At 30.9% G+C, this 252,253-nt stretch overlaps 1 protein-coding gene and 1 pseudogene across 3 annotated transcripts; both read right to left on the reverse strand.

Annotated features, from left to right (window-relative positions):
* Positions 1–44,614: 44,614 nt before the first annotated feature.
* On the reverse strand, positions 44,615–243,582 carry LOC145297488 (ral GTPase-activating protein subunit beta-like). 3 transcript variants are annotated; one of them, XM_080143371.1, is made up of 32 exons: positions 243,495–243,582; positions 239,483–239,693; positions 234,357–234,555; positions 224,891–225,055; positions 200,502–200,522; positions 189,247–189,480; positions 187,479–187,739; positions 186,430–186,561; positions 185,817–186,029; positions 178,160–178,395; positions 175,027–175,163; positions 172,327–172,430; positions 166,761–166,889; positions 164,989–165,099; positions 159,046–159,138; positions 153,528–153,620; positions 141,332–141,557; positions 132,195–132,336; positions 128,742–128,813; positions 98,987–99,097; positions 82,578–82,755; positions 73,823–73,914; positions 72,852–72,970; positions 70,288–70,467; positions 66,174–66,246; positions 61,375–61,548; positions 54,597–54,735; positions 53,939–54,097; positions 52,090–52,341; positions 49,765–49,921; positions 49,112–49,228; positions 44,615–45,008 (listed from the first exon to the last, which is right to left on the reverse strand). In XM_080143371.1, exons 2-32 carry the CDS (start codon positions 239,669–239,671, stop codon positions 44,891–44,893), a joined length of 4,626 nt encoding a protein of 1,541 aa, XP_079999497.1. In that variant the 5' UTR covers positions 239,672–239,693; positions 243,495–243,582; the 3' UTR covers positions 44,615–44,890. The 3 variants fall into 3 exon arrangements, with proteins under 3 accessions (XP_079999497.1, XP_079999498.1, XP_079999499.1); XM_080143372.1 differs by lacking the exon at positions 128,742–128,813; XM_080143373.1 differs by lacking the exons at positions 128,742–128,813; positions 153,528–153,620; positions 200,502–200,522.
* Positions 97,454–97,661, reverse strand: LOC145298075 (U2 spliceosomal RNA; annotated as a pseudogene).
* Positions 243,583–252,253: the final 8,671 nt, after the last annotated feature.

The following is a 252,253-nucleotide window of genomic DNA, read 5'->3' on the forward strand; positions in this document are numbered from 1 at the left end:
AAATCGCAAAAACTTGTCAACCTAATAGGATTGTTTGTAAGGACAAGTGCTGCAATGGATAAAAGTGCTGAGTGACATCAGTTTCAAGTGATACTCTTTTAGAGGTTGAAGGGCCAGTCCTCAGTATGGATGAGATTGCAAATACAATTAAAATGACTTAAGCCTTCTATCCGGTCATGAATGAGAACAAGCTATTCCTGTGGATAAAATAAAAGGTTCCGTTTGAAATCCATTAGAGATTCCTAAATTCAATAAGACGCACCTGAAGATGGTTGAATATCACACAAGTTGAGAACAGTAATCAGAAAAATCCAAATAATAGAAAATTATGTTCATCTAAAAGAAATTGTGAAACATCACCTAATCCGGATTTTAGAAACGTGTCTAGCAACACACAATATCATTCAAAGTCAACAGGGTTTCTCTTTTTTTTTTTACTAGGAAGGTGTTGGTGGTGGTGGGGAGTCACCGTTTATCAAGACGCAATATATATATATATATATATATATATAAATTTAAAGTTGGTAATATATATCTAATATATATTGTAATAGATTGTGTGCACATATATATATATATATATATATATATATATATATATATATATATATATATATATATATATATATATATATATATATACACAGGCGGCAAAAAAAAGTCCGCACTTGTAATTTTTTTTCAAAACTGCAAATTTAAACTAAATTTAATGTAATACAGACAATTACTATTTAATGTAACTTTTTTAAACAAACTACACCTCACTTGTTTGGTCTTTTATTCTTCTATAATTTTACCTGTTCATATTTGACTTTTAATTGAAATATTCTAGTGTTCACGTCAATTTTCAAAAATAACTTCAAATTGAGGAGGCAAAAAGAAAGTCCGCACAATCGAAAATTGTTATTTAAATGTAACTTTAGGACATTAATGCAACACAAATACAACAGCAACACAATGAACTAGTTAATATTTAGTAGCATAACCTTTCTGCAATTTGACAGCCTGCAATCTTTTGTGAATTCCTTGAATTAGACTGCAGCAATATTCCGGGGAAAGGTCATGCCACTTTTCTTTAATTTTTTTCCAAAGTTCTTCCAAATTTGAAATGTTATCATTGTGTAGCTGTTGCTTGATGTAATGCCATACGTTTTCGATAGGATTGAGATCTGAAGATTATGTTGGCCAATCCAAACATGGAATATCATGCTCTTCCAGGAACCTTTTGACATTGCTAGGCTGCGGATCTTGATAGCATTGTCTTCCTTGTTAGAAGTAACTCTAGTATGACCAGATTTAGGGGCATCACAAACACTGCCGGTTTTTGGTGCCTTTTCACAGTCTTTCATATTATTTCCTCATCACATTTCAATTTGCGGCTGATTTCTTGATTGGATAAACAAGAAAGGTGGAGATAAATGAGCTCCTGACGATCACTAAGAGAAAGTCGTGGCATATGAACTAAATGTTACGTTGTATAACCTGGAACATCAGTAATTACGATTAGAGATGCTTTGTTGCCTGTTGGCGGATATTTTAAACTAATTTAGGGGCGATGATTTAAGCTGGTTTTAAGCAAATTTGTTGCTGCAGACTTTCTTTTTGCCTCTTCAATTTGAAGTTATTTTTTTAAATTGACGTGAACGCTAGAATATTTCAATTAAAAGCCAAATATGAACAGAAGAATAAAAGGCGAATCAAATGAGGTGTAGTTTGTTTAAACAGTTACATTTAACTTTGCTTAAATTTGCAGTTTTTGAAAAAATTATAAGTGCGGACTTTCTTTTTGTCGGCACTGCATATATATATATATATATATATATATATATATAGTAATTTATAAAATATATATGGCGATTAAGCTACACTGAATATTCTGATGAAACAGAAGTGACAGAATGAATGTTGTCAACAAAGGAGTCATTCGTATGTGCAGCTTACCCACCCAAAGTTATCAACATCAAGACAATTATGGAACTGCGATGACATCTGTTCTGCAAGCATAGGGCAGAAAGTGACAGGCTTCCTCTAACACCTGGAACTCTGAAGCAGCACGTTTTGAGAGTCCATGTCCATGCAAGGGCATGGGCACAGATTCCACAGCTGGATCCCCTGAAAACTTCCAGCAGTTGGAAAGCATGCTGAAACCAACAACCACAGAGGTCCTCCCAACCTTTAAGGCATCCTTGAGATAGTCCAATGGCAGATGTTCCTGCAGGGCTAAGAAATTAGCCTGTACTGACATATGTGCCAGAATGATGAAGATTCCCAAACTGTGATGCACGAAAGTGATGTTGTTGATGCTGATGATTATGCATAGACTATGATGAAACATCCCAAGATGCTGGAAAGCCTTCTGTGTTAATAATTTCTTTCTTCAGACTGTTAGACTTTGGAATTTACTTCTTATCTCCTGCTTTCCTGACTGTACTATGCAGAAATTTAAATGTAATGTGAATAAACATTTAGCTCATCTTCTTACATAGTGTCCCCTGTAGACATGGTCGGAAATAGTATCCCTTTACATTCAAATGACGATGTGCCTTGTTTTAGGTGAACATATTAATCACTAACTGTATACGAATACCATAATACCCAGTTTGCTGCACTGTATCATAACAAAGGGTCATGCAAAATTTCAGCCAGATCGGTCCAATACTTTCTGAGAAAAAGTGGAACGGACAAGTAGACAGACAGACAGACAGACAGACTAAGAGAACTATAATATTGATTTATAAATACTCGTGTTGAGACGATTAATCGGAATTGGAATCAGGAATCGGAAAATCGGAACTTTTTGGGGTATCAGAATCAGAAAAAAATTGTGTCAATTTTCCGATGCCAAAAACGATTCTTTTAATTGTCTTTTATTATTTAATTTTGTTTAAAGCAAAATCTTCCACTGTTTGTAGTAATGATAAAAGAATAAATATTTATTGATTTTAAACTACCAGTAAAACTAAAATCGATAGACGAACCTTTACAAGTGTATTTTTACATTTGGTAAAATATCTGCACATGAAACCTGTGTTTTTACGGTAAGCGGGGGGGGGGAATAACAACTCCATAGTTAAATATTTAGAGATTTATAAAGAATTGGAATCTGAATCTGTTGTTGTCTCAGAATCGAGAAAAATATTGGAATCGTCCCATCACTAATAAATATTAAAAATATAATTAAAATTTGGTAATTCTAAGATTTTTAGTGATAAAAATGGTAATCCTTTGGTTTGTTTACGAAAAAATATACAAGGGTTGGGGATTGGATTTCCAAGAAGTGCAGTTCTCCCCAGCCAGTAACGCTCATCTAGTTACCAGAATCTGATTAGTCAAAGAGATCATTTTTATCAAATTTGTCAGCATTTTGGATTAGGAGTTAAATTTAGAATAGACGTTGATAATGTCTTATATCATTTTACTTCAATATTTGTTCAATATTGTTGTATGAAATTTGTCAGTTTCTGAATTTAGAATCACCTGCATCACGATGATGCATTCTTGCACCCGAGCTATTCAGGATTTGGGGGAGGTGACACTTAACATAATATGGCGTTATTATGGTATCTATTGATTCCCCCCCTCCACCCACCCCCCTCTAACAGCAGGAAATTTGTCAACCTTTTCGATTAACGTTTATTTTTAACTTCAATGAAAACTGATCCATGGAAGTAGAATTCTAAAAATAATGGCGTCTGAAGATTCAGCAAGGAAAAGGTAATCACAGATATCATGGATGAAATAGTGTTTCTTTTAAATTACTCACAAAAAATAAATAAATAAATAATGCTGATGCATTACAGAAAATCTTATATTCCTTCAACTAAGAATTAGTGGTAACTAAAAATAATGTCTCCCTTTTTAGGGAGGCATCATTGCATGTCATTTGATAGCCAATCAATGAACGCTATTTCCTGTCAACATTTGAGAAATGAACACGTGTTTGCATGTTCAAAATATGATTGACTTGTTTGATTTATTTTGCTTGTGGATATTCAAAAGTAACTATTTTTAATGAAATTTTTCCAAATGCTGTATTTATATTTATGACATCATTATTTACTCACTAGGAGTAGTCATACAGGCCTTGTGGTGTTCTCTAAAGTCTCTTCAGATTTTCAGTACTCTCCACCTCTTCCGATAAACTTTGCAGATGAAATTGTATTATCGCACCCACCGCTTACCGTTGATTTCTCATTTCACTGGAATTTGGGCGCCAATAAGCCTCACAAGATCCCAAGATCCCAGTCATCTTTGCACACATTCAACGGAGGTCTGGCTAGTGCTTTTTCTCCTCAGTCTTTCCATCCTCCTTGATCCTCCTCGCTTATTTGATGCTTCTTTGTGTTTTACATCTGTATATCTATCTGTATATCTATTGGAATTAGTTTTATCATAGTGTGTTATGATTTTATTTATCTTTATGACATTATGTTATTATTTTATTTATTTATATAATATTTTTATTATTTTAATTATTTTAATGACATTATATTATTATTTTAATTAGTTTTATGATTGTTTTGTTATTTTTTATTTTTATTTTTTTTGCATGGGGGTCACCACTTATCAAGGCTCGAAGGCCACTCAGGGATAAGGGTAATTGCGTGTACAGTAATCAATGAGATAGTATTGTAGTAATCATTAGTATTGGGGGTTTTGATAGAGTGTCTTACTTAAGGGGGCGGTTTGTCAGGAGTTTGTTTATGTTGGACTTGAAGACGTCCAAGTTGTAGTCAGGTAGGAAACAGGCAAGCGGCAGAGAGTTCCACTGGCGTGCAGTTCTAAGAAAGAAGCTTTGCTCATGAAATCTACGTTTGGATTTAGGTACAGATAAAGAGTGGGGAAAATTATTGACAGTGGTTTCAGCCAGATGGGTGTTTCTCGTGAAAGATTTACTTGTAAGATAACATTGTTATTATGCGAATGATTTTATAACATTTTTATTTTAATTATTTTCATGGCGTTATTATGGTATCTTTAAATGTTTTATGTCATTATTATTATTATTATTATTATTATTATTATTATTAGTCTATGCTATATTAATTACAAATTAGTTTTATCTTATTGTTTTCTTGAATTATAAGACAAAATGTCTTTTTTAATCAATTTAATAATGTTATTACTTTATATATTTTATGACATTGTTATTAGTTTTATTATTTCTTATATTTTTATGACATTAGTTTTATGACCTGTGCCTAAATCAAAACGCGGATTCCATGAACAAAGCTTCTTTCTTAGAACTGCACGCCTGTGAAACTCTGTTCCGTCTGCCTGCTTCCCACCGGACTACAACTTGGATGTCTTCAAGTCCAACGTTAACAAATTCCTAATGAACTGCCCCCTTAAGTAAACACTTCATCAAATCTCCACACTAACGTAATGTACTTGCAATAACCCTTATCCCTGAGTGGCTTCCGGGCCTTGATAAGTGGTGATCACTGTGTAAAAAAAAAAAAAAAAAAGAAATATATATCTAGAGCTACCGCTCTACCCTCCCCCGCTTTGTTCAGTGAATGGTATATACCTTCAGAGATTACAGTAAGGATGTCTGCTGTGGAACAGGCTTGTCTAAATCCATATTGTTGGTCAGTCAGAAGTTTAGCATCTGTAAGGTGATGAACTAGAGCATGGTTAATTAAGGTCTCAAATATTTTGGCAAAAAGTGGGAGGAGGCTAATAGGGCGATAATTTAATGGGTCAGTTCTTTCGCCAGAATTCTTGAATACTGGTGCAACAGAAGCAGTTTTCCAACAGCCCGGAAAGCAAGCTTCATTAAGGCATTTTTTGTAGAGTTTGGAGAGAACTGGAGCTACTTCGGCTGAGCACTTTTTAAATAGCATAGTTGGGATGAGATCGGGTCCATATGCTTTTGAAGTGTCAAGGTTTTTTATAGTAGCATGTACCTGAGCAGGGGTGATTTTCAGATCGTCTAATGTGGCGTCTGCATAGAAAATTCAAGTAGGGGGTGGTTGGAAGGGTTCAGTGTGGAGTCTGAGGCAAACCGACTGGCAAGCATGTTAGCCTTTTCGGTTGCTGAGCAAACAACCTCGTGATTGTTGGTTAGTGGAGGAATTGTTGACTGCCCATTATTTACTACACTGTTGTAGATTTTCCAGAAGTCTCGAGTTCCTAGTTTTTGTGCTTCGATGCGTTTTTTAGTGGTTTACGTAAATTCTCTCTTAGCTGTCGCTATTTCTTTCTTAACGTTACTTCTAGCTTCTACGTACTTCTATCTGTTTGAACTGGACTTATGTCGGTTAAATCTGCGGTATGCATGCTGCCTTTGAGCAATGGCAGTTGCGCAAGTCGAAGTAAACCATTGGGGAGAGTGGGGCTTGCTCTAAAATTTCTGCATGGGAACATGCGCTTCAATTGCAGTTTTGAACCATTCAGTGGTCTCGTTTGCGCACTGTTCCGCAGGAAGAGAAAAAATATTTCCCCATGGGGAATCTCTGATAAGATCTCTGATGGCTTCCCAGTCAGCCTTTTTATAATATCTCGTTGTTTTGAGCACTGGCTCTTCAGTTTTGGCTCTAGAGTTTAGGGCAATTTCAACCATTATCACTGCATGATCAGCGTTCTCAAGTGGGCTGTCGGCATTTGTTATACAATCATCAGGAACTGTGGTCAAAAACAGATCTAAAAGTGATGCATGTTGTTCTTCCTGGTCAGGGAAACGGGTTGGAAATGTAACAATTTGTGATAGGGAGTGAGATATAGAGAAGCTATGAATTGTGCTGCCTGTTGCATCTGTGTAAGTAGAGAATCCAAGCTAGTTTTTGTGGTGGACATTAAAGTCACCAAATACATGTACTTGTGCGCTAGTGTCGAGGGAGAGTGTTGTGTCTATGCTGTCAGAGACTTTGTTTATTATGGTGCAGTCCTGGGTCGAGGGAGAGCGGTAGAGAAAGTAAAAGTAGCTAATGTTGTGTTGCATGATTAGTCTAAAGCACATAAAGGCTTGATCATCCGATTCTAGGTTTGTTTCTCTTGTCAAGGGAAGGGTATTACGAATGTAAACTCCAAGTTCGTGCATGTGTCTTTCAGAGTCCTTACGGCAGAGTGGGAGATATCCAGGTATGTTAAAGTAGTTAGAAGGGATGGAGGGGTGTAGGTTAGTCTCACTTAGTGCTAAGATATCCGGGGTATTTATTAGGAGAAATGCTTCAACATCAGCTAAATTAGTTCTAAGCCCACGGATATTTGTGAATGCAAACCTCAAGGGAGGAGGCAAGTTGGATTTGTTTGACCCTAAGCCTGGTTTAAGCTTATTTTTAGATTGTATTGTCGTCATATTTTTTTTAAAAAGAGTTTCAGTAAGGGGGAGCTGAACAAGAGGTTATGCAGAGCATCAGACATGCATCACAAGTAGACCATCAGCTGACCTTTCTTCAACTAGGACTGTGGCCTCAGGAAAGCCCACTGGGGTGAGTGCAGGGTCCCTTTCCATGCGCGACATGGCACTACAAACATCCCAATATTATACAACTGTTGATGGAGCAGCCGCTCTAAGCGCTACCAAAGAGTTAGGGCTCCTGTACTACCATAGTAGTAATAATCAAGACAAATGATTAACAAAAGTATGCGTCCGAGCCTGTGGCCATAACTGTCATAACACTTAATCACAATTGTATTTATCGTGTGTGGAAAAGTCCATTTATTTTTTAAATAGGTAGATCAATTTACACAATAACAGAAATTCATAAAGAAATTAAATGTTAGATCCAGGTCTGTCACACTTCCGCCTAAAATAGCCCTTTTTCTTTGGCCTATCACGCTCATGTTTGAAAAAAATATTTTTTGTCTGTCACACTTCCGTTTAAAGTAGATTTCCTTTTTTGATCTGTCACACTTCTATAAGTCTATCACACATCTTAAGAATTGTTTTCTTATTCATCATCGCAAATACTCAGGTTTGCCTAATATTTATTTAGAAATATATTTCCAATATTTTATTTAGAAATATATTTCAAATACTTTATTTAAAAATATATTTCCAATACTTTATTCAAAAATATATTTTCAATATTTATTTAGAAGTATATTTCCAATACTTTATTTAGAAATATATTTCCAGTACTTTATTTAAAAATATATTTCTAATACTTTATTTAAAAATATATTTCCAATACTTTATTTAAAAATATATTTCCAATACTTTATTTAGAAATATATTTCCAATACTTTATTTAAAAATATATTTCCAATACTTTATTTAAAAATATATTTCCAATACTTTATTTAGAAATATATTTCCAATACTTTATTTAGAAATATATTTCCAATACTTTATTTAAAAATATATTTCCAATACTTTATTTAAAAATATATTTCCAATACTTTATTTAGAAATATATTTCCAGTACTTTATTTAGAAATATATTTCCAATACTTTATTTAAAAATATATTTCCAATACTGTATTCAAAAATATATTTCCAATACTTTATTCAAAAATATATTTTCAATATTTATTTAGAAATATATTTCCAATACTTTATTTAAAAATATATTTCCAATACTTTATTCAAACATATAATTCCAATACTTTATTTAAAAATATATTTCCAATATTTATTCAGAAATATATTTTCAATACTTTATTTAGAAATATATTTCCAATACTTTATTTAAAAACATATTTCCAATATTTTTTTTTGAAATATATTTCCAATATTTATTTAGAAATATATTTCCAATACTAGCTGTACCCTGCCACGCGTTGCAGTGGCTCAATTTGGTGTAATGGAAAAATTTAATAAAAAGAGAAAATGCATGTTTCTTATATTAGTACAGTAATCCACTGCAAAATGTGAAAAAGAAGGCGAAAATGAAAAAAAATTGTACTCTTGCAGAATTTGATCTGGATCCTCGGGAGTTTCTGTCAATCATTCATGGTTTGGACTTGACTAACAATCAGTGGATGAAGCCAACGTAGCAAAAATGTTGAAACGCTAAATGTTTTTTTTTTGTTGTTGTTTTACAAAAATGTGAGTTAGTAATTAATATTTGGTTGATGGTGGGAGGAGGGGGGGTTACTATACACAGATTCGAAAAAGTTGTCCAAAAACAAATAAATGAAAGCAAAGGTAAGTTACGTTTCTACCTAATTGGATAATTGCTTAGTGTTTTTATGTAATGTAAAATGTTTAATCGGCTCAAAAAACAGAAATGGTCGCGGACTCTGTTGAATATGTTAAGTTTGGGAAAGTAAGTTGAAAACTAAAAACTATACAAAACAGTGTCTGAAACTCACCGAATATATGTTACCATGACATAGGCTGGCATAATCGGTGGGTTTCTGACAGTATTTTGTATAGTTTTTTTTAGTTTTAACTCACTTTCTCTAACTTAAAGTAATCAACAGTGTCCACCACCATTTGTAGCTTTCAAATACCCCGATAAACACTGATTTTCCAGCCGACTAAACGTTACATTAAATGAAAAGGGTTTATATTACTAAACACAGATACAAAGAAGTTGTCAAAAAATAAATATATAACAAATAAATGTTATCAAAGGCAAGAAAAGTAAATGTTCTACCTAACTGGATAAGATTTTAGAGTTTTTATGTAATGTACAATCGGTTCAAAAACATTCAATGTTTATCGGTATATCTGAAAAATACAAATGGCGGCAGACTGTATCGAACACATTAAGTTTGGGGAAATTTTAGGAAAATGAGTTTAAACTAAAAAACTATACAAAGTACTGTTAGGAACTCACTCAATATATGTTACCATGACGTAGGCTGGCATATAATCGGTGGTTTTAAACTTTTGCTCGATACAGGTGACGACTTTTAAAAGTCCCTTTTAGTGATTACCTGGTTTGAGGATATTTGTACAACTAAACGGCAAATATGCTCCAAAAAATCCGGTATTATTTTACTTTAAGGCCCGTTTCACGTTCATATATAACGAAATATTTTATTGTAGATTTCGGTGTGCTAAGAACGAATCTGCAAACCGTTTCCGTAGCAAAAAGAAAGTTTTCATGATATTCATGAAATTACTTTTTCGAAAAGTGGGTGATCACTTTTCAATGTAAATTTAACTTAGAATGAGCACCCACTTTCTGGCCACCTGAGAGAGGGGCATTTTTCTGTGTTTCTTGTCTAAAAATTTTTGTTTGATTTCTTTTGCATGGTAATAACCCCTGAACTCTGGGACTATTTTCCATTTCACAGCCGTAGCCTTCGTTTATGCTATGCGTGAGCATAAACGAAAGCTGTTTAGTCAATAAACATGGGAAAAAATCCCCCCTCTCTCAGGTGGCTAGAAAGTGGGTGCTCATTTTAAGTTAAATTTACATGGAAAAGTGATCGCCACTTTTTCGAAAAAGTAATTTCTTCATATCATAAAAACTATTTTTTGCGACGGAAACGGTTTGCAGATTCGTTTTTAGCACACCAAAATCTATAAAAAAATGTTGTTATTTACGAACGTGAGACGCACGGCCCTTAATGGAAAATTATATAAAAAATCCGGGGGAAAATAGTTTTCAATAAAAACAGCAAATGAATTCGCTAGAAAAAAATGGATGCTATTTTTTTTTCTTTTTTTCTGTGTGTTTCTTGGCTAAAAAGTTTTTTGTTTGATTTCTTTTGCATGGTATTAACCCCTGAACTCTGGGACTATTTTCCATTTCACAGATGTAGCCTTTGTTTATGCTATGCGTGAGCATAAACGAAAACTGTTAAATATGCATTCGCGTACCAAACTGCCTTGTCAAAAAACCTTTAAGCCAATAAACACGAAAATAAATGTCCCTTCCTCAGGTGTCCAGAAAGTGGGTGCTCATTTTAAGTTAAATTTACATGGAAAAGTGATCACCCACTTTTCGAAAAAAAAATTTCTTCAGATCATGAAAACTATTTTGGTACTCCTTGGGCGTTGATTTCCATGGCGACCCACAGAATTATTTAATGGTCGTTCCCTTAGTACCCACCCTAGTCAAGGCTAATGCATGAGCACGCAACATTTTTTATTTATTTAATTACGTGGTGGAGTTTCTATACTGATAGGTTTTTTGAAATTTTTTCACTGGATTATTATTGATTGAACACTAACCAGATTATGAAAAAAAATTGAAAAAAAAAAAATCATTTCAACATTTTAAAGGGGTACTCACTTTTTAGTTACCACGTTCTGGTAAATCAGTCACTCATTTATTTATTTTTTTTTTTTTCTAAATACGGAAGTGTCTTCAGGAGATATAAAATGGTCGCATGTTGACAAAGCAATGCATCGGGAGGCGTACGGGATGAAAAATTATTGGTAAATTTTTAGATTAGGTCCACCTCCTCAATTTTCTTTTAAATGACAACTTGAAATTGTTTTCGACTATGCTGAATACGAAAATCGTATTGAAATTTTGCAGAAATAAGTAGTTATCAAGATATAAAAAGTTGTATTATGCATTGTAATCTTTGGCGGCCATCTTTTTTACGTGCATGTATTTGTTTATGGCGCGTGTGCATGTAAAAAGATGGCCGCTGAAGAATACAATACATAATACAACTATTTATTTCCGCAAAATTTCAATGCGATTTGCGTGTTCAGCATAATCGGAAACCTATAAATGTCGTCATTGAAAGGAAAATTGTGGAGGTGGACCTAATCTAAAAAAATACCAAATTATTAAACATTTCTCCAGCATGTTAGTGAAATTTATAATACTTTTAAAAAATTTTTAAAAAAAACAAAAGTTTTGAAAAAAACAAAAAAACTCACCTTTCATAAAAACAATTTAAAAAAAAAAACACCCACAAACTGACTTTTAACTAAATAAGTTAAAAAAAAAAAAATTTTTTAACTCGAAACTTTATTTTCATATAAACAATAAAAAAAAGTCATGTTCAATCTATTTTTTTTTCTTTGAGAAACAAATATATTTCTGACTTACAAATGCGGTAGAGGCACATATTATTTTTACTTTCTATGGTTTTGATATATACTGCGTTCTTATTGCTTACAAAATGGGTGACTGATTTATCAGAACTTTGTAACTAAAAAGTAAGCACCACTTTCAAATGTCGAAATAATGATTATAGAAATTAAGCATGGGAGTGATGGTTGTACAACGTCGCCTTTCGCACTTTTACAAACATTATTTACGTTAACTCTTTTCATAAATAATTTTTTTAAAAAAGTAACTAAACCGTTTATTGATAATTTGTCACGTGTACAAACATTTATTTATTTACGTAGGCTTAACTCTTTTCATGAATAAGAAAAGCTTTACTCTTTAAGAATAATAAAAGTAAAAAGTTACTGAACATTTATAAAAGGACTTACTTCTTTTCAGGAAGGCCAGAGGTATAGTTGGCCGAAAAGTCGTGAAACAATTAATAAAGGTGAGAATAATAGTCCGCAATAAATAAAAATGGCGCTAATGCAGAGAGCGATCCGCGCTATTTTTTAAATCATATTTCCACGTTTAATTAACGTTTTACGATATGTTTTTTTTATTCAATTGTAAGGTTAAAGTACAGAATAGGTACAAAACATCCTCCCCTCCCCATGTTAAGAATGACTTTTTAAATAATAATATTATTTCAGCACGGATCACTCTCTGCATGAGTATCATAAAAATTAATACAAATAATACTTATCTAAATAAGTGAAAGGCTAATTTCTACTGGAAATAAAATGGCGATAATCTCGCAGTTACAAAAAATGGTTTTTATTTAATTTAATATTTTTATGATTCGCAATGTTAAATTATTTTAAAAACATGCAAACATTCCTTGACTTTAAAAATAGAATTTCTGAAAATTTCAATTAAATTGGTAACGTAGAATATGGTTTTATTCGCTTTTAACGAACCAAAATTACATTTTTATAGATTTATTTAGAAATATATTTCCAATATTTTATTATTCTTCTAATATCGTTTTCCCAATCATAATAACTATTTCTGTTAAAGTCTGACGAAGATACTGGAGCGTTAATACGATTCGGTAATTGATGTCTGCTGTGTCTATTACTCAGCCAATTTTGGGCCTAAACATTTTAAATTTTACATAAAGTGTATTCAGACATAGGACAAGCTTTTAAATCTGTTTTTGGCTGGAATTTTGGCTGCTAAGGGGTCAAAGTTTAAAAGATTTGACCTTTGCAGTCTCTAACAAACTATTCAGCCATTTTTTGGTTTAAACATTTAAAATTTTACACAACGAGTATTCAGACATGCAGCAAGCTTTTTAATCAGTTTTGGGCGAAAATGTGGTTGCCAAGACTTGCCAAGTTTAAAGACTTGTCCCTTTGTAGATTATACCAAACTCCTCTGCCAATTTTGGGTCTAAACACTTGAAATTTTAGATGTAGATTACCTGGACATAAGTCAAACTTTTAAATATATATATATATATATATATATATATATATATATATATGCACATAAAATTATGAACAGTATATAGAGCCCGAGCAAAGCTGGAGTGAACTGCTAGTATATATATATATATATATATATATATATATATATATATATATATATATATATATATATCGCTCGCTTTTTACATTTTTTTAGCCCAAGAAGAAAAAAAACATTTCACGGCAAATAATATCTACGCAAGTTTTTATTTCCTCTTTCTCTCTCTCTCTTTCTCTCTCTCTCTCTCTCTCTCTCTCTCTCTTTGTATATTTTCTTCTCAACTCTCTCTCTTTCTTCCTCTCGCTCACTCTCTCTCTCTCTCTCATAGTCGAAAACCTAGGTTGACAAGATAAGTAACATGAAGCAAATCGTAGAAAAATATGTAAGTAATTTAAATCACATTAAAAGTAAAAATAATAATAAAAAAGATTTAGAAAACGCTGTTTCATAAAATAAAGTATTCAAAACACTAAACAAAAATGCCTGGTTATAAAACGAAGTAAAAGAAAACAAAAAATAGCATCGTGTAAGGTTTGCTGAGCCGCTCCTAAATCGAAAAATAAACAATAGTACCTGTACATATATTTTTTTCAAAGTTTTTTTTCCTGGGGGGGGGGGGCGAGATAGTGGCGTGTTGTTAATGTATGTATAGGTAAGTGTAAGGTTATCAGTATTTAATTTTCTGTTTATGAGCAGTTATTATGTTTGTATTTGGTTTAGTTTTTTAAACGATTGCCTCTCGTAAAGAGTTCCGCCATATTTGAAAAGTTCTCGAGCGTTCATTTATGTATTAAGATGTAGATTCTGGAATACTCAAATTGTCATCTCTCAGCCAATGGGAATGGATGGAATTTGAGAAGGGAGAATTTAGTATTTTTGAATCGGGAAATGCAAAGATTTTAATATTGAAAAATAAGAACTACTTCCTCTAAAGATGCTGTGATTGTGATGATGTTGCTCCTAGGATGAAATCTAGGATTTCATTATAACGACTAAATGTGTCTAAAATGGCGTTCTAAAGTTACATATGATAGTGGCTAATAGTCTAGACGTAATAAATTTGTATGCGGCATTTGTTGTTGCAAACCTACGGTACTTTGGTCCAGAGGGGAATTTCTGCAATCAAAAAATTACATATGGAGAGTTATTTCAAATATTTCATTTAGAAATATATTTCCAATACTTTCTTTAGAAGTATATTTCTAATACTTTATTTAAAAATACATTTCCAATGCTTTATCCCTATCCCTATATATAATATAATATTTTTTCTCTCTGCACCAAAATGCTGTAAGTTTGCAACAACAGATGCCACATACAAATCTATTATGTCGAGATTATTAGTCACTATATTCTGTAACTTTATAATTTCCTTACAGACATGTTTAGGCTTCATAATAAAATTGTACATTACATCCGAGGAGGACATCATCACTATCGACAATACCTTTAAAGGAAGTAGTAACTATTTTTTTCCTATTCCAATAAGTTCTCTTACGACCCCATTATTCACCGTGTGAATTTATACTTTTTCCTACTTTCTTATGTCTATGCCACCATTAACTGGCTACTGAATTCGTATACATCACATGTACACAAATAATGAGGTATCCCTTTCCGTATTCCCTGCATTTTGATTGGCATTCCTACATTCGAAATTAATAATATCAGCCTCAAAACCATATTTAAATATGGCCTCTTCAGATCACCTACATACGAAAGAGAAACCTTCTGGCTTATTACTTATAACATTAAACACACCGACAATGCATTACACATGTACTTACACATTAAAACAAAATGCAGCAATGATGTGTGTGTGTGTGTGCGCCATTAAACTAATAGGCCGCATAAACTTTTGCACACGTGCGTTAGTGCTTATACGCATACATGTACATGTGTTTGTACATGTGTGTGTACAATTAAACTAACAGGTCACAGAAACTTACGCATGTGTGTTTGTGCTTATATGTATACATATGGACATGTACATACATACATGTGTGTGTGTGTTTGTTTTTGTTTGATTGGGTACAGCTTTTTGTACGTGTGTGTATGTGTGTACCATAAAACTAATGTAAACTTGGGCACGTGTGTGGTTGGTCTATTACACATACATGTGGGTGTGCTTGTGAGTTTGCTTTTTTGTTTGCTTGCGTGAATGTGTGTTTGCCTTGAGTCGGTATGTGTGCATACGTGTGTGTGCATGTTTTCTGTATACATATGTATTCGTTATGTTAACATGAAGGCGCCGCATAACAACAGACTACAACTTGGATGTGTTCAAGTCCAACGTTAAGAAATTCCTAATGAACCGCCCCCTTAAGTAAACACTTCATCAAATCTCCACACTAACGTAATGTACTTGCAATAACCCTTATCCCTGAGTGGCTTACGGGCCTTGATAAGTGGTGACCACTGTGTAAAAAAAAAAGGATTAAAATTTTAGCAGACTAAAAATTGGGAGACACAAGGTTTTTTTTTATAAGAAGGATAACGAAATATTCGTTTTTTTCTGGAAAATACGTGCCTAAAAAAGAAAAGTGCAGCAACCACCACCACCACCACCACCACCAACAACAACAACAATAATAAATAATAAGAAGAAGAATGTAGTGAAGTAGAAAAAAAAGAAATTAAAAAAAAATATATAAGACAAAGCTGTTCCTTCCAAAAGGTCGAGCTCTTCAACGTCCAATTATATTTTTAAATAAAGTATTAGAAATATATTTTTAAATAAAGTATTAGAAATATATTTTTAAATAAAGTATTAGAAATATATTTTTAAATAAAGTATTAGAAATATATTTTTAAATAAAGTATGAGAAATAAAAACATAATTTACACAAAATCCCGAGGATCCGGATTAGAAAATTATGCTAAATTGCCAAAATGTTCTTATAACTCATATGAAGAAACTAAAAATTGCATCGTAACATATTTTGTTGCACTTTTATTGCTCAGTCACTTATGTCAGCATGATTACGGCTGCTACACTTTCGGAAAGGGGGGTATGTGAGAAAATAAAACTCTATAACAATCGAGACAAAATTTCACTTACCTATGTTCAGGCTTTGTGCTATATGAATAGTGATCACCTTTAATACACAGATAACAATTCCAAATGATTATTTAGCATTTTCTACTATTAACATTCTTTCACGACTTCTCGGGAAATGCTGAGAACCAGGTCCTGCTAGTTTAAAATATATTTAAAATACTTTATTCAGTAATATATTTCCAATACTTTATTTAGAAATATATTTTAATAACTTATTTAGAAATATATTTTTAATACTTTACTTAAAAATATATTTCTAATACTTTATTTAAAAATATAATTCCAATACTTTATTCAGAAATATATTTCTAATACTGATTGTTTTTAACCTGCAGAGGTAATGGATGAAGAATACCTTTTATTTTTTTAAATTTTAGCAAATTTTTTATAAAATTTATTAAACTTGAGTTCAGTCAGTGTAGGTCATAAATTCTTTCTCTATCAACTGAAGCCCCAATATAGTCCTGAGGATTCTTAATTGTGAGAGATTGGAATTCATTTATCATAATAACAGAAAATTGAATGTAATTATGTTGAAAGACGGAAGGTGAAGAAAAGAACGTATGCAAATTCTTGCAACGTTTTTGTATAAAAGTTTCAAAAATTCTATGTTTTGCCTTTCGGATGCAATGAATACTGACAACGAAAGAATGTTTTCCTGCTGGGCTTCATCTCAGACAAGTGGATTTATTTTGGAATGACTGACAAGAATTCAATAATTATTTTGTCCGCAAGCGTTGTTTTTATTTTAATGAAAAGAAAATGTAAAAATCTCACTTTTCTCCATTATTCAGCAACAGCTGTCGGTATAAACGAGCTAGTATTTAATGGCTTCCTTAAAATTCATAAAATATTTTAGTATTTCCTCTTTTTTTTCTGTTTCTTCATCACCACCACCACCACCAATAGCACCATCATCATTCGTTTAACGTCCGATTTACATACTAGCATGCATTGGACAGCTTAAAAATTTGACTTTCAAAGTAACCTATCTCTGGCCAGGTCTTAATTTATTCATTTTTCCCATTTATATCACACCCTCTTATGTTTTCCTTTGTCTTCTCCGATGAACTGAACCTGCTATTTCAACTGTTCTACATTTTCTAGCCAAAGAACTTGCATTCATTCTTTCAACATGGCCGCAATATCAAACTCTACTCTTCTGCACACTATATATCACTATATTCTTCAGATTTAATCTTCCTCTGAGGTCATCAGATCTAATCCTGTCTTTAACACTCACATTACACATCCATCGTATCATTCTCATATCATTTCACTCCATGCAATGCATGTCCTCAACTCAACCCTTGCTGACCAGGTGAGGATTCTTTGTGTCATTCTTGTCACCATGTTGTCAACTCCATTGCTTATAAACAAATAATACATGTTTTGTAAATGTGTGAGTTGTTAACAATTTGAATAAAGAAATATTCAGGACATGAACAGGAGAATAAAGAAAATGTTTTACTGGAATTTGTTTGTATTTCTTTTGAATTTAGGCCAACGTTCATCCGTGTAGTTCAAAACAAAATTTCTCTTCTTATGTTTTGTTTATCAAAATGACTCTCAGCCAGTGTTATGCATACTACGAGCCCGTAGCTCCAGGCATTCAAATTGAGAGGGTAACAATCCAATCATATTCAAACTATCTCCCTTTTTATAATTATGTCTCAGTACCAGGACTTCTACTAGAGTTTTGAGAGCATACAGTCACAGAGATTGGCGTTAGCATAATGAGAACACCACCAGACTTATTTTCATGAGAGGTGCTCGTCGGAACTCCAATCTATGCCCCACCCCCGTCATGCTAAACTTTCACAAAAAGCTACAACCACTATCAATAATTTCCCCCACTATCTGTGCCTAAATCTAAATGCAAGTTCCAGGAACAAAGCTTCTTTCCTAGGACTGCCCGGCTGTGAACGCTGTTCCCCTAGCCTGACTTTCAACTTACAACATGGTTGTCTTCAAGTCCAATGTAAACAAATTCTTGTTGAGCTGTACCCTTAAATAGTTTATTTCTATCCAATTTATATCACCACACATGCATTAAGCCTTATCCTCGAGTGGCCTTCAGGCCTTGATAAGTGGTGACCCCCCCCCATAAATAAAAAAAGAAACTTGAAACTTTGAAGTACTCACCATATCAAGTCAGACTAAAGAATATAGCTACAAAACTATGAATGATTACATTTGCTCCCAACTTATGGTTTCAGCACTTGTACTAAAAGTAATGCTTTTTCACTTAGCGTAATTTGAATAGATTTCTTTCGGTAATTGGTAATGTAAACAAATACTAAAACACTACAAATTGTTTCGCTTTCATTGTAAGTATGATGGCGTATGGAAAAATATTCTTGACTACTGCACAAGCAATCAGATTTCAAATCTCAATCTTAAACATCATTTCTAACCACAATGATGAAGCATTATACAGTGAAACAGTTATCTGGTTATTTTCATGACAGAGTACTCGACTGAACTCCAATCTATGGTTCTTCCCTTGCCAAACTTTCACAAAAAACACTCGACTAGCTACAACCACTATAAACGATTTCCCCCACTCTTCATCTGTGCCTAAATCTAAACGCAGATTCCATGATCAAAGCTTCTTTTCCAGAACTGCTCGCCTTTGGAACACTGTTCCGTTGGCATGCTTCCCAGTCGAATATAACATAGCAGCCTTAAAATCTCATGTAAACAAGTTTCTGTTAAGTAGTCCTCATAAATAATCAAATTCTATCCAATTTCCACCATTAACCACCACCTTACATTTTATCCTCAAGTGGCCCTTGAGCCTTGCTAAGTGGTGACTCCCTAGTAAAAAAAAAATATTAACAGCATGACCCGATGTTGCCCAGGATTGGATAATGATCAACGTATATTTCACACTCCCATTTTTTTATTGTCATCAAAGTTGGTGAAATCGTCCATTTTTCAATCAAATCGCTTTCTCTAGATGGGGACACATCACAGTGCACTGGGAGGAAGCTTCGCATGCTTCCCCCCATAGTGACAGTACAGTAAACAACCTACTGTTGATTTTATATGCCTAGTCTTACAGCTTGTGCGGTGATAATGGATTGAATTTAGGTTAAAATTAAAAAGTCAATTATCATGGTGCAATTGTGCTTTAAACAGAAACATTCATTACAAACATGTCCTTGTCATATCAAAGAACCTAGTTGATTTTATATGTTCGGCCTTTTGGCTTGTGGACTAATAAAACTTCTCAAATGCACTTGGCTGTGTAAGGTGTTAACTTTGGTTAAAATCGCCTGTGCCTTCTTTAATTGGATTATTTTGATTATTGATTATCGATACTTATCGAAGATATTCCGATACAAAACCTATCTATGAACACAGTCAGGCACATAAAGGACCTTTGTGTGAAATTTCATAAAAATCGGCCCAGCCGTTTTCGAGTCCATAGAGAACGAACTCACACATACACAGGAAAAGTTCCTTTTATATATATATATATATATATATATATATATATATATATATATCCGATATATTTCCAATATATATATATATATATATATATATATATATATATATATAGTGCAAAATTTTGTTGAAAATTCACAGACTCACGCTTTCTTTTTTATAACCTTCGTTTATTTCCTGGATTTTTTCCATTACAGCTGTTTCATTAATGAGTGGCAATTTTACGATTTATGTTTCCATAAAAATATCCTGTCCCCACCAACTTCTTCAGATGTTTATCCATTAGATTTTTGCAACAAAACGTATATTTTTAACATGCTGGACATCGTATTCGGGTAAAAGGATTTCCAAAGCCATACTTCCTCACTTCCTCCATCTTTTGGTGTTATGTAAAGATAGTTTTCCGTTTTAACCCATACTTTCATATTTATATTTTTAATTTATTAATTATTTATTTTTGTTTTCATTTTCCCTTTTTTTCCTATTTGTTTTTCCAATTATCATATGATTTTATATAATTTTATTCCTATATTTATGCGTGTTTATTTTAATATTGTTTTTTTTACTTGGTGTTTGAATTCGTATTATATTACCCGATGTAGGGGAGTTCACTCTCGTGGTATCATTTTTATATCTAGGATTACCTCCCTTGTATTTTTTTTCCTAATCTGCTCTAGTGCGTGAAATTAAATATCTGTTTCTGTGCAAACACCCGTGGATTACATCTTATCGTTTGTTTAATAATTTTTCTTTTGATATTAGTATATGGTAAGATTCTAATATACATATGGCAAGATTCTAATAAACACATTGAGCTTAACACAAAATTAACAGTGACTGGTTTTAAAATAACAATCTAGACCCGTTAAATGAAAACGGTATACATTGAAAGTAACGACATTGCAAAAACAAACTTTATATAAACCACTAACCTAGTTCTAAAACAGATCCTTTGTTAGATAAAATGCATGCCCATTGGCTGATAGGAGGGGGCGCGGTGGATACTAGAAAGCTGATTGGCTAACTAGAAATCATCAACATATATAAAAACAAGAAGCAACCACAAAATTCACGCATAAGCCTGACGAATCCTACAGTGGATGAAACGCAGAATATTCAGTGTAGCTTAATCGCCATATATATTTTATAAATTACTATATATATATATACGTAAATTAGAAAAGTATTTCATCCAAGGCATGAAAATTGTTAAACAAAATGTTTTTACTATAGGCTTTAAAAATAAAGGTACAAGATTCAATTTGAAATTTATTTATCTTCAAAGTGCACTTTTATAAATTTTACAAAATAAGGTATAAAAATTTAATGTAAATTGAATCAAAAAATTACCTTGGATTTATTTTATGTAATGTACATTCTGTTACACTTTTTAAAAAAAATCATTGAAGATTTTATATCTATATCATTAATTGCTGGATGAAATATAATGTTTTTAAATTGCAACAAAATGTACATTACATAAAATAAATACAAGGTAATTTTTTGATTCAATTTAAATCAAATTTTTATACCTTACTTTGTAAACTTTATAAAAGTGCACTTCGAAGATAAATAGGAGGGGCATGCAATAAGTAATGCCCCTGACCCACTTCCCATAGCGGTAGAGCAACGAAACTTGGCACAATTAGTCTTTCTCTACATAGAAACCACACAGAGTTATGCATTTCTCCCATCGTTTGATGCAGCTCTAGAGACCGTTTTTGTAGAACACCCCGGGTTGGTCCTCCAACATGACGTGACTTCAGAAATCAGGGCTGCATCATCTGGGAAACGATTTCCTTTCAAAAACAACTTCATGGTTGGGAAGAGGTGAAAGTCAGGGGGTGCAAGGTCAGGAAAGTAGGGAGGATGAGGAAGGATTTCATAACCACATGCCCGTGCTTCTGATCTGGCGACATGCGAGTTGTGGACCAGAGCGTTGTCCTGCAGGAGGAGGGTACCTTTGCTGATCTTGCCCCGCCCCTTGATTTTGATAGCTTCCCTTAATTTCCTCAAAAGTGAAGAATAATAGGCTCCTGTAATTGTGGTACCCTTTGCCATGAAATCTGTCATCACTACTCCGTCCTGGTCCGAGAAGATTGTGAGCATGACCTTGCCAGCAGAGGGCTGCACCCTTGCCTTCTTTGGAGGTGGTGAGTCCAAGTACTTCCACTGCATTGACTGGGCTTTGGTCTCTCGATCATAGTGATGGACCCAGGTTTCATCCTGTGCAATTAGTCTTTTGAAAAACTTTGACTCATCGTTTTGGTACATCTTCAAACTCATCCTCGAGTACTCAACGCGTTCTCGTTTCTGGAATGGTGTGAGCAACCTGGGAATCCATCTGGCAGACACCTTATGCATATGCAAATGGTCATGAATGATAGTTTCCACAAACCCTGTACTAATCTTGACATCTCGGGCTATTTGGCGAATAGTAATGCACTGATCTTTCAAAATGGCAGCCTCAACTTGACAGACATATGTCTCATCAATGGCAGAAGAGGGAGGGGGGCGATCAGGTCTGGGAGCTGTTTCCACAGACTTCCGGCCATGTTTGAATTCACGATGCCAGCATTTTAAAAGGTCATATGATGGGGCATTATCACCATAAGTTTCTTTCATTTCATCAAAAGTCTCCTGTGGTGTGCGTCCTTTCAAATACAAAAACCGGATCACTGCTCAACATTCAACAGGCTCCATTTCACATCTGACTCGGTTCAAGCACCTGTAAAACAGAAACCACAATTAGTTCAGAGCTGTAATTTGCCATATAACCCGTAGAGATATAAATCATTGCATATGCCGAATTTCAGCTAGATCAGACAACTGGAAGTGGGTCAGGGGCATTACTTATTGCACGCCCCTCGTAAATTTCAAATTGAATCTTGTACCTTTATTTTTAAAGCCTATAGTAAAAACATTTTGTTTAACAATTTTCATGCCTTGGATGAAATGCTTTTCTAACTTGTATCTTATCTTTTTAAGATTATATTTTAAAAACTCTCCTTTTCTCTATTTCGGTTTGTATTTCTCTTCGCACCACAACTCATTTTTGCAACGCCCTCTTTGTATTATTACAGGTCTGAATATTCTCTCTGTTTCAGTTTGTATTTCTCCTCACACCACAACTCATTTTTTTCAACCCTCTCTTTGTAATACAAATCTGAATAATGAGAAAAACTGAATTTTTTTAACAAAAACTTTAAAATAACTTTTTAGATTAAATTTTTTAAACTTCTTTCGGAATAGAAAATCTTTACCATTTAATAAGGAACATATTTCATATAAGTTTCATTAACAAATATTCAGTACATAACGAGAAAAATAGAGATGAAAATTTCAAAGGGATTGTATAACTGGTTACGGTCAATAGTAGTCCTCGCCAGCGAAAGTCTTTGTTATTGTTATTCTATTATTATTATTTAAAACATTTTGCGTGAGGGCTAATATATATATATATATATATATATATATACTCGTTTTTTTTATATTCAAAAGTAATGGACTAATGAATTCAACGAGGTTGTTAGATAGTGCTCAATAAAAAAGAGCTGATAATACTTGTTTATTGTTATATAAACATGCTCACATCCCGCTGCTACAAATAGCCACTTGTTTCAATCAAACAACAGATATCATCAGGCAGCGACTTGACTATTCAAAAGTTCAATGAATAAACTCATTATTATTATTATTATTCATTGAACTTTTGAATAGTCAAGTCGCTGCCTGATGATATCTGTTGTTTGATTGAAACAAGTGGCTATTTGTAGCAGCGGGATGTGAGCATGTTTATATAACAATAAACAAGTATATATATATATATATATATATATATATATATATATATATATATATATATATATACTATGATATAAAATTCCAGTTGTAGTTTTTTTTATACAAACTGGATAAACGATCCTATGAATCTTACTATGTTTATATAATTACAAGTAGAGTTGAATAATTATTTAGTATGAATATCAAAATTTCATAATGACGATCTGCAACGTCAACCAATATTACAACAAGTTTTGTTAAATTTTATTTCAGCCATGAATTTTCCTTTAAAAAAAACTGGATTTGAAATTAAATCGTATAAAAAGGTTGATATACCTTGAAACAAAACAATTTGATTTTTTTTTAATTCATTTTTTCTCTAGGAGGTGACACAAGGTCAGGTGTGAGTTTGATGAAAGCATTTCTGTGGAATGAACTGGATTCGAACTTGGAACAAGTAGGTTTTCAGTGGCGTTAACCATCTCTGCCATAAAATAAACTTGCCAATATAAAAACAGGGTTTACATCACTTTACTTCTCTTTTTTCCCATAAAATAATTCTCTTCTTGCTCAGCTATCCTATTCTAAAAAAAAATAGCTTATTCGATTGGTCAAGGCGATTCACTTTGATCAATTTGTCAGGCTGAATGCAAAACGTTATTCTTCCTCTTTGTTGAATATGACGCTGCATACTCAACAGTAAGGAAATTTCTCCTCCTTAATTTTGAATGTGACTATTTAACTTTAAATATTCTAAGGACCGTCTATTTTCTTGGACACAAAAGAACTTTTTATTATAGTTGGACTACTAAAGCCGCAAACACAATCAGTTTTGCAAAGACTTCTTTTTTATTGTTTGATGCAATAATTCAATGCATATATTATCCTTCATCTCAGTCGTGTGTCTTCTGTACCTTTTTCAGCATTATCCAACTTTGGCGAGCGAGAATTGAAGCGCTTCCTCAGCAAATCATTTTACCAATGAGTCCATAAATTGGAAAGAATATTCAACCGACAATTATACGAAATTGTGAAGAACGTATGAATTTGCATCGTTCATCGTGTTATTAGAGTGTCCACTTGCATGCAGAGATCGGACACTGACTGCATAAATAATGTTTTTATAGTGCAGTGGATATCACGTGACAATTGATAAATGTCTCTTACCAGCAGCCAGAAATGTAACCTGCAGGCTTAGCAAATCCAACATTGCTTATTTTCAAAACAATGGGGAGGGGGGAGGGGGGTCATTTCATGCAACATTGCATCCATTGATTCTAACATAACTTGTTGCATTCAAATTCTGACTAATGACAATCCCACCATTTTTTTTTTTTTCTATAAATATTCTGTGCATTTTTATTGTAAAAATAAATACAGTATAATCATGTTGACACACCGGTTCCTGTTAGGTCACGAAAGTTAAGCAATGCTGAGCCTGGTCAGTATTTAAATGGGTGATTCCTTTGTGAATTCGTGGTGCTGTATTTGCTCTCTGCTTATCTCTGCATTATCTCCAGTCGCTCTGGACTTCTTGCCACTGGACTCAAGCAGTGTCAATTCAAGAGAAGTGTGGCTGATGATTGCGCAACCCTTGTTTCACAATTATACACGCAATTATACTCTTTCAGGGGATATCCATTTCGAGACTGAACAGGGGTGATGTAGGAAAACATCAATATTTTCAGCAGCTCCTGCATCCTACCTGGTTTTCAGCGGTCTTGACACTGTTCTACTGCTGAATTAGGTTGGTTGGGACGAAAGAGTGAGGAAAAAACTCCCAGCGTATCTCATCCATCATCTTTAGGATGATCAAATGATCTTTGTCATTTCGACAGACAAAACTCGATTGTAAAAATTATTACTAATGTATTTGCATTATTATTAAAAAACGCGTTGTTGCTCTCATCTTATCGAGACATCTAATAATAAGTTTGACATTTCAGTTGTTATCTTTTTTTCTTATTCACATTAAAAGAAATAAAAATTTTATTTTTGGCTTTTAATTCTTTGTAAAACTTTTAAAAAAAATATTTTAAATCTATAGAATTTTAGAATTGGAATCAGCGAAAAAAATGGAATCGTCCCATTACTAATGTATATATATATATATAATAATAATAAAAATCAAGACTATACCCTAATAAACAAAGTCTCAGACAGCATAGATATAGCACTCTCCCTCGATACTAGCGCACAAATACATGTATTTGGTGACTTCAATGTCCACCACAGTAACTGGCTAGGATTCTCTAATCACACAGACGGAGCTGATAGCGCAACACATAGCTTCTCTATATCCCATTCCCTATCTCAGTTGGTTACATTTCCGACACGTTTCCCAGACCAGCAAGATCAACATGCCTCACTTCTAGATCTCTTTCTGACAACGGTTCCCAATGACTGTACAACAAATGCCCACAGCCCACTCGGGAATGCTGATCACGCTGTGATAATGGTAGAAATCAGCCTAAATTCTCGCCCTAAAACTGAAGACCCACTACTCAAAACAACGAGGTATTACGAAAAGGCTGATTGGGAAACCATCAGGGAGCTCATCAGAGATGCCCCATGGCAAAATATCTTTACTCTTCCAGCGGAACAGTGTGCAAATGAGACCACTGAATGGTTCAAAACTGCTATTGAAGCACATGTTCCCGCACGGAAATTCTATAGCAAGCCCCACTCTCCTCAATGGTTTACTTCTGCTTGTGCAGCTGCCATTTGTCAAAGGCAGCATGCGTTCCGCAGATTCAACTGATATAAGTCCAGCTCAAATAAACAGAAGTTTATAGAAGCTAGAAATAATTGTAAGAGAGTGATAGAGACAGCTAAGAGAGATTACTCTGAAACCACCAGAAAACGCATCGAAGCACAGAAATTAGGAACCCGGGATTTTTGGAAAATCTACAACAGCGTAGTAAATAATGGACAGTTAACTATTCCCCACTATCAAACAATCATGAAGTTGCTTGCACGGCAACTGACAAGGCTAATCTGCTTGCCAGTCGGTTTGCCTCAAACTCCACACTGAACTCGGTACACCACTCACTCCTTGATTTTCCTCTGCGGACAGACGCCACACTAGACGATTTGAAAATCACCCCTTCTCAGGTACATGCTATTATAAAAAACCTAGACACCTCAAAAGCATGTGGACCAGATCTCATCCCGGCTGTGCTATTAAAAAAATGCTCTGCCGAGGTTGCTCCAGTTCTGTCCAAACTTTACAATAAATGCCTTAACGAATCTTGTTTTCCCGACTGCTGGAAAACCGCCTCTGTGGTACCAGTCTTCAAGAATTCTGGTGAAAGAACTGACCCACTAAATTATCACCCCATTAGCCTCCTCTCGCTTTTCGCCAAAATATTTGAGTCCTTAGTTAATCAAGCCCTAGTCCAGCACCTAACAGCTGCTAAACTCCTGACTGACAAACAATATGGATTCAGGCAAGCCCGTTCAACAGCAGATATCTTAACTGTAGTTTCTGAACATATATACCGTTCATTGGATAAAACAGGGGAGGGTAGAGCGGTGGCCCTTGATATATCTAAGGCTTTTGACAGGGTATGGCACGATGGTCTTCTAAGGAAAATTAGATCATATGGAATCACTGGAAGAATTCATAATGTAATTAAATCCTTCTTAAGTAATAGAAAAATCAAAGTTGTCCTCGACGGTCGTACATCCAAACAATATGACATAAATGGGGGAGTACCTCAGGGGTCTATCCTTGGACCTCTATTATTCCTGATATTCATAAACGACCTCCCTGATAAAATTGTTTCGGAGATGGGTATATTTGCCGATGACACCACTCTCTATAACAGATATGAGGGGAAAACAAATGAACACATATCCAAGGAAATGGCAGAAACACTACAGGATGACCTCCAATCCGTAGTGGAATGGGGACAAAAATGGTTGGTCACATTCAATGCTGCTAAGACTAAGCTTGTTTCCTTCAATAACTACAAGAAACTTTCTCTACCACCAATAGCAATGGCCAAGAACAAATTACCTGAAAGTACTTCTTTTAAACTCCTCAGCCTAACGTTTACAGGGAATATGAACTGGAATAGATACATTGAGAGCTTTGCCAAGGCTACTGCAAGAAAGGTTGGCTCCCTCTACCGTGCTAGAAAACTACTTACGCCTGACAGTATCCTATACCTCTATAAGGCAACTATTCGCCCATGTATGGAGAACTGTTGTCACATCTGGGCTGGTGCATCTGCTGCTTGTCTCTCGCTCCTGGACAGGGTTCAAAAGAGAGTCGCCAACCTCATAGGTCCTGAACTGTCATCTAAGCTTCAACCTCTGTCCCATCGACGAGATGTTGCATCCCTCTCCCTGTTCTACAAATACTTTAATGGTGAATGCTCTGACGAACTGCAAACACTTGTACCTCCCCGATGTAACTACCCTCGACAAACGTGACAAGCTACTAAGTCTCATCCCTTTACAGTAGAGATCCCTAGGTGCAAGAAAGTCTTTTACTCCAATAGTTTCTTCCCCAGAACTGCGGGTCTTTGGAACTCCCTTCTGGGATTCTGCTTTCCCAACTGCAATGATATGCAGAAGTTCAAGTGTAATGTTAACAAACATCTTTCTACTCATCTCCCTTCATAATGACCCCGCAAATTAAGTCCCTGATAGTAGCCCCCTGCTTCAAAGTGGCACTGTGCCTTGTTTGGGGTAAAAATTGAATTAAAAAAAAAATAAATAAATAAATAATAAAAAATCCTTGATTTGAATAAAGGTTTTTTTAATTTCATTGAATCACTATAATTTTATATATATATTGTTAAGAGAAACATATATACTCCCTACTCTTATATCATAATGGATATATAGATATGAACCAGACAAACCTCCCCTTCCCCCCTTCCAAGTCAAGCAGCAGACCTCCCCTTCCTAAGTTGAACAGCAAACAATCGAACGACACAACCCCTCCCTCCCTCACTGATCAACTATAAGCAGCAGCAGTCAAACACCCACGCAAACATAGGTAACCATGACAACGTGACGTTAAGCGCGGAAAGAAAACGCATGAAAAATTTTTAGTTTCAAGCTGACAACCGTTGTGAAACGACGGCAATATTTTCTGCTCCCCAAAAAGCAGGAATATGCACCTGCGTGAACGACGCATGGTGACCGACAAATGATCAGCTCAACTCAACTTGGCGGACGGCCATGAGACCAAAAAGGGACCTTTACTCCAACATGGAATTACCTTGGTCAACACAATCTAACGAAAGTCATTCTATGCGAGAACCGCATATCGAAGATAATGAAGAAAGAAAAAGAAATGATAAAGAAAAACTAAGGATATTATCACGTCATCGAAATGCGCGCGTCAGGGGAGAAATTCCCACCAAAAAAGCTAAGTATCGTTCAATATCCATTCTCTCATATTTCACCCCCCCCCCTTCAGCCCGCTCAGTGACAGTCGAGTTCTTTCCGTGAAATAATTTCTTTCCTCACCAAGCATAAAGGTGAAAGAATTGGAAAAAGAAAAGAAGAGGGAAAGAGAGAAAGAACATTGTTACCTAACTTTCATTTTGATTGTTCTAATGTTTGTTTCAACTGTGACTTTATGCATTATCAAAAGAAAAGGGAAATCATAACCCCATCCCAACCTGATATTGTCTGCGACCCGACTTTCATTTTGAATATTCTAATATTTTGTTTTTAATTAAAACTGTGTTTTATCAAAAAAAAGAAAAGAAAGAAAAGGAGAAAAAAATAATATATCTCCACCAATGACCCCCCCCCATCCTGATCTGATGTTGTCTGTGACTGGACTCTCATTATGACTGTTTTATTATTTTTATTTCCTTCATTTGTCTTTTTGTTAGAATAATAAATTTATATATTTTAACGTTATTCATTTGGTGTCCGACCTTTTTCATTCCCTGCCATCTTTATTATTAAACGTGAATGTTATCGGGTAATCCATGACAATTCCACTGATTCGAAACTTGGGAAATGCCATGCGGTTGTGATATTATTACGGCCGGCAAAATTCCACACTTTTTCTTACGACGTGTATTTGGGTATAGAATTTCTTGTGAAATTCCTAACCCCTAAGCTAGACCCGGAACACGTCACAATATATATATATATATATATATATATATATATATATATATATATATATATATATACATATCCAGGCTTGAGACATTCAAAAGTAGGAACTAATGAACTCAACAAGGTTGTTAGTGCTTGATAACAAAAGAAAACTATTTTTTTATTTATTACAAGGTAAACAGTTACATTTGGTCGCTACAAACAGCCATCTATTTCAGTCAATGAGACTTCATCAGGCGATCCTGAACCAGCCCTTGGTTTAGGATCGCCTGGTGAAGTTTCATTGACTGAAACAGATGGCTATTTGTAGTGACCAAATGTAACTGTTTACCTTGTATTAAATTAATATATACTAGCGGGACCTGTGAAAATCCCTCAGTGGCATTTTTCATATGTAATATATATTGTTGCTAGGCATTCTGTGGGCGTTACACATCATATTATTCTAGCCCTTTTGTTAAAACTATATCGCACCCCCTTACTAAAATAATGACTTTTATATACTATCTGGGCTGATTATTTCATTACAAACACACCAATCATTTAACTCACATTTCATCATTTTTCATAATTCTTGGATATATTATTAATTTCGACAATCATTTTTCATAATTTTGAACCACATTATCGCCCCCCACTTACTAAAATAGTAACTTTGATATATTGCTTGAGCTGATTATTTCATTACAAACACACCAATCATTTAACTCACATTTCATCATTTTTTCATAATTCTTGGATATGGTACTAATTTCGAAAATAATTTTTCATAATTTAATAATGTTTAAATCATAAAGTGTTTCAGCAGCTTTTCGAAATTAATAGATAAAAACATTAACACGGTTAGGGATTAGGCAACCATTACTTCAACATGAATTTCTGAGAGTAGTATTAGTCTCACCATTCCAGTAACTTTAATCACCCCCCTCCTTAAGAAGAGTTTTTGCAATTACTACCATGAGGACATTTAGGACGAAAATATGAACTCAGGATTACTTGATATATTTACGTGATTTTTGGAATGTTACAAATAAGCCCCTAGCATGCACTGATTCATTTACCTGATTTTGGAATCAGCAGTACATCCATCTGATTTTTGGAATATGAAATCTTATGTCAATGTAGTACATCATAAATATATTATATGCATCTTTTTTAACAGAAGATAATGACATCATCATCGGAAGTAAACACATCAGACTATCATCCCCCCCCCCACTCGAAAAGAAGGAGGAGATTATGTCAGATCTCATTAAACACTCACCAAATCCATTGACTCACATTTAGTATAATCTATATATTAATACGATAGCGTGCGTGTTCTTAAATCTCAACCAACAGATATATACATTATATATATATATATTATATAAAAAAAGAGTAACAAAAAATAAAATGTAACAACAAAAAAAATAAAATGTAACAATAAAAACATATTTTTTTTTGTAAATAGTAAGACAACGAAAAAGACAAATCCGTTGCGAAGATCTCTAGGAAAATAGTTGGATCATTCTACAGCTCCAGTAGATATCTCACTGCGGATGCAATCCTTTACCTGTATAAGAGCCAAAATAGAATACTGTTACCACATCTGGGGAAGAGTATCCTTTCCTTTGACAGGATACAAAATCAACTCTGTTGCCTCTTTTTCATAGAAGAGACATTATGTGTTTCGCTCTGCTCTTTCGTTATTTTCATGACAAGTGCTCGACTGAGTTTCACTCTATGGTTCCTCCCCTGTAAGTCTTTCGCAGCAAACACCCGACGACCTACAACAATTATCAAAAATTTCCATTACTTTCTATCTGTGCCTAAAGCTAAGAACAATTCCATGAACAGAGATTTTATCCTAAAACTGCTTATCTGTGGATGACAATACCACAGAGCTGCTCCCCGGCTGACTATAAGATGACCATTTTCAAGTCCAGTATGAACAGGTTCTTGAAGGGCTGTCCAATAAAATGAATTAACTTATTAAATTTCTATTATAGAACCCAGTAATCTTTATCCTTGAGTGGCCTCCGGGCCTTGATAAGCAGTGATTATATGATTTGAAAAAAAAAAAAAAAAAAAAAACTGAAGTCTTCTTCAATGAGTTATGGATATTATTTTGTTTCTCCATTGTCGAGTTATAATGATGACTGCCGATGATTGCCAATGGTATCAAGTGAAGCCGGTTATTAATGTTTAGATTTTGCGTCGATAGCATGCTGGTGACGTGTGCAAGAGTAGCAGATCTAATATTTCTACATTGGAAAAACAAAACAAAAGAAATGAAGAATTGAAAATAAGAAATCATTTTTGAAACCAAATTTGGTGCAAAAAGATTTTTTTTCACTAAATACAAACAATATAAAACATGTTTCGAATCATTTTCAGAAAACGCAAAAATATTGTGAGAAATTCTCTCGCATTGGTTCTGCCCCTGGCAGAATGAAAGAAAACCAATCAGAAATTACAACAAGCTGATCTTTCAAACTTCAATATAAATTTTATTAAAGTAAAAAGATCCAAATTGTAAAAGATGTGTCATCTTCAGCTATCTGCTGTTATGGACCAGTAACACCCTGAAGAGAAATGCTGGATACAAAACTCTGCTGACAAAGAACGCTGCAACAGGTTGAAGAGTTGAGTGATATCTTCCAAGATGGATATTGTAAGTCTGGTAACTTCAAGAAGTTCACTGTAGATAACTGTCAAAATGGCGGACAAATGACAGGTCAAACTGTAGACCTTTCGTCACTGACAGACATTATATTGTAACGATGAAAGTCAATTGATTCACAGAGCACAACGGCGTGCGATAATATATAAATCGCCCAACGTAAGTGCATTGGTGTGTGCAAATGAAAATAACATTTCTCCTACATTAGGGCTTCAATATGTCTCAAAGAGACAAAGTAATTTAGAGGCTGCAAGCCTCGAGTGAATTTCGAGCGTCCATCTTCAACCCATGTCTGTGTCAAAACTAGCGATCTGAAAAGAAAAAATTTGGTGCCAAGAATACCATCCTCGGCAGTTTTTAATAAAAAGCAATCTGAATGGTTCCAACAAAACCATGGGCGAAGCCTGCTTATTCCTGCAGAATTTCTCACAATATAGTAATAATTTATGTGATATACCAGTTAAGTTATTAGTTGAGTGTTTTCAATAAACTGATGACTTCATATGAACTCCATGCATCACTGCCGATCACTGATTTACAAGACCTAAACTACACTAAACTAATCATATCACAATAACTACACTACATTAAACTAATCATATCACAAAAACTAAAATACACTAAACAAATACTATCACAAAAATTAAACTACACTAAACTAATATCAAAAAACTAAACTATATTAAACTAATCATATCACAAAAACTAAACTACATTAAACTAATACTATCACAAAAACTAAACTAATCATATCACAAAAACTACACTAAACATATCACAAAAACTAAACTACATTAACTAATCATATCACAAGAACTAAACTACACTAAACAAATCATATCACAAAAACTAAACAACACTAAACTAATCATATCACAAAAACTAAACCACACTAATCATATCACAAAAACTAAAGTACACTAAACTAATCACATCACAAAAACTACACTACATTAAACTAATCACATCACAAAAACTACACTACATTAAACTAATCACATCACAAAAACTACACTACATTAAACTAATCACATCACAAAAACTAAACTAAACAAATCATATCACAAAAACTAAACTACACTAATCATATCACAAAAACTACACTACACTAAACAAATACTATCACAAAAACTACACTACACTAAACTAATCATATCACAAAAATTAAACTACACTAAACTAATCATATCACAAAAACTAAACAACACTAAATATCACAAAAACTAAACTACACTAATCATATCACAAGAACTAAACTACACGAAACTAATCATATCACAGAAACTACACTACATTAAACTAATCATATCACAAAAACTACACTACATTAAACTAATCATATCACAAAAACTAAACTACACTAATCATATCACAAAAACTACACTAAACATATCACAAAAACCACAAACTACACTAAACAAATCATATCACAAAAACTAAACTGATCATATCACAAAAACTAAACTAAACTAATATCACAAAAACTAAACTAAAATCACCAAAACTAAACTACATTAAACTAATCATATCACAAAAACTAAACTACACTAAACTAATACTATCACAAAAACTAAACTACACTAAACTAATACTATCACAAAAACTAAACTACACTAAACTAATACTATCACAAAAACTAAACTACACTAAGCTAATCATATCACAAAAACTAAACTACACTAAACTAATCATATCACAAAAGCTAAACAATGCTAAACTAATATCACAAAAACTAAACAATGCTAAACTAATATCACAAAAACTAAACTACACTAATCATATCACAAAAACTAAACATTAAACTAATCATATTACAAAAACTACACTACACTAAACTAATCATATCACAAAAACTAAAATACACTAAACTAATATTACAAAAACTAAACTACATTAAACTAATCATATCACAAAAACTAAACTAAACAAATCACAAAAACTAAACTACATTGAACTAATCATATCACAAAAACTAAAATAAACTAATCATATCACAAAAACTAAACTAAATTAATCATATCACAAAAACTAAAACTAATCATATCACAAAAACTAAACTACATTAAACTAATCATTTCACAAAAACTAAACTACATTAAACTAATCATATCACAAAAACCACAAACTATTTCTCACATCCTATCATATACTAAGTACTTGAGTTTTTAAATTTTTATTTGGTCTCACATTTTTAAACTTAAAATTTTGATGCTTGTGATATTTTAAATCAACGCATTTCAGGTGAAAACATTATGCACTTATGTGTCATGTCGAAATTATAAAAATTCCAAAATTTGATCCAATAGAAGATGTGTTAGATGTATATTTAACAAAAATGTCAGCTACAGTTACGTTTCGACATTTTGTGTTAAAAAATGGTGAATTGAAGCTATTTAGTCAAAATGATCGATTGCAGTTATTTCCTCTGGATTTTTTTAATGGATAATAATCTAATTATAATTAGATTTATTTTAATGGGTAATTATCTAATTATAATTAGATTTATTTTAATGGGTAATTATCTAATTATAATCAGTCACCAAAAACAGTGCAGCATGCCTTCTTCACAAATTTTGCATTGAAGGCACCTACTACAAAACAAATTAGGACTTGGCACTAAAAATTTCAAGAAAAGGGCTGCTTATGCATACCTAAATTGCCAGGACGGCCATCAGCATCAGCAGAGACAGTGGTGCAGGTTTGTGAAGCCTTCCTGCGTAGTCCTCGGAAGAGTGTTAGAGCAAATGTGGAAACCCACATTCCACAAACAACGGGTTTGGGGTGAAGAAAATCCTCATGGCACAGTTGAACACAAGAGAGACTCACCAAAAGTTAATGCGTTTTGTGTAAGATTCAAGAAAAAAGTTTATGGGCCATTTTTCTTCGAAGGAAATGTGAACAGAGATGTTTATCTTCAAAATTGGCTAATTGATCAACTCAGAAAATGAAGATGAAAGTTTCATTTTTCAGCAGGATGGCGCTCTACCTTACTGGAAGCACACTGTACGAGTATACCTCAATGAGGTTCTGCCAGAGAGATGGATCGGTCGAGGTAGTGAAGAAGATGATTTGCTTCTGAAATGACCACCACAATCACCTGACCTTTCTCCATGTGATTTTTTCCTCTGGGGTTATGTGAAAGGACTAGTCTTTGTACCTCCTCTTCCAGCTAACATTGAAGAACTAAGCTTGAATACCGACTTGACGTGCGCAGAGTCACAGGCGGCACTCATATTAAACATTTATGAAAATTTGTCATAGAATCAACAAATATTTGTACTTTTCTTTGTAAATTCAACCACTTTCAACATAAAGTGTATTTAGTTTCATTAAAATCCATCAAATAGTTTTAGAGATATGGGCATTTAGAATGGGGTCAACCATTTTGGAACACCCTGTATATATATGTGTGTGTGTGTGTGTGTGTGTGTGTGTAGTGTATGCATATATATATATATATATATATATATATATATATATATACATACATACACACTAAACACACATGTAAGTGTTGGGATGATTAATCACAATCAGAAAAATCAGAACTTTTTCATGTATTGGAATTGGCAAAATTTGAGCTGAATTTAGATTATTTTTGTTTTTTTAGAACTGAGTTTGCTATTGTTTGTATTAATGATATGTTGAATATTTATTGCTTTTAACAAGTGAAACTAAAATTTATAGATCATAAGAATAACAAACTTAGATTTAAAAAAAAAAATAGGAAAAATGGCACAACTGGATCAATAAATAAAAAATATTGATGAAATTCTCAAATGTTTATCAAAATTTTGGATACAAAACTTGAACGAAAAACATTTAAGTTTCTTAAATTAAAAAGAAAATTATACCTATATTTAGAAGTAGGTGAAGACTCTGCTAAATACCCTCCCCCTCCCAACCCCCCCAAAATTGTGCAGAGTCATTCTTGAAATCTAAAAATGTAGTTTCAAGCAAAAAAGAAAGAAGACTGGCAGCAAAAGATCTAGTTAGAGAAGATTTTCCAGGCAAATGAATTAATCCAGTGACGATCATGAGAAAATGTTTTGAGATGGAAAAATATGCAGAATTTCAACAAGATTCAGTCTTTTTATAAAGCTGTTCTCACAACTAATTGGTTCTTCTCACATATGGTTATAAATAGAATCACCAAAATCTCTCAGTATGCCAAAAATATTGAAACAATTTCATAAGGCAATTTTAGAATTGGAAATTGTATGAGAATTGAGGAACAAAGTAAAATCATCCCATAACTAGTATATATATATATATATATATATATATATATATATATATATATATATATATATCACATAATAATCAATTATAAATAAATAAATAACATAAAAAAAAGCCACAATTAGCAAAAAGAAACAACAAAAACATGACAATTTTTTTTTTAATAAGACAACAACAACAAAATAAAACAAAGCCACATATACCGATGTTTATATACAATTTTATATTACACAAGACTTGCCACTGAGGCTTGAAAATACAATAAATTATATTTGTTTAGCATAATCAAGATTTTAACTTGAATTCCATAAAATCTTGGACGTGAAAGGTCCATTTTATTTTATTGTTTATTGAAAGAGGGAGGTAAAAATCGGATTGTCAAAAAAAAAAAAGAAAGTTTTTTAAAAAAGGGGGGTTGGTGCATAACTTTTTATTTGCATAAATTCAGATGTGACTGGCCAAGAGTTTTTCTTTTGAAGAACCTTTAAACTTTAAATATAATAATTACAATTGCATCCTTTTGAGATTGAAAAAAAAAATCTGGGGTGAATAGGCAAAAAAATCTACCATTTTAAAAATCAAAATTTGACGTGACAACCCCCCCCCCCTTCAAAGCAGGCAGGGGAAATTTAAAAACATTTTTTTAGGAAAAAAAAAAAAACCAAAAAAAAAGGTTCTTGTCCAGAATTTAACCTAATAAAAAAAATCTTTATGATGTAAGTATCCATCATGGAACGAAAATGTCATATTCCAAAAATTACGTAAATTGATCAAGTAGTTTGATTTTTATGAATAACCAAGGATAGTGTGGTTCAATCTACTGAGGGGGACAACTCAATTGAAACAACCGAGATCAAAATCAGTTCTGATTATTAAAATTGCTAAAAATTGTAAAAAAAAAAAAGAAAAAAAAAGAAGACTTTCCATACAAACTTCTTGATTAATTTCTATGACTTTTGGAATATGCTATTTTTGTTCTGTCACAGATACATGTATCATAAAAATTTTCCTGTATTTTATTTTAAGGTCTAGACAACAACAAAAAAATACATTCATGCATCTGATTTTTTTTAGAATTATTTACTAAAAAGAAACTGCGTTTGCATTTTCACAAGAAATTTTAGAAATTGACTTGTTCGCCATGAACATTTGAATTAGCATTTAAAGATGTATCCACGCATCTTTTTGAAAGGATCTGTCTGTCCATCAGTTTTTTTTGTTTTTTGCCATAAGTTTGAAATAGTATTTTCAGATTGAATGATCACATCTTAATAAGATTAAGTTTTAAATTAAATAAAATTAGATAAATATAAATTACATAAATCTATGCACATAGTTTTGAGTATTGTTTAATCCAACGGTTATTCAAAAAGAGTATAAAAAACTTTACTGCTTGAATATTCTTTTAAAATTGTGTTTGATTGGTAATCTAAAATCTATAGATGTTAAGTTTGGGTTTCTTTGCAAGTCAAAAATCGAATTTTGCTTTGGTAGCTCCTTGTGTGAATCCTTCCCAAACGAGTTTATATATATATATATATATATATATATATATATATATATATATATATATATATATAGTACTTAAAAGAATAATATTTTTTGGTATTTAATCAGATTGGCACTTATAATGATAAACAAAAATGAAGAAAAACTTGTACCAACTTGTCATGGAGTGAAGATTGCATATTCCAAAAATCACAAAATTTGATCAAGTATTTTTTAAATTTTTTTTACATAAAACAAATTTGGTATTTTTTACCGATAAATGACAGACGAGGCTATGTTTTACTAGAGAACATAAGGGGAGGTAATCAGTGATTGTTTTGACAGTTTCCATGTGTATCTGGGTTGTCTGCCTTCTTTAGATTCATTGGATGCTTTTTTTTCTCCCTCATGGAAACAGAGTACAATTTCATTTTCTTGAAAAAAAAAAAAAAAAAAAAAATATTTGATTAAATTACGTGATTTTTTTGACATTTATCATCTTAGTTCCATGACTGGTACTTAACATCATACAGGCATTTCTGTATTTTCTTTAATTTTAAATGCTGCCATAAATGCTAATCTGAATAAACATCAATATTTTTAGTATTGCCTATTAAAACCATGCAATTCTATAAATACTATATAAAGCTCTTTCTGAAAAGGCATCAAGCACTGTATGCAGGTACCACTCAAAAGCCTTGAGGTAGCAGAAAAGGACGCTATAGTGATTAACTTTATACATACATTAGCAGGGTGACCCAACGTTGCCCAGGAATGAATCAACAAATAATTAACTCCCATATTTTTATTGCCATCAAAATCAGTGAAAATCGATTATTTTGCAATCAAATCGATTGATTGCCTGTTCTAATTGGGGACACGCCGTGGTGCATCAGGAGGAAACTTCACATACTTCTTTGCAGTAACTTAGTTAACAATACATTGTCGTCTACATTGCACTGTAGAGAACCTACTGTTGATTTTATAAAATTATTTTTATATAATGGTTTGAATTAAAAGTTTAAAATGCAAAAGTCAAGTAGCATACTTCAATTAAGCTTTAAACAGAAACATTTATTTCGAATGTGTTCCTGTGATATCAAAGGACCTGCTGTTTATATTATATGTCCAGCCTTTCAGCTTGTGTGATAGCAAAACTTCTCAGATGCACTGTTAGGCTGTGTAAAGTGTTAACTTTGATTAAAATAGCGTGTTCCTTCTTTCATTGGATTATTCTGATACAAAACCTATCTAAGAACATTACCAGCCACATAATATACCTTCACGTAAAATTTCATAAAAATCTGCCCAGCCGTTTTTAAGTCCATAGGGAACACACCGAGGCACACACACAAAGTTCCTTTTATATAATAGTCGAGATAATTATTTTCCAAATCAAACAACACTGCAGATCACACAAACCATGAAAGCCACAAACTGGAAGTTTTAACGTTAGAATTTTTTTTAAGATGCCTTTAACATTTGCTGAATATTCATTCAATTAATCTTTTGTTTTCCGACATTTCATCAGAAACTTTTTTGTACAGTATATCACTACGACAAATTCGTTCATGTCACATCCACAAGATAAGCAATACTGAGCATGGTCAGTATTTAGATGGGTGACCATTTGAGAATACTAGTACTGTAATCAAACACTGCACTATGATTTATAACTGGGTACGAGTTTAGCTATCATTGTTTAGAGCATCCTCAGTTTTTGTAGGATGTCGATTGTCTGGCATGATTTGGAATTTTTAAACAATTTACACAATCTTCAAGAATACATTTCTTCTTATTTGATTGTGCATTTTTTTAAGCATCAAAATCAAGATGAAACTTAGAGTAAAATGATTTGATTGATTCCCACTGCAACAAGGTGTGGCACAAGGCCAAATGTTAAGGAAAACCAGTTTTCTGGAGGAGCCACTTTGGTCTGGTTGCATATAGAAATAGCCATTAGTTATGTGATGGCGGTATTTTAGATTTATGCTTTTTAAATTTCAAATTAACATAATCCTAATCTAATTAATATTAATTATCTAATTAACATAATCCTAATCTAATTAACATTAATTATCTAATTAACATAATCCTAATCTAATTAACATTAATTATCTAATTAACATAATCCTAATCTAATTAACATTAATTATCTAATTAACATAATCCTAATCTAATTAATATTAATTATCTAATTAACATAGTAACTTCAATAATCCTCAATAACGCTCCCCCCCACTCGCCAAACATTCATGAGAAACACTCGTCTAGCTGAAAACACTATCAATAATTTCCCCCACTCTTTATCCATGCCTAAACCTAAACGTAGATTCCATGAACAAAGCTTCTTTCTTAGAACTGCACACCTGCTTTCCGGCTGACTATAATATGGTCGCCTTCAAGTCCAATGTAAACAAATTCTTGATGAGCCATTCCCCTTACGTAATCCAATTTACCAAATTTACACTACTAATAATTACTACGTCACTGTCCCATTGACTACTGTACACTTATTAACTCTTATCCTCGAGTGGCCTCTGGGCCTTGATAAGGGGTGACTCCTAAGTAAAAAAAAAACTATAGCAAATAAAATTCTATGTAGAATTGTTATTGTTGAGAAAAATATTCTGCATTTTTATAAAAAATATTTTGCTTTTTAAAAATCAAGATTTTTAAATTTTCTCAGAAAACAGTTTGTAAATAAATAACTATTTGAATTGTTTTTTGAATACAAAGAAAAATTTAGTTGTAATTAGTAAGAGAAGATAATCCGTTTAAACTAAATAATTAGTCTGACTGAGTTATCTTCTCTTGAAAGTTAGTCTTTAAAATGAATTATTTTAATTATTTGAACTATTGTTCTCATCTTGGTTGTTTTTCTCACAACGTTTCGCACGATGAAACCTCCGATCGTCTTCGGGTGTATTCACACTTTAAAAAAAAAAAAAAGCCTTGGCGCTATTTGCATTTTGAATTTCTAATGGTTATGTTTCATCATTCACCACCAATAACATCCTGCGTGAATGCACCTGAAGACGGTCGAAGGTTACATTGGTGAAAATGTTGAGAAAAAACATCTAAGAACAATCGAAATAATAAAAAAAATATTTATCAATCCTCATCTCAAAACTATGCAAACATCAAGATGGCTGCTTGCCAGCTTTTATTTGCAAATTAAAAAAATATGAAAATCTTAAAAGGTTTTTTAGGGGTTAAAGTTTGACCGTTTATAATCAGGAATCAGAGTCCAGCATTTAGACGATTGGCTCCACACCACTTTGTAATTTATGAAATTTATTCCTCATGGCAAGAGTATTTTAAACTATAAAAACAGTTGAATTACATCCCTTAAAACAATCTGATATTGCAATTTTTTTTTCGTTTCACAATTTCCTTCACCTTTTTTCTGCATTAACATTTCAATCAGATATAACAAAAACATTTGAGGAAAAGTAAAAAAAAAAAATACCAAACAAGCAAAGATCTCGTTTAGCCATTGAACACCTTAATATCCAATATTCTTGTACAGTTTTGCTGCATGCGAAACCATTCTAATAATACCAAAGCAGCCAAACATCAATGTCCTCCCAGGTCATTTTCACTCGTTACTTTTATCTATTTTTCTCTTTGTTCCTTCTTCTGCTCGTTTTAATATTAAAAAAAGAAAAGATTTTTAATTTAACGCATTTACAGACAACCATCACTCATTTACGTCCATATTTTAGATTCTATGCCCATATCTCATGATTGTCATGATTACTGGTTTATTAATATTAAACTATGCTAGTGTTTCAGGAGAGAGGGAGAAAAAAAAATGAAGGTTATTTGTGCCATTCTCAACTTTAAAAATATGATTTTCATGAATTAAATCTTTGTTATGTCATTGTTTGCTTAAAAATATATAAACAAGCTTGTGCAGATTAGTGATGTTTAAAACCAACGCATTTCAGGTGAAAACATTATCACAAACTTACATGTTATGTTGAAAAAAAAAAATGATCCAGCAGATGTGCTAGATGTATTTTCAATAAAAATTCATGTACAATTAAATTCTGACATTTTGTGTTTAAAAATGGCAGAATTACAATCATTTAATCAAAATGATTGATTTCGGTTACTTCCACCTGAATCTGGAGAACTCTAAAATTAAAACATACAATAATTTTTTAATTTATACTAATTTCAGCATGACATGCAAGTAATAATATGTTCATCTGAAACGCGTTGATTTATAATATCACTAATCTGCAAAGCACCTATGCAGAAAATAGTCAATTTTTACATTTTTATTATGAAATAATTAAAATTATTGCCGTTGGATGATGTTAAATAATATCATTGCATTTGATGAAATGATGAAAAAAATTGTTAGGGTTCAATGATACAAGGGTACAGTCGAAAAAAAAAAAAAAAAAAAAAAAAAAAATACTGCTTTTCTTTGGGTTATTAGCAAAAAAGAAAAAGTAATACTTGACCTAAAACTTTAAAACCAAAAATTAATTTTTATTTGTCAGTTTAAGGGCTTTAAAATCACTTTAAAATTTTGAAGACAAGAATGTAAACAGATTTCAACCATTTTTTTTTTTCAATAAAAGATAAAATGCCTGGTTGTATTTATATATTATTGTGACCATTTAAAATTTTAAAGCAATTTTTTCAAGCCTATAAAATGAGTGACTTTTGACTTTAATAGAAGTTTAAATGAAAATGTCAAGCATCATGATTCATTTGTGCTGGTTAACCAATGGAAAAATTTTTTTTTCCACTCTGCCAATTGTGTGTTGAAAAATTGAATCACAATATAAAGTAGATGATTTGTTAAAAATTTTGTTCTTGTCCAGAATTCCATCTTAAAATAAAAAACGAAAATAAAGAAAAATCTGTAAGATGTATGCACCCATGAGGAAACAAAAATATTCACGTAAATTTTCAAGTAATTTTATTTTTATAAAGAAAATCATTTTTAAATGATTAATGGGAATTCCTAGGACTTACAACATAAATCTTGTTGAGTATACACCTTTGTTTCCTTGGATACTCATAAAATGTGATTTTCTTATTTAAAAATAAAACTACGATCAATTTACATGATTTTTTGGAATATGATATTCTTACTTCATACAGATTTTTCTTTTTGTTTTTTAATATAGGAAGAATTCTGAACAAGAATCAATAATTATAAAATTTTATTGAGAAAAAAAACATTCATTGATTTATATTTCAAATAATCTGTTCTTGATTTAGATTTAATTTGTGAAAAGTTTGCAAAACAAAAAAAATTTAGTGAAAAAAATTTTAAATATAAAGAACAATTAGATTTAATTTCTGAAAAAAATTTGTAAAACAAATTTTAATAAAAAATTTGTAAAAACAAATTTTAATAAAAAATTTGTAAAAACAAATTTTAATGAAAAATTTGTAAAAACTTTAGTGAAAAACTTTGTAAAAGTAGGAAAAAATTAGATTTATATTTTGAAAAGGTTGTAAAAAAATTTTACATTTAATTTGTGAAAAAAATTAGTAAAAAACTTTGTAAAAAAAAAAAAAAAAAAAAAGGAATTAGATTTAATTCATTAAAAAATTTGTAAAAACAAAAAATGTTTGAGTTACTGGGTTCCAATAAAAATATATTTTGGTGCTTTAATGTAACAATAGTGCAATTGACAAAATATAGGTTTTCTGTTTTTCTTTGTTTAATGAGAACAAATAAACCATAACAATTGACTTTTGTCTTAAAATTTTAAAGCAACTTTTGAATAGTATACAGTCATTTTATTTGATATTGATAAATTAAAAAAAAAATGTTTGAAATCCATTTCCATCATGTTTGAAATTTAAAGTGATTTTGAATCCCTTAAACTAGCAAATAGTAATTTGAGACTTGAATTAAAATTTTAAGGCAAAATTTCAAAGGCCATGGTTTTTCTATTTCGCTTTTAAACTAAAAAAATCCTTCTTTTTTAACCTCTGCTGCATTATTGAACCAGATATTTTCAGCATTTGGAGCATATTTAATACACTAAAAAAAATGGGAGAATTAAAATGTGCCTCTTGCAAAGAAATGACTATTTTAGATCTCAGAATTGACTTATGTCCATTCAACCCAATTTTTTTTTTTTTTTTGCACAATTTGTGTTTTGAGTTTGCAGGCAATCACATTCTCATTTTTTCCAATAGTTTCAGTTTCATGTAAAAATACATTGCATTCTCATTTTTTTTTTTTTTTTTTTTTAAATAATTTCGGTTTCATTTAAAAGTACAGCAAAAAACAAAAGTTCCTACATACATACAGATGCATACATCTTAGATATTTTCAAGGGGCTGGGAAGTCTGACATTTCTGGGGTATTGTTATATCACATTTAATATTTATGCCATCTCCAGCATACTAGATTTTTTTAAAGGAAAAGTTTGTTTTAAATTATAGCAAGTATTTGTTTTTTTTTTCTTATTGCAAAATTTTGTCTCCTTTTAAAGCGACAAAAAACATTTTAAAAAATGAAAAAAAGAATTGAGAGGAACAGTGAAAAAGAAAGAGTAAAAGAAAAAGAAAGAAAAAGTAAAAAAGAAAAAAGAGAAAAAATCGAAAAAGAAAAAGTAAAAGAAAAAAGAGAAAAAAAGAAAAAGAAAGAAAACAAAAGTAGAAGAAAAAAACATGGAGATCCTGCTGCTCGTGATCTTATGGACGAGTCAATTACATTTATCATCCTCATTTTGGTACATCCTGAAAGATTGCTGCATAAAATTCCGGGGCTGTCATTTTGCTGCGATATTTATTAACAATGTCTTGTATCTTTAACTTTCGACGCACATGAGGTGGTTGGTACCTGCAGACAATGGATAAAATGTTAAAAATATTAGTAAAAAAATACAAACTTTTGCTTTCCTTTTTTAAAAAATGTCTTCCAAAAACAAAATAATTAAATATTTAATCGATCATTTTGCAAACAAATTTTCCATTTTATTAATTTATTTCACAAGATTCTAAAACCTTTTATTTTCATCTCTACTTCATTCCAATCCATACATGAACATTATTCGTTTATCATTGTAGCTAAAGTACTCAGTGATCCAATTACATTTAGTTTATTAAAATTTTCTTTTTTAAATGGATGAACTTACAAAATCATTATTTATTAAAAAAAATCTAAAAACTTAAATTTTTTTCATGAAAAATGCTATGCAACGTGCTAAAACATTGTCAAAAAAAATTAAATAATTGGACAGTGTAGACATTGCTGTGTTGAGTTTAAACTATTTATTGTTCAAATGTTTCTCCATCATACTACAATCGATTTTGATGATCAATAGAGTATTTTATGAACAATTGCAGATTTTAGTTTTTTAATGAAGTGAAAGAAATTTGTCAAAAGCTAAATGACTGTTACTTAGGCCAGATTTGAAAGTTTGCAAGTCATTGGTTGAACGTTATCTTTACTTGAAAGAACAGTTGTTGTCTCATAAAATTCATAATTTTTTTTTCGTCATCAGATTTTGGTATTTAAGGTGTTGCAATTGTCCATATTCTAACAGCTACAAAAATTGACCAAGTGGTCTTATTTTCAAATAAGATAATCAAATTTTATGAGTAACTAAAGAGCGGCTGTTTTGCCCGTTATTTTGAAAATAATCTAAAACGCACAAAAAACAAAGGGATATAACTCAACAATAATTCAACCTTGCAAGATTTATGTCGTAATGTTTACAAAATCACATTAATTGCTTACAAATGATTTTCATTTATAAAAATCAGATTACTTAATTTACATCATTTTTGAAAATGATATTTTGTTTCGTCATGGGTACAGATATACAGACTTTTATTTATTTTTGTTTTTTTAAATATGAGTGAATTTGGGACAAAAAACAGATTTTTCTCTGACTAAGGAAGGAACGAGACAGATGTGACATAATATAAGTTCTTAAAAAATGTCAATAGTTAGTTTCTTATCTCTACATGAATCCTAGCATAATATGGAACTACAATGATATCTATGTTTAATCATTGGCAAGAACCAACAATTCAGCATAAACATTGGTGCTTATCCAGAATTCCCCTTATATCAAAAAACAAAATAATTTTTCTGGAATACATACTGGTGCTAGAACAAAAACATCATATCCCAAAAATCACATAAATTGATCTAGTAATTTTATTTTTATAAAGGGTTATAGTCAGCTAATGCACTTCTTAACTTTCGGCATGGCTGCTACCGGAAGTGGTGATAAGGCAAATCAGTTCCTTCACTTTAATTGTTCTTCAATATTTCTATTGTGAAGCGATTTATTGAAATAAAATATGAGAAAAGGACATTATTGAAAAATATACAATAAAAACTAACAAAATTATACAGATGAAAATTACACAATTAGTCTTTTTTTGCACTTTTAGAATTTTTATTTTATTTGAAATTTTATGTTTATGGAATTACAAAAACACATTTTCCTTTTTTGTTTTTAAATTTAAAAAACAAGTTTTTTATTTGAATTTATATAATAAATATGTTTATGAAAGTACAAAAAATGAAATTATTGAAATCAAAATTTCAAACATCATAAAAAAGTATCCAATACATAATATTCCTAAAATAGTTTTAAAAATGTTTCTCATGATTCTTTTTTAAAAAAGAAAGATCAAAAAATGTTTTTAATAATTCTTAAAAAAAAAAAAAAAGCAATTAAAATAAGACCCCAAATTTTTTTTCAATAATTAAGTAATAATAATAAAAAAAAAATGACAAAGAGTACATGCACAAGGGAGATACAAGAATGACAGAAACAAGCGAAGAAACCGTTTTGCCTTGTCACCGCTTCTGGTAGCAGCCATGCTGGAAGTATGTTAGCTGACTATAACCTTATAAAAACAATCATTTTAAACAATTTTAAGCAATTACTGGGAAATTGTAGGCATTACAAAACTGGTCTCGTAAGTTTAAATTGAGTTACCTGCTCTTGTTAATTCAAGATGCCAATCTTACTCATAAAATTTGCTTTTCTTAGTAAGATTTATGTTGTAATGCCTAAAATTCCCATTAATCACTTAAAAATTATTTTCTTTATAAAAATAAAATTACTTGACCAATTTACATGGAATATGACATTTCTGTAGATGCATCATACAATATTTTTTTTTATTTAAGATATAAGGTGAATTCTGGACATGAACCTAAGCATTCAGTCAAACTTCCGACAGCAAAGTAAGAAACAGTATGGCCAGCAAATTGAACCAAATATGCTATAAAAGTGGGGAGGAAGGTCCCCAGGGATGCTTTAGGAGTCCCAGACACACTTTTATAAAAGTTCATCAAGAAGATTTCCAAACATAATCAAATGTCGACCTTAAAACTAGAAATCTACAAATTTTGGCTCACTTTTTATTTAATGATAAATTTAGTTTGAGATTTGCTCGCAAATTTCTAAAATGCACAAAATGTTGCCAGACATCATTAAAAAAACAAATTATATAAAAATATCAAAAATAAATTATATATAAATATTAAAAATAATTACATAAAAATAGCAGGAATTATCTCTCTTTGTTAAAATCAGTTAACAAATGAAATTTGATCCTTACAGATTTTACGTAAATTTAGGAACGCTCACATACTGCGATGCATGACGTTGTCAAAGTATACTATGATTTTTGATCCATAGCATCACTTCAGCTTCTTCCTGTTGTGATCAAATCTCTCAATTATCTGCTTTCAGTTCATTTTTTTTAGTTTTCCTTTTTTTCTTACATTGAAATCTTATCTTGTATCTATCCGTCATGGAATGATCAGCTCATATTCCAAAAATCACATAAATAGATCAAGTAATATTATTTTTAACCAAGAAAATAAAATTTTATGAGTAAGCAAAAAAGGACTATTTCGTGTCATCATCTTGAAAAAATAAAGGCAAATAACCCCACAATAATTCAAAATTCAGCCTTGTAATACTAATGATTTCATAGCAACCATTTAAGATTGTTGAAAACTGATTTTCTTTATATAAAATACTTGATCAATTTACATGATTTTTGGAATATGGCTGGTATGTACATCAAAGATATTAAGTTGAACTGTGGACTTGTACCTCTTCTTTTTTCATCAAGGGTCCATTAAAGCAGTTGATTGGCAATTGTCTGTGGCCAACTTTAGGGTATGTCAAATTATTAACAACTAGCATGACCCATGGAAATTCCATGCAATGCGAAATAAATTTAATGAACAAATATGTTTTCATAAAGTTGATGTTTCTAGATAGTATCAAAAAATTACTTTTTGGGACAGAAAAATTATTAACACACAGCAAATATGAGTTCATTAACATTTATATGAAAATACTGTCAATTGCATTTTAAATATAGAAAAAAAAACAAAAAATAAAGAACATTCTGTTAAGAGGTATTGAATTCAATGTATAAATTAAAGATTGTCTCTTACAATGTAATTTTATTATTTGTATTGAACTATGTAACACAATATTACTTTCTGAGTATCTATTACTTCTTATTAACTTCTCATTTTTGAAAAGGTCCCTTTTTCTACATAACGTTTTGATGACCTTTCTCTTCAGTGGAGAACTGCTGCACATCAAAATTTACTATGAATTCATTTCTCACCATTTATACCCATTATAACAATGATTACATATTATAATGATATTAGAAAGCGACACTACATCAAAGGGATTTCACTCCCATATTCTTGTCCAGGGTTGTAAAATCGGCCATTTTTTTAAGCAGTTTGGCATTCAAAAATTTTATTTGGTCTTTTTCAAATCGTAATGTATGGACTAACTAAAGAAGAACTTTTAAAGGTTTTGTGTTTGCAAAGTTCTTGCTGTGATGCATACTTTTTTCTTTTGCGTTTATTATTTTTATTGATTGCTGAAAAAAAAAAAAAAATTGCAAATCATTTGTAGACTTTGCTTATTTTGTACTTACATTTCGCTCTCGAGTCTTTTTCGTCGACAAATATTTATTGCTGTCTGCCGTACAAGCGTTCCCAAAGATCTGCGACTGACTACCATTCCATCTACAAGAGGTATTGCCATGGCAACTCTAAAATGAGAGAGAGAGAGAGAGAGAGAGAGAGAGGATGGATAAATGAAGACATTTATGTCATTAAAAAGTAGTGAATACATAAAGAAAAAGAGAAATAGAAGAGGTAGAGAAAGGAGAGAAAAAGAGAGAGGGGAAACAAATGGTGAGAGGAGAAAGAAGACTGCTGAAAAGAGAAAAGAGTGAAGATTGATGAGAAAGTGAAGGAGAAAATTGGTGGGAGGAGAAGAAAGAGAAGTGTTCACAGAGGGAGGGAGAAGAATGTTGAGAGGGGGAGGGAGAAGAATGGTGGGAGAGATAGAAGAGTGTTGGGAGCGGGGGAGATAGGAGAGTATTGGGAAAAGGAGGGAAAATTGTTGGAGGGGGAGGGAAAGAAGAATGGTTGGAGAGGGAGAGAGATAGAAGAATAATGAGAGGAGAAGAGATAGAATGGTGGGAGGGTGGCCAAAAGATAGTGTGAGAATAAAAATTAATTAAGATGGAATCAGGGGGGGGGGGAGTAGAAGAGGATTTCATTAAAAAAAAAAAAAAAAAACCTTTTAGTTTGTCCTTGCATTCGTACTCTAAACAATCCATTTTGCAGAGCATGAATAAAAATAACAAAAATTTCCTGAGTGCGTGTATTGGTTGAAGAGCTGCCTGTACTACCAGCAGGTTGTTCTAGTCCAGTGTTTGTATAACATAACATATCACCTGGAGAAAAAAAAAAAAAAAAAAAATTGAATCCAATAAGGAAATTAATATCATCATCATCACAATAATCAATAACAAAACTCAACTCCAATGCTTTCTCTTAGCTATCAAAATTCAACTTTCTCAATTCGTTTTAGTTATCGTGCTCATGTGCAAATGAATACCACATATAAAAAATCTACAAGCATTCAAATTTTTCAGTGGAAAAGAAAACAGTCAATTCGTTTTAGTTGTATTTAGCATTACCACATATAAAAATTTTTCATCGAAAAACGAGTGCTCAACATATGAAATGGTCCACATGCTTCACAGCAGATATCTCTTATTCTTTATTCTTACATAAGGTAACATTTAATTCTCATTTATAGTTTAAACTACAGAAGTGTTACATTTTCTAATAAGTGACAATAATTCGTAGTTAAGCAAAAGCAAAGAAAAACATTTTATAACAAAAAAAAATAAAAAAAACAACAATTTTATATATAAAAATAAGTGAATTTCTCTGTGTGAGCAATGTTCTCTATCAAACTGCTCTATCAATTTTTAGTCTACATACTTGAAACTTGATATATAAGAGACTCGGATTTGTGGAAAAACTTTGATTTGGGTTTTAGCCAGTAAAAATAACTAGAACTTGGCAGACATAAGTTGACTAAAAATGCGCCTCTATATAGAAATATACATTTATGTGTTTAAGTGTGTAAATTTTTAAAGTTTTGATATCCATCTGTTTTTATATTGCAGTGGATATTGCTGGAAAGATGTTTTGGTTTCAATTTTAGCTAATGGCACCCAAGTAATTTTTTCTTTTTAACTTTTAAAATCAAAATATATTGGGTACAATATAATAATCAATAAAGAATTGGCTTTATAAAAAAAAAATTCAATCTGCATAAATTAAAATATAATATTTAAGCATATTTTATGACTGAGTAATGTCGGGTATCGTGCTAGTGTTAAATACAAATGTGGTCCTAAAAACCCATTTTTAATTAAAACAAAAAAACAAAAGCACTTTAATTATATCAAATGAATTTCTTGTCGGCTATTGTTAAATAATAAAGGGTACGTTCACTAATAGATATCTAATGACTTGGCAAAACTGACAGACAGGAAATTAGGGTCACAGTGTCAGCATGTGCACACTGATGTCACTTCAACCTGACGTAGTTAGAAGTGGACGTGAGATCAAATAGTGAGAAGAGAGGATGAACGAGAGAAGTAGAGTTTGTTAGGAAATATTGAGCACATAGCATGTGTAAAAAATGAATTGATTATAAATTAAGGGGCTAAGTCTATGTCTGTAACCCAGTTATGTCCCTCCTCCTCTCTGCTGCTAGCAGAAGAGAAGGCAACATCAACAGCTAAATCATTTTTACTCAAAATCAATAATATTCTTTTTTATTTGGTTGTTGTGAAACTTTAATTCCAGGCTGACCCCTATTGAGATGATCGTGGATGAAATGAGTAACACAAGGAACAGTTAACACATTTGTGATTTTTCGATAAAATGCATTTTCTTGAGTGTTGTTTTCACAATGTTTCAGATGATGTAACCTCTGACCTCCTTCTTGTCAAACTCAGTAATGTTTCTCTAACTTTGGAATCTGCATGGAATTTTAAACGGATTCCTGTATTTAATCCATGAGTGATAGCATGCTCTTTTTTTCTTTTTTTTATTTTAATTCAATTTTCATCCCAAACAAGGCACAGTGCCACTTTGAAGTAGGGGGCTACTATTGGGGATATAAGTTGTGGGGGTATTATGAGGGAATCTCTCATTTTGTCAGTCTTGACTGGGTAGAAGTTTTAAATAAATCACAATTGTATTTTGAGTGTCACTCACACTGAGGATTGAACCTTCTATCTCCAGAAGAGTGTAACTTACAACTGAATTTTACCAAGTACTTTATCCATCATGCCATGTTCTTTCCTGAGTTTGACAGGAAGATTCTCAACTTTGACAAGATATACCTGAAGAAGATCATTGACCGAAGCATTGTGCAAATAACACTCAACATGAGAACAGGAGTCTGAAGAATCCAAATAATCTGAATAATCAATCCTCATCTAAATTCAGAAACGTAATTCTATAAATAAAGGACTGCTAAAATGTCAGCGGCACCTCATCGCAACAAGAAAAATAATCCAAAGATACTGAAACTTACTTGAAGGGAAATTGTCTGAATCTTCAAAACTTTCTAACCACACAACGTAGACGCGTGTGTCTGGTCCAATAGCCAGGGACGAGTGTCGGCCATATTTTTTTCCACGTATCACAGGAATTTCAGGAGGAGAACCAGGACTTTCTTTTTCTTTACCATTCTTATCTCCAATTAATCCAAGAGACTTTGGTTTTGTTAAGTTTAGATCAGGTCCAAGAGAAATTCTGTCAGCAATATTAGTTGGATTAGATTTTTCTACAAAAAACAAAAGGATCTTCATAAAAGAAAAAGAGAAAATAAAAAAAAATGAAGAAAACAAAAGCAAATATTCTTAAATCCATTTTGGTTCTTGTCCAAAATTTCCCCATGTTAAAAAACAACAAAAACATAAAAATCTGTATGATATATATACCCATGACGAAACAAAAATATATTAAAAAGAATTATGTAAATTGATCAAGTAGTTTTATTTTTAAATAAGAAAATCAAATTTTACGAATAACAGAAGAGTAGCTGTCTTGTCTGCCATTTTGAAAACAATCTTTAAAAAAAAGAAGAGAGATAACTCAATAATTCAAATTTAAAATGTTGTAATGCCTAAAATTCTCATTAATGACTTAAAAATAACTTTATAAAAATAAAACATGATTAATTTATGTGATTTTTTAATGACATTTTTGTTTTGTCACAGGTATGTACATCATACAGATTTTTTAGTCTTGAGAATTTAGTTTACTATTTTACCCATAGTTGAGAGGGAACAGATAGATTTATATGTTTCTAAATTGTATTACTGAAAATGATGCAGCAGTAGTTCTGCCAAAACTTGAACCGGGAATGCTGAGTTCACATTGAGAAACATCACAACAAAATGTAATAATAGCGGTTCATATAGAAATTTAAAAATTAATTAAAAAAAAAAAAGATCTAATTTTGATGTGTAATAAATTGTAAATTCCCAAACAGATTAGTATCATCACATTAATTCCTAAATCTTTTTCCGATTTGGTTCAACTTCATATTCTTTATGATCCCCCCCCCCCCAAGACCCAAGTATAGCAAGATTAGAAATTATGTAAAATGAAAAAGAAAGCAACGCTTACATCGCTTTTTTTTTTTTGACAGTAAGTCAAGGGGGAATGATATGTGGTGAAAACGAGCAGATGTTCTTTCTCATCTGGGTTTCATCTGTTCAGTTGCGCAGATGATACTCCCTCCTCCTGCAGGGAACAAACAAAGAAGACCGACACTATGATACAATCCTTTACAACAACTTGCTGTATAATAGTAGTTGGAATTATAAAGATGATTTTTTTGCATTTTTTTCTCCTTTTTTCAGTTTTCTTACATACATTTCCTAATTTGCATATGCAGTTTTTTTTTTTTACTGCTGCTGCTGATCTCTTCACATGCTCCTGCTGATATTTCCCAACATGCTCCCACGTGTTCTGTTAGACACCAACATTACCACTACTATCACCACCACCACCAACAATACTACTACTACCACCACATGGTGGTCATTTGTTATGGTCTGAAAATACAGCCACTATACAACACAAAAGAAAAAATATGAAATAAGTAAAATGTCAACCTTACTATTTAACTCATAGCTGGAGAGAGGACGAATGGATTTATACCATTCCTAATGCTGTTCATCTAAGTGATGTAATAACCCCAACAAAACTTAAACACAACATGCCAGTGTCCAAAGTCCATGTTGATAACCAACAGTCATTTTAACGTTAAAAAAAATCCATCAAATAGAATATTTATTGTAAAAACATTAAATGTCAATTCACACGTTTCCATTTTTGTTTGCGATCAAAAAATTAAAATGAGGAAAACTCACCTAAACTCGGATCATTTGGTCCCGTTGAAGATCGATTGTTCAGACAGGAATCGGTTGAAGGAACTACGAAAGCTATCTCTGATGAGACATCAGCCCAGTACAGAACTTGCTGACGACCACCATATATGCTACCTCCAGTGTTTGTTGGAATATCATAATCTGAAATTAGTAAAGAGCAACACAACATTTTCTTCACATTCGTTTATATACGTAATTCTAAATTTCAAAATATATGCAACGCTTTAAATGCAGGTAATATTTCATTAATATTTTTTTTATTCATGTAGACGAAACCAATGACAGATATTGATAACTCGGATCAATTTCAAAATGATGACAGATGGACAGACAATTGAATTGTTATTGGTGAAAACAAATAACAAAAACAAATCAAGTACAGATCACTGTAACTCATTGTTTTGTTTATTAAACCCGTGCGGTAATTTTAGGACTTTTTTTGTTTAGAAACATGGTTAATATATTGTTAAATATAATTTTTTTCCGTTTGTCGAGTGAGAATTTTAAGCAATCCTCTCGCTTTTATCGGATAACACTTATTTTGATGCACATAAAAAAGTTGGATTTTTTTTTGAAAATTAAGCCTAACTTTTTTTTTTATGTCGATGTTCATGTAAAATTGAATAAGATATGTGCTTACCGTGAATATCATCTTCATTGATGACCTTCCAACTTGTTGAGACATGACCAGTCCAGCCCGCGTGTTTACGCACAAACACTGGCCAGCCAAGAGAGCGCAGGAACTCCAAAAACTGAGGTTGAACGTTGGTGTTAGAGAGCTGGAGCGAAAAAAAGAGATTTACAAAAAAAATAAAGAGAGATCATCAAAAAGAAAAAATAGAAATAATCACAAGAGAAAGAAATAGTGAAGTCAATTACTCATAGCATTTCTTTTTAGTTTTATACATAGCTCATTATATAGACTTTGTTTAATTTATAGGGCACATGAGAGTTCTTTCTGATGGAGGATTTATTAGCATGTATATAATAGATGATCAGATCGACATTGGTATCGTTGGTTTCAAATTTTAACAAAAATAACTTATAATAGGTCTTCTTTACTGCATTCTCTTCAGCCTCTCTTTATGTCTATCTTCTCAGAAAATAACAACCAATGTATTGTGTGACTGTTTGTTTTGGTCCTATACTCTATTTTAATTTTCATAATTTTTACTAATATGGGAATACAGATATGAACAGAGGCTGAAGAAGGTCCAGTAATGGAAGTCTATTCTAAGTCCCTTTAAGTTAGGATTTGAGACCGATGATACTGATTTTGTTTGGATCTTCATATATAAATAAATATTATGCTCTTTGCTCTCTCCTACTAATTATATATATATATATATATATATATATATATATAAATCCCCGAAACAGTGTTTCATGGTAAACAACTGATGATCCCTTAAAAAAATAAAAAAATTGGTATTATAGTAAATTCGAGAATGATGTAGTAATTGCAGGTGATTAAATGACTTACTAACTAGATGTTTTTTTTGTTTTTTTTTTAACGAATGATAAAAAGTAAGTTTTTGTATGGTTTCAAATGTTAAAAACTTCAAAGACTATATATATATATATATATATATATATATATATATATATATATAGACAAGCCCGTAGATATTTAGACAAGCCCGTTCCACAGCTGACACCTTCACTGTAATCTCTGAATGTATACACCATTCACTGGACAAAGCGGAGGAGGGCAGAGCGGTAGCTCTAGATATATCTAAGGCTTTTGACAGGGTATGGCACAAGGGTCTCCTCAGGAAAATTAAATCATACGGTATCATTGGTAGAATACTTAACATAATTAAATCCTTCTTAGATAAGAGAAAAATCCAGGTTGTCCTCGACGGTCGTACATCTAAACAGTGTGATGTAAATACGGGAGTGCCTCAGGGGTCTATCCTTGGACCTCTATTGCTCCTTATATTTATTAATGACCTCCCCGACAAAACTACCTCTGAGATGGGTATATATGCTGATGACACTACACTCTATAAGAGGCATGACAGGAAAACAAATGAACACATATCTAAAGAAATGGCAAAATCACTAGAGGATGACCTCCAATCTGTAGTGGAATGGGGACATAAATGGATGGTCACATTCAATGCTGCCAAGACTAAACTGGTTTCCTTCAATAATTACAAGAAACCTTCTCTGCCACCAATAGCAATAGCCAGTGACTCCCTGTCTGCGAGTACATCTTTCAAACTGCTTGGCCTAATGTTCACAGGAAACAGGAGTTGGAACAATTATATTGAAAACATTGCCAGGGCCGCTACGAAAAAGGTAGGCTCTCTCTACCGTGCTAGAAAACTACTGACACCTGAAAGTATCCTGTACCTCTATAAGGCCACCATTCACCCATGTATGGAGTATTGCTGCCACATCTGGGCTGGTGCATCTGCTGCTAGTCTCTTGCTCCTAGACAAGGTTCAAAAGAGAGTCGCCAATCTGATAGGCCCTGAACTGACATCCAAGCTTCAGCCTCTGTCTCATCGACGAAACGTTGCATCCCTCTGCCTGTTCTACAAGTATTTTAATGGTGAATGCTCGGACGAACTGCAGACACTTGTGCCCCCACGATGTAGACACCCTCGACAAACCCGATAGGCAGCTAAATCCCACCCCCACACAGTAGAGATCCCTAGATGTAAAAGATCTTTCTACTCCAGTAGTTTCTTCCCCAGAACTGCTAGACTCTGGAATTCCATTCCAGGTTCCTGCTTCCCTAACTGTACTGACATGCAGAAGTTCAAGTGTAACGTGAACTGACATCTTGCTGCCCAAATCCCAAAATAGTGCCTAGTAGTTGCTGCCCCTGATAGTAGCCCCCTACACCAAAGTGGCAATGTGCCTTGTTTGGGGTGAAAATCTAATAATATATATATATATATATATATATATATATATATATATATATATATATATAAGAGAGAGAGAGAGGTTTTGGCCAACCACATGCTTAAATTATCACATTGTTAATTTGTCTCAATCCAATCGGGGTTTTGGGCCAAGCACGGATTTCTGTATCTGCTCGCTTTGAGATATGTCAGGAAGAAACAAAAAGCTAATACTTTTGTTGGTAAACAACTTTTGATTCCCAACATTTGTTTATTTGTTGGAGTCTCTTAACCCTTCAGATGCCAATAATTCTTCGCTTGTTATACCACTTTTCCCTCTCAAAGCCTTGATTATATAACACATTACTAAAAGAATACCTGCCACTCAATAGATTAATACTATGCTCACATATTCCTTTACGTTTGTTGAACAGTTTTTTTTGATCTCCACATCATGCATCCTGAACAGCCATATTGGATTTCAATTTTTTCTTGGGAATTGATTCTTAGAGAAACAGTACATTGAAAACAATTCAATCATAATTTATTAAATCATGCATCTAATTTCAGAGTTCAATCAATTAGGTTCTCGTAGTCCATTTGTTTTCTCCACTATATAACTTATCTCTGCTGATCATAATGCATACCAATATGAATTAGTATTTGTCCTGTACGTTTTTTTTTGGGGGGGGGGGGAGACTAAATGTACATTTTTTTTTTTTACAAATATTTATTTTCATGCAAAAATGTTTATTTATTTATTTATTTTTTTTTAGGTAATTTAAAGTCATGAAAAGCAAAATATCCAGAGATTTTCAGTAATTTGATGGCAAAGTTAGTTACAGAAATAGCCAAAGTAATTTACAATTTCAAAACTGTGGAGAAATGTAAAAAGGCAGAAGACATTAAGATTTTAAAGGACTTGGTTAAGATTAGGGTTTTTAAAAATCTTTAAAAGTAAATGAAAAAAAGAAAGAAAATGAAAAAAAGAAAGAAAATGAAAAAAAGAAAGAAAATGAAAAAAAGAAAGAAAATGAAAAAAAGAAAGAAAATGAAAAAAAGAAAGAAAATGAAAAAAAAGAAAATAAAAAAAAGAGAAAATGAAAAAAAAAAGAAAATGAAAAAAAGAAAATGAAAAAGAAAATGAAAAAAAGAAAATGAAAAAGAAAATGAAAAAGAAAATGAAAAGAAAATGAAAAAAAAATGAACAAAAGAAAATGAAAAAAAAGAAAATGAAAAGAAAATGAAATGAAAATGAAATGAAAAGAAAATGAAAAAAAAGAAAATAAAAAAAAAGAAAATGAAAAAAAAAGAAAATGAAAAAAAAAGAAAATGAAAAAAAAAGAAAATGAAAAAAAAAGAAAATGAAAAAAAAAGAAAATGAAAAAAAAAAAGAAAATGAAAAAAAAAGAAAATGAAAAAAAAAGAAAATGAAAAAAAAAAAATGAAAAAAAAAAAATGAAAAAAAAAAAATGAAAAAAAAAAAATGAAAAAAAAGAAAATGAAAAAAAAGAAAATGGAAAAAAAGAAAATGGAAAAAACGAAAATGGAAAAAACGAAAATGGAAAAAACGAAAATGGAAAAAACAGAAAATGGAAAAAAAGAAAATGGAAAAAAAGAAAATGGAAAAAACAGAAAATGGAAAAAACAGAAAATGGAAAAAACAGAAAATGGAAAAAACAGAAAATGGAAAAAACAGAAAATGGAAAAAACAGAAAATGGAAAAAACAGAAAATGTGAAAAAATAAAAAATAAAAACAAGTAATGGAAAAAAAGAAAAAGGAAAATGAAAAAAAAATGGAAAAAAAGAAAATGGAAAAAGAAAAATGAAAGAAAAATAAACTGAAAAAAAGAAAACAAAAGAAAATGAAAAGAAAATAACAAAAAAGAGAATGAACAAAAAAGAGAATGAACAAAAAAGAGAATGAACAAAAAAAATGAACAAAAAAAATGAACAAAAAAAAATGAACAAAAAAGAAAATGAACAAAAAAGAAAATGAACAAAAAAGAAAATGAACAAAAAAGAAAATGAACAAAAAAGAAAATGAACAAAAAAGAAAATAAACAAAAAAGAAAATAAACAAAAAAGAAAATAAACAAAAAAGAAAATAAACAAAAAAGAAAATAAACAAAAAAGAAAATAAACAAAAAAGAAAATAAACAAAAAAGAAAATAAACAAAAAAGAAAATGAAAAAAAAATGAAAAAAAATGAATAAAAAAAATGAACAAAAAAAATGAACCAAAAAAAATGAACAAAAAAAATGAACAAAAAAAAAATGAACATAAAAAAATGAACAAAAAAATGAACAAAAAAAATGAACAAATGAAAAAAAATGAACAAAAAAATGAACAAAAAAAATGAACAAAAAAATGAAAATAAAATGAAAAAAATGAAAAAAAATGAACAAAAGAAAATGAACAAAAAAGAAAATGAACAAAAAAGAAAATGAACAAAAAAGAAAATGAACAAGAATATGAAAAAAAAAGAAAATGAAAAACAAATGAAAAAAAAATGAAAAAAATGAAATGAAAAAAATGAAAAAAATGAAATGAAAAAAATGAAAAAAAGAAAATGAAAAAAATGAAAAAAATGAAAGAAAATGAAAAAATGAAAAAAAAACATGAAAAAAAAAAAAAGATAATGAAAAAAAGAAAAAAAAAAGAAAATGTAAAAAAAGAAAATGTAAAAAAAGAAAATGTAAAAAATGAAGAGAAAATTAAGAAAATGAAAAAAAGAAAATGAAAAAAAGAAAATGAAAAAAAGAAAATGTAAAAAAAGAAAATGTAAAAAAAGAAAATGTAAAAAAAAAAAGAAAATGATAAAAAGAAAATGAAAAAAAGAAATGAAAAAAAGAAATGAAAAAAAGAAATGAAAAAAAGAAATGAAAAAAAGAAATGAAAAAAAAATGAAAAAAAGAAAACGAAAAAAATGAAAAAATGAAAAGAAAGAAAATGAAAAAAAGAAAATGAAAAAAAATGAGAAAAAAATGAAAAATGGAAAAAAGAAAATGAAAAAAAGAAAATGAAAAGAAAATGAAAAAAAAGAAAATGAACAAGAAAATGTAAAAAAAGAAAATGTAAAAAAAGAAAAAAGAAAATGAAAAAAAGAAAATGAAAAAAGAAAAAAAAAAAGAAAATGAAAAAAAAGAAAACGAAAAAAATGAAAAAAATGAAAAGAAAGAAAATGAAAAATGGAAAAAAGAAAATGAAAAAAGAAAATGAGAAAATGAAAAATGGAAAAAAGAAAATGAAAAAATGAAAATGAAAAAAAAAATGAAAAAGAAAATGAAAAAGAAAATGAAAAAGAAAATGAAAAAGAAAATGAAAAGAAAGAAAATGAAAAGAAAGAAAATGAACAAAAATGAAAATGAACAAAAATGAAAATGAACAAAAATGAAAATAAAAAAAGAAAATGAAAAAAAGAAAATGAAAAGAAAATGAAAAAAATGAAAAAGAAAATTAAAAGAAAGAAAATGAAAAAAAGAAAATGAAAAAAAAAGAAAATGAAAAAAAAGAAAATGAAAAAAAAGAAAATGAAAAAAAACGAACAGAAAAAGAAAAAACAAACAGAAAAAGAAAAAACAAACAGAAAAATAAAAAAAATTAAAAGAAAAGAAACAAAGAAAAAAGGTAAGCATAAAAGATAAATAAGAAAAAAAAGAAAAGGGTTGCTTTTAAATTGCAAATTGTTTGAACCATTTTGGTCAAAAGTACTGAAATTCACTGAATATCCATTCATTACACACCAACATGAAAAAAATAGATTTACCAACAAGATGTAAACAAAAACTACACTTTGTATTTTCTATTTTTATTAAAAAAAACAAACCAAGCTTTAAAATATTAGTAAAAGATTGTTTTTTTTTAAATATTTTTTTATATACTTCAGTCTTTCAGTATTTGGCCTCCAGTGATCTCATGTGTAAGACATGCAAAAATAAATCAGCACTGCTGAGCCACCTGTATGCCAACAATTGGACATTACAATCTTGTAGGAATAAAGAAGTGGCAATCAACATATCATGTATACAAACTGGTTTAACTAAAAATACTGAGGAGTTGGGCTAGTTTTGGTTGTTTTGTTTTACAGCATATCAACCCTTTTCACATTATTTAATGCCGAATCTGGTAATTTTGGAAAACATTTTATGTTTCAAATTATTTATATCTTCAAATATTTATTTATGGTATTTGGTTTGGTTGTTTTGTTTTACAGCATATCAACCCTTTTGACGTTATTTAATGCCGAATCTGGTAATTTTGGAAAACATTTTATGTTTCAAATTATTTATATCTTCAAATATTTATTTATGCTATTTGGTTTGGTTGTTTTGTTTTATGGCATATCAACCCTTTCATGGTGTTTAATTTGATTGTTTTGTGGAGGAAAATAGCTATTTTTACAGAACATGATTGAGTTTTGCAAAGAGAAAAGAAAAAATAGCATCAGTTTGATTTATTTTACATCAGAAAGCCACTATCTTCAGACAGCCTGATCAGGTAGCACTCCAACATTTTAAGCACACACATGCATAGGTTGTATGAATAGAGGAGCTTACGACATTTCGTAGTATTTCTTCCGGTGATTTCTGTCCTGGTTTCATGTAGAAGACGTGAACCGTATCACTATCCCGACTCGGAATACCATCGAGAGTTTCCAAGTCTGTGAAAAGAGAAGTATTGTTGCTGTCCAATAAAACCAAAGCTGGCGGAAGGCTGCTGTTGCTCGACTCCTAGAAAAAACATTAACACACATTTGGTGAAAAAAAACAAAAAAACAAAAACATTAACACGCATTTGGTGAAAAAAAAAACCCCCAAAAAACAATGAAAATCATTAACACTCATCCTTAGAAGATATTTACAACAAAAACGACTATGATTGCAAAAGACTTTCTTCCTTCTCATGTATGCCACACATCAAACAAAATGTCTCTGAATAGTGTTTTTTTCAAGAGTTTTCCCATTTTTGGAACACATTACCACAAAACTACTTCCCTGCAGACTACAACATCGTACCCTTCAACTCCAATGTCAACAAATACTTGTTATAAACCATTTTTATAATTAAATTTTGTGCTTGTGCAGTATAATGAGACTTTTAAAAACCGCATTTTAAATAAAAAAAAAAACTATTATGTACTAATATGTCATATCAAAAATTTTTAAAATTATGAGAAATGATTAACTAAAACATCTGTCAGAAGTATTTTTTTTACAAAAAAAAAGATATTAGCAGCTCACCATTTTCTATTTTGAAATAGTGATTTACATTTTGTCAAAATCATAGATTGCAGTTACCTCCCCTGGATTTTAAGAAATCGTCAAAATTAACAAATACAATAAAACTATCAATTGATAAATTTTAGTTTTACTTGTAATTATTTTTCTACTTAATCATTTTTTTTTTTTTAATTTTTGCAATTTTTAATAATTTTAACAACACTTTACAAACTGTTTTTGTTTAAACTCCTTTTATACGCGACTAATACCTCAATTTAAAAAAAAAAATTTTTTTATTAGATTTTCACCCCAAACAAGGCACATTGCCACTTTGGTGTAGGGGGCTACTATCAGGGTCAGCAACTACTGGGGTACTATATAGGGATTTGGGCAGCAAGATGTCGATTCACGTTGCACTTGAACTTATGCATGTCAGTACAGTTGGGGAAGCAGGTCCTGGAATGGAATTCCAGAGTCTAGCTGTTCTGGGGAAGAAACTACTGGAGTAGAAAGATCTTTTACATCTAGGGATCTCTACTGTGTGGGGGTGGGATTTAGCTGCCTGTCGGATTTGTCGAGGGTGTCTGCGTCGTGCGGGCACAAGTGTCTGCAGTTCGTCAGAGCATTCACCATTAAAATACTTGTAGAACAAGCAGAGGGATGCAACATTTCTCCGATGGGACAGAGGCTGAAGCTTAGATGCCAGTTCAGGGCCTATGAGATTGGCGACTCTCTTTTTAATCTTGTCTAGGAGCGAGAGACTAGTAGCAGACGCACCAGCCCAAATGTGACAACAATACTCCATACATGGGTGAATGGTGGCCTTATAGAGATACAGGATACTTTCAAGTGTCAGTAGTTTTCTAGCACGGTAGAGAGAGCCTACCTTTTTCGCAGTGGCACTGGCAATGTTTTCAATATAATTGCTCCAGCTCATGTTTCCTGTGAACGTTAGGCCAAGCAGTTTGAAAGATGTACTCGCAGACAGGGAGTCACTGGCCATTGCTATTGGTGGCAGAGAAGGTTTCCTGTAGTTACTGAAGGAAACCAGTTTAGTCTTGGCAGCATTGAATGTGACCATCCATTTATATCCCCATTCCACTACAGATTGGAGGTCATCCTCTAGTGTTTTTGTCAATTCTTTAGATATGTGTTCATTTGTTTTCCTGTCATGCCTGTTATAGAGTGTAGTGTCATCAGCATATATACCCATCTCAGAGGCAGTTTTGTCGGGGAGGTCATTAATAAATATCAGGAACAATAGAGGTCCAAGAATAGACACCTGAGGCACTCCCGCATTTATATCACACTGTTTAGATGTTCGACTGTCAAGGACAACCTGGATTTTTCTCTTATCTAAGAAGGATTTAATTATGCTAAGTATTCTACCAGTGATACTGTATGATTTAATTTTCCTGAGGAGACCCTTGTGCCATACCCTGTCAAAAGCCTTAGATATATCTAGAGCTACCGCTCTGCCCTCCCCCGCTTTGTCCAGTGAATGGTATATACGTTCAGAGATTACAGTGAGGATATCAGCTGTGGAACAGGCTTTTCTAAATCCATATTGTTGGTCAGTCAGAAGTTTAGCATCTGTAAGGTGCCGGACTAGAGCATGGTTAATTATGGTCTCAAATATTTTGGCGAAAAGTGGGAGGAGGCTAATGGGGCGATAATTTGATGGGTCAGTTCTCTCGTCAGAATTCTTGAATATTGGTACCACAGAAGCAGTTTTCCAACAGCCCGGAAAGCATTATTCATTAAGGCATTTGTTGTAGAGTTTGGAGAGAACTAGAGCTACTTTGGCTGAGCACTTTTTTAATAGCATAGTTGGTATGAGATCAGGTCCTTTCATAATTTCATCATTCAGATAAACCTCTACCCATCTTATAAAACAAATTATCAGCAAATTTATATTAGCTTTCATATCTGCCATGGTTATTTATCAAAATTTATCAGCCATGGTTCTCCCCAGAATGTGCTGCTGCCATTGCGCACAGAAATCACTTTTTCCATAGCTATCAACATAATAGATGCACTGAGACTAAAGCTGCTTCCAGGGCCGCCAGCAACTACTGTAAAAGAGTAATAAAAAATGCAAGAGAGCTATATGCTCATTCCGTTAAATCCAGAGTAGCTGAGCAGCAGCTTGGTTCCCACCAGTTTTGGCAAATAGGATCCTGAACAGAAGCGTGCGTTCTATCCCAACCATTATCAATGGACCAGAGGTCATCTCGTCAGCATCCGAAAGGCCAAATTATTTGCCAAGAACTTTGCAGCAAATTCTACCCTATGCGACGAAGGCCATCAACTCCCCGTATTTCCTCCTATAACACACAACACGCTAGTTAACATACAAATATCTGTGTGTGAGGTCGCCAAGCTAATCAAGAACCTTGATTCCAGTAAAGCAACTGGCCCTGACGGTATTCCAATTATAGTGTTAAAAAAGCTACAACCAGAACTTGCCCCCATACTTACCAAACTATTTAAACGTTGCCTTAAGGAGAAGTGCTTTCCAACAACCTGGAAAACCTCATCAATACGCCCTGTATTTAAGAATTCAGGTAGTAAGTCATCTCCCTCTCAGTACAGACCAATAAGTCTCCTGTGTGTTATGACTAAGTTGATGGAATCCATATTAAATAGAGAAGTAGTCAACCACCTCAGCAGAAACAACCTTCTTAGTGACATGCAATATGGTTTTCATTCTGCTAGATCTACAGCAGATGTACTAACAGTTATATCACATAGAATTAGCGAATCTCTCGACAAAGTCTTCATTTCTAGGGCAATTGCTCTTGACATATCAAAGGCCTTCGATAAGGTATGGCATAAAGGCCTACTTCACAAGATTTCCAGCTACGGTATAACTGGAAATGTTTTCTTAATCATTAAATCATTTCTCTCTGATAGGCTCATAAGAGTAGTGGTTGATGGGCAGAAATCAGAAGCCCACAGTACTAATGCTGGAGTTTCAACTCTCTTCTTGATCTATATCAATGATCTCCCAAAACACATACTAAAATCATTCGTTGACATCTATGCTGACGACACCACTATCTATGGCAACACATCAAAGGCCGTAAATGACAAAGTTCTCTCTAATTCTCTCTCCTCAGATCTTGAGCGTGTGGTTCAGTGGGGGAAGAGGTGGCTGGTTACCTTTAATGCATCTAAAACCAAGGTCCTATCATTACATCATAAACGCTCTGATCCTCATCTGGCATCGATTGAAATGAATGGCTCTCGTCTAGGGGAGGCCCCATGTTTTGATAAGCTTCTGGGTTTGACCTTTACTCCTGATCTGAAATGGAACACATACATCAAGTCTGTATCCAAGGTTGCTGGGAAAATGGTGGGATCCTTCTACCGCTCCAGAAGATATGTCACTACTGATGCAATTCTCTATCTATATAAAAGCCAAGTACGTCCAAGGATGGAGTACTGCTGCCACATCTGGGCAGGAGCTGCTAAAAACAGCCTATCCTGCCTAGACAGAGTACAAAATAGACTTTGTGGCTTAGTGAGGGATGTCCTTTTCTCTTCCCTGCAACCTCTCTCCCACAGAAGAGACGTTGCGAGCCTGTCTTTGTTTTATCGTTATTTCCATGGCAAGTGCTCATCTGAGCTCCATTCTCTGGTCCTCCCTCGCCAATCTTTCACAAAAAACACCCGACTAGCTGAAACCACTGTCAATAATTTTCCCTACTCTTTATCCGTGCCTAAATCAAAACGTAGATTCCATGAACAAAGCTTCTTTCTTAGAACTGCACGCCTGTGGAACTATCCCATTGATTACTGTACACACAATAACCCTTATCCCCGAGTGGCTTCTGGGCCTTGATAAGTAGTGACCTCCATGTAAAAAAAAAAAAAAAAAAAAATCAAAACATGAGTTCAATTTCTGGTGAAGAAAACAGCAACACATTGTCTAGGTGAAAACCTAGGTAACCACTGTGAAGTTCAACTCAGAAAAAATCTTTGGATCAAGAATATTGGTTATCGGAAGAGACAATAACTCAACAAAGGACAATAATCATATTCAGTCAAATTAAGGTCTTCCCCATACTTCCTTTCTTCTCTCTTTGACAGACAAAAGATAAAAAGATTTCAAAATAAAAGCTTAAAGTTACCTTTAATGCTTCTAAAGATAAAAATCCATAATGTGATAGAAATAGTCGGGCAGTCTGGAACTCATGACAAAGTCTGAAAAAAAAAATATGAATTGGAATAAAACAAAAATGATGTTGCCAAGAAAAAAAAAAAGAGTGAAAGAAAATGTTACAAAAATGTCTGCTGAAAAATTATGGCATCTTATGGCGAAGCAAAAGAAAATATTTGATTGATTTGTTTGTTTTATGGTGCATCAATCCTTTTTCAGGTTTATTATTGATGAAACAAATATGTAAATGATTGATTGAACACAAGTTGTTATCTGGATCATAAAATAATGGTTTTGGAATGAAAAGTAGTTTCTCGTAAAAACAATAAAATAAATAGAGGGCAATATAAATTAATACACAATCTATTTCACAAGAGAAACAGTCAATACAAAAAGACAAGGGTGAGCTAATAATCAGGAATATGAAGGAATCGGATTTTTTGTAAAAAGATTTTATTTAAACTTTAATACAAAATATAAGATTTGACATTTTTTGGCTAATGTGCATTTGATATTTAAATATGGCAAACTGAACCCATCTCAAAATTATGAAAAAAAAATAATTTGTTCATAATTTTTTGACATAATAATCTTGTAACTTAATTCTTGATCTACAGCAATCAAATTCTTTTTTATTTTTATATCTTTAAAAAAAAAACAATTTTAGCATCATGGATGGCAACAGATGACCATAGTGATGTTCGAAAATTGTTTGTCCTCATTTGCCCAAGGGAGAGAACTCTGTTCAGTTTTCTTTTTTTTCCCTAGTTTTATATTTAAACAACGTACCACCAAAGATGCCTCCGAAAAATCCTCAGAATTAGTTGGAAGGACCGACGCACCAACACCAGCGTCCTGAGTGAGGCTGACATTCCCACCATCACCGCTACTGTTGCTCAACGCCAGCTCAGATGGACTGGTCATGTTGTCCGAATGCCGGATCTCCGCCTCCCAAAACAGATTTTCTACTCTCAGCTTGTTGAGGGAAAGCGTGCCCAGGGTGGCCAAAAGATGAGGTATAAGGACAACATCAAAGCAAATCTAAAGCGGTTTCACATGGACCTTGAGACATGGGAGGACGTGGCTGGGAGCAGGTTGGCATGGAGGAGCGCTGTCCACAAAGGTGCTGCGCTTTATAGTAGTGACCTAAATCAAGCTGCTGAGGATAAACGCAAGCACAGAAAGGACAGATTATTAACCAGACACACCCAACCCCACCCCACCACTACTACCTTTATCTGCCCAAATTGCACAAGACAAATTGGGTCTAGGATTGGGCTCTATGCTCACCTGAGGACCCACAGAAGCCACAACGGAGGACAGTCTTACTCGGACACGAGTGACCGCCGATGATGATGATGATTTAAACAACATTGAGTTTGAGAGGGCAGTAGGGAAATGAGTACCAATTGACTATTTATCTAGCCGTGTTTGAGTCCTGTAGTATCCATAGCACCATTTTACTATGGATGTTGGCAACCTTCACTGGGTCACTCAAGTGAGAAACTGACTTTAAAATAAAAATGTTGAATAAAATTCTAGACGTAGGATAATTATTTATATTCCATACAATGCTCTTAGAATACATTGCTTGTTGAAAACATAACATTTTTAGAATATTAATCTTAAATGGAACACATACATTAAATCCGTTGCCAAGGCCGCTGGAAAAATGGCGGGATCCTTCTATCAATCCAGTAGATATCTCACTGCTAATGCAATTCTCTATCTATATAAAAGCCAGGTACATCCAAGGATGGAGTACTGTTGCCACATGTGGCCAGGAGCTGCTAGAAAGGACTTATCCTGCCTTGATAGAGTTCAAAATAGACTTCATAGCCTTGTAGGGGATGTCCTTTTCTTTTCCCTGTAACCTCTTTCTCATAGAAAAGATGTTGCGATTTTGTCTCTGCTTTATCGTTATTTTCATGGCAAGTGCTCGGCTGAGTTCCAATCTATGGTCCCCCCTTGCCAGACTTTCACAAGAAACACCCGTCTAGCAGAAAACACTATCACTCATTTCCCCCACTCTTTATCTGTGCCTAAACCTAAACGTAGATTCCATGAACAAAGCCTCTTTCTTAGAACTGCACGCCTGTGGAATTATCTTCCATTTTCCTGCTTTCCAGCTGACTACAATATGGTTGTCTTCAAGTCTAACATAAACAAGTTTTTGATGAACCATTCCATATAAGTTAACAAATTTACCGAATCTCCATTACTAACGATTACTATATTGTCCAATTTCTACTGTACACTCTTTAACCTTTATCCTCGAGTGACCTCTTGGCCTTCATAAGCGGTGATGCCTACGTAAAAAAAAAAAAAAAAAAAAATTCAAATCCAAACAGGAAAAAAAAACTGCCAAACCACTCAGTTGTGTGGATCAAAGTTGTTGTTCGACTTTATCAGATCTGCATTAAAGGAATTCTTCTTCCAATCAAAAATTCAGTTTAAAAACAATTAACAAAGATTTATTTTTAATACAACGTTAAAATCTTGTTTTCTTAGGTTGAACAGAACCCTTTATTTAATCCACAGCATGCTCTCATTTTGTCTCATTCATGACTTGGTAGAAGTTTAAGTAATTCCCAATTGCATTTTGAGCGTCATCCACACCGAGGATTAGACCATCAACCTCCAAAAGAGTGTAACTTACAACTGAATTTGGACGTGTATCTTATCCGCTATGCCATGAGTCAGAGTTCGACCAGATATACCTGAAAAAGGTTGGAGGTTACATCAACTGAAATGTTGAGTGAATAACAATCAAGATGAGAACAGTCTGAATAATTCAAATAGTACAAATTATCAGTCCTTATCTCATAAATAATGAAATAGATACCATCTTGAAAAAGTGCATTTTTCAGGTGGCGGTTGGAGTGGGAGGGGTGGGGGGTGAGTATCTCCCTTCAGTCAAGATAACAAGGAGAAAATAAATAAGAAGAACGGCAATTCTCCGCAGAGATAAAATTTCTTTTGGTCAATTTATAGGAAAATCCTTGCAGATTGAAAATCAAAATATTACCATGTATTTATTTGATAATTAAAGTCTTTTGGAAGAAAGGCAGAATCATGTCTGATTTTCAGTACAAGACAAAGTGTGATGAGCTTTAAAGATTCGATTCATTAGTAGAAAAAAATATTAACCGTTTTATCAACTTTTTATATTTTTTCACACAAACTGTTTTTAGGAAGGTTTTACTTTTACTCGAGTTTATCAAATGATTGTTTCGTATTGTGTTCTTCGTGGAATCTCTCACACATTTTCGTAGAAAATCATTCTTATTTCAAGTACTTAATAAGTTATTCATGGTGTAAACATATAAACACACTATCGGATGTGGTTCCACTTTTGATATGTACGTGCATGTAACATATACATACTTTCCCAGCCTCACATGTGCGTAGTCAGTGGTCAGTCCATGTTATATTTCTGTCGGTTTCACTTTTTCTTGGAAACTATAGGGCCGATCTGGCTGACATTTGGTATGAATGTTTGTTATGATGAGGGCGTGTCAACTCTTGGATACATCTTGAATGGGGTGAGGGATGTGGAGTGGATAGACAGGCTGTTTTGGAGAAAACACTTTCAAAACGAGAGTTCTTACGTGTAGTACAAGCCAGCATGATCTTGATAACACGAAGATTTTTTAATTCTAAGGAAAAGAAAAAGAAAAGAAAAACTATTTTTCTGATGAAGGATTTTAAATCCAAAACCAGGAAAAAAAAAAAAAATTCTTTTTATTTGCATCTGTGTTTTTTTAAAGCAGTTTGTGTGTTTGTTCTGTATTTTTCAATTAACTAGGTATTATGTATTGATTATTATGTATTGATGCACAATTATTTTTCAATTAACTAAGTATTACAGCATTCGTTTGATGCACAATTAGGGATTAATCACCACAATATCACATTCACTCCAAAAGTTTGGTATAAAGCACAAATTCTAGGTTAACGGGCCATAACTTTTGCCCATTTTTAATGAGCTAGAAAAATCTAGTTGGTTTAAACATTTCTCATAAAAACGTCAGCCCTTGAGAGGTTGATTAGATGAAAATCAAGTGTAAGTGGTGTGCACTTACTTGGGTGGTTTACATTCTGTGGCCGCATTTGGATGGACTTGATGCTTTATTTTCTCGCTATACCGTTCGTCAACTTTGTTCTCGAAAGCCACTTGAGTTTCGATCAGGTGCCGCAACACGTCAAGTTCAGCTGCTGTCTTCTCAGTCACAATATAATCCATCGAGGGAATACTCATTTCTCTAAAATTACAGAGATTAAAAAAGGTGAAGAATAATTAAATAAGGTGATATAGTTTGATTGAAGCATTGCGTGTATTATGTAAAGAAACATTAAAAGTCAATCACAATGTAAGAAATGGAAATAAGTTGGTGTGGTGTTGAGTAAAAAATTTTTTTAGGATTTTTTATTTTAAATTTAAGTCCACGAGTTTCGAAACGCCTATAAATTTGATAAAGAGGTTTTACCTTGAAATATATTATAGAACATGGTTACAAACATTAAATCACTGTGTACAAATCGATAAAAATCTGTCGACATACACGTTACTACTGGCATAGCTTGGGTAGGTGTGGAACACATACTTGACAATCATTCTGATAGTGACGATGGTTTTGTTCAGTTATTGTTCAATTCTTGGTAGTTCCCCCTTCCAGGCTTTATCTTCTCTCTAAAAAGTTGAGAAACTGTAATCCTAAAACGTTAACCTCTTTTGTTTCTTTATTTAACTTAACTGAATACAGATATTCATATACATACATGATGATCGCTGTCATATTGAGTTCTCTCCATCTCGTTGTTCATGCCATTTAGATGACTGTAGTCCTGCTGCAGATTTGCACATCTTGAAGCAGATGTGACATACAAATTAAACAATTACCACTAAGTGACTTCCTCTGGAGACTGAAGGGTATTTCTATGAATAATCATATGTCTTCTCAAAACCTACAGTAGACTTGCAAACTTTGTTGTATATCAAACATCGTTTGGTCAGGACTTTTAAGTACAAAGTTGACCTGAACAGGAGTTTTGTGTGATTTAAAATGGTTGACGCAACCAGCATTTGACAAAAGCACTCGTTCACAAGTTTCGCATTTCCAGCTCTGTGTGTCATGGTTAAAACCATCAATTAAATCTTTGTGAAGCTCTCGCTCTGTTGTTGGCCTGCTTTCTTTTCTCTAAAGCATCACAACTTTCACATACAAGATTTCGCCACTTCAGCCTTGGCAGAGTAAGTTCTTCCCACGTGTTGATGTTGATTTTCAGGACTTTCAGACTGTTCTTAGTATAGTACCTGGACCTCTTCCTAGGCTTATGTTGAGGACGCTTGCCATTTTCCAGTTTCCCATATATATATATATATATATATATATATATATATATATATACATACACACATACAAAGTGATCCAAAAGTCATGTGCACATTTCAAGTCCTCACATCTGCTTAACTATGAATGGTAGATGAAAGTGGTGCCATTTAAAAGTTATTGATTTAAAAAAAAATTTTTTTTTCATATCCAGTAATGGCGTTTAATCAACCAGAAAAGGCGTTTTTTTTTTTTTTTTTGTGCTTGAATTTTCAAAACTGGATCATGGACACTTGTTCAACGATCTCCAGATCTCACACTCTGCAATTTTTTTTGTGGAGATTTGTAAAAGGATTGATCTATGTGCCTCCTATTTCAAGAGATGTGGATGAGTTGAAGGTCTAATAACAGAAGCTGTTGCAACCATTGACAACACAATGGTGGGATGCGTTTGGCAAGAATTGGACAATCGGTTTGATGTGTGCCGTGTGACCAATAGTCCTCACATTGAACATCTTTGAACAAAAAACTTGTGATTGCAAGCTTTCTGAATATATCAGAAGCGCTTTTATATCCTTAATAGTTCTTGATATTCAATATAGATATATCTTTAAAATATTTTACAAAACAATTTAAGACCAAGACCTTGTTCAACGTTATATCTATTGTGATAGCAAAAAAAAAAACGTTATTTGTTTATTTTACAAAGACTCGATTGTAAAATGTTTTAGATCTGATCAATCATCATCATTTGAACGCAATCAAGAAGATTAAACTCATACGTCACGCCAGATATCCTGGTTCTTCATGATTACTTTCAGTTCCTGCATCTCAACATCAGCATCTCTTGCAATGACATCGTGGTATGTGAACATTCTACTTCTGGACTGGGTAGTAGGGTTCCACAGGAGTCGGGAAAGGAACAACAATGGTCTGCAAACTGAACATGTTTTGCTTTGACAATAGATGACGTCAATGGAAGTTTGCCATAGATTTGCTGTTTGGTTGGATCAGTTTTCCATTAGAGATTTTCGGCTCTCATGAGATGATGCATGTATGCATCATTCATGCATGTCTCCAACTTTTTGGAAAGTGTTTTTGTTTCGCAACCATAAAGTAGGAGGATTGGCTGTATTATGGATTTAAAAATATTCAATTTGATGCTTTTGCCGAGATGTTACGTTCATATTTTACTCAAATAATCCAAAGTAGACCATCATCGTCGTTCTGATATTGAAATCTTTGAATGCATCCATATTTAATAGACTGCATGCGAAGAGATGACTGAATATAATAATCGTTATCAAACAACTTACAGCTTTGTAGGGACTATCGTCTCCACGATTTCAGGAAAGTACCGATGTTTAACATTATGTTTAAATCCAATATTTTCCACTGGTTGAGGACGCTGAACTTCAGAAAGATTCGAAGTACCCTGTAAGAAAAAAAAAGAAAAAAAAAACTATCTTTACATTATCTTGACAAAGGGAAACAGCTCTTTTTCATAAAGCAATTTGAAGTAAAAATAAAAAGATGTCTCATTGTATTTAGGCAGTTATCCTATATCTGTGCAGTATTAAATGAAAAAGGAGCCTTTGGGTTGCTATTGACTATGATCGTTTCATTTATAATTTTTGATTTTGTGAAGATCATGAGACAAATCCTGTCTAACTGCTCTATATTTAGTGATGGCCAATGTTTTTTGTTAACAAAATTTTTTTTTTATTATGTTTTTGAATTTTTGAGATAAGAATTGGTTCTCAACATGAAAACAGTAATTCGAAGAATCCAAATAATTTTTTATCTGAAAAAGAGAAAATTAAAAGATTTTCACATTTTAAGGTTTCTTAAGTTTCTTAACAGCTTTGCAAATATAAAATGCTTAGGTGATGGAAATGGAGGATCTAAACATTAGTATTAAGAAATATTATAAAACTTGTAACAGTTTCTATCTGGTCACATGATTAAAACCAACCAATTACATGTGAATATTCACTAGATATAACCTGCGGATTTGATAGCTAAAACCATCAAGACAGGAATGAGTGTGAAATTGTAAACAGTCCGATTGACTCCTAAAGCAAAACCCTAAACATAATTGACCTTAGAATAAAAACCTGTCAGTCATTGCAAAATGCACAACTCAAAAATAGCATATTAGTGCTGTATAATATCTAACAAAGGGAAAGAACTCTTTTCAGCAAACAATTACTTTTAAAGAAAATGAAAATTATTTCAACAAAAAAGCAAGAAAAGGACGAGAAACATGGAATACAATTTAACTTACCTCTTGACTGCGAGGTTGGTGTCGCAGTTGCATGGTCCATGCATGCCGACCAAATGGGCCACGGATAAGAGCAGTAACAGTAGGCAAAGGATCTGATGGAGAAAAAGGATTTTAGTAGCATATTGTGTAGATTTTTTTTGATAGAATTTTGGAATCAGAAGGTATTAACATTGTTTTTATTTATTCTCATCAACGTTCACTTCATATACATTGATAAAAAAAATAGAGAAATAATTGATACAAGACTGAGCACAAAAATGTTTATTTTTTAAATATGGTTATTTAGAACTAAATAACAATTGCAATCTAAATAGAAGAAAAGGACAATCAGATGTCTGTAACAGTGCGACACTTTAAAGTGTGAATCCCTACACCTGTTCTGCAACTACTTTAATGGAATGTGCTGTGATGAACTCCTAGCACTTGTGTCCCTTCGGCGTGCATACTCCCGACTAGGCTGACAAGAATTAAAATCCCACCTCTTGACTGTTAAGGTCCCTAGATGTCAGAAATCTCTCTACTCTAAGAGTTTCTTCTTTCAAACTGCTAGACTTTGGAATTCCCTTTCTCTTTTCCAACTCTACTAACCCAATCACAAGTTTAAATGTAATGTGAACAAGCATCTTGCTTCTCAACTCCCCAGTCCTGCATTAGATACAATCCTAAATAGTAGCCCTTATATCCAAGTGGCAATTTACCTTGTTTGGAGTGAAAAGAATTTTAAAAAAAATCAATTCCAAACAACAAACTACATTCTTTGCCCTACAATATCATCACCTTCATGTCTCATCCATTTCTGCATCATTTCTTGCCTCCAATGCTCCAAAGATTGTTTTCATCATGTTATTCAGCTTTAGAATTATTTAGCTTTAGAATTATTCAGCTTTAGAATCATGTTATTTAGCTTTAGAATCAGAATCATGTTATTCAGCTTTAGAATTATTTATTCAGCTTTAGAATTATTTATTCAGCTTTAGAATTATTTAGCTTTAGAATTATTCAGCTTTAGAATTATTTATTCAGCTTTAGAATTATTTATTCAGCTTTGGAATTATTTATTTAGCTTTAGAATTATTTAGCTTTAGAATTATTTATTCAGCTTTAGAATTATTTATTCAGCTTTGGAATTATTTATTTAGCTTTGGAATTATTTATTTAGCTTTAGAATTATTTATTTAGCTTTAGAATTATTTATTCAGCTTTAGAATTATTTATTCAGCTTTGGAATTATTTATTTAGCTTTGGAATTATTTATTTAGCTTTAGAATTATTTATTTAGCCTTAGAATTATTTATTCAGCTTTAGAATTATTTATTCAGCTTTAGAATTATTTATTCAGCTTTAGAATCATGTTATTCAGCTTTAGAATTATTTATTCAGCTTTAGAATTATTTATTCAGCTTTAGAATTATTTATTCAGCTTTAGAATTATTTATTCAGCTTTAGAATTATTTATTTAGCTTTAGAATTATTCATTTAGCTTTAGAATTATTTATTCAGCTTTAGAATTATTCATTCAGCTTTAGAATTATTTATTCAGCTTTAGAATTATTTATTCAGCTTTAGAATTATTTATTCAGCTTTAGAATTATTTATTCAGCTTTAGAATTATTTATTCAGCTTTAGAATTATTTATTTAGCTTTAGAATTATTTATTCAGCTTTAGAATTATTTATTCAGCTTTAGAATTATTCATTCAGCTTTAGAATCATGTTATTCAGCTTTAGAATCATGTTATTCAGCTTTAAAATTATTTATTCAGCTTTAGAATTATTCATTTAGCTTTAGAATTATTTATTCAGCTTTAGAATTATTTATTTAGCTTTAGAATTATTTATTCAGCTTTAGAATCATGTTATTTAGCTTTAGAATTATTTATTAAGCTTTAGAATCATTTATTCAGCTTTAGAATTATTTATTCAGCTTCAGAATTATTTATTTAGCTTTAGAATTATGTTATTCTGCTTTAGAATTATTTATTCTGCTTTAGAATTATTTATTTAGCTTTAGAATTATTTATTCAGCTTTAGAATTATTTATTCAGCTTTAGAATTATTTATTCAGCTTTAGAATTATTTATTTAGCTTTAGAATTATTTATTTAGCTTTTGAATTATTAATTCAGCTTTAGAATTATTTATTTAGCTTTAGAAATATTTATTCAGCTTTAGAATTATTTATTTAGCTTTTGAATTATTTATTTAGCTTTTGAATTATTTATTTAGCTTTGAATCATGGTTTTCAGCTTTAGAATTATTTATTTAGCTATAGAATTATTTATTAAGCTTTAGAATTATTTATTCAGCTTTAGAATTATTTATTTAGCTTGAGAATTATTTATTCAGCTTTAGAATTATTTATTCAGCTTTAGAATTATTTATTTAGCTTTAGAATCATGTTATTCAGCTTTAGAATTATTTATTTAGCTTTAGAATTATTTATTAAGCTTTAGAATTATTTATTCAGCTTTAGAATTATTTATTTAGCTTTAGAATTATTTATTCAGCTTTAGAATTATTTATTTAGCTTTAGAATTATTTATTTAGCTTTAGAATTATTTATTCAGCTTTAGAATTATTTATTTAGCTTTAGAATTATTTATTTAGCTTTAGAATTATTTATTCAGCTTTAGAATTATTTATTCAGCTTTAGAATTATTTATTCAGCTTTAGAATCATGTTATTTAGCTTTAGAATTATTTATTAAGCTTTAGAATCATTTATTCAGCTTTAGAATTATTTATTCAGCTTCAGAATTATTTATTTAGCTTTAGAATTATGTTATTCTGCTTTAGAATTATTTATTCTGCTTTAGAATTATTTATTTAGCTTTAGAATTATTTATTCAGCTTTAGAATTATTTATTCAGCTTTAGAATTATTTATTCAGCTTTAGAATTATTTATTTAGCTTTAGAATTATTTATTTAGCTTTTGAATTATTAATTCAGCTTTAGAATTATTTATTTAGCTTTAGAAATATTTATTCAGCTTTAGAATTATTTATTTAGCTTTTGAATTATTTATTTAGCTTTTGAATTATTTATTTAGCTTTGAATCATGGTTTTCAGCTTTAGAATTATTTATTTAGCTTTAGAATTATTTATTTAGCTTTAGAATTATTTATTTAGCTTTAGAATCATGTTATTCAGCTTTAGAATTATTTATTTAGCTTTAGAATTATTTATTTAGCTTTAGAATTATTTATTTAGCTTTAGAATCATGTTATTCAGCTTTAGAATTATTTATTTAGCTTTAGAATTATTTATTTAGCTTTAGAATTATTTATTTAGCTTTAGAATTATTTATTTAGCTTTAGAATCATGTTATTCAGCTTTAGAATTATTTATTCAGCTTTAGAATTATTTATTCAGCTTTAGAATTATTTATTTAGCTTTAGAATTATTTATTTAGCTTTAGAATTATTTATTCAGCTTTAGAATTATTCATTTAACTTTTGAATTATTTATTTAGCTTTAGAATTATTTATTCAGCTTTAGAATTATTCATTTAACTTTTGAATTATTTATTTAGCTTTAGAATTATTTATTCAGCTTTAGAATTATTTATTTAGCTTTAGAATTATTTATTTAGCTTTAGAATTATTTATTCAGCTTTAGAATTATTTATTTAGCTTTAGAATCATGTTATTCAGCTTTAGAATTATTTATTTAGCTTTAGAATTATTTATTTAGCTTTAGAATCATGTTATTCAGCTTTAGAATTATTTATTTAGCTTTAGAATTATTTATTTAGCTTTAGAATTATTTATTCAGCTTTAGAATTATTCATTTAACTTTTGAATTATTTATTTAGCTTTAGAATTATTTATTCAGCTTTAGAATTATTTATTTAGCTTTTGAATTATTTATTTAGCTTTAGAATTATTTATTTAGCTATAGAATTATTTATTAAGCTTTAGAATTATTTATTCAGCTTTAGAATTATTTATTCAGCTTTAGAATTATTTATTTGAATTATTTATTTAGCTTTAGAATTATTTATTTAGCTATAGAATTATTTATTAAGCTTTAGAATTATTTATTCAGCTTTAGAATTATTTATTTAGCTTTAGAATTATTTATTCAGCTTTAGAATTATTTATTCAGCTTTAGAATTATTCATTTAGCTTTTGAACTATTTATTTAGCTTTAGAATTATTTATTTAGCTATAGAATTATTTATTAAGCTTTAGAATTATTTATTCAGCTTTAGAATTATTTATTTAGCTTTAGAATTATTTATTCAGCTTTAGAATTATTTATTCAGCTTTAGAATTATTCATTTAGCTTTTGAATTATTTATTTAGCTTTAGAATTATTTATTTAGCTATAGAATTATTTATTAAGCTTTAGAATTATTTATTCAGCTTTAGAATTATTTATTCAGCTTTAGAATTATTTATTCAGCTTTAGAATTATTTATTTAGCTTTAGAATCATGTTATTCAGCTTTAGAATTATTTATTTAGCTTTAGAATTATTTATTTAGCTTTAGAATTATTTATTTAGCTTTAGAATCATGTTATTCAGCTTTAGAATTATTTATTTAGCTTTAGAATTATTTATTTAGCTTTAGAATCATGTTATTCAGCTTTAGAATTATTTATTTAGCTTTAGAATTATTTATTTAGCTTTAGAATTATTTATTTAGCTTTAGAATCATGTTATTCAGCTTTAGAATTATTTATTCAGCTTTAGAATTATTTATTCAGCTTTAGAATTATTTATTTAGCTTTAGAATTATTTATTTAGCTTTAGAATTATTTATTCAGCTTTAGAATTATTCATTTAACTTTTGAATTATTTATTTAGCTTTAGAATTATTTATTCAGCTTTAGAATTATTCATTTAACTTTTGAATTATTTATTTAGCTTTAGAATTATTTATTCAGCTTTAGAATTATTTATTTAGCTTTAGAATTATTTATTTAGCTTTAGAATTATTTATTCAGCTTTAGAATTATTTATTTAACTTTTGAATTATTTATTAAGCTTTAGAATTATTTATTCAGCTTTAGAATTATTTATTTAGCTTTTGAATTATTTATTTAGCTTTGAATCATGGTTTTCAGCTTTAGAATTATTTATTTAGCTATAGAATTATTTATTAAGCTTTAGAATTATTTATTCAGCTTTAGAATTATTTATTTAGCTTGAGAATTATTTATTCAGCTTTAGAATTATTTATTCAGCTTTAGAATTATTTATTTAGCTTTAGAATCATGTTATTCAGCTTTAGAATTATTTATTTAGCTTTAGAATTATTTATTAAGCTTTAGAATTATTTATTCAGCTTTAGAATTATTTATTTAGCTTTAGAATTATTTATTCAGCTTTAGAATTATTTATTTAGCTTTAGAATTATTTATTTAGCTTTAGAATTATTTATTCAGCTTTAGAATTATTTATTTAGCTTTAGAATTATTTATTTAGCTTTAGAATTATTTATTCAGCTTTAGAATTATTTATTCAGCTTTAGAATTATTTATTCAGCTTTAGAATCATGTTATTTAGCTTTAGAATTATTTATTAAGCTTTAGAATCATTTATTCAGCTTTAGAATTATTTATTCAGCTTCAGAATTATTTATTTAGCTTTAGAATTATGTTATTCTGCTTTAGAATTATTTATTCTGCTTTAGAATTATTTATTTAGCTTTAGAATTATTTATTCAGCTTTAGAATTATTTATTCAGCTTTAGAATTATTTATTCAGCTTTAGAATTATTTATTTAGCTTTAGAATTATTTATTTAGCTTTTGAATTATTAATTCAGCTTTAGAATTATTTATTTAGCTTTAGAAATATTTATTCAGCTTTAGAATTATTTATTTAGCTTTTGAATTATTTATTTAGCTTTTGAATTATTTATTTAGCTTTGAATCATGGTTTTCAGCTTTAGAATTATTTATTTAGCTTTAGAATTATTTATTTAGCTTTAGAATTATTTATTTAGCTTTAGAATCATGTTATTCAGCTTTAGAATTATTTATTTAGCTTTAGAATTATTTATTTAGCTTTAGAATTATTTATTTAGCTTTAGAATCATGTTATTCAGCTTTAGAATTATTTATTTAGCTTTAGAATTATTTATTTAGCTTTAGAATTATTTATTTAGCTTTAGAATTATTTATTTAGCTTTAGAATCATGTTATTCAGCTTTAGAATTATTTATTCAGCTTTAGAATTATTTATTCAGCTTTAGAATTATTTATTTAGCTTTAGAATTATTTATTTAGCTTTAGAATTATTTATTCAGCTTTAGAATTATTCATTTAACTTTTGAATTATTTATTTAGCTTTAGAATTATTTATTCAGCTTTAGAATTATTCATTTAACTTTTGAATTATTTATTTAGCTTTAGAATTATTTATTCAGCTTTAGAATTATTTATTTAGCTTTAGAATTATTTATTTAGCTTTAGAATTATTTATTCAGCTTTAGAATTATTTATTTAGCTTTAGAATCATGTTATTCAGCTTTAGAATTATTTATTTAGCTTTAGAATTATTTATTTAGCTTTAGAATCATGTTATTCAGCTTTAGAATTATTTATTTAGCTTTAGAATTATTTATTTAGCTTTAGAATTATTTATTTAGCTTTAGAATTATTTATTTAGCTTTAGAATCATGTTATTCAGCTTTAGAATTATTTATTCAGCTTTAGAATTATTTATTCAGCTTTAGAATTATTTATTTAGCTTTAGAATTATTTATTTAGCTTTAGAATTATTTATTCAGCTTTAGAATTATTCATTTAACTTTTGAATTATTTATTTAGCTTTAGAATTATTTATTCAGCTTTAGAATTATTTATTTAGCTTTTGAATTATTTATTTAGCTTTAGAATTATTTATTTAGCTATAGAATTATTTATTAAGCTTTAGAATTATTTATTCAGCTTTAGAATTATTTATTCAGCTTTAGAATTATTTATTTGAATTATTTATTTAGCTTTAGAATTATTTATTTAGCTATAGAATTATTTATTAAGCTTTAGAATTATTTATTCAGCTTTAGAATTATTTATTTAGCTTTAGAATTATTTATTCAGCTTTAGAATTATTTATTCAGCTTTAGAATTATTCATTTAGCTTTTGAACTATTTATTTAGCTTTAGAATTATTTATTTAGCTATAGAATTATTTATTAAGCTTTAGAATTATTTATTCAGCTTTAGAATTATTTATTTAGCTTTAGAATTATTTATTCAGCTTTAGAATTATTTATTCAGCTTTAGAATTATTCATTTAGCTTTTGAATTATTTATTTAGCTTTAGAATTATTTATTTAGCTATAGAATTATTTATTAAGCTTTAGAATTATTTATTCAGCTTTAGAATTATTTATTTAGCTTTAGAATTATTTATTCAGCTTTAGAATTATTTATTTAGCTTTAGAATCATGTTATTCAGCTTTAGAATTATTTATTTAGCTTTAGAATTATTTATTTAGCTTTAGAATTATTTATTTAGCTTTAGAATCATGTTATTCAGCTTTAGAATTATTTATTTAGCTTTAGAATTATTTATTTAGCTTTAGAATCATGTTATTCAGCTTTAGAATTATTTATTTAGCTTTAGAATTATTTATTTAGCTTTAGAATTATTTATTTAGCTTTAGAATCATGTTATTCAGCTTTAGAATTATTTATTCAGCTTTAGAATTATTTATTCAGCTTTAGAATTATTTATTTAGCTTTAGAATTATTTATTTAGCTTTAGAATTATTTATTCAGCTTTAGAATTATTCATTTAACTTTTGAATTATTTATTTAGCTTTAGAATTATTTATTCAGCTTTAGAATTATTCATTTAACTTTTGAATTATTTATTTAGCTTTAGAATTATTTATTCAGCTTTAGAATTATTTATTTAGCTTTAGAATTATTTATTTAGCTTTAGAATTATTTATTCAGCTTTAGAATTATTTATTTAACTTTTGAATTATTTATTAAGCTTTAGAATTATTTATTCAGCTTTAGAATTATTCATTTAACTTTTGAATTATTTATTTAGCTTTAGAATTATTTATTCAGCTTTAGAATTATTTATTTAGCTTTAGAATTATTTATTCAGCTTTAGAATTATTTATTCAGCTTTAGAATTATTTATTCAGCTTTAGAATTATTTATTCAGCTTTAGAATTATTTATTTAGCTTTAGAATTATTAATTCAGCTTTAGAATTATTTATTCAGCTTTAGAATTATTAATTCAGCTTTAGAATTATTTATTTAGCTTTAGAATTATTTATTCAGCTTTAGAATTATTTATTCAGCTTTTGAATTATTTATTTAGCTTTAGAATTATTTATTCAGCTTTAGAATTATTTATTTAGCCTTAGAATTATTTATTTAGCTTTAGAATTATTTATTCAGCTTTAGAATTATTCATTTAACTTTTGAATTATTTATTTAGCTTTAGAATTATTTATTTAGCTTTAGAATTATTTATTTAGCTTTAGAATCATGTTATTCAGCTTTAGAATTATTCATTTAGCATTAGAATTATTTATTCAGCTTTAGAATTATGTTATTCTGCTTTAGAATTACAATAATATTTTCTTTTAATAACGTTTATCTTTGATAAATATCTGTAGTTTGAGGAAAATAAATACATCACACTGAAGAGAATCAGACGAATAGCAATGATGTTCCAGCACAGCAATCTTCTTCTCAGCCAGGAAATGCTGAATGTGAAGGATTTTGTTATTAGGTGCATTGTCATGGTGAAATAAAGAAAAGAATATTTTACAAACCTTGTATATTTCCCAATGGTTGTTCAAGGAGGCCAAGGATGATGGAATTCTCAAGAACAAAATAACGGAATGGTGTCCCTTGTTCCGGTAGTGATGTTCCCCGGGCATATTTTAAGAGAGCCTGTTCATCAAGCAGAGAGAAGAGAGACTCTGGTCCACAAGGGGGTGGAAAGGCCCCCTAGAAAAGTTTGAAAAATAAAAAATAAAGCATATTTCATAGTTACTCAAATAAAACAATCAATATTGAAAGTTTTCAATAATTTTCAATTATAAAGTATTGAACCAGGATGTTACTGTGATGTTATTTTTGAGGTAAACCTCATCTTCAAAAAGAAAAAAAAATTATATTTTTTAAATATGTCCAATCATTTGGTGTAGATGCCTGGTTCCATTAAGTGGCTGTACATATTATTATTATTGTTGTTATTATTTCTGAAGATAAGGTTTACCTAAAAAATTCAAAGAACATATCACCACAGTACCATCCTGATTAAACACATTATGTTGGTGAATAAATAATTTATAATTTAAAATTATTGAAAACACTTTTTTAATTTCTGAAAAAAAAAAAAAAATATATGTAAATAACTTAGATTTATCAAGGAAAAGTAAGCATTATATTATATATATATATATATATATATATATATATATATATATATATATATGATGCTAACTTTTCCTTGGTAAAACTAAGTTATTTACATGTTTGAAATTGCTGGCTTAATCATTTTCCAGTCATAGCATTTTCTTGCAGTCTACAAGTCTTATTATATGCAAGAAATTATCTGAAGAGTACAACGATCAAAACATTGTGAACATAACAAAGATGAGGATAACAGTTCCACGATATGTAAATAAAAACAACTGTGATAATTTCTATCTCCTAAAAGAAAGATAAGTTCTTGCGCAAGAAAAATAGGAATTGTACTCAAAGTGAAGATTTGGTTTTGTCTTGTTTTGTTTTATGGCTTAGCAACCTTTTTCAGAATATTTAATGCTGAATTCACTAATTTTTGTAAAAGTTTTAAGCTTCAAGTTCTTTGTATCTTCAAATATTTATTCATGGTGTTTGGTTTGGTTGCTTTGTAGACGGAAATTGTTGTTTCTTTGTTTTTGACTTTGCAGAACATGATTGAATTTTGCAAAGAAAAAAATATCAATGTTTGGCATGTTCTAGTGTGATGATAGTAACAAGGTTGGAAAAAGGGTTGATACGCCACAGCAACAAATGTCGAGATTCAGATGGTGGAAAAGGAGGGGAAAGAGAAGGGTAAAAACAGAAAAGGAGGAGAAAGAAAAGACAAGAAAACGGGGAAAAGGTGAAGGTTCAAACTGTTAATTTGCAATATAAAAGTTGCAAAATAAAGGAGATTGATAAGAAATATTCTGGGTTTTTTCAAAGAAAACTTTGAGTTATTTTCTTGGCAATTAACCTAAATGGAATTTGGCAATAAATTAACTTTCCCAAAGATTTGGGACATGAAAATTGGCTTTTGTTGATAACTGAAATAATGGTTCATCGTTCGGACCATGTCAAACCTCCTCAAGCAGGGTGGTTTTGACATCTCAGAAGATTTGGCTATGTGATTTTTGTTATCATAAACAGAATTAAACAGATCCTTGACCAAAGTTTCTTTTCTGAAAATGTATCAAATTGTTAAGAATTGCTTATCAGAAACTGGAACAGCTACACACATCCACTGCGATGATTGCAATTAAAATTATCTGCCAATGGAACTTTGGTAACAAACTAAGCAAATGCATCTGTGATTTCGGGAGCCAGGAGGAATGGTAGGAGGAAAGCCTCTTTTATGGTAATAGAGGGAGATAGAAAATAGATAAAGAAAGAAAGGGCATGTTGTAAATTTGCTGACCATTCCCATGTCAGAAGGGCAAATCCCTGCATATTAGAGAACCAGTAAATATGACAAGAAGTTAGAACAATAATGTATTGTCAAGAATTGTGAGTTAAATTTTATTGGAAGAGAAATGGAGCCATTCACTCAGTGAATTCTCCACATAAATCAGTGCATTGGGAGCTCTATACAGACGGAGATGAAGAGACATCAATATACGCTCCACTGGACTTCATGTCACTGACTTCAAACTTGGGGTTGATGACTAAACATGAAAATCACCCAGATTAACCAAAGGGTGCTGTCCAGACATGAATATTAAGGGCCTAAGCTGAGACTTATGAAGAATCAAAGTGTATAATTTTTTTCCATAAATTATTATGTTATTCAAAAAAGACTATCAAAGTGTTATTCTTTTTTCTTTTGGCTTAAATAATCTTTGCTCTGCAGTCATACAAACTTTAGCAACAAGTACCTGACGATTTGCTCTTCGATTTTGTTTACAGCATTAGGAAAGTGGTAATTCACCTAACAGGATCCTTCAACAACAAGAGCTTTCCCCAGAGTGATCGCCGAGCACAAAGAGACTAAACGAAACCTAGAATGATCGTATTCAATGACATCACTTGCTGAACATTTTAAGAGGAGAAAAGGGGTACATTAGGTCAGGAAGTCAGTATTTTTAGACAGTCTCATCTGATAGTAGCAGGTTAAAGAGAAGAAAGTTAAAACGGAGCAGCAACTTTTGAACAAAAGCAACAATCATGTATAATATATATAATGTAATCATGTATAATATATATAATGCAATCATGTATAATATATATAACACAATCATGTATAATATATATAACACAATCATGTATAATATATATAACACAATCATGTATAATATATATAACACAATCATGTATAATATATATAACACAATCATGTATAATATATATAATGTAATCATGTATAATATATATAATGTAATCATGTATAATATATATAATGTAATCATGTATAATATATGTAATACAATCATGTATAATATATATAATACAATCATGTATAATATATATAATACAATCATGTATAATATATATAATACAATCATGTATAATATATATAATAAAATCATGTATAATATATATAATACAATCATGTATTATATATATAATACAATCATGTATAATATATATAATATAATCATGTATAATATATATAATACAATCATGTATAATATATATAATAAAATCATGTATAATATATATAATAAAATCATGTATAATATATATAATACAATCATGTATAATATATATAATAAAATCATGTATAATATATATAATACAATCATGTATTATATATATAATACAATCATGTATAATATATATAATATAATCATGTATAATATATATAATACAATCATGTATAATATATATAATAAAATCATGTATAATATATATAATAAAATCATGTATAATATATATAATACAATCATGTATAATATATATAATACAATCATGTATAATATATATAATATAATCATGTATAATATATATAATAAAATCATGTATAATATATATAATACAATCATGTATAATATATATAATACAATCATGTATAATATATATAATAAAATCATGTATAATATATATAATACAATCATGTATAATATATATAATACAATCATGTATAATATATATAATATAATCATGTATAATATATATAATAAAATCATGTATAATATATATATAATAAAATCATGTATAATATATATATAATAAAATCATGTATACTATATATAATGTAATCATGTATAATACATATAATACAATCATGTATAATATATATAATGTAATCATGTATAATACAGGGTGTTTCAAAAGTCTTGGGAACATTACAAATGCGTATATATCATGAACTATTCCAGGTAGAAAAATGAAACTGGTGCCATTTTAAAGCTTGCTTAATCAAGTTTTTGGTCATACTAATGATTTTCGTCTTATCTTTCCAGGTGCAGCAATGGCATTCTCTAAACAAGACAAGGCATTTTGCATCCTCCAATTTGCAAAGACTGAATCGTGAACATGTGTTCAGCGTGCATTTCGCAGGAAATTTAAAAAAGAAGCCCCTGAAAGGAAATCCATTGTCATATGGCATGCTAAATTTGTGAAAGATGGGTGTTTGTGCCCAAGTAAGCGAACAGGTCGCCCTTCAACTTCAGAAGATGCAGTTGAGCAAGTTTGGACAGCCTTTCAGCAGAGCCCCCATAAATCAGTGAGAAGAGCCAGCAAGGAACTTCAGCTTGCTCCAGCAACTGTCTGGCGTGTCTTAAGGAAACGACTGCAAATGGTACCTTACAAGCTCAAGTTGGTCCAAAAGTTGAAGGACACTGATAAGCCACTTCGCCGTGACTTTTGCATTGCAATGCAAGAGCAGTTGGAAGATAACGGCTTTGATGACCGGCTTGTTTTTAGCGATAAGGCGACCTTCCATTTGAATGGCAAAGTTAACAAGCATAACACTCGCATATGGGGTACTGAGAATCCTCATGAACTTCTTGAGCACGAGCGAGATTCACCAAAAGTGAACGTGTTTTGTGCAATTTCCAAGAAAGGTGTCTATGAACCGTTCTTCTTTGAAGTGGCAACTATCACTGGTGAATCCTATCTCAACATGCTGGAAGACTGGTTAATGGCTCAGTTGGAAGAAGCAGAATCTGATGACTTCATTTTTCAACAAGATGGTGCACCACCACACTGGAGTCTTATAGTAAAGCAGTTTCTTAACACAAGGCTGCCTGGTAGATGTATTGGGAGATCTGGGCGAGGTGATGATGTTCTCATGCCCTGGCCTCCTAGGTCTCCAGATCTTACCCCGTGTGACTTTTTCCTTTGGGGCTTTGTCAAGCAACAAGTCTATGTGCCGCCCCTTCCAAGAGATATTGACGAACTAAAGGCTCGAGTAACGGCAGTTGTGGGAACCATTGACGTCAAGATGCTAGAACGCGTTTGGCAGGAAATGGACTATCGACTAGATGTCTGCCGTGTGACCAATGTGGCTCATATTGAGCAACTTTGAAGATTCCCCACAAAACTTGAAACTTTAACCTTTCCAACGGTACCTATTTCATTTTTCAACTCCTAATAGTTTTTGAGTTATTAAAAATCGTTATGTTCCCAAGACTTTTGAAACACCCTGTATAACGTTGTACTTTATGTGTGTGTGTGTGTGTGTGTGTGTGTATGTACATGACATATGTATTTATTTTATTAGAATGCACTCATGTATAATATATAATAATGCAATCATGTATAATATATATAATGCAATCATGTATACTATATATAATACAATCATGTATAATATATATAATACAATCATGTATAATATATATAATAAAATCATGTATAATACATATAATGCAATCATGTATAATACATATAATACAATCATGTATAATACATATAATACAATCATGTATAATATATAAAATGTAATCATGTATAATATATATAATGTAATCATGTATAATATATATAATGTAATCATGTATAATATATATATATAATGTAATCATGTATAATATATATATATAATGTAATCATGTATAATATATATAATGCAATCATGTATAATATATATAATGCAATCATGTATAATATATAATAATGCAATCATGTATAATATATATAATGCAATCATGTATAATATATATAATGCAATCATGTATAATATATATAATACAATCATGTATAATATATATAATGTAATCATGTATAATATATATAATACAATCATGTATAATATATATAATACAATCATGTATAATATATATAATGTAATCATGTATAATATATATAATACAATCATGTATAATATATATATTGTAATCATGTATAATATATATAATGCAATCATGTATAATATATATAATACAATCATGTATAATATATATAATACAATCATGTATAATATATATAATACAATCATGTATAATATATATAATGTAATCATGTATAATATATATAATACAATCATGTATAATATATATAATACAATCATGTATAATATATATAATGTAATCATGTATAATATATATAATACAATCATGTATAATATATATAATGTAATCATGTATAATATATATAATGCAATCATGTATAATATATGTAATGCAATAATGTATAATATATATAATGTAATCATGTATAATATATATAATGCAATAATTTATAATATAATGCAATCATGTATAATATATGTAATGTAATCATGTACAATATATATAACACAATCATGTACAATATATATAACACAATCATGTATAATATATATAATACAATCATGTATAATATATATAATGTAATCATGTATAATATATATAATACAATCATGTATAATATATATAACACAATCATGTATAATATATATAATACAATCATGTATAATATATATAATGTAATCATGTATAATATATATAATACAATCATGTATAATATATATAATACAATCATGTATAATATATATAATGTAATCATGTATAATATATATAATACAATCATGTATAATATATATATTGTAATCATGTATAATATATATAATGCAATCATGTATAATATCTGTAATGCAATAATGTATAATATATATAATGTAATCATGTATAATATATATAATGCAATAATTTATAATATAATGCAATCATGTATAATATATGTAATGTAATCATGTACAATATATATAACACAATCATGTACAATATATATAACACAATCATGTACAATATATATAACACAATCATGTACAATATATATAACACAATCATGTATAATATATATAATACAATCATGTATAATATATATAATACAATCATGTATAATATATATAATGTAATCATGTATAATATATATAATACAATCATGTATAATATATATAACACAATCATGTATAATATATATAATACAATCATGTATAATATATATAATGTAATCATGTATAATATATATAATACAATCATGTATAATATATATAATACAATCATGTATAATATATATAATGTAATCATGTATTATATATATAATACAATCATGTATAATATATATATTGTAATCATGTATAATATATATAATGCAATCATGTATAATATATGTAATGCAATAATGTATAATATATATAATGTAATCATGTATAATATATAAAATGTAATCATGTATATTATATATAATGTAATTATGTATAATATATGTAATGCAATAATGTATAATATATATAATACAATCATGTATAATATATATAATACAATCATGTATAATATATATAATGTAATCATGTATAATATATATAATACAATCATGTATAATATATGTAATGCAATAATGTATAATATATATAATGCAATCATGTATAATATATAGAATGTAATTTCGTATAATATATATAATACAATCATGTATAATATATGTAATAAAATCATGTATAATATATGTAATAAAATCATGTATAATATATATAATGCAATCATGTATAATATATATAATGCAATCATGTATACTATATATAATACAATCATGTATAATATATATAATGTAATCATGTATAATATATAATAAAATCATGTATAATACATATAATACAATCATGTATAATATATGTAATGCAATAATGTATAATAAATGTAATGTAATCATGTATAATATATATAATGTAATCATGTATAATATATATAATACAATCATGTATAATATATATAATAAAATCATGTATAATACATATAATGTAATCATGTATAATACATATAATACAATCATGTATAATATATATAATAAAATCATGTATAATATATGTAATGCAATGATGTATAATATATATAATGTAATCATGTATAATATATATAATGCAATCATGTAACATATATATATAATGTAATCATGTATAATATATATAATGTAATCATGTATAATATATATAATACAATCATGTATAATATATATAATACAATCATGTATAATATATATAATACAATCATGTATAATATATATAATGCAATCATGTATAATATATATAATGTAATCATGTATAATATATATAATGCAATCATGTATAATATATATAATACAATCATGTATAATATATATAATACAATCATGTATAATATATATATTAAAATCATGTATAATATATGTAATGCAATAATGTATAATATATATAATGTAATCGTGTATAATATATATAATGTAATCATGTATAATATATATAATACAATCATGTATAATATATGTAATGCAATAATGTATAATATATGTAATATAATCGTGTATAATATATATAATGTAATCATGTATAATATATATAATACAATCATGTATAATATATATAATACAATCATGTATAATATATATAATACAATCATGTATAATATATATAATACAATCATGTATAATATATATAATGTAATCATGTATAATATATATAATGCAATCATGTATAATATATATAATACAATAATGTATAATATATGTAATGCAATAATGTATAAAATATGTAATGCAATAATGTATAATATATATAATGCAATCATGTATAATATATATAATGTAATCATGTATAATATATATAATACAATCATGTATAATATATATAATACAATAATGTATAATATATATAATGCAATCATGTATAATATATATAATGTAATCATGTATAATATATATAATACAATCATGTATAATATATATAATAAAATCATGTATAATATATGTAATGCAATCATGTATAATATATATAATGTAATCATGTATAATATATATAATACAATAATGTTTTATTTATATAATACAATCATGTATAATATATATAATACAATCATGTATAATATATATAATACAATCATGTATAATATATATAATACAATCATGTATAATATATGTAATGCAATCATGTATAATATATATAATAAAATCATGTATAATATATACAATGCAATCATGTATAATATATATAATGCAATCATGTATAATATATATAATGTAATCATGTATAATATATATAATGCAATCATGTATAATATATATAATGTAATCATGTATAATATATATAATGCAATCATGTAACATATATATATAATGTAATCATGTATAATATATATAATGTAATCATGTATAATATATATAATACAATCATGTATAATATATATAATGCAATCATGTATAATATATATAATGTAATCATGTATAATATATATAATGCAATCATGTATATATATATATAATACAATCATGTATAATATATATAATGCCATCATGTATAATATATATAATAAAATCATGTATAATATATGTAATGCAATAATGTATAATATATATAATACAATCATGTATAATATATATAATGCAATCATGTATAATATATATAATGCAATCATGTATAATATATATAATGTAATCATGTATAATATATATAATGTAATCATGTATAATATATGTAATGCAATCATGTATAATATAAAGATTGTAATCGTGTATAATATATATAATGTAATCATGTATAATATATATAATACAATCATGTATAATATATATAATACAATCATGTATAATATATATAATACAATCATGTATAATATATATAATACAATCATGTATAATATATATAATAAAATCATGTATAATATATGTAATGCAATCATGTATAATATATATTATGTAATCATATCATGTATTATATATGTAATGCAATAATGTATAATATATATAATAAAATCATGTATAATATATATAATACAATCATGTATAATATATGTAATGCAATCATGTATAATATATATAATAAAATCATGTATAATAGATATAATACAATCATGTATAATATATATAATACAATCATGTATAATATATATAATACAATCATGTATAATATATGTAATGCAATAATGTATAATATATATAATGCAACCATGTATAATATATATAATGTAATCATGTATAATATATATAATACAATCATGTATAATATATATAATGCAATCATGTATAATATATATAATGCAATCATGTATAATATATGTAATACAATCATGTATAATATATATAATACAATCATGTATAATATATATAATGTAATCATGTATAATATATGTAATGCAATAATGTATAATATATGTAAGTAATCATGTATAATATATATAATGCAATCGTGTATAATACATATAATACAATCATGTATAATACATATAATACAATCAAGTATAATATATATAATACAATCATGTATAATATATGTAATGCAATAATGTATAATATATGTAATGCAATCATGTATAATATATGTAATGTAATCATGTATAATATATATAATGTAATCATGTATAATATATGTAATACAATCATGTATAATATATATAATACAATCATGTATAATATATATAATGTAATCATGTATAATATATGTAATGCAATAATGTATAATATATGTAATGTAATCATGTATAATATATATAATGCAATAATGTATAATATATATAATGCAATAATTTATAATATATATAATGCAATCATGTATAATATGTATAATACATATAATACAATAATGTATAATATATATAATACAATCATGTATAATATATGTAATGCAATCATGTATAATATATGTAATGTAATCATGTATAATATATATAATGCAATAATTTATAATATATATAATGCAATAATGTATAATATATATAATGTAATCATGTATAATATATATAATGCAATAATTTATTATATATATAATGCAATCATGTATAATATATGTAATGTAATCATGTATAATATATGTAATGTAATCATGTACAATATATATAATGTAATAATTTATTATATATATAATGCAATAATGTATAATATATATAATGTAATTATGTATAATATATATAATGCAATAATTTATAATATATATAATGCAATCATGTATAATATATGTAATGTAATCATGTATAATATATATAATGCAATAATTTATAATATATATAATGCAATAATGTATAATATATATAATGTAATCATGTATAATATATATAATGCAATAATTTATAATATATATAATGCAATCATGTATAATATGTATAATACATATAATACAATAATGTATAATATATATAATACAATCATGTATAATATATGTAATGCAATAATGTATAATATATGTAATGCAATCATATATAATATATGTAATGTAATCATGTATAATATATATAATGCAATAATTTATAATATATATAATGCAATAATGTATAATATATATAATGTAATCATGTATAATATATATAATGCAATAATTTATTATATATATAATGCAATCATGTATAATATATGTAATGTAATCATGTATAATATATATAATGCAATAATTTATAATATATATAATGCAATAATGTATAATATATATAATGTAATTATGTATAATATATATAATGCAATAATTTATAATATAATGCAATCATGTATAATATATGTAATGTAATCATGTATAATATATGTAATGTAATCATGTATAATATATATAATGCAATAATTTATTATATATATAATGTAATCATGTATAATATATGTAATGTAATCATGTATAATATATATAATGCAATAATGTATAATATATATAATGTAATCATGTATAATATATATAATGCAATAATTTATAATATATATAATGCAATCATGTATAATATATATAATGTAATCATGTATAATATATGTAATGTAATCATGTATAATATATGTAATGTAATCATGTATAATATATATAATGTAATCATGTATAATATATGTAATGTAATCATGTATAATATATATAATGTAATCATGTATATAAATCAAGCATTTACATCATTCTTTATTACTTTCTTAAATAAAGAATGATGTACAAAATAGAGGATTTGTGAACACGTGCATTTATGGTAGTTCTTACTTATATCTATTTGTATCTTTTTATATTTACCCCACCTCTATTTCTATATATGCATGTGTTTGTTTGTGTAGGTACATGTATATATATATATATGGTTTGATGATAATTAGTTTTCAAAAGGCCAACAATTTAAAGGTAAAAAGGTGTGTGTATATATATATATATATATATATATATATATATATATATTAAAAAGGTATATATATATATATATATATTAAATTGTGATTCAATGAATTTCAAAAAACCCTTATTGAAATGAAGTGGTTGAGTTTCATATCAAAGAATTTTTATTATTCTAAGCAAGACAAAGAATGCTTTAGAAAATTAATCTCCTTAACCTATAGGGTTTCGATGTCTACCATCTCATCAGAGGAGAGAAAAAATTAGCAAATATTTATAAAGGTATGAACCCTATTAACTAAAGTCAGTGAGACATGGAAAGTCAAAGTCAACATAATTAAATTATCTTTAAATTATCAGAAGTCCTGTTGCAAGAGGATTTGCAGAAAAGGATATGAAAATTGTAGATCCAGATTGCTTGGTAAAATCCATGGTAGGCGTTCTTTACAGTAGTTGGGTAATAAGGTCCAGGTTATATATTGGGTAATCCGCATAGCTGTGTAGATGTCCGATTCGGGCAAGTGCTTGTATAAATTTGTTTGTGGGTCGGGTCCAGCGAAAATAATTCAAAGTCTGGTGGAATCCTTATCATTAGAAGTCTATATTATTATTAGTGGTGCGAGATGTTAGTTGTAGGGAGAGTAGGTAGTAGTGAATGGTAAGAAATGGAGTGAAACATGTTCACATATATCCATATATATATACACACACACACACACACAGCAGAATAGATATCTCTTTAAATAAAGTTCAAAGACTCATAAAAAAGTTTGACCGGTGACTTAATTGAGGGTCAGGTTGTGTACTGGTTATAGAGACTGGATCAGGGAAGGAAAGGGAGGAACAAGAAGGAAATAGAGATAAGAATAAAAATAAAATAAAAATAAAAGAATGGGCCAAAGATGCAAATGGAATAATGCGTTTTTTCAAGATTTATCTTAGTTTCCTCTTAAATTCCTTTGTCAGATTAAATCGAATTTGTTCAGTCAACTCAAATTATATATACTATCCATGAGGTGCTATTAGTTTTAATTTTATACGTATTTATAGTTTCCCTTAAAACGGAGGATTGAAATAAATGTTTAGAATATAGTAATGTTTATGAGCGAATTGTGAAACCAATTATTAATGGAACGTATTATCTTTATTTTATAATCCTTACGGTAATAGTTCAATGTTAAATAAACTAAAACAAAATAATAAAGTAGTAATAATACCTTACTGAAAAGTGTTTAAAAATCAGTAATATCTATATCGTTATACTATTTGATAATATTTAACTGGAAAGGCTTTCTACACATGCATTCAAATACACACATAGTCACATATAAACATATGAATATACACGTATACATACATGCACGCATACATACATATATACCCGCAACCATACAGCATATATAATTATACACACTTATACCATATATATATATATACCCTCATATATACAAATGAATTGATTTAGACATAAAGAAAGTTTACCAATAGTTAACACTATTAATTATAATAATAATTAGTGTAGGTAACATAACTACGTTTATCATAAATAATATTTAGCCCCTACACTGCTAATTAACATTAAGGAGATAAGAAGAATGGGATTGTGTAACTATGGTTATAGAATTGAATTACTTTAGTACCAACCGGGATAACGCATCATTGAGTATAAGTTCTATCTTGTTTATATGTTCGGATCTGGAGATTACCTTGCAATGGGGAATTTTTACTCCTTTTCCTGTTGGTAAATAGGAGCGAAATTATAACTTCTTTAATTGGGAAGCTACATGTTTTTGGAAATACTATTCTAACAAGATCTCGGAGTGCAAATTACGTGTAAGAAATTAAAGTGTAGTATGTTAATGTGCTTATAGTGAGACCCTACTTAACGTGTACATCAACAATAAGAGAAAGTTATTACATGGGTTAGAAGATGGGATTAAGAACCTATCTTTAGAAAATGAACATTTTTATGCTAGCAAAGTTTTAGTTTAGATTTTTGTCAAAACTGATGTGTATTTAGTGAGAGTGAGGATTGTAGATAAAAAAATAAACAAAAACAACTGCGCATGTATCAGATTTTAAGGTTGAAAATCCGAATTTTGAATGTGCTTAATTTTTCATCCATTCTGTTTTGAAGTGTGAAATTTGTTGAATATGTTAAAAATAATAATTCTTTCAGATTAGCAAAACAACAAAAAAAAAACATATATATATATATACATATATATATATATATATTCATTATTTTTATGAAAAACACTACTTTTAAATCTTTGAAAAATAAATTTTCTTTTAGTGAGCCCAATATTACTAATATACCATTAAATAGGAAATGCTTTGAAGAATTGATACCAAAAAAGAAAGAATTGATAAATAACTGTGAATTTTGCTAAAAAATATCATTTTTTTCAGCAATTTACCGTTATGTGATATTTCGTCATCTATGATAGACCATAGAAGCAATTGTCATCTCCCCTTTTTCCTGTGACTTGTGCTTGACTTAGTTTAAGGTGTGGGGGACTTTTTTGGACTCCCTCATCCAGAAACACTTAGTCCTGATGGCAAGAAAGGGTCAAGACGACCAAGTGTGATACTAGATGCAGGAATTGTCTCCAACACATATGGTGCCTAGTATTCTCAAAATGGTCACCCATATGGTACTGGCCAGTCTTATCGTTGCTTAATTTTGGGAGTTATGTAGGCAACAAATATGTATCACTTATGAAAAAAGAATTAAATCCTTAGAAAATTAATTCTTCACTTACTTGTCAAAACAAACGTTAAAAATACATGGAAATTTACAGGACTCAATGACTTCATTTATTACTGTAAAAGCTACTGTAGTTTCTTTGAAACGATCATTAAATTTTGGATTTTTTTTTATTTCGCCACACAAAATCTATAGATGGAGATAAAAGATGGAATTATTTGAAATTAACATACTTATGTTATAATATTTTTACATATTCTTATAGTACCTATTTACTATGCCTCCCCACGGGACAGAGTTAGACACCAGGGTCGTTTTTTAACGTGGAGAAAAGGTACAAAAATAAAAATTGTCTCAGTCGTGAAGGACTTCTCCTCCACCGAAAGAGAACAAGAAATGGAAGTGTAGCACCTGAAGAACAGATACTACACTTTGATCTTGGCCAAAAGGCCAAGGAATTCTTATAGTAAATCATCCTAAATCTTATTTAGACTAAAAAAAAAAAAAAGAAGAATTCATTAAAAAAAAATATATAAATGTGTTATCCATCAAAACAAAAATGGCACTCAATGTTTTTTTTTATTTTGAAAATTTATAATTCTATTAAAAATAGAAATTTTTTTATATTATTCTGCTTTTCATGTGATAAAATTCAGGCTTTTATTTTTCTGGAAAAAAAAAAGTTGCTCAAGAATAATGGATTTTAATTTATTTTAATAAAACAACTTGGTTTTACTACCATTTTTTGGCCGTGCCTAATTAAGTGAAAAAGAAATATTATATGTGAGGGAGAAAAGATAAAAACAAAATTGGAATCAAATAGAAACCACATTAAGTTTGAAAAGATTCTCTCTTTGCTTACAAAGAGAAAAGGTAAAAAAAAAACTTAATGTAAATGGTTTCTAGAAGCTTCAGATCATAAGAAGAGTGCGACTCTCTGAGAAAGGAAAATAAATCGATACTAAAATTAGAGGTTGAGGAATGGTTATTTATAAGATGTTAGATGATAGAATACCTGTAGGTACTATTCAGAACATTCAATGGTAAATGTGTATATATACATATATACATACACACACACACATCTCCCGTAATTAATCAAAGTTCCATACCACCAATGGACTTTATGTACTGCAAACTCGCCAGCAACTTAGTTTGCTGACGTTTATATATGTATATAGTGAGTAGAAAATTGATAGATGAATAATTAGACACTTCTCTATTCGAACATACTCGTCTGTTTGTCTTTCCTTTCCTTTGCTGTTCCAGTCTTTCCACATTGCTCTCGACTTTTTAAACTTCCACACAGATTTCTCTTTATTATAGTGTAAAGGATTATATACTTTATGAGGAATACAAGTTTTCATATCAAACATCTTTTGATTTTCAAGAAAGTGGAAGTTTGAGAGAATTATATTTTGAGCCAGATCAACGCAGACGTGCAGCAGTAACACAAAACTGAATGCAAGATATAATTGTTGTGAAACAACCAGATAATCACAACAGCTCACATACACCAAATCAGTCATCAACAAGAAATCCTAGACTTGAATTTTGTCCTCTTTTGGGCTTTTCAGGTGACTCAGATTACAAATCCTGTGTTGGTATGTATTTTTCTGAAGACCACAAAGGAGGGCAAAACCAAAGTCTAGGGTTTTCTTATTCAATTTACATCAATTTTTTTTTTTTTTTTACCATTAAAACCACTCTACATCTTTAATAACAAACTAAGCAATCTTCCAAACACAGATGAAATCATCTGTGGATCGATAAATCAAAAAACTTACAACTTGGTCGATGATACAGGTGAGAACCTCCTCAGCAGCATCTTTGACTCGCATGGAGGCAGGTTTGAGTTGCTTCTCCCCTTTGTATTTCGGGACATCTGTTGCTCGTTGCTGTCAAAAAAGGTAAACACAATTTATTAAAAATCTATAGTATATGTCGGGAATAAAGAGAAAAAAAGATCACCTCCATTTCCAAAGCTAAACAGATCATATATGAAACGCTATATATATATATATATATATATATATATATATATATATACACATATACACCCATTTTTATCTGTTGTAAAATTGAAACTCTAAAAATTGTTTAAATCTTCACAAGAATAAAAATTAAAGTAAAATATAAAAAACACTGAAAAATAAAAAATTTTCTTTAATATATACATAAATATATAGAAAATAGAATAGGGGAAAAAAAAACAGATATACAATTATCATTAAATCATTGAATTAACTAATATTGTGTTTGTAAAGAGCATTGTTTTTGTTAGGTGGTGAACTTTAAATTAAAATAAATCACAAAACAACATTTTATTATACACATATGTTGTTTATTTCAAAGATTAATTTTTGGCATTTATAATTTACATACAATTTCGGGCATATAGTCCTGTGGCAAGCACATATATGGAGTAATCTAGGTCTAATTTTCACAAACTCTATTCATTAAATTATTTCGGCAATAAGGTATTGGATATTGTTTTCAAAGTGGTCTATTATGTCTGGTTAATCAGCGAAAATGATAAAAGAAATAATTTATTTGTATACCCTTATACTGGTATAATGCCTGTCTTTCTCCTCTTCTGATGAGAAGAATTTATTTTGAAATACCATGGTCTAAAGAAGTTCTTTTCCACTGTCTTTTTATTTTCTTCCTACTTGATCTGATGTTTTAATAAAGTTCTATTCCTCCTCTTTTAAAGAAGCTTTGAATAAAAAAATGCAAAAATAAAAATAAAGAATGCAGTTTAAATTCCCGGAAGGAAAAAAAAATATTAACTTTAACCTATCGCAGACTTAGCACCTACATAATGCGACTTCTAAAAAGTTTATAATGACAAAAGAAATTCATTTATATAAAGATGAAAAAAAAAAAAGGCATTAACTAAAATTGTAAATAGAAATAGACTTAGCACTTGCATGAGCTGATTTCGAAAAAGTCCTCAATTTTAAAACACAATTTAACTTCATAAGGTTGAAAAGAGAAAACCTGATCTAAAATTTTGTAAATAGAAAACGGAGATCACCTGCTGCTTAACATGTAACTGTTTCAGAGATTTAAAAACAGTTAAATACATGGCTATATATATATATATATATATATATATATACGAATAGTATAGTTACATTCCAACATCCAAATATTTATTTACATGCAAAACAGCTCCTCCAGCATGTTAAAATTTCAGTCCAGTTTGTGTTTATATAGATCCATTACAGATCTTTTTTATTCTTGCAGTATTTTATTGTCATACATTCTTTTTCTATCTAAGCAAAGTATTTTTCATTTTCCTGAAGAGTATATGCACAAAACAAGATGGTATTGACATAATAATCATTGTTTGTTTCTGCATAACAAAACGGATCTGTAAAAAATGTTCCAAAATTTTAGAATGCTGGAGGAGCAATATTGCATAAAAAATAAATATTTGGATCTTGGAATGTAATTAAACTGTTATTCTTTTATATATGCTCTGTGGTTTTATTTAACGTATATTGAATTTCTAAACAAAAAGGATTGGTATACACAAAGAGTGAAATATAATTTACAAAAACTTATTTTACCAAAACAACATATATATATATATTCGTTGATACTGGAACTAGTGATGTTGTTTACTGTTATTACTGCTAGTTGCGACCATTACTTAACGGTAACATGTTTTATAATAAAGTGTGCATGCCCATAAATTTTAACCAATCGAAGCATAACACACCATAATCTTCAAATTTCTACAAGCTTCTGAGGAAGCTCTGTACAAAAAAAAAAAAAAAAATTGACAGGTTATTTGAATTCTTCAGACTACTATTCCCATTTCCATCTTGAGTGTTATTTGCACAACGTTCATAGTTCAGCTTACCTAACTATTTCATGTATAACAAAAGGAGATGAAAAATGGGTTCATACCATCTCAAGACTATTAGTGGAATTGCAATTACAGCTCTGAGAAAAATTTAACATGGCATACAAAACCCTCAGTGGTGACATCTATGCAACCTCCAATTCCTAACTTCCAACACCTGATATTTAGCATGTGGTTATCCATCCAAGTATTGACCAGACTGAACATTGCTTACCTTTGGTGATGCAACCAATATTAGCAGATCAATGTGGCAACCATATGTGGGCATGTGTGCATACACATAGTAAAACCTTGGTTTATAAATGTCTCTACAAAAATATTGGTTAACAAACAATATTTTAACACAAAAAATATGTATATTCCTACCTAAGATTCCAGTTTTTTATTTTTATTGTTGTACATAAGACATTCGTATTTAGTTATATATATATATATATATATATTTTACATTTTCACCCCAAACAAGGCACATTGCCACTTTGATGTAGGGGGCTACTATCAGGGACATAAGCTACAGGGGTACTATGTGGGGAGTTGGGCAGCAAGCTGTCGGTTCACATTACACTTGAACTTTTGCATATCAGTACAGTTGGGGAAGCAGGAACTCAAAAGGGAATTCCAAATTCCAGCGGCTCTGGGGAAGAAACTACTGGAGTAGAAGGCTCTCTTACATCTAGGGATCTCAACTGTGAAGGGGTGGGATTTTGCTGCTTGTCGGGGGGTATTTACGTCGAGGGGGTACAAGTGCTTGCAGTTCGTCAGAGCATTCACCATTAAAATACTAGTATACAGGGAGAGGGATGCTATATTTCGTCAATGGGACAGAGGCTGAAGCTTAGATGACAGTTCAGGACCTATTAGGTTGGCGACTCTCTTTTGAACCTTGTCTAGGAGTGAGAAACTAGTAGCAGATACACCAGCCAAAATATGACAACAATACTCCATACATGGGTGAATGGTGGCCTTATAGAGGTACAGGATACTTTCGGGCGTTAGTAGCTTTCTAGCACGGTAGAGAGAAACTACCTTTTACGCAGCGGTCCTGACAATGCTCTCAATGTAATTTTTCCAACTCATGTTTCCTGTGAACATTAGGCCGAGAAGGTTAAAAGATGTACTTTCAGATAAAGAGTCTTTGGCCATTGCTATTGGTGGTAGAGAAGGTTTCTTGTAGTTATTGAAGGAAATGAGTTTACTCTTGGAAGCATTGAATGTGACCATCCATTTTTGTCCCCATTCCACTACAGATTGGAGGTCATCCTCTAGTGTTTCTGCCATTTCTCTAGATATGTGTTCATTTGTTTTCCTGTCGTGTCGATTATAGAGCATGGTGTCGTCAGCATACATACACATCTCACAGACAATTTTGTCAGGGAGATCATTTATGAATATTAGGAATAAAAGAGGTCCAAGGATAGACCCCTGAGGCACTCCCGCATTTATATTGTATTGTTTAGATGTACGACCGTCGAGGACAACCTGGATTTTTCTTTTATCTAAGGATTTAATTATGTTAAGTATTCTTCCAGTGATACCGTATGACCTGATTTTCCTGAGGAGACCTTCATACCATACCCTGTCAAAAGCCTTAGATATATCTAAAGCTACCACTCTACCCTCCCCTGCTTTGTCAAGTGAATGGTATATACGCTCAGAGATTATAGTTAGGATGTCTGCCATGGAACGGGCTTGCCTAAATCCATATTGTTATTCGGTCAGAAGTTTAGCATCTGTAAGGTGATGGACTAGAGCTTGGTTAATTATGGACTCAAATATTTTGGCGAAAATTGGGAGGAGGTTAATGGGGCGATAATTTACTGGGTCAGTTCTTTCACCAGAATTCTTGAAAACTGGTAACACAGAGGCAGTCTTCCAGCAGGCAGGAAAGCAAGATTCATTAAGGCATTTGTTGTAGAGTTTGGAGAGAACCGGAGCTACTTCGGCCGAGCACTTTTTTAATAGCACAGCCGGGATGAGATCAGGTCCACATGTGTCAAAGTTTTTTATGATGGCATGCACCTGAGAAGGGGTGATTTCCAAATCGTCTAGTGTGGTGTCTGTCCGCAAAGGAAAGTCAGGGAGAGGGTGGTTAGCAGGGTCCAGTGTGGAGTTGAAGGCAAACCGACTGACAAGCATGTTAGCTTTCTCGGTTGCTGAGCAAACAAATTCATGATTGTTGGATAGTGAGGGAATTGTTGATTGTCCATTATTTACTACACTGTTGTAGATTTTCCGTAAGTCAGGGGTTCCTAATTTCTGTGCTTTGATGCGTCTTTGGGTGGTTTCAGTAAATTCTCTCTTAGCTGTCGCTATTTCTTTCTTACAGTTATTTCTAGCTTCTATATACTTCTGTCTGTTTGAACTGGACTTACGTCGGTTAAATTTGTGGTACACATGCTGCCTTTGTGAAATGGCAGCTGCACAAGTAGAAGTAAACCATTGGGGAAAGTGGGGCTTGCTATAAAACTTCCGCGTGGGAACATGTGCTTCAATTGCTGGTTTGAACCATTCAGTGGTCTCATGTGCGCACTGTTCAGCAGGAAGTGAAAAGATATTTCATTATGGGGCGTCTCTGATGAGATCCCTGATGGCTTCCCAGTCAGCCTTTTTATAATATCTCATTGTTTTGAGTAATGGCTCTTCCGTTTTGGCTCTATAGTTTAGGGCAATTTCAACTATTATCACTACATGATCAGCATTCCCAAGTGGGCTGTGGGCATTCGTAACAGCATTTAGTAATATTTTCTCTCAGCATCATTAGACATAGTGACTTCAACTAGGTTTCTTACTCTCCTCTTCTTGCCTATATCACTCTGTCAGGTTTAACAGTTCTTTATATCTGAAAATTATATATATAAACATTATATGTACGTATGTGTGTCTTGACAAATTATTCATGAGATAAATATCTTGACAATGTTCTGCTTGTTCATTCCTAAGTTAGTCTGTACATTACACTTTGAAAAATGCCAAATTCAATTTTTGAAGGCCAAAACACTTCAAAATAAGGCCAATTTGGTAACCCTGGACAAGAATATGAGAGTGACCTCTTTTTGATGCAGCCTCGTTTTTGAGTATCATTATAATAATATATGATCGTTGTTGTGATGGTGTGAGAAAGGAACTCATAATTTCGATGTGGAGCAGTTTTTCACCAAAGAAAAAGTCAGAAAAATGGTGCGTAAAAAAGGGAACATTCAAAAGAAACAGGGCCAAAAAACATTGTTTGCCAAGAGGTGATGAACTGAAGACATAAATTAAACATTGTCTCTTACAATGGGATTTTTTTTTATTTGTATTGAACTATGTAACACAATATTACTTTCTGAGTACTTATTAGTTTATCTCATTTGGATCAGTTCTATATTTAAAATACAGTTGATACTATTTTTATATAAATGTTCTATATTTAAAATACAATGGACACTATTTTCATAGAAAAATTAATAAACTCATATTTGCTATTGGTGTTTCTGTCCAAAAAACTAATATTTTGCGCTATCCAGAAAAATATCAACTTTTGTAGATTAAATATATTAAAATAAATAAATATCAGATTTTGTAGATTAAATATATTTCTCATTCTGTGGAATTTCCATGGGTCCCGCTAGTATTAAATATTCAGACTATTGTTCTCATTTAGACACAATAATACTCGAGATGAGAATAGTCGTCTGAATAATCCAAATCATCAATCATCATCTCAAAAAATTGGAAACATAAAAAGTAAATATATTTATGTGATACCCCGGTATCACATTTCAAAAAATGATACCTCATAACTACTAGAACTCCATCTTAGTGAACTTACGAATAATAACAAGGATAACTCCACACTCTTCAAAATATCCAAAATTGGAGCCTCGGCATCAGATGTATTGTTATGACATGCCTAAAGATATTTGCAGAGTGTTATCCTTATCCTCATAGTTGTGTTGTTTCACTACGTTTCAACCAACTCATCCTCTAGCCTTCTTCAGGTGATTAACCACGACGGGATAGAAATGCTGAGTCTTAATTGTATCCTCAGTAATTACTGCCTTCCATAGTTGTTGTTTCACCAACTAATCCTCGGGCCGACTTTGGGTAAGATTGAAACCACTATCATTAGACAATGCTAACCTGGAACCATAGAGATTCAACGCCTTTATCCACTGCACCGCAGGCCCCGAAGGATAACAGTCGACAAATGAATAAATATACAAATTACTCATCTCAAAGGATTCCAATAAAAATAATAGTAGATGCTTAAGGATGTTGTAAAAGAATACGTTCATATTGATATATGTTCATATTCACATATGATATGTTGATATTCACATATGATATGTTGATATTCATATATATGATATGTTCATATATATATGATATGTTCATATATATATGATATGTTCATATATATATGATATGTTCATATATATATGATATGTTCATATATATATGATATGCTCATATTCACATATATGATATGTTCATATTCACATATATGATATGTTCATATTCACATATATGATATGTTCATATTCACATATATGATATGTTCATATTCACATATATGATATGTGGTTAAACTTGAAACACTTATGATAAATAAGAAATGGAATTTAATAAATTAAATACCAAATCATTTAATTAGTATTAAGGAGAGAGTTTACTGTCAGCAACCTTGTAAATCTCACTTCCCTTATTATGTCCTTTAGTCCTTACATTCCATGAGCAATATTTCTGACAAGGAGGGAAGAATTGCTGTTTTCTGTATTGGAATCTATGAAATCAACACTTATAGTTTTGGACCTTGAAGAATTTTTAAAAAATAATGTTTAGCTCTTTACATTAAGTGACTGCATGCTTTGTCTGGAGCAATTTCCGTTGAAAAAATTGCATTTAATACTTTTAAGACAATCTTTCGAAAGATGAAGACTAGATTCAAGAAAAAAAAAGCATCAAGCATAAAATTAAATCACAAAAAAAGCTTGATTGATTGCATTAATTATTGTTATTTTTTTTTTATTAAGAAAAAAAAAAAAATTTGGCAATTAATTGATATGAAAAATTAAATTTTAGAAAAGAAAGTGAAATTTCACCAAAAAAAATTCTTATACTTTTTCAAATCAGAAAAAAAATTCAATTAAATAAAAATGGCAAACTTTTGAACTGATTGTTATTAAATATCAATCGAAAAAATCATTACAACAACAAGAATAAACAATGGTAATAATCAAAATGAAATACAAAAATCAATAATACGAGATAATGAAAGAGAATCAAAAGTCAATAAAGCAGATAAAAATGTTCAACCAGTTACATTAAATAATTGGTAAATTAACAATTGAACGTTTATTTATTTTCGATCAAATTCTTAAAAGTTTAGATACAAGGTTTATTCAATGAGTAAGGTGAATTTGTTAAAAAAAAAAAAAAAAAAAAAAACCTAATGCATTTTTTTTTTCAGATTTGTAAAATTTAGATTTTAGTATATAAAAAAAAAATGGTAAAAAATTGCTGGTGACTATGTTTTTTTTAAATTGTTTTCTTTCTTACACTAAAATGGTTTACATTTCAAAAATAAACTTATAACATTCATTTCGTATTAAGCAAAAAATGTTTATACTAGCTGTATGTACACCACATTACCCAGAAATCTTACTTTCATTAATGTCACCAAAAGACGTTGTTTGTTATTTTTATTGAAAGCTCAGTTTAATTATTACAGTATTAAATTATTAATTGATCCAAATTGTTAAAAAATGACTAATTTTTTAAAGCTAATAATATTCTAATATTAAATTATTGAATGCTACTAGCTTCCAAAATATGAAAATTTGCTCATAATTTTTTTTTAAAATCAGAAAAGACCTGCTATTGAACAGTTTAAAGACTTTCAAATTCCTTTCAATTTCGAAGGAACATTCAAGTAATTCATTTTTTTTCAATGAAAGATTAAAATCATTAACTTTTTTTTTTTACAAAGAAACAAAATGAGGATTTGTATTTTTTCTATTTTAATTTTGTAAATAATTTTTTTATATAAAGTCTTTAAAAATGTTTGGTAATTCTGCTTTTGAATTAAATGAAATTTAAAAAAACATTTTAGCTAAGACTTTCTTTAAATTACAATTTTGAAATAAATGAAAACAATCAGTTTGGGATATTGTGAAATGCATGAAAAAAAAATCATTTAATTTAATAAATGTTTGAGTAATTACAATTTTCTGTTGTATTACATTACTGTGTTAGCAATAATGTATTTTTGATTTACCATAAGAGCATACAAAACTTTAATAAATTTTGTGATTGTCTTCCCTTGTTGTGATTGGAACTCTTCAAAAATGAAAACAAAAAATTATCATGAAAACCTAAAATACACAAGTACCTGAAACATTGATTTTGTTTTATTCATTTTCAATTCAATAAATGAATCATAGTAAAGAACGACAAAAAAAGCAAAATATTAAAATATATCAAAACAAAATTTGTAAACATTTGAATAAAAACATTTTTAATTCACCTTATTTATTTATGGTGAAATAAAAGATGAGGTTTACAGCTGAACATAATTCAGCCAACATTTTCAGTTTCATTCAACCAAAAACATTGCAACCGTTGGCATTCCAATTTTAGCAACATAAGCAAATCCAGTCGATCTACAGCAAAACAAAATACTAGTGCAAACCTTGCACGCAGAGGTTAGGTTTGGTTTGTTTTATGGTAATTCAACCTTGTTTTGGGTTATTTATGGCCAAAACACAATTCCTGGCATGCTATTAATTGAACACAAGTTGCTATTTTGCTTATATCTGGGATGGAAATTGTGGGTCCATACCTTTCTCAATGGTAATGATGCATAAATGACCACAATGGATCTGATAGTATTCGACCCTGGTATCAATTAAGTCGATCACACATCCTCCATCATGAGATATAACAGAGTTTGAATGCAAAATGAGATAAATCCAATTTTCTCAAATCAAGAAACAAGAAAATGATGAAACTTTCAAATTTAAAATCCAACTGAAAAAGTTCTAAATGAAATCAAGAAAAAAAATTCTATATGAAATCAAGAAAATTAGGTAGATGTCATGATTTCCCGGTGTAAAAGGGAAGGGGTGGGGCACAAGATATACAAATATTTTTGGTAGTTATTTGTGTATCTCCACTTTTTAATTAATATATAACATTAAAAAGATAAATATTATCAACATTAGGATCAATCGAGATAATAAAAAGCTCAATATACTAGATAGAGCAATTAACAAAACAAGACAAATTGATGATCAAAATAAAAATTGAACAAGTTGCAGTATTTATTAATCCATCAAATATTCAAAATAAAAAATAAAAATAAAAAATAATCCATAATGCACGGATTTTCAAAGATAGGCTCTTTTCATCAGAAGATAAAAATCAGAAAAAGTGTATTACTCGTTAGCATACATTAAAAAAAATATAAATGGGTTAAAGATTATTCTATATTTGGATTTCTTGTTTGAATATTTGATGGATTAATAAATATTGTAATTTATTCATCATTTATTTTTGTCATCAATTTCCTTGTTTATATATGTTGAGAATAAAGAAAATATAAATTATTTATTTAAAAACTATACATTACAGGTTTCAGAATTGTGCCATGGTTTCATTGACATTAGTAGGTTATTAGTGTTTAGAAAAGGCCCTTACAACCCATTCCAAATCATTTTTCAAACTGTTTGACACTAATATACGAGATGCTGATGATTTGAAACACACACATACACTGATGATAAATGATCCATGATTATCGATAAAACAAGGGCTGTTGGATCTTCATGAGAAACTTGAAGGACAAGTAAGGCATAGACTAAAATTTATACTAAATATGGTTGGATTGCAGAAAGGATTGTGAATTTTATTAACAATTACATCTTTTGGTTATCTTGTAATTAAAAAAAAAACTGTCTTTTGGAACGTTTATTTTCTAATGCGGGGTGGATGTGGTGCTAATCTATTTTCTAAATTCAACCATTTTATCTCATTTTGCATTCAAACATGTTGGTATAAAATCAACTGTAAACAAACATGCAACATTTTGCCATGGAATATCAAATGTTGCATTAAAACATATACAAACAAAAACAAACATGATAAGCATTTAAGAATTAGTTTTTTGTTATTTAAAAAAAAAAAAAAAATCCAGGTTTAACAGCAAAATTCAAACCCATGCCCTAAAAAGCAAAAATAAAATCAGTCTTGCTGCCAAGTTTTAATTTGGACAACTTGAAAATTTTGTCTCAATTTTGGAAATCATTTCCATTGATTTTATGTGAACTATTGTAATCACCGTTGATATATTTTTTTCAACCACAGGATGACCTCTGATTATTTAAATATTTTTGTTGAAAAAGTCTTGTTTTAATCATGTGATTTCTAGCTTTTTAATTTGTTCATCTACTAACCATTACATTTGTTTTTTCATAGATTTATACATTTTAAATATAAATCTTTCAATAAATTTTAGTTTTTATTTTAAGATTTAGAAAAGTTCTTATACAGAGATGATCTATTCGAAAAGTATATATAAATGCATAAATAAAAAATAAAATATAGCCCAATTTAGATACTTTTTATTTTAATTTAATAAATTATACTTTACAGATATAAAAGTGGAAAAACAACAACAAAAAAAATCAAATTTATTTTCTAATAAAATTAATATTACATTAACCTTTAAAATTATTTTTTAATGATACATGTTTGCATTTCAACTTCCATTATTAAAAATTAAACACCTGTTAATAAATATGTGCAAGTGATTGGAAAACGTTTTGAAGAAATTTGTTAGAAATATAGAGAAATGTAAAAATTATTACATGTTTAATTATTAGTAATGATAATTATGACATAATTTTCGTCCTTCATGAAAAATATTATTTTCAGACATTATTTTCTATTTAAATTAAACATTATCAAACTATCCTCTTAGAAATTAAAAAAATATTAGATGAACATAAACATTCGTCCTTCATTAAAAATATATTTTCTGACTTTATTTTTGCTAATTAAAATAAACATTATAAAACTATCCTCAAGAAATTTAAAAAAAATATATATGGGGCTATTTTAATAAAACAAATTAAAATTTATTAAAAAAATGCGAACGTTTGAAGGGTTTCTTTTTAGACGATTGCTTTAAACATGTAAAACATTACAATTTTATTGTATAAATTTTATTAACATTTAACAAAATTTACTCATTATACAGAGTAAAGTAAGAGGGAACATTTAAAAACATAAATGAAAAATAAATAGCAATGGTTAGAACAATAGTTCAAATAAAAAAATGCGAATAACTTGTTTAAATTGTTTTTGTTCTTCATCTTTTTTTTTAATGAAGACAAAAAAAAGTTTAAAAAAATAAAAGAAATATTAAAAAAAAATCAAAACACCTGAAGCAAACAGAAATTTGTTAGTTCAATAAAATCTGCCAATGTTATGAAGCATTCTGGGTCTGTTGTTCAAAACACTAACTTCGATCTTGTTTAATTAAAAAAAAAATGTGGAACCTAATTTCTTGTTTAATTAAAAAAAAAATGGGGAACCTAATTTCTTGTTTAATTAAAAAAAAAAAAAAAAAATGGGGAACCTAATTTCTTGTATTTGTTTAATTTGTTTTACAGCATATCAACCCTTTATGGTTTTTATCTGATGCTGAAACATCATTTGTGAACCACTGCATACAATTACTTGAATACAAGTTACTACTTTTATTCATAGATGGAGGGAAATTGTAGATTCATACCTTTCCCCAGTGGTATGAGTGCATAAGTGAACACGATATAGGATTTGAAAACTTAGTAAAGCTTATTACATATTCTGTGTAAGTATCCATTACACCAACTATGCACCCCTATTCAATTTCTGGTATTAAATCAAATACGAATGTTCTCCCAACAAAAAATATTTTTACATCAACATTGCATAATGTTCTTTTTTCTTCCATTTCAAAAAATTATACAGACTGACCTCTTTTCCACCCACCCAGGGAATTGTTAATAAAATTTACTTTCTCCAATCAAACAACGATAAAACAAAGACTGTTGAATATTCATGACTGCAACTTGGTGGTAAAGGAAGAATATATATTTCATTTTATTTGTGCCAAATATAGTTGGATTGCAAAAACGATTGTGTATTAATGATTTTTATGGCATTTTTAAGGATCACCCAATACAATAATATTACAGGTTTAGGAAATGTTATATATGTATGTGTATATATATATATATATATATATATATATATATATATATATATATACACACGTTTTATTTTTTATTACCGTATCTTTCTGTTAAGTTACATTATTGTTTCAGCTACCCGGCCGTCTGTAGCTTCCTCAGACTTTTACGGCTGTAAAAGTCTGAGGAAGCTACAGACGGCCAAAAAAACGGCCGGGTAGCTGAAACAATAATGTAACAACAGAAAGATATGGTAATAAAAAATAAAACGCATATTTGCTCTACAACATTATTGAGCACTTTCTTCAGTTTTTATTAATTACCATTTCTACTATATATATATATATATATAGTGAATGACAAAGACTATATTTCAAAGTTCATGATGTTGACCATCTTTTAATTTATTCCTTTAATTCAGTTGACATTTACAATTCTTGACAGTATCTGTTGTCATTTATTCACTATATTGCTCTGTAATTACATTGAGCTTCTTAAATAAGGATTGGTATATATCATAAGGAAATTAAATATTTCCACAGAAATTATATATATGACAAAAGGTTTATATTCTAAATTTCAAAATGTTGTCCATCTAACCATTTATTTCTTTAAGTATGTTACAATGCTCAATTCTTTACGTCATCTGTTTCGTAGTGCAGAATCATTTATTGATAATTATTGTGTCAATTTTTTAATTTATTCTGCCCTTACTCATCAACTTTAAAAGAAAATAAAGGAGTATGGGTATGATTACAATATCCGAAAAATCGATAGAAAAGTTCTAATTGTGTTTTCTTTTAGTAACATCATCTTTGAATTGCTACTTCTCTATCGATTTTCAGATTTTGTAATCATGCCCATATTTCTTTTTTTTTTTTTAAAAAGTTGATGATTTCCTATTCTTTTGATGAATGAGGGTGGAATAAATTAAAAAATTGACAAAATAATTGTCAATAAATGATTCAGCGCTTCAAAACAGGTGCTGGTAAAAATTGAACATTTTAACATGCTGAAAGAAATAAACAGTAAGATGGACAACATCTTGAAATTTGGAATATAAACTTTTGTCATTTATTTGTATATGCTCTATAGTTACATCGAGCTTCATAAATTAAAGGATTCATATAAATGAAAGGTGAAATATAATTGAATAAGCATATTTTCATTCATATATGTGTGTAAGAGAAAGAAAATTAAAACTGTAAGTTGAACTTTACAATCAAAATTTATTGTTCGACTAAATATTCCGAAAAACAATTTACAAAGTCCTTATTCCACGGAGTTTCAAAGAATGCTATTCTTGTCATTCTTCTCATCAGAGGACATAAAGAAATCATCAAATTATATTTGTAGCAATGCTAGAATTTGCTAGTTATGGCATTAAGTGAAACTGCAATTTATTGTAGTTATAAATTGTCAAGAAAAGTGAAAAAAAAATATATAAAAATATTGTGTATAGTTATTTATCAATTATGTCTTCATCCAAAATTTACACAAGGAATAAAAAAAATTCTTAATCCTTAACCCATGGATTTTCAAAGATAGACCCAGTTTCATTGGATGCTAAAAATGAGTAAATTTAGATTAGAATAAATTTGAAAATATAGTGTTTAAAGATGGTAAATTAAACTTATTTCAATTAAAGTCATGCAATCAATGCTGAGTGTTTCCTTGAAACCCATCCCACTAATTTAACATGATAAAATATACAAAATAAAAATAAGTGCCAAAAAGATAATATAGTATTATGGGCTGGAGGGAGATACTATAAGATTCTCCAATTAATCCAGGCAATGTCCAGTCTTCCCGTTATCAAACCAAATTTTTATTACTTTCTATCTGCTTATTTTAAAAACATCCAACTATGCAGAACCACCATTTTTATAACTGGTTGAACCTAAAAAGCATTCTTTAAGATATAGTGAAATCATTTTTTATTTTCATTTATTGTACATTTTTAAACATATACAAAAAAAGAAATAAAATTTTAGTTGTAAGGAACACAGGTCTTATACAAGTTATTCCTCTTGTTGTTGATCTAAATTCATCCTCATATTTTATATCATCACTGATAATGTCAGGACTGGACTAAGTAACCTTTTAAATAAATTGTAGTGAAATATTTTATATTGCTAATAACATGATATAATAATAACACCTGAAAATTGGCTCATCAGAAGCAAAGTTTGATTTGCCAGCTTAAATGATATTTGGGTCTGACTTTGAAAATCAGATAAGATAACTTTAGATCTTCCTATTTATTTGCCTCCCCACGAGGGTAGAGTTAGACACAAGGTAAGTTTTTAATGTGGGGAAAATCCAGCTCCTACAAAAGGGCACTCTGGATAGGAACAAAAATAAAAATTATCTCAATCATGAAGGATTTCTCCTCTACTGACAGGACAGAAAAAAGTGAAATGTAGCATCAGAACAGATACTATACTGTGATCTTAGTCCAACCAAGACAATTACTAAATCAATGAGAAATCTGAATGTGATTTGGAAACCTTTAAACTGTGAATTTGAAAGTTAATTCTGGGAGAGAATAAAAAAAAGCATAGGTTAACATTGATATGGTTTTGGACCAAGAAGAACAGTATTTCTTGGATGAACACTATTCTAGAAAAGTACTCATTTTTACTTAATAAGAGAGATAGAGTAATTCAAGGATATTTGTTAGCCAAGGGTGGTGAATTCAATTCTTGTGTGAAGTAATCTTAACGACCTTCATAATAGTCATTTAAAAGTTAAAAGTGAATCTTACGAATGTCTTTTCAATCTGTCATGGAGGAATTATTTTTAGATGTGGATACCAAATCATTATAAATAGCTTTGTCTCTCTGCTCTGTTTATCAATGGCCTTTTAACTTGAAAGACAAGTAAACCGGGTAAGTGATGACTTAAATGAACACAAATAATCCAACTTATTGCTTTTTATGAATGAAATTAATTTTATCAACAAAGTTTGATACTATTATCACTAAATACCCGACTGAATTTAATATTTCTATTTATTTTTTAATCAGATTTTTCATTCAACTTTTTTAACTGGATGCATCATTATTATTATTATTATTATAATAATAAAGATTATTTTATTTTTTTCTTTGCTAGGACTTATTTGCTTGAGATGTGTCAAGAATTCATAAAAATATTAAAATCCGGCAATACAAATTTTTAGCAAAAGAGGAAAAAAAGGACGAATAAAAAAGGAATTGCTTAAAAAAAAATTTTTAAGTAAAAAAAAAAAAATTAATAAAAGCAAGATTGAAAAATAGGAAAACATTTAAATTTTATTTTAGTACTTTGTTTTTATGCCATAGCCCCTTTGAATTATTTAAATAAAAAAGTATCCATTGTTAATAAATCATTGTATATAATTATTTGAAAGTTGTGACTTATACCAAACAATATCATCGATAACATACTAAATCGATAGAATCGTAACTTGGCCAATTCCAGTCTACTGTGGTATGCATCACATGATTGAAATTCATATTTTTTTGTTGAGAAGTTTATCCTCAAAAGAACATCTGTAATATACCAGTAATTCTCTGCTGATTAGTAATGACAGAACTTTCTTGAACTAACTCAGACTAGTACGAGCCCCACTCCCATCCCTCATGCTCAAATCGTATCACCAAAGTAATAAAACTTCTGAACAACCCCAATATCCTTGCCATCTAAAATATATTTCCTCCATATTTGAGTTCTCATCCATCTCCATTGTCTTACACATTTTGCAAACTGGTTATCATCTCTCAACCTATCTGTAGTTTGATTGAAATTTTAAAAAATTGTTTTAAATTAATTTGATACTTTAAAAAAGCATACCCATATCAAAAATATGTTAACTATTGGACGAGCTCACACAAAATCATTACTTCCAACAAAAAAAAAAAAAAAAAAAAAAAAGAAACCTTCAGTTTATGTCTGAGATCGACTTATGGTCGAAAAAATGTTTTAATTTTACAACGATTAATAAAAAAAACTTTGCAAGGATGAGATATAGGTAAAATATTTTCGCTTGCTTTCTTTTCCTTATAAGGGAAATAGTTTCCATAACGTTTTATTGTTTAAGTCAATAAGTCTGAAGAAAGGCTGTTCTTGTGAAAATTTGCAAAAGACAATGTTTGAATTTGTCCAAATAGTCTTGAAACAATTGTAACTAACAATGAAATACACTATTTGTTGCTATCAACCTATTCTTTGATGTCTTGGTTTTTGTTAAAATAATATATGAATGCTCAATTATGAAATATGATAATTTTATAGCTTACAGTTTAAGTCATCTCTTTTTGGCTTAAAATTTATTGGTATATGAACGATTACTGAATTTTCAATTATATAAACCCAGTAAAATTCGGAATTATATATATATATATATATATATATATATATATATATATAATGAACAGTTATTACCATTAAAAACCATTTCAGTGATTTAAAAACAAAACAGTATTCTATGAACCAAAATACCGTTTTGTTTTTTAAAATCACTGAAATGGTTTTTTCATGGTAATAACTAACACCACATCATCTCTCTCCCAAAAATAAAAGAACAAAACGTTCCAGATATTGATCTAGTTTTTCTCTAAGAAGCAACCTATTTATAGCTTTAAGCAACTCAATGATTGTCTTATTCATTCTAACAATATACTTCTCTGCGGAATGTCAGTTAAAAAAAGATGTTAGGTGACTATATTTGATTATTTATATAATAAAATTAAGCTGAAAAATAAATTTTCCATCGTAAGGCAAACCTATCTAGATAAAATAGCTGAACCTGGTTAATTAAAAAAAAAAAAAATTATTTCATTTTCTTATAAATTGTTTTATATGTTTTTAGTCTTTGTTTTTTTCTCTCCCTTCTCTCTTTTATCCCCATCATATAATCCAGACTTCCTATAAATTTTTTTTTCAATTCTAATCTCAAAAATGTTTTCGTTTCTAATCGGAATGTTTTTAAAGTCTGTATCGTCTTTTACCTTTAAATTTGTATAAAGCTGGCTTTTCCGCCTCTTCTGCCATGACTTAAGGTTTTTCCTTACTCCTCTTTTGGTAACCGTTATTCACTTGAGAATGTAATAAAGTTCCTACATAACTTTGTTTTATCTTCTCAATTTTATTATATATATATATATATATATATATTTTGAATGAACGGTTGTCAATAGATATTTATAAAGTCAAAAGAAAATGAAATTCTAATTTTGGATTAATAGCTGAATAAAGATAGTGGCGGGCAGATAGCAAAGGTGATACTAATAATAACAGAATTAAAATAGCAGGGTAGACTGCATGGATGAGGAGGCTTGGGTAGAATTGAAAATGAAATAACAGAGAATCGAACCACTATTGTCACATTGAATGTGGGGAAGAGAGAAAACCTTCTCGGGTATTCGAACGACTGAAATACAAGATGCAAAATGAAAATAAAATCAATTTTTATAAAAACAAACAAAAAATTTCAAATAAAAATACAAATTGTGAAAAAGCGAGAAGGAACAAAAGTAGGAAGTGAAATTTGAATGATTTACTGATTTTTTTTGTTTTATAATTTTATAAAAAAACTTGATTTTTTATTTTATAATGATCAAAAAAAAAAAATAATTGCTTTTTTTTATTTTATAATGATAAAAAATAATTGCTTTTTTTGTTTTTATAATGATAAAAAAATAATTGCTTTTTTTTATTTTATAATGATAAAAAAAAATTGAAAAAAAAATGGAATGGAAATTTGACTTGGAGTTGAACATCAATTTAGTGATTTCATTAATAAACAATAACATTTCCGCAATTAAGTATAAAATGGTATTTTAATCCTTACACACACATATATATATATATATATATATATATATATATATATATATATATATATATATATATATATATACACACACATTAAATGGATGCATCTTAGTTTAGAAACTTCCACAGATCAATATAATAAACTTTGACCACCAATAAGTCAATTGACACGTAAAAGCAATTTTGAAAGAACTAAATGCTTGTGACAATCCCAGAATACTCAAAGAACTGTTTTTTTTAAATACTTATTAAGACCAGAAGGCCACTTGAGGATAAAGGTTAATGAATGTAAGGTGGTAGTGTAGTAATCGTTAATGGTGAAAATTGGGTAAAATTTGATTATTTATGTGGGGACGGCTCAACAAGAACTTGATTTGAATGCTACCATGTTGTCTTCAACCGAGAAGAGGCCAGTCGGGTTAGGGTAGTTCTGGAAAAGCTGCAACAACTATCTTTGAAATGCTCATGTGACAATTTGTCAATATTGTATGCGTTTGCTCATTTTATATATTTAATTTCTATTTTTCTGCTGAAACTGTTGAAAAGAAAAACAAAAATCAGCGTTCAATCCGGTTTTCTTAAATTTTTATTAAATGGATGTTGAAATGATTGTACTCGGTATAACCTTTCTTTCTTGAATTTAGCTAAAATGCTATACTAAAACCATATATATATATATATATATATATATATATATATATATATATATATATATGGGGCGTAATGGTTAACACACTCGACCATAATACACACAGTATGAGGTTCGAATCCTAGAAACAGTGAAGCTACACTGACAAGAGGTAGTACCTTGAAACATATGTGTTCGTAGATTACTGTTTATATATATATATATATATATATATACACGGTATTGCAGCAAAATCCGACACTTGACAAAAAGAAAATGAAGTAGGCCATAAAAAAATATCTGACAGCTAGCAACAGTTAGAATTACATACTGCATTATTTTTAAATGTAATCACTGCTAGCAAGGACAACTATTTCAGGTATGGCATGAAATGAATCACACTTTAGCAATCATATCCTTGTTTATAGCAGCAAATGCCTCTACGATGGTAGCCTTCAGAGAGTTAATCGTGCTGTGAGTGTACTTGTTGGGTCTGACCTTGATCACGTCTCCAGAAGAAATAGTCAAGGGGGTTACAGTCGGGTGTGGAGAGCATCTGCAGGTCTGGCAACCAGTGGTAAAGGCAGCAGGCTTGTCTGGGTCATCTTGGCCTTGTGTGTAGGAGTGGAATCCAGCTGGAAGACATACGGGCATTTGACAGCGATCATGTCCATCCAGGATTTCACCACGCTCTTTGGCACTTTCTAGTATTTTCTTTATTTTTTGTTATGTGTCAGAAACATGAATTTTTTAACATTAAACAAAAATAACCTTATAGAAAGCATGAAAGGGTGTAAAATTATGTTATTATAATTTTAATATTTCAAGTAATCCCCTGCTCTTTATTAAAAAAAATACGAAACCCCTATGAAAAATGTGTCCCTTTTGTCTTCACACTTATTTTTCATCTAACCCTAACCCGTCGGTCCACAAGAAATCTCCGCACTAAATGGTGGAGAAAACTATTAGCTTTTTTTTTTTTTAATGTCAACATACGCACGGCCATTATATAACCAAGAACAAATATTTCAACAAAATTATGCATTCACACATTTCCTATTCATACCCATTAGGTCAATCATGCTGCCCAAAATAGAGAAAGGGCACATACCATTCGTAATCGATAACTTAAATGAAATCAATTCAATGCAGTTTGAAATTAGTTTGTGTGAATATCAATTCTGCTATTCAAAATACCAAAGAACGATTTATCTGTTGTGCATTGTGGGCCTTTATTTTTTTATCGGAATATAAAGTCAATGCAGATACAAGAACGCATTTTCTTTTTGTTTTTTTTTGCAACAATTGGAAGCAATTTTATATTTTTGTTTTTGAACTAAAAAAAAAAAAACATGTCCCCTCCCTCATGTTTTGTATTTTGATTAACATTTTTATGTGAAAAGCACAAGATATCTTGATGAAATATGTCAAACCATGGATGAGTAATGTGACATTTTGATGATTGATTCCGACATGTACATGGGTTGTCTTATAGATCCGGTAGCAAATGGTAAAGTTTTTCTTTTCTTTTTTTACTAAAGGGTTACCAGTTATGAAGACCCAAAGGCCACTCAAGGATAAGGTTTAAGGAGTTTATCAAGTGGATGGTGAATGGTAACAATTGCTGGCATTGGTCAAAATTCATTATTTAAAAGGATGCCTCCACAAAAATTTGTTTACATTAGATTTGAGAACGACTATATTGTAGTAGTAGTAGTCCGATATTGTATTCCACAAATGGATAGTTCCAGGAAAGAAACTCTAGTCATGGAAGCTATATTTAGTTTTAGCTACAGTGGTTGTAGTTAAACAAGTTTTTGTTGTGATTTTTACGGAGTGGGGGGGGGTGAATAGATTCTATTGTCAGTTTCTGGTCAGAAATTTTATAATTTAACATAAAAATTTGATTTTCCAGAAATAATTCACATGAGAAGAAAGAAGTTAATTTATTTTCTGCCTGTTTATGGTTTAACTAGTGGGGGAGGGGGTCATATTTATTATTATAGAGCCAATTCTTTATTGAATATTATATTGTACCTAATATATAGTACTGGTTTTTAAAAGGTAAAAAACAAATGATTTGGATGCCATCAGTTAGAATGAAAACATTTAGTACTCCATCCATGTTCCCTACAGTTTTTGAGCTATCGACAGATTAGAATATACCACTTCTAGCTATGAATGAATTTGTTCATGTGCAAGTTGGAATGAACATTTTGCATTTCAACTTGCAGACATATTTTCTGTACGCATTATTCATCCATCCAAACAAAGATTTTACTCATTATAAACCATCCTTGGTGTATGATCACTGTTTCCTGTTAATTTCAGTGTTATGTAACCAGTAGTTTAAGAGTTTATTGGTTAAATATTTTCACTCACATACATATGTCTACTGTTTTATTTATATAGATTATGATTTTTTGTCTGCTAAAATTTTTTGTTATTAAAATTTAAAATTTGTTGAAGACATTTATAATTTATTTTATTTTTACGTTTTTTTACTGAAAATCTTTAACAACAAAACAAAGAAAAGTGATTTTTTTATAAGTAAAAAAAAGTGTGATTGAAGCAAATGTTTCAGATATAAGCAATAATAAGCAGTGATATTGGCGATTGTCAATCATTTTAGATGCAGCACGAAAATTCATTAGTATAAACGCGTAAGGTTTATTGAAAGCCTTCTCAAAAGTTGAATTCATATAATCGATAAAAAAATAAAAAAATCAGATTAAATTAAAATTCAAAATCTTAACGCAAAACAGTTCTTCGAGTTAACTCATTGGTTCCCTAACTTTTGCCCTCATGGTTTTCGTGAGCAGCTATTATTGCATATGAAGAAGAACTTGTTGATTGGTGCGCATTACAACGCTGATGACGACTTCCAAAAATTGACCGTATTGACAATTGCAGACCTTTGTTGTCTTATTTGGTTACCCTGTGCTGCACCTTGTCTAAATCACATAAGATAAACAGGAAAAGATTTGCACACAATTTCATTTAAGTGTAAAAAGAATAGAAAGTAGACCATGGATCTACTTTTGACAGCTTTGTAACGCTTGCTTTCCTTATTTTGTCATTTAGTTCTTGTATTCTATTAGAGATCTTTCAGACAAAGAGGAAAGAACTGCTGCTTTTTAAGTTGGAATCCATCCACCTCACACTTATTGGTTAGTTTTTGACTTTGGAGTATCTAGTATTTAATTTTTTAGCTTCTTACATTAAATGGCTTCATGCCTTGCTTTGAGTGATTTCCATTAAAAAAAAGTTAGATCTTATTACAAATTTTAAATTATAATTTGGTTTTAATTATTGAATATTCTAGCTTTCATGACAAAGGAGGAAGACTTGCTGTTTTCTAGGTCAGAATCTATCCATACAGCAGTGGAGAGTAGAAAGTGGATTGTGGGTTTATTTTTGCTTTCCTTTTTCTAATTTAACCCTCATATTCCATGAGAGATGTTTCTGACAAAAGGGAAAGAATTGCTGTTTTCTGGGAAAACATGTATCAAACACTTACCACTAGTTAGTTTTTCAGGTTGAAATAATATTTTTTACGCCTTGCATCAAGTGGCTTCATGCCTTAAAATTTAGGTTTTGTAAAAATTTTTAAATTAGAATTTAGCTTGAAATTATTGGATATTCTAATTTCATATGTTAGCAACTATGTTTGTGCTATCTCTCTCTTGCATGCAAAATTACATCTATGACTAAAGGCAAATAAGACCCATCAGTTACTAAAATAGGATGTATAACAGCTCAAGATTTAAGTTGCTTGAAGCTCCGTTTGAATCCATCTATTCAACTGTTTTAACAGTGTTGAAGCATTTCAATCGACTGACACAAATGTCGAGGAACTGTGGCAATCCTTCAAAAGCAATGAAGTAACACAGACTCTTGGGAACATCAAAAGATGTGTCAAAGATTGGATATCAGGCTGCACAATCGAGCTTGCAAACCAAACAAAACAAGTTTGACATTCCAGCTCTGATGATTTCTGCCAACTGCATCGCAAAACCGCCTACTCTGCGAGAGCTGGTCACAACATTTACCGGCAGGACATTGCTGAAAACATAGTGCAAACCTCGTTAATACGTGATACCAGAAAACTGTACAGTATTCTTCAATCAATCATGAAACCATTTGATGGCAGCAACAAAGTAATTTTCAATCAACAAGACTATTTATTACAAATCTTGATGAGCGCCTCAAACATTGGAGTGATGACTTCACCTTGCTGCTTAATGATACCAATCTAATGTCTCAGATTCCAACTTTTCCTTCTGCAGTTTATGACTGTTGAAGAGTCAGAAGGGATAAGATCTGACTCCTAGAATGTCAAAATAGCAGACTCAGACTCCTTCTTTCAATGTCTTCCAATATTCAATAATAATTGTAGTTGGATTAAAAAATCCGATTCAAACTTCTAGCATTCTTTCGAGTTTGAATCCAGAGATTTTTTTCCCTGGGCACTAAAATCAACAGAGTTTAGATGATTCTTCTAACAACCTTTTTCCTGTTGATTGTGGTGCGATGCTGGTCCTGTGCAGTTCTAGGAGGTTCATCCTACCAAGCTTTGCCTTCTCTTTGAGAATGGGTTATGTAATAATTTCAAAAGATCCTATTTGTCTATCTAATAGCATGTTCCAACTTGGGACCCAGGAAAATAATTTTTTAAAAATAAATTCGTGTAATTTTTATGAGCTCACGTGTTTCAAGGCAGCAAAAGATATTTATGAAATGGGCACATCATAGCAGAATGCCGCGGTAACTTCTTCCATTATTCCTTGTAAATAAATTCACTTTTACATATTTCGCCTGCGTTTTTCCAATTCTTGCTACCAAACGCAAAATTATAACAGTTTATTGTTAATCATCTGAGGCACCTCTACTGGAAAATGCCAATGAGGCTACCCAAACATATTTTGCAGAGTCAGAGTGCTCCTCGGAAGCGCTGATTATTAAATCCCACTTTCCAACCCCTTTTTTACTGTGGAAAAAAAACCTTTGATTTCCGCAACCCTGACTACAAGTAGATGTTGCTACTGATTCAACTGACTACTTATGTGCTTTTTACAAGTCAAAGAATTGGTCCATCGTATCGTTACATTAAAAATAATGTGGAAACATCAGTTCAGTAAAAATCATGGCAGACAAAGAAAATGTCCTTATCTTTTATATTACTGATGATGTATTTAATATCTTTTATATTACTGATGATGTGTTTTAATAATATACAATATCGTATGTCTTCATTTGAGGCAACAAATCACCCAGGATGGGTTGAGTCCTGGGTGACTCGTCCCGTAGCACACAACACATCACGAATGAACACAGACTATGCATGAAGGTCCGCAATGGCCAATATCGTGATAGGCAGCCAGTCCCAGGACCAGTGACAAACACCATAGATTTGTGGATCGAAGTTAGATTCAATGTTGATTTTAATGGCGTGCAACCACGTCTTCAGCTGGCCTCCCGGGTGTCTTCATCACCCTTGTAGTGGTTCTGGAGGTAATGCTTTGTGAGTTAATTCTTCTGAGTTGGATGCACAGCGTGGTCAAACCAGCAAAGTCTCTTTTTCTTACAAGATCTGAATCGTTTTTAAATTTCTGCTAAGTTTTCTAAAGTTATAAGATTTTTATTCATTATTTGTTTATTAATGTTCAAATATTAGATAAGAAATACCAATAAACTGTTAATATTATAAATAAGGAAGATGATAACTTGTATCACAAAAAATTAATACTTTTTACTCAAAGCTTTTTTATGCATAAAATAAAGTTTAGTTTGAGGTTAGGATTAGTAGTAAGTTGTCTTTCCATCAAACGTGAAATCATCGCTTCATTAGACAACATTCGGCTGCACACAATGGAGAAGGAATGTGTGTATCTTCAATCCGGTGAAATCCAAATATAATCATCACTATATACAACCGACAAACTTCTGTGTTTTTTAAATAGTTATAAAATTATTGTCATCATAACCGTGATTAATAGGGCTAGGACAACAGCATATTCTTTTCATTGTTTTGATTTTCGAGTGTGTATCGTTGATATCTTATATGCTTTTATATAGAGTGATGTCCTTCTCGGTTGATTAACTGTGTCTGTTGGATATTTACTCAAGAGTCAAAAGAATGATAAGAATATTCTCGTCATAGTCCTAATAATTAAATACGAATTGAATCTAATATTGAACAAAAAAATAAATCAAAGACGATTTTATCACATTCAATCACATTTTTTTTCTCTAATTAAAATCTTAATCTAAAACGCCTAGATATTAGATATAAAATACAAAATATCGGTTAATATCATAAGATAAATGATAACTTGTATTAATGTTTATTGTTATCAGAAAATTTAAAATACCTAACAATTTAAACAAACGATTAATATAACATTTTATCTTCTATTTTTACTGTTTATGCATAAACAAAAGTGTGAGGTTTTATTTATTAATACGAAAAAAAAACAAAAAAACTAGTTATAATGATATGAAAACATTTTTTCTGCCTGTAACAATTTGTAACTTCAGCCTATAAACTCTTTGTGGCACACCAGTAATGATTCCACGGCACACTAATGTGACACAATACAGAAGATGGGAACCACTGGTTTAAATGATACCCATATAATGTTGGGTAACTCTACTAGTTTTAAAATAGAGAACAATACTATTTTGTTTTTGATTTTTTGAAAATACAATGAAAATATTTCTGACAAGAAAAATTAAATAAATTTAGTTTTGTTAGTTTCATGAAATACATGCAGCAAGGATAGCGCTAAGAGCCACCATCTTTGTGCCAGACGGACGTAAGTGTGAAACAAAAAATAAAATATGAAATTAATCTTTAAAACAGGATGTCAACATACAAATCGAGTTGAGTTTGGGTGCATGCGCAAAAAAAAAAAAAAAAAAAAAAAAAAATGTAAACAAAAATTGAATCGGCCGTTTCTCTCTTTGATCTGACATTGGAAACACATGTAAGGTTTCACCTTAGCTTGGGTTCAGATCAACAAACAAACTTCAGGTGCAATAAAAAGGTATGGGTTTATTTTTTGTTAATACTGGATAAGAGTGCTTATTTAACCGTGGATCGAGAGGTCGTATTCAACATTAAAAAAAAGATGGATTATTTGGATAATTGTTCTCATCTTAGAAATTCTCACAACATTTCAGTCAACAGATTTCTGATTTGAATATTCATTTTTTTGCAGTCTGTTATCCTCATCTTCATAGTTGTTGTTTTTTGTTTCAACTAACTTATCCTCCGGCCTTCTTCTTCGGAGCTTATGGCGCAGTTGATAGAGGCATTGAGTCTCTATGATTCCAGATGAGCATTGTCTGAAGATAGTGGTTTCAATCCTACCCAAGCAGGCGAGAGGATTAGTTAGCCAAAACGTGGTGAGACGACAACTATGGAAAGCAGTAATTACTGGAGATACAGTTACAAGATTCAGCATTCCTATCCAATTGCAGTTAACTACCCGAAGAAGGCCAGAGGATGAGTTGGTCAAAACGTGATGAAACAACAACAACTATGAAGATGAGGATAACAGTTTGCAAAGGAACGAATACTCAAATTATGAAGCCTCATCTAAAAAAAGAAAATAATAACCTCTGATCTTATTCAGATGTATCTTGTTCAACTTTGCAATTCATACAAAATACAAAATTGTGGAGGATAATCTTTAGACTTTAGTTTTACTAGTATTTTAAAATCAAAAATGTTTATCATCATAACTGTTAGAAGTGGAAGATTTTGTTTTAAACAAAATCAAATAAAAAAGACAAAAGAATCGTTTTTGGAATCTGATTCAAAAGTTCTGATTTTTCTGATTCCCGATTAATCGTCTCAACACTAGTTCCAAGTCTTCTGGAAATTCCTCACTACATTGAATATACCAAGAATAAAATGAAACATAGCAAACCTATGCCTTTTGTTTGAAAAATATTTTAATGGAATGTGTTCTGACAAACTCATTGCACTTGTGCCTCCTCGACATACATATCTCCGACAAACCCGTTTAGCAACAAAATTACACTCCTTCACTGTTGAAGTCACTAAATGCCAGAAAGCTTTCTACTCTAAAAATTTCTTCCCTCAAACAGCTAGATTGTGGAATTCTCTTCCTGCTGCCTGCTTCCCTGACTGGATTGATATGCAAAAGTTTAGATGTAACATAAACTTCTTAGGCATGGTCCCAAATGGCTGACTAAACAAAAACAATCTACTGCCATAGATTAAATAAAAAGTTTGGTTTAAAACTTTTGTAAAGATTCAAGAGTTTGACAATATACAACTTAAGATTGGAAGTTACATCAAGCGAAATGTTATAAGAAAAACATCTGTGAGAAACGTAGTCCAAATAATCCAAACGATCGAAATGACCAATCTATCTAAAAAAAATTCCAACTGATAAGGATATGAGAAGTTTTTTTTATAAATAGAAAAAGATCTTATGACCTCCACATACTAATTTTCCAATTTGCAGCTCTTTTTTCCAAATGAAAACTGATTAAAAATTTTTCCACATGTCTGAATACCCTAAATACCAAATTTCAAGTCTGTAGATAAAATATTTGTTGAGTATATATGATGGACCAACTTTTTATAGGTGCACCACGAATCAACATAGAACTCTTCCCCCCCCCCCCTCTTTTTTTTTTTTTAAACTGCAGAGGTGCTGCACAACACTAGAAACTAACAAGTTACCTCTGAGTTTTTAACTTTGAGCCTTATTAGACTCGGTGACCCATGGGGGTTGCCAAAAACTTTATAATTATTTGAGTTTGACCTCTGATGCTGCCTGGTTCAGATAGGTTTATAAGATTTGCATATTAAAAGGAAAATAAATCTTCTCCTAGGCACTGGCAAATGTCAATCAGAATTTATGAATTACAAATAAATTAATTTTACTTTATATTAAAATTATACTCGATAATTTTTCATAATTTTTGGTGTGCATTAATATTTTTCACCAACAAATATATTCATAATTTTTCTGTTATTTTATTTTGGATTGTCATATATCGCCTGTATTTCTTTTTATATCTATTAATAGAGAAATGTCTTTAATTTCTCTGCCCTATAATATAGGTACATCAACAACAGGTAAATATAAGCAGTAAATGTCCATAAAAACATCAAATCATATGTAACAAAAGTGAAAAAAAAAGTGAATTGTAGAGAAAATAAATTCTGTACAGAACAACTGTCAAAGTTTTTTTTTTAACTCGTGGTCAGCTGCTGGATTACATCCCAAGGAAGTTCAATCGATAGAGTAGCAACGAAGAAATAACCTTTTGCCTGTTAGGCCAAAATGGTTTTTAGTGTCATATAATCAATCTACATAGTCCTGACAAACAGCAAAATCCCACCCCTTCACTGTTATATGCAAGAAAGCTTTCTACTGTAATAATTTCTTCTCAGACTGCTGGACTTTGGAATTCCCTCCCTGTTGTTCGCTTCCCTGACTGTACTAACCTGCTGACTCGACGCCTCTGTTCAGTCTCAAAAGACAAAGGATAGGGCCGTTGACATGTAATTGTGTGGCAAGGGTTGTGCAATCACCAACCACACCTCTCCTGAATCGGCATTGCTTGAGTCCAGTGGCAAGTAGGAGTCCAGGATGACTGGAAACAAAGCCGAGATAAGCGGAGAGCACATACAGCACATGGAAGTCCGAAATGGTCACCCATCTGGTACTGGCCAGGCTCATCGTTGCTTAACTTCAGTGATCTGAGGGGAACCGGTGTGTCAAACGTGATTATGCCATAACCTGCTTTTTAAACATAATGTGAACAGATGTCTTGCTGCTCAACACCCCTGTTAGACATGATCCCAAATAGTAGATCTTTACATTCAAATAGCAACCCCCCCCCAAAAAAAAACAAACAAGCAAAATAAAACAACCTGTGTGTATGCCACCAGGATTTATATATATATATATATATATATATAAAAAATAAATACACTGACTTTCCCATTCATTATATTGTATGTTATGGTTAGGTCACTTCACTGTCTTTGATATTCAATATATACGGTGAAGTCACTCCTGAACATGTGAAGCTCTTTCACCATGTGAGATGAATAAATACCAGTGTCACTGCCTAACTATCATCTTGATAAGTTTTTGAAACTGCCACTTGTTTGATAAGAAATCATTTACTAGCCAAAGACGCAATATAAAAAATATGTGAAAAATTATCTTACAATTAAAAATATCTTATGGAAAAATGAAAATATCAAAAGTCTCATGTCATACGAACATATAGAGTAATTCGAAATGCTGTTTTCAAAACACGAGTAAAAAGCATGACTGTTAATAAGTTGACAAAAAAACACAAAGGACAACTCAGACAGGAAATAATACTGCGTAAATTAAAGATTCAGCTAGTAATAATAATAAATATATTTTTGAATTGACAATAACAGGCCCAGTTAATAAGATTAATAATAGTTAGCTTGGTCATGCAATATATATATAATTATGATATATGTAAAAAAAAAAAAAAAAAAAAATTTGTAAGTGTAATTAGAAAAAAATAAAAATATTCCAAATGGTTGGCATTTGTGTTAGACAATTTGATGCTCTTGCAGAGAGAGTGTGTGTGTATATGTTTCATATTGGAGCAAAACGAAACCGTTCATTAATTATCCCCACCAGAAGTGCAAAGGTGTATGCTGCTGCTGCTGTTGCTGATGATGATGATGATGACAGACATTTGCTAAGCCCAAATCGATAGCTGTACTTGCGGCATAAGTGAAAATAAAGCGATGGTCATTCAATATAAAACAAATCAGACAAAAAGATCTGTCTCTAAATCTATGAATACATGGAGAGAGAGAGAGGGGGAGAAGGGGGAGAAGTAAGAGGGTGCACAGGCATGTAAAAAAAAAAAGAGCTGGAAGAAAAGTTCTGGGCTTGGTAGACTTGAAGAAATGAGGGGTGGGGCGGACAGACAAAAAAAAAACTTGCTCGGGGTACCTTCATTGCTGAAGAAGATTTTGACTCCTTCTCTAGTTTAGTTTTAACAGTCTGGCATTCCCCAACTTTATTCTGAAAATTAATAAGGAAACACAGGAGAAAAAGAAATAGAAAAAAAGATGTTAAATAAAATAAAACAGTGAATAACACAAATCAAGATCCATCAACTGTTTTTTTTTTGGGGGGGGGGGACGTTTTATTATTATATTTCATTTTTATTTTTTTTATTTTTTTAGGAAATGGAATGAGATAACTGTTAGATTCACTAATAGGACGACCATAACAACAACAAAATTTTTAAATAAAGAAACATGTAGGGGAAAAAGAAGGAATAAGAAAAAAAAAGACTAAAAAAAGAAAGGAAAAAAGAAAATAAAAGGTAAAAAGGAAAAAAAGAAAAGGTAAAAAGGAAAAAAAGAAAAGGTAAAAAGGAAAAGGGCTAAATAAAAGCAAAAAGGAAAAGAAAGAAAAAGAGAAGAAAGACGGAAACGAAAAATATGCCAATTTTTATTCTAGCTCAAAATAAAATCTAGTTTTGTTAATTTATTTTATAAAAGAAAATATAAAATATGCAATCATAACAAATGTCTTAAAATAATTCTTCCATTTGAAAGTTTCTAAAATAGAATATATATCTATATATATATATAAAAGTGAACGTGTGTGTGTGTGTCTGTGTACATTTCCCTACGCAATAACTCTGTCAATTTTTAGTCTACAGACTTGAAATTTGATATACCGGGTACTGAGATTTGGGAAAATTGATGTGATCGGTTTTTGGCCAAAAATTTGGCGATTAAGGGGTCAAAGTTCAATGATTTGACCTTTGAGAACTCTACCTCAGACAATTTTGGGTCTACGCACTTGAAATTTTAGATATAGGTTCCTTGGACATGGATCTAACTTAATAACTTGATTTGAGCCCAAAACAATAAATATTAAGGGGTCATAATAGGGATCAAAGTTTTAAAAAATTGACCTCTGCGGTCTCTTCCAAATTACTCAGACAATTTCTGGTCTAAATATTTGAAATTTTACATAAAGGGTATTCAGAGATAGGGCAAGCTTTTTCATCAGTTTGGGTCGAAAATTTTTAGTTACCAATATATAAATGTATTATGTATGTCTGTTTGCATGTCTGCCTTAAACTTTCAATAGAGGCGACGAATTTTACCAAGATCAGTATCGTTTTAAAGTTCGACCTTTCATACGACAAATATCGAAAAATTGGCTAAAAACATTAATATCTTCCCCTTCAACTAGGCACTTTTCTACAGGGAGGGGGTCACTTTTTTCGCCGATATTTTGAAACTTATCCTCTCCTTTAGATTGTCTAGCCCTAATTTTAAAAAATGTTGCTTCCGGTTTGGCGGTGGTCGTAACAGCATAAACGTTAGGTTTTACCCCGTTCTTTTCCTCCTTTGTGGTACGGGTTCGAGCCTGCCTTCCTACTACCACTTTTTTTTTTTTTTTTTGCTTAACATACACATCCAAACACCCAGGCAACGCCGGGCTGAAATGCTAGTAACAAATAAATAACAAAAGTACATATTCCAAATTTCAAGATGTTGACCATCTTACAATTTATTCCTTTAAGTACGTTGACATGCACAATTCCTCGTTAAATTTTAGAAACTTTACTTGAAAATTGAGACATGGCGTAATCAAAAAAAAAATAAAAGGTAATCGCAACTTTTCTCCCAATCTTCGGATTTTGTAAATCATGCCCATATGCATTTTATTTTCTTTTAATGAATTGATAGGTGCTTTTTTTCTTTTGAGGAGTTAAGGGCAGAATAGATTCATTGATTGATATAATAATTATATAAATGATTTTGCACTACAAAACATGTGTTGTCAAGAATTGTGAATGCCAGCGTTCTTAAAAGAATAAATGGTAAGATGGTCAATATTTTTAAATTTGAAATATAGACATTTGTCATTTATTTATTATATGCTCTGTAATTTCATTGAGCTTAATAAATTAAAGGATTGGTATAAATAAAAGGTGAACTATAATTGAAAAAAAACAAAAAAAAAACATTTTCACCTCCTTAAACTATATAAACTAAGGTACATGGATAAGTATATTTTATTCTAATCTAATATTGTGAGGATCTCCATTTATAGGAGACATTCATAAAAGGAAAATTTGATGTTTTACTTTGTTTTATTTATGATGATAAAAAAAGGAAAGAAAGGACAGAAGAAAGGAAAAAGAAAATAAAAGGTAAAAAGGAAAAAATGAAAAAGAAAAAAGAGGAAAAGAAAAGAAAAAGGGAAAAACCAAAGGAAGAAAAAGAAAATCAGAAAAGAATAAAGGAAAAATAGAAACCATTCATAAAAAGAAATTTTGATGTTTTATTTCGTTTTATTTATAATAATAATAATAAAAAAAAAAGGTGTAAAAACAGAAATGTTAATATCAGGGTGAAAACTTAGCACAAGAGTACACCCAGGAGTTGTTATTCATTCTCAGGAAATGCTGGCATGTCTCAACGTACTTGAACATTACTGAATGTAAATGAAAATTATTTCCAAACATGGAACCGTTCCCTAAAATTGAATATCGGAAAATTTAAGGGGGAGAAGATTCCTCATTCAATCCTGTGTAACACCAGGTCTTCCTACTAATACACGATGGAGAACTCTGGTGAAGAAAATAATGGTTTCCACTTAGCATTAAGGCAATACTCTTCCATAAAAAAAGAATTGAGTACTTTCAGTTATCTGGATCGTAAAACTGCATTTAAATATGATGTATATGTGGAAGATTTGCTAGCTCAGTTAGTAGCGCACTGGACTTTAACCACTGAGGTCAGGATTTCAAATCTCAGTGGACTTAGCCACACTGATGAGTTGTAATGATAATGAAACATGTCTAAATAAGTCTATGTGAGGATAGTAAACTGCAAAAGTTTGGGCTAAACCTACATCGGACAATAATTAAAAGTGTTCATTATGAAAATCACAGAGCTGAATAATTAAAATTAAAACTATCCATTGAAAGCCTAACTCTCTTCGGCATTACATTTTTTTAAGTTTCATATACACATCATCTACCAAGCTGTTTCATTGTATCACAACTCATTAGTACAGCTAGACAGGAAAGCACTTTAAGCTGACTTTTTTTTCTATAGATGTTTTTACAGATGATTTCCACAGCATTTATTTTTTTCTCTCCCAATACAAAAAATAAAAATTAAAACCTAATTCATCAGATTTAGAAATTATAATTTTTTCAAATTAAAGACTTAATAACAAAGAACACTTGGACAAATAATAAATTAAAAATACAATAAATTTTTTCTCACATTAACAGAAAATAATCGTGAAATATTTTGAATGAATTAAATAAAAAGATTAAAAAGTTTGATGTTAATTTTAAAAAGAACCGAAAGGTGAAAAATGTTAGTTTTATTGCACAAAACAAAAAATTGAAATCTGATTTACCTGAGATTTTGATCCAGAAATTCCAAGTTCGACAACTTCAAGGACATTGTGTAAACATTCTTTGTCATAAAGAAGATTGCTGTGTTCGACAAGCCAGAGTTTGAGACATTTGAAAGCTGCCACAATCATTGAGTGAAGGTCCCTGCAGAATAAAAAGATAAAAAAGAAATTTTGTATTTGGGAAAGTAGAATGTTATGAGTGTCCCCTCCAAAAAAAAAGAAAATGGAAAGGAAAAGGGAGAAAAAGAAAAAAGGAAAAGGAGAAAAGGGAAAAAGAAAAAAGGAAAAGGGGAAAAAGAAAAAAGGAAAAGGGGAAAAAGAAAAAAGGAAAAGGGGAAAAAGAAAAAAGGAAAAGGGGAAAAAGAAAAAAGGAAAAGAAAAAGGAAAAAGGAAAAAGAAAAAAGGAAAAGGGGAAAAAGAAAAAAGGAAAAGGGGAAAAAGAAAAAAGGAAAAGGGGAAAAGGAAAAGGGGAAAAAGAAAAAAGGAAAAGGGGAAAAAGAAAAAAGGAAAAGGGGAAAAAGAAAAAAGGAAAAGGGGAAAAGAAAAAAGGAAAAGGGGAAAAGAAAAAAGGAAAAGAAAAAAGGAAAAGAAAAAAGGAAAAGAAAAAAGGAAAGAGAAAAAAGGAAAGAGAAAAAAGGAAAGAGAAAAAAGGAAAGAGAAAAAAGGAAAGAGAAAAAAGGAAAGAGAAAAAAGGAAAGAGAAAAAAGGAAAGAGAAAAAAGGAAAGAGAAAAAAGGAAAGAGAAAAAAGGAAAGAGAAAAAAGGAAAGAGAAAAAAGGAAAGAGAAAAAAGGAAAGAGAAAAAAGGAAAGAGAAAAAGGAAAGAGAAAAAAGGAAAGAGAAAAAAGGAAAGAGAAAAAAGGAAAGAGAAAAAGGAAAGAGAAAAAGGAAAGAGAAAAAGGAAAGAGAAAAAGGAAAGAGAAAAAGGGGAAAAAAAAACATTTTTGGACAAGTCTTTATTTATCCTTCTTTCTCTCAAGTTTATTTTTATCACTTCTTCAGGTTTTCCTTGAACTTTCCCTGTAAACTGAACATGCTAGCTCAATTCATCTACATCTACTAACCCATTGTTTCAATGTGACCATACCATAAAAGTCTGCTGTTCAGCAAACATCTCCTGGTACTCTCCAGATTTAATCTTCCTCTGAGGTAATCAGATCTAAGCCATAATTTCTTCCTGTGCAATACATGTCCTAAACTCTCATTGATCAGCTTTCACATCCATACATCATTACACAGAGTACACATGCTTGACTCTTCTTAGCTAATAGCAGTCGTGCTCTGACAAAGGTTCCTTTTACTTAATCCCACCAGTATTAATTAGCCATCTAGATATACTTGTTTGAACGATAGACTAAGGGAACTAACTCTTTTCCTGTAAAAGGCAGAGTTATCTCTCTTAAATTAACTCTGTCATGGGAGTTCTTGCATGTTTATGCGACAACGGCACAAGAGAAATGCAAGAGCACCATTTTTTTTTTTTTTTTTTTTTACTTAATAGTAACCACTTATGAAGGTCAGAAGGCTACTCGAGGATAGGGGTTAATGAATGCAAGGTGGTAGTGAAGTAATCCTAAAGTGGGTGAAATATATTTATGAGGACGACCTAATAGAAACTTGTTAAATTAGATTTAAAGTCTACCATGTTGTATTTAGCCAAGAAGCATGCCAGTAAAACAGTGTTCCGAAGGCGGGCAGTTCTGGGAAAGAAGCTTTTTTCATGGAATCTGCATTTACATCTAGGCACAGATAGAGAGCGCGGAAAATTATATATAGTGATTTTAGCTAGTCGAGTGTTTTTTTGTGAAAGTTTGGCAAGTGGGGACCATAGATTGGAGTTCAGATGAGCACCTACCATGAAAATAGTGATAGAGCAGAGACAGGCTGGTGACATTTCTTCAGTGGGAAAGAGGTTGCAGGGAAGAAGAAATGGCATCATCTACTAGGTTTTGAACTCTTTCAAGGCAGGATAGGCGTGCCGAGCAGCTCCTGCCCAAATGTGGCAACAGTGCTCCATTGTAGGGCACACCTGGCTCTTATACAGATAGAGGATCGCATTGGTAGTGAGATACTTACTGGAGCGAAAGAATGATCCAACCATCTTTCCAGCGATCTTCGCCACAGATTTGATGTACATGTTCCATTTCAGACCAGGAGTGAATGTCAGTCCTAGAAGTTTGTCAAGACACAGAGCTTCCCCAAGACTAGATCTATTCATTTTCATTGGAGCATGGTGGGGATCAGAGCAATTACGACGAAAGGAGAGAAGCTTGGTTTTTGATGCATTAATATTAACCTTTTTCCACCCCTGCAGCACGTTCTCAAGATCAGAAGAGGGAGAATCAAAAAGATCTTTGCCATTGCTGACCTTTGAAGTGTCATAGATTGTCGTGTCGTCTGCATGTCTACAAATGATCTAAGAATGTGATTTGGGAAATTGTTGAAGATCAGGAACAGGGTTGGACCCAGGATATAACCTTGAGGGATACCAGCATTAATACAATGACTTTCTGATTTCTTCCCATCAACAACTACTCTTATAAGCTTATCAGAGAGAAAGGATTCTATAACTGAAAGGACATTCTCAGCTATTCCATAGGTGACGATCTTATGAATTAGACCTTTATGCCACACTCTATCAAAAGCCTTTGCTATGCCAAGAACTATTGCTCTAGAGACAAAGCCTCAGTCAAATGATTCACTAATCCTGTGTGATATTACAGTTAGTACATCAGCTGTAGATCTCTCTCAGAACAGAAACCATACTGCATGTCACTGAGCAGTTGTTTTTGCCAAGGTGGTTGACTACTCTCTTTATCAGATTCCAGCTACTCATGGCACACAGGAGATTGATTGGTCTATATTGAGAAGGAGATGATTGATCACCAGAATTTTTCAATACAGGGTAGACTGATGGAGCTTTCCAAGGTGTTGGGAAGCTCCATCTCTTTAAGACAACATCCAAACAGCTTCGTATGGGATGTTGCAATATTTTGGACTTGTAATGGGGTATGATCCCACACAGTCGGACGATTCTATTTATAAACGATGCTATGAACTGACGAATCGAATTAATTCACGTTCTGCTACCAACCAATCAGAAACCAGAATTGCTTCATAAATATTAAACCTTTTCTGAAGCAATTTCACATGTTTTTTTTTTTCTTCTTCCCGTCTCAACACGATAATATTTTGCTCTGTGGAACTGTCTACTGCAAACCAGTTAACTCTCAAGACTTGTTTAAAACAACGAACCATCGGAAACTGTTCTGTCTACTGCAAACCAGTCACCTCTCAAGACTTGTTTAAAACAACGAACCATCTGAAACTTTTATGAAACTAAACATGGCTTACACTTCTAGATGGGAGCTAGTTCTGGTTGAAGTTTTTTTTTTATGACTTGAATGCCGTTGCTTCATTAGAATCAAGGGTTTTGATAAGTTTGCAACATCACGTACAGAAATTTGTATGTCGCTTAGTGTTTTCAGGAGGGAATACGGGAAGGGGGAGGGTAGGCGACCCTGATCGCAAAGGGTAGAATTTGCTGCAAAGTATTTGACAAAGAGTTTGGCTTTCTCAGATACTGATGAGATTACCTACGATCCATTGATAATGCTTGGGATAGACGACACGCTTCTGTTCAGGACCCTGTTTGTTATTCGCCAAAACTGGTGGGAGCCAAGCTGCTTCTTTGCTACTTTAAACTTGATGCACTGAGTATACGAATTTCTTGCATTTTTATTACAATGATTACTCTATTACACTGATTACTCTATTACAATTATTACTCTATCACAATGATTACTCTATCACAATTATTACTCTATCACAATTATTACTCTATCACAATGATTACTCTATTACAATGATTACTCTATTACAATGATTACTCTATCACAATGATTACTCTATTACAATTATTACTCTATCACAATGATTACTCTATTACAATGATTACTCTATCACAATGATTACTCTATCACAATGATTACAATTATTACAATGATTACAATTATTACTCTATTACAATAATTACAATTATTACTCTATTACAATTATTACTCTATTACAATAATTACTCTATTACAATAATTACTCTATTACAATGATTACAATTATTACAATGATTACAATGATTACAATTATTACAATGATTACAATAATTACTCTATTACAATAATTACTCTATTACAATAATTACTCTATTACAATAATTACAATTATTACAATGATTACAATTATTACTCTATTACAATTATTACAATTATTACAATGATTACAATTATTACAATGATTACAATTATTACAATGATTACTCTATTACAATAATTACTCTATTACAATGATTACAATTACTACAATGATTACAATTATTACAATGATTACAATTATTACTCTATTACAATGATTACAATGATTACTCTATTACAATGATTACAATTATTACTCTATTACAATGATTACAATTATTACAATGATTACAATGATTACTCTATTACAATGATTACTTTAGTACAATGATTACTCTATTACAATGATCACAATTATTACTCTATTACAATGATTACAATTATTACAATGATTACAATGATTACTCTATTACAATGATTACTCTATTACAATGATTACAATTATTACTCTATTACAATGATTACAATTATTACAATGATTACAATTATTACAATGATTACAATTATTACTCTATTACAATGATTACAATTATTACTCTATTACAATAATTACTCTATTACAATAATTACTCTATTACAATTATTACTCTATTACAATGATTACAATTATTACAATGATTACAATTATTACAATGATTACAATTATTACAATGATTACAATTATTACTCTATTACAATAATTACTCTATTACAATTATTACTCTATTACAATAATTACTCTATTACAATAATTACTCTATTACAATAATTACTCTATTACAATGATTACAATTATTACAATGATTACAATTATTACAATGATTACAATGATTACAATTATTACAATGATTACAATTATTACAATGATTACAATTATTACAATGATTACAATTATTACAATGATTACAATTATTACAATGATTACAAATATTACTCTATTACAATAATTACTCTATTACAATAATTACTCTATTACTATGATTACAATTATTACAATTATTACAATGATTAAAATGATTACAACTATTACTCTATTACAATAATTACTCTATTACAATGATTACAATTATTACAATGATTACTCTATTACAATGATTACAATTATTACAATGATTACAATTATTACTCTATTACAATTATTACTCTATTACAATGATTACAATTATTACAATTATTACTCTATTACAATGATTACTCTATTACAATGAGTACAATGATTACTCTATTACAATGATTACAATGATTACAATTATTACAATGATTACAATTATTACTCTATTACAATTATTACTCTATTACAATGATTACAATTATTACAATTATTACTCTATTACAATGATTACAATTATTACTCTATTACAATGATTACAATTTTTACAATGATTACAATGATTACTCTATTAAATGATTACAATTATTACTCTATTACAATGATTATTCTATTACAATGATTACAATTATTACTCTATTACAATGATTACAATTATTACAATGATTACAATTATTACAATGATTACAATTATTACAATTATTACAATGATTACAATTATTACAATGATTACAATGATTACAATTATTACTCTATTACAATAATTACTCTATTACAATAATTACTCTATTACAATGATTACAATTATTACAATGATTACAATTATTACAATGATTACAATTATTACAATGATTACAATGATTACAATTATTACTCTATTACAATGATTACAATTATTACTCTATTACAATGATTACTCTATTACAATGATTACTCTATTACAATGATTACTCTATTACAATGATTACTCTATTACAATGATTACTCTATCACAATGATTACTCTATCACAATGATTACAATGATTACTCTATTACAATGATTACAATTATTACAATGATTACTCTATTACAATGATTACAATTATTACTCTATTACAATGATTACAATGATTACAATTATTACTCTATCACAATGATTACTCTATTACAAATATTACTCTATTACAATGATTACTCTATCACAATGATTACTCTATCACAATGATTACTCTATTACAATTATTACTCTATTACAATTATTACTCTATTACAATGATTACAATTATTACTCTATCACAATGATTACTTTATCACAATGATTACTCTATCACAATGATTACTCTATCACAATGATTACTCTATCACAATGATTACTCTATCACAATGATTACTCTATCACAATGATTACTCTATCACAATGATTACTCTATCACAATGATTACTCTATCACAATGATTACTCTATCACAATGATTACTCTATTACAATGATTACTCTATCACAATGATTACTCTATCACAATTATTACTCTATCACAATTATTACTCTATCACAATTATTACTCTATCACAATTATTACTCTATCACAATGATTACTCTATCACAATGATTACTCTATCACAATGATTACTCTATCACAATGATTACTCTATTACAATGATGACTCTATTACAATGATGACTCTATTACAATTATTACTCTATTACAATTAATACTCTATTACAATTAATACTCTATTACAATTAATACTCTATTACAATGATTACAATTATTACAATGATTACAATTATTACTCTATTACAATTATTACTCTATTACAATGATTACAATTATTACAATGATTACAATTATTACAATGATTACAATGATTACTCTATTACAATGATTACTCTATTACAATGATGACTCTATTACAATGATGACTCTATTACAATGGTTGTTGGTAGTTCTAAAGCTGGCTTTAGTTTCACAACATCTATTATGCTAGAAACAATGAAAATACTGATTTCTGTGCGCAATGGCGGCAGCGCATTCTGGAGTGAACCACAGCTGACTGTTGGGCTTTTGCTGGAATTTTTTGGAGGGTATGAAGCAGTCTATACTTGCAGTTAACCATTAAGTCAGGTTTGATACTATAAAGGACACATTCTTTTTAAACATGGAGTGTAGAGGTATATGTGATATGAATGTTCGGAAGTCATCGCAATCAGCCATAGAGTATCTATACACAGTACGAATGAGAGGCACATCAGAGGACTTATTACATTTTTTTTTGTACCTTAACTGAGACAACTGAGTGATCGGAAGATCCCAATGGAGACAGAATGGAGGATGATCACACGTCAGGACAAGTTGTAAGAAACAAGTCAAGTAGACTTGCATATTGTCTACTGGAATCGAGCATACGATTGGGTTCAAGAACAATTTGCGTAAGGTCATAGGCAATCGGGAAATCATGATAGTACCTCCCCTCATCATCAGTCTTGTTTGAGTGGACTAGCTATTCAACGTTGTGAACATGGGAGTCTCCGCAGATGTGAATGTTAACCAGTAGACAGAATATAGTAAAATTTTTCAGAGATACTTTCAATGATAGAAACGCTACTGTTATGGGGTCGATAGAGAGCAAATATGAATGCTGTGCTGTGAACAAGTGCTACTCTGAAGCACATGAAGGGCAAATTAGGATCGTTTAATCTTGTTTTGTTTCTTGTTATTTTTCATTTTTTTACCCACTAATATGGCATCAAGAGGCCCCACCAGAAGCTACCGTATGGTCCAGAATCCATTCACCAAATGACAATACAGCAGCCTCAGTACTTTGCACCTGCTAGGGGTTAATCCAAGGTTCCGGTCCCTGACTATCAGGCAGATAATGTCAGCCCAGGCAAAACATTTACCTTCAGCACTCTTATTAGTGACATGGCCACGAAGATAGAGACATCTCAAGCGATTGCTCAGAAAAAAAACAAAAAAACACTGCTGGCCCAAAGTACAGCTTTTTTTCCACCTTTTGCCAGAAACATCACTCATCGTAAATGATGACTGAGGGACAAAATAGAAGAAGTGAGAGTTACAGAGCTGCCAAAAACGCATTCACAATGCGTTTTCTACTCTCCATTAAAAAGAAAACACAACTAAGTATTGTACTTAATATAAGTTAAAAACAAGCCTTTTTTTTTTCATTTTGGGGAAGAATATAGATAACTTTTCTCACTAAGGGTTCTTAAGGTAAAATGCACAAACAAGAAAAGACAAAACAGATTTGAAAGAACCATTTTTATAACATACAAATAAAATGTCCATTCATACTTTCTCCACATTTCTCGTCCGTCTCCATTGTTTTGCACTTCTTGCACACAAACTGATGAACATCTCTCAACAGTTATTCTACTAAACTTCTTATGTACCTAATGCCAAATTTAGATCATTTAGTCCTTATCCAATATTCTGCCTATATTATAAAACAAAAATTTAACGAATCTATAGGCACATGTCTATGATGGGGAAAAATATTTCATATTCCAAACATCATGTAAATTGGTCAAGTAATTTTAAACAATGATGAAAGTTTAATTTTATTATTTAGAAATAAAACTACCCGAGCAATTTACCTGATTTTTTATGTACAATATTTTCTTTCTGTCACGGGTACATACATCCTACAAATATTTTTTATTTTGGTTTTTAGGAGGAATTCTGGAAAAGCACTGATTATTTTGTAAATAAATTGTCTGTAATTGATAGATTCCACTTAACTCATAGATAGGAGCTTGATAGATCTTAATACTTGGATCAGAATACACCTGGGAATAATGGTAACTAAGGAATGACTCCATACTCCCAAAATGGGATTTTGCCATCCTGTTTCATGCCACACCTAATACAGATTCTATTTAAGCCAGAAATAGAACCGGTGTCAGAGTAGGCATGAGAGTAATTACAACTAAGGAGTAACTATACTCCCCAAAACTAACAAATTGGAAACTCACCACTAGTATTCTGACAGAATATGTTTTTTAATAAAATCGTGCAAATTAACATCAGATAAATATTAAATTAGTCAAAAATCTGTTTTTGCATTTGGGTGTGTCCATGATTTTAAATGGACAGTAACACACGGAAAAACAATGATATTATCGTATGGAGTGTTGGTCATTACCTCGAATGTGAAGTCGCAGGTCGACTACATTGGTAGACAATAAAATCACAAATCCACTTCACTGTATGCTTACTCATACTTCTGTTTGCAGGTTTCACCTTAACTTTGGCCAGTCCAGACAGGAGTTCCATGGCAGCCAAGGCCGTGTTCAAGTCGGACTTCCACGATGCCATCAATCGGTTAGAGACCATTGAAGTTGCCTGACCAAATAATCTGTGAGCAGTGTCTACAAAAAGAACAAGAATTATAAAGTGGCAAAAGTAAAGAAAATAAACCATTTTGTCTCTTTTGGGTGATTGTGCATTCATTTGTTTTTTTGTTCACAAAATCTCTAAAAGCATTTATTTATATAAATTTGATGTTTGCAGCCTTTATATATTGATGTAAACCTAATTGAAAACAGAATTTTTCTTAATTGTTTTCTCCTCTACAAGCTAACTTTCATGTCTAGTTTCAATTGAATTGGATCCGAAAGTTGGTTTTTGTCTATCTCTAGCTTGCGATTGATGTAAAATATGAGCTTTTCTTTGCTACATTGTTGCTTTTACTGTATTTTATTTTCGATCTTTAGTTTTGACTTAAAAAAAAAAAAAAAAAAGGGAAAAATTAATTATTAATGCATTTGTATATATACATATATGATCAGGTTGAAAGTTCTTGTGGAATTTTTAATTTTGATTTCAAATGATGTATTTTCAAATAAGTTTTCATTATAATATCTTTACTTTATATAACATTTTAAGGAGTGTTTTCGCTCTATATAATTGTTTAAATAACAATCGCTTTAAAACAATTATGTTTTCTTTTCAGAATGTTCAATACAATATGGAACAAAAGCAAATTCACACAATTTTCTTTTTTCAATTCAAGCTAGGCTGAAAAGCTGCTGAAACGGCAACAAAGCATTTGAGCCAGCAACCACTACCGAATGCACAGCACAATGGTGGTTTAAGAAATTTTGTGGCAGCGACAAGAGACCTGAAGATGATGAGTGTAGTGGTCGGCCATTGGATGTTGACAATGATTAATAAAGAGCCTTAGTCGAAGCCAATCCATACACAACTGTTCGAGAACTTGCTTCTGAATTAGACATAATGCCTACAATGATTTTTGACCACTTGAAAGAGATTGGAAAGACAAAAAAAAAACTTGATAAAATGGGTACCTCACAAATTGAGCAACAACTAAAAGAAACGCAATTATGAAGTGTCATCTTCCCTTTTTTTCATACAACAAAAATGACCAGTTTCTCGACCGGGATGTGACTTGCAATGAAAAGTGTTTTTTTCATGACAAACCAGTGACACTCAGCGCAGTGGTTAGATGCTGATGAAGTTCCACGACACTTTCTGAAGCCAGAGTTGCACCAAAAAAGGTCATGCTGACTGTTTGGTAGTCTGTGACCGGTCTCATCCATTAGTTTTTTTTTTTTAATGTAGGCGAAACCATTATGGCGAAAATGTACTGTCAACAAATAAATGAAATGCATCAGAAACTTCAACAACAATACCCAGCATTAGTCAACAGAAAAGACGCAATTCTCCTCCATGACAATGCCCAACCACACTTTGCTAAACTGACTCTGCAGAAGTTGAACGAATTCGGCTACAAAACTGCCTCATCCACCATACTCTCCAGATTTCTCACCTACCGACTACCACTTTTTTAAGCATCTCGACAACTTTCTGCAGGAGAAACGCTTTAAAAACCTAAGCAATATCAAAAACGCCTTCAGCGACTTCATTGCCATAAGAATGCAAGATTTTTATGTTACTGGCATAAATACACGTTGTTTTGCATTTGCAAGTGTTGCTTCTGATGGTGATTATTTTGATCAATAAATTTTTTTTTCAGCATGTTCATCTGAATTTAAAAATTAAAAACCGCAAAAACTTTCTTATCAACCTGATATATATATATATATTTATCCCAGAGTAAAAACCATTGAATTTCAATAAGGTTGTTGATAGTGCTCAATTAAAAGAGAAAGATATTATTTTATCCAGTTTATGTTAACAAAATTATAAGTCACTACAATAAATTTACTGTTTCAGTCTTAAAAGATATCGTCAGATGACAAGAGATCTCTGGTCTTATTCAAGGCCAGTCATTTACATTTTTAAAGAACTGGCCTCGAATATGACCAAAGGTCCCTTGTCGCCTGACAATATCTTTTAAGACTGAAATAGTAAATTTATTGTAGTGACTTATCATAATTTTGTTTACATAAATTGAATAAAATAATATGTATGTATGTAGATATTTCGGCAATTAATTTTATTTGTTCTACAAATATATTTAAAGTTAAAAATATAGGACTTGTGTTAATACTTATTGTTTTAAATATTTTATTTTTCGTGCATTTATGACTAATCATTTACTGAAGGTTTAATTAATTTTCTGCAATCTTATTAAAATAGTTCACGTTTTAAATTTACCATTTAAAGGGAGACAACTTTGTCAATTGGTTAAAGCAAGTAAGAAACCAGTACATGTAAAACAAAATAAAAAAAATACTGTATTGATAAAAGTTAAATCTGCAAAGCTTATCAAACCATTATATCTCAGTTTACTTCAGTTTATTTTGATCCGTTACACCTTTGCATTGTATTGCTTTCCATAAATTTGAATTTCATTTTATATACATTTTATTAGTTTTTACATAATCTAATTTTTGGTGTGGATAATTAAGTTGGTTGGTTGTTTTTGTTTTACGGCATATCAGGTTATTTAATGCCGAATCCAGTTATTGTGAAGAAAATTTTTTTAATAGAATATACTTGTTTTTTTTCCAAGTCAGTTTCTATTTAACCCATAGTTGGAACCCTAACAGGTACTACCACTCCGGTAAAGAGTGGACCTGGGAGCAATGGCAATTAAAGGGTGGCTCCACACTCCCCTAAGCCTGCAAGCTGGGGCCTCACCACTGGATATAGTTTAAGGTCATATCCAGGACCAGGGTAATGAGGACCAACTTTTAGAATTTGTGTTTTAGAATATAAAAAGGAAACCAATTCGTTAGATAATAGCACCACAATGTTGTTTGTGTATTTAAAATACAGAAGCACAAACTGCTGACTATTTTTTATATTTTAGATGTACAAAGCATTAAAAATAAAGTGAAGCACAAATATAGTGATAATTTTGGGGTTTTGTCCAGAATTGACCCTATACTAGAAAACAAAAAAAAATAACATAAAAACTGCATGATGTACATACTCATGACAAAACGAAAATATCACATTCCAAAAATCATGTGAAATAGTTTTATTTTTTTAAAAAAAGAACTTCAAATTTTATAAGTATCAGAAGAGTGACCGTCTCGCCCACCATTTTGAAAATTTTTTTCATAAGGGAGATAACTCAACACTAATTCAAACTTTCTAGATTTATGCTGTAATGGCTATGGACTCATTAATCACTTAAAAATGATTTTATTTATAAAAATAAAACTTGATTAATTTACATGATTTTTAGAATATGATGTTTTCATTTCAGCATGGGTGTGTACATCATACAGATTTTTCTTTAATTTTGTTTTTTAATATGAGGAATTCCGGACAAAACTCATGCTATGTGCTGCTATACATTCAACCCACATCAAATTTATTGACATAAAAAATAGCCAAGTCGGACAAGACGGCCAGATCTACTTATATTGAATCTGAATGCTTGTCCAAGGACATTTTAAATGTGGATATGGTAAGCTGTTCTAAGGAGCAGAAACACAAAAAAAGAATTATGCCTTTCTCTTGTTTAGATGGAAGCAACATTGTGTGCTGGCAGAAACTACAACTTAATGCTGGGGTAAAAAAAAACCTTGAAAGAGAAAATTTCTATTGAAAATGTTATATGACAGAATCAGGTCCACTCACATCTTTCACAGCTAAAAATATGTCGGACGTCACTTCCACCAAATGGCTTTGTAAACAAAGGAAGACGAAAAGTGAATTTTACCTACTTCATTTGTTCTGTCCATAGTTTGAGAATAAATCCTTCTAGACTGAGGCAATTATAATTTTGTTTCAATCTAGAGTGCTCCTTTTGAAGAGCTGGATTTTCCCTACAATAAAAATTTGATCTTTTGGCTAACTCTTCCCTTGTGGGAAAACAAGTAAATAGGGACATTGAGATTGAGACAACTATTTGAGTACTCACACACACTCAAACTTAAAAGATTAATTAAAAAAAAAAAAAAAAAAAAAATGACAACCTGCAAATAAAATATTAAAATCGTCTGCTGTGAAACAACAAACTTTTTATATTTGTAAAATAAAACTGTAACTTATAAAAAAACGTAAAACTGTAGTTTATAAAATTAATATAACTTGGTTATGAATTATAAAATGAAAAGCAAAACAAAATGGGAAAGCAAAAAAAAAAAAAAAAAATTAAAAAGCAAGCAAGAAAAGAAAAAAATAAGCTATTAAAATAAAAAAAAATTGTTTTGTGCAGAAATTCCCTCTAGCAAGTTTGAATTATTGTTGAATAATTTTTTTTCATGGCGGGTGAGATGAACCTCCTTGATTTTTCATAAAAATTTAATTTTTTTATTTAAAAATAAATGATCAATTTACATTACTTTTTCAAATATGATATTTTTATTTTGTTATGGGTGCATACATTATACAGAATTTATTTTGCTTTTGAGGGAATTCTGGACAAGAACTAGAAAAATAAGCTAATAAGAAAAGAGAAGTATGAGTAAGCAAAAAAAAAAAAAAAAAAAAAGAAAAAAAGAGTAAGCAAAAAAAAAAAAAAAGAGTAAGCAAGAAAATGAAAAGAAAAATTAAGCAAGAAAAAAGAAAATGAGAAAAAACTGAAAACAAAAAAATTGAATAAAAAAATGAGAATAAGAAAATAAAATTTTATGACAAATTAATAACAAAAGATAAAATTGATTATTCCTCATCTAAAGACAAAGAAAAAAAAAATAAAATAAAAAGTCCACCACCACAAGTCTGAAATAATAAAAGAAATAAAAAAATACAAATATTGATGCTAAAAAGAATTTTTAAATAGAAAAACAAGACTTTAAAGAAAATAAAATTCTGATCAATAAAATTAAAAAAAAAAAAAAAATGAGTAAAAAATATGAAAAAAAAAAAGAAAAACTGTAAAAGCATTGAAATAGAAAAAAAAAAAATGGAATAAAGCCAGAGAGAAAAAGTCACATCTCATTGAAATACTTTCACAGCATATCAACATTTTTTGAGTTATGTAATGCTGAATCCAGTAATTTGGAAAAAAGTTTTATCCTTCAAATTGTTTATATCTTCAAATATTTATTCATAGTGTTTGGTTTGTGCTGTTTTGTTTTATAGCATATCAACTCTTTTTAGGTTATTTAATGTCGAATCCGGTCACATTGAAAAAAATGTTTATGCTTCATTATGTCTTCAAGTATTTATTCATGGAGTTTGATTTGGTTGTTTTAGAGAAAAATTTTGTTTTGCTAAGGGAAAGGAAAAAAAAAACAATGCCATCTATGTTTGGTGCATTTCAGGCCAAAAAGCCAATATCTTCAGACAGTCTGACCTAGTAGGTGTGGATCAGAGATGTGTTGAAGTATTATTGACATGAAATTGAATAGTCTAGCAAACTAGTTAATCTGGCAAGATTCTGAAACCAAGGATGCACTGCAGCATTGTACTATTATGTACAAAGACACAAAATTTAAATAACAAAACAAAAAATAATTATAAATAAATACAAATTATCTATCATCGAAATGTGCACAGTTTTCAAGAGTTCCTAACTATTGGAGTACTTATTCCATAAATCGGAAAATAATGAAGTGTTTTTTTTTCATAGTAAAGAAGCATCTGACATGTTTTATTAAACAGCTTTAACAAAACTATCCAACCAAAAATTTTTAATCATTCATTTATTATGTTTGCAAGTTATTATGTTTGCAAATTATGTTTACAAGTTATTATGTTTGTAATAAAGAAATTGTGTGACTTTTTCTCTGCAATTATATTCATTGTATGCCATAGAAAAGCAAAGTTGCAGTAGGAAAGAAAAAAAAAAGGGGGTTAGCAATGAAGCAGGCTGAAAGAAAAGGTAAAGCAACCAATATCTTAAGATTGTCGATATATGAAGGAAGGGGTGGGGTTTGTGTTGCTCAGTAGTTGAATGAAGTGATAGTGGTGATGATAAAGTAATTTTGTTTCGTGCAATTGTTGCAGACGTGATTGATCCTAACACAAAGGTAGTGTCATTTAGTTTTAACCTCCTTCAACCCCCTGCTACAATATAATGGGAACTCTTTCAATGCTTGTAAATTTGACACAATACATTTAGGTCCTGTTTACTGAACACACTTCAAATGCGTTACAGCAATGGTTGACTGGCAAATGACCTTAAAGATGAATCAAGTTTTTCAACAAAAATAATATTTATAAGCCATGACTGAAGAGGTCAAGTGTTTAACATCAGATTTGGTTTGTAGAAGAAAAGTGTTTGTTTTTTTTTGTTTTTTTTTTACATAACATGATTGAGTTTTGCAAAGGGAAAGGAGAAAACTATAACATTTATGTTGATGCCTTTTTGGTCAGGAAGATAGTAGCACCAGATGCCCTAACAGGAATTACCACTCCAAGCCAAAGTAGACCTGGGATCAATGGTAACTAAGCGGCAACTCCACATTTCTCGTAGACCCCAAATGGAACCTCACCATTGGATGCCTTTTTAGGTCATACTCAGGAATTCGTTGACTTGGCATTTTGAACACCTCACTATTACTGTTATCTGAGAGAATACTCCTTTTAGCCTGCCAAGCCAACTGAATATCAAACTTCTTGCTGTTTCACAAAGGATTTTAAAAATTGCCAGTTGAAACAGAGTTTTTTTAGAATCGGATGGCAACAAAATAAATATTTTCATTAATTTTGAAAAATATGTGGAAGATTTTCAGTCACTTTGGTCTATCAATGTTGCAGCATATTGGAAAGTATTGAGTTGACTTGCCTGGCAAAACATTGTGTGACTAAAAAGTAATTGAAATGCATAAGAAAATATGCAGTCATGACCTGTTCTCTCCACAGTGCACTAAAATATTGTCAGTTGATAATTCTTAATAACATTAAAATATACCCAAATTCAAATATTTCAATTTTCAACTGCTAATGTTTTTTCTTTGTTTATTGAAATTGCTTCAGACAAGGCATGAAGCCACTTGATGTAAGAAGGTAAAAAAATAAAAATAAATAAATAATAATAAAAAAATAAAAACATACCACTTCAAGGTAAAAACTATTCACAATAAATGTTATATGGATAGACTCCAACCTGGAAAACAGCAATTCTCCCTCTTTGTCAGAAACATCACTCATGGAATATGAGGACTAAAGGACAAAGTAAGGAAAGCAAAAGTTACTAATATGTCTTTGCACTGTGCCTCTACAAAGCATGCGTGTCATGTGTGTGCAAGATCAACTCATGCTAATAAATTAGAACCAGAGTTGAACAACACCTGCCACTTGATCATTGGTTGCCTGAAGCCTAACAATCTACATTTCCTCACTAACATTTAGATGCGAGATGAGAAGTTGCCAGACGAGTAGAGATCACAAAACGTACCAGTGATGAATACCAACTTCTTTATACATGTGAACCAATGATTCATTGATCAAACTCAAAGAAAAGTTTTCCTTGGCAATGTTGAGCCCCTAACAACATCCCAAAAATAGACCAGATTACAGCTGTGGATCAGATGGTTAAAGAATGGAATCTCCAATCCTGAGATCAGTGAAAACACTCAAATTGAGAATGGAGGTAGGATGATCAAAAGTTGATATAGCCAGATCAAACTACGAAAACTGATTCAACCACCTGGGAATGTGGAAAAAAGACCATACAATGCAACATTGTCTAGTTTGCCCTCTACTGCCAAATTGGTGCACGGTGCAGTTTGAAAGATCTTGCAATAATGCAAAGGATTGCATAAAAGAAAGTGAGGAAACTGTCACATAACCATATGCCTTTTAAAATTCACAAAAAAAAAAAAAAATTTTATACATTATTTTTTACTTTAGTTTTTAGTCTTATCTTCATAAAAACAGTGATTATATTCATATTTTTTTTTATACAGAAAAAATATTGGACAATCCGTAACCTCCATATTTACAAAATAGAAACAAATTTCGCCTGAGAATTTGTGTTAGAAGGACAAATAATAAAATTTCAGACGTCATCAACATTTAAAAAAAAAAGGTCAAAAAGGGATTAAAAGATTCTACAAAATTGCATGAGAGAAAATGCATGACAGATGATCTGATCAGAATGGCAGAGTTCATCGCTGATGTCCAGGAAATCAACAAGCAACTCAGCATATATCGATGCAAGCCAATGCATGGGGAAAGGGCAAAGATAACAAAATGCATATGGCAGGAGCTACACAAGGACACCTGCTTGGTTTCATATGAAATGCGATGCAAGAAAACTGAAGCATACAAAGAAACTGAACAACAAGTTGAAAAACTTATTGGATCCAGACATGCTGTGGTTTTTCTCTGATGAGGAAAACTTCTGCCAACTTTCAGAATATCAAGCAGGTAGTTTTATTGCTGCATGTCATGCAAATGAAGTTTTAATCAAAAACTATAATCTTCAGTGTGGTCAACAGTGAATGTGATGTTATGCAATCCCACTACTTTCCTGGGGAGCTAAACTCCAATGTTTACACAACATACTGAAACCCTCGATACACCAGGTAGTAAACCATATGTGTGGCATACCAGCCAGAAAACCCAGGTTTGGCTGTCAGAGAACTTTGTTGACCACACTTCATCTGGCAGTGAGTTCAACTTCTTTGAGTAAGATACAGTGGACTAAGACATTAACAGATCCATCTGCAACACAAAGGATGAGCTAAAGGCCAGCATTGCCAGAGCTTTCATGGGATAAAGTTTGGAGACAATGCCAAAAACCTGTGGCCATTTTGAAGGTCGCATCAAGGCCAAAGATTCATCAAGTGAAATTGACAAGTCATGAAGACTAAGAACTGGTCCAATTTTGATGAATAAAAAAAAAAAAAAAAATGAAAATAAAATTAAAAAAAACAAAAACAAAAAAACGAAACTACGGAGTCTTTTTTTTTTTTTAGACAATAATTGTACGAACAAATATCATCCGCGCACATCGTATGTAAAATACGGGTAATTAAAAATGGATTTTGTTTCTGAATTCTTGATATGCCGATTGATCATTTCGATTGTTCGGATTACTGTTCTCATCTCCAGTGTTTTTCTTATGTTGTTTTGGCCAATGTAACCTTTGACCTCGTTCAGGTGTATCTTGTCAAACTCAAGAATCTTTCTGTTGCACTTGGGAATCTGTATTGAATTTTGAGTCATGGATATGATGCTAAATGAAATTCAGTTCTAAGTGACACCCTTGTAGAGGTTGAAGGTTCAATACTGATTGTGGGTGATATTAAGAATACAATTACAAATTACTTTAGACTTTTACTTGGTCATGGTTGTTAGAACAAGAGAATGCCACCCCCATAGATTAAATAAAGGATTCCATTTGAAATTCCGTACAGATTCCCAAGTTCTACATCTGTAAAAGATTGGAGGTTACATTGACCGAAATGTTACAGAAAAAAAAAAACAAGCCACACGTGCGTAGTCCCCCTCTTGTGCTACATGTGAGATGACACCACAAAAAAATAGTGAAGAAATGACGAATGTGAGAAGTGTTAAGGGCCAACGTTGCCTTTACATTTTCGCCAAGTTTCAGAAAAATCTAGTGGATGGGGCAAAAGTTATGGGAATAAAAAGTGTAATTTTTTGCAATTTTGGGGCATTTGTGACCCCTTTTGAGCTCCTGGAAACACCAAATCTCGGTGAAAAATGGACAAACGGTGCAGTTTCACGACTTAAACACATACATTTGAATTCAGCACCATTGAAAAGACATACATATCAAGTTTTTGAGTAATATGAAAGAGCTCCAAAAAGGCATGTTTTTTTAGCCCTAAAAAACCCACAGGAATGCGAACCAGAATTTTGCCAAGGTCACTCATACTGAATTTATATTAAAAACAATGACTTCCACATTTTGGCCAAGTTTCAGGAAAATCTAATGGATGGATTAAACGCTATGGGGCAAAAAGTGTCATTTTTTGCCATTTGGGGGCATTTTTGACCTCTTTTGAGCACCTGGGGATGCCAAATCCCAGTGTAAATGGATAACAGTGCAGTTTCAGGCCTTAACACATGTATATTTGAGTTGACCACTGTATAGTCAGACATATCAAGTTTTTGTTGAGAAATATGAAAAAAGAGTCACAAAAAGGGGCGTTTTTAGCACTGAAAGTCCCCGGGGACGCGAACCAGAATTTTGCTAAGGTCATCCATACTGGATTTATATTGAGAACAATGAGCTCCACATTTTGGTCAAGTTTCAGAAAAATCGAATGGATGGAAAGTGTCATTTTTGACCATTTTGGGGCATTTTTGACCTCTTGAGCCCCTGGGGTTGCAATGGGAATTTTCACAAAATATCTTTTTACTGTGCACATCTATTTAATGAAATACAATTTGTGGCAAAATTTCAGGAAAAACAACAAACAGTTATCTGGCAATCGTCCAGTCTAACAGATGCCCAGATGCCACTGAAAACATAGGTCCCTCTCCGATAAATCGGGGGACCAAAAAACACTCAAGATGAGAACATTAGTCCAAACAACCTGAAAATGAATTTGGCACAGATTCTATGAACGACTGTTACCAAAAATTGTGAAATAATAAATAACATTCAACTGTATAAGGTCAGATCTGATTACTATTTCCGTGTCAAATGTGTCGGACATACATCTTTAATTTTTTGAATAATTAAAAATTGGTTTGATTTTCCTATTAAATATTTTTTTTTTTTTTGATTAGATGCTTCATGAACAACTTTCAACTTCTGTCTGTTGTCATTTTGCTTGTACTACCTGCCAGAATCAGGTCATCATAAACTGATTCTCTTCATGCTTTTTAATGGCTGATCATTTCTACATCACTTTTGCTCATCGACATCAATGTGGGACATATTTTGGAGTGTTTTAGATGACTAACAGCAGGTGACACGAACATATCAGTTAAAATTGTGTTCGGACGATAGTGTTCAAACATTTTAGAAATTTATTAGTGAACAACTTGATATAAATTTATAGATCCAATAACAATAAATACAACAAATCATGACCATGTCTTAGTTTTTAGCTTTTCATGTGAAATGGTTTGGGTGTACATGTCAGTCTTGCAGGCATAAATAATGTTAGACGATCACATTTATTAACGTTAATCTTTCACTTATCTACTTAAGAAAATTATGCAATCCTGTATCAGTTAATTTTTGTCACATGACAGCAGGGGATACGGCAATCACACATATTAATCGAGTCAAGCATAGCCTACGAAATAGAAAGTCGTTCCACTGAAGTCATGTGACCTACTGATGCAACAGACTAAAGAACAATGGCCACAGGTGATAAACGACTATTATAAGGATTATTTTAAAATGGATGCAATTTAAAATTAATAAGCAAATACATTTAAAAAAATAAAATTTCATTACAGTATTTTCCCAGCAAAAAAATACTCCCATCTAATTGCACGTGTCCAAATGTAAATTATTTTTCAGAAAAGAAAATACAGTCACATTTGGATCAGTTTTATAAATTCCTCAGCAATTTCTTTGAGAATGAAACAGAAAATGACTATCCTTGTAATAGTTGTCTATTGCCTAATCGTGGCCATTTGACTTTTTTCTGTGATGTCAGCAGGTCACGTAACTTTAGTAACTTTACGTAGGCCATGCTCGATTGGTTAATATGTGCGATTGCATAATTTTATTCAGTAGTCAAGTAAAAGATGAAGTATTTACTAAAGCCCCAGTGCCATAGTTGTTATAAAAGATCCCCTCACCCCTGGTTTAATAGATGAAATCATCAGTTTGTGACATCATGCACTGTGCACAGTGATCCCCGTTTTTATGTATGACATCATCCATGGTGCATGGGGACAAAGGAAATAATAAGCAAGCAAGATCCACAGATTTTTAAGAGTATATAAATATTTATCCTCCCTTCCCAATATAACAGGCTGATAGTGATTGTATGCGTGTGACGAATAGAGGGCCGTCTATCGGTATTTGTCTAAGATGCGATACGGGGATTAGATTTAGCAGAACATCCTACCTGTATCCTTTACTTCACATGTGAAATGTGAGAAAACAGAAGATCCTGCGAAACTCCTTAACCTTGTAGATGTCCGGCTGTTACGGTTCTCATCTGCGACCAAACGAAACAATCATGCAGTAAAAGTTAGCGAACAAAATCAATGCACATTGTTAATGGTTGTTACGCACAGGAATAACATCTGGTTGTCGTCCTTGGAACATTTGGAGTGGAATTTGCAGGAGAGAACTTACCAATAATCTCCACAGATCAAAATATTTCAATAAACATCAGGCAACATTTAAACAAAAGACACACACAAAAAAAAAAGAAACAGCAAAAAAAATATCAGGTTATAGTCAGCTAACGTACTTCCTAACTTCCAGTGTAGCGCTATCGGAAGTGGTGATAAGGCAAATCAGTTCCTTCATTTTTATTGTTCTTCAGTATTTCTATTGTGAAGCGATTTATTGAAATAAAATAGAAAATTACAATATTGAAAAGTATACAATAAAAATGAACAAAATTATAAAAATATAAAAATTGCACTTTTAATAACAAAAAATAAAAACATTTTTTATATTATTTGAAATTTTATAAAAATATGTTTATGAAATTATAATAAAAAATGTTTTCAATTTTAAAAATAAGTTTTTTATTTAAATTTATGTAATATGTTTATGAAAAGATTAAAATAAAATTATTGAAATCAAAATAAAATTTTAATCATTAAAAAAACAAAAAAACAAAACAAAAATATCCAATAAATAATATTCACAAAATAGTTGGCTTTGCTTCTGTCACCACAGGAATTTTTGTAGATAACGATAAAAAAAGAGCCAGTTATTTTTATAACTATTATTTTTTGTTAATTTTCCATTGTTATAAAAAAAATGCAAATAAAGACTAATTGTGTTATTTTCATCTGCATAATTTTGTTAATTTTTATTATATATTTTTCAATAGTGTAGTTTTCTTCTATTTTATTTCAATAAATCGCTTCACAATAGAAATACTGAAAAACAATAAAAGTGAAGGAATTGATTTGCCTTGTCACCACTTCCGGTTGGGCTACATTGGAAGTTAGGAAGTACGTTAGCTGACTATAACTGAAAATTGTTCATTTATTAAATGCACTGCAATCATTATTTGTGATTGACTCAAATTTTAATTCATGCGTTTATGAACTCAAGACAAACTGTTAATCATCTTAAAATGATTACGTTAATTTCTTTTTTTTTTTTTTTTTTACTTATTGTCTGGCCAAGTTAGTAATCCATGTTTTGTTAGGGATAGCTCAGAATTATTGAACCATGAAAAAAAATTAAATAAGACTTTATATTTTTTTAAACTCTTATTCACCCAAAACAATACTGAAACATATTGCTACTATTTGGTACAATGTCTACAGGCGTACTATGTAGGGAGTTGAGAAGTTAGATGTCTGTTCACATTACATTTAAATTTCAACATGTTAGTATAGCCAGGAAAGCAGGAAACAGATTGGCACTTACATCTCTAGTGCTTAATACACAACCAGACACGGCGAGCCCTCACTACACGGTCAGACATAGCTAACACTCCATACACGGCCAGATATGTCTATCCCTCCATATGGGTAGATATAGCAAGCACTCCATACACGCCCAAAAATAAAATCCAAATGTCTGACACTCGAATCATAATTAACCCTTTTCCATAAGATCACAACACCAATTCTTATAAAGTCAGACTATTAAACTATAAATAAGATTATATAATTAACACTTCTCTATAACATGACGATACCAACTCTGAAATTGTAATTAACACTTCTTCTCCAGATGTAAGGAACAAACAAGAAGATGATTATCTCAAAAACCGGATATGTAAAAGAAACAAAAAGCTATAGGTAGGAAGAAAACAGTCAGCAGGAAGAGAGTTCCACATAATTGCAGTTCTTGGAAAAAAGCTACTGGAATAGAAATCTGTATTACAATGATGTATCGAAACAACAGATTGATGGAAATCACTAGACTAACGAGTCAAATGAGCTGGTACAAAAGAAGAAGCAGGTAATGATTCAGACAATTCTGAAGAAAACATGCCATAATAGTATTTGTAGAAAAGACTGAGACTAACAGCAGTTTGAAAAAAACTAACTTTTATATATGAAGAGATGATAGAATTGCAATTTAAAATCACATAATATAAAATCTATGAGGGGTGCAATTTCAGTTGCAAGAAATGAACTAAATCTCTTTTTTTCCTACTTAGGAGTCATTACTTATCAAGGCCCGAAAGCAATTCAAAGATAAGGATTAATGAATGTAAGGTGGTAGAATATTAATCGTTGTGTAAACTGGGTAGAATTTGATTATTTATCGGGACGGCTCAACAAAAACTAAATCATCAGAATATAATGAAACAAGATTTAAATGCAAAAACTATTCAAACTGCAACCGCAGAAGGTATAACTATTGAAAATAAAAAAAAAAAAAAATACATTTTTTTTAATACATTAACGCATGCAAATGACATACGTAGTCACATAGAACATTATATTAGTTTCCTTATAAACTGCTAAAGATTTAAAAAAATTTAACTCTTCAAATATTTTGCATCAATTTATGTGTTTGATAATTTAAAAGTTAATATTAAAATTCATTAGATTTAAGTTTGCAGGAAAACATCAGTCTACAAAATGCACAAATAATCAACAACATTGAATGCAGAAGAAATTTCCAATTTGAACACGGAAACAACGGACAAAAAATATTGTTAAAATATAAGAGAACAATAGTGTAAAGAAAAAAAAAACAAAAAAAAAGAAAAAAAAACAAGAAAAACAAACAAAAACAAAAAAAACAAAAAAAAAAACAAGAAAAAAGAATTAACATATATAACAATATACACAAGACAAAATCTTTTACATGTAAATCAATTTATAATCTTCACAACAGTAAAATAACAATTAGGAAATAAATTTTTAAACAAATATGCTTTTAAATAAAAATAGAAACTTTAGTTTCTAGATATAAAATTATTTTCATCAAATTGTTTTTGCATCTGAGGGAATCCATGATTTAAAAAAAAAAAAAACAATATAAAATAATGGCCAAACTAACTGAGGAAGAAAACTATTACATATATATTATTATATATTTGACTGGATTGAAAACAAATTTGAAACACAATTGCAAGATGTAAGAGTAGATAATGTGTACAACATTTAGTTTTATGCAAAAAGGGAAACTCTTCATGAAACTTCAAATATCTTTGATCTTTGTGAAATGTTAAGAATAGGTAATAAATATTCCACAAATCTCAATTGATTTGGAGTATTTTAAAAGGTGTTTTATGGACAGAATCTCCCATTTAAAATTTTTTTTTAAATATTTCAGATTTGCATTAAATTTAAACATTTAAAATATTTAATGTTTGCATTTAATACAATTTTTTTTTTAAATATTTCAGATTTGCATTAAATTGAAAAATATTTCAGATTTGCATTAAATTTGATCTATAATCATTAGATATCAATTAGGCAAGATTCTCTGATTTTCAGTTTCATTTTAAAACCCCTTAAATTTTAGAAAATTTTGTAGAATCAATTTTGCTATAGCCACATTAGTTCACAATCCTCAATATAGAAAACACTTTTGTATTATTAACTCATTTGTTTCTGCTTTCATTAAAGTACCTTTTATTTGGAGTTTGACGATTAAAAAAATAATTTTTTGTTAAAATTTTTCAAAATTTATAGTAAAAAAATAATGAACTGACTGAGGAAAGTTAAATTTTTATTCTAATTGAAGTACAACTTTTTTGGAGAGCTGGATTTCCCCACATTAAAAATTACCTTGTGTCTAACCCTGCCTTTGCGAGAAGGCAAGTAAATAGTTTTTTTTTTTTTTAAACTTTATACATAGACATTTTTTAAAATTTGTGTGTATATATATATATATATACACAGGCGGCAAAAAGAAAGTCCGCACTTGTAATTTGTTCAAAAATTGCAAATTCAATGTAACTGTTTAAACAACCTATACCTCATTTGATTGGCCTTTTAGTCTTCTATAATTTTACCTGTTCATATTTGATTTTTAATTGAAATATTCTAGCGTTCACGTCAATTTTAAAAAAAATAACTTCAAATTGAGGAGGCAAAAAAAATGTCCTCACAATGGAAAATTGTTATTTAAATGTAACTTTAGAACATTAATGCAACACAAATACAACAGGAACAAAACAAACTAGTTAATATTTAGTAGCATAGCCTTTCTGCAACTTGACAACCTGCAATCTTTTGTGAATTCCTTGAATTAGACTGCAACAATACTCCGAGGAAAGGCATCCCATTTTTCTTTAATTTTTGTCCAAAGCGCTTCCAAATTCAAAATTTTATCACTGCGTAGTTGTTGCTTGATGTAATGCCATACATTTTTCGATAGGATTGCAGTCTGGAGATTGTACAGGCCAACCCAAACACGGAATATCATGCTCTTCCAGGAACCTTTTGACATTGCCAGCTATGTGAATGGGAGCATTATCCTGCATGAAGATGGGATTATCATCCAAATTCCGACCAAAGTAGGGTAGAAAATGCTCAGTCAACATATTAATGTACTTAGTTGAATTAATTTGATCTTGCAAGCGAACTATAGGCCCTGAACCATTAGTACTAGTAATGCCTCACACCAAAACTGAACCTCCCCCACCTTGCAGCGTTGAAACTGAGCACCTATTCTTCGTCAAACTTCTGACAGATGTATTACCTACCATCACTGCCTAGCCTATTGAACTTGCTTTCATCGCTAGAAAGCACCTTTGACCATAATGAAGAGTCATGACCTTCATTGAATCTGACGAAATCCAGACGGTGCTTTCTGTTCTTTACAGAAATAAATTGACGTAAACACTAGAATATTTCAATTAAAAGTCAAATATGAACAGGTAAAATTATAGAGGAATAAAAGGCGAATCAAATGAGGTATAGGTTGTTTAAACAGTTGCATTAAATTTAGCTTAAATTTGCAGCTTTTGAAAAAATTACAAGTGTGGACTTTCTTTTTGCCGGCACTGTATATATATATTTTTAGAACTTTGTATATATATATTTTTAGAACTTTATATGTATATATTTTTAAAACTTTATATATATTTTTTTTTTAAACTTATATAATAAAATACTGCATGCTTTTTTATAAGAAAAAAAATCATATGGTTGATTAATTTGTTTTTCGTTGGTTGGCAAAACAAACTATTTTAAAAAATTTGGCAGCTATTTTGGGAGCTTACCGCTTCAATATAACTAAGATCATAATATTTTATGACTATTACAATACTCACAACCCAGATAGGAGTATAAAATAATTAGACACTTTTTTTTTTCATAAGCGTGTCTGATTGTAAATAAAAACTAAAACTTATTCCTTTGTAAGATTTCTTGCAATTAAATCTATTGAACCATTCCAACCTTCCTCTGTTCTGCAATTTGAGATCTGAAACAATCTTTGAACATGAGAAAAAAAAAAAGAATCTTCATGAAAGTACTTACCAAATCCGTTCAGTTGGGATGGTGGAATTTTAGGGAGGCTTTCCGTGTATGAATTCTCAGTCGAAGAACTTGTATTGCTGCTTTTTGAAAAATCTACCAGGGAACAATGTAAGCAAAATTTCAGATTAGTTGACAGAATGAAGTATTACATATTAAGAGGGGGGTGGGTGGGAGTAATGTAGAATGCAAAACTTGTTCAAAAACATGTGCGACTGTGATATGACACATGACGAAGGGAGGAAACTTTTTTTTTGGGGGGGGTTCCACTCAACTAAACCAAATGTGAAACTAAAATTCTTACTGCATTGATTAGTGGGATTAGGGGTATTAAGATGCTTGGAACCAACTATTTCATTTACAGCTTCAAGAGAAATTGATCTTTTCAATCACAACATATGGACATACACCATAAGAGCAGGATTTTTTTCTTCCTCTCATTTTAAGAAGGGGAGGTAAGAGAAAATAAACAGTCATGCACTTTCTCAAGGATAAGGGTCAGCATTAAAAAACAATACACTTATGCAGAGAAGTACCTGTTTTTCAGTGAATATTGCACCAGCATATTCCAGCAGCTTATATAAACTGTCAGAATATACTGATCAAATTTTAAAAGACTAAAATTATCATGATAGAAAATATTTATCGTAATTTCAATGAAGAAAATGGAAATTACAAATTTTTTTAAGAATCAACCTATGCTAAATTTCATGAATAAAACTTTTGTGTTTTTTTTGTAAAATGATTAGTGTTGAGTTGATTAATCAGAAATTTAAAAAAATTGGAAATTTTGGAGGTATCAGAATCGGAAAAAATTGTGCCTATTTTCCAATGCCACCACCGATTCTTTTAATTGTTTTTTTATTTAAAGAAAAATATTCAACCGCTGATAGTAATACTAAAATAGTGAATATCTGTTGATTTTAATCTATTAGTAAAACTAAAATCGACAGATCATCCCTCACAAATGTATCATTACGTTAAAGAAAATATCTGTACATTTAACATGTTTTTACGGTAATCGTGAAAAATAACTTTATATATTTAAATATTTAGAAAGAATCGGAATCAGAAATTTAATACAGCATTTGTAAAAATATTGGAATCATTCCATCCCTAGAAATAATGTGCAGCGTTGTGGACATGTTCAACAATTTGTAGAGGTGTTGGCTCCAAAGTCGAAATAATACAAGCAAAATACCAAGTGACAACATGTACAAAAATTAACGAACAAAATAAAACATACTCTGTGTTTTATGTACATGCTTTTAACTTGTAATGTTTATTGCTATTCATTGTGTATGCGAACAGGAAAAGTTTAGGTGAGTTCATCATGGATGTGTGTGTGTGTGTCTGTGCGTGTTCACACAAGTTTGTTAATATATACATGAGTTGTAAGAAAGGATGCAGCTTCATTTTATTTTAATACAAACGTATCGCCTGTTGAGGTGAATGGAAAAGTGCATCTGTTTACATCAACGATCCAGATGAAAAAGTACACGGATAGGTAGAGAATGGAAGTGGAGAAATAGAGACCCGACTTGTCAGATAGATCTAAAGCTGAGACAAGAGCAAATAACTTGTGCGTATTAAATAATGTTTGCGGGCGTGTGATCCCTATTTGCATATCAGTCTGAGAAGCGTATTCCATATAATTTTTTTTCGCAAGAAATGTTACTGTTTTTTAAAGATAGGTTGAGGGGAGGGCAAAAAAAATCTTTTCATTCTGATAACTTTATTTTTCCTTTCTTTTCGTCCAGTCTATTTTTTTTCTTTTAAGGTTAGGGAATAAGCTATTTTTTTTCTTTTAAGGTTAAGGAATAGTCTATTTTTTTTCTTTTAAGGTTAGGGAATAAGCTATTTTTTTTTTTTTGTCGGGGATTTCTTAGAAAGTGGTCTAAGTATTTTTTTTTTTTTTTACATGAAGGTCATCACTTATCATGGCCCAGAAGCCGCTCGGGGATAAGGGTTATTTTGTATACAGTAATCAATGGGATAGTGTTGCAGTATTCATTAGTGTTAGAGATTTGATAAAGTGTCATTACTTAAGGGGGTGGTTCATCAGGAATTTGTTTATGTTGGACTTGAAGACATCCATGTTGAAGCCAGGAGGGAAACAGGCAAGCGGTAGAGAGTTCCACAGGCACACAGTTTTAAGAAAGAAGCTTTGTTCATGTAATCTACGTTTTGATTTAGGCACAGATAAAGAGTGGGGAAAATTATTGACAGTGGTTTCAGCTAGACGAGTGTTTATCGTGAAAGATTGGTGAGGGGGGACCAGAGATTGGAGCTCAGACGAGCACCTACCATGGAAATAACGATAAAACAAAGATAGGCTCGCAACGTCTCTTCTGGGAATGGGAAAAAAAATAGGTACGAGGGACTTATTAATATCTACTTGTATAAGTCTGGTGCTCAATTACCAATTTAGGACGCTGTTTGAAGATAGTCTCCCCTCCCATATTAAATGCATGGATGTTTTTTGCATTATCTATCTCTAGTTTGAATCTTTGAGCTTCACTTTATAATCAAAATCCAATAATGAACTTTTATCAATTTGTGAAGTCGGGTTATTTTGTATTAATTTACATTTTTTTGAGTTTAGATAATAGTTCAAGGTTTTAATTTGGAAGGTTCTCGTTTTCATGGGTGACTTTTTTTTTTCTTTTCGTTTTAAATGTAAGAAAACAGTATTGGTTAATAATAGCATATTTGACAAAAAAAGATTTCAGAATAAAAAAAAAAGAAAAAGCAAGCCAAGATAAGTAAAAAAGATAAGTAAAAAAAAAAAGAAAAAAGTAAAGTTTTAAGTCAAAGCTGCAATAAGAAAAGAAAAGAAAAATATTTGCAATACAAACATGTTAGCGGTAATAAGACAAAATAGATTTCATAAAGTTATAGATAGAAACATTTTTTAACTTAGCTTTGGGTCTGGAAAGTGTGACCCATCCTTCTTGAGATCATATCAAAAAAGAATGAAAGCTAGCAGACCTAACTGATGTTATTCTAGCTACTTAAAGGATATGGTGAAGGTTGGTGTATGTGTATGTTGGGGGGGGGGTAATGCTTTTATTTTTTAAAAATTTATTTGTTTATCTATTATCTATTTTTTTTTTTTGCTTTATCTATCTCGAGTTTGAATCTTCGAGCTTCATCTTATAATTAAAATCCAATAATGAACTTTTATCAATTTGTGAAGTCGGGTTATTTTGTATTAATTTACATTTTTTTGAGTTTAGTTTTAGTGCTTCTTGTCAGAAATTTTTTCACAAGGTTATGGTGTGTTCCGAACCAATTGTTGTATTATTGGGCTCCCAGGCATCATCAAGTCACCTAAGCAATTATTTGTCTAAATGCAGATTCTTTGGAAGCCTAAAATGTCAGAAAGTCAAGAAGCTGCCTGAAAATAAAGTCAGGTAGTTGGGAGGTAGAGGGTGCTCGTTTTCTTGTTTTTCTCTAGCCGTGCATTTGTACATTCCTATTGTGAACATTTGTATCATTTTTACCATTTTTTCTGAATTCATAATTCTGAAATCATATGTATTCAAAAATAACATTTTTTTTTATTTTTTTAAATTAAAAAAAATTTTTTTTTAAATGTTATTTTTGAAGATTATATAAAAAATTATGTTATGGCAAAAGTTTCATTCAAGCAAGGAAAATATTAGAATTTTACATATAAAAATTACCCAAAACATAAAAAAAAAGGTAGAAATATTTTTTGCAATTATTTTTTTGTGTGAAAATATTAAATAAACAATGCTTAATTCAATGATAATATCGGTAGTTTGAGTTTGAGAAATTCATTTTCTTCGAGTTATATTGAATTCATAAATACAAACGTTCGGGGTGTTTTTTGTAATGTTCCTGAAAAAATTAATTTTTCTTTTTTTTTTTATTGTCCCAATTTACAATGCTTTATTTTTCATAAAAAAAGAAAAATAAATTCATTCCATTTTTTTTTTTACTACTGAAAACCATAACTTTAGTAAAGGTGTTTTTTGTTTAAACAAAATAATACATTTTCACTAAGATTCAAATAATAATAATTGGTTCATTATATTCTGATTTGATAAATATTAAAAATTTCATTAAAATTAGTTAATTTTCTGATTTTGGGGGAATTTTTAAGTAAAGGGAAGGATCAAAGTGTTCATACATTTTGAGCATTAGCTATTCATTTTGAACATATTTTTATATATGTTACACGCTATTCAATCAGAGTGGGGTCGGGTTAGAGAATGGACAGGAGTTGATTCAGGAGATTTTGCCTCTTAAGGTCTGTTGAAGCTAATGGATGCATTATAGGAAGATGTAGTGACCAAGAAAGCATGCAACTCCAAGATGGAGAAACATCAGGAGATAAAGTTGTATAAAATATAACCCAAGTGTCGATTGTCATTCCTTAAGATGGAAGAAATCTTCATTGAATCATTGAAAGGCTGTTAATCAAAACCAACTGATGGAAGAAGGTATGTTCCCCTTTTTGGCCTGATGTACCCCCACAGAAAGAGGTTATTGGTCATCTTTATTAAAAAGAACTGTCCTTGTACATTATTGTCAGTGTTTGATGAATTGTTTATTGAATGTATATACACATACTAGACAATCACAGTGACATAAATATATATAACATGCATATACATTATATAGACTCTTACATACATAATTATTCATAAAAAAAGACATTTGTAAAAATCTAATGATTTGGTTTTGAAATTTACCAATTTGAATTGGAGAGTTAATAGGAGAGGTAATTAAGTTTTAAATTTCTCACAAATTCAGTCATATTTTTTTTGTAAAAAAATTACTGATTGCAACAGTTAAAAAAAGTTATTGTCTAAAAATTCACAAATTATGTGTGTTATGTTTATTTTTTTTTCTGAATAAATTCTGTCTGCTATACATGTTTCAACTGAGTTACTTCCCCTTTAATTTACGTCATGTAACCCAATATGTTCGACCCAGCATGTAACCTTATCGGAACTGTTGTTACCATTATAGGAACTGTTTTTCATGGATAATTATTTTTCTACCTTTTGTTTTCTGTCATTTTTGGATATGTTACTATTTGTGACATAGCAATTATATGCAATACCATTTGTTTTGATTGAAATTCAATATTTTTTTGTTATTATAATATAGAAGCACCAAACGAGCAAATCAAAAATCAGCAGTGGATACCAACAATGAGAAAATGAGTTATCACTTCTCACAAAAGCAGAAGGCACCGCATTTTTGCTGTAAACTTTAGAGAAGTAATCGTGAGAAAAACAAATTAAGCGGTCGTATCTCCAGTTAAGAATTGCATCGACTGAATTCCTCCAAATGATGAAATTGCCATCTTTCATAATTTTCAACCCCACTCGGGCTACCAGCAACAAAATTTTCCAACTTGCTCCACGAAAACTTACATAAAGTGTGCACCAAAATTAACAGCAACAACAAAGCGAAGATGCTTTTTAAATTAAATTTTTAATTCATATATTCTTTATAACATCGAAAAGATACAAATAATTGAAACATAATATTTCAAATTTTGAGGGACTTAACCGCGCAAGCAGCCGATTCCACCAAGAAGCTGCATAAACATGTTTTGTCTTTGTTTTAATAAATGGGTTTTACTGTTCATTAAACTGCATGTTTTCATTGGTTTGTACATTTTCAATGTTATTTTTTTTAACGTCGCATGAGAATGATTGTCATCTCCGTACACCCGTTGCCAACACAAGTTCTATTTAAGTGCCTCCCCGCGAGGACAGAATAAACACAAATGTTAATAAAAACAAAGAATATAACAACACACTTATGTGTCATGCTGAAATAAAAAAAAACTGATCGAGTTGGAGATTACATAAATAATAAAAAAGCAGTTTTTTGGGGTTTTTTTTTTCTTTAAACAAAAATTTTATGATTATCGTAAAGAAATACTGAAAGTTTTTTTACCTGCGGAAACATCTGAATCATTCAAAGAGATGTATTGTTGCACAGGTTGCACGGCCAAGTGCTCAGCCTCCTCATACAGAGCCAGGTCCTGCACTAACAACATCAGCCCACCTGTTGAAAGAGAGATAAGGGGCGAACATGATGCGAATAAAAAAACATTGTGTATTTTTTAATATTTAATGAGAAACTATTTTGACTTAAAATCACTTTAGTACAACGCATGTCATCTGAAGAAAACCACATTTAAAATGTGTAAATATGCTACAATATTTTCTGTCACAGGTATGTACATCAAAGATTTTTCTTTATTTTGTTTCTTTTCTTAGTGATGGAGGAAGGAGTTATGGACTACCACTAATTTCATATCAAAATATTCTATACATGTCATATTATTTGGATTCTTCGGACTACTGTTCTCATCTTGAGTGTCATTTTCACAACGCTTCAGTCAATGTAACCTCCGACCTTCTTCAAGTGTATCGTGTCAAAGTCAGGATAGTTTCTGTCAAACTCAGGAATTTGGATGGAATTTCGAACGGAAACCCTTTTTACTTCATTAGCCATGACTGGATGCAGGTTCTAAGTAATTTGCAATTGTATTTTTCAGTCGCCCACACTGAGAATTGAACCTTCAACCTTCAGGAAATATCACCACAAGGACCTGTGGCGCAGTGGTTAGAGTACTTGGAAAAATCAATTGTAAAAGTGTTCCTTACATCGACCAAAACATGAAAATGACACTTAAGATGAGAACAGTAGTCGGAAGAATCCAAATAATATGAATCAATCCTCATCTAAAAAATTCAGAACCGTAATTCTTTTATTACTGTTCTTAATCTCATCTGGCACCGGTTCTAAAAATATATTACACCATTATCATAAAAAAAATCTTTATTCCTCTTTATCTCAAACCCATTTTTATTACTTCCTTCCATCTGTGAACTGAACATGCTACCTCAACTGTTCTACATCTACTAACCCAAGAACTTTATCTAGTCTTTCAACGTGGTCATACCAACAAAGTCTCCTGTTATCTTAGTCTATTCTTCTGCATCTTTCTATATTGTAAGAATTTTATGTTCCTTTGAGATCAGATAAAACTTATCTTTAAGAATCACATTACACATCCAGGTCATGTCATCAATTAAATGTTAGTATTGTTATTAGCTTATCTGTTTAACTCTATACTGAAGGGTTGCTTTCCAGCTGACTACAACATGCTCATTTTCAAGTCCAATGTAAACAAGTTCTTGTCGAACTGTTCTCTTAATCAAATTCAACCCAATATCCACAAACCATCATAGTGTTGCCTCACTGACCAACTGACACTTACGAATTCTTATCCTCGAGTGGTCTTTGACCTTGATAAGCGGTGACTCCCATGTAAAAAAAAAAAAAAAAAAAAAAAAAAAAAAAGACGTATCATAACTTCTTGTTATTTAATACCAAAACAGAATACCTTATTGTATATGATTAATTGAACATAAGTTGGCATTTTATCATTAGTTGGGCTGAGGACTTTTTCCAAACAGTATTAATAGATAAGCCAACACAGAAGATCAAATAAGAACTATTTCTTAATTGCGACTTTAATGAAATTATTCGACTGGTTCATTGTATTAGAAATAATTTATTGCAAAAAACAAAGAATGCAGCTTTTTTCTTCCAAACTGCACGTTTTTTTTGTATGCGAGCATGTATAGCTAAAAAATGATTTTTATTAAGAGTATGAAAAAAAATCAAAACATTTTTGTAGAAAGGGAATTACTTACCAAGTAACATTTGAGTGTTGGTAGCATCAACTTCTGAGTATAGAGCTCGAAGTAAAAGTTCTGTAATTTTGTGCTTTAGTGAAATAAAAGAAATCTTCTGGTCTCCCGTTTCAGGATTCGATAAGATATCTGCAAAAAAGAAGAGATTTAAAGTAATAAACAAAAGGTTACACTTGGAAAGAAAAACAATTATAAGCACTTATAAATCGCAACTGTCAACATCGTTTGAGAAAACATTTTTTTCATAAAGTAGTAAAAAAAAAAAATTAAAAGAATCTAAATATCTTCATGTGAAAAAAAATAAATATCTTCATTTGAAAAAAAAATAAATCCAAATATCTTCATTTGAAAAAAAAATAAATCTAAATATCTTGATTTAAAAAAAAAAATCCAAATATCTTCATTTGAAAAAAAAAATCTAAATATCTTCATTTGAAAAAAAAAATAAATCTAAATATCTTCATTTGAAAAAAATAAATCTAAATATCTTCATTTAAAAAAAAATAAATCTAAATATCTTCATTTGAAAAAAAATAAATCTAAATATCTTGATTTGAAAAAAAAATCTAAATATCTTCATTTGAAAAAAAAATCTAAATATCTTCATTTGAAAAAAAAAAAAATCCAAATATCTTCATTTGAAAAAAAAATCTAAATATCTTCATTTGAAAAAAAAAATAAATCTAAATATCTTCATTTGAAAAAAATAAATCTAAATATCTTCATTTAAATAAAAATAAATCTAAATATCTTCATTAAAAAAAAAATAAATCTAAATATCTTAATTTGAGAAAAAATAAATCTAAATATCTTCATTTGAAAAAAAAAATCTTAATATATTCATTTGAAAAAAAATAAATCTAAATATCTTCATTTGAAAAAAATAAATCTAAATATCTTGATTTGAAAAAAAATAAATCTAAATATCTTGATTTGAAAAAAATAAATCTAAATATCTTCATTTGAAAAAAATAAATCTAAATATCTTCATTTGAAAAAAATAAATCTAAATATCTTCATTTGAAAAAAATAAATCTAAATATCTTCATTTGAAAAAAAAAATCTAAATATCTTCATTTGAAAAAAAAAATCTAAATATCTTCATTTGAAAAAAATAAATCTAAATATCTTCATTTGAAAAAAATAAATCTAAATATCTTCATTTGAAAAAAATAAATCTAAATATCTTCATTTGAAAAAAAAAATAAATCTAAATATCTTCATTTGAAAAAAAATAAATCTAAATATCTTCATTTGAAAAAAAATAAATCTAAATATCTTCATTTGAAAAAAAATAAATCTAAATATCTTCATTTGAAAAAAAATAAATCTAAATATCTTCATTTGAAAAAAATAAATCTAAATATCTTCATTTGAAAAAAATAAATCTAAATATCTTCATTTGAAAAAAATAAATCTAAATATCTTCATTTGAAAAAAATAAATCTAAATATCTTCATTTGAAAAAAAATAAATCTAAATATCTTCATTTGAAAAAAAATAAATCTAAATATCTTGATTTGAAAAAAATAAATCTAAATATCTTCATTTGAAAAAAAAATAAATCTAAATATCTTCATTTGAAAAAAAATAAATCTAAATAACTTCATTTGAAAAAAAATATATCTAAATATCTTCATTTGAAAAAAAATAAATCTAAATATCTTGATTTGAAAAAAATAAATCTAAATATCTTGATTTGAAAAAAAATAAATCTAAATATCTTGATTTGAAAAAAAATAAATCTAAATATCTTCATTTAAAAAAAAATAAATCTAAATATCTTCATTTAAAAAAAATAAATCTAAATATCTTCATTTAAAAAAAATAAATCTAAATATCTTGATTTGAAAAAAAAATAAATCTAAATATCTTCATTTAAAAAAAAATAAATCTAAATATCTTCATTTAAAAAAAAATAAATCTAAATATCTTCATTTAAAAAAAATAAATCTAAATATCTTCATTTGAAAAAAAATAAATCTAAATATCTTCATTTAAAAAAAAATAAATCTAAATATCTTCATTTGAAAAAAAATAAATCTAAATATCTTCATTTAAAAAAAATAAATCTAAATATCTTGATTTGAAAAAAATAAATCTAAATATCTTCATTTAAAAAAAAATAAATCTAAATATCTTCATTTAAAAAAAAATAAATCTAAATATCTTCATTTAAAAAAAATAAATCTAAATATCTTCATTTAAAAAAAATAAATCTAAATATCTTCATTTAAAAAAAATAAATCTAAATATCTTCATTTAAAAAAAATAAATCTAAATATCTTCATTTAAAAAAAATAAATCTAAATATCTTCATTTGAAAAAAAATAAATCTAAATATCTTGATTTGAAAAAAAATAAATCTAAATATCTTCATTTGAAAAAAAAAAATCTAAATATCTTCATTTGAAAAAAAATAAATCTAAATATCTTCATTTGAAAAAAATAAATCTAAATATCTTCATTTAAAAAAAAATAAATCTAAATATCTTCATTTAAAAAAAATAAATCTAAATATCTTGATTTGAAAAAAATAAATCTAAATATCTTCATTTGAAAAAAATAAATCTAAATATCTTCATTTGAAAAAAAAATCTAAAGATCTTGATTTGAAAAAAATAAATCTAAATATCTTCATTTGAAAAAAATAAATCTAAATATCTTCATTTAAAAAAAAAAAATCTAAAGATCTTGATTTGAAAAAAATAAATCTAAATATCTTCATTTGAAAAAAATAAATCTAAATATCTTCATTTAAAAAAAAAAAATCTAAAGATCTTCATTTAAAAAAAATAAATCTAAATATCTTCATTTGAAAAAAATAAATCTAAATATCTTCATTTGAAAAAAATAAATCTAAATATCTTGATTTGAAAAAAAATAAATCTAAATATCTTCATTTGAAAAAAAAATCTAAAGATCTTGATTTGAAAAAAAATCTAAATATCTTCATTTAAAAAAAATAAATCTAAATATCTTCATTTGAAAAAAATAAATCTAAATATCTTGATTTGAAAAAAAATAAATCTAAATATCTTCATTTAAAAAAAATCTAAAGATCTTGATTTGAAAAAAAATCTAAATATCTTCATTTAAAAAAAATAAATCTAAATATCTTCATTTAAAAAAAATAAATCTAAATATCTTCATTTGAAAAAAAAATAAATCTAAATATCTTCATTTGAAAAAAAATAAATCTAAATATCTTCATTTGAAAAAATAAATCTAAATATCTTCATTTGAAAAAAATAAATCTAAATATCTTCATTTGAAAAAAAATAAATCTAAATATCTTCATTTGAAAAAAAAAATCTAAAGATCTTGATTTGAAAAAAAAATCATGTAAGAAATTAAAAAAATTTTCTTGTTTGCTATCAGGTATTTTTTATTCAAATACAAGATATTTTAAGTTATTTTTTTTTCTTTGATTTGACTTAATTTAAAGTTTTGTAAAAGTTGTCCAATAATTATTCATTGTCTTTTCTTTTGTTATTTAAAAATATAAACTGCCTAGAAAATTTTGACAATAACACAGCCTTTATTCTAAATAAGTAACCAATTATATAACAGCCAAAGCAAAAATAATAGCATTTTTTTTTTTTTTATTGAAGCAGTGGTAAATAAATTTAATTGGAACAAATAGTAATTTTATTTTATGGAAATTGCTCCAGACAAGGCATGAAGTCACTTGATATAAAGAGCCAAAAATAAAAAAAATTAACAAAAAATACATTAAGGTCAAAAACTTGCCAATGATAAGTGTTAGATGAAATAAATTCTGATCTAGAAAGCAGCAATTTTTTCCTCTTTGTCAGAAACATTGCTCATGGAATGTGAGGACGAAAAGTGAAATAGGAGTTATGCGATTGCTTCTGCCTGTGGAAAAATGTGGTGCGAGCGTGAATAGTGAAACCAGCTCTTCTGAAAAAGGTCTCTAATTGGGTTAAAATATAAATGAATATTGTTCTCGGTAGAGGTACCTCAGGCGATTTGACAATAAGCTCATATTATCTTACCTACGACTTGTAATTTAGGTTACATTCATCCAGGATGGGTTGAGCTGGCTCCCACTGTAGAACGACACAATGTTTCGGATGAATGCAGGCTATGCTCAAAGGTCTGTAAGCGACCAAAATAGTGATGGGCAACCAGTCCTGGAGTCAGCGGTGAACATGGAAGAACTGTGAAGCTCTTTGATGAGTGTGTGACCATGTTTTCCCAGGCAATGCACTTGCCAAGTTTTCTTATGTCTCTGTTGACTGTAATTTCATTAAACATGATGATGCTGATAACTTTGAGAAAACTTTGCCAGCATCCAAAATGCACAACTTTGCATCTAAGATTAGTATGCAGGTGAAGGTTTTGAAAATGAAAATCCTTTCAACTAGATTCCTATCCATTTATTTATTCCTATCATCTTTTCTCAGCAGGATTCTTCTCAACGGGGAAACCTTAGAAGAAGTCAATCGCTTTAAGTACTTGGACTCAAACTCTACCCTGAGAAGGTGCATCTCCTAAACCAAGCCAAACCATAGCTCATTCTAACAAAGAAGGGTCTGATGGTTTGTAAACCATTGGTTGACAGAATGATACTATGGTGAACCTCAGCTAGTACAACAATGCAGTTAAGTGGTAATAAATGTAGGTAAGTAGTTCGATCTGATCTAATCCGAGATTCAAAAGTCATTTAACACTCTGGAGTCTTGGGAGAGGGGGGGACGCTGCATTATTTTTATGAAGTGTATCTTGATTTACACTAGATCAATCAAGAAATGATTTAAGCATAAATCTACTTAAAGAAAAAAAAAAAAAAATAGAAAGTGCTAACAAGCAGTGCTCACATCCCCATAGTATAGAAATTAGCTGATAGGTTTCAATTCCAACACAGGGATTGGGAATTTTAAAACCAGTGTGCTGAAATTCATCTTGTCAACTGAAACGTAATGGCTAATTTCCATATCATAAAAATTGCAATAAACATTCAGTTGTCTTCATAATTTCTATAAAAAGCAAAGATAATCAAGTCAGCCATAGTCACCATCTATACAAGCACCATTAAATTGCATTAATTATTGGAAAACAGCAAATCTGATGTTAACACAAAGCAACCAGTGTTGTGGAACAAAATAGCTGCTAAAGAGTCAAAATTGAAAAATTTGAATTTGGCAGGCATAGTTTGACTTAATGTGTATGGTGTATGCATGCGCAAATATATATTTCTGCCTTTAACTGTGTTAATTAGTCAAGTGTTATTAGCTCAGATGATGGTGAATACTGCTAGAGAACTTAATGTTTTGGTTTTGATTTTAGCTGATGGCATCCCAGTCATAGTTTTCTTTTAAAAATATTTTGAAATCACGACTATGTACTGGGTACAATATAATAATCAATAAAGAATTGGATCTTTAATAAATACAAACCTGCATAAATTAAAGTATATTTAAACATATTTTATGATCAGGCAATACCAGGTGGCCTGCTAGTGATTAATAAAAAGGAAATGTTTAATCTCTCATTCTTGGGGATTGTGCCCCGTTTTACAAAACACCTCTGGAATATTTACCTTTGATTTCAAGATCTTTGAAGTGTAAAGGCAGACAAAGCATTGATAAAAGAAGGTGAAAACATGCTTTGCGAAGGTCAACAGAAGGAATTGTCTCTCTATTTCTGAAAAATAAAAGGAAAAAGACAAAAGTTGTACGTAAAACCAATTCAGAATGTGGTTCTGCAATCGGTTGGGATTTTTCATAACCAGTTGAATCCTATTGTCAAAAATATATCAAATTTGTAGCAACATTTAGATGCAAGCATGTAAAAATATTGTTACAATCAGAAATTTTCTGCATAAGTACAAGGCCATAACTCCTCCTACTCTATGAAAAACAAAAATACAATAAGAAAAATCATCCGTGATTATATATATCCGTGATGGAAAGAAAGTATCGTACACCAAAATTCATGTAAATTAATAAAGTAGTAATATTTTAAATTAATTTCTTTAAAGAAAATCATTTTTAAGCAAATTGAAGATGTTCCAATGCCCTATCTCATTTTAAGAATGACTTTTTAAAATTGTGCAAGTTTGACTTATTTGGAATTATCTCACTTATCCTGTAAAAATGGTGTTGAGAGATTGATGATTGTTGTTTATCTATAAAATTAGATTTCTTTTTTTTTTTATTTTTATTTTTTTAAATAAAACTACTTGATCATTTTACATGATGTTTGAGGCACAAAATTTTCTTTAATTTTTTTTCATGGGGGGAATATGGTCAACAAGATATAAGTCCTACAAGATAGGGGCACTCAAACCCTTATGGAGGATGATTCAGACAGAAAAAAACAAGTGAACAGGCGCTTGTTATCCTATAATCGACAGATCAAATTTTTAAATATGTGTCGTTTTAAGCAAAAATAATATGACGTACCTTATTGTCATCTCGAACAAAGTAGTATATCTAAAAATTATGATAATTCATCAAGTAGAACAACTGTTATTTGTAAAATTAAATGTCTTGTTTTTGGGGAAACATTACGGCAGTTATTAAGAATAGGGAAAACCTCATCAGTATGCCCAGAGTTCAGATGATTGGTCATCTTCCTCTCAGTACAGACCAATAAGTCTCCTGTGCATCATAAGTAAGTTGCTGGAATCTGGGTTAAATAGAGAAGTAGTCAACCACCTCAGCAAAAATAATCTTCTTAGTAACATGCAATATGGTTTCCGTTCTGTTAGATCTACAACAGATGTGCTTATGGTTATATCTCATAGGATTAGTGAATCTCTCAATAGAGGCTTCCTTTCTAGGGCCTAGTTAGGGGATGCCCTTTTCTCTTCCCTGCAACCTCTTTCCCACAGAAGAGACATTGCAAGCCTGTCTCTGCTTTATTATTATTTTCATGGCAAGTGCTCGTCTGAGCTCCAATCTATGGTCTCCCTCACCAAACTTTCATGAAAAACACTCGTCTAGCTTCTTTTTTAAAACTGTACACCTGTGGAACTCTCTTCCATTTACCTGCTTTCCAGCTGACTACAATTTGGTGGTCTTCAAGTCTAATGTAAACAAACTCTTGTTGAACTGTCCCTTTAAGTAATTCAATTTACCAAATTTCCACCTCTAACGATTACTATGATGCTATCCCATTGACTACTGTACACTCATTAACCTTTATCCTCGAGTGGCCTTCAGGTCTTGATAAGTGTGGACTCCTATGTAAAAAAAAAAAATGCTGGAGGGAAGGGAAATAAGCCAAGTCAGTTTAGGCAGAAAGGGAGATAAGGCAGTTTAGCCAAAATAAAGTAAAAACCTCTGAAAAAAAAACAAAAAAACAAAAAAACAAACAAACCTGATAAACTGACTTTGCTTATCTCCCTTTTTGCCTAAACTGACTTTGCTTATCTCCCTTTTTGCCAGCTTTTCCTATTAATAACGGCTGCCATGTTTCCCCAATAGCGATAGAGTTATTTTTTACAAAAAAAAAAACACAATAGCAGTTGTCCTACTCGATGATTTATCATAATTTTTGGATATATTACTTTTATCGAGATAACAAGAAAGTAATATTATTTTTGTTTAAAATGATATGTTTAGAAATTTGATCTGTCGACTACAGCTTAACAAGCACCGAAAGAATGAAAGAGGTAACGAAATGGATACATAGTTAACTTATTATATAAAAGGATAAATGTCTGTATGTCCAGATAAAACTTGCAAAGTACACAACAAATACCACAAAGTAATTTTTTAAAAATCAGTATAACCTTGGATGTATAGTATTTAAAGAAAAGATTCATTATTTGGGGATCAAATGTCCATTTATACCATCTAAAGGTTATCAATACGCATCTTTTAATATTATCATGTAGTCTATTTTCCCAATACTAACCTAAGGAAATTAATTCTGATTATTTTCTTTTTTCACAGAATTATTTACCTTAAGCTGTCTCAACTTATGAGTGTGTGTCTAAAGAGAGGAATGGACTGAACAAAGAAGAAAGAGTAGGGAGGGGGAAAGAGTGAAGAGATGGAAGTTATGTTACACTTTTGTCCTGAGCAATACTGGATAGCCTTGCTAATCTAATATATAGTTTAAGATTAAATTGTTTTCGTCAATGTTTAATCTCTCTGTCCAAGAGAAAGTATCGAGAGAACAGCACCATATAAAGAGAAAGAAAGGAAGGGAACAACACCCATAATTGATGGAGGAGGACGAGGGTATACAACAAAGACAAGGCATGAATTCATATAAAAATAATACTCACATGCATTTAAATTCCGAAATGACAAGTTCAAGAGCATTGAGGATATAAGGGACGAGGATTTGGGCTCCTGCAAGATCCACCCGCAGAAGATCGCACGAATTGAACAGAATACTTGACAATACTTGACTACTCATGTTCTGCAATGAAAAAATACATAATGTATGTCGTCGTTTACATTTTTGGTTGCATGTTACGAATTGAATTCTCATAAATGTTCAGTAGGACTGAACTGGAAATTTATGTAAACCACCGAAATATGCAGAGAGCTGGCCAAGTTGATCAGCCAATCAGAATGTGACACCAAACATGATTAGCCTATAAGAAGCAGAGTAGATGGCTTTTGATAAATTGGAAGGAAAAAAAACCCCAACTTTTTCAGTTATTAATTTTAAATCATGGAACAGCACACGGCAATTAATCTTACTGGACAAGTTAGTACAAAAGCTAGAGCAAGTTGTAGAGTACTCTCGACAGAATGAAATGATAGCATCTAAATTAAGGTGTAGGACATCTAAATTAAGGTGTAGGACATCTAAATTAAGGTGTAGGACATCTAAATTAAGGTGTAGGACTTAACCACAAAAAAAAAAAAATCTGAAGCGAATGTGGGATGGGCTTGGAATATACGATTACTGATTGGGGAACTACCCCAACCCCCATGTAGTTTTTAATCATACAAAAATAAAAAATATTCCTACTTATTTAGACACAAAAAAACGTAATGACCATCTTCTATAATATAAATCTCACGTGTCTGTTTAAATGTATGCCTATATAAAGCACAATCATGTTAACACACCGGTTCTCGTCAGATCACCAAAGTTAAGCAACATTGAGCCTGGCCAGTACCAAATGGGTGACCACTTGGGAAGGCTAGGCGCTGTATGTGCTTTCCGCTTATCTCAGCATTGTTTCCAGTTGTCTTGAACCTCCACTTGCCACTAATATTCAAACATGTCGACTCAGGAGAGGTGTGGTTGGAGATTGCACAACTCTTGCCACAAAAATTTCACGTGCAGCCAGCCTATGGGTATCCATAGTCTGTCAAGATGGAAGGAAGCCTTTGTATGTCTGCGTAAAACTTTTGTCAGAGGCGACGGATTGTCACAAGATTAGTATCATTTTGAAGCTCAACCCTTTGGACGACAAGTATCGAAAAATTGGCCAAAAACATTAATTCCTTCACCCTCAACTGGGTACTTTTCTACAGGGAGGGTCGCTTTTTTCGGTGATATTTTCGAAAGTCATTTTAAATGTCAAATTCATTACACGTTTGGAAATTTATTTATTTGCAGACTGTTATCCTCATCTTCGGAGTTGTTGTTATTTCACATTTCAGGGCGCAGTGGATAGAGGTGTTGAATCTCTACTCTTCCAGGTGAGCATTGTCTGAAGATAGCAGTTTCAATCCTACCCAAAGCAGGCCAGAGAATTAGTTGGCCAAAACATGGTGAGACAACAACAACTATGGAAGGCAGTAATTATTGAGGATATAGTTAAGAGATGCAGCATTCCTACCCCGTCGCGGTTGACCATTTCATAAAGGCCAGAGGATGAGTTGGCTGAAATTGGTGAAACAACAACTAAGATGAGGATAACAGTTTGCAAATAAATAAAATTTACAAATGACTCATCTCAAAGGATTCCAATAAAAAATAATACCCTTGTCCTCCTCCATCAATAATAAAATAGCATTCTTCAAATCGGGTCAGTGGCATTTTCACCAGGACAATGCACCACTCCACAGCTCTATCCTTGTCACAGACTATTTGACCAAAATTGGCATCAAAACAGTTCCTTACCCTCTCTATAGTCCAAATCTTGCTTCCTGTGACTTTTGGTTATTCCCTAAGCTCAAGGAAAACCTTAGATGTTGTTATGAAAAAACTGAGGAGATGAAAGACGCTGTGACGAGGGTCATTGACACGCTCACACAAGAGGACTTCCATGGAACTTTCCAGAAGTTGTTGGAACGGTACAAGTGCATTGCAGCCGGAGGAGATCACTTCGAAAGGGACTAGAGTTTCATGTGTGTACTATTAATAAAAGTGCCCATACAAAAAGTCTGGAAACTTATTGAAGGCACCTTGTATGTTATTTGAATATCTAGTCAGGGTTTACTTATAGAGTGAAGCATCCTCATGCCAGGTTGTACAGAGAGAGTGTCGAGTAGACATTCAAGTTCTCTTAAGGAAATATAATAATGAACACGTGCAACAGGTACTCAGTTTTCAAAATAATTCTTTAGACTTATATGAGATACAAGCTCATGTATCGACATCATAAAAACTACTACCTTAGTAAAGTGTAATCTGCCTATTTTTGTTGTTAACCAATCACGCTTTTATTTGCATATGAACAAAGTCCCAAAACATCATAATCTTTAATTTTCTAGATATTTGCAAAGAATTACCAATTTGAGCCATTTTAATCCGCGACAGAAGATGCAGCACCTACCAGGTCCTTGTTCGCGCAATCCTTCTCTCCGAGTATAAAACTTGGCCCCTGCACATAGCCGATATTCAAAGGCTTCAATTAGGAATAATCTTTTCGAATCAGCATTGAGAATCAATAATGATAAATTTTCAACATCAAGTAATTTTAATGTTCTGAATTTTTTCAATGAGGGCTGATTGTTTATTACTTGTATTGATTAGACTATTCTTCTCATCTTGAGCGTTATTTGAGCTACGTTTCGGTTGGTTTGGCCTGTGATCATCCTCAGGCATGTCAATTGTTGTTTGGAAAAGAAAAGAGAAAAGTTATTGGCTTTGTAGACATTTTTGTATTCTTTGAGCTAGTCTCTACTTTATGGTTATTGTTTCGTATTTGTGAAAAATTAGTTGACAAAGGGGGGGAGGGCAAATCTAATAAAGATCGACAGTAGGTTATCTCCCTTTTATCACCAAAATTTTAAGGGTGTACAATGTCTGTTTTTTCTCCAATTAGAAGCTTCCAAATGCTACTATTTTCTAGGCTTGGTCTGGTTTTCTTTTCCAACAAATCTGAGGACAGTTCGACCAAAATGTTGCACAAATAACACTTAAGATGAGAACAATAGTTCGATCAATACAAGTAATATAAACAAGTGATTTTTTTATAAATTTAAAAAGGATAAAGAAGAAATTCTTACCTCATCTGTCTGGAGTCCATAATACATAGTAATATAAAACCGGGAATAATAAACTGGTAGGATATCTTCTCCCGTCCTGTGAGCGCAAAGTATTCTGCATAAAGTGCCACATGCCTCTGCCCGGCCATCTTCATAAGTATTGTCAGCAATTCGGCCTTTCTCAGAATAATGGTCGGTCACCATAGAACTGTGCCGACTTTCTGTGAAAGAATTAGCTCGCCGCTCGGGTTTTTGAGCTATTTGAATGAAAATTGAAATGTTAATAGAATCACTCTTATACAAAAACACAACTTTTTTCAAATTGAAAAGTACAAAAATATCTTTGGTACAACTGCATTACACAACCTAAAGCTGATTGACTTTTTCCTGTAGAATGCTTTATGAATGAAACTTTCGCACAAAATAATATGTCTGCAGGTATAAAAGAGGTCTGCTTGAGTAAGGGCCTTTGTCTACTCATACAAAAACTCACAAATTCTAAATTTAATTCCAGTACTTGCATTCTTCATTTCATTTTCATAAATCTTTTTTCTGGAAAGGCAAACTTTTCGGTTAACATGTATATTATTTAGTGTTCAAATTATAAGGTTATTGTATTATGTAATTCCATGTAGCTGAATATTTGTTTTATAAGTGTCGTTCCAAAAGTAAAGCCAACCCTTTTTTTTAAACTCAAAAAGTTAAAAGTTGTTGGTTGTTTTTGTTTTACGGCATATCAACCCTTTTCAGGTTATTTAATGCCGAATCCATTTTTTTAATAAAAATTTTTTAAAAGAATATTTTTTTTTTCAAGTCCGTTTCTATTTAACCCATAGTTGGGACCCTAACAGGTACTACCACTCTGGGTCAGAATGGACCTGGGAGCAATGGCAATTAAAGGGTGGCTCTCCACACTCCCCAAACCCTGCAAGCTGGGGCCTCACTATCAGATATAGTTTAAGGTCATATCCAGGATCCAAAAAGTAAAGAGTTACAAAGACGGGAGTGGTATCATTAAAACAAGCAACCTTTATTTTTCTACATACAACCATCCTCAATGCACTTTTGCCAGGAATTTAATGGTGCATCTGTTTCTGACGCACATCCATGAAAGGGTTTGTTTTCTTAGAGTCTCACACTGTCAATATCTGCAACCGGCAGATGAAACTTTCAGGTCATGAATGCATAAGTTCAGTCATCATAGCAATGCAATTTGCAATCCCCTCTGATCCATTTGAGTGAAATCAAAAAATAAAAGGTATTACGTTCAGAATGCCCCTTGTACTCCTGTTTTTAAAAGAAAGTAAAAGAACATGACACATGCTAAACATGAGTAAGTATGAGTGATACGATAGTGATTAAGTGATTAACAACACAGACCAACAAATTGGACGTTTGATTTGCGTTCACTCCAGCACTTTTAACCTCTCGGTATGCTTCTCCATATTTCGGCATGGATGGCATCTGTTGTACTGCATTTTAAGTAAATATGATAATCTCCCATTTTCTATGGTCAACAATTCGCTCAAAAATTTGCATTGTGTTTGAATGAAGTTGATTTGGGCTGTAGTTGTTTCATTCAGTGGGACTGCCTTTCATAAAGCAACTGATTCTGATGACACTGCTACAGAGGTGTGACAACCAAATGATTGTAGAAAAGAAAGGTCCTGGTTGACTGGAATGGCAGTATCACAGTGCCAATCTTTAAGAGGAAAAAAAATCCTGCTGTAGTTTTGTTTTTATAAAGAAAATCATTTTTAAACAATTAATGGGAATTCGTAGGCATTACAAAATAAATCTTACAAGTTTTTAATTATCGTTGAGTTATTTCCTTTTTTAAAATTTTTTTTTCCAAAATGGCAGGTGAGACCATCACTCTTGACATACTCATAAAATTTGAATATAAATAAAACAGTAGATGTGTGTGTGTGTGTGTATATTTTAGATTTTAAAAACAGATATGATAAAACCCAAAAATGTATTAAATTGCAGAGGTGAAATAGCAAATATAAATATATATATATATATATACACACACACACACAAAATAAACTTTACCTTAAGATAATGCAAAAGTAAATAACAATAACAAAAATGATAATTATAATTGTTAATAAACGAATAAATTAGTACAAAATAAAAAGAATATCAAGGTTAAAATAGGTCACTTCCCAACCCAAAGAAAAGGGAAAAATGAACAAAAAGAGGTCAATCACAGGTCAAGTAAACCTCTACCTGATAAATGCGCATCCATTGGATGAAATAAATAGGTGATTAAATAACGAAAAATTTGATTGGCTGACTGGCAAACCCAGTACCACAGGAATGTATAAAAACACCAAGTAACACTGATTCTATGCAAAAGCCTAACGAATCCTTACAATGAAACACGGAAAATTTTGTGTAGCTTAATTGGCACATATATTTTCAAAACTTACTACACAGGCACACACACATATATATATATATATATATATATATATATATATATATATATATATACTTATACATACAAGCTACTCTGTGTGCGTGAGTTCATTCCTAATGGACTCTGAAACAACTGGGTCAATTTTTTTTTAAATTTCACACAAATGTACTTTATGTGTCTGGTAGTGGTCTTAGATAGGTTTTGTATCAGAATGTCCCGATAAATATAAAAAAATCAAAAGTCGATAAGTGAAAAAATCTGATTAAAGAAAGAATAGTCTGATTTTGACCATAGTTAAACTGATGCAGCCTAACATCACAAGTGAATTCATCACTGCACAAGCAGAAGGGCCTATAAAAGGGGATATAAAATCAACAGGGAGTTCTTTGATAAGATGGACATGTTTGACATGAATGTTTCTGTTTAGAGCAGAGTTGAGCCATGATACTTAACTCTTGCATTTTAAACTTTAATCTCAGCCATTATACAAAATAATTTCATAAAATCAACCATACGTTCTCTACAGTGCAATGTGGACTAAAATGTATTGTGAACTAAGTCACTGTATGTGAAGCATTCTCCCGCTGTATTGCAGTGGTCCCCAATTAGAGTACGCAATCGATCGATTTGATTGAAAAATGGGCGATTTCATCAATTCCGATAACAATAAAAATATGGAAGGGTGGAATATTTGTTGATCATCATTCAATCTCGGGAGTACATCATTCTCAGAATAAACTCTCTTCTTTATTTGGTTTAGTGAGCTTTTTCACCTGATTAGGAATATCCCATAAACATTAGTATTAATATTTATATTTCATTTTAGTTTACAGAATTATTCAATTAGTAAACTTTACTATAAACCTTTTTGAATTTCCCTCTTTAACCATCACATCATTCGTAAACATTGATAAGTGGTGACGCTTATGTAAAAAAACAAAAAAAAACAGATAAAAAAGCTCCATAAACCAATAAGAAAATAGAACTTATAAGAATATAAAGAGAGCGATAGATATAAATCGCTTAATGATTCTTAAATGGATGCCAGCTTAATGCATTTCACTTTCTTAATAAACAACTCAGTCATTTTAATCGTTTGTTAAGAAAAAAAACAATCAATTTTATTTAATTACTAGCATGGGTGCCCGGCGTTGCCCGGGTGTTTGGAGGTGTATGCTGAGCAAAAAAAAGGGGGTAATTTTTTAAACTTTGACCCCTATTATGACCCCTGAAAATTTATTGTTTTGGGCTCAAATCAAGTTATTAAGTTAGATTCATGTCCACGGAAGCTATATCTAAAATTTAAAGTGTGTAGACCCAAAATTGTCGGAGAAGTTTGGTAGAGTTCTCAAAGCTCAAATCGTTGAACTTTGACCCCTTAATCGCCAAATTTCTGGCTAAAAACCGATCACATAGATTTTTCCAAATCTCAGTACCCTGTATATCAAATTTCGAGTCTGTAGACTAAAAATTGACAGAGTTATTTCGTAGGGAAATGTACACAGACACACACACACACACACACACACTTTAACTTTTATAGATATATAGATTTAAAATTTGAGTCTGACAGAATGACAAAATTATATTGCAAACCGATATATTAAACAAACGAACTTCAAAGAGACAAATGAACACATAAGTAAAAACAATTTGTATTAGAAAACATTTATTATTCCACGTCTTTTTTTTACAGACCTGACGACTGAGGTTCGCTCTTAATAAAAATTGTTTTTTATAGTCTTAATTTTGACTTCCTTTTTCATAAAAAACTAAAAAAAAAATCAAGAAAGAAAAGAAATTTAATTTTATTTTTTCATTAATTTCTTTCTGTGCAAAGCAATTCTTTCAAACTTACTCTGTTTCCAAAATGTTTTTATTTTATTCCCCTCCCCCTTCATTCATTTTCCTCCGCATCCTGGCAAGATTACTGTACACATAGATTCGAAAAAATAGTCAAAAACAAATATATAAATAAATGTTATCAAAGGCAAGATAAGTTACTTTTCTACCTAACTGGATATCTTTTTTGTGTTTTTATTCAATGTAATATATTTATTCAGCTCGAAAAACATACAGTGTTTACCGATGTGTTGGAAAATTCAAGATGGCGTCTCACACCCTCTTTAACACCGTAAGTTTGGGAAAAGGTGTTATAAATAAAAAACTATACAAAATACTATTAAAAACCCGCCGAATATATGTCAACCTATGTCACGGTAACATATATTGAGCGAGTTTTTAACAGTATTTTAACAGGGCACATCGTAAAAACTGACCCATTAATTTTCCTGAAGTAAAAACTATATAGTTTTTAAACTTTTAAAACTGTACATTATAAAAAGAAAACTGTTCGAGTGATTTTTTTTTTTTTTTTTTTTTACATGGGTGTCACCACTTATCAAGGCCCAGAGGCCACTCAAGGATAAGGGTTAATAGGTATACATTAGTCATTGTGATTTTAGCATAGTAAACAGTGGGAATTTTGTAACTTGGATTACTTGAAAAAGAAAACTGTTCGAATGATTGAAAATGAAAACAAAATAACAATGTAAATATATTGATAAGAAAAAAACAAAAACAAACAAAGTTTCCGTTTCAGGAACCCGAGTTTAATTTTGTGTCGTAATCATTCAACTCGTTAGCGGTTTTATTCAGCGATTAGGGATAACCATACGACATATCTAATTACCAAAGCGATTTTTTTTTAATTTTTTTTTTTTATTAAAACTAAACCTGTTTAGTTTTAATGAACCAATTTTTTTAAAGCCAACACTTTAGTTATTTTGAGAGCGTGCAACTGCACCCGAAAGGTTGATTAGGAAACTCCAAATCCTTTTATGACTCGAAAAAAAAAGGGCTTTTTATCGGCTTAAATGATAAACTAATGTTAAATATTAGTATTTGCCATCGATTCTGAAATAAAATGAAATCCTGACATTGTGATCATTTTTGCAGGTGTTATGTGCCAAATATTGAAATAAGAATGTTTAAATTCAATTATTGTAATTTAAGTCTTTAATTTTAAAGTCGATTTTATTTATAAAATATCTTTTTAGAAATCAATCTCAAAAACAATCTGAACAATAAATCTCTTTTGTTATGGCTAAGTTTTTGTCAAGGGTAGAAATTATAATAGACAAGTATTCATCCCTGATGACATTTTACCGATTTCCTGGTTTACAGGTATTCTTGCTAAATTTCTTCGAAAGAATTGACATAAACAATACTTCAACTAAATACGTATATTTCATGCAATAATGACTTTTATTTCTTCTGACTTTTCCTAAACTAAACATAAAACATCGGTTAGGGTTAGTTTAACATTCTGTAAAAGTACCTTCCGTTTTTTTTTTTTTTTGTTTTTTTTTTTTGTACTTCTGCAGAGAAGGTAAAAAACCGATAAAAACTGGATATATTTTTCGTGTTTTTATTCAATTTAACATGTTTATTCAGCTCGAAAAGAATACAGTGTTTACCGATGTGTTGGAAAATTCAAGATGGCGTCTCACACATTCTTTAACACCGTAAGTTTGGGAAAACGTGTTATAAATAAAAAACTATACAAAATACTATTAAAAACCCGCCGAATATATGTCAACCTATGTCACGGTAACATATATTGAGCGAGTTTTTAACAGTATTTTAACCGGTTTTTTATTTATTACACCTTTTTCCAAACTTACCGTGTTAAAGAGAGAATCGGCCGCCATCTTGAATTTTCCAATACATCGGTAAACACTGTATGCTTTTCGAGCTGATTAAACATGTTAAATTGAATAAAAACACGAAAAATTTGCCTTTGATAACATTTATTTGTTATATATTTGTTTTTTGGCAACTTATTCGAATCTAATTTAAGACCACGAGTGAAATGAGAAATAGAAGTCAGCGGGTTTGGTTGCCATAACAACGTGACGGTAGTGAACGTGTGTGTGTGCGTGTGTGCGCGTATTTCGTGTAGTTTAGTTTCGCATAATAGTTTTGTATTTTTTTAATTTGTAAATAACAAGTTATTAAAAAATTAAACTATATATCTTCTATATATCTATAAAAACAGAGATGTGTGTGCCACAGACGATTTCTGATTGGTTAATCCAATAATCACATCTCCTAAAAAACAATCGTTTCTACGCTCTTACCTTTACCATAAAATATTATGGCTTTATTTATTGTCAATCTTGGAAGGGTTTAATTTTTTAATAACTTGCCTTTGATAACATTTATTTGTTATATATTTGTTTTTTGGCGACTTATTCGAATCTAATTTAAGACCACGAGTGAAATGAGAAAAAGAAGTCAGCGGGTTTGGTTGCCATAACAACGTGACGGTAGTGAACGTGTGTGTGTGCGTGTGTGCGCGTATTTCGTGTAGTTTAGTTTCGCATAATAGTTTCGTATTTTTTTAATTTGTAAATAACAAGTTATTAAAAAATTAAACCCTTCCAAGATGGACAATAAATAAAGCCATAATATTTTATGGTAAAGGTAAGAGCGTAGAAACGATTGTTTTTTAGGAGATGTGATTATTGGATTAACCAATCAGAAATCGTCTGTGGCACACACATCTCTGTTTTTATAGATATATAGATTTGGACTATTATCCTCATATTCTTGGAAGAACAATTGGATTTATAAGACCAAAAAAATCCAACCTTGATTACCCTTTGGGGCCCGTGGCATAGTGGATAGAGATGCAGGACTATCCAAGATTCCAAGTGAGCATTGTCTGGAGGTTTCGATCCCACCCAAAGTCGGTCATAGGATTAGTTGACCAAACCGTGGTGAGGTGACAACAACAACTATGGAAGGCAGTAATTGCTGTGCATGTAGTTGGAGGATTCAACATTCCTATCCCGTTGCGGTTAACCTGCCGAAGGCTGAAACGTCGTAGAAAACAACAACTAAAAGATGAGGATATATAATTCCAAATAATTAAATAAAATCAATCATACAAATTTACTCATTTCCATTATAATTCCAAAAATTAATTCAAGGAAAAAAAAAAAAATTATAAAAATTGCCGATACATAGAAGAGCTCGCCTCAGTTGGTGATTGCGGAGACACAACATCTTTTAAAAACAGCATGCTCATCAAACATTAAACTAAACGACACACAAAGCTCCTCTCTACGTAAATATCATGACTCATATGCTGTTGATTTTCTCACAACTGCACATTTATACGCATTCACACCGTAACAATCATTCTTCTATTGTTGCAGGTGCGTCAGCAGCAAATTCACTCACCTGTTTCACTGTGACTAGGGTGTAGCATGACACCTGCCAGAGCCGCTTCAAAGAGCCAGGCACCAAAAAGATGGAGGATACTATTACAACGGGGACGGGATGGTGCCATGGTTAAGCTGGAGTCAAGCAAAAGCTGACCAGCTCCTATCACTGGAGTTGGTGACGATGGTGTTTTGTACAAATTTGATGATGTTGAGGAAAATTTTGATGAGCCTACAAGGAAAAAAATAGATTTTCGTTAGATTATTTGCAAAAAAAAATAAGTCTTTTCTGTAAAAGCAGCATTGCCTCCTCTGCTTTAACTCTTGAGATCGTGTCTTCACATGAGAACAAAATAACACATGCAAGCAGCCATCTTGAGACAGAGAGCAGTGGAGACATTGACAAGCCATGTGTGGACTTTTCGGACTGAAATTAATTTATAAGAAATAGACTTAAGAACCTTTTCCAGCTTACAAATAAGGGAATAAATTCATACAACCAAGTCATACAGCATACAAAAAAAATTAAATTAAGGAGGCTTCCAGGGTACTGCTGAAACTCTACCTGCTGGAAAGTTTCAAAAGCAGATATGGTTATATAAAAGTCTTTTCAGAATAATAATGAAAATTACCTTTCTGTGTGAGAGGTGCTGCGAATGGTCTCATTGGAGTTTTACGCTGACCGGGTGGAGTACATACAGGATTCGTGCGAGAGTTGGCTGCGTTTGAAGAATTTGAAAATTCTTTTGTGGACTGTGCAATGCCTAAAACAATAAGAACATTGATTTCTCATTCATGAAAAATAAAAAAAACATGATGATCAATCTCTATTAACATTATCAGACAAGAGATTAGCTTTCTGAGTGTTTTCCTAGACTAGATGTAACTTTGACAAATACACATTAAATTTTTCTTTTATTAATCCAATATTCTTATTTTTATGGAATTTGTTCCAGACAAGGCATGAAGCAATTTGATGTAAGAAGCTAATCATAACAATAAAAAGGATGAGGTAGGTAAAATAACTACAAGAGAAACCTAGTCTGAAAGAAACACCACCACCAGCGTTAAAGCCCCAGGTTAGCTAAAAAGCCCTTCGAAAGCCAAATAAAAAAAATTGAAAACAAAATAAAGGAAAACTTAAACGATTAAAAAAAAGTAAATCATTCTAATGAATAAAAGATATTTTTGATTTTCTAAACTCACTTCAAATGCCCAAATTTGCTTGAATGAATCTGGAGATTTTTACACATCCGAAGTTGGTTTGCAAATACTGGTATCTTATGTTTTGTACTTATTTAGAATCACATTTTTGAAAAAACAAAATTACAGAAAAAAAATCATATTCATCATGGAACGAATACGTCATGTCATATTCCCAAAATTTATGACTAAGCAAGACATAGTTGGCCATGATTTGTAAATAAGGAGATAACTCAATTTGTAGCTATCAAAATCAGCCTTGTAATTACTACAATTTACTTTTAAAACCGCTAAAAAATTGTACAAAATGATTTTCTATATAAAAAAATCTACTTGGTCATATGTGATTTTTGGAATATGACGTACATCATAAAGATTTTTCTATATTTTTGTTTTTTTCTAAATAAGCACCAAATGTTTTATTTAGAATTTATTTTCTGCATTTTATTCCAAAAATGGTTTCATTTATGTTACTGACCTAAGAATGCATTGACCATAACCGATATTCCATGCATGGAATGGTAGAATATCAGGGGCAGAGACTTGAGGCACTCGTGTTCACAGGGATCAATCACATTTTTTGATGCCAGAACCATTTCTACAAACTTTGGAGTCTGGCTGATGATTTCAGGATGGCACAGATCCACAGGGTTTTGCAAGATATGAAGAAATCGGAACCAACTTTGAGCAATGCAATCATTGGTCATCTCAGCAGGTATCAGTTGGAAATCCTCTTCAGCTAGAAAAAAAAAGAAAAGTATTTTAAAGCATGAAATGGGGGAGTTAATGCTGCAAAATAAATTTGATGCAAATTTGAAATAATATTGATGAAACTGAGCTTTAACTATTTTTTTTGTTTGTTTTGTTTAATTGTCAAGGAAGTCTTTTCAAACGATTTTGGTATTGTCACATGGACTTAGGGTTAATGGTAAAGCTAAGAGAGGGGATGTGTTTGTTTATGAACTTAACTTTGATATATTTTAATACTAAAACTTGACTAGGAATATTAACTATACAAAAGATCTTCAAGCTAAATTTTAAAAAATCAATTCGAACAAAAATAAAATTTTATTTTTATTTAAAAGTCATAAAAAACATATGCCCTTACTTAGCCCTACTACCAGCCTTAAGCTTGGGTAGCAATACAAAAAAAACATATTTTCATTGCATGAGTGTTACAGGACAATTAAAAGTCAATTTATAATCTATAATCACTGAAGCTTAATTTTGCCAGTATTGTTAAATAATATTGTTGTTCAACATTATTAAGATTACTTATTGTTCAGTAATAGTATTGTTCAATAAGTTTGCTCTTGCAAGACATTTCTTTAATTGTTTTTCTATAAATCAATGATTAACTCCTGATGAGTCTATTGAGTAAAGTGGTTCCTCGGGTTTTGCGGGCCATTTTCCTCAAAGCAATCTATAGGTTTTGTACTGTCAAACAGCTATTGTTCAATAATATTATTGTTCAACAATATTAAGATTACTTATTTAACATTGGAATGCAGACGGTGCTAAAACGAATCCAGTCTACCCGACTGATAATATTTTAAACAACCATAAATGGAACAAAATATAAACATCAATTGGAAAATAGAGTATACAAGAGGTTTTGCTTTTTTTTTTTTTTTTTTTTAAATTACATTTTCACCCCAAACAAGGCACATTGCCACTTTGGTGTAGGGGGCTACTATCAGGGGCAACAACTACTGGGGCACTATGTAGGGATTTGAGCAGCAAGATGTCTGTTCACATTGCACTTGAACTTCTGCACGTCAGTACAGTTGGGGAAGCAGGGACCTGGAATGGAATTCCAAAGTCTAGCGGTTCTGGGGAAAAAACTACTGGAGTAGAAAGATCTTTTACATCTAGGGATCTCTACAGTGTGGGAGTGGGATTTTGCAGCCTGTCGGGTCTGTCGAGGGTATTCACATTGTGGGGGCACAAGTGCTTGCAGTTCGTTAGAGCATTCACCATTAAAAAAAATAAAACAATAAAAACAATTTTGTCAACATTTATTTTTTTCTACTCTTGAGTGATTTACACATACAAATGGAAGATATCCAATCATGAAATTATTAAATATGCAAATACAGCTTATAAAGAAATACTTATGTTTTATATAGCTGTATTGTTTGTTTCTTTATTATTGCTAACATAGATATTCAAAATTAGCAAGAATCAAGGTGAGAATGATATTGTAATGGATTTTTAATAGAGATGAAGATATATTGTTTACTCACGGATTTGAAGTTCAGGGTAATCCTGTCCATACATAAACTTGAGGAGACGGGATATCAGAGCATGGTTGACCCGATGCCATTGTTGGATGAGGGCATCGTGGTGCCGCCAGTAGACACACATATTGCGAAACGTTTTCCAGAGAGAGGGAGATGGGAAGCAACGTGCACAAGCGAGAATCCAGATCTCAAAGAGAACGCTGAGGACCCGTTCACACAAGTGTTCTGCTATATCGGCTGATCAGGAAGGAGCAAGAAATGAGGTAAATTATCATTAACTAATAAAATGAGATGAAACAAGGGACAACCCCTGCTACAATGGAGTAAGTATAACCCTACAAACAAAAGTTTACATCAAGGCAGGAAATTTGCATTCAGCTTTGCTAAAAAAGAAAATAAAAAATAAAAACTAATAAAAAAATTTTTTAAAATAAATCAAAAAATAAATTTAAAAACTATATAAAAAAATAAATAAATAAAATATAAATAAATAAAAAAGACACTTTTTCTGGATACATTTTTTTTAACAAACTTTCTCCATTTTCCAATATGTTACTTAAAAATGTTGTGGACTCTAATTGCAGACCAAAAGAGAAGGATACAGAGATTATATGTTTCTAAAAGATCCTCAACATCTCATACAATGTGAACAATGGTAACTAAGTGAAATTACATGACATCAAGTCAAATTCGAACGCCATCTTGTTTTGATTTTGCTTATTCGAATAATGTTGACACATTTCAAGCATGCTTTTCTCAAGTTTACATGCATAATACTAACTAGATTTTAATTCAAAATGATTCCTCATGTATTAATATGTAACAAAAATAACAATGCAAAATCATTTTTAATGCCTATATTGAATTTTATATCTTTTTTTTAGCATTCTGTTCTGGCTGCGATCTTCAATGCTTACCCATAAGGGTTTAAGCAAGGGATTGTTATTTCAAGAAGTATAAAATTATTAATTCATAATCAACAAAAGAACAGATGAAGATTTGAGTTACTTTTTATTACAACATAAAAAATATCAGTTTAGTTTGTTTCACCTATTGATATGACACCAAGAAGATAATGTCCAATTGTTATTGACAAGTTCAATCCATCATAATGTTTTGGGTAAGAAAATAAGCATATATTTACTTATGACTTGTCAATGATATGATTGTTATAAATATATATATAACTCGAGTCTTGGACTTCCAGTTCGTTGACTGTCATGGCTCTTGTGGGCTGCGACATTGTTTGACAGTGGAATTTATTATATATATATATATATATATATATATATATATATATACATACACAGGCACAGGCTGACAAGTAAATGTTTTGATTTTGATTGGCTATCATTTTTCTTTTTTTTTTCAGTGATGCAATGATTATAATATTTGTAGCATTTATTATTAAAGACTGTAAAATCAATATTCAATAAGTTTCAGTTGAGTTTCAAATAATCTAAAACCTATGTAGAATTAGTGTTTAATGCCTTTAGAGTTAGAAAATAACTATTTAGCTGTACTTGTGTTAAATCTCTCAAATAGTTAACCTCTCTTTGGTAGATTTGCAGTATAAGTATATTCAACTGATCAAACATATATATATATAAATATAGCATGTGAGATAAGTTTTAAGGGCATTTGATCTACATATGCATTTTTGCTGTTATTTCACTTCTTAGGTTTTGAAAATTGTTTTCTTTTATAGTAGTTACTCCCCTTTATTTTGACTGGTTTCAATAAGCAATATGCTCGATATACCTGGGGTTTTTTTTACCTTCATTTTTTAATTTTAGTCACGCATTTTAATGTGAAATTGAGTTTAATGATATCTACTTTTCTTCAGTAAATGCTAAGAAAACTTGTGATTTGGTTCTGGTTCGGGGGGGGGGGCAGAACTTTTTGTGACATGTTTTGACTGTGTTTATTTTGTGTGGCATTTATGAAAATTCTGATTTGAGAAAAATTGGAAAAAATATGCTAATGAGTTAGCGTTTACAATTTTTATGATTCATTGTAGGATTAAAAATGCTGCAAGCCACCATCACACACACACACACACTTTTTATCTGATTGAAAAATGCTTTGAATCACCAAAATGTATCTGTTATATAATTTGATTTATTAAAATTTGATTGAAATGAGAGATGTCCAAAATAATAAACGTATTTGATAAAATCTAATGCCGTCTAAAATATGAAAAAAATTAAATACAAAGTTTAATGTATTTAATAGGAATGTACTTTAAATAATTTCTCTCCTCCTTTTCATAATTTGTCATTTCCCAAAACCATTTTTGCCTCTCTTCAAAGATTCTTCATAAAAGACTAAGTCTCTTCTATGAAATCAAATAAACATGAATCTATGTTCTTTTTATTTACTTAAAACTTATTTACATAAAAGTTATTTAACTAAAATGTTTTTTTATAATTTTCTTGTACTTATACTTGACCACAAGGATGCTGCCTACATCTTTTCTGCATTAACTTATTTAACCCCCTAAATATTTAACGCTATACTTGTATTTTAATATATTAATGCTGTATACTTTTATTAATCATAGTTCAAACCAGTTTTTCTAATCCAAATTAATATGAAATAGTGAGTTGATACATTATTACATTAAACAAAACAAAATGATTTTAAAAAATATTTTCAAATCATGACAATAATATCACTTATTCAACAACAGAAACAATCTTTAGAAAATCTGTTTTTAAAAATCCTTTGGTCATAATACCAGCTGAGACCAATAAGACATTTGAAAAAATAAAAACAAAAAAAACAAACAAAAAAAACAAAAACAAACACATATGTCCTTTACAGGATGTAGAAACAAGATTTGCTGGATGGTTCATTTACTTATATACTTGATAAATGCATGACATTAATCATAATCTTATACAAAATATAGAATATACTTACATCAGAAATAATTACTTTAGTGAAACAAAACAATTGTGGGTGTTGACAAGTTATGCACATAAATACAGAGTTGCTAAAAGTATGCAATATACTTACATCATTAAACACCTTAAAACACAATAACATTCACATATACTGAAGCACTGATAAAACGATACAAATGAAGTGCATATTAAAATAACTTTTAAAATAATATTAAACAACGGCAACACTTTTTTTTTTTTTTCACTAATTTTATAAACTGATGAATATGGCAAATAATCAGTGGAAACCAAACATGAAATAAAATCAAAACAACACGGGACAATTTCCCACCTTCTAACAAGAAATTCACCGATGAAACAGTTAATAAAATTCACAAACCTTTCTGCAATCAAACCAAATGAAGTTCAGTTTATGACTGATTTTGTTGTTTTGTATTATGCCATATCAATCCTTTTTGGGTTATTTAATGTTAAACTGAATAATTTTGAAAACATATTTTGTATACTTAAAGTTTATAGTGACTTTTATTTCCAGTGTTTTCTTTGGTTGCTTTGTTATCAACCATTTTCAGACTATTTAATGCTGAGTTCAGTAATTTTAGAAAAACAAACTATTATGCTTTAAGCTTTTTATATATTCTAATATTTATTCATCATGTTTGGTTTGGTTGTGGAGTCATGAAACAACGACAAGAAGAGACTACGAAAGAAAGAGCAGCACGTATAAACACCCTGCAATGTACATATCGAAAATGACTTTTTTTTGATCGCTCACTTATGAGATGAGCACACATGTGCAAAAGTACATGCTTACAAAAACGATCATGTGCAAAGTTTTGTTTAAAGTGGAAAGTTACATTTGTTTTATTTGACTTGTCCATCAAGTTTTAATCATAAATATCCAACAGTTGTTTTCTTGTTATTTAATGATAAACACACATGGATACAACATGTAAAAATTGTCAGTAACTCTGACACACTTTTTGGCATTATTCTGATTGTTGCCATTGATAGTCTTCAGTTCAGGAATAATCTGGGGATTTTTTTTTCATAGACAATACCTTTGAGATTATCTTACAGATATTGAATCTTAACTTTCTAGATTTTATAAGTTTGAACGCCATTCTACTGATTAAATGATCACAAAAGTATCCCTGCATATCATTAAATGCTAATAAAACAAAAACTATTAAACATTCATCACCAAAACTTTGTGGACAAATCAGGCATAGATTGAGTTTTTTTTTTTAACCAAATACAGTTAAATTGTAGAAAGGATTGTGAATTTTATTAACAATTCCATGAGTAGGATTTGTGGGGTTGGAGGGGGGGGCGTCGTCCTGTAATATTTTTCTCCCTTTTAATATCAGCTTTCATTGATTATTTGAATTCTTCTCTGAAGACCAAGAAGAATTTCTTAGAAGTTTATAAATTCTGTTTTTAAAACGTTGCTATTATTTGATATCATGTTCAAATGTTTTACCTATAAAACACTTATGTAAAATAAATAATATAAAATTAAAATAGAATACTTTATATATGTATGTCTATTATATAGAAAAAAATAAAAATAATAATAAAAAACTATGTGCATGGTTTTTTTGGTGTAAGTAAAAGCCATAACTAAAAATTAGGTGAAGATTTCAAAAGGGACAGTCAGAAAAGAAAAAAAAAACACAAAAACAATAATAATAGTGATAAAAAGAATAGCATTCCAACCTGAAAACCCAGAGAGAAGAGAAAGATTAATATAAAGTGAAGAAAAATTGATAATCTTACAATATAGTTAACAGAGAAATCGAAAATAACAAATAATTTTTACCAAATGTATTAAAACCTTTTTTTTTTTTTACCAACCTGTACACTTTTAACATTTTGAAACTGTTTTGAAATCTGTATTTTTTTTTTTTTTCAAAATAAATTGCAGTATCTCCAGACTGAAGGAAAAATAAAGGCCGCCATTTTCTTCAAAGCTGTCTTTCAAACACAATATAAAATTAAATATGGTTACCTACATTTTTTTTTCAGCTTTCAGATACATTTTTTTTTTTAAATATAAAAAAACAACAAACTTTAAAACATTAACAGTATGTAGGCCTGTCGAAAAATGAGATTTATTGCATTCAGCAAAACATTATTTGTTGCATATTATATTTATTTTCAATTTATCAGCTGGTAACTATATTGCATGATTACCAAAAGGTTATTGTGTTCCATTGGAGCCCACAAAAAAGACAACAAAAGTTAAGTTCCAAAAAATTAAATGGCTAGATTGATTTTTCAATAATAATAGTTGTTGGCTCAGTAGTGTTGTGATATAATTCATCTCTTCTGTTATCAGTCTATGAAAGAGAAATCCTTCTACACTAAGGCAATTCTCTTTTTTTGTCCCAATCTAGAGTGCTTCTTTTTGGAGGAGTTAAATTTTTATTATGTTAAAAACCAACCTTGTGTCTAACTCTGCCCTCATGGGGAGGCAAATAAATAAGGACATTCAATTATAAAAAAAAAATTTTTTTAAAGACTTATTCAAGAATTTCTATAAGAGGTCTTGTTCATCAGTTGGTTGACACATTCAGCTATGCTTTAGTTTGAAATAATTGCTTCTAATAATAATAATATCAGAAATTAGCCCTCACATAACAACCACACCTTGTAACTGTAAGATTAAGAATACCTGTCCTTTTAATAATAATTGCATTTATGATTTATAAGTGTGTTGTTAGATTTGATCATAATGATAACTGCAATACTAGCGATATTAATAGTAATATAATACTTTTATTTTACATATTTATGCTAATTAAATATAGAATTCTATCTTTCACCACCAATGCTCATATCCCCACTTTGCACTAGTTGAAATGAATAGCTTTCACCTTGAAGCACGTTGCTTTGACAAACTTCTAGGGTTGACCTTTAACCCTTGACCTGAAATGGAAGACCTACATCAGATCTGTTGCCAAAATCCCTCGAAAAATTGTGGGATCATTCAGAAAACATCTCATTCCCAACACAATCCTTTATTTGTACAAGACCCAAATACGTCCTAAGATGGAGTGCTGTTGCCACATGTGGGGCTGCGTTCCTAAGATGGAGTGCTGTTGCCACATGTGGGGCTGCGTTCCTAAGATGGAGTGCTGTTGCCACATGTGGGGTTGCGTTCCTAAGATGGAGTGCTGTTGCCACATGTGGGGCTGCGTTCCTAAGATGGAGTGCTGTTGCCACATGTGGGGCTGCGTTCCTAAGATGGAGTGCTGTTGCCACATGTGGGGTTGCGTTCCTAAGATGGAGTGCTGTTGCCACATGTGGGGCTGCGTTCCTAAGATGGAGTGCTGTTGCCACATGTGGGGTTGCGTTCCTAAGATGGAGTGCTGTTGCCACATGTGGGGTTGCGTTCCTAAGAGCGCCTTCGCTGTCATGAGTACAGAACCATCTTTAAAATTTTATGGGCAATGACCTTTACCCCTCTCTACTTTCTCTTAAAAGAAATGTTTTGAGTCTGCTCTATTGTTATTTTTATGGTAGGTGTTCGACTGAGCTCCAATCTATCTTGCATATTTACACCTTTACATTTAACATAGAAACTTAACATGCTTTCATTTCTTTACGTTTATTTGACTGTCCAAGAACATATGAACATTAAGAAAAGACAAATTCCATACAGATATATAGAAATGGTGAATCCTTAAAAGAGCTAATCTATCAACCAGACTCAAAATATTGTAAACTTTGTATATCTGAAGCTGTAATTATTATAAAATTTTATTCTAACCTAAAATCAACAATCAAAAACCATCTTTTCTGCTTACATTAAAAGGAAATTTAGATATGATTAATTTGGGATAACTTAGAAAAAATAGATTTGATCTTATTCTATTGTAAGTTTATCTACATTTAGTTGGTCTGTTTTACGGCATATCAACCATTTTTTAGTTATTTAATGCTGAATTTATTAATATTGGAAAAAGTTTATGCTTCAAGTTTTTTATAAATATGAACATTTATTCATGTTAGCCATGTTTAGTTTTTTTTTTTTTTTTTTTTTATTATGGTATATCAACCTTTTTGGAATTATTTAAGGTTGAATCCAGTAATTTAGAAAAAACAAATTTCTTCCAAGTTCTTTATATCTTCAAATATTTATTTATGTTTGGTTTGTTTTGTAAAGAAAAATTGTTTTTACATTTGCACAACATGATTGAGTTTTGAACAGGAAAAAAAATGATTATGGCAATGTTTGGTTTATTTTAGGTTAGGAAGCTAGTATCTTTGGACAGCCTGATCTTGTAGCACCAAGACCTTCTGCATGGGGTTACAGTCAGCGAATTTTAGACCCCACCGACAGGGCCACCTTAACAAGTACTACCACTCTGTGCAAAAGTGGACCTGGGAGTAATGGCTACTAAGGGGCAGCTCCACATTCCCCAGAGCTCCCAAATGGGGATCTAATATTTTTTTTTATGATAATATTAGCAGAGGTAGCCGGCATTGCTTGGGCCATATAAGAGAAAATATCTTCAGCTATTTCTCTAAAAATAGCAAGTCAAATAATTAAGAGTAAACTTTGCTTAGCATCATTAACTGCAATATTTGTAACACACGCCTACAAATTGGAATTTAATATCATTTGTAATTCTAAATTATTTATGTGATGAACCCTTAGCTGGAATCTAAATTTAATTTTTAAATAAATACTACGGATTACTAATCTTTTTAGTTTATACAAAGGACAATTTTAAATAAAATGAATTTCAAGACTATTGAAATAAGGTGAAACTATGTTTTGGAATTTTGAAGTTGATTGACAATTTGGATTATTTGTATTATTCAGACTTTGATGCTATTCTTACAATGTTTCGAATGATGGAACTTCCTTCTTTAGACCTATCTTGTCAAACTCAAGGAATCTGTATAGAATTTGGAACGGAACTCTTTATTTAATTCACAAAGGTAGCTTGTTCTTGTTCAATCGACCATGACCAGGTAGAAGTTTTAAGTAATTTGTAATTGTTAATATCGTACATACTAAGGATTGAACCTTCAACCTCCAGAATATTGTAACTTAGAACTGATTATAACTTAGCACTTTTATCCATTGTGCAAAGTCCAGTAAATATCTACCTAATCAAACAAAATTTAGAGAGTAAAAAAAAATTGCCAGGCAAAATCATTTTAAGTGTTTTTAGCAAATAACAACCCAGCATTCTAAAATGAATTTGGAAAGAAATAGTACTCTATTTCCATAATGAGTCATTTTCTTTTTCCTTTCTATACTAATTGATAAATTTTCTTTTGTTTTAACTTCAAAGACTAAAGTCATTTTACATGAATATTAATTTTTGTGTGAACACTAGCGAAGCATTTTTTTCAACAGCCTCATTTTTGACAGAATGTGTAAATTTGTACTTGGTTAAAACTCTAAAATTAAAATATTTACACAAAAAAAAGATGCATTAATTCAGCATAAGATTTTGTCAAACTAAATCATATTTGAAAAATATTTTTTGATGTTTATTTTATTATAGCGATGTTAGTGGTTTTGAAATGCTATTTGTATTTAATTTTGCTTCCTAAGTGATGAAGGAGTTAAGATATTTTTTCAAAAAAATAAAAAATAATAATAATGTTAAAAAACCATTTGGATTACTATTCTCATCTTTAGTGTTATTTTCACAGCGTTTTGATTGATGTAACCTTCGATCTTCTTCAAGCATATCTGATTAAACTCTGGAATATTTCTGTCAAACTCAAGAATGTACATGGAATTTCAAACGGAACTCTTTAATTCACAGGGTAGCATGCTCTCGTTCTGTCAGCTTTAATTGGGTAAAAATCCTAATTTTACCAAGTACTTTATCCATTACATCATGGGTTCAAACAATACAAATTATCTTCATCTCAAATATTCCAAACCTAAAATTAACAAAATCATTTCAAAAGTTATAAATAAAAAGAAAATCGTTTGAAACTGTACAAATGCTATTTCCAATACACTACAAATGACACGATCAGCTATGGCAACACATCAAAGGCCATAAATGACAAAGTTCTCTCTGATTCTCTCTCCGCTGATCGTGAATACATGGTACAATGGGGGAAGAGGTGGCTGGTTACTTTTAATGCATCTAAAACCAAGCTTCTATCTTTACATCATCAATGCTCTGATCCCCATCTAGCATCAATTGAAATGGATGGCTCTCGTCTTGGGGAGGCTCCATGTTTTGACAAGCTTCTGGGTTTGACCTTTACTCCTGATCTGAAATGGAACATCAAATCTGTTGCCAAGGTCACTGGAAAAATGGTGGGATCCTTCTACCGCTCCAGTAGATATCTCACTGCTGATGCAATTCTCTATCTATATAAAAGCCAAGTACGTCCAAGGATGGAATACTGCTGCCATATCTGGGCAGGAGCTTCTAAAAACAGCCTATCCTGCCTTAACAGAGTACAAAATAGACTTTGTAGCCGAGTGGGGGATGCCCTTTTCTCTTTCCTGCAACCTCTTTCCCACAGAAGGGACATTGTGAGCTTGCTATTTTTTTATCGTTATTTCCATGGCAAGTGCTCATCTGAGCTCCAATCTCTGGTCCCCCCTTGCCAATCTTTCACGAAAAACACCAGTCTAGCTGAAACCACTGTTAGTAATTTTCCCCACTCTTTATCTGTGCCTAAATCAAAACGTAGATTCCATGAACAAAGCTTCTTTCTTAGAACTGCACGCCTGTGGAACTCTCTTCCGTTTGCCTGTTTCCCACCTGACTACAACTTGGATGTCTTCAAGTCCAATATAAACAAGTTCCTGATGAACCGCCCCCTAAGTAAGACACTTTATCAGATCTCCATTACTAACAATTACTTCGATATTATCCCATTGATTACTGTACACGCAATAACCCTTATCCCCGAGTGGCCTCCAGGCCTTGATAAGTGGTGACTTCCTTGTAAAAAAAAAAAAAAAAAATAATAATAAATTGCAAATAATTTATTCTTAATTAGTTCTTGAAGGGAGAAATAGGAATTATTTAAGAGTAAATTTTCTTTTTTCATCAATCAGTAATATTTTTTTTGTATGATACATGGGTAGCACTACACAATGTTTAGCTAATTGTATGTAAAACACACAGTAAAATTATTTCTGCTTGAGAAGGAAAAAAGTTGTCTTAAATTTTTGGCAATGAATATTGGAACATTGTTACTCTGGCCATCTTTACTATTATTGAAAAACCAATATGGGATTGGCACCAAACTTAAGATTAGTACATTACAAAGAATTAGGATTTGACAGCAGAAAAAGAAACTCAGTAAAGACTTTTTTTAACAATCAACATCTTAAAACATTTTGTTCTAAAATATCAATCTATATAACATGTCATCTATCGATTTCATTATTTTTTAATCCAATCTAAAAACATATACTAACTATAAATCCTCTCACCCTGCATATTATTTAGCATAAAAAAGTAAAAAATTAGATTTAGAATGCTCTGTGCCGTTTCAATTTCTAATTGAAACATTTAACTCTTTCTTTAGGAACCGTAAGAGATCAGGTTTAGTTTTTCATCTTTTTATTTAAGAGTCTTGATGTTCTTTTTTTCATATTAGAAATCGTGCATTTATTTTAATGGTAATTTAACAACAAAAAACAAAAAATAACGAAAGTTCAAAAGTAAAATATAAAGCATTAAAAAAAAATGTAAGTTCAAAAAAAACTTAAAATTCTAAAAAACATTTTAATTTTTTAAAAACATTAAAAAAATTTTTTAAATTAATTTTTTTTAAGTTAAAATTTTTTGAAAGTTGAAGGATAAAAACAATTATTGTTAAAATTAAACTGTTTAAAACATTTTAAACTCTTTTTAAAATAATTAAAACTAATTTTAAATATTTAAAAAACATACGTTAATTTTTTAATAAATATAAAGAAAATAAAAAACACTATTGCTCATTTCCAAATACAAATTTTTAAAAACATTTTCCTAATAAGAGAACTTCCATAAACAAAAAAAAACAAAAAAAAACGTGTTAACATTTAATAAAACTTGAGGAACCCAGTGTAGTGGGTACTGCAACTAGTATACTATTAAAAAAATAGTTGTGGACTCTGCTGGTCGGTAATGGTCAGTTTGATGCCAATCCAAAATCCTTTTGTTCCCATGAGACCAGCAGTAAAATCTGTCACATATTGGTCCATTAAAAGCAAGCGTGGAGGAACAACAACAATAGGTATTACAACAATAACAACCACAACAACCACAGTATGAAAAAAAAATGAAGTTAAAAAAAATAAAAAAAAATAGGTGGAGATAGAAAGAGAGATAGAGAAAGAGTTTAGTCCTAAAAACTTACGTGAACTCAGTCCAATGTCATCTGCATACAAAAACAGTGCATGCTTTTAAGATCATCATTGTTGCCAATTATGGCCAGAACATAACAGATGCAATTTAATTAAAAAAAGAACAAGTACAAAAAAAAAAAAAAAAACTAAGGCAGTAGTAGTAGTAGTAATAGTAGTAGTGGTGGTGGGTGGTAGTAAGGCATCCAAATAATGAAAGTAGTTAAAGACAAAAAAGAGGTAGAAAAAAGTCAAGAAATACAAGAATCAAAATTTCATTATATTTTTTGGAACCAAAACTTAAAAGGAAAAAGCAGCAAATACATTTTCAGAAATTTTACTCAGCCTACACCCCCTTCCCATCTCAATCGTCCCACTGAAAATGGCAAAATTACAACTACATTTAATCAGCACAATAGATACATGTTGACGACAATTGCTCACAAAAAGATATCTCGCCAACAAAAATACAAATCTAATATATTTGGCCAGCCTTACAAAGTTAAAAAAAACAACAGTTTCCATAACTTTCGAAACATTTTTTTCACATTCAAAATTGCAGAAGCATGAACTACTTGTGTCTGTTCTTAAAATCCTTCATACTTCCTAAAATTTGTATTATATCTCTGTTCAGTTTCGGAAGACAATGGATACCCCCTATTATAAGGCATGTAATGTAATTATGTAGCAAGGGTTACACAATCTCCAACCACACCTCTCCTGAATTGGCACAGCTTCAGGTCAATGGCAAGGAGAAGTGCTTGACAACTGGGAACAATACCGAGATAAGCAGAGAGCACATACAACACCTGGAATTCCCAAATAGTCCCTCATTTTAATACTGACCAGGCTGAACATTGCTTAACTTCGGTACACCTGATAACCCTCCTACTCCATGCAGCTTGAAAAAAAAAAAGTAACATTAGCAAGAACCCTAAGTAGAATTTTTATCTCCATATGTTTCTAACACACCTGGATATGCCTATAAAGTCAGAAAATGGCACAGCTTTTCCCAGGACTTTCACAAACTTTTTCTCATGTTCCAAATTGCTGAAGCATGGTACATAATGCATCTGTTAAAAACCTTATACTTGCTGAAATTTGCCAAAACTACACCGATGTTCCCCTCCCCCACACATGTGCACATTTGAGGAGTTATAACGCAGGCACTTTGCACAATGATTTCATTATTTTAGAAAATAAAACAATACTTGTCCAGAATTCCTGTATTTTAAAAAACTAAACTAAGAAAAATCTGTACAATGTACATACCTGTGTCATATTCCAAAAATCATGAAAATTGATAAAATCAAATTTTATGAATAAGTAAGGAGTCACTGTTTAGCATTGCAATCTTGAAAATAATATCAACAAGGAAGATAACTCAACAATAAATCAAACTTGCAAGAATTTTGTTGCAATGTCTACTAATTTCCATTAATCGCTTAAAAATGATTTTCTTTATAAAATCAATTTGATCAATTTACATGCTTTTTGGAATATGATATCTTCATTTTGTCATAGATATGTACATCATATAGATTTTTCTTTATTCTTGTTTTTCAATATAGTGGGAATTCTGAGCAGGAACCAAAAATAGATATTTACAAAAGACTAAACAAAAATTCTTAAAAAGTAGATTCTGAGCAGAGATTACAATAGATGAAATGTTTCAATATTTATAAGTTATGGTACGATGTAGTGAAATGCACTAAAAATATAAACCACCTATTTAATATTTTCTATAACAGGTATACTAGTATATTATACTTATCGTATAAATTTCTTGGCTAAGTTTAAAAACCTTATGTCATTTTGACTTCCACACGTACATCGAATCCGTTGCCGAAGCTGCTGGAAAAATAGTGGGATCGTTCAACCACTTGCGTAGATATCTCACTGCTGGTGCAATTCTCTATCTCTATAAAAGCCAAGTATGTCCAAGGGTGGAGTACTGTTGCCACATCTGGGCAGGATAAGCTGCTAAGAGCAGCTTATCCTGCCTTGACAGAGTACAAAATAGATGCCCTTTCTTTTCCCTGAAACCTCTTTCTCACAGAAGAGATGTTGCAAGTTTGTCTCAGTTTATTGTTATTTTCATAGCAAGTGCTTGTCTTAGCTTCAATCTATGGTCCCCCTAGCCTAACTTTCATGAAAAACACTTGTCTAGCTGAAATCACTATCAATAATTTCCCCCACTCTTTATCTGTGCCTAAAACTAAACATAGATTCCATGAGCAAAGCTTCTTTCTTAGAACTGCACACCTGTGGAACTGTCTTCCGTTTTCCTGCTTTTCAACTGACTACAATATGGTTGTCTTCAAGTCCAATGTAAACAAGTTCTTGACGAGCCATCCCCTTAAATAATCCAATTTACCAAATTTCCACTACTAACGATTACTACAAAATTTTCCCATTGACTACTGTCCATTCATTAACCCTTATCCTCGAGTGGTCTTCGGGCTTTGATAAGTGGTGACTCCTTTGTAAAAAAGATTTCTACTTAGTGGAAGTCACATCAGTTTAGACCAAGGAAAAATCCTTTCTGATCAACGTTTACATAATCGTTTACAGTTTCGTTCTAATTCACAAGTTAATAACATTAATTGGCCTTTTTTATGCTAAAATAAAATACTATGAAAATATGAAATTATTTTGATATTTGTTTTAGACTAGCCTGGGTGCCTGGTGTTGCCCAGGTGTTTGGAGGTGCGTGTTGAGCAAAAAAATAACAAAAAACGTGGTAGTAGACAGGCAGGCTCGAACCTGTACCACGAAGGAGGAAAAGAATGTAAAGAAAAAAAGAAAAAAAGAAAAGTGACATCCATCACCAAACCAGAAGTGACGAATATTTAAATTAAGGCTAGTCAATCGAAAAGAGAGGATGACTTTTAAAAATATCGGCAAAAAACCCGACCCCTCTCTGTAGAAAAGTGCCCAGTTGAGGGTGAAGGAATTAATGTTTTTAGCCAATTTTTCGATATTTGTTGTCCGAAGGGTCAAGCTTCAAAATGTTACCAATCTCATGAAAATCTGTTGCCTCTATAGAAAGTTTTAGGCAGACATACAAACGTACATACATAAACAGACAGGTGAGATTTATGTCATAGACTAGCGGGGGGGGGGGTACCCGGCGTTGCCAGGGCGTTTGGAGGTGTAAAAGAAAAAAAAGTTTTAGTAGGAAGGTAGGATTGAACCCTGAAGCCTTGACGCGAAGCTGGAAACAAAAGGGAAAAAAAACCAGACATCTAACCGTCTCGGCCATGAGGGAAAGGAACTGATAAGGGCGTTAAGTGAATGTTTATAAAGCAAAATAAACAGGTGCGAGGAAGTGGCGTGGTGTCTGACCTAGTTTTGCGCTGCAAGCCAGATCATTCGCTTTTTGAAGCGGCGAGCTGGTAAAAGTCGGGCAAATTAAATACACATGCGACCCCTGTTTGTAACTCTTAGATATTATCATTTAGACGTGATATAAAAAGCTTACAGAAGGAGTAAGCCGACCGATCGCTTCTCGGAAAAAAGCCTTTCGCGGACATACACAAAAAGCGAACATACATACACATTTTCGCTTTTATATATATAGATTACAAATTATCTTGAATCGGGATTCACAATTTCAGAACTGTTTTTTTAATGCATGTTGGTAGGGACAAGCAAGGGAAACTTTTGTAGAAATCTGCAAAAGTTTCTCTGGTGCCAGCGAATTAAAGAATTAAAGTAAATTTTTTTTTTTCAGGAATATTTTTTATTTGATAACTTTTTTATGATATGCAATAAAAATATTTCAAATATTACAATATTTTTATATAAACTTTTAAAATATATTTTTATTCTATAAAACCATTCTGAAAAAAAATATATATATAAAAAAACATAAAATATTTTATTAAAAATAAAACTATTCTGAAAAAAAAAAAAAAAGAAAGAAAAGCATTTCAAAGTAAAAACTATTTTTTTAATGTAAAGATTGAAATGGAATGATGTAATCATTAATCAGAAAGGATGTTTCCTTGCTATACACAAGCTTCAATTTCATTAAAAAGAAAACACAAGTTTTCGAACCAATTTTCTGTAGTTTTTTATGGATCTACTCAAAATTTTAAGAAAAAACAAAACAAGTTTACATAGCAAGATACTGGATTTCAAAATGAGGATTTATTTAAATTATTTCTCTTTGCACTATTATCTTCAGAAATGTGAATATTTATATATAATTGCAGGAACTATGAAAATTCTTTGATTCCTTTAAGAAAATGAGTTTTGCTTTTAGCAACTTGTTACATATTTTTAGTATTCTTAACTGAATACAACAAGAAAAGAAAACTTTTCTCATTTCCACACACACACACACACACACACGTATATATGTATAAACACACATGAATTTATTCTTCCTCATATCAACAACCTCAGTTCGTATTCATTTTGTCACATTTTTATCGCCTTCTCCATTCTGTACATGGGAAAAGAAGAGCGGATGCCAAACACAAAACACAATTTTTATGAAGAAAAAAGACAATAAATAAATGATAGTGATTATGCGTTAATACTAGCATTTGTTTACGTATCTGAAAAGGGTTAAAAATTGATCAGGGAACCTCTTACATTCCGACTTCAACAAATCCGTTAAAGCTCAATTTCACGACATTAATACAAAATAAAAATAATCGACTTCTTGCCTCAGTCAAAACCAATGCAGTTCACAATCATTGTACGTTTTTCCTGGCCTCTCTCCTTTCTGCTCATATCTTTCATTTTTAAACAAATTGTAAACATTACATAATATTAATACTAATTCTTTTGAATCAATTATTTTTTATTTAAAAAAAAAAAATATTCATTTTTAAATAACCAAATTGTAAACATTACATAATATTAATACTAATTCTTTTGAATCAATTATTTTTTTATTTAAAAAAAATAATTCATTTTTAAATAAATTGTAAACATTACATAATATTAAGACTAATTCTTTTGAATCAATTAAAACAGATTTTGTTTTTACTCTTATTCACTTCAAACAAGGGCGGAAGGGGCTACAATTTAGAATCATGTCTACAAGGACACCATGTAGAGAGTAGCAAGATGATTGTTCACATTACATTTAAATTTCAACATGCTAGTAGAGTTAAGGAAGCAGGGAATACCAAAGTTGAATATTAGAGTAAAAGGATTTTCAGCGTCTAGGGACCTCTAAAGGGGTGGGATTTTGCTATTCATCAGGTTAGTCAAGGTATTTATGGTGAGGGGGTACAAATGCTGAGAGTTCATTATAGGTACAGGAATCTAACATTGCTGTAATAAGACAGGGGTTGAAGATTGGTTGACAGTGCGAGGCCTATTAGATTTGTGACTCTTTAATGGACACTGTCTAAGAGTGAGAAACTAAACGTAGATGCACCAGCCCAGATATGACAATAATATTCCATGCATGGGAGAATGGTGTCTTGGTAGGATGCTGTCGGGTGTGAGAAGAAGATAATTTGCAGGTTCACTTTTTTCTTAAGGAATATTTGCTGATTACCGAGTTAGAAAGACAATAGGGTGGAACAAGATTTTTGTTTTCTGGATAAGCTCATTCTAACGTAGTTCTTTTGAACCAATGAAAATGTAGATAATTTTTGGATTTACCTTTTTCTTCTTAAGGTGGATTTGTGTATTGCAGTGCTATAATTCCGTTTCCTATATGCGAGGAGTTTCATTTTGACAGTTACTTAATTTCAAAACTACATGACAGGCAAAAATGAACCCTTTTATAGCAGAGAAAAGGTCTCCTATCATTGCTTGATCCTGGTTCATGACCATCACAGCTATATCACGAAATGATGTTTACTGTTAGAGAACTCAAAATAATTGACATAAGACTTGTATAATACACTGCAGTAGTGTCACGTTCATTGGGTAGATCATATTGTCGAGTAAGCAAGGTCATGTGTACTGAAAACCCCGAGAATGGTGTCCTATTTATACAACAGTGGAAACTAATGAGTTAAAAGTATTTTTTTCAAGTTTGAATAAGTTTCAATAGTTTTAAAAAAACTGTATTTGTTAATTTCTTAACAGTTTTTTCTTTACTTTGTTGATCAACAAATTCTTTTAAAACAACTTTTGAATATTGTAATTTTTTTTTGTTTTATTTTTCTTTGGACTGACAAGAATTCCAGAAAGTTTATCTTTTTTTGTTGTTTTTACAACATAAAATAAATCATTCTCTAACAAAAATATTGATCTGCAGGAGATATTTCAGAACTCGAACTGACAAGCTATCTCTGGACCCACAGAACAATTGTATGATCATGGTCATCTTTGCAAGCGATGGACGAACCACATTATCATAATACTATTGGAAAACAGTTAATTTTAGAGGCTTCAAAAAATTTATATGGTAGGAAAATAATTGTTAAAAAAAAAGAAATAAAAAAAGTAAAAGTAATAAAAAAAATGTGTGACTGAAATTACGGATCAAAGAATAAGGGATGATAACTCATACTTTTAGGGAAATTCTTCAGAAACTTTATCTTAAAATGTAAAGTTTTCTTTTCAAAAGCATTCAATTTTCTTTTTTAGTAAATATGAAAATAGTTAATGTATTTTTATATCTAGTCTTCTTGAAATTTGCCCAAGATTAGCACATTGCAAACATGTTCAGAGATTTATTTATTTATATCTCCCAGCCAACATAATCTTCAACCTACTTCATGTGCATTGATAAAGAGCAGAGGAGTATTCAAAATATAATAACTGAATTTGACATGCTTTTATGTTTTCTATAAGACTAGCAGGGCTACCCTGCATTACCCAGAGCAAAAGAGTTACATATTTCTATTAAGACTTTTAACACTTCTGCATTACACGGACAGCGTCATTGTTAGGGGGGGGGTGATAATTTCAATTTCTTCTTGGTCAAATAAGCTGGTAAATAACAAACAAGATTTTCTTTCTGAATCAGGTTGAAACTTTACATTTTAAGATAAAGTTTCTGAAGAATTTTCCTAAAAGTATGAGTTATCGTCCCCTATTCTTTGACCCGAAAAGTGCCACCTGGCACAGTTTATTGAAACGCACCACAAAAAAATAGAAAAAAGGTGCCATCTGTGTAATGCAGAAGTGCTAAACTTTTATACCTCTTTTTCCTAAACTTTGCCTTTCTCTTACAGCCAGCTCATTCCTCTCTGAACACACACACAGACAACTCTCTTTTATATATATATAGATACACGCTGGATGCCAGCGTTGCCCGATCGTATAATACGCTTAAACCTGATATTTTAATTATTATAATTTATGCAAATTCATATGTATTATTATAGAATCAATTTCCTATTATATATTACAAGGAATAATTTGCCTGGTGGACTAATTTGCAAAAAATAAATTTTTAATAATAATGATAATATAAAGGAAAAGATGGTCACACACGTTTTGAAGACACTTATTTCAAAATAAAATTTAAAAGAGAATTTTGAAAAACCTGTAAGTGACGAATATAATAATAAAATCATTTTTTTTTTATTGTAAGCCGATATTTTGCTTCAGGGTAGGAAATCCAATCCGTAAGTTTTTTTTTTTTTCTTCATCTTGGTGTTATGGTGGAGGCAATGCCTCTGAGCAGAAGAGAAATGTACATCTTGTTTCGGTAAAGCCACATGTGTTATGCACGGAAGTGTCTTTAAAAAGTGTGTAACCATCTTTTCCTTTAAATATCCGCTTGAAAACCAGAGCATAACACACATGGATTTAGCAAAACAGGACATTTCTCTTCTGGTCAAAAGCATTGCCTCCACCATAACACGAAAGATGAATAAAAAAAAAAAAAAAACATTACACGAAAAATGAAGAGAAAAAAAATCATAACACGAAAGATGAAGAGAAAAAAAACCATAACACGAAAGATGAAGAGAAAAAAAACCATAACAGGAAAGATGAAGAGAAAAAAAACCATAACACGAAAGATAAATAAAAAAAAAACATTACACGAAAAATGAATAAAAAAAAAACATTACACGAAAAATGAAGAGAAAAAAAATCATAACACGGAAGATGAAAAAAACCATCATAACACGACAGATGAAGAGAGAAATAAAAAACCATAACACGAAAGATGAAGAGAAAAAAAAACATAACACGAAAGATGAAGAGAAAAAAAACATAACACGAAAGATGAAGAGAAAAAAAAACATAAAACGAAAGATGAAGAGAAAAAAAAACATAACACGAAAGATGAAGAGAAAAAAAAACGTAACACGAAAGATGAAGAGAAAAAAAAACATAACACGAAAGATGAAGAGAAAAAAAAACATAACACGAAAGATGAAGAGAAAAAAAAACATAACACGAAAGATGAAGAGAGAAAAAAAAACCCATAAAACGAAAGATGAAGAGAGAAAAAAAACCCCATAAAACGAAAGATGAAGAGAGAAAAAAAACCCATAAAACGAAAGATGAAGAGAGAAAAAAACCATAACACGAAAGATGAAGAGAGAAAAAAAAAACCATAAAACGAAAGATGAAGAGAGAAAAAAAAACCATAGCACGAAAGATGAAAAGAAAAAAACCATAACACGAAAGATGAAGAAAGAAAAAAAACCATAACACGAAAGATGAAGAGAGAAAAAAAAAACATAACACGAAAAATGAAGAGAGAAAAAAAAAACATAACACGAAAAATGAAGAGAGAAAAAAAAAACATAACACGAAAAATGAAGAGAGAAAAAAAACCATAGCACGAAAGATGAAGAGAGAAAAAAAACCCCATAAAACGAAAGATGAAGAGAGAAAAAAAACCATAACACGAAAGATGAAGAGAGAAAAAAAACCATAACACGAAAGATGAAGAGAGAAAAAAAAACATAAAACGAAAGATGAAGAGTGAAAAAAAAAAACCATAGCACGAAAGATGAAGAGAAATAAAACCATAACACGAAAGATGAAGAGAAAAAAAACCCCATAAAACGAAAGATGAAGAGAGAAAAAAAAAACACCAAACGAAAGATGAAGAGAGAAAAAAAAAACTCATAAAACGAAAGATGAAGAGAGAAAAAAAAAACTCATAAAACGAAAGATGAAGAGAGAAAAAAACCATAACACGAAAGATGAAGAGAAAAAAAAACCATAACACGAAAGATGAAAAAAAAAAAACCATAACACGAAAGATGAAAAAAAAAAAACCATAACACGAAAGATGAAAAAAAAAAACCATAACACGAAAGATGAAAAAAAAAAACCATAACACAAAAGATGAAAAAAAAACCATAACACGAAAGATGAAAAAAAAAAAACCATAACACGAAAGATGAAGAGAGAAAAAAAAACCATAACACGAAAGATGAAGAGAAAAAAAAACCATAACACGAAAGATGAAGAGAAAAAAACCATAACACGAAAGATGAAGAGAAAAAAAAAACTATAGCACGAAAGATGAAGAGAAAAAAAAACCATAACACGAAAGATGAAGAGAGAAAAAAAAAATCATAACACGAAAGATGAAGAGAGAAAAAAAACCATAACACGAAAGATGAAAAAAAAAAACCATAACACGAAAGATGAAAAAAAAAACCATAACACGAAAGATGAAAAAAAAAAAACATAACACGAAAGATGAAAAAAAAAAACCATAACACGAAAGATGATGAAAAAAACAAACCATAACACGAAAGATGAAAAAAAAAACCATAACACGAACGATGAAGAGAAAAAAACCATAACACGAAAGATGAAAAAAAAAACCATAACACGAAAGATGAAAAAAAAAACCATAACACGAAAGATGAAAAAAAAAACCATAACACGAAAGATGAAAAAAAACAAACCATAACACGAAAGATGAAGAGAAAAAAAAAAAACCATAACACGAAAGATGAAAAAAAAAAACCATAACACGAAAGATGAAGAGAAAAAAAAAACCATAACACGAAAGATGAAAAAAAAAAAACCATAACACGAAAGATGAAGAGAGAAAAAAAAAAAATCACAGATCAGACTTTTGTCCATCATTTACATTCAGTATGCCACCATCTAAAATTAACAAATATTTTTTTTAATCATCTACATCATTATTCAACTCATAAAGGGTCAAGTGAGATTGAAAGTCGACTGTGCAATTGCTCATGAAAATCACTTTTCAGGTTTTTTAACTTATTTCACCCCAAACAAAGCACAGTACCACTTGGATATAAGGTGCTACTATTTGGGACCAAATCTACAAGGACACTATGTAGGGAGTTGAGCAACAAGATATTGGTTCACATTACGCTTAAACTTTTGCATGTCCGTACAGTCAGATAAGTACCCAGGAGGAAATTCCAAAGTCTGGCAGTTTGTGGAAAAAAACTATTAGAGTAGAGGACTTTCCAGCATCTAAGGATGAGATTTTGCTGCTTGTCAAGTTAGTCGAGTGTATTTACATTGAGGGGGTACAAGTGCTTGGAGTTTGTTGGAGCACATTCCATTAAAATAATTGTAAAGCAGGCACAGGAATACAACATTTCGGCGATTTTGATTTGTTTTTGTTTTCACAATATTTGTTATCAGCACTTTGCTTATGGTCATTCTGACGTTTTAAATCAACCAGAAACACTTGTCATTAAATGCTCTCATAAAGCATAAAATCTGTTTGATTCTATTCATTATTTTCAATCCTCGCATAATATTCATCATTATTCAACTGAAAATCTAATCTCATAACCCTTATAGGAAGTGATGGCAGCTAAGTGATTAACGATACAGATGATGTCCTGGTTATTTGTATTATTTGGATTCATCGGACTACCGAGTGTGATTTTCGGGAATTTGGATGGAATTTCGAATGTAACCATTTATATACTTCACGGAGATAACATACTCTTGTTTCATCACTCAGGACTGAATTCCAAATTCAACAACTGAAGAAGATCAGAGGTTACATCGACTGAAAAGTTTTCACAACTTTTCAGTCGATGTAACCTCTGATCTTCACACTCAAAATGAGAACAGTAGTCCAAGGAATCCAAATAATAAGTGTCCCATGTTCAATTCTGGTTTGTTTCACAGAAACACCTGTATTTAGGATGTTGGCAACCTTCATGGGATAACTTCTGTAAATACTTGATCTTTCTAGAAAGAATTCTAACTAGAAGTCTATCAGGGAAATCAATGCTAACAATAGAATCATGATTCCAAATGAATCAACCCTTATCTTTTTTAGCTTTAATAGTTGGTAACTCATTAGTTAAAAAATGTGTGATTACTCACACAGGTTGACAACCTGGGTGTGTCAAGTTCAAATCTATTTCATTTTTCGGAAACACTAACTTTGGATGTTGGCAACCTCCACGTGGTCCCTTCTGTATATATCCAATGCCTCACAAGAAAAAAACTCTAATTAGAAAGACATTAGGGAAACGTTGCCTCCAACTCCACACTGGACTCTGCTAAACACCCCCTCCCTTACTTTCCTTTGCAGACAGATGCCACGCTAGACAATCTGAAAATCACCCCTTCTCAGGTGCATGCTATCATAAAAAATATTGACACTTCAAAAGCATGTGGACCTGATCTCATCCCAGCTGTGCTTAGAGATGCTAAACTTCTGACCGACCAACTATATGGATTTAGGCAAGCCCATTCCACAGCAGATATCCTAACTGTAATCTCTGAATATATATACCATTCACTGGACAAAGCAGAGGAGGGTAGAGCGGTAGCTCTAGAGATATCTAAAGCTTTTAACAGAGTATGGCATGAAGATCTTCTCAAGAAAATCAGATCATACAGTATCACTGGACGAATATTTAACATAATTAAATCCTTCTTGGATAAGAGAAAAATTCAGGTTGTTCGACGGTCGTACATCTAAACAATATGATATAAATGCGGTAGTGCCTCAGGGGTCTATCCTTGGACCTTTATTATTCCTAATATTCATAAATGACCTTGACAAAATTGTGTCTGAGACGGGTATCTATACTGATGACATCACACTCTATAACAGGAAAAAAAATGAATACATATCTAGGGAAATGGCAGAAACACTAGAGGATGACCTCTAATCTGTAGTGAAATGGGGACAAAAATGGATGGTCACATTCAATGCTGCCAAGACTAAACTTGTTTCCTTCAATAATTACAAGAAACCTTCTCTACCACCAATAGCAATGGCCAAAGATTCATTAACTGAAAGTACTTCTTTTAAACTCTTCGGCCTAACGTACACACAGGAAACATGAGTTGGAACAATTACATTGAGAGCATTGCCAAGACCAATGTGAGAAAGGTAGGCTCTCTCTACCGTGCTAGAAAGCTACTACACCCGGAAGTATCCTGTACTTCTATAAGGCCACCATTCGCCCATGTATGGAGTATTGTTGTCATATTTGGGCTGGTGCATCTGCTACTAGTCTCTTGCTCCTAGACAAGGTCCAAAAGAGAGTCTCCAACCTGAACTGATCCTGAACTGTCATCTAAGCTTCAGCCTCTGTCCCACCGATGAAATGTTGCGTCCCTCTGCCTGTTCTGCAAGTATTTTAATGGTGAATGCTCTGACAAACAGCAAGCACTTGTGCCCCCACGATGTAAATACCCTTGACAAATCCGACAAGCAGCTAAATCCCCCCTCTACACAGTAGAGATCCCTAGATGTAAGAGAGCTTTCTACTCCAGTAGTTTCTTCACCAGAACCGCTAGACTTCCGGGTCCCTACTTCCCCAACTGTACTGACATGCAGAAGTTCAAGTGTAACGTGAACCGACATCTTGTTGCCGAACTCCCCACATAGTATCCCAGTAGCTCATGTCCCTGATAGTAGCTCCCTACACCAAAGTAGCAATGTGCCTTGTTTGGGATGAAAATGTAATAAAAAAAAAAAAAAACAATAGAATTATCTGATTCAAAAGAAATTAATCAATTAATTCTTATCCTTGAGTGGCTTTTAACTTTTGATAAGTGATATGGTGTTAGTAAAAAGAAAAACTGTTTTCCATTTTCAGCAATTACATATTATGTACATTTAAATTAACTGTATTAAATTTTCTGTTTTTTTTTCCTGTAAGGTACACTTAGAACAGGGTTCATATAGATTTTCAATGTCTATTTTCAATGTCTATTTTCAGGCAGAATTCAAGCTTTAAAAACAAAATTTGATGTATGAAACATAATATACTAAAAACTATTAAAAAAAAAATATATATTTTAATAGTATTCATTTCAATTTTGAATTTCCCTTTGGCTACATTTATAAAGTATATGGATAACATCCATACAATATATGGATAACATCCATAACATATATGGATAACATCTATAAAGTATATGGATAACATCTATAAAATATATGGATAACATCTATAAAATATATGGATAACATCTATAAAATATATGGATAACATCTATAAAGTATATGGATAACATCTATAAAATATATGGATAACATCTATAAAATATATGGATAACATCCATAACATATATGGATAACATCTATAAAGTATATGGATAACATCTATAAAGTATATGGATAACATCTATAACATATATGGATAACATCTATAAAATATATGGATAACATCTATAAAATATATGGATAACATCAATAAAATATATGGATAACATCTATAAAATATATGGATAACATCCATAAAATATATGGATAACATCCATAACATATATGGATAACATCTATAAAGTATATGGATAACATCTATAAAATATATGGATAACATCTATAAAATATATGGATAACATCTATAAAATATATGGATAACATCTATAAAATATATGGATAACATCTATAAAATATATGGATAACATCTAAAAAATATATGGATAACATCTATAAAATATATGGATAACATCTATAAAATATATGGATAACATCCATAAAATATATGGATAACATCTATAAAGTATATGGATAACATCCATAACATATATGGATAACATCTACAAAGTATATGGATAACATCAATAAAATATATGGATAACATCTATAAAATATATGGATAACATCCATAACATATATGGATAACATCTATAAAGTATATGGATAACATCTATAAAATATATGGATAACATCCATAAAATATATGGATAACATCTATAAAATATATGGATAACATCCATAACATATATGGATAACATCTATAAAGTATATGGATAACATCTATAAAATATATGGATAACATCTATAAAATATATGGATAACATCTATAAAATATATGGATAACATCTATAAAATATATGGATAACATCTATAAAATATATGGATAACATCCATAAAATATATGGATAACATCTATAAAGTATATGGATAACATCCATAACATATATGGATAACATCCATAACATATATGGATAACATCTATAAAATATATGGATAACATCCATAACATATATGGATAACATCTATAAAGTATATGGATAACATCCATAACATATATGGATAACATCTATAAAGTATATGGATAACATCTATAAAGTATATGGATAACATCTATAAAGTATATGGATAACATCTATAAAGTATATGGATAACATCTATAAAATATATGGATAACATCTATAAAATATATGGATAACATCCATAACATATATGGATAACATCTATAAAATATATGGATAACATCCATAAAATATATGGATAACATCCATAAAATATATGGATAACATCCATAACATATATGGATCACATCTATAAAATATATGGATAACATCTATAAAATATATGGATAACATCTATAAAATATATGGATAACATCTATAAAATATATGGATAACATCTATAAAATATATGGATAACATCTATAAAATATATGGATAACATCTATAAAATATATGGATAACATCCATAAAATATATGGATAACATCTATAAAGTATATGGATAACATCCATAACATATATGGATAACATCTACAAAGTATATGGATAACATCTATAAAATATATGGATAACATCTATAAAGTATATGGATAACATCCATAACATATATGGATAACATCTATAAAGTATATGGATAACATCTATAAAGTATATGGATAACATCTATAAAATATATGGATAACATCCATAAAATATATGGATAACATCTATAAAATATATGGATAACATCTATAAAATATATGGATAACATCTATAAAATATATGGATAACATTCATAAAATATATGGATAACATCTATAAAATATATGGATAACATCCATAAAATATATGGATAACATCTATAAAGTATATGGATAACATCTATAAAATATATGGATAACATCTATAAAGTATATGGATAACATCCATAACATATATGGATAACATCCATAACATATATGGATAACATCTATAAAATATATGGATAACATCTATAAAATATATGGATAACATCCATAAAATATATGGATAACATCCATAACATATATGGATAACATCTACAAAGTATATGGATAACATCTATAAAATATATGGATAACATCTATAAAGTATATGGATAACATCCATAACATATATGGATAACATCTATAAAGTATATGGATAACATCTATAAAGTATATGGATAACATCTATAAAGTATATGGATAACATCTATAAAATGTATGGATAACATCCATAAAATATATGGATAACATCTATAAAATATATGGATAACATCTATAAAGTATATGGATAACATCTATAAAATATATGGATAACATCTATAAAATATATGGATAACATTCATAAAATATATGGATAACATCTATAAAATATATGGATAACATCCATACAATATATGGATAACATCTATAAAATATATGGATAACATCTATAAAATATATGGATAACATCTATAAAGTATATGGATAACATCTATAAAGTATATGGATACCATCCATAAAATATATGGATAACATCTATAAAATATATGGATAACATCTATAAAGTATATGGATAACATCTATAAAATATATGGATAACATCCATACAATATATGGATAACATCTATAAAATATATGGATAACATCTATAAAATATATGGATAACATCTATAAAATATATGGACAACATCTATAAAATATATGGATAACATCTATAAAATATATGGATAACATCTATAAAATATATGGATAACATCTATAAAATATATTGATAACATCTATAAAATATATGGATAACATCCATAAAATATATGGATAACATCCATAAAATATATGGATAACATCCATAAAATATATGGATAACATCTATAAAATATATGGATAACATCCATAAAATATATGGATAACATCTATAAAATATATGGATAACATCTATAAAATATATGGATAACATCTATAAAATATATGGATAACATCTATAAAATATATGGATAACATCTATAAAGTATATGGATAACATCTATAAAATATATGGATAACATCTATAAAATATATGGATAACATCCATAAAATATATGGATAACATCCATAAAATATATGGATAACATCCATAAAATATATGGATAACATCTATAAAATATATGGATAACATCTATAAAATATATGGATAACATCTATAAAATATATGGATAACATCTATAAAATATATGGATAACATCTATAAAATATATGGATAACATCTATAAAATATATGGATAACATCTATAAAGTATATGGATAACATCTATAAAATATATGGATAACATCTATAAAATATATGGATAACATCCATAAAATATATAGATAACATCCATAAAATATATGGATAACATCCATAAAATATATGGATAACATCCATAACATATATGGATAACATCTATAAAATATATGGATAACATCTATAAAGTATATGGATAACATCTATAAAATATATGGATAACATCTATAAAATATATGGATAACATCCATAACATATATGGATAACATCCATAACATATATGGATAACATCCATAACATATATGGATAACATCTATAAAGTATATGGATAACATCTATAAAGTATATGGATAACATCCATAACATATATGGATAACATCTATAAAGTATATTGATAACATCTATAAAATATATGGATAACATCTATAAAATATATGGATAACATCTATAAAATATATGGATAACATCCATAAAATATATGGATAACATCTATAAAGTATATGGATAACATCCATAACATATATGGATAACATCCATAACATATATGGATAACATCTATAAAATATATGGATAACATCTATAAAATATATGGATAACATCCATAAAATATATGGATAACATCCATAAAATATATGGATAACATCCATAACATATATGGATAACATCTACAAAGTATATGGATAACATCTATAAAATACATGGATAACATCTATAAAGTATATGGATAACATCCATAACATATATGGATAACATCTATAAAGTATATGGATAACATCTATAAAGTATATGGATAACATCTATAAAGTATATGGATAACATCTATAAAATATATGGATAACATCCATAAAATATATGGATAACATCTATAAAATATATGGATAACATCTATAAAGTATATGGATAACATCTATAAAATATATGGATAACATCTATAAAATATATGGATAACATTCATAAAATATATGGATAACATCTATAAAATATATGGATAACATCCATACAATATATGGATAACATCTATAAAATATATGGATAACATCTATAAAGTATATGGATAACATCTATAAAATATATGGATAACATCTATAAAGTATATGGATAACATCTATAAAGTATATGGATACCATCCATAAAATATATGGATAACATCTATAAAATATATGGATAACATCTATAAAGTATATGGATAACATCTATAAAGTATATGGATAACATCTATAAAGTATATGGATAACATCCATAACATATATGGATAACATCCATAACATATATGGATAACATCTATAAAGTATATGGATAACATCTATAAAGTATATGGATAACATCCATGACATATATGGATAACATCCATAACATATATGGATAACATCTATAAAGTATATGGATAACATCTATAAAGTATATGGATAACATCTATAAAGTATATGGATAACATCTATAAAGTATATGGATAACATCTATAAAGTATATGGATAACATCTATAAAGTATATGGATAACATCCATAAAATATATGGATAACATCCATAAAGTATATGGATAACATCCATAAAGTATATGGATAACATCTATAAAATATATGGATAACATCCATAAAATATATGGATAACATCCATAAAGTATATGGATAACATCTATAAAATATATGGATAACATCTATAAAATATATGGATAACATCTATAAAGTATATGGATAACATCCATAAAGTATATGGATAAAATCCATAACATATATGGATAACATCTATAAAATATATGGATAACATCCATAAAATATATGGATAACATCCATAACATATATGGATAACATCTATAAAATATATGGATAACATCTATAAAGTATATGGATAACATCCATAAAATATATGGATAACATCTATAAAATATATGGATAACATCCATAAAGTATATGGATAACATCTATAAAATATATGGATAACATCCATAAAATATATGGATAACATCCATAAAATATATGGATAACATCTATAAAATATATGGATAACATCTATAAATTATATGGATGACATCCATAAAATATATGGATAACATCTATAAAATATATGGATAACATCTATAAAGTATATGGATAACATCTATAAAGTATATGGATAACATCCATAAAATATATGGATAACATCCATAAAGTATATGGATAACATCTATAAAGTATATGGATAACATCCATAACATATATGGATAACATCCATAACATATATGGATAACATCTATAAAATATATGGATAACATCCATAAAATATATGGATAACATCCATAACATATATGGATAACATCCATAACATATATGGATAACATCCATAACATATATGGATAACATCCATAACATATATGGATAACATCCATAACATATATGGATAACATCTATAAAATATATGGATAACATCTATAAAATATATGGATAACATCTATAAAGTATATGGATAACATCTATAAAATATATGGATAACATCTATAAAATATATGGATAACATCTATAAAGTATATGGATAACATCTATAAAATATATGAATAACATCTATAAAATATATGGATAACATCTATAAAATATATGGATAACATCCATAAAGTATATGGATAACATCTATAAAATATATGGATAACATCTATAAAATATATGGATAACATCTATAACATATATGGATAACATCTATAAAGTATATTGATAACATCTATAAAATATATGGATAACATCTATAAAGTATATGGATAACATCTATAAAGGATATGGATAACATCTATAAAGTATATGGATAACATCTATAAAGTATATGGATAACATCTATAAAGTATATGGATAACATCTATAAAGTATATGGATAACATCTATAAAGTATATGGATAACATCTATAAAGTATATGGATAACATCCATAAAGTATATGGATAACATCTATAAAGTATATGGATAACATCTATAAAGTATACTGATAACATCCATAAAATATATGGATAACATCAGGTATTTTTGTGATAAGGAAACGTAACTCTTGTATCAACAAAACCAGAAAAAATATGATGCAAGTTTAGAAGAATATATTCATTTTGATTTCTTTTTCTTTTTTCCGACACAAATTTTTATTGTACATAAAGAATATGATTTTCAAGAATTTTTCAAGACATTTCCTATATTTTCAAGAACTGAACTTTTCAAGGGAATAATAGACATAAGGGAAAGCTCAAAATTCAAAGCTTTTAAGTCTGTACAAACCCTGTAGAAGTAGAGAAGTCAACAATTCTCAACTATTTGAAAAACATCCCATCCAACTTGTGTATTAGTATAATTTGTCTTTTTAATGAAGTTCTCAAATGTCAAATGCACCAGGCAATTTAAATTTTATATTTTTTAATTTTTACTTGTTCTTCCAGATATATTCATTTAGAGGTTTTCAATTCCAGATATATTCATTCAGAGGTTTTCAATTTCAGGAAATTCTTTCAACAGGAAAGACATTTAAATAAATTAGTATAATTCAGAGTAATGTTCTCATCTTCATTTTTTTTTCACACAACGTTTCAGTCGATATAACATTCATATATCTTGTTGCACTCAGGAATCTTTCTGTCAAACTCTGGAATTTGCACAGAATTTTTAATTGAACCTTTTAGTTAATCCATGGAGGTAGCATGCTCTTGTTCCATCAGCCATGATGATCCTAAGTAATTCGCAACTGTATTTTGATTGTCACCTGAACCAAATTTTACCAAGTATTATATCCACTACCCCATGAATCCACAAGGACTTTCCAGTCATGGCTTACAGAATGAGAGCATGCTACCCCGTGGATTAAATAAAGAGTTCTATTTGAAATTCTGTGCAGATTCCGGAGTTTGAAAAGACACAATTGAAGAAGGTCAGAGGGTATATCGACCGAAACGTTATGTGAATAATATATAAGATGAGAAGCGCAGATCAAATAATCCACAAAAAGACAAATTCTCAAAATATTTAGAAACATAACAGAATTTGTTAGTCGTAGAAAAAAAGAAAATCATTTGAAATCATTTCCGACATGCATTTAGTTTTATTATTAACAGCCATCAACATCTTACATGCGGGGTGGGGATGATTGAGACGCCAGATTAGTGGTTTAGCAATTATTGAAAAATACTATATGAGTGTCATTCTTTACATTTTTTTTTTTGCTATTTCGCCACAAGTACAGAGCCACTTAGCAATGAGGGCTACTATTTGGGACCAAATTTGCAGGGATACTATTTATGGAGTTGGGCAGTGAGATGTTTGTTCACATTACACTTGAATTTTTGCATGTCAGTACAGTCAGGGAAGCAGGAGCCCAGGAGGGAATTCCAACCTGCAGCAGTCCGAGGGAGAAAACTATTTGAGTAGAATACTTTAAGGCATTTAGGGATCTCTAGTGTAAGGGTGGGATTTTGTTGCTTGTCAGGTTTGTCGTGGATATTGTTGTTGGGGGGGTGTACTAGTGCTTTGAGTCCGTCAGAGCACTAGCCATTGAAATACCTGTAAAACAGGCACAAGGATGCCACGTCTTGGTGATGGGACAGAGGTTGGAATTTAGTTGATAGTCCAGGACCTATTAGGTTCTCAACTTTTTTTTTAAAGCAAGCGACTAGTGGCAGATCCACCAGGCCAGATGTGGCAACAATACTCCATGCATGGGCAAACTGTGGCCTTGTAGAGATACAGGATATTCTCAAGTGAAAGTAGCCTTTTAGCACGGTAGAAAGAGACCACTTTCCTTGCAACAACCTTGGCAATTGCCTCAATGTATTTGTTCCAATTCAGGTTGTCATGTTAACCTTAGAGGCTTGAGGGAAGTACTTTCAGGAAGTCTATTAGTTTTTATTAAATTGTCAGCTTTTCACAGGAAATACACTAATATAAAAACTATTTGAACATTTCTAAAGTTTCAGTTAAACAACTGAAGCCACACACTTCTTACAGCCAAGTTTTTATCTATACATATGTAAAAGTGACTTAGTCTGTATGAGTACTCTGCCAATTTTAGTCTACAGACTTTAAACTTGATATGTAGGGAATTCAGATGCCTGGAAAATTTTGATTTGGTTTTTAGCAGGTAAAAATAGCTGCTAAGAGGTCAAAATTGATAAAATTTGAAGTCAACTTAAAGCGTTTCTCTATGTATGCTCCAATATATATTTATCCATTCATTTCATTTTTTGAGTTTTGGTATTCATCTGTTGGTGACCAAAATGGTAACAAATAACGCTGGAGTACTAAGTGCTTTGATCTCGATTCTAACTGATGACACCCAAATCATTTTTTTTTTAAATCACTACTATACCATATATATATGTATATGTGTGTGTCATATAATAATCCATTGAGAAATTTGCATAAATTATTAAATGTAAGCATATTTTATGACTGGGCAATGCTGGGTGACCTGCTAATTATAATACAAAATGAAAGATACAGACCAATAGACAATATTTAGTATTATGACAATTTTGAACTTTCCATTATGAGAGTAAGGGAGATCACTCAAAGAGAAGGGAAAAAAATTAGTTATGAACAAAAAAAACAAAAAAAAACGATATTCTAATAACGTTATGTTAGTGTAATGATAATCGGATATTGCACGAATTCTTAGTAAGCCATGTGGAGCCAGAGTCAGTTAAAGTTATCTGAGACTATAAAAGAATTAAAAGTAATACATGTACGAAACAAAAAAAACAAAAAATCAAAATATTTAAGGATTCAAAGATTTTGATTTTTTTTTAAACAATTGTTTCTAAGTTTCTTCTTGAATTCATAGATTTTGTCCGAAATATAAACAAATAAAAATAAAACGACAAAGCAATTTGTATTATTCATATCACTGTTTCCAACTTGAATGTCATTTTCACACAATGTTTTGGTTGTTGTAACCTCCAACCTTCTTCAGGTGTATCTTGTTGAATTCAGGAATCTGCACAAAATTTTGAATAGAATCTGCAAGAACCCATGGCATAGTGTATAATGTAGTTGGTTAAATTCAGTTGTAACTTACGCTCTTGTGAAGGTTGAAGGTTCAATCCTCAGTGCAGGCAACACTGAAAATACAATTGCAAGTTACTAACCCGAACCCGACTTCTACCCGACTGATGACTGATGGAATAAGAGCATGGATCAACATGAAAAGTTTCGTTCAAAATTTTGATTCCCGAGATTTCAGATATCAACAAGATACCCCTGTAGAAGGTCGGAGGTTACATCAATTGAAACGTTGTGAAAATAAAAATCAAGATGAGAACAGTAGTCCAAATAATCCAAATTATCCATCATCATCTCAAAAATTCAGAAACAAAAACAAAACATTGAATTTACACTTAACCGTGAAAAAGATGCCTGTTCTATTCAAAATAAAAATGATCTAAATAACATATCGTATTTATTATTAATGGAGACAAAGATTTCTCATGTTGTAAGTGGAACTTTTAAAATTTCAGATATTAGACTCAATCATATGGAATGACGATTCCAAAACTTTGAAACATAGTGAACTAAAACAACATTTATGAACAAAATCAGTATTGGAAAAAAAAAAAAATTCTGGGAATAAAAATTAACAAAAAACATAAGGAACAAAAGAAATATTGCTTAACCATAAACAAAAAAAGAAATTTGAAATCCAAAAATTTTTTTTTAAATATGAATTTCAAATCCAGTTTTGTTAAACTAAAAAGAAATGCTCAGCATTATGTAAAAATAAGAATTATGGTAATCATCAACAACTGGTTCTTGCTCGGATCCCCCCCCCATCCTATATTAAAAAACAAAAAGAACAATCTGCACTCGTGACGGAACGAAAACATATAAAACAGCAGGAGAGACAGTCACGTTTCAGATATTCATAAAATTTGATTTTCTTATGTAAAAATAAAACTACTTGATAAATTTACATGATTTTAGGGATATGATATTTTCGTTTCATCACAGATTCTGGGTGAGAACTATTCTTTCACCTATTTACTACTAAAAAAATAAACCTTTTTGAAAATTTTATTCCGATAAATATTTATGTTTTTATTACAGTGAATTTAAATTAAAATTGGAATTTTCTTACAATCAATAAAATCAAGTGACTAATCTGCTTGGCCATTTTCTTTAATATTGAGCAAATGAACAGATTGGCAAAATATATTCTCGTGAAGTTGGTGATGGCAGCAGTGGCATTAGTTTTCACAGATTAATATTACTTTAAAAAGAAAAAGTAAATAAATAAAAATGGGGTACTTGCCGAGAATTTCCTCTATATAAAAAACAAAAATAAAGATGTACATACCAGTGATGAAATGAAAATAAAATTGATCAAGTAATTTCATTTCTAACCAAGAAAATCAAATTTTATGAGTATCTGAAGAGTGACTATCTTGCCCGCCATCTTGAAAAAAGTTTCAAGAAACAAGGGTGTTAATTCAACAATGATTCATACTTACTAGATATAAATTATAATGCCTGCAGATTCTTCTTAATCGTTTAAAAATGATTTTCTTTATAAAAAATACTACTTGATCAATTTATGTGATTTTTGGAACATGATATTTTCGTTTTGTCACAGAGACATACATCATACAGATTTTTTTTTTTTTTTTTTTTTTTTTTTAATATAGATGGAATTCTGGGCAAGCACCAAAATTTGGATGAAAAGAAATTCAATACATGTCCAGGAAAGATAGCTTACCAGTCAGAGGAGAAAATTCTACAATAAAATATAATTTAAATTAATAAAAAAAAAAAAAAATCTATTCAGTTATATAAAAAAAAAAAAAAAAAATGAAATGGTAACTGATATGCGATGCTTGCAGGTGACATTCTCCAAGTTTTGCCTACCTTTTTCTGCTGGAGGTGCCAGGAGGCTATCATTGGCAGCAAGCAGGAATTTCAGTAGCGTCTCCCACGTCTCTCTGGTAAGGATGGCCGACTCTAGGGCAACATTCTCAATGCTGCGTAACACTCGCTGACATAGTGCAGACTGTCGCTTTACCAGGTCAACACCTATTGATAAAAAAACAAAAACTAGTGACAAATATACTAACAAAACTGAAAAAATAAATAAATAAATAAAAAATAAAAACAAGCTGAGCATGAAAAATTTACTTTCACCATGACTAATGTTTGTGCAAAATTTACTTTCACCATGACTAATGTTTGTGCAAAATTCCAAAAAATCCAAGACCTGGTTATTGAGAAAAGTGTGAACAAATGAACGATTTGGAGGCAATTTTCTCAAGTCGGTTTCTATTTAACTCATAGTTAGAACCCTAACAGGTACTACTACTCCGGGTCAGAATGGACCTGGGAGCAATGGCAATTAAAGGGTGGCTCCACACTCCCCAAAGCCTGCAAGCTGGGGCCTCACCATCAGATATGGTTTAAAGTCATATCCAAGACGTGAGGATGTGAAAGTGCTGGCTGATGGCTTGTGTGAGGTGGCAAGGAGAAAGATGTTTAAAAAGCACATTTGTGTGTGAAAGGACTTTTGCAAGAAAGTGTGTTGTTTTACAAGAACCACAAATAAATGCATTATATTCGCACTTTTACAAAAAAAATGCTGAGTTGGATTTTTGGTTCTTCCCTTTGTTTGTTCCTGCAACGGTACATTTTGAAATGATGAGCGAATTAGTACTGAGAAAGTGTCATAGTAATAAAATGGAATCGTCTATTTTGACAGAATATGATTTTAGTTAATGATAGAAAATATGGAAACATTATTAAAACAGGAGCCGATAAAACTAACATTTGGTTACTATTTTAATGCAATTTTAGATGATTTCATAAAAATAATAAGTGTTTAGTTAGAAAGTTAAATGAAAATATTGATTTCAATGAAAATATTCAGTTAAATTCACCCACCCCCAACAACAAAGCATAGTGCCATTTGAATGTAAAGGGCTACTATTTAGGATCATGTCTAATAGGAGATTGTGGGGAGTGCAGTAGGCAGGTGTTTGTTTGCATACATTTAAATTGTTGCTTATCAGTAGTCAATGAAGCAAGAGACTGGGAACGAATTACAAAGTTCAGAAGCTCGAGAGAAGAAAATGTTAGAGCAAAAGACCTTCTGGCATCTAGGGACCTCTACAGTGAAGAGGTAGAATTTTGCTGTTTGTCAGGTTAGTCAGGAGTATGTATGTAGAAGTGTAAGCCACTTTGAGCTTCAGATGGTTCGCTGTTACACACAAGTCCTGGTAGGTGACTTGTTTGTAGTAGACAGTTCCACAGAACAAAATATTCTTACCGTGTCGAAACCCGGGAAAGAACATGTGAAATTGCACCAGAAAAGGTTTAATATTTATGAAGCAATTCTGGTTTCTGATTGGTTTGTAGCAGAACGTGAATTTGATTCGTCAGTTCTTAGCAGCATCGTTTATAAATAGAATCGTCCGACTGTGTGGGATCATACCCCATTATATCTCCAAAATATTGCGTTGAGGGGGGCACAAGTACTATGAGTTCATCAGAGCAAATCCCAAAAAACAGGCACCCTAAGAATGCAACATTGCGGCAGAAGTTGGAGCTTGGCTGATAGCATGAGACCTGTCAGATTGGAGACTCTTTTTTGGACTTTGTCTACGAATGAGAAACTAGTGGTAGATGCACCAGCTCAAATGTGGCAACAATATTCCATGCATACGTGAATTGTGCCTTTGTCAAGATGCTGTAAGGTGTGAGTAGTTGTCTAGCACAATAGAGAGATCCCATTTTCTTTGCAGCAACTTGGCAGTGTCTTACATGTATTTGTTCAAATTAATGTTGCCTGTGAATGTTAAGGTGAGGAGTTTGAATAAAGAGATCTCAGGTAGCGTATTATTAGTCATGGCTGTTGCTGATTGAAAAGATTTCATGTAATTGTTAATGGAAAAAAATCTTAGTTTTGGCAGCATTGAATGTTACCATCCATTTATCTCCCCATTCCACTATAAACTGGAGGTCATCTATATATATAAAAGGCAAAATGTGTGTGATCATTTCGTGAATGTCTTCAAAAGGCTTCTTTCGCACGCGCTCCCGGGGTTGTTACTATTGCTTAAAACTGTGTATATGGGTCCTATATAATAATATCTAGGAATTAGAAAAGCGTGTAGCGTATAGATTTATTTACATCGATTTTTACAAAATTATTGCTATTTTGGCTTCTCGCGTGTTGATTGGGCTTTTTAGTATAAATATGTGAAACTAAACTCTAACGACGTCTTACCGGCATCGCGCCAGTACTTGGCCCTCGGGCCAGGATCACCAATTGAAACGGGGACCAAGCGAAGAAAACATTGCTCCTCTGAGGATGAATCTGCCAGCGAGAGGGAGAGGAACTCAACCTCACCACTCCCCGGTTCATTCAAAAGAATAAAAAAGAAAAGCAAAAAAAGGAAAGGGGAAGAAAAGGCAGCCCCCACTCCCTGTGAGCATACACCACCTCTAACAACAACACAACCCATTTCAACCCCCAAACCACATACTGCACCAACACCAGACACCGCACCAACACCAGACACCGCACAGACAGTCGTCCCCACACCAATGCAAATTGAGCCGCCATCCCAGAAAGAAAAGAATGAACCCGGGAGGGGGAGAGACCCTTCAGATTCTCCCACTTATGGACTCACTCCAACAGGGACCCTCGCTCTCGAAACGAGGGAGGAACTTTGTTTTGTAGACCCCCTGTCTGTGGCAATGGACTTACGGCACCGGCAGAGAAAAAATTTAAAACCTCTGCTGGACTGCCAACAGATAGGGGGAAAAGACGTTAATGTCCCCTCTAATTTCCCGGACGCCCCACGGCTAACAACTTTTGTCAGGCTTCCTGAGGCCTGCAAAACCAACGTGTGGACAATGCTGGAGGCCGCTGAAGGGGCTGGTCCGGGAATTGAACTCATTAGGAAAAATGACCCTTCCCTTGAGGAACTCGCAAAACAATGCAAGGGAAGGGTCCCAGTGTTGGTCCATCCGTCACTCTATAGGGCCCTTAAATTGACTTACCCTTTGGATGTCGGCGGCATTGTGAGAGAAGGTCAGGAGATGAAAAACCTGACCACCTTGAGCATTGCACACAACGTCGGTGTCCTTTCCCCGGCTGACTTCGGAGCTGAGTGTAACACACCTTAAGGTAGGTACCATGGCTTTGAATTTGGCTAGTCTGAATGTGAGGGGCTTGAGATCATCGGGCTGGGCGGCTCGCCTCCGGCACAACCTCTTGTCCCTGGGAGTGGATGTGGCTGCGATTCAGGAGACGCATTTCGTTTCCTCTGTGGACTGTCAGGTGCTGGCCAGAGACTTTGAGGTTTTTTCAGCATATGGCAGCCCACGGGGGAAGGGAGTCTCCTTGCTAGTTAAACGTACGCTTTCCGCGATGGTTGACGTTGTCCATAGGGATACGGAGGGCAGGCTGGTCGTGGCAGATGTTGCCGTAAAAGATTCTGTGTTTCGGGTGATTGCGGTTCATGCGCCCAGCACCGCTTGTGAGAGGGTCTCATTCTTCAGTCAGCTTGACGCGTTTGTAGATTGTCGGAAGCGGGTAGTGCTAATGGGGGATTGGAATGCCATCTTAGACCCCGACATAGATAAGGTAGGAGGCGGAGCTAGAGGGTCGGAGAGGTGCGAGTCCAGCCTGGCTGATCTGATGGCTAGATGCGGACTGGTCGACAGGTTTTGGGTCGAGCATCCAGGGCGGGAAATGTGGACGTGGACCAATAGCGTTTCCTCCTATCCAAATACCTATTTGGACAGGATGTTAGTTACGAGAGGCGAAGTAGACTTCCTATCCTGTCCCACGTTCACTTGGCTAGGCCAGACGGACCATAAATTAGTTATGGCCCGGCTAAAGCTAGGAAATAGACCTAAGTTAGTGGGGTACTGGAAGTTAAACACCTCCCTTCTGGAGATACAAGACTTCCGAGAGCAGTTAAGAGAATTGATTAAAAAGGCACTAGTGGAGGCAGTTACCGGGAGTAAGTGGTGGTTAGGTCTCAAAGCCAAGATCAGAAGCTTCTCTGTCAAGTATGCCCAGCGCCTCGCACTAGATAAGGCCAAGATGAAGAAGCAGCTAGAGCAGAAACTAGCCCTCCAAAAGGTCTAATCTCTCTCATGGCTGTTATACAGGAGAATAAACAGAAAGTGTGTCCCGTTATGGATTATCGGGAGTTAAATGAGTACGTAGATGTCCATTCTGCCAACGCGGATGTTTGCCTACAGAAATTGAGCGAGTGGCGACAACAGGGACCAAACGTTGCAGTGCTGGACCTACGCTGAGCCTATTTACAAGTGCACGTTGACAAATCTTTGTGGCCGTTCCAAACAGTAAAAATTAAGGGACAGCGATATTGCTTTACTTGCCTAGGATTTGGGTTGAACGTTGCCCTTCTAATAATGCAGGCCATTGTTAATACCGTCCTCAATCAGGATAAGAAAATAAATGAGGCTACGTCCTCATATATCGATGACATTTTTGTGAATGAAAGCATATGTTTGGCAACCCGTGTAAAGGAACATTTGGAGAAATTTGGCCTGGAAAGCAAGACCCCAGAACAGTTGAGACTGGGCTCACGTGTATTGGGATTACATGTCCAAGAGGAGAACGGAAAATTGTTATGGCGGCGTGGCAGTGACCTTCCGACCGTACCTAATAGACTTACTCGCCGAATTGTGTTTTCAGTGTGTAGGAAACTGACTGGTCATTTCCCAGTGTGTGGCTGGTTGCATGTTGCCACAGCATTTGTGAAACGAAGGGTGAATATGATCACAACTGGATGGGATGACAAAGTGCGAGACCCTATTCTAGCACAGATGATCAAAGACATTTTGTTCGAGAGCGTCCCAGGAAGATCCGGTAAGAGGTGACTGTGTATCTGTGGAGAAGAAGTCACAGTATGGGTGGATGCCAGTTCTATTGCTACAGGCATGGCTGTGGAAAGCAACCGTTCTGTGGCGGAGGACGCAAGCTGGCTCCGCACAATGCATGAAGACAAACACATAAATTTAGCTGAGCTTGATGCTGTGTTGCGAGGCGTCAACCTTGCATTACAGTGGAAAGCTAAAACCATACATTTGCGAACTGACTCTGCTTGTGTCTACCGGTGGATAACTGACACCTTGTCTCGACACCAAAGCAGCCTCGGAAATGTTAATCAAGCGTCGCCTCTCCACGCTTCGAGATTTGGTCTCGGAATATGAACTAACAAGCGACGTGAGGCTCGTCAAGTCTCACGATAACAGAGCTGACCAACTTACTCGAGTACCACAGTAGTCGATAGATGAGATCCGTAAGGCAACAGAACCCAGAGAACTTGTGTGCGCTGTGGCCGCAGAACACGAACACGACACTCATATGCAGACAATTCATCAATCCAGTGGACATCCCGGTGTGAAAAGGACATGGTACTTTGTAAAGTTGTTCAATCCAACAAAAACTGAAACTGAAGTGTGATCGGTGGTTGGGGATTGTAAAGAACGTCAATCCATAGATCCAGCTCCGGTGCATTGGAAGCCAGGTAAGCTTAACGTCACGGACACTTGGAGTAGGATTGCTATGGATATAACCCATTTCGGTACTCAGGTGGACTTGACATTGATAGATTATGGTGCCAGCTGTTCTGCCATTTGGAGGCAGTTGTACCGACAGGATTCAGCTAGCGTCATTAAGGAGTTGCAGAGTATATTCTGCGAAAGGGGGCCGCCGACCAAATTGCTCACAGATAATGTTTTGCGGAAAGACAATTGCTGATTTTACACAAATGTGGGGCATGCACATTCGATTTCAGTGTGCCCACGTACCATCCGGAAACGGTATAATCAAGCGATCCCATCGCACTATAAAGCGCATTGCGGCAAGAACAGGGTGCACGATCTTGGAGGCAGTGTACTGATACAACGTCACGCCTAAAGATGACAAGACAGCCATGACAGCACCTGCAAATATGCTATACAATTATAGGATCCGTATCAAAGGTATCGATGAAGTGAGGGTGCCCGAGACTGCAGTGGCTAATTCGTACAAGGAAGGGGATGCAGTTGAAGAATCTACGGGGAAGATGCACAACGCAGTTCAGTACAGGAACAGTGACAAAAATAAATAGTCAACACTCAATATCAGTTGATGGAACACCACGCCACATAAAAGATGTGCGCCCAGCATGCCGACATGACGTTATAATCAACGATGAACTCAATTCATCATATGACAAAGACCCACTGCTGTACAAACGGCCAGATGACGGAAGCTCTTCAGAAGATGATGACGGAAGCTCTTCAGAAAATGATGAGAATCCAGAGCAGGACGAGTTTAATGATCCGGCAAACGAAGGTACCACTGAGGAAGTTCCTGAATCTGTACCATTAAGGCGAAGTACCCGGACGAAACGGCCCAACATTGTCATATGTGTGATCTCGAGATCAGGGAGGAGTGGGACGAGCATGTGCAATTGGGTTTGCCCGACGGCTATAAAATGTCAAGCCGAAACAAAGATTGCGAGTCGTTTCTTTTTTTTGGTCGACGGTTGAAAAGAACTTGCTTGTGAAGAGTGTAACGTTTGCGAGAAGAAAGAAGTCGAAAGAACTGATTCATTCAACTTTGAAAAGAATTTCTGGCGTGTATATCGCTTAACACAAATTACTTAGCTTTCTCCTCCTTCATGCTGCGACACTGCGAAATTCTGTGAATTTTTTGTGATTTTTATTTCTGTGAATTTTCTGTGATTTTTTGCGCATTTATTTCTGTGATTTTTTGCGCATTTATTTCTGTGAATTTTTTCTGCCTTTATTTCTGTGAATTTTTTGTGCAAATTTCTCAATTATTTATACTTTTGCAAAATTTTTATTTGATGAAAGAAAAACTGAAGTAGAGATGGTTGCAATGAACAGCAAGTCTGTTTTATGGCATATCAACCATTTTCAGTCGTTAAGTATGAGAATGCCATTAACTCTGAAGACAAAAAAAAAAAAATGTTTATTTTTTGGGGTTATAGTTACTTAATCTACTTCCTAACTTCCAACGTAGTGCCACTGGAAACGGTGACAAAGCAAATCAGTTCCTTCACTTTTTTTCTCTCATGCCTATATCTCCCCTGTGCATGTACTCTTTTTTTTGTTATGCTTTTCCAATCATCCGGGGGGTTTTTTATTTAATAATCATTGAAAGTTTTTTTTTATCTTATTTTAATTAAGAATTATTGAATTTGTTTTTACCTTTCCTAAGAATTATTGAAAACATTTTTTGTGCTTTTTTTGCTTTTTAAATTATTCAAAACACTTTTTAAAATCTTTTTAAGTAATGAACTATTTAGTTTATGAAATAATACCAACCATGGAACTGTGCCTCATGAAACCAGTAATTTCATAAACATATTTATATAAATTCAAGTAAAAAAACTTTTTTTTAAATTTAAAAAAAAAAAAAAAAAAAAAACTTATTTTATAAACATATTTCTTATAAAATTTCAAATAAAATAATTTTTTTTATTTTTTTAATTTTGTTATAAAAAAATGCAAATAAAGACTAATTGTGTTATTTTCATCTGTATAATTTTGTTAATTTTTATAGTATATTTTTGAATAATGTCCTTTTCTCATATTTTATTTCAATAAATCGCTTCACAATAGAAATACTGAAGATCAATAAAAGTGAAGGAACTGATTTGCCTTGTCAGCGCTAGACCAGAAATTAGGAAGTACATTAGCTGACTACAACCCTTTTTGGTGTAGCAACTTCATTTTTAAAATCTTCATTGTGATTTTTTTTTTTTTTAAATCATATGTTCAGTGGGTGTTTCCCATAATACACAGGTAAAATATGGCTGTTCAAAATAAAATAACAGGAAGACAATTTGATATACTTATGTGTTGAGGAAAAGCAGATATCTACACCAAGAATTATGGAAAATTAGAGTATAATTTTAAGAAAAAATAAATCAAAATCATTTTTTTTCATAAATGTCTGATTCTATGTTGGACAATCCATTTTACGTCTTACATCCATTTTTCTCCTTTTTACAAAACTGTTCTGAATTAAGAATGTTTGATCCAACCTAAAAATTGTAACTTGCATTTGAAGCGTTGGAAATTAATTGAAAATAAGAATTGTGTATATAAATTTTTTTTTTTTTAAACACTAAAAACATATCCAAGTAGACTAACAGACTAACACTGTTGCTTGCAGAATTCCACCATGCGAACCAGAAAAAAAATAACAGATTCTTTATTTAGAGCATTGAAATATATCTAATTTGATTAAGCAAATAAATTTGTTTATATAAAAAAAATGCGTTGTTTTGCATTTTAAAACATATTCATTTATATATGTAATTCTTATTTTCAATTAATATACAAAGCTTCAAATGCATTAATTCATTAATTCAATTTGCGCAGCTAATGGGATATCTTGCTGGTGACTGTTTTACTTTTTATTTTATTTTTTTTTAAATCAAACCGTTATCAAGACTCATGTACTAACACTGTCACTCGCAGAATTGCATCATGTAGACCAGAAAAAGAAGAAAAAAAAAACAGACTCTTCATTAACAAGGATGTATAGCATCAAAATATATCTGATTTGATTTAAGCAAATAAATTTGTTTATATATAAAAAAAAAAATGTGTTGTTTAACATTCTAAACATATTCATCAGGGCTCTACGGACAAATTTATCTTTAGTTGACCTTTGATAACTAAATATTTTCGTTTACTAGCCAAATAGAAACGTTACTAGCCAAACCCACATGATTTTTAGAATATGAGATCTTCGTTTTATGACGAGTACATACATCATAAAAATTTTTCTGAATTTTTTTTAAATTAGTGTAATTCTAAATATACAACAAATTTTATGTTGATACTTGAAGGTATAAACATTCTGATTTCTTCAGACGTTTTTTTAAACAGCCTTCGTCAAAAAAAGTATATTGTTCTCTTAAACTTTTATTTAAATAATTTAACTTCGTTCGTTTTATTAAAAAAAAGTTGAAAAGATATTTTTCACTTGGTAGTGAGCTTTGGAAGATTGTCAGTGAAAGGAATGCAATCACCAAAAGATAAGCGTTTCATTATTTCTAGTCACCACTTTGAAAAATCACTCGCAAATGCGACTGTTTCAATCACAATGTAGAACCCTGTTCATTTATATACGTAATTATTTTCAATTTTTTTTTTTTAAATTAAAATTCTAATCAATTTTTTTATAATTTTTAGTGTAGATATCTACTTTTCTCCAATACGCAAGCACATCAAATAGTTTTCCCGTTATTTTGAACTGACATATTACACTTGTACATGATGGGGAAACAAGCACCAAACATTCTTAGTGACTTACTTGATCCATCTCGTGGCACAAACAGATTGAGAAGATGATGGATTATTTCCCTTGCATAGAGGTTGGGATTTTCAATGACAGGACTGGGCACACCTTCCAAAGGAGTAGTGAGTGCAGTCAACCAGTCACAATAAATATTGACGCAGTCACGAATGGCTTCATGTTCAGTGAGGGGAAGACTCAGCCCAAAGCACAACACCTAGAATTGGGAATCAAAGAAAAATTAGAAAAGTAAAAACACAAATTTTCTTATTCATTATTTAAGATGGAATAACTGTGATAACTAAACATGGCTAGAAGTCATATACCTCGGGTCCATGACTAATTATAAATAGGTTTCAAAATGTTTGAAATGAAGGTTATTCATATCATTTGTCAAACTTGGGAATTTGGACAGAATTTCATACGGAATCTTTTATTTACTTCACAGGGGTAGCATGCTCTTTTTCTGTCAGTCATGACTGGATAGCAGGGTCCTAAGTAATTTGTAATTGTATTTTTTGGTTTCCCATACAGATTATTGAACCTTCAGCTTTCAGGAGAATATTACTTTTACAATTGATTTTTTCAAGTACACTAACCAAATTCCCAAGTTCAACAAGATACACCTGAAGGTCAGAGGTTACATCGCTGGAAACGTTATGAAAATAGCACTAAAGATGAGAGCAGAATTGATTATATAATGTTATAAATTGAATTAAAAAAAAATTCTTAATGCTGCAATATTTTTAGTTATAAATTTATTATATTTTTTACTAGAATTTCTTGTCCTTTGCTTTTCCATGTTTAAGCTTAACCATATTACTGTTCATGCTCGCATTTTTCTATTGTAATCCATGATTTTTCCAGGCTTCCAGTAAATTAACTTGTTTTTTGTTTAATTTCAGTCTTATTTTTTTGCTCCCATAAACGAAGCATACACATATGTAATAATAAAGTAAGGCACTCGTCTGCTTTCAATACCCCCCACCAATTAATCCCTTTTCATTCTTTCATTCTATCTGTTTCACTTATTACTTCTCTTTTCGCGAGAGCAGTAAATTGGTAGCAACAGTAGTTGCTGAAGTGACATGGTTGCTATGGAAACCAGTCATAAAAAAACGTTGCTCACCTCCTTAAGTTTTTTTATGATTTTGAACACCAGTAAATTCATCATAACTTTTGTTTTACTGAATGAAAATTGAAAATTCTTTTCACAATATAGCTGAGAAGGTGATCTATAAACTTTAATGATTGTTTGAAATTTAGTCGAAAAATGAGTGAGCGGTGAAGCTTTAAAGCAGTTCTAAATGACTAAAACTGCCATTTAACCATATATTCAAACACTATTGTGTTTGAATGATTTTATATATATATATATATATATATATATATATATATATATACACATATATATATACTAGCAGACTGCCCAGCATTGCCCAGTCATAAGATACGCTTAAATATATTTTAATTCATGCAGATTATATATATGCTAATATATAATAGTGATATCAAAAGTAAAAACAAATATGACTTAGGTGCCATCAGCTAGAATCAAAACTGAAACATACACCTCTCCAGCCTCATTCCTTAGCTACTGAGCCATGCCTATACAAATAAATAATGACGTTTAATCTATGAATGTAGGTTTGTGCATGTAAACAGGTTTAGCTGACTACTGTACAAAAGCGAACTGCTTTGCTTTTAATTTTTGTTGGTTAAAAATAAAATTGAAAGTGTGCTCGAGGTCCAAATACCCTAGATATTAAATTTCTACTCTGTAGACCAAATATTCAAAGACAACTTTGGTAGAGATTTTTCGCAGACACATTGACAAGGTCACTTTTCTCTCTCTCTATATATATATGCAATCGATTTTATTAACAGGTATCTTCCTTGGCTGTTTTTCCACCCAGATCGTGGAATAGATTTTGTGATTTGTGAAATAGATTTTATGTGTTTATTTTAGGATTCTTTTAAACAATATTTCTTCATCTAATCCTACCATCATTCATTCAATATTTTATACAAGGTTCAAGCAAGCAGACCCAGACGATCCACAGAGTTTTATAATTATTAAGATAAATTAATGTTCTATCCTATTCAAGTAAGTAATTTTGTAAACTCGAGAAAAAAATGGATTAAGAGTACAAATATTTCTAATTTGCATCAGTAAATTTCAGCAACATTTGTATTTTTCAAGGTAATCTTTAATAATTCATAAGGATTGGGTCTTTTTCAAATATTACACCTACTGTTTGATGTATATTGGTAACACTGAGGTCTCAGTTTTATGTATACTAGTATACTATGAATACCTAGAGTGGAACAATCATTTGAGCTTTAATCCGTGACAAACTTTAATCTATGCCACCCCCTTGCCAAATTTTCACAAAAGACACTCATTTAGCTTCAACGACCATCAACAGTTTCCCCTCACTCTCTATCTGTGGCTAAATTTAAACAAAAGTTCCATGAACAAAGCATCTTTCTTAGAACAGACTGCTGGTTTGCTTTCCAGCAGACTACAACATGGTCATCTTTAAGTCCAATATAAACAAGTTCTTGGTAAGCTCTCCCTCCAATAATCCATTTCTACTCCATTTTCATCACTATTAATATGTGTTTGTCTCAGTAACTACTGTACACTCATTAACCCTTATCCTCGAGTGGCCTTCAGATCTTAATGAGTGGAGATTTCCACATAGAACAAGTGAAGCATGCATGGTTCCCCATGAGTACACAGTGAACAAGGCATAAAAAAAAAAATGACTAAGTTTAGCATTTGCACCCCCACCCCCATTTAGCACCAAAAGTCCCTAGGGGACGTCAAATTCTGATGAAAATAAACAAACGGTGCAGTTTTAGGCCTTAACATATGTAAATTTGAGTTCTGCACCATGCAAAAAAAGAAATGACTAAGTCCATCATTGCCCCCCCCCGTCCATTTAGCCCCAAAAGTCCCCAAGGCCTTAACATATTTAAATTTGAGTTCAGCACCATGCAAAACTGCTAAATAGACATACACAGAAAATTTTGGACAAACATGGTAAAATCGTTCCAAAAATAGAGTTTTTATTAGCCCTAAAAGAGCCCCTCTAGAGTTATCGTGAAGTATAGACAACCAAATTATACAGAAATCAGTTAGTTACAACTTTCCAGAAAGTTTTATAAAAATCACAGGCATCAATTTTTTAATAAGCACAAAAGTGTCAATTTTAGCCATTTTAACCCGAAAGGCACCCGTAGGGAGGCAACCAGAGTTTTCCCAGAAAATCTGTTCTGTTACTCATATCATGTTTAATGTTTGTGCAAAATTTCAAAAAATTCCAAGGCGTAGTTATTGAGAAAAGTGCGGACAGACGAACGGACAAGGGTGAATTTACAGGCACACCCTCCTTTTGTTGGGGGGGACCAAAAATGGATATAATCAGTTTTATTTATTATTCAATAAATTTGAACTCATAAAACAAATCTTTCAAAGTGATTTTGCTCAAATTTTGTATTCACAAAAGATTTTGGTATTGAAGAAAAAAAATTGAGCATGAATGCTTTAAAAGAATGTTCTTTTGATCATCTATAATTGAAAAATGTAAAAAAAAAATGTAGAGAGTGAATGACCTTTTGCCCCCCATCAAATATTTCTGAAATCTAGTTTAGCTTGTTTTGTTTTATGGCATATCAATCCTTTTTATGCTATTTAAAAATGTTGAATCCAATAATTTTGGTAAAATTTTTATATCTTCAAGTTTTCAGTGTTTAGTTTGGTTGTTTTGTAGAAAAGTTTTTTTTTTAGTTTTTGGCTTTGCAGAACACAAGTTTTGCAAAAAAGGAAAGAAAAAAAGCAATAGCATCAATGTTTAGTGCATTTAAGTGAGGAAGCTGATATCTTTAGACAGTCTGATCGGATAGTACCAAAATTTCTGAAGTTCTGCCAATTTTTTTTTTTTTTAAATAAATAGTGAAAATGTGCAACAGATTATTTTTATTCATCAATTATGCAGCAAAATCAACAGAGAAGTTTCTAGAAATGTGTTTGTGGTTTTAAATGCTTTCATGCGTTTCTTTTAAGAAGAGCAGAGAGTTGCGATGATGATTGTAAAATATATATATATTATGCATGGAAAAATGTTTGGCATTCTCAGGTCATATTAAATTGAATAAATCAGCCATTTTAGATAGTTCAAGGACAAGTTTGACGTCTAGGAAATAGTCTTATAAAATAAGATGGCTAAATATTACAATTCTGAATTTTTGAGATGAGAATTGATTATTCATATTATTTGGATTCTTTACACCCATGGCATTGTGAATAAAGCACTTGGTAAAAATTTGTTGTGAAGTTACACTCTTTTGGAGATTGAAAGTTCAATCATCAGTCTAGGGCAACTCTCAAAATATAACTGCGAATTACTTATAGAGCTTCTACCCAGTCATAGCTGACGGAACAAGAGCATGCTGCCTCCATGTATTAAATATAGAGTTCTGTTTGAAATTCCATGCAAATTTTAGAGTTTGATGAGATACACCTAAAGAAGGTTAGATGTATTTCTGTGTCACATCCAGATCCTTACGTAAAATTTCAAAATGTCATAACTATCTGCGAGTAATAATATCTAACAATCTTAAGTTTGACGACCACTTATGTATTGAACAGGGTTAATAGGGAGCTTTACCCTAACCCTAACACTAAAATTCCTTGTGAATGGCATTTGCTGACTAGGCAATGATTTGTCCCTACTTGGAATACGAGTCCTTCGTGTTTGTTGGAGTTGGCAGAGTGTTCTTTGATTTTCTTGAGCGTCTACAGCATTGTGCCAGCAGATATATACACCATATTCCCTGCCACGACCCTGTTCCCTCTAGAGTATATGATCTGCTTGGATTAGACCTACTGTCTACTCACCGGAATGTAACAGTTGTTTCTGTTGCCTACAGATTATTTCTTTTTCTAGGGTGATGACTTTTCAAATCTCATTTTCCAAACCTTGTGTCACATCATTGTACCATGGGAGGGAGATAAATAACTTATGTTGTGAGTATCATACAAACATAAATCTGACAGGAGTAGAAACTAGAGATGGATACCAATAAAAAAAATGATAAAAAGATAAAACTGAAAAGAAAATAATTGCTGTTTTTACCTCCATCGTCCACTTGACATCTTTATCATTTTGTAGATTTGATGATGGCGTCGAGAATGTCTTTGCAAGATGCTTCACGACAGAGCAAGCAATCTCCTTGCCCGCTAATTCTGGAAACTTGTGTAAGACACTCTGGTTGGCCTTGTCACACTGGATCTCGCGTTGGAGAGAGGCCCACTCGGAATACATCGTTAACACCACTTAAATAAACCTGCAAAATATAAAACGATGTATAAATAGATATAAAAACAATAAAAGGGAAAAAGATGTTTTCTGGAAGCATTTGTGTAGTGTGAAATGAATTTTGTTTGAAGGCTATATCAATGCGGTTTGTGGGAAACACTATGGGCACAAGTTAGTATATAAAAGAATGACAATATTAAAAGGAATTTTCAATAATGTTTATTTACCAACAGATAGGTATTGATGTCTAATTTTCAAGAATAATATCTCTTCTTTAGGGAGAAAAAAAAAGAAATGTATACTAGTGCTCATCAAGGCTTTCCTTTGTTTTATTTACAGTTCAGCCCCGCTTTGCTTGGGCCCTATGTACTGTTCATAATTTTATGTCCATATTTATATAATATATATATATATATATATATATATATATATATATATATATATATATATATATATATATATATATATATAAAAAGTTTAACTCATGTCCAGGTACCCTACTTCCAAAATTTCAAGTGTTTAGACTCAAAATTGGTGGAGGAGTTTGGTAGAGTCTTTAAACGTCAACTCTAAACTTTGCCAGCCAAATTTTCGCCCAAAAACTGATTAAAAAAGCTAGCTGCATGTCTGAATACCCTTTATGTAAAATTTCAAATTTTTAGACCCAAGATTGGCTTAATAGTTTGCTAGAGACTGCAAAAGTCTAATCTTTTGAACTTTGACACCTTGGCAGCCAAATATTTGGCCAAAAACAGATTAAAAAGCTTGCTCTATGTCTGAATACACTTTATGTAAAATTTCAAATGTTTAGACCAAAAATTGACCGAGTAATTTGGTAGAGACTGCAGAGGTCAAATTTTGCTTAACTTTGACCCCAATTTTAACCTCTTAACATTTTTAGGCTTAAATCAAATTAAAAAGTTTGATCTATGTCTAAGTAATTTACATCTAAAATTTCAAGTATTTGGACCCAAAATTGGCAGAGGAGTTTGGTAGAGTTTTCAAAGTTCAAAATCGTTGAACTTTGACCCCTTAACAACCAAATTTCTGGCCAAAAAACGATTAAAAAGATTTTCCCAAATTTTAATACTCCTCATGTCAAATCTCGAGTCTCTAGACCGAAAAATGACGGAGTTATTTGGTAGGGAAATGTACAGATATATAGATTTGCGGAAGTCAGTGCCGCAGTCTGGCTGATAAATCAATTTTCACAATACAAGTTCTGATGGATATTAAGTACCACAGTCCCAAAAATTAATAAAACCACTGCGATTACCATACTCCCTAATCTAAACATGGAACCATTACTTACTTTAGGACTAATCACAAGTCTAATCTCTACACAAAAGTATGGTCTCTTTTCTAATGTTTACATTTTATTTAATAACCTAGCATGTTTAGCAGCAGAACAAAGGGATAGGAAGTTGTTCACTAAGGACAGTTCGTCTGCCAATGAACCTCACCTGGCACTCAGCTCTCACCTGTGACTCACCGTAGCTGTTGCATGCAACAGCAGCCACACTCTGAGTATTGGCTTCAACGAGTTTGCTAAACCAGGTGAGAGTAGCCGATGCATCTCATGTATCTCTAATCTTCGATAAGTTAGGATTGGGCCGCATCAGCCCTACTGTATGCGAAGCCCGAACCCCGGCAGAACAAACGGAAGAGTTCACCTGAAGATCTAACAGCTGTGAAGGTGGTGGTAGCAAGTGTTGTTGGAATGCCTAGTGGCGGCCACCACAACGCCCTCCATTGCATGTAAACAGAATTTTTGTGAAATATTAAACGGTTCTTCTGCTTGGTTAATGTTGGTGCATTACTTACGGAAGCTGTTCTTCTGCTCGGTTAATGTCAGTGTGTTACTTACAGAAAAACGGTTAATTAAACTGCAGAAGCGCTTGTTAAAAACTATACACCCCGCTCTAAAAAAAAGAACGAAAAACATAAATCGGCAGCCCCCCCCCCCCAAAAAAAGGTGGCCATAAAGCGGGTGCATTTCTACATATCTTGGAAACTGGAATTTTAAACGTTAGTTGGAATTTTAAAGGATTTTCCGAGGGTAAAAAAGAAAGCACCCCCCCCCCCAAAAAAAATGGTGGCCACAAAGTGGGTGCTCATTTTACGTTAAATTATTATAGAAAAGTGATCCTCCACTTTTTTTAAACTAACATTTTTCATATCTTGGAAACTACTCGTTTGCCGTAATTTTGAACGTTATTTTTGTTTTCAGGGCCACCGAAAAAGTCTAATAATGGTAATTTTAAAGGAATTTTCGAGGATGGAGTGAGTCTTCATAATGCGGTTCTAAATAATAATGATGCTATTTTACAATTTGTCATTGTTCTAAGGGAGAGAACTGTGGATTATTTGTTCTCATAATTTAGGACGCTAATAATGCTGTCAGTAAGTTTGCACGAGCGGTTTACAAAAACATGTTTTTCATTCTTTTGTTTGGAGAGGTGTATTCAATTATAGAACTTTTATGGTTTTTTAATAGGTGCTTCTGCAGTTTAATTAACCGTTTTTCCGTATATAACGCGCCGAAATAAACCGAGCAGAAGAACTGCTAAAAACTATACAAATTCTATAAAAATAAAACTAAAAAAAACGAAAATCATAAATGTTTTTGTAAACTACTAGTGTAAATTTAATGACAGCGTCCTAAATTATAAGATTTAAAAAAAACAAAAAACAAATCTGAGATTCTTAGTAAAAGAGTAGTTGTCTCCTTCAGAACAATGACAAATTGTAAAACATATAACCTTTTTTCAATATTTTCATTTTTAATGTCTTGATTAAACTGTACAAGTATCGAAAATTGGGTAAAAGTGCATTTTTCTTAAGGCGAAACTCCGAAACGAATATTTTAGATTACTCAAGTCATGTTAAGGCGAGAAATACAGATACATGAGAAGTAGTCCCTATTTACTTGTTATCCTACGGGGGTGCGGCAAAATTATGTTTTTTTTTTGTTTTGTTTTATTTTTTTGCTTGTTTTTTTTTTATGTGGAGAAATTGCATTTCATTGCAGCTCCATAAAAAAAAAAAAAAAGGTCACTCCAGATTATGACAAAAAAAAAAAAAAAAAAAAAAAATTAAATTGCCCAAGTTTTGAAGAATTTCTCCTTCACTGACTGAGGACAGAAAAGATAAAATGTAATCACAGAATTTTATGAATGTAGAAAAAAAAATGTGAAAATAGGAATATTGTAACAGTTCCTATAGTACAATTGATCTAGATCTACGAAAAACAACAAAACTCCTTTAAAAAACAGCCTAAAATCTTCATCTTGTTTATTTGTATATTTTAAAAGAAATTAAATCGTATTTTAGTCTTATATTTTGTCATTAAATTAAAAACAGAATCACATTCATTTTATTTCGTTTTAATGCGAACAAAAAAATAAATTTTAATTGATTTCTTTTAAAAACAAAACAAACGTCAATCATGTACGACGACGTATTTCGTTTTTCTAATTTTCATTCTTAAATTAAAAATATAAAATCATATGACTAAAAAAAATGTAAATATACAGGATGTAATTACATATTTAAATTTATATGAAAATAAAAATCAAAACTTTTTAAAGATAAAGAATAAAACAAAAAATAAACTGAAAAAACTGAAGAGGATGTGTCCGAAAACATTAAAAAAATTTTTTAAAACAGGTGAATAAAGTTCGACTAAATAACATCTTTAAAAATATATCAGACGTCTCACCAAAGAAACGATATAGAAAAACCTGTCCCTAATATGTTCTTGTAGAATTTTTATAAAAAGAAAGACAGCTTAAAAACAGCCAGGTTAAAACGGAAATGATAATCTTACCATTAATTCGGTGTTATGAAGATTAAAAGTAAAGCCGCCATAACTGTTGTACCTCGACTGAAGAATGACGCTAGTCAAGGGAGATAACTCGCATTTACCTTGTAGGTCAAAGTTGGCACAGAGGTTCCATTTACGGTCAAAATGGGACACAAGATTTTCAGTAAATTTTTGTTTACCGACATGAAATCTAGTCGGCATTATACATTTGAAATACAAATAAATTTTATATATATATATATATATATATATATATATATATATATATATATATATATATATATATATATATATATATATATATATATACATATATATATATATATATATACATATATATATATATATATATACATATATATATATATATATACATATATATATATACATATATATATATACATATATATATATATATATATATATATATATATATATATATATATATATATATATATATATATATATAGTAAGTTATAAAATATATATGACAATTAAGCTACAACAGAATATTCCGAGTTTCATCCATGCTAGGATTCATCAGGCTTACTACCTAGCTCTACCTACGTATTGAGCACTGTTGAAGTAAAATAAATACTTAAAGTTTACACATAAATTTATACTTTCGTATATTAATATATGCGATTAAATTAAGGAATCATATATATATATTTGGCTTCGAAATGCCCTGGCATAAAGAGTCCCTTCTATCTCCCAAATTTTGCCTGTATTCCATTAATCAATAAATGATCCATTCTATATCTACCAATATATAGTTTTGTGTCTTCATTTCATACTCTTGTTGTCCTATTGTATAAGCTCCAATAATTATTGTTGAGCTTGGCATTATCCGGATAAGTCTCCTTTTGTGGAATTGATCTTTCTCTTTTCCTTTTACATTAAGCTATATATATATATATATATATATATATATATATATATATATATATATATATATATATATATATATATTGATAAAGCTGAACGTCTGTGTGTGTGTCTGGTCACGAATAGGCTCCTATATGGTTGACTATTATAGAAAACTGATCACATATAATGATAGAAGATGTATTGAGACACAGGAATGGGTATGTTTGATCTGGCATAATGATGATTCATTAAAATTGTGGGGTCTGCGTACATGCTTGGTCCATAAAGTATGGAAATAAAAAATTTTAAAATTTAAAAAAAAAACGTTTACAAGTGTTTTTGATATAGATGTACATAAGAATACTTTGATAAGTACGTTTTAACTTAAATAGGGATGGTATAATAAAATTGTGGGGTCTGCGTTCGCACCTGGCCTCCATAGAATGGAAATAGGCACAAACTTTAATAAAGACTTTTCATATCTATCTGCATAAGTATACTTTGATAATTATGTTTCAGTTTGAAGAAATATGGTATAATAAAATTATGGGGTGTTCGTTCGCGCCTGACCTCCATAGAATGGAAATATGTCACAAAGTTTAACAAGGTTTTTTAATATAGATCCACAGAATATTGTGATAAGTGTTTCAGTGTGAACAGGTATGGTATAATAAATTACGGGGTTTATCTATTTTATTTTTACTTTCATCATATTTTGCTTTGGTTTTGATACCCCCAAATTCGAAGCTATCTCTTTACAACCCTTCCTTTTCATTACCTATCATACTTTCATAAATCAGAGTCCATTTTCTGTAGGCTGTTTTTGAACCCAGTCAACAACAATATATATATATATATATATATATATATATATATATATATATATATATATATATATATGTGTGTGTGTGTGTGTGTGTGTGTGTGTGTGTGCGTGTGTGTGCGTGTGTGTGTGTATATCATCATCATCATCATCATCATCATCATCATCATCATCATCATCATCATCATCAGTAATCACTTGTGACGAGTATGATTGATTCCCATCGGTGAGATTAGGTCTGGTCATTTGTGGATCCTCAGATTGCTGTGGAGGCCGATCCTTGACCCACAGACTTTATTGCAGTGAAGGCATGTGTGGGTGGTTGTCTGGGTAGTGGAAGAGGCGGAATGAGCTGTGTTGGTAGTAGATCTCTCCTTTCTCTGCTCCCTCCTCATGTTGTCAGGGACAGACAACTCATACCTATACATGCCCTCTCCCTCCTCCGTGATCATGGGATGAATTGTCGTGGTCATCTTTACATGCAATAGAAAATTTGTGTGATTTTCCACACATTTGTGACGATAGATTTCTTGGTGCTCTAGTTTTTTTTATCGGAAGAGGATTGACTGGGTGTGTACATTTTTCTGTAGTATCATCAACTTCCATTTCTTCTTCATGCTCGCTGTATGATTTGATGTGGTGTTCGACCTTCATTGCTTCTTCAGGGAATTGTTCCTGTGGGAGGTCAGGGTTTTTAGATGGGTTTGAAGTTCCTGTTGCGACATAATGTGGGCCATCCACAACTGGGTATATCTTATGGAGAAATCAACCATTGCACAAGGTTACTATGTTGCTCCCATCTATTTGCACTTGGTATTGCTGGTTCCCATGTGTCCCTACGATTCGCCCCATCTTCATCCATCAATGTTGGTAGTTACTATTCTGGTTCTGGATCTCAACAAAATCTCTGATTTGGAGTTCCTGGAGTGGACGACAATGCTAGTTGTAGAACTGTTGATTCGCATATGCCTCTTAGCCATTGCTACCTGTCTTAATTCACCTATTTCTCTCCACTGTTTCCTCGTTTGGTATTTATCCCATAAGGCAGGAAGGTGGTTTTTAATGACTCAACCATAGAGCATTATGGTTGGGGATATGTCATGGTTTTGGACAGGAATTTTTTGATGGGTTAGTATTGTCTGAGCAGCCCAATCATGGCATAGACGTCCATAACTGTTCATGTATACATTTTGGATTTTAACAGCTAATTCTGCATTACAGTTGCTTTCAGCATAATAAGCCAATGAGGTATGGTTGTTAAAAATAGTCATACTCTTGGGACTCAAATGGTAGTCCACCGTCCAAACACATTTCTTCAGGTGCACTCTAGATACAGAACCAAGTTCTCAAGGTTTTAGCCCCTCCTGATGTCATTAGGGCCACTTCGACCCATCCGTACACCATGAAGTTCCTACCCTGTATATCGAGAAAGTCGACCATCACTTGTTGGAATGGAAATTCTGGGTCTGCTGGAGACATTAAGGGCTCCCTAGGCTGAGATAGTGCCATTGTGTTGCAAATGCAGCACTGGGATCTGGTTTGCCGACCAGAACAATTGCTGCCTTTGCATTCACTAGCGTACCATTTACACCTTCATGTGCGGAGTGAAGGGATTCTAATACCTCTGCTTTTGTTGAGGTATCAGGATTTTGTTGCCTTTGATGATAACTCCTTCCAGGCAGTATAATTTTTCATGCATAGGTCAGAAAACTCGAGCTATGGGTGGGATGTCATTGCGTGATGAGAGAAGCCATTTGAAATTAGATCTCTCAGGGTTTTGCATTCTTCATCTGTGGCTGCCATGGCCATAATCCTTTCTTTTAATTAAGGATCATTTTCATACATCGATGCAAAAGTGGCTTTAACTATCGATGTCAATAGTTTGGTCATTGTTTTTTTGGTGACTACAGTGATACTATTTCAATTTCCATCCTGGAAAATCCACGTTACAAGATAAATGCAAATTGACTTGTCTTACGCTTCTTTCCCAGTCACCCATGCAAAAACTAATCACTAACTGTGAGGCGTCCTCCTATAAAGAGTTCAAATGGTCTTAGCAAGCAGCCCCTCATTGTCCTTCATTCAATTTCCTTTTCCAGTGGAACATTTCCTCCCATTGATCGGGGTTATGGCTCTAAAAGGACAAGGGGAGGAGCATTTCAGAGCTACATATCAATGTCGAAGGAAAGATGAAGAATTTTATCCTAGGTGCACAGCTTCAATGCTGCAAAGTGGTGGAGGTTCAGTTTTGGTGTGGGGCATTATTAGTGCCAATGGTCCAGGGTCTATAAGTCGCTTGCAAGGTCGAATTTATTGACCAACTACAATAATATGTTGACTGAGCATTTTCTACCCTACTTTTGTTGGAATTTGAATTATAATACCATCTTCATGCAAGATAATGCTCCCATTTACACAGCTGGTAACATCAAGAGGTTCCTTGAAGAGCATTATATTCCATGTTTGGATTGGCCTGCACAATTTCCAGACCTCAATCCTATCAAAAACTTATGGCATTACATCAAGCAACAGCTACGCAATGATAAAATTTCAAATCTCAAAGGACCTTGTACAAAACTTAAAGAGAAGTGGGATGTCCTTTCACCGGAGTATTGCCACAGATTAATTCAAGAGAATGGTCCACAATTTGCAGGTTGTCAAATTGCAGAAGAGCTATGCTACTAAATATTGACTAGTTCATTGTGTTCTTGTTGTATTTGCGTTGCATTAATGTTCTAAAGTTACATTTAAATAACAATTTTCCATTGTGCAGAGTTTCATTTTGCCTTGTTGATTTGATACTTCAATATGAACAGGTAAAACTAAAGAGGAATTAAAGGCGTATCAAATGAGGTTTAAACAGTTACATTCAATTTAGCTTAAATTTACGGTTTTTGAAAAAAAATGACAAGTGTGATAACCCTATTTTGCTGCGTGCTTTGAATTCATTTTTTGATGGATTTTTTGGTGTTTTGCCTTCATATTTGCACGAAGGGCGTCCCTATGATGATGGTGGTTATGTTGAAATTCTCTGGTCCCTAGAAAACACATCTTCCTCCATTCTCTGCAATCCCCTGCTGCACTCTCTCAGGAACGCTTCAGGTTGTCTTTTAATTTATCTTTGTAACAGAGCAGGGGACGCCCTATTGGGCGGCAAGAATTTGTCAGTTGCTCATAAAAAAGTTGCTTAGAAACTCTTGAGTCATCCATTCTCACAAGATGACCCAACTACAGCATTTGTATCCTGATCAAAAATGATTCAATACCAGTGATTTCACATCTCTCCAGTAATTCACTATTCGGAACATGATCCTGCCATCCAACATTGCAAATGGAACACAGACATCTCATATGCAAGGAATCAAGCTGATTTATATGCTTGCGGTACAAGGTTCACGTTTTGGCACCATACAGAAGAGTAGGCCGCAGAATAGATTTGTAGACTGCCACCTTCACTTTTAGAGACACATCATGGCTGTTCCAGAGTCTGTGTCGCAACCTACCAAATGCTCACTAGCTTTATTAATTCTACTTTGGATGTCCTTTTCAAATTTAGCATCATCAGACACAACAGATCCGAGGTATGTAAAAGAAGATACTGTTTTCAAAGCTTCACCATCAACATATACCGCAGGTTGTGAAAAAGGCGTAGTGTTTGGTTTTGGCTGGTGAATAAATTCAGTCTTTTGTATGCTAATTGTAAGACCGAAGGCCTTACATGCATCAGAAAAGCTGTTGAAGATGTTCTGCATGTCATCAAGACTATGGGTGACAAGAGCACAGTCATCAGCATAAAGGAGGTCAAGAACAGTCTGCACAGAAGTCCTGATTTTGGCCTTGAACCGTTGCTGGTTAAATAATTCTCCACTTGATCGATACTCAACACCTACACCTTCCGAGGTTTTCTGGAAAGCTGTCTCAAGCATCATCAAAAAATACAGAGCAAATAGAATCGGGGCAAGGACACATTCTTGCTTAGTTCCATTTGACACTTCAAGTGGTTCACTTTGTTCACAGCCAGATTGTACTGTCGCCAGCATTCCCCAGTGAAAGGAGACAATCACATTCAACATCCTATCTGGAATACCGAGCCTCCTCAAAACAGTCCGCAGGGCATCCCTAGAGATGGTATGAAATGCCTTTGTGAGGTCAACGAATGTAACAAACAAGTCCTTATTCTGCTCCCTCACTTTCTCCTGTAGTTGCCGAAGGCTGAAGATTATGTCCACAGTACCTCTTCCTGCCTTAAAACCACACTGAGTTTCTGGGAGCACAGTTTTACAGATTGAACCATTGAGTCTGTTTAAGATTACACGAGCTAGAATCTTACCAGCAACAGACAAAAGAGAAATTCCTCTATGGTTATCACACTCATACTTATTTCCTTTGTGGTTAAACAGGTGAATAATTGACGCGTCTTTGAACTGTTGTGGCACGGTACCAAGTTCCCATATTAATGAAAACAGGACAATTAGTTTCCTGGTTTGCAGTTGGCTTCCACATTTGTATACTTCTGCACGTATGCCATCATTACCTGGAGCCTTACCATTTGAAAGTTGCTTCACAGCCCATTCAATTTCCGACATGGATGGACTATCAGCAAGCGCCTCACCTCAATGGTTAGCCTCTGAGGAATATCATCAATCATTTCTCGATCCACTTTCGATCCTCTGTTTAGAATATTTGAAGTGTTCAGCCCAGTGCTTAGTAATTTCTTTCTTATCAGTGAAGAGAATGTCATCCGACAAAAATATTAGCTTTCTGCTCCAACCAATTTTGTTTCATTTTCCGGAGCCGAGATTGTGCCAACCTTTTGACTATTCTGAAAGTCAGTAATCCATACTTGATGGGGTTGATGCATGTTATTGAAAGACGAACGATAGTTGGATCATTTTCATCAAACCAATCTTGGTTTTTCCTTTAAACATATCCTAATGACTCTTTGGCAGAGTCATACACTGTAGTTTTAAACTCTCTCCAAGATGCCTTAATGTCATTCCCACATACAACGCAAGACAGCTTTTCATCAGAAGCCTTTTGAAACGAGTGCATTGTCTCCTTAACCTTCAACTTGCCTACATCAATTCTCTTGATGGAAGAATTACGTTGATTTCTAATAGGGCGCTTGGTTTTCATCCTGACTGTGGAGCAGATCAATTTATGGTCTGACCAACATTCCTCGATGCTGTAAGAGCGTGTAACATTTATATCTTGTCTATCAGAACGACGTACAATGACATAATCAATGAGATGATAATGATTAGACCGGGGATGTTTCCAACTGGCTTTCTTGCAATTAGGCAGCTGAAACATTGTATTAGTGAGCAAAAGATCGAATTCACTGCAAAGAGACAATAAGAGAACACCATTTGAGTTGACTTTACCAATTCCATGTGAACCAATGACATTTCTCCAAAATTGTGTATCACTACGCACACGAGCATTGAAGTCACCCAAGACAAACAGCTTATCCTGTATACAGACCTTGTTAATCTGTTCATGTAAAGAGGGGTAAAACCTTTCTTTTAGCTCATCAGATGAATTAAGTGTAGGTGCATAGCAACTTAAAAATGGGGCATACTTGTCCTTTCCTACTGTAATGCTCAAGGACATAAGTCTGTCATTTATACCAACGGGCAGGGACTCAAGAGTTTTGGCAATATCATTCCTGAGAGCAAAACCAACGCCAGATTCACGTTTCTAAGAACTTGGTTTTCCAATCCAATAAAAAATGTATCCAACTTCAACTTCCTCTAGCTATCCTGTATCAGCAAACCTAGTTTCAGAAAGAGCTACAACAGAAATTTTATGATGCCTTAATACACATGCTATGATAGCGGTTTTTCATACATACATATATATATATATATGTATGTCAGGTCATGTCATATGCTACTGGTACCATGTAACCCAGTACTACCTGCCTCATGGTCGGGTCACCGGCGACTAAACTGGTTCCCCCACCAGACTTGTTTGGTGAGGAGGGCGGCTAGTCTCCCTGAAGGATTAAAAACAAGACCTTCCAAAGGGCGAATGAACTCTTTCTGGGTCAACGGCCAACTAGCACCGTGTATATTTGTGTGTGTATATGTGTATTGGGTAGAGAGGGCTCCCGTAAGCCATGGTGAAGGCAACCTTTCTAGGAGAAGCAAATCTCTGATTTAAAAAACCATAAAGCGGAAGACCAGTACCCGCATTAAGCTGGTCTGCAGTTTAATTTGTTGCTGGCTATCTTGCTCTTGCTTGTTGCTGGATCTCAACATTTTGAACCGAGAGAGAGACTTAGCTGTTGTACAAAGCTAAGACTCTGTAACATCATATTTGTATAGATACTCCCTCAGACATTTGGGCTCATGGATTTTAAATGTCTGAGGGAGTGGCACTCGTCTGACAAGACGTTGCAATCATCATATATATATATATATATATATATATATATATATATATACATATGAATATATATATATATATATATCTTCATATGTATACATATATATACAAATATTTGTTATATATATATATATATATATATATATATATATATATATATATAAAACAAACAAATGACATAAGTCTATATTCCAAATTTCATGATGTTGATCATCTTATGATTTATTCCTTTGATTATGATGATTTTTACAATTTTTAACAGTGACTGTTTCGTAACCCAAAATCATTCATTTAATTATTATAGCAATCAATGAATCTATTTTGCCCTTAACTCATTAGAAGAAATAGCAACAATCAATCCACCAAAATAAAATAAAATGTATTTTAGCATAATTACAAAATCCGAAAATTGGAAGAGAAGTTGCAATTACATTTTATTTTATCTTTTATTACATTATATATATATATATATATATATATATATATATATATATATATATATATATATATATATATATATATATATATATATATAAATCTCACTATATATGCATGTGTGTGTGTGTGTGTCTTTGTTTTTCAAATTGTATCTCTTCCTAGATGGATGATCATTGGATGGCGTGAAATAGTTCAAAAGATTGCATTTTTGGTGCAGAATTTTATTAGAGATAATGATTAA

Source organism: Euprymna scolopes, chromosome 18, assembly GCF_053919585.1.
Source record: "Euprymna scolopes isolate OS-2025 chromosome 18, ASM5391958v1, whole genome shotgun sequence".
Classification (NCBI taxonomy): Eukaryota; Metazoa; Mollusca; class Cephalopoda; order Sepiida; family Sepiolidae; genus Euprymna; species Euprymna scolopes.

Excerpts from the sequence above, each read along its gene's own strand:
- LOC145297488 (XM_080143371.1), bottom strand. The coding sequence starts at position 239,671 with ATGTATTCCGAGTGGGCCTCTCTCCAACGCGAGATCCAGTGTGACAAG. Across the intron at positions 234,556-239,482 it reads ATGTCAAGTGGACGATGGAG|GTGTTGTGCTTTGGGCTGAG; the intron begins GTAAAAACAGCA and ends TCCCAATTCTAG. Across the intron at positions 73,915-82,577 it reads ACCATTGGGAAATATACAAG|ATCCTTTGCCTACTGTTACT; the intron begins GTTTGTAAAATA and ends TTTCTCCATCAG.